At 39.5% G+C, this 288,358-nt stretch overlaps 3 protein-coding genes across 10 annotated transcripts; 1 reads left to right on the top strand and 2 right to left on the bottom strand.

The window, feature by feature from the left end:
* Positions 1-86,059: 86,059 nt before the first annotated feature.
* On the bottom strand, positions 86,060-207,275 carry TBC1D1 (TBC1 domain family member 1). Of its 8 annotated transcripts, none has more exons than XM_067469019.1 (22): positions 207,094-207,275; positions 194,946-195,418; positions 147,073-147,603; positions 143,125-143,214; positions 141,918-142,022; positions 139,665-139,797; positions 138,071-138,162; positions 137,055-137,165; positions 135,623-135,751; positions 134,196-134,282; positions 132,259-132,536; positions 131,112-131,267; positions 127,862-127,981; positions 125,655-125,794; positions 115,682-115,867; positions 112,204-112,365; positions 111,034-111,192; positions 105,957-106,201; positions 105,296-105,455; positions 96,133-96,302; positions 93,028-93,198; positions 86,060-88,833 (listed from the first exon to the last, which is right to left on the bottom strand). In XM_067469019.1, exons 2-22 carry the CDS (start codon positions 195,360-195,362, stop codon positions 88,630-88,632), a joined length of 3,846 nt encoding a protein of 1,281 aa, XP_067325120.1. In that variant the 5' UTR covers positions 195,363-195,418; positions 207,094-207,275; the 3' UTR covers positions 86,060-88,629. The 8 variants fall into 8 exon arrangements, with proteins under 8 accessions (XP_067325120.1, XP_067325121.1, XP_067325122.1 ...); XM_067469020.1 differs by having other exon boundaries at positions 131,112-131,264; XM_067469021.1 differs by having other exon boundaries at positions 132,298-132,536.
* A 7,940-nt stretch (positions 207,276-215,215) lies between these two features.
* On the bottom strand, positions 215,216-244,228 carry PGM2 (phosphoglucomutase 2). Its single transcript, XM_060777833.2, has 14 exons — positions 244,051-244,228; positions 235,792-235,959; positions 231,881-231,987; positions 226,465-226,549; positions 225,289-225,372; positions 224,872-225,065; positions 223,077-223,266; positions 222,523-222,620; positions 220,856-221,036; positions 220,667-220,760; positions 218,708-218,837; positions 218,435-218,624; positions 217,367-217,500; positions 215,216-216,482 (listed from the first exon to the last, which is right to left on the bottom strand). Exons 1-14 carry the CDS (start codon positions 244,117-244,119, stop codon positions 216,380-216,382), a joined length of 1,827 nt encoding a protein of 608 aa, XP_060633816.2. The 5' UTR covers positions 244,120-244,228; the 3' UTR covers positions 215,216-216,379.
* A 3,551-nt stretch (positions 244,229-247,779) lies between these two features.
* On the top strand, positions 247,780-287,836 carry ATP10D (ATPase phospholipid transporting 10D (putative)). The gene is made up of 22 exons (XM_060779556.2): positions 247,780-248,082; positions 249,082-249,276; positions 250,489-250,693; positions 253,031-253,116; positions 253,244-253,350; positions 256,030-256,161; positions 256,256-256,371; positions 258,445-258,697; positions 260,402-260,622; positions 261,385-261,579; positions 266,358-267,057; positions 268,972-269,078; positions 272,048-272,174; positions 273,795-273,979; positions 278,140-278,449; positions 279,508-279,584; positions 282,291-282,416; positions 283,825-284,025; positions 285,422-285,502; positions 285,725-285,829; positions 286,845-287,032; positions 287,707-287,836. Exons 1-22 carry the CDS (start codon positions 247,880-247,882, stop codon positions 287,834-287,836), a joined length of 4,050 nt encoding a protein of 1,349 aa, XP_060635539.2. The 5' UTR covers positions 247,780-247,879.
* The last annotated feature ends 522 nt before the right edge of the window (positions 287,837-288,358 follow it).

Below are 288,358 nucleotides of genomic sequence, written 5' to 3'. Positions count from 1 at the left end.
AGAAGCACGCTACAAAGGATTCCAGAATATAATTAACACTTCACTTTTGAAGTTCATGTGCAGTTCACGTCCAAAAAAAGGAAGCTTCTCCCTTGTGTTCTCTTGGGTCCCCTCTTGACACACAGATGGCCTAATCAAGAAAATAGCTTCGTTTCTATTGGGAACATCTCTTGACTTAGCCCAACAAGTTTGTGTTTCAAGCACACAAGAAGGAATCTGTCAAAGCCTTTCTCTCACTGTGTAGAAATTAATTGTGGTGGGGACATAGTGAAAGAGGCTGCCTTTTTATACATGTGGAACCCTGATGCTTATTCTTTCAACAGCTTTAACCACAAAGTTATACTGGTAAAAGGGGGGGGGGTGTTATTTATTTAAGCAGGAGCCAATGTTAAGTCACACTTTTAAACTATCTACACCATCAAAATAATCCACGTGCAATTCAGATTATTCAGCCCCGGAGCTGCCTGAGATTCACCCTGCACTGAAATTGGATTGCTGTCCACTATAGATGTGCATTTGGGGTAAACCTTGATCCATTTCATGTGCCAGCTTTTGGTGGGGGTCCTGATCCATTTTTGGCAGCCTCCAAATTGGGAGGGCAGATATCTGTTTTTGCTCTTTGGTGCTGAAAGATCAATTTTCTATCGGCTCATTATGAGGGGGGCCTCCCATCCAGGCCACCTTCTTGATGTGCGCATTAAGGGGGCTTCTTCTTACCTGTGTTTACTCTAGAGGAGGTGCTTTCTGGGCCTTTACACCAACCAGGCGCTCTTTTTCCAAGGAGAGAGCATGTGTGGCATGCAAGTCCAGAAAGTGCCCACGCCTGCCAGTGCCTGCAGCCAAGTGCCTCTTCCTCTAGAGCAAGAGGGGCTCAGCAGCAGCACTGGCAGGTGTGGGTGCTCCTGCACACCATGCATGCACGCACTCTCCTTCAAAAGAGAGTGCATGTGTGGCATGCAGGTCCTGAGTGCCTGCGACTGCCAGTGCCTGCAGCCGAGCACCTCTTACTCTGTGATGCCGAAAAGCAGGCCAGGAGCCAGGACCCACTCCAGCTTTCATGTTGAGTAGATTTTTGTACCAGGAGGGGGCCTCCCTGTTCTGTGTTCCCGAATAAACAAAAGATACAAAGAAATGAAGGAAATGGGAGAAACAAATTCCATGCACAACTTGACTGTCCACACACCAAAATTGACATTGTTATTATTTCTTCTGCTCTGAAGTGGTTTAGCATTGCCTCTCACTGCTGATGCCACTTTCCCTTCTAAACACTTCCACGGGGATGTTGCTAATGGGGATGTTGCTTACTTTGAAATTTGATCAAGGCACCCAGCCATGTGAATAATGGAAAAGAGGTAGCCTAATTGACCTTCTCCTTATTGACCACATGGAAGGGCCCTTCATTCTGAGTAAGAAACATTTCCAGCGGGTCTCTGCCAATAAGCAGGAATGTAGCAGCAGTGGCCCCAAGGTAGATTCAGGGATCTCTCCCCCCCCCCTCCTTCTCCATCACTTCCCAGTGCAAAAATAAAAGTGAAAAAAAGGCAATGGCAAATCACTACAGAGGAAGCTGTTAGGTTGAGAAGGCAATAGTGACCACAGGAAGAAATGAAAATTCATTTTCAGAGATCAAAAATAAAGGGATCTTTAATGTCACCAAGTAGCAAAACACAATAAAAGACTGATTATTATTATTATTTGAAATACAAGATGAGTCCACAGCAGGCACTCTGCTGGCTGTTGAATTGGATCACACGTTGGACACTTCCCAAGAGTCTAGGACTATGTGATGTATTGGCGAATAATGCATGCAGATCCCAGTAAGGTGGCCTTCTGCAGCTGGCAGATTGTAATTTTGTCAGCGCCGATTGTGTTTAAGTGCAGGCCAAGGTCTTTAGGCACTGCACCCAGTGTGCCAGTCACCACTGGGACCACCTTTTCTGGTTTGTGCCGGAGTCTTTGCAGTTTGATCTTTAAATCCTCATATTGTGTCAGCTTTTCCTGTTGTTTCTCTGCAATCCTGCTGTCACCTGGGATTGCAACATTGACGATCCATCCTTTGTTTTTTAACATGATTGTGAGGTCAGGGGTGTTGTGCCCCAGAACTCTGAATTCGGAAGTCCCAGAGGAGTTTAGCGTGTTCATTCTCTGTAACTTTTTCCAGCTTGTGATCCCACCAGTTGTTTGTTGCAGGCAGATGATATTTGTGGCACAAGTTCCAATGAATCATCTGAGCAACGGTGTTGTGCCTCTGCTTGTAGTCTGTCACCACGATCTTCTTGCAGCAGCTGAGGATGTGATCTATTGTTTCATCTGCTTCCTTGCAGAGTCTACATTTGGGATCTGTTGTCGACTTTTCAATTCTGGCTTTGATGGCATTGGTTTGAATGGCTTGTTCTTGAGCTGCAAGAATCAGGCCCTCTATTATTATTATTATTATTATTATTATTATTATTATTATTATTAACAAAAGACTGAATTTTCTGAGGAACTGGGGGAAGATGCAACTTTTGGAAAATCATATCCAAACCTAAAAGAAGTACTCTCACTGTTAAAGGGGTCGTACTTCATTTGGAAGGATCAAGTACATTATGTGTCAGCTACGTGAGTGTGATATTTTCTTAATCAATGTAGACAAACTTCCTGAAGGAAGGTGTTAATAACCACAGTAAGTTAAAGTTCAACTTTTTTCTTTCTGGTTTTACTAGTCAAGTGGGCATGTACAGTATATTAAAAACACTAGCCACTAAATGAGAATTCCCTGAAAGTGACATGTTTAACAAGATTAATTTAAACTGATCCCAATAAATGAAACAAATCCTAGTCCTTCTCTGGACTAACAGCATGTGTGGGTTTTCCTATCTACCCCAACTTTGCATAGAAAATATACAGCAGGCAGGACTGCTAAACACTTCCCACTATTTGCTTCCCTCTTCTTTCTGGACTAGACCTCCCAGTGTTTTTCTCTTTAGCCAAATTCAAATACACAAGTGAGCTTAACTAAGAAGAAACACTTGAGGGTAGAGGTAGACTCTAAAAGGAGATAAATAGTACACCCAGGAAACTTCTCAACTCCGCTTCTCTCTCAGCCCAATAGACCCAGAGATTCCTTCTAACCATTAGGTACAGGCTTGAAGAAGGTTTAGATGAATTGATCTGTCACCATCACATGAATGTCTGGCCTTAATTTTCCCAAACTTGGCTGGCTACCTTGTACAAACACATTCTGTCATGTAATTCCAAACACTTACTGTTGCGGAGGTGGGGGTGGTGGTTTGTTAGTGCTTGGCTTCTACTTAATTCCCCCCAGTAAGACCAGACGACCCCCAAGACCACAAGAATTTCCTGTTCTTCAGTGTTTCATTATTTTCATTGTGCTTTCCATAAGCATAGGAGCACGGAAAACTGTCCAAACTGTTTTTCTCTTGGATCTCAAACAATTGAAAATGTATGTTTCCCTTTTTAAAAATAAAACCCTCTATGCAAAGGTACAACTGCATGTGTGGAGAGAATAAGTCCACTGTTTAAACTTTAGTACCTCTCCTGTCAACGAAAGTTCATTATGTCCTATCTGTTACTTTACCATAATTTTATTCTTTATTACTCCTTTATTTTGTGAGGTTCAAACTTTGGTCTCTGTAATTTGGAAAATTACTCCTTTGGACTATAGCTCCTAAAATTCCCTACCAATGGGCCCAACCTTTGGTACTCCAGGTGTTTGGGATTTCAACTCCCAAAAGCCCCCCTCAGCTTGGCCTGTTGTTGTTTAGTCGTTCAGTCACTTTTAACTCTTTGTGACCTCATGGATCAGCCCACACCAGAGCTCCCTTTCAGCTGTCACCACCCCCAGCTCCTTCAGAGTCAAGCCAGTCACTTCAAGGATACCATCCATCCATCTTGCCCTTGGTCGGCCCCTCTTCCTTTTTCCTTCCATTTTCCCCAGCATCATTGTCTTCTCCAAGCTTTCCTGTCTTCTCATTATGTGGCCAAAGTACTTCATCTTTGCCTCTAATATCCTTCCCTCCAATGAGCAGCCAGGCCTTATTTCCTAAAGTATGGACTGCTTGGATCTTCTTGCAGTCCAAGGCACTCTCAGAATTTTCCTGCAACACTACAGTTCAAAAGCATCTATCTTCCTTCGCTCAGCCTTCCTTATGGTCAGGTTTTCTGGGAGTTGATGTCTAAACCACCTGGAGGAACTACTGCCCAGATACCAAACTCAGCTACTAAATGATTCAAAAGTCTTCTGTCTGAAAGAGTGAGCCACTGCCAGTTACAGTAGACAGATTGTCTGACATAGGACACAAGTTTCAAAAGCTACCCTTATAGTGTCATGACTCCACTTTAACTGCCATGGCAACAACATATGGAATCCTGGAATTTGCAGTTTAGGGAGTAATTAGAAGTGTCAGCAAAAGGTTTGTAGTTTGTTTCACCATGGCAGTTACAATGATACTTTTAGTATCTCATAGGGTTTCATTCTAGGACTACCCCACCACCCTCAAATACAAAATTGTGTAGATATTCAAGTATATAACCAAGTCCCATTATATACATTGATATAGTACAATGGGGTCCCTTATATAAAATGGAAAAATTAAGGTTTGCCTTTTTTAATTCAATTTTTTTCAAGGTGTTGGATCAGGGGTTTCCAAACTTTTTAATTGAGGGGCCTGTTTATGGTTCCTCAGACTCTTGCAGGGGTGGGGGTTGGGAACTATAGTTTGGAAAAAAATGAACTGATTCCTATACACCCTGCACATATCTTATCTATAATGCAAAAATATCAATAAAAGACAAAACAATATTTAAAATAAAGAACAATTTTCACCAATATAAACATACTCATATTTCAATGAGAACTGTGGGCCTACTATTGGATGATGAAATAGTCACGTGTAGATGGTTGAATCCATGAATGCAGAATTCATGGATATAGAGGTTCAGCTGCAATTTCACAATGTGTTTGTTGCTTCTATGTTGGTTTCTGAAGCCATGTTTTCAGCTTGTTAGCACCACATCCTGTTGTCCACCAGATCCAGCATATCTGAAGAGCATCAGATTAGAAAGGCTGATCTAAGGCTTTTGGGGCTTGGGGATATTTTTCCTAAAGTGTGGAGAAAAGTGATAGAGAACATTAGTAGAGAACTGGTGTAGTGGAAAACAATTAAGTGCCTCTGCCAGCCTGCTAGTGATTTCTTGCAAATGTTAGTGATTTCTTGCTGGGCATTATGAAAAAAAATTAGCAGTGTTTAGAAAAGTTACTCTTGTGTGCTCCAGCTCCCATCTTGGCTGAGGATTCTGGTGAGTGCAGTTCCCAAAAGGATTTTTTTCCTATGATTTGGGCACATGAAGCTTAGATTTCTTCTCAAGACACAAAGAATCAATGTGTCCACCATGTATCATGCATATTAGGTATTTATGGAGAATCTTAGACTCCATTATCTGCTTATAAGAGGGCCCTGACAAACACCTCTGCATCATTAGAAGCTGATCAAGGTAAGTTTACTGGAATTGTAAATGCTTGCCAGATCTTTCTTTCCCACCCCTTTTGTTTTCTTTATTCAGTAGTTTTTGGATGATGAAATCCCCAAGGAGGACGTCACCATGCCTGGAGTAAACTCATTGTAAGCAAGGTGGCCTGATTTGAACCTCTTTTTTTTCTGACAGCAGCTTCCTCTTAATTCTTTTTGCTCTCAGAAGTCAATTTCACCTCTGTTTTTGCACTGGTTTCTTCCAGAGGTCTCAACCCCATTTATACTACCTTCTCATCTTTTTGTTTTCTCTTTTCTCAGCAACCTTCACTGGAAGGGACCCAGCATGTGATGTCAACTCCATTAGCATTTTTGCCAAAATGAAGAGTTGCAATTGTTGAGGAAAAAGAAGTTCCATAAAATCCCATTTGCTGTCTTTGTTTTGAATTAGTTAATTCATGCCAGTAGTTTCAGTAATATGTTTTCTACTCTACCACCTCTGCCCTTTTCAACTAAACCAGGGTTCCTCATTTTTTTTAAACAGAGGCCCTGTTCATGGTCCCTCAGACTGTTCGGGGGTCAGACTGTAGTTTGAAAAAAAATGAACAAATTCCTGTGCACACTGCACACACCTTGTTTGTCATCAAGATCTATCTATCTGTCTATCTATCTATCTATCTCTATCTATCTATCTATCTATCTATCTATCTATCTCTATCTATCTATCTATCTATCTATCTATCTATCTGAAAAAAGCTATATTTTTTACTAACATAAACTTATCAGTATATCAGTGGGAAGCATGGGCCTGCTTTGGGCTGATGAAATAATCAAGTTTATTAGGATTGTTGTTGCATGCTTTCACGTTGTTTCAGACTGAAGGCAACCCTCACTCTAAAGTTTAGGGCAGGGCCAGGTAAATGACCTTGGAAGGCCCCATCTAGCCCATGGCCTTAGTTTGGGGGGTCCTGAACTAAACCAATAGGAAGGGAAGCAGTCTATGTACTTGTTGGGAAAGGAGGAGACAGATACCTGACAAGCAAATCAGAGAGTGCATTCATATAACACCTACTTAATTTGCTGCTTTTAAGATTGTTCCCTCTCACTATATTTGTGGAGTTCAATCATTTCCATGTCAGACATACGTTAAATCCATTGTTTTTAAATTCCAGACTGTAAAGGATCTATTCAGGGTACTGAACTCTAGCCCTAAAATGGGCGCAGCACCTTGGAGAGCTACTTTAAGTCTAAAATAAAATTAAAAGTCCATTCATCATGCCTGTAACAGAAAGCACTGGCTGCCAATTACCTCCAAGTTATCAGCACTACTGCCTACATTTTGCTTGTTACTGACCTGAGCTTGAAAGATCTTGATCCCATTGTAAGACCTGTGACTCAAGGTGGTGAATCTAGACCACCAGGTATACATGCTGACCTCTCAGATACTGAACAGTGACACTATTTGTAGGAACAGGTTTATTGAACTCCCAAGAATTTGTGTTTGATTGATGGATTATATTTGCCTTAAAAGATTGTAAACATTTTGTTTTACAGAGAAGCACAAATGCTTTGTGTATGTGACAGCATCCTTCTTTTGAATATAATCATTGTATCATCCATATAAGGATGGTAAACCCCTATGGTCCATACCATGGCAGACTGCATGAGCAAATGTGCATAACTGAATGCTGCTTTGTACAAGAGTAGACTGGTCACCGATGGAAAGGATTTGGCAATCTGTGGCATCATTCCAGATGCAGATTGACCAACTTCGGCATCAATTAGGCCTTGTCTGCCCTGCATGGCTACAGATAATGAACACAGTCCTTTTTGAGGTCAGAGTTTGTTCAGAATTTGACCTAATTGTTAACAGTGCTGGATAGGTCATGCGGAAGAGCCTAGAGACTAGCAACATACTGGTCCTGTCACTTGGTGGATATAGATGCTGCTTTGCTTGGCCTAATTACTAATTGGTAGGTGGGGAAAACTGGGGGAATGAAATGAGAAAAAAAATGGCACGGTGGTTTAGAAGTTAGTTTCCTTTGGATAGACAAAAAGCCTGTTTTGCTTAGGTCCCCCTTCCCCCATATGCTTTGTCATATTTTGGAACCTTTCCATCCGACTCCCTATGATTTCATTCAGGGACACTTTGTGTATTTCAGTCAGCTGCTGATTGTTCCTGGCCTCTCTTCAGCAGACAACTGCGTGGTTTCTGTTGTGTGCAGATGTCACTTTGAGGGCAATAACTTTTGCACAGTTGACCCGCTGCCACTAGAAGAGACTTTGACCCTTATCCCCATGGTGAAAGGTGACTGCTGCTAGCCTGGCAGTCTCCACACGCTTGTTAATCTCCAATAGCTTTATGCTTTTGGGCTTCTGTGCTTTGTTTTTTTGTTCTTCTGCCAGCAGGCAGGCAGACAGTGCAAACAGTCCAGGAGCAGCTGCCCGATCAAGCTCTGAAGTTCATGTCATGTGGGCAGAACTGTTACAGGAAAAGAGAAAGGGAAAGATTAGGTGAAACATTAGCCACGTTCCCTTGGCCTTCCTCCAACGTCTTTCAATTATTTCTTCATGTGCTTTTCAGTGCTGTGCTCACTTGGCATCCAAGAGGGAGGCTTTTGGATGCTTTCACAATGGCTTTGCCATTTCTACAGTTCAAAACAGATGTGAGCTTATCACCAGTGGAAATTTATGTCTCCGCAAGCCCCTTCCTCACCTCTCCTTTGGAGTTTGTGGCAAAAGTTTCTCCAAGTCAATCCATCATGGCTATAGGCTAAAAATAATACACATTGCGTTATAGTCTGGAAACAGTTTGTGATTTTAAGCGGGGGAGGCAGAGAACACTTGGACTGCTGAATGTCCATTTTTACAGATTCATATGTAGTTAAACATCCTTGTGGATTAAGTACTGAAAAGCTTGGGCTAGATTTCTGCTGATGTATAAAACAAACACGCCCCCTGTTTTCTTTACTGCTATGTAACCTGAGGAGAAAAATCTGAATGTTTCCTTACTTTAAAATACTAGATACAATTTCCTAACTCCCACACTAAATCCAGTGGATCAGTTGTGCAGACGATGGAAAGTATTTAGCTAAGTATGATTTAAGATAAGGAACTGTACACTTCTACACTGAGCTTTCAGTTATAACTGGAAAGGACTTTTGTTAATCAGTGTGTGTGAGAGAAAATACTGTTCCCATACTCCACTGGGTTCTTTAACCTGTCCCCATTTGATGAGCCATATCTTCAGAACCTATGGATCCCTTCTTTGGTTGGAGGCCTGATGGAAACAAAGCACTTCTGATCTACTATGCCTCCTTGATTGGAAGTACTGGGAGATAACTAGCTGCTTCACTTTGTATACCATCTGACTTTTGAAGCACAGATTTACTCTGTTCATATCTGCCATAAGTTTGAAAACATTTTTTGTAATAAGAAAATTAATGTGCATTTTTGTTTTAGTGTGACATAATATATACGTGTCAGTCAGTGTGTTTTGTTTTGTTTTCCAGTAATTTTTTATTTTATTAGTATAATATAGGATTACATGGAAAGTGGGGGAATATTTCAGAGAGGATAAAAAAATAGGAAAGAAGAGACAGAGAAGGGAAAAAGAATAATGTGAAAAATAAAAAGTAAAAAAGAAAAGGTCCATCCCATATCGTCCTTGGGATTAAAAAAGACAAGGGGAAAAAGAAGGAAAAAAAGAAAGAAAAGAAGGATGTAAAATAAAATTGACTTCCCTCTATTTCTTTGAAGATCTTTTGTCTCTTTATGTAGAAACATATTTGAATAACAACTTCCTTTTTGTTTCTTTTTTGTTTTTGTTTTAATTTCCCCCAATATATGCAATTTTGTACACAGTTTCCTCACATATATATGTTGCATATTTTTAGAAATAAAACTGGGGCACTGTGTTTCAGAGATATGTGGAAAACCGTGTCAAGCATGCTTTTCTTCAAATATTAGTTTAGGAATTCATTTTCCAAATATGTCTGCACTATGACTGTTTTCCCTGAGTCCATTTTCCTCTGACATCCATTTAAAATCTGACTAACCCTGGAACACAGTGTTTTCCCACATGGTAGGAAAAAGATGCAACAACAACAAATATTTTCCCCTCCAAATTTGTATAAATGTTCATACCCTTATGCTCATACTTCATGCACAATATTCTGAGTGCTCAGGAAAATCCTTATCCATTATATTTCCCTTATCTAAAAAGCTTGAGACCAGTGGTTTTTCATATTTAATATTTTTCATTTTTTTTAAAAAAATCTTTTATTTGTGTGTGTGTGTGTATATATATATATATATAGAGAGAGAGAGAGAGAGAGAGAGAGAGAGAAATTAATGAATGAGGGATAGATGGGAAAGGGAGTTAGCTACACATCCAGCAACTGTTGAGTTTTCACAAGGAGCTCTCTCTCCACTACTGTCAAAATTTTGATGCGGAAAAGGGAAGCTGAAGGACTCTGGATCCTGTGGCTTGACTTACACAAAGTAAAAAACAGGGGAGGGAAAGGTCTGAATACATCTGGCTAATGTTGGCTTAGGGAATGATATAAAGTTCTGTTTGATGCATGTTCACCGTCCAGGCCCTGTAACCAGGGCACCTGGCTCACCATGCACCACTATTGGCTGGGCAGAAGAAGAATGCATAACCCCTATCTAAGAAATTAAATACCTATCAACTCCAGATATTATGGAGAATATGGATGCTCTTCTGCATGTTGCATGCTATCTCAACTGACTCTGTACTAAGTCAGCATTTGCAAATATCAGCTTAGCTTTGAGAGCCAAGGACTCAAGAAGCACTTACAAATGCTAGCTGAAATTACTTTGTTTTTCCTCCTCCTTGACCCGGGGGGGGGGGGGGGGGGGGAGGGGGGCAACCAGATGCTCCCAGAGGTACCTGCAAGTGATGTCTATTTATGTATTTTTCTATCCACATTTCCACTATAAAAATGTAGCAGGTAGCCAACATATTTCAAAATAGTTTTTAAAGCAAATGAATAGTAAAGCCATTAAAATCATCCCAAGGATCAAGAACAACAAAATAATCATATAAATCAAGAAGCATTGATAGCTGGCAAACCTTGGTATTCAAGAATGATCAGGGACATTGCTCTGCAACTCCAGTATCAGGGCTGTGCAGCCACATTCCTGGATATAATTCATCTCATTACTGCATCAAGAGGAACGGATCTTCCACTCCCATTTCTACTTTAGGCTCATATTCTTCTGCAAACTGAAGACTTATAGTTCATACATCCAATGAAGTCAATTTACTTCAAAAGAAGGATACGCAACATATATTTGTCTTTAAAATACCACAGCAATATTATAGCATGTTTGTGGCAAAAAGGAGTGTTCTTTGTAGAAGTTTTAATATTTTTATTACAGTATGTGAGTGTCTGTATAATAAATCTTCAGTGGAAGAGACCAGTTACACCCAGGAGATGGAAAAGCAGTGATATTGAGAGCCATTGGTTTTTTTTATTAATGAAAAGTATGGTGCACCAGCTATTTAAATGCAAAACAGTAATAACTACCACACAGCACATGATATTGTGTGAAACGCCACTCCGAGGCTCCGGTAGGGATGAGAAGAGGGGAATATAATAAATAAATAAATAAATAAATGCTGTCTAAATATGTTATTATGCTACTATAATTGTGATCTACCAGCCTCGTGTGATAAAGTCCTGAGTTAACTAAGTGCAAACCAGTTTTAGACTTGGAACTCAGTTCAGTAGCTGACGTAGGCTGAGGACAAAGGGGAAAAGTGAGTGGAGGTGTGCTGTCACTCACTGGACCTGTGCAAGAGACTGTAGACAGGACGTATATTCTGTGTGCCCAACGGGACACCGGGGCTGCCTCAGATGAGAAGCCTTAGGATTTCCTTAAACAGAGTCTTTAGATTGCTTAAAGGTTGAACAAAGTTTTTTTATTGTTGCTAAGGTCTTCAATAAAACACAACTATTTCAAGGCTTTCTTAACCAATTGGTGGCTTTCTCAACAGGGGACAAGCAACTATCTTCATAAACTGTTTCTTCACTATCAGGGAAATCCTTAACCTCTATCTGGGCAGTCTGTCTTAGGCCTTGCTGGCGTGGCACCCCTACACCCGGTACCAACTGCTTCTGGCTGCTGCAAGTGGCCCTTACCAGACAGAGTCCTTTGTAGACTTTCAGTTCCCACCAATGGCTGGCTGTAGCGCTGTAGAGTTGGATCCCTTCAGTAAAGGAGCTATAAGGCTGTAAATTCCCAGCAAAGGCTATGCTGAGACTGTATTCCCCCAGCCAAGCTGTAAAAGACGAAGCTTTTTACAGGAGGACCTGATTTACATCCTGTACGAAGACATCTCTGTGTGGACTGAGCTAAAATGGCTCCTTTTCCCTCCCAAAACCCAAAAGGGGGCAGAACTAGAGAATCTAATGATGACTGAGGGGTCATTGGCCCAATAACTGCAAATTAAGAAAAGCCACCTAATTGTAAAATGCATAGAATTTTAGAATACATGCACTCAACAAAGGAAAGGTAAGTTGGAGCTCCTGATACAGCTGTGCCAGAACAGGAGGAGAGAGAAACTGGACATTTTTAGAGGAGATGAAAAATGTAATCTTCCAAATCAGAACAGTTGGAGGATATGCAATATTGTTGACACTAGCTGGCCTCAGCTCCCAAGGCATGTTTCTTCAGACATGAATTTTCCTAGCTGTACCTCGAGCTGCCAGGAATTAACATGAGGTTTTGTGCATAAGGAAGCAAGTGTTCTACCACTGAGCTACAGTAGGTAGCTAACCCTCCCCCCAATTCAATTTCTCTTTTCTACCTGTCACTTTACAACCCCTGATTCCTGAGCATGCTTCGTTTTCACTGAAATGTTTTTTGAGTAGTAAAGAGTTGCCCCTTGGGTATGTAGAATTTTTTGTGCTTCTGCAAATCTTGGCTGTCCCTGAACATGTGAATACCTCCATCTTTTTTCTCAGTGACCTCATTTTGGCTGCAGTCTTGTTGGCACTCAACACCTTAGTCTGCTGTGTAATGTGGCTGTGTGGGATGGCTAGTCCCAAGTATTTAAAACAGCAATAGCCAGATGGTGTTTTGATTTAAAAACCACTGCATTTGATGAAATCCTAAAATCAGAATGTTGAGGGCAAAAATGAGACTTAGATTTTTTTTAAAAAAATCCTACTATTTTTAGAAGGCTTTAAAAAATTGAAATAGTTTTTAAAAACTGCTTTACTGATATATCATTCATTATATTATAAGAGGCTTTGATCATGTTCAATGAGATGAAATTTAAACACCACTTAAAATCTTCAACAGCATAATGAACATAATTGGTTACAATACGCTTAATTGGCCAGTGGGATGGAATTTGTCCAAATAGCACAATTCACATTAGTAAACAAATATCTCATTTATTGTGGCTATCACACTTCTGATATTTGGCTACCTAGAGAATTGTACTGGCCTTTTTAAAAAAATCAGAATTTGAGTCCTTTCTCATTGTACAATTATGACACTTTGATCCCCCCTTTACCTGTCACTATTTTATCTAAATAGGGAGGGGTATTTAGAATTCTCTGCTAGGGAAAATTAGTGTCTCACCAGACTTCAGGATTTCATAGGATTCAGCCATGGTGGTTAGAGCAGAATCATGATGATATAATTATGTAGTGTAAATTGGCTCCAGCTTAATTCACCCAACTCTTTTTGTATCTACATACTTCAAAAGGTGGGTCTGGACTTATGATTTGCACCTGGTACTACACATACTGCAAAATATAAAAAAAAATAGAAAATGGATACTTTTAATGCTAAATAGTGTGTGTGGTGGGGTTAGTTCAAAGATGAATTACCACTGCTGGAGACTTCTAGGAGAGTCAATTTGTGATTTGTTTTTAATAACTAAAGGTCAGTCCATGGAATACGGAGGAGTCTAGAGCCAGAAAACCACCTGGGGTGAGGGTAGGGTTGTGCTTGGCCCATGTCTGACAAATAGTATCAGCTGACACAGAAGCACAACCAAAAACAGAATTACTCTTCAAGAGATACACCATTCAGCTTCAACATTCTGGCTTACCTTGATTCATGAGCTTTACCTTAAAGTCCCTCATTTCTGTATAGAAAATTCAATACTGTTGTCCCTCTGTATCCTGGGTTCTGCATTTATGGATTCAACCAACCACAGCTTGAAAATATTCAGAACAAAAAAAAACCCCCTAAGCAAACCTTAAATCAGTTGTGTGCTAAGCAGTATACGAATGTGTGGGTATACCCTACTCTACTTTCAATCACTTCTTGTTGTTTAAAAAAGTCATCCCCTTTGCAAAATGTGGTGAAAATGCTTCCTCATCACCTAGAATGCAAAAAGTTATTCCTTGCTGGAGTGTGCATGGCAGGGAGCAGCATCCCACCAGGATCTTCTGGGAATTAATAATGCAGCCCCCTGCCCTTCCACTATTGCCCATACTTTTAAGTAACCATAAAAGTAAACACATCAGGAATAAAAACAGAAATGTTAGTAAAAACAAAAGAAAAAAAGAAAAATATATGGTGAGAAAACAAGTAAAATAATAGTACTGACTAGTAAGTCTACACTTATGAATTCCAATTGAATCAATGGGTCTACCCTAGACTAGGAATTGGATTTTGGCCCAACCTTGGTTCCCCTAGGTCAGTGTTTCCAACCTGTTTTGACCTTTAACTCCCAGAAATTCTAACAGCTGGTAAACTGGCTGGGATTTCTGGGAGTTGTAGGCCAAAACACCTGGGGAACCCACAGGTTGGGAACCAGTGACCTGGGTGTTTTTGACACCAACTCCTTGAAACCCCAGCAAGTTTGATTGATTGCCAGGAATTCTGGAAGTTGAAGTCCAAAACTTATGGAAGAGCAAAGACTGGGAACCACTGGTCTAGTTGATCAGCTCTGTGGTGGTTGCATGACACACAGGGCTGATTTGGGTTAACTCAGACCAAGGTCACTAAATTTAACCTTGAACTGCATTAACAAAAGTAATGGGTTGCTCTGAATTTTCCCCAATAATCTGGAGTAAATCATACCTTCAGTGCCATTTTCATGCCCAGTATGCATCACAATGGGAAGAAAGGTAAAGAATGATGGTCCAGTGATGCCAAACTTGTCCCAGTGCTGCTCAGCTGTATGGATGCTATCCAGCCTCTGGGCTGGATCAAGGGTGTGCAGTGTGGCTGCCATTTCACCTCCAAGCCAGCTCAGAAGTTGGCCATGAGGACCATGGAGATGCTTATCTGGAGTCCTCACTCTGGATCAGCATTGGTATTGGTGGCTAGTGTAGATGCACCCTTAGACATTCTATCTCCCCGTGTCATGTCTACATTTACCAGAACGATCTCAGTTAAAGAAGATATATAGTTGAAATCACTGAGCTAGGTAAAAATGGGGTTCGGATGCTGCTTTTGTATTTAAAAATCTGAGTGAAACACTGAGAAAATTGTGTCAGTCTCTATATAGGCCACAGTCTATGCATACACAATATTATTCAACTCGCCTGAGCTGGTTGCTGCAGAGCTCAATTTGCCAATACTTGTTTCTCTCTCTCCCTTTGCTTTTTTGCCTTAGGCTATCAAACAAAGCTGCTTTACCTTCTACCCGTCTATCAACCACGAGCTATTAAGGGAACAGCAGAAATCCTGTACACAGGGGAGGGATGGCATGCTGGCTGCATTTCAAAACACAAGAGTCGGTGCTACAAATGTTATGCCGGCTGCTCCCCAGTCTGCCTGAACCTGCTAGCAGAAGGCTACTTGAACGGAGGGAAATCTATAAAACTTCACCTGGGTGTTGCTGTGAAACTGTTAAATCACATCAAATTGAGCACCAGAGCGTGTTTGGATTTAATAAGGTTTTGCCTTTCCCATGGGGGTTCATTCCAAACACATCACAGAAGCACGAACATTTCTGCAAGCTGACTCTAGTTGTGAAGGTGAGGAAGTTATGATGAAGAGAAAGACTTCAAGATACTGTGTTTCAGATCAGCCCCCTCCCTCCTATCCTTCAGAAAACAACTCAAAACACGGTTATGGGGCCAAGCGTTCAACCAATGGATGCAGCAATCAAGATTGATACCGACCCTATGATACTGACAATAGTCTGACCAGGGCTATGATTTCAATTTGTGTGATTTTAAATGAATGTTTTAACAATTTAAGGTTTTAATTATTGTTTTAACTGCAATTGTTATTTATGAATGATGGCATCAAATGGTTGCCTGTTGTAAGCCACCCTGAGTCCCTCAGAGGTGAGAAGGACAGTATAAAAATATGCGAAATAAATAAATAAATAAATTTCTGGAAATATATTTTCAGTCCGTGTGCTCTATCATTTTGAGATGGATAAAATAATGTAATAGTTTATAAGGGAAATACAAAAAAAAATATTTTATTCATCTCAAAATGACAGAACACACAGACTCCTCTGAAAAGGAAATATATTTCCAGAAATTTATTTATTTATTTCACATATTTTTATACCGTCCTTCTCACTTCTGAAGGACTTTTGAAAGACTTTCTACATATACCAGTATTTCAGTTCATGATTAGACGGAAGTCATGTTTTTCATTTTCCCATCTTCTGCAGTAGAAAGGGTCAAATATGGTTAAATAAAGTGAGAGACACGAGGATGATGAAAACATCACTGAAGCATACTAAAGCCATGCCAGCTTTTTTCCTTTGTAAATATGCCGTGACTTCTGAGAAAATTCCAGAGACCATTCCCCCTGCCCTAGGAATGAAGCTCTTTTCAAAGCAGGGTGTGGTTCACATTATTAAGCACCGTTAAGGCTTCTTAATTATCCCACAAACAAACAGATCATTGTGCATTCACTGTAAGATACCCATCAGGCATATATTAGTAAGTATATATTATTGTTGTAGCCCAGCCGTCTGCATGACTCTTTTTCACCCAAACACTACACAGTTCAAAGGTATTCCACAATAAGTAAGAAGTTTATTAAGAAAAGAATATATAATAGAAAAGGAAGGTTAAAAATGAATAAACAATAATCCAAAAGTCATTCCAAAATAATCAAAACTGTTGCACCTCAGAATAATTCACCTTGCTGAAATCACCAGAATTGCACACACACTGAAGTCTTTGTAGTTTATTAAAAAGTAAAAGATGAAAAGTTTAAAAAGCAAGTAGTTTTCCAAAGATCAATAAAACATAGCACTGTAAAGCAGAATTCCAAATGGCACCAACAAAACAAAGTCCCATGAGAACATGACAAAATCCCAAGACCATGAACACAGGAAAATGAGCACAAACTGCTTGATTGAGTGAGAAGTTGCTCTGACAAAGGTTTGTTTTCAAACACACTGCTTAATACCCTTTGCAATACATGAAAACATTTCTTTGGCCTCTGACCTCCTTCTTGTTGTCTATTCTCACACAGCTTCGAACTCTGAATTCCAAACGGTCAGCCCGATCTAAGATTCCTGTTTCATCAAGGTCAGGCTGCTCATTAGTGTCAGCCTGGTTGCCTTCCTGCCTCTCCAATGCACCTTAATAATCTATTACTACCAGATGTTTGCCAAAGAGCCATGCTCGAGGTCTTTAGGATTCCTAGAGGGAACATTTCTCTAGGAATCTCTAGTTCCGCTAGTGCAAGTTTATGGTTAGCTTCCAGGTGACCAAAACCCCAATGAATATAAAGGGCTGACTATACTAGTATATTCACAACTATAGTAAGAATTTTCACCTTTTGAAGAATTATAAAACTCAGTAGTTTTGTTTTGAAAACCCTAGTTTAGCTATGACTGCCGCAGTTCCCCTCACCCCAACAAAATCAGCTTGGAGGGATATTTTCTCCCTCCCTCTCAAATGACATCTAGGAATTCTTTAAACTTTTCAGGAGATATTTTCTAAAAGATCCAATGAAAAAGCAAAGGAAAAAAAAAGAAATAACTTGAATCAGGATAGGAAAGAAAAACTATACCATATTCTAAATGCCTAGACTATACTTCAACATATGCAAAAAAACAAATCCAGCAAGGTTGCCATTGTGAACAATGTTTGTCTTCAGTGTTTTTTCATGTTAGATACAGAGCTTAGTGAACTTGAAATGATTTTCTGCATAAAATAGAACTGCTAAGAAATCTGTAATTAAATTTGTCAGGCAGCAACTATTACAACACAATTTTAAAATTCTGCAAAACCCACACATTAATGTAATACTAACAATTGTATAGCAAAAATATTGAAGGACTATTTGGAGCAGAAATTCTTTTCCTTCGGAACAAAACAATTACTTTTCTTACAAGTTTAACATATTAGTCTAGAACTCTAATATATACCATCTTCTCTTTTTAACAAGTTTTTTCTCTATTTCTGGGCCCAAAGTGTACCTTAAAGTCATTTCCAACTTCTGGCAATTCTAAGGGGAACCTATCACATGACGAGATTTGTTCAGAAGTGGTTTGCCTTTACCTTCCTCTGAAGCTGAGAGAATGGGACCTGCTCAATGTTAGCCTTTGACTTTCCATGGACTAATAGAGATTTGAACATTGGTCTTCAATGTTCAAACAACTGGTCCAAATTATTTGTATGGGAGTGTTCAAAATTAGCTATAATATACACAAAATTATGCTGGATTTGATTAATATTGTTTTTGATCAAGCCATCTTTGAAAATTCCCCTTTTCTTATTTTCTCTGTCTGCTCAATTTTCCCCTCTTTTATCATCTAATAATAATGCTGATGGTGGTGAGGATAATAAAAATAACAACAACTCCTTATGCCCAAAATTAAGGTTATTTTGAGATATTTTGTTATTTCATAAAAAATAACTTATAATCTCATTGCCCTCAAACTGTCCCTTTACATGTAATACAATATAGTTAGTTGTAACACTTGACTTCTATTTCCAGGATGGGACAAGATGGCAACCAAGTGAAGTGGGAGCAGTGAAAAACATAGGAAGCTGACTTATGTGTGTCAGAGCATTGCTCTATTCAGCTTAATGTTGACAGTGGTGGATGGCATGGCAATGATTTTGTAAGGTTTCAGAATGGAATCTTTCTCATCTTTTTATTGAGATGACTAGGACTGAATTTGGGACCTCCTGCCTCCAGGTATGAGTTCTGTCATTGATCAATCATCGTTCTCTGAACAACTATGAATGACACCACTACTACCATCATCACCATTGTTAGGCATGGTGGTCAAAGTGTGAGTGTGAGATCAGAAAGCCTAGCTAAGAGAGAAACTTTAAAACAGGTGGCAGAAGATGATGGATCCTACTTTTATCTTGCCCAGAAAGCTCTACATTGCCTGCATTTCTAACCACACCTTTGCAGTCAGTTAAAAGGCATCAAGCTTTCACTTCAGCAGGAGAGTTTGGCATCCCATACACATGAGACGGGTGATGGATTCCCTTTCCCCTAAGGGGAAGGCTGACAATTAGATTCTATGCTTGAGCTGCTCCTTAATTACATGATGAATTTGATCCAAATGAGTTAGAAATTGCCTTGATCATCCAAGACAAAACCACACCTCTCAGACAAGCAAGAAAAAAAATGCTTTGAGGTCCTGCTCTTATGATGTATTCCTTTTTATTTGTCTAATTATTGGTTTTGTGGCATTCAGTAGATTGAACACAGTCCATGGTGCAATCACTATGGGAAAGGAGAGGGAGAAGAAGTCAGTTTTGATTCATGTACAAAAAGGAGCGGAGAGGGTTCAGTGGATGGTGATAAAAAGGAGAAGATATCAGAGCAAATCCATATTGCCTATTGATATTAGTGTCTGCCCATGAATGCCTGAACATACACATGTGCAGAAGAGAATCTCTAAGAAAGAAGCAACTTGTTCTATATCATCAGGGCATATGTGGCAATAACAATGCATGCAATGTGGGAATCTTGGTTGTACAGTTGTCCCCTTTTTCATCCCTAACAGATATATTTGTGGAAAAAGAGTTGGGAATGGGAAAACATGAGATGACAGAAAGCTAAATAATTTTTTAAAAAGCTTAAAGTTTCCTTGGGAGTGCTTTTTCAGCTTGTAATGTTGGAGAACGATGAGTGAGGAGCAGCAAACTGCAGAGTGCCCCCCCCAAACTTTGCCCATAGCAGGGCAAAGTCAATTTAACCCTGAAAACCCCATGATACTCACTTAAACTTGGCAAATGTCATAGGAACTGTGACAAGAAATTTGAGGCAAGAACAACATTTCTTGCTCATATAGAATCACCTGTATAGAGGGAAAGGAGAGTAGTGTTAAGGGCTAGCAACAGCAATGGAGAGAATGGCAAAGAAATAGTCCTTACATTGAAGCAGCAGGCATTAATCCTTCCATCATCTCAGAAAAGCACGGGGAAGTAAATCTTCATATATGCCATCCTTGGTTTTGAAATTTCTGGGAAACTACAGTTCTCATGTTCCATGCAAATATCCATACCTTAGTCCAGGGATGGACAACTGTGTGGGAGCCAGGACTCAATTATCCCTTTCCCCCCATGCACCATACAAATTCACAGCAAGCCCACATACTTCTTTTTCCCCCTGCAGTTCCTTTTGAAATGGTGTCAGGAAGTGACCATTCCTTCACTTCTGATCATTATTTTGACAGGGAGCGCTAAGAAAAATAGAGATATGGGGTTAGTTTAGTGCTCTTTGTGAGGATAGATTAGGGTATTTACTATTTTCATATAGTTTGATATATTTGTAGGAACATTCTGCATAGTTTATGGAAAAAAGAAATCCTGAAAATTTGCCAGGTTGAAGGCTGAAGGTTTGAGGAGCCACAAAATTGGGTCCAGGGACAAGGTATGGCCCTTGGGCATCATTTTGCCCTGCCCTTAGTCACTGCCATCCCTTCTCCTTTCAAGTGAGAGATCAAGGTGGGTGAATGTCTTAAACACATTAGGACCTATGTCTAAACAAACACACTAAAGTGGGTAAACTAGCCAACAGCAACAATCCAATGTCAGAAATGCCAGATACAAGAGTTCCTAAGAAGTCTGGTCTAAAGTCAGAAACATGGAGTACAAACAAACCAAAAAAAGTGCCAAGATTCCAAATTCCAGAAGTTGAAGTCAGAGGTTTTTTGGTAACTAATAGGGAGGCAGTAAGAGAAAATGGGAGTTCGACACAAGCCAGATAATTACATTGTCCATAGCAAGAGAGTCACCACACAGAAAGCTTTATACCTTAAGATCTCAGCTGCTGCTTGATTAATGAGCATTGTTCAGCTAATCTACAAGACCTGCAGAGCCCTGCTCTCTATAGCTAATGCTCTAATGGTGTGGGTATGTTTAACCCTTCTGTACCTGCCTCAGATGTACTTGTTTCAGCCCTGTATATGGACTTGCACAAACTACACTTTACCATGTTGTGGTGACCCCCACCATAAAATTATTTTCATTGCTACTTCATATCTGCGATTTTGCTACTGTTATGAATCATAATGTAAATATCTGATATGCAAGATGTATTTTCATTCACTGCACCAAATTTGGCACAAATACCTGATATGCCCAAATTTGAATGCTGGTGGGGTTGAGGGGGTTGATTTTTGTCATTTGGGAGTTGCAATTGGTGGGATTTATAGTTCACCTACAAACAAAGAGCATGATGAACTCCACCAGTGATGGAATTGAACCAGAGTTGGCACACAAAACTCCCATGGCCTACAGCAAATACTGGAAGGGTTTGGTGAGCATTGACCTCGAGTTTTGGAGTTGTAGTTCACCTACATCCAGAGAGCACTGTAGACTCAAACAACGATAGATCTGGACCAAACTTGGCACAAATACTCAATATGTCCAAATGTGAACACTGCTGGAGTTTGGGGAAAATAAACGTTGACATTTGGGAGTTGTAGTTGCTGGGATTTATAGTTCACCTATAATCAAAGAGCATTCTGAATCCCACCAATGATAGAATTGGATCAAACTTCCCACACAAAACCTCCATGATCAACAGAAAATACCATGTTTTCTGATGGTCTTTGGTGACACCTCTGACACCCCTTGCAACCCCCTGAGGGTTGAGAAATGCTGCTCCTGAGAATATGACTGTTGCAGAAGGCCACAATCTGAAACTGTGCAATTGTAAGTTGGTTTACAATACACCCTTTTGGGATATCCTAAATTCCCAATAGGATGCATATTAAATAGGTGTAATAAAGGAGGAGTCTTGGAGTTCCCCATCAATACTTGGTCATAGACTGAGGAGGTAAAGAAGTAATCTCATGGTATTCTGAATTACAATACAGGCAGCCCCCAAGTTGTGAACAAAATAGGTTTTATAGGTTTGTTCTTAAGTTAAATTTGTATGTAAGTTGGAACACGTACATTTTTCCAGTGTAACTCCAGCCAGATATCTATCCAACTGCTTATCTGCCCCCCCCCCCCCCGTCTGTCTGTCTATCTATCTCTGGAAAACATAGGGAAGGGTTAATACTCCTGTGGTTTGTTTTGCTGACTGTGCCCTTGTTCATAAGATTTTGGTTTGCTGTGGAAACAAGGGTTGGCAATAAAGCTTCAGCTAAACCACCATTTCCTGATGATCGGTCCTCCAGGAGTTATTTTCTTCTGAGGGGCAGATTTCTCTCACTTCCTGTTGTCTCACCAAGTTCTTAACTATGAATTATATGTAAATTGGATGTTTGTAATTTGAGGGCTGCCTAAAATTACAATATTTCTAATTAAATAATGAATTAACACGTATTTTCATTTTATGCAAATACGTTGTCCCCATTTCTCTTTCTTTTCCCTTTCTTTGATGATTTTATAAGTTGACATAGACTACTACCACATTTCAAGATGCTCCTTACCTTTTCCAATCCAGATTTGCTATTTCCTTCATCTACCTGCCCTTCCCACTGTGCACATGGTAAATTTGATACTACGAATATCATCATCCATGTTTCAGGAAGAATATTTGGGAATGAGTGGACCATGAAAAAAAATTACCATTTCATTTCCTGCAGTCTTCAGAACATGTGTGGACCAATGTGCATTTACAGTTGTGTAGCACTGGCCAGCTTTGTTTGATGATGGTTGCCTAAATCTATTGGCTGTGCAGGCACATTATAATAAAGGCTGAAGATGTCCTGCCTAGAAGCTACTTTAAAAGATGCACAGCAGAAGACTTGCCATTTTATTTCTACAATTGCTTTACAAGCCCAGATGAAAATGCACCTCACCTCGTCCCTTCTTAATCTTATTAATTAGAAGCAAAAGGTGCAGTAGCCTCATTGTCTGGAGGCATACGTGCAGCCTTGCCCCTGCCAGGCAGGGCAGGGTGTGAAGGAATATCCTTGGCTCTAATGAAGGGTGGTGCATAGCTGTGCAATCATGCTTTGCAGTCTGGCAGAGCAAATTCCACACCAGAAGTTGCCCAACCTCCACTGCAGTAATTCTGGAGCAGCTATGAGTCCAATTTATTAGTGAACAGAAATGGGCCCAAAAAAGTCTACAAATGCCAGGAGTTAATAATAATTAGGTGTAATCTTGCAATGTTTCAAAAAGTCATTTTACTTATTTATTTTTGAGACAAAGAAGATAGCATTTAGCTACTATTCTAAATCATGAGCTGCACTGAAGAATAGCTGCACTGAAGAACTCTTTTTTCGATAGAGTTACAAGCTGGGTAGATGTGGGAAATGCCGTGGATGTAGCGTACCTGGATTTCAGTAAGGCCTTTGACAAGGTCCCCCATGACCTTCTGGCAAGGAAACTAGTCCAATGTGGGCTAGGCAAAACTACGGTGAGGTGGATCTGTAATTGGTTAAATGGACGAACCCAGAGGTTGCTCACCAATGCTTCCTCTTCATCCTGGAAAGAAGTGACGAGCGGAGTGCCGCAGGGTTCTGCCCTGGGCCCGGTCCTGTTCAACATCTTTATTAATGACTTAGATGAAGGGTTAGAAGGCAGGATCATCAAGTTTGCAGACGACACCAAATTGGGAGGGATAGCCAATACTCCGGAGGACAGGAGCAGGATTCAAAACGATCTTGACAGATTAGAGAGATGGGCCAAAACTAACAAAATGAAGTTCAACACTGACAAATGCAAGATACTCCACTTTGGCAGGAAAAACGAAATGCCAAGATACAGAATGGGGGATGCCTGGCTCGAGAGCAGTACGTGTGAAAAAGATCTTGGAGTCCTCGTGGACAACAAGTTAAACATGAGCCAACAATGTGATGTGGCGGCAAAAAAAGCCAATGGGATTTTGGCCTGCATCAATAGGAGCATAGAGTCTAGATCTAGGAAAGTAATGCTACCCCTCTATTCTGTTTTGGTTAGACCACATCTGGAATATTGTGTCCAGTTCTGGGCACCGCAATTCAAGAGAGATATTGACAAGCTGGAATGTGTCCAGAGGAGAGCGACTAAAATGATAAAAGGTCTGGAGAACAAGCCCTATGAGGAGCGGCTTAAGGAGCTGGGCATGTTTAGCCTGAAGAAGAGAAGGCTGAGAGGGGATAAGATAGCCATGTATAAATATGTGAGAGGAAGCCACAGGGAGGAGGGAACAAGCTTGTTTTCTGCTTCCCTGGAGATTAGGACGCGGAACAATGGCTTCAAACTACAAGAGAGGAGATTCCATCTGAACATGAGGAAGAACTTCCTGACTGTGAGAGCCGTTCAGCAGTGGAACTCTCTGCCCGGAGTGTGGTGGAGGCTCCTTCTTTGGAGGCTTTTAAGCAGAGGCTGGATGGCCATCTGTCAGGGGTGATTTGAATGCAATATTCCTGCTTCTTGGCAGGGGGTTGGACTGGATGGCCCATGAGGTCTCTTCCAACTCTTTGATTCTATGATTCTATGATTCTACTCTAATATCAAACTGCACAATTTTTATGATTTTTAATTGTGTATATAGAAGATGCAGCAGTACAAAGACCATGCCTGCTGTATAAAAACTTTTAGAGATGTAAATCTTCACTAATTTTAGCATTTTTTTTCAGTTTATTTATTTATTTTGCAGAAAATTCACAATTACTTTTTGTAGAGAAAATAACTTTTTGGGGGCTACAAAACACAATTTTGTGTTTGGCACAGTACTAAATTGGAATACTCTTATCCAGGAACAGTTACATATTTGCGTCCTAAAGCAGAGGTGCCCACTTTGCTATTGCCCCCTTTGCTCTTGCAGAATTATGGAAAATGTAGTTTAAGGAAGCAGAGGATCTCTTGGCTATGAATTCCAAAGGCCTTGCTCTAAACTACATTTCCCAGAATTCTGCAGGAGCAAAGTGGGCGATAACAAAGCAGGCACCTCCTTTTTAAAAAACTAATATCGTATTGTCTCAGGATTCCTTTCTTCAGGGTTTTCTGTTGTATGAAAAATGCATTTTGACTCTTTTTGAATATTTTCATATATTTCTTCTATCCTCTACAAGTTAGAGGGAACTCCTTAAGGGACTTGCTCTCTGGAGAGAAGCCCCATAGTTATGGGGGCCATGCTATATAATAATTATGGAATTGTCTGTATAATGCTTCATTTTTCCATTACACAAAAATACTGTCCAATTTGTTGATTATTTGAAAGTCCCCCCCTTCCCCACCAATTCTATTCTTATTAAAGTATGGAAAACCCACAGCAATCCAGTGGTTCAGTCCATGAAAGCCTTCGACAACACAAAGAATGAAATGTTAAATTTAGAAAATATTTTGATGTTAAATGTTAGAAATTACAAAACTATTTCAGTAACATCAACCACGGTAATTGAAATCATTTAAATCATTTAACAAGTTGTCATTGATTAAATGGAAAAGGGAGACATTAATGTTAGGCTATAGGCCAGGGTCATGGGATTTACAGAGAGTGGCATGGAGTACATTTCGCTCCTGGCTCCTTCAATATATATATATTTAAATATTGCAGTTTTCCATACTGGATTTCCACCCACATGAATTAAAAACCCCATAATATGATCTAGCTTTGGAATGGGGACAGTTCAGCTCATCTGAGAAATGTCAAGTTGATGGAGGATGGTGCCAAGCATGGCATTTAATCATACCAGCTCTCAGTTGCTCATCCAGATTTCTTTCTACTCCTGTCAACACATACATTTCATTCTGGTGCTTATCACATGAGGCAGGCAAATCACAATTACAGCAGGACAGCAGCATCTTTGGCTGAGACTTATCACATGTAGCCACTCCTCTCCTGCTGCTCTTCCAGTGGGAGACAGCCTGGAAAGTGTTGTTTTACCAACACAAATAAACTACTAATGACCTCCTTTTTAAAGAGAAACACTTTCCAATGGTCTCCCACCAAATGAATAACAAAAGAGAAATGACACTATATGATAAGTCCCACTGTTAACGTATTGTAATTATGATCAACCTACTTCGTTTGATAAGGCTCCCCACTTTCAAAGGCCTGATATGTTAAAGGTTAATGAAAAATGATTTATTTCAGTTAAGGCACACTGATCCTCTGCAAATTCAGCATTAAGTGGATTTAGTCAGTGAATCAAATGGCAAATTCTTAATCTGAATTTTTTTTTAGTCAGAGCATATGCAGATCATTTTTGTGCGTAGCACAGTCATGACATCCTTTCTGACTCTCCACATCCTATCAAGAAGTATGGTCTGCAAAGGAAGATAAAGATTTCAACTCGTGTTCTTATTTGCAACTCAAAGAGAGATTTAATCAAGAGATTTAATCAAGATAACATGAAACTAGCTAGTGAAGCTGATGAAAATGTGTTTTACTTTGAATTATGATCATTTCATTAAAATTGTATAAATACCTTTTAAAATTGGAGATAGAAGATGAACCTCAAGACAAGGTGGGCCCAAAATTTGGGGCATAATGTTCAAATGGATGTATGGGAAAATCTGGATTAAAGATATAAAATTTACCTAATTGTTAATGTTATATAAATTGCATTGTAAACCGCATTGAGTCGCCCAATTAGGCTGAAAAATGCGGTATAAAAATAAAGCAAATAAATAAATAATAAATACCTTATGCAACAATTTATCAGAAATATTTATAAAATAGTATACAGGTGGTATTTAACTCCAGCAAACTGTCGAGAATGTCTACTCATTTTTTTAAATCAATGTTAGGATTATTCGGATAAGGAGAGGTCATTCTGCACATTGGGTGGACTTGCGAGAAAGTGAAAAACTATTGGTGTAAGATTTGTATGTTAATTTAAAAAAATAAAGTAGCTTTTGCAATGTTTTTGGTGGATATTATGATTAAAAAAACTGAATAGTACTATATGAGGGTTATCTGGAAAGTAAGGTTTCAAGATTTTTAAAAAATACAAATAATGAATATATTTTAATAAAACTTACAAGGATTGTAGCATAGGTGTTACATTATTTTTCCATGTAATCGTCATTCAGTTCAATACATTTTGTCATTCGTGGGGTGGGTTTTTGATATCTGTGTCATAGAAGTTTCTCTCTGTCTTTTTCAGCCAGTTCGTCACTTCGATTTTCACCTTGTTGTCGTCAGAAAAGTGTTTTCCACCAAGGTGACTGGATGGCCCATGAGGTCTCTTCCAACTCTTTGATTCTATGATTCTAAGGTGTTCCTTCAATTTAGAGAAAGATGATAGACACTGGGTGCGAGATTGGGGCTGTGAGAGGGGTGGCTGAAACATCCCAACCCAATGAAGTCAACAAATCTTGTGTAGCATGAGCGGTGTGTAGATGTGCATTGTCATGAAAGAGACAGACTCCCACTACCAGCATCCCACAATATTTGTTTTGGATGGCTCTGTGAAATTTCTTCATGGTCTCACAATATGTTCCGTAGCATTTAGGTAGCATTTAGGCCTTAGCATTTAGGTAGCACATTACAGTGTGAACTTCACATTGGAGGGAAACAGAATGAGGATTTCTAACCTTTATCACAATGCCAGTTGAGGAGCTACTGATGACTAGCACTGCTCATTCTCTTCCGCTGGCTTCCCACTACAAGGCAGTGATACCAACTTCCCCTGAGAAAATTCCTCATGAAAGCTATGTACCTTCTGGATGGATAACCCTCGTATATAATAGCAATGTTAAGTATACTGTTTGCTTAATCCTGGAAACAGACTGAAACACCAATGGAAGACTGGATTGTTAAGGCTGCTGATTTTGCTCAAATTACGATTTTAATATAGATTTTAAAAGATAAGCCAGCTGAATTTTTTGAAAAAAAAATGAACCATTTATAGACTTTCTGAGCAATAAGAAATCTAACAATGGAACACTCTGTGGTTATGTGTATTAAGTCAAATAACTTTAGTAACTTTTATTTGGGTACATCTGTAGTGGCAAAATAAGACATTTCCTTTTTTTCAGTTTTTCTTTTTTATTACAGATTGAATGGAGGAGGGGGGCAGGTTAGAGTTCCTTAGTGCTTTAGACAAGGTTTAGAGCATTAATTTGTATTTATATTTTTAGCTTTTGAGCTTAGTTTAATGTGGTATTGTGGTTAGGTACTGTGTCTGAACTATATTTTACCTTTCTTTACTCCCATTCTGATATCAGTAGATGTGATGGCCAGGCATTAGCAGCAAACTCTGTGACTGGTGTGGAGAGCTAGCAGAGACACCTGGACAGCAGATCAGGCTGAAATGGACTGTGAATCATCTGGAGATTCTCACAAATGCCAGATTACCCCTTGACTTTGTCCAAATTGGAGCAACGTCAAGTTTAGGGCAGAAAAATCAGGCTACTCCTCAAAGTCTCTATGTGAAGACAGCCCATGCTGGATCTCAGATGAGTCCATATGTTTAATTTGTGTAGATAATCTCTAAAAATGAAGTCTTTACACATCACTGCAAAGAATGCCAGTGCCTCTCCAAGCTTCAACTCCCATGATTTTATAGCACTGAGCCATGGCAGTTGATGTTAAACTGCATTCATTCTACAGTGTAGATGCAGTCTGAGGACCCCAGTCTCATGGGTTGGCTGTTACTGCTCTACATACTCAGAGGAGAAGCCCAATGTTGTCAAATAACATTGTGGTCCAGATTATTTTCAGCAAGTTCTCTGAGTTCTCCAGGGAGGAATTGTGTCTGCAAGTCATCATATTTACATTCCTGGCCAATATCATGCAGTGTTTTCCTCCGTTGTGTTTGTTGGTCTGAGGTGTTTATAGCAACACTGAGTCTCTTAGGCTTTGTGTTCTTTTCTGACAGAGACTGCCAAACACAAATGAGGTCAAGTCAAGCAGCACCAGTGAAAGATACACCTATTCCAGAGCTTTCTTGGTAAGGAAGGCAGTGTGAAAAAATAGGAGAGGTCTAGTTCAGAGGAATTACAGGCAAAGCAAGTTGATGAAAAGTGCAAGGCATCCAGCCAGATCCTTGCCCAATATCTTTGAAGTTTCGATGTTTTATAGCTCTGATTAAAACAATAATTTGTGCCTAGAGGGTAGCATACAAACACTTCACTAATAGAAGCCAATAAAACAGGAGAGATAAAAAATGAATCCAGTCATTTCTTCAGAATACACAGCCCTGCCCATTATTCAGGTATTTCATCCCATTCATTTGATAGTATCTTCAAAGATATCAGTGGCATTTTTCTATGTGACTGAAACACACTCTCTCTGCATATATTCCCATTTTTCTTTCATTGATCTGTGGAATCATAATTCAAATTATATACCCTCAAGGAACCAGATGCCATCTGATACTGGATTCTAAGCAGAACCAGACCTGGTTAGTACCACCAATGAAAATCAGGTAGTTTAGGCTATATAGGTCATGAAGAGTCGGAGACGACTGAACGAATGAACAACAAAGGCTATATAGGAACTGGCAAAATTACCTTTGGGTATTCCTTGCCTGAAAATGCTCTATGAAATTCACAGGGTCATCATAATTCAACAGGTAACTTGAAGACACATGCACACATCTGGCTTTTTTATTTAATTATGTAATACATTAGTTTTCTACATCCAAGTTACAGATTCCCAGGATACTCAAACATTGACCAAAGCAAGAATATGTTGCTTTGGCCCGTTTTTGGACCCTGCTTATCTGTCAATTACATTTGTATCCAGCAGTAGTTTCAGTGCATTGATTTTCCCCATTTTATCCTTTGAAAAACATATCAGTAAGGTCAGGATAAGTATCAGCCATTAGTCAGGACCAGACAGGAAGTGAATGAACTCATTTGTAATGTGGTTCAGCAGAAGAATGCTACAGATGTAATGGACTGCCAGAGACAAATAACTGAGTTCAAGAACAAATTAAGTCTGAACTATCACTAGAAACCAAAATGACCAAACTAACAACCTCATCGGGCACAGGCTTCTCTGTGTCTTCTTCCTGTTTCTCTACGCTGCCAAAATGGAGTCCCAAGGAGTCTATCACAGACTCAGTGGAGCTCCATTTTTGCAGCATAAAGAAGCAGAGCCCAGAGTGTCTTTTGTGCAGTCGCATGAGACGTGGGAAGGGGGAAAGACGTAAGAAGGGAGAAGGTGAACCTTGATGGGAGGGAACAGAATAAGACGGTTCCCTCTGCTGTCCCCCAGTATCTCCTGCTTTCCCTACACTCATCTGATGATTAATTTGGCTATTATACTTTGAACACATAATGAGATAAAATGATACATTAGAAAAGATGCTAATACACCCTCCCAAAGAAGGGTGTTGGGGTGGAATAACTGGCCAAAGTATAAAATATATTGAAAAAAGAAGGGAAAATAATAATGAAAACACAACACGAAATGAATTTAATTAATAAGATCTCGTGGTATCAATATTGAGAAACTATTAGAGTGGACTACAGGAATGGAAGAGGAGAAGGAATACATGATAAGGTGGAAAGAAAATATTGGAAGAACTATCAAAAAAGAGGAATGGGAAAAATGTGGAATAAAAAATAAATTATACTTTTGCAATGGATTTAAAAGAAAATTGGATAAAAATGGCACACAGATGGTACATGACATCCCAGAAACTGGGAAAATGTTATAGAAACGTAAACACAATATGTTGGAAGTGTGGTGACAAAGAAGGAACATACTTCCACATGTGGTGGTCATGTAACAAAGCAAAGTCCTTTTGGAGAAAAAATCAGGAAATTACCCAGAAAATATTAGAAATAAAGTTTCCAATGAGACTGGAAACCCTTCTATTGGGGATTCACGAGCACAAAATAGGAAGAAAAAATAAAGACAAACTCCTATTCTTGCTGACCATGGCAGCAAGGATTTGCAATGCAAAACTACGGAAACAGAAGGAGATACCAGAAGAAGAAGAGTGGATGACAAAAATCCTAGAAATAAGAAACATGGATGGACTTACCTTCCTGATCTCAAAAAACAAAGGGAAGTCAATGAAAGAAACGGCCTGGTACCAAATTACGGAATATTTAAAACAAAACAACAAGAAGTTACTGAAATGAAGAAGTAAAGAAGATACACCGAAACAGAAAAGGAAATAAGGGAAGGAGAATGATTTAAGAGAAAGAAGGAAAGAAGGAGGAAACCTCAAGGAAGATACTCAGGAGTCAAGAAAAACTTCAATTTATTCTTTATTTTATTTTATTTTTCTATTTTTTCTTCTTTCTTTCTTTTTTCTTTTTCATTCTCTTCTTCTTTCTTCTATTTTTTTGCCTTTTAAAGATTTTAATAGAATTTTTTCAATAAACATTACTTAATAAAAATGAAATGAAACTAATGATCTATAAAATGTTATTATTCATTATGCTGCAAATTAGCTTGATTCTTACAAGAGTGAGGAAGAATGAGCATACTTCTTCCTTCTGAATTCAGCACAATAGCAAACTTCCTATGAGAGGATAAGGCCTGCAAAAATGAAGAGGGGTACAAGGGATAAGTGGGAGCATTGTTATTTGCCTAAAGTATATAATAAATGAATTACGTGTTCAGCCCTGCATCAATATAGCCTACAAATATTTCTGGGCCAGCTACAGAGCTTTGCCTGAGCAACACTTAGATTTGTCTGTCTGGTTTCCATGACTCCCTTTGCTTTTGTGCCTGCTTGTCTGTCTTGCAGCTTCCTTCTTTCCTGCCTCCCTCTGACAGCCTCCCGTGGAAAGACTTTCTGGCTCTTGCCCTGGCTTGTGTACCTGACCTTTCTTTGGATTGCCCTAGTTGCAGAGCATCTGCACAGGCCTGCTTAGACACTCCTGTGTTGTACTGGTGCCAGCGACAGTCCTGCTGGGACTTGCCCTACCTGCATCACATAACACGTGGACTGTCCTCCACTGAATACTGGTACCAAAGAAGACCTTAACTTGTACACACATGCCCAAGCTATTCTGCACAGCAATCATAAGGTCTAGAAACCTGTTTGAACAATGGAAGTTATATCTGTCCAACTGCATTAGATGTCACTTGGAATATAAATCTTCACTTCACTCATATGACTTCATCATATGCAACTTTTTTAGCATCCTAGGACATTTCCTCGCCAGTCCAGTGACAGATGGACACTCTGCCCATCTCATGATGTTGCTGGACTTCCAGTAGAGACAACCAGGGTGGAGGGATCCACATCATTTCAGTGATGCTTCACCCGTTGATGGGGGAATGTGGGGTGACAGAGTCACCCCTCATCCCTGCCATTTTGTTGACAAAACTGCACTGGGGGGGGGGGGGAGTCCCTCGTGTTATGAAGTCCATCGTATACCCCTACTGCATAGTTCTTGGGAGAGGAATTATTCTGCAGAAAAACATGTGGTTTTCCTGCCCACACCCAAAATGTATGTTTCTTGTAGAGTAACAATGTTTTATGAGCAAAACTCACTGTTCTCTGCACAAGTAACGTGATTTCAGCATACATCACATAGTTTCTACACATTTTCTGTGCAAAATATATACAAAATTTTCTGTGCAAAATTTATGAAGAACAATTCTTCCCTAATAATCTTATAATTTTAACAGCTGTTAATTTGCGGATAATCTTAACATACGTTCTAACCTTCTTGGCAGATTAGTTTTCTGGAAATGCATAGCAATAAATATTATTTCAATTATCTATAAACATATGTCCAAAACTGCATGGTTATAGAGAAGGACTATAACATAGTTACAGAACATAGTTACAGAATGGTCCCAGGTTTAATCCGCACTAATTTTTTAAAATAAAAAATAGACATGTAGAAAGTGATGGGAAAGACCATAACTAAAAAAATCAAACAATTGTTACTAGACTAGATAGACTACAGTGACAAATGGTCTGGACTGACAAATTGCCTAATGACCTATCAGGCAACTTCTTATCTTGTAGAGTCTGGAACTCATAAAAATACATCAAGGTTATCCAATAGAGTTTTGGTCATCAGAAAATGTGCTACTATGTAAATATAGAAAAATCCCTTTATCTGCGGACTAGATATTAATGGTTTCACTTATCCACCCTTCAAAATATATTATCTGCTGGAAATGTTTGTAGACCTCTCTAGATATGTTTACTGTTTCTATGCTATGCTTCTGGCCCAATATAGTCAAAATATAGACCTTGCTATTATTCACGTGGGAATTCTTGGAATATAATCTCCATGGATATGAAGGTCACACTGTCAATTGTTTATTCCTGTTGACAATGCAGACTAGTATGATATGTTAACAAATGCTTAGCTGATTTCTAGAGCAATTGAAATTTGAATTTTGATGTTTCAGGTATTTTCCCTTCGGAAATAGAACCTACATTGCCTGATATTTCTTGGTTTTCCATCTTGCTTAACTTCCAAGATGAGATGGGATTTTAGGTCCTTTGCCAGTTGTCAATCCCAAGGTCAGGGTTATTTATTTGTCATGTCAGAGCAACCAGTCAAGGTCAGGGTAACCACTTGCCATGCATTGGGAAATGTGAGAGAGTAGAATCAATGATATCAGGGACTAGTCTTTGCATGGCACACACACAAAAATTGCCTGCTTAAGGTGTTCTTCTTCTGATGGAATGTGGTAATGCATTCTATTTAGGCTCTGCTTTGGGTGCAAAGTATCGTGGACTAACAAAACCAAAAGTTTGATTGTGCTATTTTTTGTGGTTTCAGAGTTAATGCTCCAGGGTGAGGAATGGCTGGCCTTACAGATCTTTTATACTGCAACTTCCTCAGTCCCTTACCATTGCCTGTACTGTGGGGAAATGATGGAAGTGCTCAAAAAACATTTCAAGGAACAAAGATTCTGCACATTCTTGGTTTATAGCAGGGTACCCTGGAATCCTAAAAGATTTGATGACAGATTGCGACTGAAAAAGAATAAATGATTTTTTTGGAGGGGGGAGAAGGTGTGTGTGTTAATATAATACATTTTATGTAGGGGGTTCCCGAAATCTCAAAATTATTTTGATGGTTCCTTCAGGATAAAAGAGTTGGTTTATAGTCCACAGAATAACGAAAGGTTGTTAATTCCAGTATATGGCTCCCATCCTGCTTTGGGCCAACATGTAACATAAGCACACTTCATGGCTAAAGTAAAAATGCACTCTATGTGGGGATACCTTTGAAGACTGTTCAAAAACTTCAAGTAGTCCATATTGTGTTTACATTTCAACATACAGGGAGCATACCACCCCCCCTCCCCTGTTGTGTCAGCTCCACTGGCTGTCGGTCCACTTCCAAGCACAATTCAAAGTGCTGGTCTTGGCCTATAAACCCTTATATAGTTCTGGCCCAGCTTACTTGTCCAAACATATCTACCTTTACGTCCTGCCTTACAGTTTGAGATCATCAGGGGAGGCCCTGCTCTCAGTCCCGCCAGCTTCGCAAATGCGCTTGGCGGGGACAAGAGACAGGGCCTTCTCGGTAATGGCCCCCCACCTGTGGAACATGTTCCCCAGCGAGATAAGTTGGGCTTCATCCCTCCCATCTTTCAGGAAGAAACTGAAATCATGGTTCCGGGACCAGGCTTTTGAACAGCAGGCATAACGACAATTTGGATGTGGAATTGGACTGGAATGGCTATATGGTTGACAATAATGCTTTTACTTGTTTTTAATTTAATATTCTATCTATTGTTTTAAATTGTTGCTATATTGTTGGGAGGGGAGGGGGTTGAGAAGAACAGGGTAGAAATGCTGGAAATAAATAAATAAAATAATTAAAAAGGATACCCTGCAAAAAATAACATTAGCTAGAGACAGTAATAGGTGAGATGAGAGTGAAATAAGAATCAGCTTCAATTGCCCATTTCCTCTTCTGTGCTGCCTCATGTACCTCTTATTCCTCTTCTGACAGGACAATTCCTGATGAAAAACCTGAATTGTGTACAATTGAATTAAATAATTAAGAACATACAGTGTGAAAAAATACAATTTATTTATTCATGTATTTATTTGGGTAGTTTTGATCCATGCATAACGTTCTACTTCTAGTCAACCATGTGCTGCCACATATAATTTATTTTTAATTTTTTAAAAAAATTGGTACTTTTTGGAAACAAATTTAATATTTATATTTACGATTTTTCACTTTTGTGGTGACACTGTGCCCATAACCCCACCTAATGGGGTTATCTATGTAATTGATTAGATATACATGTTTATATGTTTTTGACTTTGTTGTACCCCACCTCAATACATCAGAAGAGGCATTATTATAATGAATGCGGAGGGCTGACAATATTAGCATGATTTTTATGCAGCATCATCATTGAGAATTGATTCAGTAAAAGCTCAGAATGGTGAGAAACTGAGAAGATCTCATTCTTTGGTTATCTAGTGTAAAGAACGTACCTTGTCAAGCTTACAAAAGGTTAGTTTATAAACCTGCGCCTGTGAAAGCACATTTCAATTATGCACTATACAAGATAAAAGTGCCAGGCAAAACCCACTCCTTCTGAGAGGAAAGACTTCTATTGATTGCAGTTGGTTCAGATAAGGCCTGGATGGGTGTTCCCTTGCTACAACAACCTACCATTCTGAAGCTAAAAATATGCTATCAGGGCACGTCCTGCTTAAATGAATAATGAGGCCTTGTTCTGGTAGAGCTTTGTAAATACTGAAACCAAAGGAATTGCAGGAACAGGATAACAGCAAAAGAGCCGCCTGGACTAGCGTCGGCCTCTTCCAAAGTGAAAGCGTTGCTCATGGAATCCATCCTGGAAACAATTATTCAACATTATAACTCCCTCCCCTGCCTGATAAAGCAGATGTTTTCCCCTCCCTGAGTAATATGGATACAATGGCACACCATGTGCCATGATATGTTAGGAAAGTTTACTCTAAGGGTCACTGCTTCTTTACATAAAAGACTGTTCTCTTTGATGACATCTCAAGTCCCTGGGAACACAGCCAATGCCAACCGGTGCTTGAATAAACTTACCTTACCCTTTGTGTTTGCTGTATTCTTCCCTAATACACGGAGTGTCAACTGATAGCTGTGCCTCCTCGGGTGTATAATTATTGTTGGTGTCGTTGCTGGAAAAGTGCTTCATTGGTGGCAAAGCCGTTTTCAATACTGACAGAGAATATCAATCCCAAGGCTGAAACATTTTTATATTATTGTTACTATAAGCATGAATTTATATAGGACTTGTGGATGTTAACACTTCGAAAACTTTCATTAAGAATAAATTGATGCAAATGCTTCACCATATCGTGGTTGTCATTCCTGTCTTTCATTTATTTTTTAATCCATTTTTGGCATCAAAAGACCCTGCAGCAACTTCAGAAATTTATTGTTGAAGGCTTTCATGGCCGGAATCACTGGGTTGTTGTTGGTTTTCTAGGGCTATATGGCCATGGTCTAGAAGCCATTGAAATCCACAAGCATGTGGACAATTTCAACAGAAAGGAGGAAACCATGAAAATGAACAAAATCTGACTACCAGTATTAAAAAACTCTAAAATTACAACAGCACAACAACAGAGAGGAAACAAACAAGGACATCTAATCACCTCTCAACAAAAGTTTGCTCCAGGCACAGTCAGGCCATTATATGCTAATCAAGTTGGTCAGATGAAACATTCACACCTAGCTCCAGCAGACAATAGTCCTTTGTCCCACCCTGGTCATTCCACAAATATATAAACCCTTTCCCCTAGTTCCAACAGACCTCACTACCTCTGAGGATGCTTGCCATAGATGCAGGCAAAACGTCAGGAGAGAATGCCTCTAGACCATGGCCATATAGCCCAAAAAAACCTACAACAACCCAACTTCAGAAATTACTTATATGACAGCATCAAATCACATTTATATATAAACAGATAATGCGGTAGCAGACATATTTAAAAGATGATAGTGGATGTTATTGGTTTTCACCTTTAAAAGTTAAGGTCTATCTAAAAGGATCATCTTTCTTGCTATGAATGTGTTTGGGTATTGAGATAAGCAATGAAGATAATAATAATAATAATAATAATAATAATAATAATAATAATAATAATACCTTGGTTGTTTAAATTGCCCTTGGAACTGTTACTTATGCATTTGAAAGTTGTGGTGTGCCACCTGGTTGTGTAACAAATAACACCCATTTAAATTTATTCCTTGACACTTCCATTAAAGCAGTGGTTCCCAACCATTTTTGACCCGAGACCATTTTGACCAGGGACCTCCTGACCAGGGACCACTTTGACCAGGGACCTCTTGAGCAGGAACCACTTTGACCAGGGACCTCTTGAGCAGGAACCACTTTGACCAGGGACCTCTTGACCAGGGACCACTTTGACCAGGGACCTCTTGACCAGGGACCACTTTGACCAGGGACCTCTTGAGCAGGAACCACTTTGATCAGGGACCACTCTCCAACATTAGTCCCAAAAGGGCTACAAATCAGTTTTTGGTCAGTTTTAGATTTGGTTTGGGGCATTGATTCAGAAAATTGCACTGGATAGACCACATCAGCTCTAGTTTCTGACACAGAACATATGTCATGGTCAGAGACAGGGAAGGAGTATCAGGTGGCACAAAAGGAGCAGAAATAAAATAAATAAAATAAAGAAATAAAGAGGAAAGAAGCTTGCAGACCAGATTTTTGTCCTCGCGGCCCACTGGTGGTCCGTGGCCCACAGATTAAGAACCACTGCATTAAAGGTACAAGAGCCCTCTCCAGTTTTCATACAACAACCCTAGTTTTGACAGTGTTTTTAAGGCCCATGGTTCTAATGCCAATAAATATGATTGAATTGTATTATGCAGGTGAACTGTCAAGGCATATTCCCATATGGGAAGAAATGAGATGCTGGAAATCCAAGGGAGTTACTTCAGCAATCTTTCCTGGATGCAAAATTGCAGCTAAGATGGGTGCCACATAGTCTAATCACTACCTTTCCCCAGACAGCAAATGACCATGGCATTGCCCACAGGGCATGAAAGCTGGAAGAGATGCAAAATTTCACATGCAAAGAATTATGTTTCCCATGCCTTGATGTAAAGTCATGGCTTATATATTTGTTTTGTACAGAAAATTATCTCTCCAACCAAAGCAAAAGCAAATTTCTCTTGAAACCCATCGTCAAATCTTCATGGGCATACACACGAGTGATGGCACAGCCACTGTAATGCATTGTGACCTAGTTATATTTGGACTGCAATTGTGACTGAAGCCGCAATCCTTGCAGCCAATGAAAATAGGGCCATTGTTCTTATGTGTTTAAGAACCCACTTTCACTATTGTATGGTCCTCAGATGTAACGGAAAGGCTCCGCATTTCTACAAAGATGCAATGCAACCTACAGCTTCCTCAGAAATGCAGTTTAATTTTATTGGAAACATATAAAACCTGTTGGCAGGCGCAAAATCACAAGCTGGGAATTGTAGTGTGCTCATGAGATATTTATGAGTTGGATAGCAAGGGTATATTTGGTAATTTTAAAAAGACTCCACTCTTTGATCTTAGCAGAGAGCAGTAGTTTAATTAAATCAAATTTGAACAAGCCTCATTAACATCCGTGGGAATATCTGCGGTTTCTATAAACATTGACTCTTCATTTCAGCTGGATTCTTGATTGCTGTAGCTCTTTCCGAACTCATGGGTAAACTATATTCAGTTATTAAAATAAACTGGTCTTTACTATATTTCGATGGAAGGACCCTGACATGAGCTTCAAGCCTCCCATTGGATGATGTCTATGAAGCCATGACATACCCATGATGGCAACTATAATTTTTAGGGTCACATGTTCCTTGACTAACAGCCTTATAACATTACCTATGGGATTTGCCATACATCATGATGAATCTGTCAGGGCCCAGTGGGGCGCGTGAGGAACATCTTGCTCCATGTCCTACATCGCTTGACTTCCCCATTATCCCATCTCATATGGTGAAGCATCTGCCACCAGGCTCCCTCTCCCCTCGTTTATCTTGATGCAACATGGAAAGCCTCCTATGCAGCCATTGCAGCAGTGTACACCAGTTCCTCTTCCATTTTGCCATGAGTCCTACTGGAAGTAGTTGTGTGTCATGGGATAGGGGCTGGGCAGACTCTGTGGCACAAGAGAAGAGGAACTGGCATATGATGGGCAATTTAATAACACTAAGCTGCAGATTTGTTTCAGGTTGAACCACCACAGTGCTTCCATGAATAATACTATGATCTAGTGGTTGGGGGTTATGGTAGATTAAAAAACTTTTCCAAGCATTATGTGGAACCCCTTTAGAAGGTTTTTGACCATTTAGCCATGAGATCAAAGGACTGGAGCAGTGGTGCACAACTTGTGGCCCTACAGGTGTTTGGGAAACCAACTCCCAGAAGTTATAGCCAGCTTTTCCAGTGGTCAGAAATTCTGAAGCTGAGGTCCAAAATACTCGGAGGACCACATGATGTGCACCACTGGACTAGAGGAAAGGGCATCCTGTTCCTCCACAGTGGATGCCAGCATCTTGGCTAAGATCCTGTATCATGTCAGAGCACTACCCCCAGAGTACTTTTGCTAGGCTTCCTAATCTATCATCAGATTAGTAAGCTTTTCAGAATCTGATTCTGCTAAGAGAGTGCTATATGTGTATGTGTGCTCAAACACTGTCCAAGTGCAGTTTCATAGTGGGCGGGGGGAGAGATACAATATGGACCTGGATTAATGGAGAATACTTCCCTGATCTTTGTGTGGATATGTCAGACTATGGATAACAACACACTCTGTTGGGGAAAAAAAGGATGTTTAGCTTGAGAAAACCATAAAGTTGAACTTGAGAACCTAGAAAATGCCCACACAGAATATCTCCTTCCATGGACATGATTGTGGCCAATTTTGATTTTTGTGCCTTGGGAAACTTCACTTCATCTTAGTCCTATACAGCTTAGTCTGCGCTGAACTCTGTGCTTGTTCCTTAAGCTTCCTTGCCTCTCATAAGACATGAAAGGTATGTAAGGAGCCCTCTTGGCTGGATTTTGTTGAGGAGGTGGATTTGTGTCAGTCTATCCCAACAGGATAGACATATGAACTAGGTGGGTATTTAACTTGGAAATCTGTACTTCTGAATTTGCACATGACATTCTGGGAGGAGGATGTCGCCTTTGATGTGCTGCAACCCTCCAGAACTCCAAAATGGATAGTTCGGTCCTGTAAACTCCAGAGCCCATCCAAACTTCTTGTACAAAGACTGGGTAACCAAATTCTATGAGAAACCATGGAGGCAGTGGGATATTACCATGGATAACAGAATACTGTAAGAAGAGATTTGATCGTAATCTTTAAAGGCTATCAAACAGCAGAAGAAACAACCTTATTTTCTGCTGCTCCGGGTGTTGAGGATGAACTGTATGTGAATAAGTACAATTAAAAATACTGATTATGCCTGTAGATCCTCAAAGATTAATAAGCCTCAGCAATGGTATGAGCTGTCCTTAGAGATAGATTTCATTAAATATAAAACTGTATACAGCAAATAGTTGCCCTCCGACTCCAGACGGTCTTGGATGATGCACGCTTCCTCAACCCATTTCAAATTGGTTTCTACTGTTGGTGTAGAGACAGAGATCATCCACTAAGGTCACCATAGCAGTTGTCGGCTGTGCCCCTTTCTAGATTTGAAGGACCTAAAAATGACAGTGCAGGCGCTCAATGTTGGACTTCCACATTGTACTTTACATTGGGCTACCTTTGTACCAAGTTTGGAAACTCAAGCTGGTTCAAAATATGGCAGCCAGATTGGTTACAGGAACATCTAGGAGTGAGCATATTACACCTATCCTAAAGTCACTTCACTGGTTACCAATTAGTTTCCGAACAAAGTATAAGGTGTTGGTAATGACCTTTAAAGCCCTACATGGTTTGGGTCCAGGTTACCCACAGGATTGCCTTCTCTCATATAATCCAACCTGAACCCTGAGGTTCTTTGAGGGGCGTCTGTTCCAGCCTGCCAGAATCTGACTGGCAACCATCACCTAGTGGACCTTTTCATTGGCTGCTCCATGACTGTGGAATGACTTCCTGGTAGAGCTCCAACAGTTAGATCAACTGTCAGAATTTAAGATGCAGACCTACCCAGATAGTTTTAATGATGAGTTTAAAACTTCCACTCTTCCACTTTCGTTTTGTGTATTTTAATATGTATTTTATGGAAATATGTTTCAATATGTGTATTCTATGGAAGTGTTTTTAAATGATTAAGTGTTTTGATTACTTTTAGCAATGCTGTAACCTGCCTCGAGCTGTGAGGAGTGGCAGGTAAGAAATAATAATAATAATAATAATAACAACAACAACAACAACAACAACAACAACAACAACAACAACTGTCTGCAGCAAAGAACTGGTGGGATCACAAGCCCAAAAAAGTGCAGAAAATGAACACATCAAACTACTCTGGGACTTCCAAATTCAGACAGACACAGCACAATACTCCTGACCGTGCCAAAAGATCTCAGCCGGCATTTGAAAACAATAAACATTGGCAAAATCACGATCTGTCAACTGCAAAAGGCCACCTTACTTGAATCTGTGCGCATCATTTGAAAATACATCACACAGTCCTAGACGCTTGGGAAGTGTTCGACTTGTGATTTTTTGATATGAAAACCGGCATATAGATCTCGTTTGCTGTGACATACTGTGGTTTTGTGTCAGTAAAATAATAATAATAATAATAATAATAATAATAATAATAATAAGAGAGCCAGCATGACGTACTGTTTTGAGCATTGGACTAGAACTCTGGAGACCAGGGTTCAGTTCCTTGCTCCGACATTGAAACCCATTTTGTGACCTTGGGTGAGTTACACATTCTCATCCCCAGAAAACTCTGTGATAGATTTGTCTTAAGGTGGCCATAAGTCAGAAATTACAGAATAAACCGCATTGAGTCGCCTGTTTGGGCTGAAAAATGCGGTATAGAAATAAAGCAAATAAATAAATAAATACTTGAACAACAACAACAAACATAGCAAATTAAACTATGTGAATTGCCATCTTCCAAATGTTATCAACCAGAGTAAAGAGTGGCAACATTTACCCAGTAATAAAAGCTTTAAACTGATGTCAAAACAAAAGGAAATTTAGCACTGACCCATATGGCACAAGGATGGCACCCCAGGGGGAAATCGTCCTATTTTCATTTACCAGCAAAATGCCAAATGAATATAATGACATCAGAATTTAACCTTGAGACCAAATTGCTAGTTACAGTCAAGAGGATAAATAATGCATGATTTCAACATGAACTAATTAGATTTAATTGAAATTAATTAAGAATCAAAGTGAACTGTTATCTTCAAATGCAAGAGAGAAACCTCCCTTAGAGCTTAAGGGCAAAAAGAACTATATCACATGAATTGTTTTATTTTTTTGTATTCAGAATCATGAATTAGGACTTCACAATATTTCTGAATTACATAAATTTCCCAGGCCTATTTACAACTCTGGATGATAAACTAAAATTTGTGTGACCAGCAATTCCAATTAAGTAAAGCCATCGTTTTAGGTTTTTAAAATCGCAACTAAGAATGTTTCACTACACATACTGAATAAAAACACTTAGAGCTTGGAAAGTGTCCTTTATCAAAATACAATTCTCAAAAATCTGTTGCTGATAATGACTGTTATAGGCAAAACATAATTTTCCAAGCTTTTTTATTCATGTCAGGAGCAACTTGAAAAATTGCAAGTTGCTTCTGGTGTCAGAGAATTGTGTAATTCTATCTATAAAACCTTTTGTAAAGCTTGAAATTCACTATCATGATCCAAAATCAGAGCCTTCTTGATGGCATTGGTCTCAAAAGCAAGAATTACATGACTTCAGGATCCTTCCTAATCATATACATATTCTTTCTGTGCTGTATCATAAATCACTTTCAAGAGAAGAGCAGAAAATCAATGTGAGTGCAAGCACATCTGCCTAGTAGATTCCTGTGCTCTCAGCTTTTGACAGATTCAATCTTGGGATACTGTGGAATCAAGAATAAATCTTCCCGCAAATCCTACCATACAGGGTACACTACATGAATTTTGCTTTTAAATATATGTTAAAGATATATAAAAGGGAGCCAGCTTAGAGTAGCAGCTTTGACTCTGAGTGGCAAAACAGGATGTCCCTGAGGTGGTTCTTCCCAATGCTCCAAACCCACTGGGTAGCCTTTAGCAAGCCACTGTTTCTCGGCCTCAGTTGACCCAGTAATAGCAGGGAAAGTAATGATAATGGTAGTCTACATGATTGTAATAAGAGTTTGGAAAAGGTACTTTGAGGATAACTCCCAAAATTTAATAGCCAGCATAGCTAGTGGCCATACTGGTTGGGAAAATTTGGGAGTTGCAATTCAAAACAGTATTTTTACCAGTCCAGCATATCTTTGGAACTGGCTGGGATTGAGTTCCAGGAAAATTCATGGATGCTCAAATCTCATTATATACAGTGGCATAAAAAACAGTATCCCTTGTATAAACAGCAAAATCAAGGGTGTGTTTTTTTTGGGGGGGGGGGGGAAAGCATATTTTCAAGCCATGGAATTAATGGCTTCAAAAACCATGGATGTAGAGGGCTGATGGCAAAACATGAACATTTTGTTTTTAGTTAATCTATATTAATGGACATTTGGAAAATCTTAGGGACCTCATCACATTAACAAATTTCAGCAACCTAAAAAGCTGGGAGCATGGAGCCTGCCGGGGCCCATCAAATAATGTAAGGCTACTTCTGTCTCGGCTCCATGCTTTCAGCATCTTGGCAGTGTGCTAGAACGCTGCCCAGATAATGTGGGAGGCTTCCTATGTTCTCATGGGAAAGAATGGGGCGAGCAAAAGGGGAAGCTGGATGGCAATGCTTCCTCCCATGGGATAGGTAATGGGGTGGGGCATGGGGCGATGGGTTCCCACACTACCCAATGAATTCACCATTCTGCCTGAATCCCCCCACTATTGCCTGGCATGTGATGAGGTTCCTTTAAAGCCGTAGATCCAAATTGGGACCCCAGCTGTAGCAGAATGTCATGGAAAGCAGGGGCTTGAGGAGGTGTACCAAGGAGGTATATCTCAGTTTATTCCAGCATATTCATATGTATTTATCTTCCAGGTCATCTTGTTAGGTGGCTGAGCTAGATGCAGGTTCCTTCCTCTACCCCTGGCTCACATAAAAGAAGAAGCCTATAATCCTGTCTCAGAACCTGGGAACGAGTTGCAGGAACCCATACACATAACACGGAGGAGCCCTTCAATGCCTCCCCCCCTTGGTTTGCTGCCTGGTGTTGACCATCTTCTTTCCAGTGGCCTACTAACTGCCACCCACAAGATGCATGGACACCCAGCCTTTCTTTTACTTCCCTCCTGGATGAAAGCAGTTGGATGAATGAAATGGCCAAGCAAAGAGTTGATGGGAGAGTACAGGAAGAAGTAATACAGTTGGGAAGAGATGTTTTTCTTTCCATAATTATCCATTAAACAGTTTGCTAGCATTTTAATTGATATAATGCAGAGTACACATTAAACTGTAAGAGGTAGACAAGTTTAAGCAGTTTAAGACATTTGCCATGATTAGATGCCATTTGAAAACAGGCTTTGAATTTGAGACCAATGACAACGGGATGTTTGGATTTTCTTCCTGGATTCTGCTTTTCATTTTGGTTCCGATAAAGCAGGACATGACTTTAGCCCCATCCCTGTGACTACTCATTTTGGAGAAAATGGTAGTACAGAGCAATGTGGAATACTGTGCAGTTGGGCTTTCACTTAGAAACTCAATCAGATTGGGTAGAAATTTCTCCCCTCCAAACACTTAGATTTGTATTGGAATCAAATGTTTCCTTTCCTTCACCAGAGGAAGATTCCTTCTATTGAAGGAAAGCAACCTTTGAACCCGGTCTGCTGATTCGTTTCAATTCAATATTATTATTTACTCTTGCTCTGGATTCATCACATTCCTCTTCCCTCTGAGCTTCTACTTTCTCTCTGTCTTATATTAGACACTAGCCATAATATTGGATGAGGCATGACATTGTAGGGACATAACTTCATGCACATGGAAGTGTGTCTCATTTCAATACTGTGACATCAGACTGGCAACAAAGATCCACCTAGTCAAAGCCATGGTATTCCCTGTAGTAACCTACGGATGTGAGAGCTGGACCTTAGGGAAGGCTGAGCGAAGGAAGATCGATGCTTTTGAGCTGTGGTGTTGGAGGAAAGTTCTGAGAGTGCCTTGGACTGCGAGAAGATCCAACCAGTCCATCCTCCAGGAAATAAAGCCCGACTGCTCACTGGAGGGAAGGATACTAGAGACAAAGTTGAAGTACTTTGGCCACATCATGAGGAGACAGCAAAGCCTAGAGAAGACAATTATGCTGGGGAAAGTGGAAGGCAAAAGGAAGAGGGGCCGACCAAGGGCAAGATGGATGTATGGCATCCTTGAAGTGACTGGACTGACCTTGAAGGAGCTGGGGGTGGTGACGGCCGACAGGGAGCTCTGGCGTGGACTGGTCCATGAGGTCACGAAGACTCGGAGATGACTGAACGAATGAACAAGCCCTGAAGGGCTATATGCATGTATACTCATATGAACTTGTAAGCCCTTTAAGAACCCTACCAAACATTGGAAAGATAATGTGCATGTGTTTGCTTCTTCATATATAAATTGAACAAACCTGTGGTGGCCCTCATTTGTACAACTGTCATGTATTCAGTAAATGTTTGTAGGAGGAAATATGATTGTATCATCTATTTCCTAGGCCTTTGACTAAAGATCTGAAAAGAATCTACCCATGGTCAAATGGGAATGTGTAGGTAGTGTGCAAATAATCAAGGACCATATCTTTTGTTTGAGTTCCCAATTACAAGGAAAGAGCCAACATAGATATCGTTTCAGTGTGTGTAAGTTCATTTACACATCTGAAGAATTCCGGAGTGGGAGCAGGTGTAAATCCACTCCACACCCACCACCTACACATCCAATAAAGATGTGAAAAGGCCTGTAATGAATGGGGTTATATCAAAGAGTTGTGTAGTTAATTAAATCTGGCAACATGATAAAATCACTGAGGTAATTGAGGACACCGTAAATGAAAAAGCTGGTATTTTTGCAAGGAGTACCCCTAAATCAAAAGATGGTATTTTCAGCCCTGTGGATTTATCTAAATGAAGTCTTGGTATTAGGTTGGGTTTAGGTTATACCTTTGTATAGAATTAAGTCTATAGAAGGTCCTCTGTTAGGAAGACAGGATTAGAGAACTCCACCCAGGCCAATAATATACACTTAATCTGGACCCAATTCATAAACTATGAAGAAATTTATTTTATTTACTTAGGAGCCAAGGCAAACCTGGTGAAGGGGAACTGAAACAGAATAATGTATGGCTGCTGGAATTTTTCTAGGTAAGATGTGAGCAGAATTTCTGGTTATGGTTCTGTAGTTATGAGATCATAACCTGGACATACAATCTCATATCTGCCTTTGCAGTCTGACAGAATCCCAACCAAAGTGGTTCTAAAGTGCTGCAAAAAGGGATGCTGGGAAATAACTTTTGCAGCACTTCCCAGTGACAGGATACATTGAGACACACAGTTATGAAAGAACCCTGAGGGGTCTCTCCAGCTGCCTGCTTTGACTGCCTGCCAAAAGCTTAACAGATGGGGTCAGCCTAACTTTCTTGGGTAGGGAGTTTCATAGTCAAGACATAGCTATAGACGCAGCAGTGGTTGGTGTACTTTCCAAACTAACTTCACAAAACATTGGGACGTGTAATAGAGTCTCCTTTTAAATTCTCAAATTTCTGGCAAGCTCATATGGGAGGAGGTGGTCTTTCAGGTATTCTGGCCCCAAGATATGTATAGCTTTGTAGATAACACCAGCACCATAAATTGAGCTTGGAATAATAATAATAATAATAATAATAATAATAATCTTTATTTATAGAATCATAGAATAGAATCATAGAATCAAAGAGTTGGAAGAGACCTCATGGGCCATCCAGTCCAACCCCCTGCCAAGAAGCAGGAATATTGCATTCAAATCACCCCTGACAGATGGCCATCCAGCCTCTGTTTAAAAGCTTCCAAAGAAGGAGCCTCCACCACACTCCGGGGCAGAGAGTTCCACTGCTGAATGGTTCTCACAGTCGTTACTCCGCCACCATCTCCCCAATGGAGACTCGGGGTGGCTAACATGAGGCCGAGCCCAAAAATAATACAACAAAATAATATGCAAAACAATAGAAAATTAAACACAACAAAATACATAATGCAACAAAATAAAATAGACAATGCAAAATAACATAATAAAATCAATCATAAAGGGTGGGCCAAATGTGCAAGATAAAATATTAAAAACATAAAAACCCTGGGTAAAATAGGAAGTAGAAAAAGTATATTTGTAAAGGAGGTGATCGAGAAGGGGGAGCAGTGGGGTAGGGGGAAAGTGCATCATTTGAAGAAACTGTAGATGGAAACTAACAAAAATGGGTTGGATGGTCACTCTCCAAAGTCATATCAAAAAAGCCAAGTTTTTAGCTCTTTCTTAAAAGCTGCTAGGGTGGGGGCTTGCCTAATCTTACCTGCTAATGAGTTCCAAAGTCGGGGGGGGGGGGGCACAGCAGAGAAGGCTCTCTCAAGTGGCCTCTGGTCAAGTAGTTCCTGGTCAAGTGGTCCCTGGTCAAAAAAAGGTTGTGGACCACTGTAGAATTTTGGAAGCTAAGCAGTTCTTGCAAGAGTGGAATGATATAGGCCCCTGCCACACAGCTGAATAAAATCCCACATTATCTGTTTTGAACTGGGATATAAGGCAGTGTGGCTTCAGATAAGCCACTTCAAAGCAGATATTGTGGGATTTTCTGCCTTGATAGTCTGGGTTATATGGCTGTGTGGAAGGGCCCATAGTCTCATCTTAGAATTGATTATTTTAGAAATCTTTCATTCTAGGAAGCCTGGAATTGTATTGCCACTCATCACTCAAGGACCTTACTTCAAAAAGGGAGATTAGGGGAGATAGGGGACAATGAAGGTTTTTTTCAACGAAGGTTTCTTTGCTTTCCTTACTGCTGCAAAGTAGGTTCTAAAGTGAGCCTGATTCACATTGAATCTTGCCCCAACATTGCTCTAGTCATCTATCCAAGCATTTCATTTCTCTCAGCTGTTCAGAAAACTAAGGAGCACATACCTTGTACCTAAGTAAATGATCCTTGGGAGCAATTGTATTAATTGCCTGGGTCATTTCCATATTATACAGATCACCTATAGCCCATTCACCCCTCTGAAGCTTCTTTGATTCCTGATGATGATAGTAAATGAAGGGAGTTTCTGTCATTTTGGGGTTTCTGTGGAGAAGGATGGAAGTACCATTCCATCTTCCTGGGCTGCCCGAGCTTGGATAGTGTGGGATGGCTGTGAGGACATGAGTTCTGGATCTGGGATGACTGTCCCTACTGCTCCAGCACCAGGAACGGTCCAGATCTTGCTGCAGGAATTGGACTTTTGACAGTGTTTTTAAAGCCTGCATCATGTCGCAGCTATCAAACTGGGGTACCAAACATTCAACCTTTTCTGCAGAAGTTGCGCCCTTCATCCAAGGAGGAAAAACCCAACAAAAACAAACTGCCTTTTAGCAATGAAAGATTTATATGAAGGTATTTACAAATAAAGCAGAGTCCTTGGAATATCCAGCTGCTTCCACACAATGGTTTGTAAACACAAAGTCCTTATCTCCGGATAAGATGCCACAGTCTTGCTCTTCAGATGTTGTAATGATAATACACCTCCGGCAACTCCAGCTCCAACCTTGGGCTCCAAACTCTCCCTCCAATCTTCAACCTTTCCATCCTTGAGTAACACAATGTACTTAGTCTCTATTAGTAGTACTTCAACTCCCACTCCCACAGGTGGCTTGATTGTTTCTGACCACACAATGATTGGAACTGATTCTTACAATCACTTACCCATTTTTCACTTTAGAAATGACCTAAACAATATAAAACTCTGACCCATCAAGCCCAATTAAGTGACTTACCCCAGGTTTAAGTGCATTAGCCTGTGTGCATTGTGAAAGAGACAAAAAAGGCCACCCAGTCCAAACTCCTGCCTTGCAGAATACACAATCAAAGCACTCCTGACACATGATCATTGAGTCTCTGCTTAATAACATCCCAAGAAGGAGACTTCACCACTCAACTTACTTGGCCAAAGCTAGTTTCATAGAATTCTATTCAACATGTACTCCTTTTCTTAGAAAACAAATATACTACTATATAATAGCTTATTTTACTTTACTGTCCATTTCATCTGGATTTAGCAAGGAAATCAGGTCTCCACTGCACCCCAGGCTGTGGGCCATAGGGCAAGAAACTTTATGCTCATGCCAAGAATACCCGCAGAGTCTTGGGAAGTCAGGTGTCTCCAATTTCAACTTCTTCCACAACAACTGAACTTCTCTGTCCCCAGGCATGAGGCCTGCTTTAACCAAACCTCCTTACCAATATGTGAGTTGTGGATATGATGGATTGAATTACAACTAATTGATGGCTTTAAAGAGACTCAACAATGGGGATCTATTCATATTGTTTCATATGTGAGCATGGATGTGCCACATGGCAGCTGTGAGATAAAAACCAGTCTAAATAATTAAATGTCACAGAACTAAATAAACTTAGCATGGAGACTAGCACCAAAGATGAAAGTTCTCATTCTCAAATTAATAATTTTGTAATATTTAGGAGTGAAATTGAGGACGCATCTAAACCAATGAAATAAAATAGTTTTAAATTCCTCCTATCCATTGTGAGACAGCATAATATAGTGGTTTGAGAACTGGTATATAACTCTGGAGAGCAGAGTTTGCATTCGTGCTCTACCATGGAAACCTACTGCTTGGGTAAGTCATGCTCTCTCAGACTCAGAGGAAGATAAAACAAGGCACCTCTGAAGAAATCTCACTGAGAAAAACTAATGACGAGTTCAGAAATGCCAACAAACTCCTACCTATTATGCAAATAATTTACTGGACAATCTAGTACTGTACTATAATCATACATTTGATATATTTGTTCAACACTATATATATTTTTAAAAGGAGTTAGGGCACTATTCATCCACATTTAAAGACCTGGAACAAAACAGATGGAATGTTTAACTTACTTATTAATGTCTCACCTTTCTCCTTGGAGAGGATCCAAACTTCTCTACCAGCTCAATGTAGGATCTTTGCCTTAGATTGTTTCTCCTTGTGTAGGCGTAGGAGAAGGTTGAAAGACTCAACAGCTCCTTAACATAGGTGTCTAAACCATATAACATTTCAATTGAGACATAGCAATTTTCCATAAATTGTCATTAGTTGTTAAAAGGATGGGATATGCTTTCCCCAGCATTGCACTACCAATGTTGTTGTTGTTGTTGTTGTTGTTGCTGCTGCTGTTGTTGTTGTGGCTGCTGTTGTTGTAAGTAAATGGTAAAGATCATCATACGTACTTAGTTACAGCTAGGCATGTAGCCGGGGGGGGGGGGGGCCTTGGGGGGCTTGGGGGGCTTCATCCCCCCCCCGAAATTCTCAGGGTGGTCTGTGAGAAGGCCTTACTGGTACATTATTTAAACTGTTATATTTATTCATATCATGATCTGATCACCATGCTCAATATATCCCATATGCATGGGGGTATTGGGGGTAACGATACAAAAAGTTTGCTAGGGTAGACCCTCTTTCACTCAGACTCAGCCCCCCCCCCCCCCAAATCAAACTCAGCTCCCCCCGAAACAAAATCCTGGCTACGGGCCTGGTTACAGCTATGTCTACAATAATTATGAGCAATACCATATTTTACTCCCTTTCAGGAGAGCTTGGCAGACCCTGATATCATGTTCACAGGGGAAGCTTCTGTTCAGTTATTTCCTGTATGATTTCTTTAAAAGACTGTTATCTCCATCTTGACAGTTAATTTCTCTCTCCAGAAAGGTGCCTACATAAATTGTAAATTTAATTTTGCAGTTGGATATAGCTGGACTTTGGATTTTGGAATGAAAAGCTGTACTGCCACTGCCTTCCTTTTAACATGTCCCAAACAGAAGTGAGGCACAAGTGGCCATGCAAAATGAGAATTGATTAATGAGGAAGAACACAAAGGCTGGCAGAGGCTACACCAGTTTGCTTTTGGCAGAGAGCCTATTGGGAAAGTCAAGATTCCACTCCTTCCTTTGTTTTCTCCTGTCCTCTGAGTTGAGTACATTTTTTTTTAATTTTAAACTTCATTTGCAGTCAAAATAAGCTGAGGAAAAAAGAGGAGGTGGGAAGAGAAAGAAAGTTTAAGATTTAAAATACAGCTGAAAAAGTGGGAGAGCAGAGGATAAACTGGAGTGTCTTTGCAAAACCAGAACAGTTGTAGGGTATGCCATTGCCTTAAGTCAGTGATGGGCAACCTTTTGAGCTTGGTGTGTCAAAATTTGCCAAAAACCTGAGCATACTTTGGGTGGGGTGTCAACTTTGAGAGAAAAAAACCCACATAATTTTGCAATATTTATAGTTTAAATAAGAAAAACGTATATTCCATGCTGACTTATGCTTTCCTTTTTTAAAAAAAAGTTCTCTTCTTCTCCAAGAGCAAGGAGGAAGTGTTTTGAATTGTTGGGACTTTTCTACTTCATGTTTTATTTTGATTTTGATGCTCAAACGTGCAGATGTTAAATTTGTAAAGCCTTTTACAAATTTAAGGATGGAATTAGATTGGCTCTTATAAGGTGTACTTCTCTGTATGCGGCCGCATGTGGCCGCGTGTCATCAAAAATATCCATGTGTGTCAGTGCTGACACGCATGTCATAGGTTCACCATCACGGCCTTAAGTAGAAAACAAGCTGTGTGCAGAAACTTCCTTTGGTTCTATACTATCTATTCCCTACCTGTGTCGTAAGGCAAAATAAGAGTTATCATACTCATAGGGTATTATTTAAACAGATCCTTATTTTTATAGAGACCTGTTTTAAGGAATTTATATTATAATTTCACCCCTGAACTGTAGTGCATGAGAGACATGGGAGAAGCCTTCCACAGGGTGATAAAACATCTGGGCATCCCATGGGCAACATGCTTGCAGATAGCCAATTCTCTCACACCAGAAGTGACTTGCAGTTTCTCAAGTTACTCCTGACATGAAAAAACAAACTATAGTGCATTCAGCTTATGAATAAATTCCTGGCCTGGTCTGTACTTGTACATGCATATATGTTGCCTAACAATATGCATTTACAAGCAACTTGTACATGAATATACGTGTTCTAACAATTGTGTTGTGTGAATATACGTGTTCTAACAATTGGGAACAGATGCAGTAATCGTGGCTGAATTGAGTAGGAGCATGTAGAAAGCAGGTCATACTGCTGGGATTACCCAGCAATGAAGCTTTAGTTTACATATCTGAAATGTGTCAGGATAGAAGTAGCAAGGTATTCTTTCAAAAGTAGGAATTTCTAAGAATTTTCTGACACGAAGCTGCTATCACATGGCATTCCCTCACATTTGGATAGTGGCTACTTATTGGTATCATCGCCCTCTTCCTCACACCACCACTGGCACCACATAATTGTGATGCCTTGTCAGTGCAAGATCACACTTCTGATTGTGTAGGGCAAGTCCTCCCTCCCACTGTGCTGCTTACCCCTTCTTTAAAGCATGCAAAGTGTAAGATTTTTAAAAACAACATGTGAGTGTGGAAAAGAGCAAACCACAGACCACCTACTACAATGCAGTTTGAGCCCTGCCACATGCACAATGGGGGACCTCCTTATGGAAACACCAGAGGCACTCCACATGGCCAGCTACTGGTCAAGGGCCGTTTAATAGGATCTCAAGTTTTCAAACTTTGTGTGTTTTTTAAAAAAATACAATACAACTGTTTGGTTCACTCCTGACACGATAAATAAATAAAATAATTAAAATCAGTGGGACAAATTAGTTCTGACTTCATTGGATTCCCCATCAATTTTGACTGGATTAAAAGGATAACAGAATTTGGGGAGAAATGGGACTAAGAATTTGTGCAATGATAATAGAAAGTACCGTATATTCCGGCATATAAGACGACTGGGTGTATAAGACGACCCCAACTTTTCCAATAAAAATATAGAGTTTGGGATATATTCACCGTATAAGACTGCCCCTCTTCCAACGCACACAAATTTTTTTAAAGCATCAGATTTGATTTCAATATGGTAATTTTCCTATTACTGTACCTCCTTCTCTGCCTCTCAGATCTCGCACATGCACACCTGCACCAATTCACTGCAGTCTTCAGGAGCGAGATCGGAGAGGCAGAGGAGGAGGTATGGTAATAGGATATAAGGGCGGGCCAGACAGGTAAAAGAGGTGTGTTTGTCTGGGCTCAGAGCCACTCTATCTCTTTTTTCCATACCCCGGGTGCCCCGGAAGCCTGCAGTTTGCTCTGCCCTTCACTTACACCTTCCCAGTGAGGCGCCCCTTCACCTCACCATCGGGATTGCATTAAGTCCACGAATCCTGATGAATGGATTTTCTTCTACCGTACTTGAGAGCGTTGCCCTTAATGCTTTCATACAGTCGCTGCATACGGCAGGGACACGGCCATTGCCATTTTTGAGCTCCCTCACAATATGCAGCAACCACAGATTCTCCAATCCAATTGGAAGTTTCAGCACCCGCTCTATAAGACGACTCCCGTGTATAAGACTACTCCCATGTATAAGACTACTCCTGTGTATAAGACTACTCCCATGTATAGCACTACTCCCGCGTATAAGACAATTCCGCATATAAGACGAATCACTGACTTTTGAGAATATTTTCTTGGGTTAAAAAGTAGTCTTATACACCAGAATATATGGTAACCATACTGGATAAGGGATTCTAGGAGAAGGGCCTTATCACACTTGATCATTTATCCACTTTAATCCACTTTAAATGCTGTCACTGCATCCTGTCGACTTTGAAGTTGAGAGATGTGCCTTTAAAGTGCTCATCCAGAGATGCCCTGGGCCTCCCTAAACTATAAAGCCCAGAATTTTGCAGGAGGCAGTCACAGCATTTAAAGTGGATTAAAGTGGATAAATGCTCAAGTGTGATAAGGCCTTAGAAAGTAGCCTTTCAGAGTTCTGAATAATGTCCCCTGTGGGCTGGATCCAACTGAAGTTGCAGTTGGGGGAGAAGAAGCCAGTTGTTTGCCAAAAAGAGAACTAAGAAAAATAGTTTCCCATGCCTCCTTTCTCCCTCTGCATTGTCTGCTCAGTTTTATGTGCAGCTTATTAAAATGTGACAGCTGAAACTGACACCAGGAGTTGCTGCCACAGCCTGTTCAGAAGTGCGCTACATGCTTTTTTCCTTCTTTAAGGTGGGACCTTGGGTGGGGTTGAATACACCATTTCTTTTGACCTGATGAACCAGATTAGCTGGGTCTGTTTCAACAGGGCGTAACCTCCTAGGCTGCTGAAGAATCTCAAGGTAAATGCCTCAAGTCATACTCTTTGGCGTACAGTTCCTGACCTGAGGTCAGATGCCTTGCATTGTGCTAACCTCTTTCAAACACACCCTTGTAAACTGGCTTCAGCACCAAACCAGGAAGATCTTTTTAAAGGATAAGGAGTTCACTGAAACAATATCTGATTAATATTTTTCTTTGTGAAATAGTCAATTAGTTGCAAAGACAGTGCTTTGAAATTTTACTTTTGGACTTCCAGAATTGCAGTGCAAATATACATTTCCCAAACTTTACAACTGTCAGAGTAAAAGTCCAAATAAGTAACGTTTCCATATTCTAATAAGTCTTGCACAGTGTATGGTCCAAGGAATACAGCCCCCCTTTAGATGCTTGACCATCTCTTCTGTCCCCAGTGGCAGCAAAACCAGTTCCAAAGCCAACAGCAGAAACAGTTTTACTAAGTTCCTGATATGTGACCATCATATATAGTTTGTGATCCACATTAATCTTAGTGAATCAGAAATTGCCAGGCCTAAGCTGTCATATTCCTCATTGCCTAACTCACATTTAAAATGGCTCATTTTATTTTAGCAAACGCATAAGCATCTCATTTTTTCTCACCACCATACTAGAGATACTATTTATTATGGTCAATTCTAACCTGAGACTGCAAACAGGCTTAGAGTAATGGGAAATAAATGAGTGAATAAATAAATGGATAAACATTGTTTTTATTCTATTGATCACATTTTGGGTGAAAATTCCTGTTACAATTATTATAATTGAAATATTATCACAGTACAAAATGTTGACTCCATGATGTACGTTCAGAACACTTCAAGAGATGTACAAATTATATGGTATTGTTGTTGAGTCACCACACCCCCCCTCCCAAATCAATTTAAGCATTTTACCCCAAACTCTATCAAATTAAACTCTTTTATAACTCATATTAATTGTATTATATTAATTCCTAACTATATAAAGTTAAAATCAAATGTACTGTGAAGGCATCCATTCTCTCTGTGCCCTTTATTACTAACATACACACTGGGGAATAGAGATTGCTGAGCAATCAAGAAATATCCATCCAGTGATCTTGCAGACCTGATTATCTATCTATCTATCTATCTATCTATCTATCTATCTATCTATCTATCTATCTATCTATGAAAGACAGATAACTCCTCTATCATCAGAGTTGTGTTTTATACTTTTTTTTTTGGCCAGGTATGCCCAGAGGTTTATGGTTCCCACAGAAGAGAAGGTGAATTAATTAAAGATGAATAAATTAGCCTTTTGAAAAGACAACCAAGCCTCTGGATACCCAGCTTTGCATCTTTGTCTTTTCAGAACTGGACACTTAAGTTAATCCAGGAATCATCTGCATACACATGTCATCATCCTCTTCAGTACTGTGTTTTTTTGTGAAGGTGTGCTTGTACATTTTGGAGTGGTGACTATGTACTTCCATCCTTGACTGGGCATGGACTCTTTAACTCTGGTCTTAGCTAAAAGCACTACAGTATGATGTGCAAATTGAAAACAGAGCAACTACTCTGTAGCAAAGAGAAATGTTATACATACTTTAGAATTTCCTTTTTGCATGTTATGCTATGGAAATGCACTCAATAGGTTGCTACAGGCAACCTTGATTTTTTTATACAGAGACAGGTAATGTTCATTCCATAGGTCATATGCTGAGTCTCACTTTTGTTGTCTTCCTAGAACTACAAGAGACCTCCAACTTCCCTGACACCCCTCTATTAAAAAATTCAGGATGAATGAACTTGTGGTGCTCTGGCTATTGCTGGATTCCTATTCCTATTTCTAGTCACCTAGGCTAGTAAAGATGGGAGCTGCAGTCAATTTCTGAGAGATCATAGGCAGTTCACCTCTCCTTTTGAGAGCTTGTCATATAGGATCTCCTCCAACTATTGTTTTCAATCAGTGTGGTATACATGCCATCATTGGGACACAATTTTTAATATTCTTTATATCTCTTGGTTACTGCACCACTAAAATTTTTTTGTGAAGGTGTGCTTGTACATTTTGGAGTGGTAGGGCTGGGCGGTTTCGTTCGTTAATTTCATAATTCGTTAATAATTCGTTATTTTTTGGGTAAACGAAGTGATAACAAACCATTCAGGTGCAACTAAAAAACGAAACGAATTTTTAAATCTATTTCGTAATTGTTTTGTAATTGTTTCGTTATTATTTCCGTATGTCTGGTGCAAGTTTTATAGTTGTTTCCCTCCCCTCTCCCTGGTTGCAAGCGGTCGGCATTTACCCCACTTCCGGGTCCCTGGCCTCTGCTTAAGTGGATCAAATTCTCCTCTCCTCCTGTCATCACCTCACCTCGTTCCTCACTCTGGCCTGCGTGCATTGGGCAAAGAGACACAGCAGTGCAGCACTCAGAGACCTGTTGCCTGCCTAACCTCTTTCCTTCTCCAGGTTAAAACTATTATATTTATTATTATTATTATTATTATTATTATTATTATTATTATTAAGAATGGATGGCCATCTTTCAGTACTGCTTTCACTGTGCCTTACATGCAAGAAGGCAGAAAGTGGTTTGTTGTTATTATTATTATTATTATTATTATTATTATTATTGAGAAGCATTGTCAAACCAGAATAGAGATCTCACCCCTCCTCTCTCTCTCTTTCCCCCTCTTTCCTTCTCCAGGTTAAAACTATTATATTTATTATGTTTATTATTATTATTAAGAATGGATGGCCATCTTTCAGTACTGCTTTCACTGTGCCTTACATGCACAAAGGCAGAAAGTGGTTTGTTTCACCCCTCCTCTCTCTCTCTTTTCCCCCTCTTTCCTTCTCCGAGGTTAAAACTATTATTTAAAACTATTATTTTCACGTCGCGCAACCGCGTCCGCCATTTTAACGAATTGATTCGTTAATATTAACGAAATTTCGTAAATATCAAACTTTTAAAATGGAAAATTTTGTAATTATTTTAAATAACGAAACGCAAAAAAACCCAAAAAATGAATCGATTTTAGAAACAAATTTTTCCGTTGTTACCCAGGCCTACTCAGAAGTATTAGTTTTCTCTTATTAGAGCTTCCATTATTGTTGTGTTTGCTCTACAGCTGTTCTGTAACTATTTATGTCCTTAAACCTTTCCCAACAGTGAGAAACATATCAATGTATTTCTGTGAAAATGGAGCTCCTTTTTCTATCATGGGGAAGCCCAAGTTCTTTGGTAAAGAAGACAGATGGACTTTGATTGAGAAATACTATCACATAGAATTTATATTTCTCATGTTCAGTCCCAGTATTATAAAATCCAGTTTGGGCCATTTCTGCTCTGGGCCATCTGTCTTTTTAAGACAGGGTGAGACAGCTCAACATTGCAAATGGCCTTCAACAGACTCTGTAAATTTGTTTATCTGGCACTACATTGGAGCATATTTTTAGACACTTGTCGAGTGAGTAAAGTATAAAGGGAAGATTTGCATCTAGAACCCATCTGAGCCTGGATTCCCAGGTCTCAGCGGTGGCCGGGAGAGCTTTTGCACAATTAAAACTTGTGCGCCAGCTGCGCCCGTACCTTGGGAAGTCGGATCTGGCCAAGGTGGTCCACGCTCTTGTTACATCCCGATTAGATTACTGCAACTCACTCTACGTGGGGTTGCCTTTGAAGACTGTTCGGAAACTCCAACTAGTCCAGCGGGAGGCAGCCAGACTGCTCACCAGAGCGTCATACAGGGAGCATACCACCCCCCTGTTGTGTCAGCTCCACTGGCTGCCGATCCAGTTTCGAGCACAATTCAAAATGCTGGTTTTGACCTACAAAACCCTATACGGCTCTGGCCCAGTGTATCTGTCCGAACGGATCTCCCTCTACGTCCCATCCCAGAGTCTAAGATCTTCTGGGGAGGCCCTGCTCTCGACTCCGCCTCTATCACAATTGAGGTTGGCGGGGACGAGGAGAAGGGCCTTCTCCGTGGCGGCCCCCCACCTGTGGAATTCGCTCCCCGGGGAAATCTGATCAGCGACATCACTCCTTTCCTTCAGGAAAAAACTGAAAACTTGGATTTGGGACCAGGCATTTGGACAATCGAGCAGATAAAGAAAGGACTTTAACAATGGCCAGGAAATGACTAATGGAATGGAAATCGGAACTCTGAAAGACTTACGCTGAGCATGTGAATTGTTTATATGATGTGTTGTATATTGATGTTTTGATTGTTTTAATTGTGATAATTGTTTTAACTATGGTGTTTTGTACATTATGTGTAATTTGTATAGGCATCGAATCGTGCCTTTTTTGTAAGCCGCCCTGCTTTGCAACCTCGGGGGTTGAGAAGGGTGGGGTAAAAGTACCCGTAATAAATAAATAAATAAATAAATAAATCTGTTGGGGACACGTGTCCAGGATCCTCGGTGTAGATGTTCCTAATAGCATGTATGCCTGCATCCAAACAAAGGTGATATTTTGGTGCATCACTGATGTTAATACAGGTGTGTACCAACTTTGTTGTTTATGGTTTAATTGATGTGCATTTAACCTGATGGAGATGCAACCTCCCAACCACAGTCACTAGTTGACTCCAAAGGAAATTGCAATGGACATTTTGTGCACTTATTGCAATAACTACAGGTGGAGTCACATAGCAGCGATAATTATGTGAGCATTGATAAATAAACCTAAAGCTTTTGAAATGACTTCAAATGTTGTCTCTATGCCTTTTGACTCCATGGCACACCCTATCTCCCTAAGATCAGTCTGTTGGTTGTGATAACTGCAAAGGAGGGTCTATGCAGCTATACATACATAGTCAGTGTATCACACAGGCAGAAATGCTACACAAAAGGGATTCAGGAATAAATTCTGATTCTACACTATAGAGGTTTCACTGAATGCATGAATATCAAAGAGGTGAAGATGGCGGGGCAATTAACAAACTGAATAACAGACTGAATACATTTGTGAAGGCAATCGTTGACGTCTTGTTAGTGACATATGCTTAAGTCCATCTTACACTTCTGTGTGTCTTCTTTTGGTTGTAGCAGATTGTGGGGATGACCAGTGAAGTGTCTCCACAGCAAGATGCAGAAAGATGATAACATCCAGACACTTCTGGGGTCAGATACTTTTTGGCACCCCTTACACCAGTTACTGAATGACTGTGAAATGGTGGCTGTATCTAAACCAGGCCTGCATAACTGGTGAGTAATAAGGGACTGAAAGTAAACAGGCTAAGTCTCTTGAAGCCTCAAATAGGTTTTTAGCACCTTAGTTTCCAGGTAAGGTATAATTAATGATTAAAGTTTAATTAATGATTAATTGTTATTGTGTTCTTCTTGTTTTTGTGTGCCTTCAAGTTGTTTCAGACTTAGAGTGAACCGACCAAGATTTATTCAAAGATAGGAAATGAAATTTTGGACAGATTATATATAAAAGCAGTTGCTCGGGGGGGGGGGGGGGGGGAACATGGTGAGGAGGGATAGAAAATATGTATAAGCATAAAAATAACATCAAATGCCAAAAGTTAATGTACAGTACATTGTATTGAATATTATGTGTCTGCTGTAAAACAAATGATGCATAACAAATGTATTGAATTATGATAAAATAATAAAATATTTTTAAAAGATTTATTCAAAGGGGATTTGCCTTTGTCTTCATCTGAGGCTGAGAGAATGTGACTTGCCCAAAGTCACCCAGTGAGTCCAAGGTTCAAACCATTACACCATGTTTTCTAAATTTTGAATTCTTCCACTCTCTGTTTCCTACCTCCTTTTCTATCCTTTTTCTTTCTTTCCTCCTCTCCTCTCTTTTTACTACCCCCTTCCTTCTTTTGTTCTCCCTCCCTCCCTAGGGACTGATGGAGAGATGGTGGTGGCAGGAGTGAAGGAAAACAAGGGAGAAGTAGCAAAGGAACAAAGGAAAACAGTGGGAGCTAGGAAAGCAGAGGATGAAAACTTGGCGGGTTGCAACAATGACTTGTGTGGGATGCATGTGGCAGTACGTTGTGTAGGCCTGATCTAAATGGTGGGTGTTTGAGGACTGAATGGGAGCTGTAGTGTAGTTCTTCTAGCAGAACCTTTATGCTATGCTCTAGGATACATGATCTGATCTGCAAGAGAATATGATTGACTGCTGTTTGAGAGATGAAGCAAATACAGATCAGGACATGAACTTAAATGAGTCATATTCCCAGAATGGAATTAGTAGATCAGCAACCTATGTCTCCCATAGCCTACATGGGGAAAGGCATGCAAATAGCCAATGAAGACCTAGGGTCTTTATTCACCATCTTTTCTGGGGCTACAAAGTGGAATCCACGACATGCGAGTGTGGAGAAGAGTAAACCACAGACCACCTGCTGCAATGCAACCTAAGCCCTGCTACATGCACAATGGAGGACCTTCTTGTGGCAACACCAGAGGCACTCCAAGTGGCCAGATACTGGTCAAAGGACATTTAATCAACTGCCAAGCGTGCTAACTTTGTGTTTTGTCTGTTTGTTTTGTTCTGTTAGAAATGTAATACAATGATCTGGTTGCCCCTGACATGATAAATAAATAAACCATCTTTTCTATTATCATCTCTGACTGCAATATCTTGTCTCTCTTTTAGTAGAGCACCTTCCTCTTTCATATCACCTTTAATTTCCAATCCACTTTGGAGTCTGTCACAGAATTTCTCCACCACCTCACTGTTGACCTGGATTCACACTCACAGTTTATCCACCCTTTCTACTTCCCTATCCACTTGATCCTATCCCATAGCCCAAGCCACCCACACCCTCTTTCCTTTTTACACAACTCTGGTGTGGCGGGAAGCCACTGAAGCAGCACCTGCTGAATTTCCAGTCCTTCTAGCATCAGGACCAAAGGCTCGCCCTATAGGGCACATCCAACCACACCTAGCTCAAATGCCATGCAGCAATGATTAGCACTTCAAGCAGGGAGTTACAGGGAAAGCTATCCAGTGTGACTGACTGCAGTATAATTGTCCTCACACCAAACAAAATAACTTGTGCCCTTGGCTCTAAGAACATCGTGATCGCCCTGAAATGGTAGGGACAACTGTGCTATAATTAAATTACACATACAGAAAATGAAGTAGTAGTTAGTACTACCTTATTGTAGGTGTGCTGGGCATCTTCCATATGTGTTAAGGGCTCACAATAAAAACACTCCTGGATTTAGTAAGGCATCAGAAATAGAGAGATCATGCATTCCCCTTTTCTCCCCAATTAACTAAATTATTAAGTTCACATATATTATCCTGTTGTCAGCAAACAAAAAAGAACAAAAACTTATTTAATATTAATCATTCATATTCCTTGTCCTTCTTGTCCAAACGTAGGCTATACATCCTTGAAGGAGCTGGGGGTGGTGACGGCCGACAGGGAGCTCTGGCGTGGTCACGACCATGAGGTCACGAAGAGTCGGAGATGACTGAACGAATGAACAACAAAGGCTATACATCAGGATGGCAATTATATATATATATTTCCAGATGCTTTCAATTAGTTTCCATAAACCAATATCACTAGCCATAATGATTGGGCATTTGGAAAAGGAAGTTCAAAATTTCTGGAAGATTCAAGGAAGACCCCGGATTTAAATATTCTCAGCAACATTTCCATTGAGTTCAAAGAATTATAAAATCAAATGTCATCAGGCACCATATGGCAATCAGTTAATGTGGTAGGTTCTACTTTAGCATTAAAATGTAAATATGGTTGAGCTTGGTTAGGTAAGCATAGGGATATTTGTATATGTATATGTATGGATTTATGAGCTGCACTAGAAGAAAGATTAGCACAACCACCTCTGAATATTCCTTTCCTAATAAAACCCTATAAAACTCATGGGGTCCCCACACATCAATAGATGATTTAGAGGCACATACAGTCACACACATAAGACTTCTTTCCATTCTGTAAATGGGATGTGTTTGTAAATTGACCTCCAGTTTTGCAAAAAGATCTTCTGGAGGATTGGGAAAAAACAAGGAAACTGCATCCTTTGCCATTCAGAATTGTTGTTTTATCAGCTCTAGGTGTTAAGCACTAGCATTTGAGGCCAAAATGTTTTTCGGTTTGGGGCATTCAGAAGAAACCTGTGAGTCACAAAAAACACAAAGCATGTAATCATAGCATGTAGATTTCCTTAGAAAAGTAAAAAATTGGCCATAAGCCTGTTGGAGCATTGTGTTTCCATTTAGATCTATGCCTGCAGTGTACAGGTAAGCAGTTAAATAACATCTGCATCCAGAATTTATTTATTTTATTTTATTTATTTATTAGCTGCATTTGTTGACCGCCGTTCTCAGCCCTTTAGGGCGACTCACGGCGGTGTACAACATATAAAAGGCAATTTACAAAAGACAATAACAAAATAACAACATATTCATAATACAACAGTTATATAGTTACACTAAAAAATCCGCTCCGTCTCAAGTAGAATCGTAACCAATCTCATAATCCATATTCCGTTCCAGTCGTCCTTACCAAATTATTGTAGCACTTAGTTAAATGCTTTCTCAAATAGCCATGTTTTTAGGCTCTTACGGAAAGACATAAGGGAGGGCGCCTGTCTGATGTCAACAGGGTGTCTGATGTCAACAGAAGAGGGCTTCTATTGTGTTACTATGCAGCAGAGCCAACCAAGTTACTTATAAGCATTGATGCCCAATGGCACTGGTGCACAACAGGACATCACATTTGGGCATCATGTTTGTTCCAATGCAAATCAGCACCAATGTGTATTGGGCACTCTTGCTAGTGACCTGATATGCCTCTTTTCAATCCAATAACCAGGTTACAAGAGAAGACAACCTTGTTTAGAAAATTACATGACAGCTTTGCCTTAAGGTAGTCATAAACTGGAAATGGTTTGAAGGCACACAACGACAACAGCAACAATGGAAAAATAAAGAAAAAACATCATTTAGTGCTGCATTGACAAATAGGCATAGGCAAAGCCCTAAACTGTTCCGGCCCAGCTTACCTGTCTGAATGTATCTCTCCCTATGAACCATCTAGGTCTCTAAGATCGTCTGGGGAGGCCCTGCTCTAGGTCCCACCTCCTTTGCCGATGTGATTGGTGGGAACGACAGGGCCTTCTCAGCTATGGAACGTCCTTCCTAGGGATATTAGATCGGCCCCCATCCCTTCTAACATTTTGAAAAAGATTTAAAAACTAGCTTTTTGAGCAAGCATTTGCAAATACAGTGTAACAGGTTAATTTAGACCCACAGAACAATTGGACAATGTAACTGGAAAATGATTTTAGTAATGAGATGCTGAGGACTTGTGCTTTATTGTTTTTATTGTTCTTATTGTTTTTATATGGTTTATATTATGTGTTAATGTTTTTAATTATATTTTATGTTGTTGGGGGCATTGGATTACGCCGATTGTAAAGTGCCTAGAGTCACCTTCAGGCTGAGAAAGGCGGTATATAAATATGGTAAATAAATAAATTAAGTTTTTTCCACTGTTATGGAAATAATTTCACTTATTCTCATGTCAAGGATAAGTGAAAGACTTAAGGACGATGGTGGTTTGCTCAACCGTTGTAATGCATGGAAGAATGCAGCAATACTCTTTGTCCTTCTGATTTCTCACAGGAAATTACTGAACTTTTCTGAGTAAAAAAACATGTATAGGAAACAGTGTACTTTGCATAGTCCTATTAAATGCTCTCAGTTTAAGACAGCGAGTATGGCGTAGTGGTTTGAGTGTCAGACTGTGACCATTTGATGATCTTTGACAAATCACAATCCCCCAGCTTCAAAGGAAAGCAAACCCCTTCCCCCAAAACAAATCTTGCCAAGAAAACCTTATGATAGGTTCACCTTAGATTGCCGTAAGTCAGAAAGCACACAACAACAATTCTTAACTACATCTCAGTTGTAGGTCATAGTGCAGCGGTTCTCAAACTAAGGCCCGAGGGCCGGATAGGGCCCTCCAAGGTCATTTGCCCAGACCTCGCTCAGGGTCAACCTAAGTCTGAAACGACTTGAAAGCACACAACAACAACAACAACAACCCTATCCCATCAGCCAAAAGCAGGCCCACACTTCCCATTGAAATACTAATAAGATTATATTTGTTATATTGTTCTTCATTTTAATTATTGTTTTAAGTGTTTTTTGCACTGCAAATAAGATATGTGCAATGTGCATAGGAATTCATTCATTTTTTTTTTCAAATTATAATCCGGCTCTCCAGCAGTTTGAGGGACTGTGACCTGGCCCTGTGTTTAAAAAGTTTGAGGAGATACATTATGACACCATTTGACCCCTAAGTGAGCCTCAACAATGGAATCAGTAATTGTCTGTAAAAATGAAGCATCTAGATGAGATGTAAAAGAATAAAGTTTGAAATCTCGTTGTTACTAATCTAATAACCTGGTCTTGAGAAGGGATGTACATTTTTGCAATCTCTGTTCTCCCATGCAAGAACAAATACGTGCTATAGTTTTCATCCTTGTTGTGGTCAATAAGGAAAATTTCTGGCCCATTCACACCCTGCAAAACCTCACGGGAAATTGTGCCCTGCCCTGAGCCTCCTGTGGGGTGAGAAGGGTGGAATATAAATGTTTTAAATAAATAATAATAAATAAATAGAGATTCCTAGAGATGTATCCGCCTAGTCCAAGCCATGGTATTCCCTGTAGTAACCTACGGATGTGAGAGCTGGACCATAGGGAAGGCTGAGCGAAGGAAGATCGATGCTTTTGAGCTGTGGTGCTGGAGGAAAGTGCTGAGAGTGCCTTGGACTGCAAGAAGATCCAACCAGTCCATCCTCCAGGAAATAAAGCCTGGCTGCTCACTGGAAGGAAGGATACTAGAGACAAAGTTGAAGTACTTTGGCCACATCATGAGGAGACAGCAAAGCCTAGAGAAGACAATTATGCTGGGGAAAGTGGAAGGCAAAAGGAAGAGGGGCTGACCAAGGGCAAGATGGATGGATGGCATCCTTGAAGTGACTGGACTGACCTTGAAGGAGCTGGGGGTGGTGACGGCCGACAGGGAGCTCTGGCGTGGGCTGGTCCACGAGGTCACGAAGAGTCGGAGACGACTGAACGAATGAACAACAACAAGAGATGTATCTTTTCTAAGCATTTTCTAATTCCTCCAGCACAACTCTCTGGTAACTTTGGAGGTAGGTAGTCATGCCATAGAATCACATAGTAGGTTCTTGTGGGTTTTTTCGGGCTATAGGGCCATGTTCTAGAGGCATTTCTCCTGACGTTTCGCCTGCATCTATGGCAAGCATCCTCAGAGGTAGTGAGGTCTGTTGGAAATAGGACAATGGGTTTATATATCTGTGGAATGGCTGGGGAGTCAGCCATAGCAGAGCACCTGATGAACCAGCCTGGACACAGCATATTATTTGAGAACACAGAAATGCTGGACCACACCAACAACTACCATGTCAGACTACACAGAGAAGCCATTGAAATCCACAAGCATGTGGACAATTTCAACAGAAAGGAGGAAACCATGAAAATGAAAAAAATCTGGCTACCAGTATTAAAAAAACTCTAAAATTACAACAGCAAAACAACAGAGAGGAAACAACCAAGCACATCTTAATACCTCTCAACAAAAGGTTTTCCCAGGCTCAGGCAGGCCTTCAAATGCTAATGAAGGTGATCAGCTGAAACATTCACACCTAGCTCTAGCAGGGAAGAGCTCCTTGCCCCACCCCATCCATTCCACAGATATATAAACCCATTTTCCTATTTCCAACAGACCTCACTATCTCTGAGGATGCTTGCCATAGATGCAGGCAAAACGTCAGGAGAAATGTCTCTAGAACATGGCCCTATAGCCCAAAAAAACCCACAAGAACCTAGTGATTCCAGCCATGAAAGCCTTCGACACTACATTAATCACATAGTAGTTTTAAAGCTGTAATTATCAGAAAGCAGAGTTCTCTCCCTAAAAACACCTTCTTGGCTGTGGACTCTTATTGCTTATTGACATTGTGGAAAAAATTGACTATATGCGTTTGAATGCTGAGCCACAAATATTCTATGTAAATAAAGTATTGCCACCTCATTATTAAGAATCCTGTTTTGATTCCCGACACTAACTGACAGAACAAGCATTTCTCATGGGACACCTTCTGTCTTCTTAGATGTCCCATGAAGTGTCTCATGGGACACCTTCTCTTTCTTGCCACTTCTGTTTCTCTTAAAGATGCCCTTCTCTCACTTGCCACACCTTATCTTACTCCAGGTGCTCTGCAACGCAGCTATCTAATTCCTATCCTCCTTGCTTGACTGTTTCAAAGAAACACACCCTTATTTGTTTATTTTGCATGGACAGGAAGAGAAGCTGGCTGGCAAAATTGACTGTTCTGACCCACATTTCCCCAGGGCTGTGTCTAGAGGCTGGTGGTTGGGGAAAAGATGAATGGGGCATTAAGACACTCTGGATCACTTCCTTACTTGAGCTTCATTTTGGCAGAGCACAGAGAACTTTGAACACAGAAGGCCCAGTTTCAGCCCCTGGCATTCCCCAGTCGAAAGAATCGCTTTGTGGGAAAGATTCCTGCCTTGAGATGTTAAGAGAGCCAATGCCAGCCAAGAGCAGACAATGCTTAGCTAGCTAAGGTTCTTTTATAAGGCATCTTCCTGTGTTCCTATTGGGAGCCACAAGAAAACATTGGACCACAAGTAATCTGTCTTTTAATTACATTTTTTATTCATCTCAGTACAATTTACTGATGGGAATGAATGCCTGCAGCTCCAGCTGAGTTGTTATTTATTTATTTATTTATTTAAAAGTTTTGTATACCAACCTTCTCACCTCTCTTGAGGGACTCAGACCGGTTTCCAACCATAATATCACATACAGTCAATAAAACATCATAATTCATATTACAGTAAAACCTTAAAACAGCGATTACATTCAATAACTACAATGGTCAGTCGTCACATTAAAATCGTTGTTCATCATCCTCCATCCATATCTCAGGGTATTGGCTCACTCGTCGAATGCCTGTCTCCATAACCACGTCTTCACCTGTTTTCTAAATGTCAGGATAGAAGGGGCAGTTCTGATCTCCAGTGGGAGAGAGTTCCAGAGTCGAGGGGCCACCACTGAGAAGGCCCTGTCCCTCGTCCCCACCAGACGCGCTTGCGAGGCCAGTGGGACCAAGAGCAGGGCCTCTCCAGACGATCTTAATAATCTTGATGGTTCATAGGGGAGAATACGTTCAGAGAGGTAAACAGGGCCGGAGTCGTTTAGGCCTTTATAGGTTAACACCAGCACTTTGAATTGTGCTCGGAAGCTAATTAGCAGCCAGTGGAGCTGGTGTAACAGCAGAGTGGTGTGCTCCCTGTACCCAGCACCCGTTAGTTGTCTGGCTGCTGAGTGTTGGACTAGCTGCAGCTTCCGAGCAGTCTTCAGAGGCAACCCCACGTAGAGAGCATTGCAGTAGTCTAAACGGGATGTAACCAAAGCAGCTTTGACCTGCATGCAACTGATATATACCATGCAGCTGTGGACGAGTCTACATAGGGACCACCAAACGCAGCATTGCCCAAACACGAATCAAGGAACATGAAAGGCACTGCAGACTACTTCAACCAGAGAAGTCAGCCACAGCAGAGCACCTGATGAACCAACCTGGACACAGCATATTATTTGAGAACACAGAAATGCTGGACCACTCTGACAACCAACATGTCAGGCTACACAGAGAAGCCATTGAAATCCACAAGCATGTTGACAATTTCAACAGAAAGGAGGAAATCATGAAAATGAACAAAATCTGGCTACCAGTATTAAAAAACTCTAAAATTACAACAGCAAAACAACAGAGAGGAAACAATCAAGGACATCTAATCACCTCTCAACAAAAGATTGCCCCAGGCACTGCCACGCCATGAAATGCTAATCAAGGTGGTCAGTTGAAACATTCACACGTAGCTCCAACAGACAAGAGTTCTTTATCCCACCCTGGTCATTCCACAGATATATAAGCCCATTTTCCTAGTTCCAACAGACCTCACTACCTCTGAGGATGCTTGCCATAGATGCAGGCAAAATGTCAGGAGAGAATGCCTCTAGAACATGGCCATATAGCCCGAAAAAACCTACAACAACCCAGTGATTCCAGCCATGAAAGCTTTCGACAACACATTGAACAATCCTATTTCATCAGCCAAAAGCAGGTCCACACTTCCCATTGAAATACTAATAAGCTTATATTTGTTAAAATTGTTATTCATTTTAATTATTGTATTGTTTTTAAGTGTTTTTTTGCACTACAAATAAGATATGTGCAGTGTGCATAGGAATTTGTTCATGCTTTTTTCAAATTATAATCCGGCCCTCCAACGGTTTGAGGGACCGTGACCTGGCCCTCTGTTTAAAAAGTTTGAGGACCCATGGTTTAAAGAATTTACATTGTTATTAGTATTGCACCCTCAACCTAGTGAGTTTAGTCAGTCCCAGAAAGGACATTAGAGACATGATGTTAAATGTTTATTTACACGTCAGGAAGAAGAGTCCCAGATGAGTTGCACAATCTTTCCAAAAACTGTTTACAATAGAGGAACTCCTCATCGCCCTGTTGTAGGCCAAAGGCTAAACTTCAAAATTCTTTGAAATAACTGAGAATGTCCCAGTTCACAGTGTTACCTTCCATGTACACTTGGGCATTAGGGGCAGGACAATAGCTTTCAGAAGAAGACACAGCAAGACCATTACGCATAGTCACTATTTTGAAGGTCCTTAAATGAAACAAAAACAAAAGTCTGAAGATTAATTTCTGATCAATAATTCAAATTACTCTAAAATGTAGACCACCTAAACAAGTGTTCAATGGTCTTAGTTAATTTGAACGTTGGTAAAAGCAAACTGGAACTTCTGTCATAATATTATCAACAATGGCATACCCTTTGTGTCCTAAGTAGATACATACATGTTTTTGTTGTTTTGATTTAACCAAGTATGTATCCCCCACCCCAAAAACACTCATATTTGAAAACATGTTTTAAAAGTTCATATTTCAATGCATTAAAATGTATCTAAGATGAGAAGTGCATTACAAAGTCAACTGAAAAATCTCAAGGAGGTATGGATGAGAACATTTCATGTCATGAAGACTGAATCTCTCAAACATTCCTGTATTATGATTAATTGATTAAACAAAATTTATGTTTGCTATCCTAACTACCTTTGAGAAGACAGGAAAGCTTAGAGAAGACAATGATGCTTGAGAAAATGGAAGAAAAAAGGAAGAGGGGCCGACCAAGGGCAAGATGGATGGATGGTATCCTTGAAGTGACTGGTTGACTCTGAAGGAGCTGAGGGTGGTGACGGCTGACAGGGAACTGGTCTATGAGGTCATGAAGAGTCGGAAGCAACTGAACGAATAAACAACAACAATCCTAACTACATTCTTGTGGGTTTTTTCGGGCTATAGAGCCATGTTCTAGAGGCATTTCTCCTGACGTTTCACCTGCATCTATGGCAAGCATCCTCAGATGCTTGCCATAGATGCAGGCGAAACGTCAGGAGAAATGCCTCTAGAACATGGCTCTATAGCCCGAAAAAACCCACAAGAACCTAGTGATTCCAGCCATGAAAGCCTTCGACAATACAATCCTAACTACACTTTGTCTGAAAAGCTAGGACACCTATAACAATAATAATACTTTATTTATATCCCACCCCATCTTCCCATGGGGACTCAGGGTGCTGTAAACTAATTGAACACCACTAGAGATTGAGCATATGGGTACTAGTTCTGATACAGTACAACCCACCATATTTGCAAGACCAGGTCCCACATTTTCATTTATCCATGGGGAGAAGGTGATCATACTTCTTGTGGCAACTGAAGTATATGTAAATGATATTTCTATGAAGGTTTCTTTGGCAGAGGGTCAGTAGGCAAATGCAGGAAATCCCCGGGTTACAAACATCCGACTTACACATGACTCATAGTTAAGAATGGGGATGAGACAACAGGAAGTGAGAGAATCTACCCCAAGGAAGAGAAATTCACTCCTAAAAGAGTTATCACAAGAAGGGGGTCTCCACTGAAGCTTTCTCACCAGTTCATGTTTCCACAACAAGCCAAATTTTTCAAAACCCAATTGTCACAGGAAATCCTCCAAACAGGGGCACAAACAACAAAACAAACCGCACCGGATGTTAACCCTTGAAAGTCATAGGTCAGTGTTTTGAATCTTAAGTTTTTAGTGTGGGTGCCCCTCACATTTCTTAATATCTCTTTGTATGTACAAATCTTACAAAATAGATCCGACAAATTAGGTACAAAGTTTTGCACAGCCCTAGTATTTTATTGCATATGCTATCCAAAGCTAAAGAATGAATATCTATATCTAAATATCTATCAATCTATCTCAACGAAGATCTGCATAGTTAAAGCAATGATATTCCCCATAGTCACCTACGGATGTGAGAGCTGAACCTTAGGGAAGGCTGAGTGAAGGAAGATAGATGCTTTTGAACTGTGGTTGTTGAAGGAAAGTTCTGAGAGTGCCTTGGACCACCAGAAGATCCAACCAGTCCATACTTCAGGAAATAAAACCTGACTGCTCATTGGAGGAAAGGATAGTAGAGGCAAAAATGAAGTACTTTGGCCACATCATGAGAAGAAAGGAAAGCTTAGAGAAGACAATGATGCTGGGGGAAATGGAAGAAAAAAGGAAGAGGGGCCGACCAAGGGAAAGATGGATGGATGGCATCCTTGAAGTAACTAGATTCACCTTGAAGGAGCTGGGAGTGGCCACGGCCAACAGGGAGCTCTGCCGTGAGTTGGTCCATGAGGCCACGAAGTCGGAAACGACTGAACGAATGAACAACAAATCTATATCTATCTATCTATCTATCTATCTATCTATCTATCTATCTATCTCTTTGTCTATCTCTATTTATAGACATAGATAGGCTGGAGTTTCACTTTAAAATGAACCTGCTCTGACTTACAAATTAAACTTAAGAACAAACAGACAGATCCTATCTTGTTTGTAACTTGTAAACTGCCTATATACTTAACACAGGCAGGAAATCCCAGGCCTGGCCCAAAACATCCCACTTCAGACCAGCTCTATAGTCTGCAATGGCACTTACATGGCTCTGCTCCAAAACTGAATTCAGTGGTGGAAGTAGAGTCTGGTCCAGCCCATATGGACAGTCCCCTTTGCAGAGACCTTTAGCTACCACTTATCCCTTTTGCCAATATTAGCAAAGGTACTGTGGAGAGGGAAATGGGGAAAGGAGGGACACATTTTTAAATGTCACACAGCTCTTTTGCTATTGCTGGCAAGGGCAATGAGCAATGGCTAAGACCTCTCTGCAGCTCCATAGGCATGGTCATGATGACAGATCATGACAAAGGTAGTGCCAATGCCCTGTCCCTGTGCCACAGAGCATGGGGGAAGTGGGATGACCATATGAGCAGTGGGACTGGTTCTGAATCAGAACTGACCCAACTGTTCACACAAAATGTGGAGCTACTTCAGAGTTTCAGGAAAGTTTCCCTGGTTTTGCCTAACATAGGGCGCAAGTGTGTTAAGCAGCTCTGATCCATGTAGGGGGTGAGATGGCTCCATACATCATGTGGACACTACTGCAGCAATTCTTGTTCACCTCAGGGTATTTGACACATATAGATGCATCCTGAGTAACTGATGTATAAACTGTCCAAGTTTTTCTTAGGGAAGGCATACTCAGAGGTGTAGTCCACAACACTGAGTATTCCCAGCAAAGTGTGCCTCATTTGAAAACCTCCACCTTTTTCTTTAGTAAGAACATTTTGATGATTGGGCCATCGTACACCCATCCATCTTCCTTTCATGGGAAATGTCACATGAGCCATGTTCTATTGTATTAAAAGTTTCATGGAAAACAAACCACACCAAATTCTCTAAAAGAGAGAAAAGCAGGTGTTGTGTCATCCACACCCAACTGTACACTCCCGTAGCATTAATAAAGCCACAGAATTTGAGAAGCAAACAAACAGATCCCATGTGTGAGTACTGAACTCTTTGACCACACAGCCAATATGGCATTTGTCATCGTTATGAAGATTAAGACCAAGATGCCCAAGATGGGAATGTGTGTGAAGCTGACACTGCCGCACAATCATGTGTTATGTTGTGGGATGTGTACAGTTTATGTATTTGCTCCAGTTTGGTAACAAGAATATGTATTTTTATTACAATTATATGCATCAAGTACTTCTCATGGGAATTGTTACACAAAATACAAATGCATGACAAAATAGATATAATAATCACAATTTTAATTCAAATAAATTGAGGCTCAGAGTGCCATAGAAGGACCTAGGTTACTAGTCAATGTCAAAAAAACAAAAACAAACCAAAAACGTATGGACTGTAACTGGTATGCATTAATCTACAAGAAGGAAGGCACATAAAAATCAGTGAAGAGGTGTGAAGTATAGGTGTATCTCTTGAAATGAACAAAATAGTTGTAATTGATTCATGTTTTGCTCTTGTTTTTTTTTAACCTTGACATACATGATTTTGCAGCGGAGAGCTCCTGAAATAACCCTTGAAATGAGTAATACTTCTTACATCAACATATTATGAAGTAAGCTTGTGCAATTGGGCTGGAGGGCAACCCCTTTTTGGTATCCAGGTTTCATTGGGTAGCCTCTCAAAAATCGGCTAATGGAAAAATCTGTTTTTGGCCAGGCAGCTGAAAGATCTGGGAAGACCTGGCCCTTGGTGGGAGTGAGGAACTTATGAGGCTCCTCTTTCCATTCCTGAGATCCATTCCTATCTTCCTTTCAAGGGAATCTTGGTTTGAAGAAGGAGGTTAAGGAAGCATCCTTCCTGGGACTCTTTCCTATTTTCCTTTGAAGGGAGTCTGGGTTTGAAGAATGGGTTTAAGGAAGCATCCCTCTTGGGACTCTTTTCTTTCTTCAAGGAAGTGTAGATTTGAAGAATAGGGTTAAGGAAGCACCCCTTCTGGGACCCTTTTCTTTCTTCATTTCAAGCAAGTCTGGGATGGAGGAACGGGGTTAAGGAAGCATCCTTCCTGGGACTCTTTTCTTTCTTCTTTTCAAGGAAGTCTGAGCAATGGGGTTAAGGTTCAAGACATTCTTCTATTCTGATTGGCCCAACAGGTGGGGCTCACAGGGAAACCCCATGCAAGCAGCACATGGCAGCCTCTCTGCATGCCATGTGGTGCTGAAAAGGGAAGGAGGAGCCATGATCGACTACCAAGTGGTCCTGTTACAGACAGAAAAACATGACAGCTGAACCCTTACTGTTATGGCCATCCAACCAAGTAGAACAAGCTAGATTGACCGAAGGGAACTGATCACTCCGAATCCGTGCACAAGCCTATTATGAAGTTCAGTTGGGATATCCAAAGTTTCAAGTTTGTTTTCCCTACAGTTTCTTACTACCTCATCAAATGGGGTACTTTCCCTATTGTATGCCACTCGTTCTTCTCTTTCAGAATGGAACCTATTACATGATGCACACATACTTCCGGCCAGGCTCCATTGGGAAAGGGGGGAGGAAGCAGCATATGTCACTGTGGCGGCAACGCATGAGGCTTTCAGTGTTGCCTTCAGAACAATGGGGGGAAGACAGGCAGTGACACTCCCCTCCCCCCATTCCATGGTAAGTCATATGATGTGGGGTGTGGATATTTTCCATTCTCTCCACCAAGAGTCCATGGATTCACCACGATGAGTGAATCCAAGGGCTTTTGTGATGAGGTCCTTACTGATTTCTGATGGTTTCTGGATTGTTTAATTTAAATATATTTGTGCATTGTCCCAAATCTTGGAAAGACATTTCATAATCTGTGAAGACAGAAGCTTTGAAAAGGTGTTTTAGAATTCACCAACTATTACCGTTGTTACAAGTTCCATCCCCCCCCCCCCCCCGAATGTATGAACAGTGGTCATGCCGGCTGGGGAACTCAGAAATATGTAATCTGCCATACACAGTCAACAGTATTTGGGCCTCAAGCAATATTGAAGACAGCATTGGGCTAAATGCTTATTGATAATTGAACTTGGGTTAAAGGCAGATGGCCATTGACCAAACAACCAGGTAAACATGTTTTGTGTAAAAACTGTCTAAATTGATGGTCGGTCTGTTCTACCAAGGGTGGAGTACAAAGTCTTAACACTTCCTTCTACACTTGCTCAGTGGAGGATATCACTGAGATAGGGTGACCATTTTTGATCCAACCATGTGGGGGAGGTAAGGGGAATAATATGAGTCTTTGCAGGCCTGTAGAGGGGGGGGGGGGGGGGGTTAGGGGTTCAACCCCCCCCCCCTGAAATTTTTCAGGTTAAAAAAAATAAACCTGGTTTATTCATGAATTTTAACTGGTTAACCAAATCCCCATGCTAAGTCTATGAGACACAAAAAATTAAGAGTCCCTCCAGAACTGCAAGTACTATCTCAAGCAAATATCGACAGTTTATTCACACTGCCATTACTTGCAGCAATAGCCGATGTAGCAAAGCAACCAAGTTGGAGGGGGGGGGTTAGATTTTAAGGCCCTCATGAAGGAGACCAGACTTGGTGGAGGTGGTTGACAGGGGTGGAGCTGCAGGCTATTGAAGGCTCCTCTGCCCTCTGCTGTGCTCTTTGCTTCAGCGTGAGCTAAAAGGCAGGTTTCAACCCCCCCGAAATTTTCAACCCCCCCTGAAATTTTCAAATCCCCCCCCCCACCCGAAACTTTCAACCCTCCCCGAATTTTTTTTCTGGCTACAGCCCTGAGTCTTGGTATAATCTCTATCCTACTTCTAGTAGTGACCTGCTTTACTCTGTGAATTTTCCTTTTTAGTGCAGCTCTGCAGTTTGGATTCAGAGGTCTCCTTGCTCCTACTCTTAAAGAGCATCTTTTCTTTTAACTTTGCCATCCTGTCTTGTGTGAGTGAAAGAGTATTTTTCCAACACTAACCACACTCCTGTGCAAAGGTGGCATTTTGCAAAGGAACAACATTGCCACCTAGTGTGGAGGTAGGTATGTCATTATAATACCCCACAGGGGGAGACAGATTTGCTAGAGACTATGTGTAGCTATTGGAAATCATTCAGCAAAAAATACATCTTAAGTAGTGTGCTGATGGCAGGAGATGGGAAAAATTGACATTGTTGAACTGCAGTTCCTATCATTTCTCACAATGCTGAGGTCCAACATTTGTACAGTCACATAGAACTCTGTCAATGAACATAAATAGGTTGTGAGTCTATTGTGATTTCACATCTAAGTTCACTTTTCTTAAAAGCAACCAAAAATCCTCTAGATGTCATTTGGTGGTATTAAGGTTGCCCTTGTCCTTTTATGGTATTGTGAAAGAAGGTACCCAGTACCTCCTTTGTTAAGGGACCTCCTGTATAAGCAACGTGTCTTTCTATTGTGAACATACTCTCCTCTTGATATTTACTGTGGGGTTAGGCAGGCAGTGGCTGGCTGTGTTTCTGCAAACAGATATAAATAGAAGAGGGCTATTCTAACACGTGAATCTGAGTAAAACAGCTTTCCCAGTGATTTCACTTGTGGGGGTGGGAGAGAAAACAATACCTAGCATCAACATGTTGACAAATTATATGCTCCAGTCACCAGTATTTCATAAGTTTTATGAGTAACTAAGTAAAAATGCAGGGGGTCAGGCTGTTATTCTCATGAAAATTTCAGGGTTTCAAACAGGTTCACACATGAAAAGTTTTGTGCTGCTAGCTACCACACTATGTGTGTGTGCATGTGTGTTTTTCAGTGCAATCACTCCTGGAATTGGTCACACATAGGCAGGAGAAGGTTCTATTTTTGGAATGCTCTAGGGCCCCGACAATCTCAATCTGACCTTGTGCAACATTAAGAACAAAGAACAAATTATACATATCATTTCTAGAGCTATGTTTCGGATTTTTCAATATAATCAAGTAAATATAGGAAAGGGTATCTTATCAAGATGTTATTGCCAAGTTGAAATTGCCCAAAGTCTACCACGCCCGGAGATTAGAACATTATAATCTGGTGACGCGTCTGTTTCTGTGTATCTGTCTGCTTATCTGCTTTTTCTTTTTCTTCCTTAATTTGTACCTTACCTTTCTCCCAAAACTGAGACTCCAGGAGGCTCTCGGCAACATTAAGAAAATGAAACCACAACCACAATAAACTATGGAATTAAAACACAATTACAGCCTTCCCTCTGTTTCCATGGATTCTGTATCCACAAATTTAACCATCCATGGTTTGAAAATATTCCGGAAATAATTCCATTAAGTAAACCTTAGTTTTGCCATTTTATATAAGGGACATCATTTTACTACATCATTGTCTGTAGTAATGCACTGAGGAGCCCCTGGTGGCACAATGGGTTAAACCCTTGTGCCGGCAGGACTGAAGACCAACAGGTCGAGGGTTCGAATAAGGGGAGAGCACAGATGAGCTCCCTCTGTCAGCTCCAGCTCCCCATGCGAGGACATGAGAGAAGCCTCCCACAAGGATGGTAAAAACATCAAAAACATCCTGGCATCCCCTGGGCAACGTCCTCGCAGACAGCCAATTCTCTCACACCAGAAGTGACTCGCAGTTTCTCAAGTTGCTCCTGACCCCCCCCCCCCCCCCAAAAAATGTCTGTAATCATAGCGAGCATCTATGGGGGTTGGCAGTTGTATCCTGGAACCAAACTCCAGCTCATAACAAAGCCTCACTGTATAGAAATTAGCATATAACACCATCAAGTTGAAAGCAATTTTAGGAGCACATTTGTAAAGCATATCACTTTGCTTAAATGTGTGTATGGATCAAGTAGGTCATGGTTTGGGGGGGGGGGGGGATGTTGGTTTTTCTGACTCTGCCCTGATACAATAATTGTGACAAGAACCCTTCACTGCCACACCCTCAATTTCTTCATAAACAGGATGGAATTAATACATGTTTCAAAAGATTCAGCTGTGTGAGAAAGCAACATAGACACTCCCTTGATTGTTCCTACACCTTGTAGCTGATCAAATTTATTAAACCATTTTTTGTTTTGGGGCAATGTATTTCTCTTTGAAAGAGAAGTAAGGAGATACACTGTTGTCTTTAGCTTGAACATTTAGTTTGTAGAAGGCATCTTCTTTTCTACTTCCGTATGATCGAGAAATGAGAAGGCAGTCCTACTTTGCCACAGGGGTGGATTCCCCAGTGTCAAGCTGCTGCTCTCTGCTTGCCTCTGACTCAGATGCTGGGCAAAGAAGTCCTTCATCTTCATCCTCATCACAAGCCCTGATACCTGCACACATATCTCAAGGATACATGATCTGAATCAGAGTTACTGAGTTATTGTATAGCCTATAGTAATTTTAATTATTATTTATTGTTTAAGATATATTGTTTTAGTGTTTTAATCTATGGATATGCCTTTTAAAATGTTTCTATTACTTTATTGACCTCTATGTGATTTGTTTATATGGTTGAATGTTTTATATTATACTTACTTTACTTTTACTTACTTAGGTGATCCCTCGTTGGCTGAGTAGGAAAGTCTTCCAGGATCAGAATTCTTGTGAGTCTGTAGGTGACTGTGGAGCCCTATTCTTGCTCTGCATCTTCTTCCGCAGTGAGGGCACTGGTTTCCAGGTGGAAGGCGGTCCTGGTCGGGGTTGGCTTGACGCGCCTTCCTCTTGGCACGTTTCTCTCTTTCACCCTCCATTCGTGCTTCTTCAAATTCTGCAGCACTGCTGGTCACAGCTGACCTCCAGCTGGAGTGCTCAAGGGCCATGGCTTCCCAGTTCTCAGTGTCTATGCCAGAGTTTTTAAGGTTGACTTTGAGCCCATCTTTAAATCTCTTTTCCTGTCCACCAACATTCTGTTTTCCTTTCTTGAGTTTGGAGTAGAGCAACTGCTTTGGGAGACGGTGGTCAGGCATCTGGACAACATGGCCGGTCCAGCAGAGTTGATGGCGGAAGACCATTTCTTCAATGCTGGTGGTCTTTGCTTCTTCCAGCACGCTGACATTTGTCTGCTTGTCTTTCCAAGAGATTTGCAGGATTTTTCGGAGGCAGCGCTGATGGAATCGTTACAGGAGTTGCATGTGACGTCTGTAGACAGTCCATGTCTCGCAGGCATATAGCAGGGTTGGGAGGACAAAAGCTTTATAAACAAGCATCTTGGTATCCCTACGGATGTCCTCAAACACTCTCTGCTTCATTCGGAAAATCTGTATTGTTTAATTTATTGTTATATTTTATGGCATTGAATGTTTGCCCTAATATGTTCATGAGACTAACACCCTGGCCCCCTGAATTTTACTTAATTACTCAGAAAACTTATGAAATACTGGTGACTGGAGCATACAATATAATCAACATGTTGATTCTAGGTATTGTCCCACCCCCAGGTAAAATAACTGGGAAAGCTCTTTTACTCTAATTCATGTGTTCAAATAGCCCTCTTCTATCTATATCTGTTTGCAGAAACACAGCCAGCCACTGCCTGCCTAACTCCACAGCAACTAAATATCAAGAGGAGAGCATGTTCACAATAGAAAGACAAGTTGCTTATTCAGGAGGTCCCTTAACAAAGGAGGTACTGGTACTTTCTTTCACAATACCATAACAGGTCAGAGGCAACCTTAATACCTGCACATGACCTCTAAAGGGTTTTTGCTTGCTTTTTAGAAAAATGAACTTAGGTGTGAAATTATAATAGACTCACAACCTACTTATGTTCATTGATAGAGTACTATGTAACTGTCCAAATGCTGGACCTCAGCTACATTGCCCACACAGCCATGGTGAGAAATGATAGGAACTGCAGTCCAGCAATGTCAATTTTCTCAGCACAATACTTAAGATGTAATTTTGTTTTTGCCTTCAGCCAGAGGTGGCCCTAGGTAATTTTCAACAGTAAGCAAACAGTATTTTGCCCCCCCCCCCCAAACCAAATATAATCACTGATATATATTTTCTGTTTGTCGTGGGAGTTTTGTGTGCCATATTTGGTTCAATTCCATCACTGGTGGAGTTCAGAATGCTCTTTGATTGTAGGTGAACTATACATCCCAGTAACTACAACTCACATATGTCAAGGTCTATTTTTCCGCAAGAGCGCCTCAAGAGCACCCCTGGGCAAAATCAACTATACTGCAAATGCTTACTTTGCGTAATGGGTTGAGCCGCCCCTGCCTTCAGCACACTACTTAAGATGTGATTTTTTTTTTTGCTGAATTATTTCCAACAGCTACACAAAGTCTCTAGTAATGTTTGCCTTTTATGTTGTGAGCCGCCATGAGTCCCCACGAGGAGATGGGGTGAGATATAAATAAACGTTTACTTACTTACTATTGCATTATAGATTAGAAATATTAATCAGCCAGATACAAGTGTTTAAATAAAAAGATCTTGGTATTATGAGGAATACATTGTCATGCCATCATATTATTTTAAAATAGCTTGTTTTGAATCACACAGTTGAACCTTGTAGGTAGCACTTTGGCCACCCCTCCAATCATATGTACAATTTACAATGAAATGATACTTCTAGAGAATTGGACATTGTGATGATGAATTAGGCTACGTATGCTTCCCTGAAATAGATTCCTAAACCATACAAAAATGTGTCAAAATCAAAATATGGAAGTACAGTAGAGTGTCGCTTATCCAACATAAACATGCTGGCAGAATGTTGGATAAGCGAAAATGTTGTATAATAAGGAGGGATTAAGGAAAAGCCTATGTCAAATTATGTTATGATTTTACAAATTAAGCACCAAAGCATCATGTTTTACAACAAACTGTCAGAAAAAGCAGTTCAATACACGGTAATTTTATGTAGCAATTACCGTATTTACGAATGTAGCACCATAACAGACAAGGGTTCTTTCATTCTCCCACCATGGACATTATTCTGGACAGGAGGCAGACTGTGTTGGATAATACAGAACGTTGTATAAGCAAAAGTTGGATAAGCGAGACTCTACTGTACCTTCTTTGTTACACATTAATCTAGCTATGCATTCATTCTTAAACTAAATTTCCTCCTTCCCTATTGTATTATTTTAAGACTTCCTTTAAGTAGCAAACTTCCTACTTCTTTTTAAAAGCAAAGCCTAACAGCAATTTTCTTCCACTTGGTTAAACTTTGAACTTTGAAGAAAGATAAAGCAGAGTGGAAACCAGTTCACTTTTCTTCAGAGGGAAGAGGGTGCCTCTCAGTGAGCTATTATGCCATTGACTCACAAATCTATCTTGAACTGAGCTGATTTTCTTAAGGTTGGTACTCTTCCCACTTTCAGTTGGTTGTGGGTTTTCATTGAATCTGCAAAACACCTTTATCTCATAAGGTACATTAATCAACTATGTTCAGTTTAATTCAAATCTCCATTCTAAATGCTTCTGTTGGGAGGTGGTGAGGGTGATGGTAAGTGGTTGAGTAGCTGAGTGTTGTCTTCATTTCACTTTAGAATAAGTTTGTATAGGTATACAAACTTATTCTTAAAGTGAAATGAAGACAACACTCAGCTAATGCCATATTGAGCCCCATCTTTCCACACCAACCTATATCTAATACATTTCATCCACTGTCTTGAATAGCTTTAATTTCTTGGTCATTCACCTTTGGGTCTTCCATGCTTAGAGGAAATGGCGGCAGCAGGAGACAGTCATTTAGCGTTAACATAATGTCCCATAAACCTTTTTCTTCAGGATGCTGCAGCTACTGTAATTTAAATGAATGTCCATAACTACCAGCCATCCATTTTGATTTACCACAATGTTTCAGGCAAACAGGAGTGCTTTGAATGCAATTTTCCTGCTTCGTGGCAGGGGGGTGGACTGGATGGCTCATGAGGTCTCTTCCAACTCTAGGATTCAATGATTCTATGAACTGTTTATTCTCAACTCTGTTGCTAATTTCAGTTGCCTCCCATCATTTCCAGGCAAGCCAAAAGCCATAGGCCTATTGATGCTAGAGCAAGTCTATCTACCAGAAGACATTCTACCAAGTGCTGCTGCTTATCTACTCCATATCTTTGGTTGTCACTGCCAGATATGGATGGAAAATAATAAGGGACTTTCTGAACTGTAATGACATGGTACTGCTAGGTCATTTAATGAGTTCAGGAGAGTGACTAGTGCTAGAAGTAACATATTTTGGGTCTGGGGATATCGGACTTGCAGAAACTAGCTCCCAGGTATAGTAGACTCAGAAAGGATACACAAGGTTCAAAATCCCAATGGAGACAGCTAAAGAGACACTGTAGTGGCCACAAATGTGTGGACAGAGAGAAAAGAACTGGGCAGAAGCCACTTCCATGCTCCGACATCCCCTGAAAAGGAAGTCCAAACACTGCAGTGCCAGTTTTCTTAACCTAACCCATAATTTTGGGTGTTTCTACACTGTAGAATGAATGCTGGTTGACACATCTTTAATTATCATTGCTGAATATTATGGAATTTTTGCACTCTTTGGCAGAGAAGGCCAAACAAACTACAGCTCCCAGGATTGCATGGCAATTAAAGTGTTGTCAACTGGCCTAATTCTAATGTAGATGAACCCTGGTTTAAGCTTGTTTTGTCACCTTGAGGCATTAGAAGGGACATTAAAATAACTGATCCAATATACAATTGTACATATTAATTGGTGAAACTGTTTTGCTTTTTACTACTCATATTACGCTGTATGACATATCAATCAGAATATCAGCGAAATAAAAGCAAACACAGAAACGAAAAAAGACCATCACAAGTTCTGACATTTCTTGACTTGGAATAGAAAAATGTATCTCTATTCAACACTATTATGTATAGTATAGTATTGTGTGTGTGTGTGTATCCTGGGAAATAGTAATCCCTTGAATGGATTCAAACACAATGCACCTGTGAAGAGGCCCAGGCAACTGTCACAACTAGAAAGCTTCCTGTGTTTTAGAGATTTTAAAAAAACCCTTCAGGGATAATATGCTAAAAAAGAAAGTTCTGTGCTAAAATTTAAGAGAAATAATTTCAAGGTGGCAGTAATAGGAGACATTCATCTTATAATAGCTTATGTAAATAAAGGTGAGGAAATGGGACAAGTCCTGCTGTGTCTGGAAACGGAGGATTCTGGCTGCAAGTTTACTGAACAGGATTCCAAAAAATTTCTGGATGTAGGATGGGATGTGGGGAGCAAGCCAATGTTTTGTTTGTTTATTAGGTGACCTGGCAGGAGGTACTATTTAACTAGTTGGCCAAGGAAACTATGACCAGTAGCTCAAACATTTTGGAAAGGAAAAAAGTAAAGACAGACATCCGCATCAGGAGTTGACTGCTCAATAACAGTGAAATATGTATTTTCAGAGCCAACATGCCCAATTTTTTTCCTTAGTTGGAATGTGGGAGAAATTGCATCTCATCATCCAAATATTCATCCATGAGGTGATGGTAGGGAAGGACCAAGCAACTGTCACTCCAGAAGTAAGGCAACCTTGTGGTGTTGGGAATTTTTTCCTCTATGTATCTTTACAGTGTGTTAACTTTTTAGGAGGAATGTTTGGCTTCTGTCAGTATGGCACAGTTTGAACTATGTCAACATAATGCCCCCCTGGCATCAGAAGCATGTACCACATCCAAACACATACACAAAGATGTTGTCAGAGCAAGTGTTGCAAGTTGTCTGCCAACTAAATCAACTGAATGCAGGCCCAGAGTGAATGCGTATTGTAGAAAAACACACACACACAATTTGCCATCAGCTTCATCTTGTAGACCTCACCCCTCCTCTTTCTGTATATACACACTTATTTACCATCAGCACCCTCTTGTAGACCTCACCCTTCCATAAAAACTATGGCATGGTTGTCTAAACAGCAACATGAACATGCAAACTCCTTCTACTCATCTTTTCGTTATTTTAAAATCACGAGCTCTCCAATTATTGCCATTGTGCAAGCAAAATAGCTGGGAATGGATAGAGATATAGAAGCATAATGCACTATTGCCCTTTGGGGCCAAACCAACTCAGTATATTGGTAGATAACTCATTGCTGGGACCGGAGTGAATATCTTCTTTGTTGAAAAGAAGCCTATATGCTAATTGCCTAAATGAAGAGAATAATTTATGCGTGCAACATTCTACACAACTCTAATCTCTAAAACGGAACAGTCACAGAAGGGTTCTATAGTGTAAGTATTTTGAAAGTTTAGATGAACCCTACAAAGATAATTGTGATTTCCGGTGTACAGTTCATGTTTATCCCATTAGAGCAGCAGTTTTTTCAAAAAATGGAAATACAAGGCATTTCAATACCAAGTTTTCAGAAACCTGATCTGCGTGCACACACAAATTCAATTTTACTTGCTTTCTTCATAATATAACAGCCGGTTGTTCCAGTTTATTAATGCAATAAACCATCGTGATTCCCAGCAGCAAGAGCTTGTAGTTTCTTAACTTCCTTTGGGGTTAGGTTGAAATAAGACAGTTTGGGGTGTTGGATTCCTGCTGCTTCAAATTGTTTAGGAAAAAAGATTGTTTACAGGCAGCCACATATATTGGCTATTTCTTCCAATATTAAGTTATATAAAGTAAATATATTATGAGTCTCAAATATTCTCCTAGTGCAACTTCCATATGTCTTTCATAATGAATACCCTGTGAAGAAAGAAGATACTACGAGATCTAACCTGTGAACTCTTCAGCTCTTTCCCTGTTGCCTTTGCTGGCTCACAAGAGTGCAATTGTTGGACATTTGCTGAAACCCCAAGGTTGGTGAAGGGTCGGTGACACTCAACCATGATTGCTATGTTATTCTGCACAAAATACCTTAGGAGGCAGCAGAAGACGTATTATCATCCTAATTATTACACATGTTTCTTCCCAGTTAATCAGAGATTGCAACAATATTGGTTCCCCCTTTCAGCTTTATCATGCTTGGGTATCCCTAGAGCCAAGAAAACAATCCAGCTGGGACAAAATCTTGCAGAAGACAGAACAGGAAACTAATGCTATCCTGTAACCACCAACCATACCATAAATGCTGTTCAGACTGGTAATTGTGGAAATTTCCAAACATTGCAGAGATTAGCCTGCTTCAATATTTCACCATCATCTTTACTGGAAGAGAGATACTTACAAATTCCTAGATCAACAAGAGCAGGTTGGGCAAATTTTATGAAGACTCACCCTAAGTTTAGTGAATGTGATTTGGTAATGACTTAGAAGCTGACTGTTGAACTGCCAGTTACATGTATGTATGTGTGTGTGTAAACCCCCAATGAAGCAACTACAGTGGAACCTCAACTTAAGAGCATCCCAACTTAAGAGCATTTTGAGTTAAGAACTGTCGCTCAGTCCAAGTTTTACTTTGACATAAGAGAAGCATTTTGAGATAAGAGCTAGCACCAGAGGAAGTGCCAGCATGACAGTATAGGCTTTGGGGCTTTATAGGAGCAGCCTCTGTATCTCGTGCTCATCTGCTTTGGGAGATTGCTATCTGCTTTTGCTCTTGTCCACTTTGAGGAACTTTGGGTTAGTTGGTTTTGTATTGTTTTTATTCCTGGTATGTTTGGCTTCATGGAGGGAGAGAGGGACAGAGAGCAAGAGAGGGAGGGAGGCTGGAATGAGTAGTTTGAAGAAAAGGATGCTTCTGCCTCTTTGTTTTGTGATTCTGTCATTGTGCCACAACTTTGTGCTGCTATAATTTTAAAGTTGATCTTTCTTTTTGGCCCTTCACAAGTTTGTCTGTTTTTCTATCCTTAAATATTGATAATAATAGTCCATAAATACCTTATGTTGGGAATCAACTCTTGTCTTTTTTTTTCAAATACAGTGATACATTTTCTTAAGAGTTTAATTCATTCCTCGACCAAGCTCTTAACTAAAATGCTCTTGTCTCAAAGCAACTTTCTCAATTATTAATAACACATAACACATATTGTATAAATGCACATTCAAATGGAACAATAAAAAAGAAAGATCAACTTTAAAATTATAGCAGCACAAAGTTGTGGCACAATGACAGAATCACAAAGCAAAGAGGCAGAAGCATCCTTTTCTTCAAACTACTCATTCCAGCCTCCCTCCCTCTCTTGCTCTCTGTCCCTCTCTCCCTCCATGAAGCCAAACATACCAGGAATAAAAACAATGCAAAACCAACTAACCTAAAGTTCCTCAAAGTGGACAAGAGCCAAATATTAGAAGGCTGATAGCTATACTACAGCCAGCTTAACTGCAATGTAGTAACAAGCCATCGACTGAGCAGGCTTCTCATTCTAAAATGACAGCGAAAACCTGTCATAACTAAACCACTGGAATTCAATCCAAGTAGAGTCAGACTTGGAGAAGCTGCTGATTCCAGAGAAGAGCTCCCATCAAGAGACTGAGCAGCTAAGGGAAGTTAACAACTGACGAAGATCTTCAGCATGATGGGCTCCCACTTCAGTCAGTACTAACGGACATTGTGGAGATGCCCTGTCATTCACAACATGACAAGAAAAATAGAAGAACCAAAACCACCGATGTCTCTTGCAGAAGATGAAATGGTAAATGCTGGGGAATTAGCCATTCAGTGTGTCCCGTCAAGCCTCTATAAATATCCCAGTGCTGAAGGGAGTTCTTCATCCATGCAGCTGTTCAATTAACTCGATTATTTTGTGCTAACTTTTGATTACTGGAAATTAAATTTTTATATACCATGTTTTTCAGTTCTAAGACATCATTGCTTGTAACACACACACAAATTCCATTACCACCACCATCACCAGAAAAAAAATTGATTATATAGAAATACATTTCATAGAATATCTTTTAGAATTTCTTCTGCATACACAACAACTTTTTGTCTCAATATGGCTTTGTAGTGCAGTCTTATTGACAGAATGTGAATATGCAATAAGAGACCAAAACGAACAAAATACTTTTTATGTATTAACCATAATACAGTCAAAACTCCCTAACTGTCACTGAGTTAGCATCAGTATAATGAAGTAACAGTGGGGAAACACTTGCAAAATGTGCCATTTTATTCTAAAATGGAATAGCAAGAATAGAATGGAGCCATCATGATCCAACTTGGTGGGTTCTGTGATGTTGTTGCCAGATATGCAAAAAAAAAAAAAAAATGGGGAAAGGGGTGATTCTAAGACACAGCCTGTTTACAGAGAGTTTTATATGGGGAAAGTGTGTCTTAGAAATATAGCATTACCTTTAAGCCAGATATATAGAGCAGTTTCTTAAACTGTGCTCCTCCAGCTCTTTTGGACTTCAGCTCCTAGAAATTCAAGCCAGCTTACAAGCTGTTATGATTTGTTGGAGCTGAAGTTCAAAACATCTGGAGGAGCACTGTTTGAGAAACTCTGATATAGAGGATTGTGCTATAAGTATGTCTTTCATTTAACTAGCCAAACAGATTTATGTTCTGGACAGACTCCGGTGTGGCCATGATGGCGGCCACATACACTGGGCTGAATCTACCACAGCACTGTGTTGGTGTCCACATGGTCAGGATGAGAATGCATCAACCTTTGCTGGACCATCATGTTGCTCCCCATGTCACCACTGGTGCCACTCCTAGCCTGCCATAAAGCTCTCTGCAAGCATCTGCTTGTTGTATCTGTAATGTTTTAATGGGGTGCCTGAGCAACCAGATAGGCGGTTCTTCTTCTTGTTTATTTATTTAGCAATTTTGTATCCCGGTCTTCTCCCCTCTATCGGGGGACTCGGGCCAGTTTCCAACAATAAAATCACAAGTGTGGGCAAGTGTGGGCAACTTGCCCACACTTGTTGGTAGTGTGGGCAACCTATTATGACAGCATAGATGTGACTGTGAGGAACAGTTGTTTGCTGAAACTCTGTGACCAGGTAGGAGTGGGGAGGGCAGTGTCAATTTGGAAAGTGCATCAGGCTGAATAGGATCCGACCGAACTGACTAGACTGCTATGAAAGTCTCAGGATACTTGAGAATTTCCAGCAAGCTCCGGAAAGTCCTCTGATTTTGCCTGTAGTAGAAAAACCCATAATACTAACTGGTAGTCAGTATACATCATGGCGACAGCCAAATTTAAATTGAGTCCAGTTTTTTGCCTGTGTAGACTCACCCTTGGTGGAAGAACCTGTAATACTATTTCATACAGTCTGCATCCTATGTAATTCTGCGTTCAGCTGCAGTCCTACATATTATCTCTAAGCAAGGCATAGAAAGGATTGTGCTACAAGTGTGTTTTTCATTTTAACAGCCAAACATATCTCTACAATTTCAAAAGGTAAGGTTGGCAGTTTGAATCCAGGGAGTGAGGTGACCTTCCATTGAGAGCCCCAGCTTCTGCCAATCTAGCAGTTCAAAAACGTGCAGATGCAAGTAGATCAATAGGTACCACTTCAATGGGAAGGTAATGGTGCTCCATTCAGTCATGCTGGCCACATGAACTTGGAGGTGTCTACGGACAACATCGGCTCTTTGGCTTAGAAACGGAGATGAGCACCACCTCCCAGAAGACTAGACTAGACTTCTTGTCAAGGGGAAACCTTTACCTTTACTAATATATGAAAAGATTGCAATCAGGGTGATTTCTGTCCAATTATTTCTTAACATTAAAAGGAATAGTTATTATTACATTTCCACTTGGAAGCCAAATGCTTACAAATACACAATGATTTAAAAAAATAAATAAAATAACATTTTAAGGCATGCCACATCATAATGACGTGAGAGTATCAGACCTTGCCAGTATACATTAGAGAGGGGGAGAAAAGTAGTGATGATCGAAGCTTGATCCATTAACCTGTAATGCCAAGATGTTAAATGCCAACCAAAACCCCCTCAATTAAAATATAACATTTCTAACAACAGAAGGCAACCCCAAAAGTTATATAATGAAATTTGGCTTGCTGGAGTTCACTCTGTCAATATATTCGGGCAATAGGACATTTTAAAAAACTCAGTATGAATATAAGCGGGACACAATTCCACTTCAGGCAAAGAGCAAGAAAAATATCATAAAAATAAAAATTCAAATTGCAAATGAATATTTTGTAGCCTGTTAAACAGGTGTAAGAAATCAGTCCAGGAGCTCCAGTGCTGTAATTCTTTAGCAACTTTGCATTATGTGATAATTTAAGAGGAGTGTTTTGAATGTTCATTGTATAAGCAACATGAAGCCCTTTGGTAGAGAAGAACGTAACAGAGGAGTCTAAAACCAAAAGTGTTTAAAATGGACTGGCAATGTATAAAGAAGAAAGGCAGCAAAATGTTTTTTTTCCCGCTCATTATATTGCATATATATAGATCCATAAAAAATGATTTTTAGAACAAACAGGCATTTCCTCTGCTAGAGACATGCTTATCTTTTGTGCAAAGTCTTTGTTTCATTCAACCAGAGTTAAGGCATGAACAATGTGAATGTTTCCAATAATGATTTCAGATGATTCTTCCCTTTTGGTCACTGTTGACCTTTCTACCTCCACAGTATTTTTCACTGTCAGTTGGAAGCATCTAAATGCTCTTGTCGGGTAAGAAGAGATTTCCCGCTGGGAACCGGTGAGCCCATCTGCAGCTCCGTCACGGTCTCTAGCAGTGTTTTCCTTTCCAGTTCCAGAGTGAGGATTGTCTGCTTCTGCTTGCTTTCATTATTCAGCAATATCTCGATCATAGCCTCTAGGTTTTGGATCTTGTCATTTGCCACCTTAGTGAACAAAACAGGAAATGCAAGGACAGTGTTTGTGAAGGAGGAAGGAACATATGCACTGCCCACTCAGCATATTTTCATACTTCAAACTAAACGGAACACATTGAGTAACTGAGTGCTGAAATAAGACCTTTGATCTCATTCATCAATTAACATGTATACAGTCAGTTTGGGAATTCTATCTTGCATGCATAAAAACCCCAAATGAACACTGGGGAACTACAGAAGCTGCAAGCACCCCCCATCCATGCGCAATTCTATGACATAGGAAATAATTGAGCCAAAATCTCTCCGCCCCTGGCACCAATTGCTCAAGTTCAAACAAACTACATTCAATATTAAATCTGATTTTCTTTCTAACATATTCTTCCATCCCTCTCAAATCTTGTTTATTTAACATCTAAAACTGTGTTTCTCAACCTGGGGGGTCTGGACCTATGGAGGGGGGGTCATAAGGAGGTTTCAGAGGGGTCACCAAAGACCATAACAAAAAAAAAATCTTTCTGATGGTCTTAGGAATCCCTTTGGCAGAGAAGGCTGAAGATTTTTCCGCCTGTCCTTCTCTTCCTTCTTGGAAATAGGTGGTGAATCCTCCCACCAAAAGCCCTCCTCCACTGTGATTGGGCAGCCTCTCAAGGGGAAGGCTGTTTCTGAGACTCCAAGCAGGGAGGGGAGAACAGGCGTGCTCTATCCATGGCAGTGTGGTGCGCATGTGCAGGCGAGGGAGATTGTCCAAGACTGGAGGGAGGCTTGTGCCTGCGAGTCCCTTCAAGGCATGGGGGTTCTGTGTGGGAAGTTTGGCCCAATTCTATCATTGGTGGGGTTCAGAATGCTCTTTGATTGTAGGCGAACTATAAATTACAGCAACTACAACTAGCAAATGTCAAGGTCTATTTTCCCCAAACTCCACCAGTGTCCACCGGCGACTTGGAAGGCGCTGAACAGACTACGCTCTGGCACCACAAGATGCAGGGCCAATCTTAAGAAATGGGGCTACAAAGTTGAATCCACAACATGCGAGTGTGGAGAAGAGCAAACCACTGACCACTTGCTGCAATGCAACCTGAGCCCTGCCACATGCACGATGGAGGACCTTCTTGCGGCAACACCAGAGGCACTCCAAGTGGCCAGATACTGGTCAAAGGACATTTAATCAGCTACCAAGTTTGCAAAAATTGTGGGTTTTTTTATCTGTTTGTTTTGTTCTGTTAGAAATGTAATACAATGTTCTGGTTGCGGATGACACGATAAATAAAATACCAGTGTTCACATTTGGGCATATTGAGTATTCATGCCAAGTTTGATCCAGATCTATCATTGTTTGGGTCCACAGTGCTCTCTGGATGTAGGTGAACTACAACTCCAAAACTCAAGGTCAATACCCACCAAACCCTTCCAGTATTTTCTATAGTTCATAGGAGTTCTGTGTGCTAAGTCTGGCTCAATTCCATCATTGATGGAGTTCAGAATGCTATTTGATTGTAGGTGAACTATAAATCCCAGCAACTACAACTCCCAAATATCAAAATCAATCCCATCCCGAAACCCCACCACTATTCAGATTTATGCATATTGGGTATTTGTGCCAAATTTGGTCCAGTGAATGAAAATTCACCCTGCATATCAGATATTTACATTATGATTCATAACAGAAGCAAAATTACCATTATGAAGTAGCAATGAAAATAATTTTATGGTTGGGGATCACCATAACATGAGGAGCTGTATTAAGGGGTCATGGCATTAGGAAGGTTGAGAACCACTGATTTAAAACAACTTGCACCTTTATAACATAGTAGAGTATAAAATCACAAAAACAAATAAATCTATGCCAGGTTGAGTAACAGGCATTTACGTTATTAGCCAAGACATTTTAATTAAGTAGCGTTATTCACCCAGAACTACATTAAGTATGAACTGTGAGATAAGGACATATGAATCATAACTCAGACGAAACATTATGTCTGAAAGAAACTGAGAAATTTGTTTTCTTGCCTAACATTCCTTACAAGCTTTCACTTTAGAACATTAACCTGCATGATGTGGGGTTTTCCCTATTTTTTTTCAGTGTTCAGTTATGATCTCAAGGTAGAATACATCCAAAATAGGAAATAACTGACACATAACTGCTTTGCATATACTTTGAGCAGCAATTTGCATGTACTTTGAGCAGTGATTTCAGAGACGACTGATGTCATAACATAAAACTGTTGACTAAGGGGCTTATAAAAATATTCCCTTAACCTTGGCTTCCTTCTACACGTGCTCTGGGCTGGTCAAACACCCATGGGCTCCATTTTTGTTTTAAGTCTTTAAAATGTTTTTGAAATTGCATACAGTTTACTGATTTATTTTGGTTCAAGGTTGTGTTTTTGATCATTATGCCCCTCTAGTTAACCTTTCCCCTTGTCGTGCGGAAGACAAAACCTTCCTCATCACTACACAGAGAGAAAACAGCCTTCTCAGAACACCTTGAGTTTCAAGGACTCAACTTATATGTCCTATTGATCTTTACATGTATTGAAGTAATTTTAGGTTAATTCAAAAACAACACCACAGAAAACTCTGTGATAGGGTCACCTTAGGGTGGCCGTAATTCGAAAATGATCTGACGGCACACAGCAACAATACCAGCACTACTACAGTTGTGACTCTGGATCAGAGTGTCAAAGATTGCATTTACACGGAGACAGTTTTACACCACTGTCATGAGTCAATGCATTGGAATTCCAGTTTTACATGGCCTTTAGTCTTTTCTGTAATGGAGTGCTGGTGTCTCATCAAACAACAACTCCCATGATTCCATAGCACTGAGGCCGAATAGTTAAAGTGGGTGTTAAGCTGTATTAATTCTACGGTATTAGTGCACCCTGAGGATATAACAGCCTGGGAATGCTGTGTCATTTTGAAAAACAGCCCCATGTTTCAGGAAGTGAAACGTTCCAATAAAGCCTCATTGCTGATAATTAATTCTTCAGTAATTGTTTAATTGAATTCTCCTACTATTTTTTTAAATAAATAAACAGCAAAGCAATTGCCACTTCCTGGTGCTTTTAGGTTTTATACTTGGGTGATAACAATTACACTCTGCTGACATTGATTTCAGATTTTGAGACTCTGTCTCCAGTGGTTTTCCCAATTAATGGGAGAAGGCTGAGAATTTGAAACAGTAAATCACAGAATTCTACAGGAGGCAGCCACAGAATTTAAATTGATATAGGAAATCTTTAATAGTATAGTGTGATTCGAAGCAGAATACATGGTTTTAGCACAGCAGGTTAACTGCCCACTGCAGTAAAATGTTGCCAACCAAAAGGTTGACAGTTCGAAGCCCGGTTTGGGGTGAGCTCCTGGCTTTCAGTCCAGCTTCTGCCTACCTAGCAGATTGAAATCAGCAATTGTGAGCAGATAAATAGGTACTGCTTTAAAGCGGGGAGGTATTTAAGGCACCCATAATGAAATGCCAAAAAAAATGCCAGTGATTAGATCAAGGAGGAAGATTACAAACAAAGCTCTTCGGCAGGGAAAATGAAGTGACAGGAGCCCCTGGTGGCCGGAACTGAGCACAGCCTCCAAGATGCTGAAGATGGGTAGGCCTGTATACCTCCATCTATGTACAATTGTCTGTCTTGTCATTGTATAACAGAATTGAATATTTGCCATATATATGTTCTGCTCTGAGTCCCCTTCAGAGTGAGAAGGTCAGAATATAAATACTGTAAATAAATAAATAAATAAATAATGCACAAGATCCCATTTGATCTTGGAAGCTAAGCAGGCTCAGCTGTGGACAATACTTGGATTGGAGACTGCTCTTCTATACCAGATGCTGTCAGCTATATTTCAAAGAAAGGAGCTGGCAAAACCACCTCTTAAGTATTCCTTGCCTTAATAAAACTTATGACATTCATGGGGTCATCACAAGTCAGTAGGCAACTTGATGACACATACACACACACTTAGTGCTTCTTCAGGAGATAATCCAGCATGATAAACCTTTAATTATTCAAAGTATTTATTAAGAGTTCTGTTTTTAACATAATAACAAATCCAATGGCTATTTTGTTTTTCACTAATTTTTCAAACATAGAAATGTGTCACATCCCATTGAAAGTAAATGTGTCTGAGCAGACAGCACCTGCCTGCTTGCTAATCACATTTAATATACATTCAACAATGTGCAACTGTTACCTGTAAGTCTTCAAGGAGGCGAATATTTTGTTGACGTAAACTGTTGTTTCCTTTTTCTAACTTATCAATCCTCTGATTGTCACTGAGAGAAGAATCTATCAGTTCATCCTGAAGTACATGATATTCAACTTCATAAGCCTGAAGTTGTTTAGAGATATCCATCTCAAATACCTAGTATGTATGTAAAAGAAGGCAGTTTTGTTACAAAAAAAAAAACCAGACATACAGAAAACCATTTTACATTTCTCTTGTCCTAAGTTGGCTCATGAGTATGAATCTAATTCTAGTAGGCCCACTGGATCAATAGAACTTACTCATCGTTCAGTAACTGATTCACTGAGCCTGTTTTAATTCTGATTGGCCACTGGATCTAGGTATTCTCCATAAGATACCAAAGCCAGCCTGGCATCATGGTTTGAGCACTTGACTATGATTTTTAAGATCAGGATTTGAATCTCTGTTCAGCCATGGAAACCCACTGGGTGACTTTGGGCAAATCAAATTTGCTCAGCCTCAAAGGAAGGCAAAAGTTAATCTTCTCTGAACAAATCCTATGTTACGTTTTTGTTAGTATCACCATAAATTGGAAACTTCTTTTTTTTTTACTTGCATCTTTTGAATTTTATTTTCTCCAAAATATAAAGTCTATTAAATATGATTAATTTTGATTTGATAAAGATCGGCAAGGGACTATTGCAATGGCAATTTTGTTACTACAGGTAATATAGGGAGAAAATTGTAGACTTTTTTTACAATGGCCTTAAGGCCCATCTACACTGCCATTTCTGATCCCAGACAACTGAATTATATAATAATAATAATAATAATAATAATAATAATAATAGTAACAACAACAACTATATTTTGGTATCCCACCTCCATCTCCCCAAAGGGACTCAAGGCAGCTTACATATGTCACAACATGCCGAGACAAAGCATAAAATAAACACACACTACAATACAATAAAGTAAAACTATAGCATATAAAAACAACATTTTAAAACTCAGAACAACACCCAATGACCCATGGTGACAATTACTGTAAGATGTGATCAAACTGTAAACAAGGCAAGGCCATGGGATGAAAGTGCAGAGCTGTGTCATTAATTATATGGCACTGTAGACTCATATAATTGGGTCCGAAGCAACTAATGTGAGATCAGATACTGTATGTGATATGACAGTGTAGATGCAGCCTCAGAAATTAGGGATGAGAGAGAATGTAAATACTTTACATAGTAGAATATGTAGATGTATTTCAGGATACCTAGGTACTACACTGTCACACCATGATTCTCCTTTAATTACTGTGGCAACATTATATGGAATCCTAGGCGAACTTTGGAATACTAAACCAGAGAGCTTTTGGGCTTCACTAAACGACAAACCTCAGATTTCCTAATGTTGCCATAGTTATTAATTGGAATAAGAGCACTGTGATAATGTAGGTCTGGACATTTGATGGCTAACATCCTAATGGTTTTTGAAAAATGGTTAGAGTAGCGGGAATAATCAGAAATGTCCATGTTACACTGAATCACAGAGGATAACAAGCTGTGCCTTCTATATAGTAAGACATACTGCTGTTACACTGATCTTCTACCTTACCTAAATGATAGAACTAAAGTTCTACATTTCAGGTAGGTTGTATATGTCAGGAGTGAGGAGCCTGTGAACTTCCAGATGCACAACCCATTAGTGTTGGCCATGTTTTCTTGGGCTGGTGGGACCTTTTAGTAAAATGGCATCTAGTGAGCCACAGCTTTCTCACTCTACTTATAAAAGGGGAATACTGAAGGAGAAAAAGAAAAGGGGAACATTGAATGGCAAATTCACAAAAAACAGTGAAGTAAAAACACTCCAATTTTTGTCTCAATCTTCATGAGAAATCTGCTGGGTAGGTGTATAAAAAAGGAGACTTTTTACCAACAGTATTGGGGAAATTGTTTTGCATAAAATGTATTTTGCATGCACATTTCCCCCTCAAAATGTAATTTTGCAAAACAAAACTCCCCTTAAACAAAAAATAATGATTGAAAAAGATATCCCAAATGTCTCATAAGCCTGCCGAGCTGAATGGGTATTTCACTCTTGCACATGAGAACAAAACAAGCAAAAATGTACATCCTACCAGAAAGCTTGAGGCAAGGACTTTTAACCTCAGAAGGATGAAAAAAAATTAAAAGATGAGATGGAATCCAAATACAACTTGTAAATAGATTTTGGAGAAGTTACATGCCTTCAAGGCAACTCCAACTTATGGTGACCATATCATTGAGTTTTCTTGGCACCATAGGTTTTCCACTGGCATCCTCTAAGGGCCTTTCCAGACGGGCCCTATATCCCAGGATCTGATCCCAGGTTTTCTGCTTTAAAGTGGATGATATGAGTCGACACTGCCAGATAATCTGGGATAAACAGAAAACCTGGGATCAGATCCTGGGATAGAGGGCTTGTCTGGAAGGGCCCTGAGGCTGACACTATGACTTGTACAAGGCCATGCAACAGGCTTTCATGGCTAAAAGGGGATTTGAACCTTAGTTATAAAGAGTAGTAATCCAATACTCAAACCACTTTGTTATGCTGGATCTTGGAAAGTTGAGGCCAAAATGATGGGAAGAGTTAATTCTGCATGCTGATGTGTGCTAATGATCCCATTATATATGTATTATATCTTTCTGGCTGCAGTGTCTGCAATGTATTTACCATTACTTTTCATCTTCCATAAATATTTTGCAATAAAGCAAATGCTTTTGAATTGATTTTTAATTTTTTGATGAAGGTATGCCATTTCTGGTTTATAGGAAGTGCTGTGTTGCAATTTTTGGCCAGACTCTCAAAGTGTTGGTTCCTATCCACAGGATACATTGCTCAAGCATCCAAAGCATTTCCATTGTTCAAACAAACAAAACTCACTAGCAAAACACAGTAGGAAATTCAATTAAATTGTTAAACAAAGGCTACATTAGAACAAGCCACTTTCTAAAAATACTTTGCCTCTGCATAAAAAAGCTCCTTAGCTGAATTATGGTAAACCAGCTCAACTAAGGGAAAAATGAACTGGTCATAATTTTACATGTCCCCAAACACTAATCAGTTTTATACCTGATTAATAGTCTTTTCCATCTGTACCAAGCCCAGGTTTGGAAGAATACATTTAATAAAGTCAACTATAGTTTCCAGGTTTTCATGCTGCAGAATCAAGGGCTTATGGCTTCCCAGCAGGCTTAAAGCCACTTTAAATATCACTTCCGATCCCTGGAGAAGCAGTATGTCTGAAAAACAGATTGAGGAGAAACAGAAAAATAAGAAATCAAGGAAATATACATCATATATAATTATACTATTTCACTTGTGTCCTAATTTTTCTCCTAGATGTTGGCTGCAGTGGGTCAGTTCTACAAATTGATTGGGTCTGACTTGCCAAACGGTTGAACTTGGGCCATGAACATTCAATGCCGACCATATGGCTTTGGCTTTTTATGTTCTCTCTAATATAAACTTAGTTCATAGGCTTTCCAAAAGAATAAAATAGGAGGATCACAGACATATTGCCCTAAGCTCCCTGGACAAAAACACAGGTGTAAATATGATAATATTCAAAGAGGTAGCCATTAAAAAGAAGGAAGGGGGTCAAGGTGGAGGATTTATTTATTTATTTACCGCTTTTCTCACACCTGGGGGACTCAAAGCAGTTCACAGCAAAGCAAATGGCAAAATTCAATGCCTCACATAAAATGTAAACTACATCACATATCTAAAATAGCATATTTTAGATATGTTCTAAAATAGCATAGATTGAAAAACAGTAAACTATAAAACATTGGACATTGACAAAAACATTAAACATAGAACATTAGACATTGCATCAATCCCGAGGTTATCATTTAACTACTTCATCTCACTCCCTGAATGCTTGCTTGAAAAGCCACATTTTAAGTTGTTTCCTAAATGCCAGGAGGGAGGGGACCGATCTAATCTTGCTGGGGAAAGAGTTCCACATAGCAATGCTGCTAACTGGTTCTTGAGCAAGTCTCAAGAAAGGCATCCGGAAGGTTGTGATGGAGTATAAGAGGAAGGCTGAGGATCATTTCCACAGTAACAATGCAAGGCAGGTGGGGCAGGGAATTCAACAAATTACTATAAATCAAACAGTGACATTCCTGCTGAGAGGGACATCTCATTGGCAGAGGAGTTGAATCACTTTTTTGCCCACTTTGAAGTAGGCCCACCAGAAGTAGCTGGAATTCAGCCATGGGCCAGTTACAGCTCCAACCTCACCATGGAGGTAAGGCATTTTTTGAGGGCTGTGAATTCTAGGAAGGCCGTTGGATCAGATGGCATTTCTGGTTGGGTGCTTAAAGGCTGTGCTGACCAATTGGTCAGTGTTTTTACTGAGATCTTTCTATCTGTTCCTGGATTATCGACTTTTTGTCTGGGTGTTCCCAGAGGGTTAGATTAGGTCAAGATACTTCATCAGCTCTCACTCTCAACACTGGGACACCACAGGGCTGTGTGTTGAGTTCTCTGCTTTTCACTCTATACACATTTGACTGTACTCTCATCCAGAATAGCAATACCATTACCAAATTTGCAGATGATACAAACATGGTGGGATTTATCTCTGATGGGGATGAGTCTGCCTATCTGATGAGGTGGATCGGTTGGTCTTGTGGTGCAGGGACAATAATTTGGTTCTTAACGTCAACAAGACCAAGGATCTCATAGTGGATTATAGGAAGAACAGACCAGAAATCCAGCCCTTGATCATAAATGGTGACCAGTTTTAAGTTCCTAGGTGTCACTGTGAAGGAGAATCTTCAATGTTGGTGAAGAGGGCTCAGCAGAGACTGTACTACCTGAGACTCCTAATGAACCACCAACTGAATGAACATCTACTGGTGACTTTCTACTGCTGTGCTATACAAAGTGTCCTAACCTACTGCATCTGCGCATGTTTTAGTAGCTGCACAGTGGCAGACAGGAAGGTGCTCCAAAGGGTAACCACTTCTGCACAGCAAACCATTGGCTGCCCTCTCCCCTTGTTGGAAGAACTTTATAATTCCTGTTGCCTTAAGAAAGCTCAGAGAATTCTTGGTTCTCCATAAAGAGAATAGTAGAATAATTCAAATGAGGTGGAATTGAGGCATGTATCAATATAACAATATCCGACATCTTCATGAAGTGGCACAACTGGTGCACTAACTCGAACCCTGCAAATATTTTCCTAGCTACTGCTAAGACCTGAGCTTCTGTTGTCTGGGATGAGTCCAGCAATATTAACCTGAGATTTCAGGGGCAAGTAACCTCATGAATCCCCATTTCCTCATCAGCGTGTTGACTCACTAGGACCAGCTCTGTCTTGTTTTGATTAAGTGTCAGTTTGTTCACTCCAGAGACTACAGACTCCAGAGACTGGTTTTTCCCTAATTTTTAAGATTAGTGGAGTTGTTTTGTAAATATTAATGCAAGGCATAGTTTAATCTTAATGAATTTAATTTCTCCAGCGGTCTAACTGTTAAGCTATCACTAAATCTTTTCAAGGTCTGAGTGCTAATTGGAAATGTGACCCTGACCTCACGAATCTTTTTTCCAAAAATAACAGCTATAAATGGAACAAATATAAATGAAAGTTATAGGGTACAAGTTGTGGCTTATCAGGCTGAATGCTGCCCACCAACCATGTCTGGTAAATCTTTAAAGGCCCAATAAACTTCACCAGCCAAGTTTGGTGACACACGCTCCCTGCTACACTCTGAATCTGGTGGTTTTGCCAGTTGCCTGGGGCTGTAGAAATAGGAGGCAGGCCAGAACATGTGGCTTTTGAGCAATGATATATATGATGCACGACAAATTGCACAGACTTTGTATAGTGCAATGAATATTAAGAAAATATGTGCAACTGTTTTACATGTAATATTTTGCAAAGCTTTGTGAATTTTAAAGAGTTTTTAAAAATAACTATATCTGTCTGTTGTCTAGAAGTACTGATGTGAGATGTTAGTCACTATTTCAAAAACACTTTTCTAACAGCTTAATTTCTTAGTTCAAGAGCTTTATAGTGTCAGGCTCACATCTTCAACACACTAGAGAATGAATCCACTTTAAATCCGGTTGCTGCCTCCTGCAGTATTCTCGGGTTTGTAGTTTAGGGAGGCTGTTAAAGGCTCCGCCCTAAACTACAAACCCCAGAATTCTGCAGGAGGCAGCAACCGGATTTAAAGTGTGATGAGGTCCTTAGCCCATTAGAAGGAACTTCTACCTGTTACATTCTGGTGTTCTCAGTATTTGAGAAACTCCGTGTTTTTGCAGCTCTCAGAGGCATGAAAAATAATTTGGTTGCTTCTCTGTCAATGAGTGATGATAGATAGGTAAGACTAAGGTTGGAGATCACTACTGTAAAAGCTTTCTAACTTTGGGAATCTTACTGTGCACAAAAAGGACATTCAAATGCTTTGTGATTGACAGGACTGGAATATGCCCTCTTCCCAGTTCAGCCAATAGAATTAAATGCAATGTTGGGAGGGATCCATCCAATGAGATATAATGGAATGTTGTTAAGCAGGGTTGGAGTGCAGGGGAAGGAAAAACAGCCTCAGCAGATAAAAATAGTCAGCTGAGAAGAGGGTAGTTGAAGGAGAGCTAAGAGTTCAAGGAAAGGTTACAAAGCATACAAACGGTTCTGTGTGAACTGTAAATGGAAGCCAGCCTGGCAATGTGATGAGTTTAAAGAAACTTTTCAACCAACTCCTTTTCTGCCCTTCACTTACTTATTTTCAATAAGGATCTCATTGGGCTCTAGCCACACATCTACAAAGACACCGGGAACTACATTGGTTCCAAGTGAGTTCTCAAGAATGGCTAAAGTGGGACAGGTGCTTCAATATAAGAAAAAAAGTAGTCTGGTGACTTATCTACATTGGGGCAGTTTAATGCGGTGTAAATCTGCCCTAAAGCAGATCCAGATTCATGCTAATTCTGCAACTATTAACCAGATGGCTCAGGATCACATCTGACCTACTAGGTTGTCACTTCCTTTGTGTCAAAATTGCTGCTAGCTGGCCATGGAGCTCCATGTGCGCTCTTGGCCACCATAGGAACATCTGGGGATGTCAAAATGTGATGTCTGTGAAATCAGACCGAAAAGTGAGGCAATCAGCACAGGGAAAGGGCGATGGCAGCAGTGTTCATCCGGACAGTGGATTGGGCTGAATTACTGGACAGTCTCACTGTCCAGACTGCTTTGAAGTCATGAGATACTCTGAAATTTCCAGCAAACTCTGGATAATCACCCGAATTTTGCCAAAAGTGAAACAAAGTCAGTTTAAGGGAACCCTTAACTTACTGGAGGCTGTTGTGCAAGGTAGATAATGTCAGTGGGTCATTCGTGGTGAGTACAGAATTTGGGACCAGTGTAAATAAAACTTGAGGCTCTGAAACACTGCAGTTATGCAGAATCATTTTGACAATGGCCACTTTAGCTGACCTTTCTGATTGATAACAAAATGTTACACCTGGATAAAGTTATTAATTTATGTACCACTACATCAGTGGTCTCCAAATGTTTTGGCCTTCAGCTCCCAGAAATCATAACAGCTGGTAAACTGCCTGGAATTTCTGGGAGTTGTAGGCCAAAACACCTGGGGACTCACAGGCTGAGATCCAGTGTGCTACATGAGATTGTGTACCTCTAAAGAGTGTACACAAGATCATGTAGCAGTTCTATGAACTCTCCAAAATGTAGGTGATATTTCAATGAAACAATGGGTAAAACTGCCATTCATCTGCCTGAGACACTTGATCTTAACTTTCCACCTCTATCATAGGTACTATTTACTAACAATTGGTTCATTTAAGCCTGACATTCTAACCATTTGAGTACTAAAATACTGAAAGGTTCTGATATAGCTTTCTACTTTTAGGCATGAAAAATGTCATTTTTCATCAATATATCAATTTAAGAGAGTAAAAACTTATGAGAATACCAGACATTTGTATTATGCAAGAACTAGGCAAAATAAGGTTGACAGAATAGCCAAGGGAAGCTAATGTACATCTGAAACCAAGGGCAGTACATATGAAAGACAGGAGATCAATTCCACCCAAAGTAGAGTTTGTAACATTTTTTGCTTCTACATAACATCAGGGTTATGTATCCCAATAGCCCACCATAGTGGCAACTGAAATAAGCCCAATGCTTCTTTTGTCTCATTTGTCTTCATTTCTCTTTCCAATTCCAAACATAGAACACCCCACCTTTTAAAGCACTGGGGAAACAGGGTGAAAGCAAAGAGTAGAAGAAACAATCTTCACTTTCTTTTTTTGACCTGAGCTATTATGGAGGATGCTTTGACTTTCCTTTGCATGTGCTAAAAGCTTGAGGCTTCATCTGTCTGATGAACGGCCTGCACAGCTCTCTTGCCTACTTTATTGCACTAGCTATCTGAAGCTCTAAGCCAATGCTTCCCAACCTGTGGTCCGTGGACCACCAGTGGTCCCCAAGAATGAAAATATGGTCTGCAGACCCATAATTACTACACCATTGCCTTGAAACTATGTGACATCGAGAGCAACTGGTCTCGCAAAACCCTCTTATAGTGCCGAGGCAACGGGGATGTCAGGAGGGGAAAGGCTGACTACACATGAAAGATTACTACTACCACATCAGCTCTAGATGATTACATATGGTTTTCTGTGGGTAAGCAGATGGCGACTGCTGGATGACATATGTTTTGTATCAGAAAGTAGAGCTGATGTGGTCTATCCAATGCAATTTTCTAAATCAGCACCCCAAATAACAAAACTGAATCTAAAGTTCACCAAAAACTGATTCGTAACCCTTTTGGTACTAATGTTGGAGAGTGGTCCACACTGTTATCATTTTAAACACTGAAACAAAAGAGCAATTGTTTCAAGAACAGATCTTGTTCAACAGCCTGCTGCAACTCAGAGGTGAGCCAACAACTGTACAGTATAGATATCCAGAAGAATGTCAGTGTTACTCAAATACCAAATTATGTACAATGTTGGAACAGAGCAAACACTGTTTTTCCCAATTCCCTTTACAAATGAGAAAATAAGAGAATGTACAGGACCCTCATATAATGGTGTTTGTGTGCAACACAGTCCTCTTGCCAACATAAACCATTTTTAATTCAGTATTTAATAATCTTAAATACAGGCTTTCCGGGAAATCTCTGTAGCACAGCAGCCAAGATACTGATCTATACAGTAGGGAGACCTGTGTGCAGTTCTTGACTTAACTTTGAACTCGTTCCACCATTATTTGTTCATCTCTATTTCTACCAATGACTCTGAAAAGGCACAGAGTAATTAATTCTAATAATGGCTCTGAGCATTTCTTCTTTTTAATTTTTATGACTGCTTTTATGAACACTGAATATCTACTAAGAAGTCTCCTTCTAGGAACCAGTATCTATCAAGAAGGCACTATAGATGTACTTTTCAGGGTTACTGAGAAAATATATAATGTTAAAGCACTATATAGAGCCATTATATATTGCAACTATTACTACTAGGAAGCAGGGGATTCATATATGTACTTAAGATGCAGCATATCTGTCAGGCTTATATAAACACCTTTTATTTTGATGATGTAAAAAAACAAACCCTTCATAGATGGATGACAGAATGTTTTTGTGTTTATTGATTTATTAGTCTGGAGAGGGATGCTTCTATCCTGTCTTCAAGAAACAGTATTTCAGTGAAAACAGCAAATTATCTCATGATACTTTCATACTTATAGTATTAAGGGTTTTTCTGTGGGCTAACACTGAAACTAATGTGACTTTTTGGAGGAGAGAACCTTCTTTATACAAAGTTGTATGAGAAATAGAACTGTTGCAAAGCTGTTTTTAAAAAATCATATTTCCTATCTAATCTCTGTTCTTTATGTGTCTACTTGTTTATGTTTTAGTTCATAAACACAGTTTCTTTCAAATGTATATTTAGAAAGTATGCATTCCTTCAAGAAATAAGGGGAAAACAAAATGTGCTTTAATTAAAAACAAGTCTATATTCAGAAACATATAGCGTGGATAATATACAGAGTACACATGTTTTAGCTTACTCGCATTCAACCAAGACATTGATGAGCAAAGCAAAAGCTCATACATTTTTATTATGCATGACTATGAGGAGAAATGTTGAATTATAATCATTTACACTTGAAACATCAACTTAATTTCATACTAAAGTGTGTCAGATCAAAAGATTAAGAGATATTAGCACTTCCACCAATGTTTGTTAGACATGAAACATAAGTCAAAGTATACAGCCCTATAAACTGGATGAGGGCTAACAAAATGAAGGTAAATCCAGACAAAACAGAGGTACTACTGGTCAGTCAGAAGGTGGATTGGGGTGTAGGATTATAGCTTGTGTTGAATGGGGGTATTACTCCAGCTGAAGACACAGGTTTGCAGTCGGAGTGATCCTGGATTCATTGCTGACCCTGGAACCCGGGTGTCGGCGGTGGCCAGGACTGCTTTTGCCCAGTTAAAAATTGAGTGCCAGCTGCACCCATATCTTGAGATGCCAGACTTGGCCATGGTAGCCCACACCTTGGTTACTTCCAAAATGGACTACTGCAATGCTCTCTACGTGGGGCTGTCTTTGAAGATAGTTTGGAAGCTGCAATTAGTGCAGAGATCGGCAACCAGGTTACTAACTGGAGCATCATATTGTGAAAGGATGACTCTCATGCTGTGGCAGCTCCACTGGCTGCAGATCTGCTTCCGGGCTAAATACAAAGTGCTGGTCATTACCTATAAAGCCCTAAATGGTTCAGGTCCAGACTATTTGCAGAATGATATGTCTGTTTACAAACCGGCTCGAGCACTGCGATCAGCAGAGGAGGTCCTGTTCTTGGTACCACCCTTGTCTCAAGCATGGCTGGTGGGAACAAGAGAGGGGAGCTTCTCTGTGATCACTCCTTGCCTCTGGAACCCTCTCCCAAAAATAACTAAAAACTGACCCTTCTCTCCTCAACTTTAAAAGTTGCTAAAATACACCTATGCACTCTGGCATATGGAGAAGAAGACGACTAATATGACTCAACATATATCATCATTTAGATACATTAAATTCTGTCTTTACTGGAATTGATCTCAGCCTATCAGTTGGTGGAAACCATCCTACCTCTTAATATGGGTCCAGTTGTTTTAAGTGTTTAATTTTGTGTAAATTTATACTATGCAATTATGTCTGCTAGGTATTAGTTTGATTTTTTGGTATATTCTTATTCACAATGATGTTTACAGTTAGGCTGTTTTATATTGTTTGATGTATATTGTTTTGATGTAATTGTTAATATGTTTTTTTGTTGGCATTCAATGCTTCCCATATGTGTTGGAAACCACCCTGAGTCCCCTTGGGGAGATAGGGCAGTCTATAAATAAAGTTATTATTATTATTATTATTATTATTATTATTATTATTATAAACTAGAATATTATTCCAACTGGTAGACAGCTTTCTTAAAATCCAAATTGTGTTTCTCAAATCTATGTACATTGACTATACAATACATAGAAGATGATTTTATTCCATTTTATCTAAACTACTATCAGAATATGTCAGAATATGGTCACATTTTAAAAAAAAAAGATTGGTTTGGAATGAGGAAAGATAATTGTTTCACTTATATCTGTAATGGTGAAACAACAACAACAACATTCTTACCACTTGAGAGTGTGAGCATGTTTGAGCATGTTTATTATTTGAGGTTTCTGTGCTCTCTACTCAAAACTGTTTGCACCAAAAATGTATTTTGTGCAAATTCAACTTTTTTTTTGTTATCAGTTTTTCTTTTGGAAAAAATGCTCTTTTTCAAAGAATTTATTGGGGGAAACCCGCCAAAACATCATACTAGTAAGTTTTATATAGTATGTCAAAAAGTATCCTGACAGCTTTTCTTATTAAAGATGAAAAAATCAGATGTTCTTCAGTTAGTTTATTCCTCAAGATATCTCCTAAATGTGGCTGAAGGGTCACTAAAGAGAATTTTGTTAAAACATCAAGATAACTCAGTCAACAGAGATAAAGGGTCTGATTGTATTTAATGTAATCTGTTTCCATTTTCAGTCTTTATGAAAATTAACTTCTGTCTGCTGTACTCAGTAGAATTTCACACACTAGAAAGATAGGAACATGTCTTTAGTTGGAAACAAGCTATATTCTTGATGGCAATTGGCAAATCGATATCAAACACAATATCAATTCAACTAGGAGAAAAACAGCAACTTACCAAATACTCTAGCCACAAATCCCAGCGGAAACTGAGAGGCGAACATGGTAAGAAACCAGGGGGCAGCATATAAACTGGGCCCAATTTCATGGGCTTCAAAGTGATTGTAGAGGTCTCGGTGGTAATCATGAAGAAGACGAGAAAGTTGATACATCTGGATCTTGAAGAAAATAATTACAAATCAATTAATAAAATGTAGGTGACATAGGAACTATGAGTTAAATACAGTTTTGCGGTTTGAATGGTTACACCAGCAAAACCACACAAAAGAGACACATAGAAGACAAGGCAGTGTTGAAATATAGCTCTGTCTAACATTTCTTGTATACTGAATCTTACTGTTGTGAAAAGGGAAATGTGAGGCATCAGATAGTAGTTGTAAAACTAGTATAGGTTTGGTATCATCCAGACAAGGAAAACAACATTGAGACATAGCATGTCTGGGCCAATTCTTCCTTTCTTCCTATTTATAAATGTGAGACAAATTATTCCACCAGTTAAATTTTATCTGTCCTTGAGGAAAACCTCATGAATCCCTATTGAGGAGTAGCTATGGTAATCTGTTAATGATCATAAGGTGAATATTAATTAAACTAAAATAAACAGTATTTTAATATCACTATAACAAAAATTAAAATTAAATACAAGATGGCGTTCCAACCTGTAAAATTGTCATGTCAGGTCGATACTGCTTCCTAAGGCCCATATCAAACATAAGGAACTTGAGCATCTTGAAAGCCTCTTCTTCACTCATGTGAAGCAACAGCACACCTGCTACAAAGCTAAGGCCCTGGCAATAGCCTACTTCCGGATCCAGGAGGGAGTACGCCTTCAAGATGTTGTACAGGGACAGTTGCCCAGCCCCAAGCTGTGCAGAGAAATATGGATGTGTTGGAAAGGTGCGTCCTGTGGAAGCAGAAATAAAGTTAGCAATTCAGTTATAAAATAATGCAAATGTGCCATGTTGATCAATAAAGCAGAGGGAAATAAATGTGCTGTCTTATTTAGAAATCCATTAAAATCAAATCCTGTAAACAAATCCTTTGTTACAATTGATCGTACCATTTAAACTCAATATAGTCACTCTAGAATAAAAACAAATAACACAAACAAAATGCTACAGCCTTCATACGCAGAAGGGGACATGACATCTGAAAGGCCTTTAGAGACGTGCCTTAGAGGAAGGCGACAGCAAATCTTATCCGAATAAAACTTGCCAAGAAAACCTTAGGGGTAGGGTTGCCATGGGCTGGATTCAACTTGAAAGCACAAAAAAGAACAACATGTGTGTCTTGGAAGGAGCAGAATAATTGAAACTGTTGGGCACATTTGGGTAATTTTTGCTTAATGCCTGTGGCAAGTTAGGAAAGGAAAGTTGGACACTTTCCCCCTCTTTTAGACCAGGATAAATAGTACTGCCCCAACTGTCTGCCTCCACCTTGACTTTTCTGTAGAAGCAATGCAGGAACACATTTTCTTTGTATATGTATTTATGGGCATTCAGCAGCAAGGAAAAAAAGAGGTTGAAGAAAAATACTTTTGTCTTAGGACCGCTTCACAGGGGGCATTTTTGCCTTGGTTTGCTGCATTTAGTGGCAGCAAAATGGAGCCTGTTGTGCACTGACACATGACACAAGGCAGGCCCCACCCACATTTCTCCCAAAGTGAGGAGAATCACCAAAAGGTACTTTCTCCTCCACTATGGGGAGGAAAGTATAGTTTGGGTAGCTCCAACGGATCTACCAGTACTTTTCTCCCTTTTTTGTTATGTGATGGCAGAAAGCATGTTGCTGCCCTTTCTGCCATCTGATGAAGGGAGGGAAAGAGGGGAAGAGGGAGGGTGCACGGGATGCTACAAGCCACCCCACATGCTTTCCCTATCATCAGTCGTGTGCCCTAGTCTTATAATCCGGTTTTAATCTCATAATAAAACTCCAAGCAGCCCTCAAGTTACAAACAAGACAGGTTCTGTAAGCTTATTCTTAAATTGAATTTGTATGTATGTCAGAACAGGTACATTTTAAAGTGTAACTCCAAATAGATTGATAGATAGCTTTGGATAACATAAAGAAGGATCAACACCCCGTGGGGGTTTGCTTTGCCTTGTTGTAGGAACAAGGATTGGTTAAAAAAAAAAAAGCTTTATTCGAGGCACCTTTTTCCCTTAATAACTCTTCCAGGAGTGAATTTCCCTTCCGAGAGGTAGATTTCTCACACTTTCTGTTGTTTCACCCCTGTTCGTAACTATGAATCATTTGTAAGTCAGATGTTTGTAACTAAGGAACTACCTCTATATGGTTGTTCAAATTTCTGTTTCTAAGGTCAGACTGAGAAGGCAAGTGGGTTCAGTGTGAAAACAGTCAACCCTGTGGCATAATATGCACTTAGTTGTAGTAAACGTGGCTTTTAAATGTCCTAATAAATTATAGAATTTAAGAATCTTCTTAGAAATTCTGTTTCAAAAACTTGTGAAGATGGGCAAGGAGAGTGACAGCAATCTCTAAGAGCCAATTTCTTCATTGTACAAATATGGCTTTTCTCATGATGGGTACTGGGTACCAGGTCTCTATCAGTGCTGTTAGATTACAACTTCCATGAGTTTTAGTTAAATGAGTTGATGCTATAGACTTTCTTAAAATTTTCCACTTATTACCCTCTTTGACCTGATTTTTTTTTTACTTAACCCTGGGTATATAAAAGGGATATAAAAATCAAAAATTTACTGATAACAAACCAGCATTTGCAAGGCATGTTCAATGGGCTGATTTCCTTTTTGTGGAGTACAGCTGAATCATCTTCTACTGTAAATTCTGCACAACAGATTCATTTAAGTATCTAAAACAGCTTTTAGGAGATGTTCAGAAAAGCTTTATTGATGCCAACTTTTTGTGATCCCAACAATAAGCTAAGGCGACCTTATTTGGGGTCAGGAACCACAATTTAAAAAGAAATGGTGTAAGACAGGATCATATGAATCTAATCCAGTTTTTTCAGCTTTGACTAGAAGCAGCTTTCCAGGGATCCATATAGGATTTTCTCCTGTCCATTACAAGATCCTAGATCAGTTGTTCTCAACCTGTGGGTCCCCAGGTGTTTTGCCCTACAACTCTCAGAAATCCCAGCCAGTTTACCAGCTGTTTGGATTTCTGGGAGCTGAAGGCCAAAACATCTGGGGTTGAGAACAACTGTCCTAGATGGTTTCCCATGCATTAGCTAAAAAAAACTGCTTGGCTGCTGGAATCACATGATATTAGTTGCATTCAGGATGGTATAATGACTTGGACAACAATATAAACAAAAGCAGATGATGTACAACAACATCTGGATAACAAAATGGTCCTTATCTGTTGCTGAGATTCCTAATGTGATAAATTATGCTAAAGTTATACAATAACTGCATATATTTTAGGAACAAAGTTTACCATTCTGGAAGCAGCTACTGTGAGCAGGAAAAGAACGAGTTCCTCTCCTCTAAAACTTAACAATATGCAAGAAAGGTTTACTTCTGCTTTCCTATTTCTGAAGAATCATAATAATAATGATAATAATAATAATAATAATAATATTCCACCCCATCTCCCTGTGGGGACTCAGGGTGGCAGCATACAAAATCCGTCAGGGAATGACTAGTCCCAAAAGTTAACTGTGTGTCCAGTAATCTTCTTCTCTGAATCTACAATTTGATGATGGATCTGGGCATTGTATGTTTTTACTCTGTTTCCCCTTCCCTTCTGCTCCCACACCCATATTGTGCTTCAGTAGTTATATTTATATTTTTAATGTACCAAACATACCAAGTTTGTATGAAAATGTGACTCTATTTCCTGTGCTGGTCAATGACCGAAATAAATGATTTGATTTGGGTGGCTAACAAATGTGGAAAGGCAAACATTCAATGCCATCACAGTGCATAAATGAATTAATAAAACATATAAAATAATATAGCATTCAATAATATAAACAGACCATAACAAAACAATAAAACACAATTACACATTAAACAATACAAAAAGAGTTAAAAGCCATGTCCATATATATCATTCCTTGTTCTTAGGCCAAAGTTTAACCATTTTCCTCTCCATATGCTTGGGTGAAAGATTTTTAATCGCTTTTTGAAGGAGGGCAACAAAGGAGCCATTCTGATTTTGTTGCAGCTTTCTACCTGTTAAAGCTCACCCCACCCTTTAATTTCTCAATTGTTGCATCTAGATTCAATGTGCTGCTTTGTGTGATACTATCAGATGTCTTACTTGAAGAGGACAAAGCCTGAAACAAGAAGTCTTCCTGCATATAGATTATTGTTTTATGCACTGTGTGTACTACAAAGCAAGGCTGTGTCTGATTTCTGGCTGCTGGCTGCACACTTTCTAGACTGGCAGGAAACTGAGTCCTACTATAGATATAGTGTGCTCTGCTTACTAACTGCAAGAGGAGTTTGTATTGCTGTGCAAATTACCTTCCTGCCCAAAGTAGGAGTTGTTCCAACACATGCTGAACAGGCCTATTCAGTGTCTCCTGTTTGGCAGACAGTTCCACGCAGCAAAAAGTCACTCTGAAAGCATAAACTAATGAGGACTGGTGGTGGTAGTGGAATTCCAGAATGCAAAAGGTGTAATCAGGAGGATGAAAGAATTTTTTTTAAATATTAGCCTCAGAATTATCCAACTTAAAAAGAAGATGCAAGCTCAAAAATCATATTGATGCATGTTAAACATGTTATTTTTATATTATAATCATACTCTTAATTTCTGTTACTATCAAGTTTAACAAATAAGTTAAAAGTTTTGAAGCAACTTTCAAAACTGAATCTGTACAGCTGACATGCATGTGAAATTTAAGACCCACCAGGAAGGCTGCAATTTCTTGTGATGGGTCTTAAATTTCACATGCATGTCAGCTGTACAGATTCAGTTTTGAAAGTTGTTTCAAAACTTTTAACTTATTTGTTAAACTTGATAGTAACACGAATTAAGCTTGCATCTTCTTTTTAAGTTGGATAATTCTGAGGCTAATATTATTACTCAAAGCTGCACGCATATCACGCATATCATCACTTACTTTAAACCGATTCCTGGACTTGTTTTTAATTACCAGCAAAGCAGAAAATCCTTGTCAATGAGCTCTTCCTGGATTTCTTCTGCAACCTCCCCAATTTCAATCATCATTAAATAAGTCAAAAATTAATACGAATATTGAGGACTCACTGTCAGTAAAACTACTGGAGCCAAGGAATCACTAAACAGCAAAACAGAATCACTGACACAGCCGAGCAAGACAAAAGAATGTGTGCAACTGACTGATGCTGAGTGGCATGAATACATAACATGTGACATGGATCGCTTGCCCTCCCCCCAGCCTCCTGTGCTTGCCTGGCATCCTACTCACCGGTGATGCCCGCCTAGCAACAAATTCATTAAAATGAATAAAGGTTTAAAATTTTTAATGTTTCGTGGATCATATTTTAGTTCTTGCAGAGCACTGGTGGTTCGCAGATGATTGGTTGGGAACCACTGACTTAAATCAAGGAAGAAAACCACCTCAAACATTAAATACACCATATTATGCATCATATATTATACAGAATCTGAACAACTCAAAATTGTTCCCAATCAAGGTAATTCATCAACACACATAGACTGTAACAGATTAACAATTTTAGAAGAAAACTAATTTTCAGGCTGGACTTCTGCAGAACATAAAGTGTTAAGTATCATTTTACTGAGAAAAGAAACCCTTACCTAGGTCAATAAGTATTGCATGCTGCTGGGAGGTTAACTGTTTTAAGAGTTCTTTATAAGGTGTATCCTTTGGTTGTTGTTTGCTGGTAAACTGGTGGTTAAGCTGGTGTTGTTCTGCCAAAAACTTCCAGATCTCACCTCGGTGATGCTTAGGGACTCCTTTGAAAATGATATGAATAACAAGATGAAATAGAATGGAATGGAGGCGAAAAGACACTTCACACTCTTTGGCAATGTGCACACAAATGTTTCAAGCAGCATTATCCAGGAATCAGTGAATAAATTACTAAAGCCAAATTTCAACAGGGCTTCATAGGACAGGACTTTGGAGGGATGGCATAAAGTTCCAGGCAGGGTGAGGATTGGAAGACTAGCAAAACCTCCTCCTTCAACAAATCTAGGATATTTGGGATTGAATATCCCTTAACAGAAAATGTAAACCATTCCTAGAAAAAATGGTGGTTCCTGGACCAGGAACAGCTCACAAACCATTAACTGCTGATTCATGTAGACTTTCCAGAAAAAAATGTAGCTAACACGTACAAATATGGTTTTTCTCTGTGTAGAGTGTCAAAGATTTTTATGAATTCCCGAGTGGGAAAATGTTGCTTATAGAAGCTAGGGATGAATGACCCTTGACTTTTCCAAGGGTCATATAAAAATCCGTAATTTTGGGCCCAAAACCTGCCCTCGGTTTATGGATAACCTTAACTTATACACAAGTATAGATGGTAGTTAACATGTTTTAAATGTGTTGCTCCCTGATTTAATCAGGTTTTAAAAATATTGTTGCCATTTCTTTTTTAATTTTTGAAAAATAAAAATTAAGCTTGTTTTAAATTCCTGTAAGCTGCCTTGGATCCCATCCTGGGAAAGGCAGGGTATACATTCCATCAATCAGTTAGTTTCTCAGCTACATTAACATCTCTGTTATAATCCTGTGTGAATGGATTTAACTCTTCCATACCTTTTTCATTAAAACTTTCATACCTTTAAAGTCTATTCCACTAACATACTATGTACATCTCAAGCAACTGTATATGACCCAAGATAAAAGGTCTTATTGACAATCAATTATCCCCTATTATTTCAGTAGATATTTTCATAGCTCACTTTACAAAGAGATGTTTATGCATTTGTATCCCGTAATAATTATATAAACATACTCACCTTTCCCGACAGCAGAATGTATTTTGTCTATGTCAAACTTCATTTTTGATCTTCCTGGTGTCCCTAACATTTTTTCCCAAATCAAAGTTACTTCTTTGAGGCATGGGGTGATTTCCTCATAGTCGAGCTTCAAACGTTTGTTTAAGAGATTGTTTTCAGAAGCTACAAATTAAGACAGACATTACACTTATTTGATAAGAAACTACTCTTAAGGCAGTTACTTAACATACCTACTGAAAACATTAGCCCAATGAACCATGACAATAAAAAAGGACAAACATGTTTCAGCAGCTTTGAAAAAGTAAGAAAATAATACAGAACATGACATGACTGATTGGCATTCAACATTCCTATCTCACAGGAATGCCTCACTTTGGGCATTTCAAAAGATGGCATTATAGGGCTTGTCCTTACTTGCACTAAAAGTATTCATCTTATATTCACCATCTCCTATGTATATATATAGAAAATAATACATCTATGATACTAGAGGCAAAGATGAAGTACTTTGGTCACATAAAGAGAGGCAGGAAAGCATAGAGAAGACAACGATGCTTGGGAAAATGGAAGGAAAAAGAAAGAGAGGCTGACCAAGGGCAAGATGGATGGATGGTATCCTTGAAGTGACTGGCTTGACTCTGAAGGAGCCGGCGGGTGGTGATGGCCGACCATGAGGTCACGAAGAGTCGGAAGCGACTGAACAAATAAACAACAACAGTTATGATATAGGGTGTTACCAAGAGCTGAAAACTGTTCATCCAGAAAATGGACTGGGATGGAGCCTTGTTGGCAGTTGACCATATTTTTCAGTGTTCCCGAGAAAGTATGATGGGAAAGATTTTCAGACGAAGGAATAAAAAATAAACATTATTTGCAAAAGCCTGCCAGCTTAGGAAGGAGATGCTCAAGTGGGTAGCTATTCTGAAGGCAAATTAACTCCAAGGACAGAAATGATTCCATCTTTGGAGATGAAAAGATATGGAGAATTGCTACACTGCAGGGGAAACTTTACAGAGAGTATGAGAACACCAGAACCAAGGAAAAAGGAGATGTAAAGAAGACAAAAGGTTATTTTTTTTCTTCAAACTCAGCATTAAAACCATTGTTCAGACTTTAACTTATAATCTTATTTAAAACAAATGCATAATATCATAGTTATCCATTTAATTATGTTTACTTTGATATATGGACCACAAGCCTTTGCTATAATCATATATTACTAGCACACTGTCATGTGCTTCTAGTACATCCTAAGAACATTGCCATGTTGATGATTTAATAGGACCATGTATCATCGAAACAGCATTCCCATTTATTACAGGGATGAGAAATTATAAAGGAAAGTGAATTCTTTCACCAAGCTTAGTGCTCCAAATGATTCTAGTTTATGGAAGTTCTGCCAAAAGCATACAAGAACAAGAGTTGGGTTGCCCAAGATGTCTTCTAGTTTTCAGTTATGACAACTTGGGGGTAAAATCACAATTCACAAGGTTAGAATAGCTTTTCAAATGTCTTACCTAAAATATTTAGGACTCCTTATGTTATTTTGCCAGCGTATGAGATGCTGCGGTACTACATATGGGGAGAATCCATACTACAGTTCTTCAATATGCCAGTTTATCATAAAAAAATTTAAAATTTTGTCTCATCGTTCTATTAATTGTTTTTGTTCCCAGCATTCTTCATGGGTTTTTTTGTTCACTTCAGTGGACAACAACCTATGTGTTACTCTAGTTTCACTAATTACTAATTACTCTCAGAGATTATTTTCATTGGTTGCCCCTTGACTGTGGAATGACCGGAAGAGATTCAACAGTTAAGTAAGCTATCAGACTTTAAAACATAATTAAACATCTCTTTCAGCAGGCCTATCCAATTTTAAACGATGACCTTTAAATTTACATTTTATTAATACTGGTGTTTTTATCTTTTTGCTTTGTTTTTTAATATGTGTATTTTTACAGTTCTTTGTTTTACCTACATAGTTTATCTATGTACTCCTCCTCAATCCATGAAGAGAGGCAGGAAACAAAAATGGATGACGAAGATGCACTGTAATATTGTAACACATCACAGACTGACCCCCATATTGCCCGAGGAACATGCCATCTTTTCCTGTACTGTGCAGCAGTGCAACAGAACAGCAAGAGACCATAAAGAGATCCACCCATTTGGTAAGACTATCCTCACCTGAATCTTGTTTTCATATGTTTGAAGATGACTAATATGAGAGCAATGTGGTGTAGCTGTTTGTGTGCTGGACTCTGGAGACCAGGGTTCAAATTCCAGTTTGGTAACGGAAATCCACTGAGTGATGTTGAGTGAGCAACGCTTTTCAATCTCAGAGAAAGACAATGGCAAAAACCTCTCTCAGCAAACTATGTCAAGAAAACCCTATTATATTACAGGCTTGTCTTAGGGTCACCATTAGATAGAAGCAACTGGATGGCACACAACTACAATAATGACAACATATATATTACTTCTCAATCTTCTCACTAAGTTGTCTCTTCTGACTATGCCATTCCTCACTGTGCTTTGTTTCCAGAAGGTTTACTATCTTGTTTGTCCCTCTCCACATAATTGTGGCGTTATGTAGCCCAGTGCTTCTCAAATTCTGCTCCTCCTGGTGTTTTGGACTTCAGCTCCCAGAAATCCCAGCCAGCTTACCAGCTGCTAGGAATTGTGGGAGCTGAAGTCCAAAACATCTGGAGGAGCACAGTTTGGGAAACTCTGATGTAGTCTATTTTGATGGCCAACAAATACATATGACATCATTTTCTTCCTTTCATAGCTTGGCTGGTTGAATAAGTTTCCTCCGTGAAGTGGAAGAAAAGAAGAAATTATACTGAAGAGCAGAAAAGAGGAAGGATAACATGGCTATAAATAATTACAAAAGATGGGGAAATGATACTTTTGAAAGGGAAGCTCCAGGATTGCTTGTTCCATTAATCTGCCATGCTATCTTTTAAATGAATTCTAAGTTTGTCCTTGTCACATTCATACAAAAGAAAAAAAAACATTTTGGATGCACAAGTTTCTCGTGGAATTTCAGTATTCATAAGACAATAAGCAGTTACTACCAATTAATCTAGTTAAAATCACTGGATTAAAATGCAAGGAACATTATTGAGAAAGACTGGATAGGACGCTAAGAGATACAAAGATGACCATTACTTTAAACGGAAGCAGGTGGATCCAAAGATACCAAGGACACATTTCAAAGGAGAAAGAATTCAAGTACCTTATCAGCATTTCCAGGAACTAGGCTGAGAGCCCCCATCGATAAAACAAGCAAAGAGGCTCTTAAGATAAAGTAAACAAGTCATGGGTAAAGTACAGCAAGAGAGGGAAAGCAAACATCACAGTTATTGAGGACAGGGGATTCTGAATAAACACAAGGCAAATATTATCTCTTATTCCCACAGCCAAAGGCCTAAGAGCCTCACTCTCTACCCAATCAAGTTTTTGTACTTGCCTTGCAACTTCTGGTTTTCCTTTTCCATCCTAAGTAGTAGTATCTGCTGTAAAATGGCTTTTTGCCATAGTTCCCGGAGCTCTTTGGACGACCTTTTCCTCTCTTCTTTGATTGTCCTAAAGGGGCCATCTTCACAAAGTGGCTGCAGTGGTGACCTGGGTGGAAGTTCTCCCAATTCAGAATAGTCTTCGTTATGTAATGAAACAAGAAAGAAACGTTCAGAAACCACTTACATATGCATATATAATTTTTTTTGCACATATCCATGACCAGTTTGATCATGTCCATTATGCTGCTGGTCACTGGTTGTCTAGTTGATTTGATATAATTTAAATGCTGTTTTCATTGTGTTATAATTGACTGTCATATGCTACTATGTTTAAAACCGTGTTTTCTTTTTTGTTTGTGTTGGGAAATTTTGTTGTATGTTTTAGTCCTGCTTGTAAGCTGTCCCAAGTTCCTTCCGGGAGATAGTGGTGGGATATAAAAATAAAGTTGTTGTTGTTGTTGTTGTTGTTGTTGTTGAGATTAAAGTGCAATCACAATTCAACTTTCAGAATAAATTTATTTTAAGTGTCAGCTTCCCAAATAGGTCGAGAAGGAAGAAAAATCTGAAAATGAAGTGACTTCTATGGTGTCAATCAACACATTAAGGCTATTATATGTCTCTTCAAAATGCCACTTTATGGTGACTTTCCTGCGACAATGAGGCACTGCACACAAATACCTCACTGTTGGGATGAAGCTTTCCTCATATTATGGAGCATTTAAGCATTTATGAAACATTTAAGCACAATGACTTCCCAGGTGGACTTAACAATGTTTGCAAGTTTTCAACCATTTCTTTTTGTTTGCTTAAAGCTGGAGAAAAAAATTCAATCCATAAGAAGGGTATGCACTTGAACAGTTCTCTTTTCACAGTGGATACATAAGAAACTCACACTCCATAGCTACTCCTAATTATTTTTGTGTACTAAGTACATATATGCATATTCTGCGATTCTGAGAAGGCCACAGAATCCAATACTGATCACAAAAAGCAGCTTCAGCTTGAGTTTAAACTGAGAAGCTTTTTGTTTAATAGGACTAGATTCCCAGAGTCATAACTTGAATCTACTAATTTTGAAGTGCTTTAAAAAAATAACCTCTGTGGTAACTTTGTCAACATTTTGCAGTTTTCAAAGTGATGTCAGAAAACACACAAAATCCTGCTGGAAAAATAACACCCATTCCAGAAACCTCTCCACTCTGTAAAAAGGTCAAGCTACCCAGCACGTTCAAAACAGGACGTCTGAGTTCATGAAGCCTAAGGTTCATAGTACAAAGAAAGCAGACTTTTACCAAGTTAGACTAGATACTACTACTTTGTCTTAGTCATCTTTAGTCATTTTTAGTCTATGACATGTTCTCTGTATCAATGGAACAGATACTTGTGCTCTCACTTAACCATGTCTGAAAAAAAAGTTTTCTCTAGGCATTTTCTAGATCTTCCAGTACAATTCTATGGAATGCTTCCATTCTAAAGCAGACACTTCTGCTTTGCTGTTGTGTGAGCGTCTTCTGCAGAATTCTGAGAAATGTAGTTAAGGGAATCATCAGCTAGAGAGATCCTTGGCTTTCCAAAACTACATTTCCCAGAATTCTGCAGGAGACAGCCACACCATAGGAAAGCGAGAGCACCCATTTTAGAACAGTAATGTGATATTGGCATAGATATTAGAAAAGTCTTCTTTCTAGGAATTTTCTAAATCTTCCAACATGATTCTATGATTTGAGTTTGTCAGAAACTGTTCATTTCAATAAGATATGCTATTATTTGCAGTTTCATGTTTCCATGAGATGCCCAGGAATGCTTCACTTGCGAATACAGAGGTTTTCTTTGTCTGCTCTTCAGTCCTTGGTGACTTTAAACACCACACAGTTGAGTAGAAATGCAATCCGTTTATTGAAGATAATGAAAAAGCAGTAAAGTAAAAAGTACTTTAAAGGAATAGGTAAATCCAATTAGGTAGGAAGATAAGCCGGAACAAAATAGTCCAGGGAATTCGTCATCAAAGTCCATGAAAAACCAAGACAGAAACTTCTATAACAAAATCCAAGAAACCAGGAAACATGAATCCAAGGCATGTAAATACAAAATCATAGAATCCAAGAATCAAAACCATGAAACAAAGGCACTTTAAACATGAATCTTTTCCAAGCAAAGCTGCCAAGAATCAGGAACGAGATCATGACTTGATTCCAAATGATGCTTCATCTGACTACAGATCTTGTACTTGGGACGTTTATCTCATTGTTAGCTATGTCCCAAGTGTTCAGAAATTGGTTTTGCTTTAGCTTTTAATCTCTTATCTTTCTTTCTCTGAGCCTGGGAGAACGCCGAAGCCACGGCTCCGCTCTTCTGTTTTGACTAATCACCTCCCATCTACCTATTTGCTCATTAATTTCTGCAGCTGGGCCAGGTGCCGAGCTGTTCTCAAGCTTCAAATCATGGGGATTCTTTGGTAGCAATTCGGGGAGCACACCATCATCCCCACACCCTTCAGGGGCATTCTTATGAGAAACTACACTTTGAACAGGAATCTCCTGGTCATTCTCTGCATCAATATCATTGACCAGACCATTACCTTCTTGAAACTCATTGTCATCACTCCCCACATCTAAAGCACACTGGTCCTTAAACACAATCACAGGCTGAGCTCCAACACTTAGTATGGAAGATGCTAAGGTTTCAACCTGGGATTTTCTGCATGCAAAGCCTACACTTTAAAGATTAGATAATAGTTATAGTCCTCCTCTGTCTCAATGATTTTGCACAAATAATCAATTTGAAGATTTAGATTCAAATCCATGAATGAATCACAGTGGAAAGAATCAACAGGATGTTTTTTTAATGGGGATTTTTTTTTCTGTGTCAGAAATAACTTGAGAATCTGCAAGTAGCTTCTGGTGTGAGAGAATTGGATGTCTGCAAAACATTGCCCAGCAGACGCCTGGATGTTTGTTGTTTTACCATCCTTGTGGAAGGCCTCTCTCATGTCCCCATATGGGGAGCTGGATCTCATCCGCACTCTCCCTGGAGTAGAACCTCCGACCTGTCGGTCTTCAGTCCTGCCAGCACAAGGGTTTAACCCATTGCGCTACTAGAAAACAAGTGTGTCATTTGATTCTTTTGGCATATTAAGGTATTTGATGTTTCAGGCATATCCAATTGGATTTTTAAAAAAAGTATTATGCATTTTCTCAAGCAATAAAAAGCCCTGAAGTCAGATTCTGTTGTGATAAACGCTTACCCTACTTGTTCCGAAGTATACAACTTCTTACCTTTTTACTTCTAAAAATAAATACAGCCATTTATCAGAGTCTGACCTGCTATCTTGCTATTGAACTTGTAGAATTATACAGACTGGCATAGAGATTCCCCACAGCTGATACTGGGGATATATCACACCCTAATCTTCCAAGTTAATGCTGAAAGTCTGCATGAGATGCATCTAACAGATGCAATTATGACTAACACTGGGAATTCTGGAGGGATTCCCTCTTTGTAAATTACTGCATGAACTACTTTCACTGGAATTCCCCCACCCCACAAATATTTGAAAACAGATGTGGGTATCAGAAAGCTTCAAAGTTTTCTACAGACAGATTCTGCAATATAAAATAAGTAAGTATCTACTTGTATGAAATGGAACTTTAAAAAAATGTAAATAGATATTTAGGTATTGACTTTCATACACAGTAAGAAATTCTGATGTTCCATGTGTTGTTGAAGGCTTTTATGGCTGGAATCACTGGGTTGCTGTGTTTTCCAGGCTGTATGGCCATGTTCCAGAAGCATGCTCTCCTGATGCTTTGCCCACATTTATGGCAGGCATCCTCAGAGGTTGTGAGGTCTGTTAGAAACTAGGTAAGTGAGGTTTATATATCTGTGGAATGTCCAAGATGGGAGAAAGAACTCTTGTCTGCTTGAGGCAAGTGTGAATGTTGCAATTGGCCACCTTGATTAGCATTGAATGGCCTTGCAGCTTCAAAGCCTAGCTGCTTCTTGCTTGAGGGGATCCTTTGTTGGGAGATGTTAGCTGGTCCTGATTGTTTCGTGTCTGGTATTCCCCTGTTTTCAAGGTTGCCAACTGCAACATTCATATTTGCCTCAAACAGACAAGAGTTCCTTTTCCCAACCTGGACATTCCACAGATATATAAACCCCACTTGCTTGGTTTCCAACAGACCTCCCAACCTCTGAGAATGCCTGCCATAGATGTGGGCGAAACGTCAGGAGAGAATGCTTCTGGAACATGACCATACAGCCCAGAAAACTCACAGTAACCTAATTCCGATGTTCTTACCTTCTATGCTCTACACTGAACTTCATAGTGTTTAAAATAGCTGTCCATCAACAACTTACTAAAATTATTTTCATTATTTTAAAGATATAATAATAATAATAATAATAATAATAATAATAATGCATTCTAACCATGTGCACAGGCATTTTTTGGTAATTCCTATCCATACAACCCCTCCATAATTCTCAAAAATCAGTTAACTCCAAAAATTCACTCCAAAACGAACTCTCCAAAATCAGAACTACATCTGATCTTGGATCTCTGAAACAAACACATAAGTTTAACAAGATCTTGTGCATCTAAATTTCTCAATGCAAACAGCATTTTACAATTTCACAGCCTGAAAGAAAGAAAAAAACCCTAAAAATCTTGCACTGGAAAAAGTACCAAATGTGTGACATTTGACCTAAATACCCCACAAGTAAATCAGTTTAAACAACTTCAGGCTTCAAGAATTTCAAGCAAGAGAAACAGTGCCACCTAAAGTACAAGATAAAAACTGAAAAAGCAGCTCATATTGAAGAGTGACTCTCATTTTCTTTCAGGCTGCGAAATTGGAGTGAAGGAGTGGGAAATTTGCTGGATTGAATATTTCGTTTATTCTCCAAATCCCATTATACCATAACAATTGATTATGGAAGCTAGGGTTGATGGGAGTTATTTTCCAAAATATCTGGAAACTCATAAACTATCAGACTGTTTTAATGTGGTAGGGATAGCTGGCTAAGTAATACAACTCAATGTATTGTCGAAAGCTTTCATGTCCAGAATCACTGGGTTACTGTGAGTTTTCTGGTCTGTATGGCCATGTTCCAGAAGCATTCTCTCCTGATGTTTCACCCACATCTATGACAGGCATCCACAGAAACTAAGCAAGTGAGATATATCTGTAGAATGTCCAGAGTGGGAGAAAGAACTTTTGTCTGTTGGAGGGAAGTGTGCAACTGGCCACCTTGATTAGCATGGAGTAGCCTTGCAGCTTCAAAGCTTTGCTGCTTCCTGCCTGGGGGAATTCTTTGATGGGAGCTGTTAGCTGGCCCTGATTGTTTCCTGTCTGGAATTCCCTTGCTTCTTGAGTATTGCTCTTTCTTTACTTTCTTGATTTAAGAGGGGTTTTTTTTAAAATACTGATAGCTAGATTTTGTTCACACTTGCCTCCAACAGACAAGAGTGCTTTCTCCCACCCGGGACATTCCACCAGGGGCGGCTTGTCCATTACGCGAAGTAAGCAGTCGCAAAACACTTTTTTTTTTGCCAGGGGCGCAGAGGCGCCTCTGTAAATGCCCCTCGACTGCCACTTGAGGAGCGCCCCCTCAGCTCACAACAGCCCTAGCAGTCCGGGGGGAGCCTCGGCTTTCTTGTCTCGCTGGCGGGCGATCCTCTTCCCAAAGGGGCCGGGCCCTTGAGCCTCGCCTAGCCCCTCTCATTCCTGCTCCACCCGGCCACTGGGTGCGCGAGCAGAGCCGGTGCTCAATTGTTCTCCGTGTTCCATCCCTTCCCTATGGCCGGCTCTCTTCCCCGATCCCCTGGCTCTCCACCCACCTCCTGTCCTCTCCCCAATCCGTGGATGGGCCAAGGAACGGAGCCGCCGCACCTGGCCCGCTTCGGGTCCGGAGGCGTGTCTGAAGACTCCAGCGTGCGCACCAAAAGTTGCCTCTTCTCCTGAATTTCTCTTCAGCCATTGGGACCAAGAGACAGAGAGCCCCACCGGCTGGAGGTATCTCCCACCTCCGCTCCCTCCTTTGTTTTTGCGCCTACCTTCAGGAAAGGTGGGCATCTTCACCTCTCTCTCTCTATCTCTCTCTGTCCCAATGGCTGAGGAGAAAGTCAGGAGAAGAGGTGACTTTTGGTGCACAAACCGGCATCTTCAGGCATGCCTCCGGACCCAAAGCGGGCCAGGTAAGGGAGCAAATGCAGCAAGTGTAGTTACTGAGATGTATAGTTCACCTACAATCAAAGAGCATTCTGAACTCCACCAATGATGGAATTTAACCAAATATGGCACACAGAACTCCCACGACAAACAGAAAATATATATCAATTAGGCCTGGGTAACAACGCAAAAAATTGTTTCTAAAATCGATTTGTAATTGGGGTTTTTTTTTGTTTCGATATTTAAAATAATTACAAAACTTTCCCAAAAAAAAGTTTCGGTATTTACGAAATTTCGTAAATATTTACAAAACATTTTGTAAAGATGGCGCCCTTTTTTTTTTCAATATTTTAAAAATATTTTTAAAATTTAATTATTAATTTAGTAGAATAGGGATTAATTATTATTACCGTATATTTCGGGGTAATAGGTGACTGGGCGCATTAGACGACCCCCCAACTTTTCAATTAAAATTTTCGATTTTTGGATATACTCGCCCTACTAGACGACCCCTCTTTGCCAGCCCCTTCAGGCCGCAAAGCCTCCTTTCCTGGGCTTTGAGGCAGCTTTTCGGTGCCATAGAGCCTCCCCTCCGCCGGCAGCCAGGCTTCGCCACAGCCAGCCAGCCACGTGCTCATCCCTTCCTGCTTTGGGTCAAAATAATAATAAAGTTTTCCTGAGTTGCAGTTGCAGCTATGCGCCTGTAGGTGTCAGCAGAGAATTTTTTCTCTTCTCTTTGCTGCTTTACGGAATCCATGAAGCCTCAAAGCCCGGGAAACTGGAGCAGTGGGGGAGTGGGTAGAGAACGCTAGAACTCCCTCCTCCTTTCCCCCCCTCCCTTTTGTTTTTGAGAAGGGACAGGATACTGGCATAAATTATGCTGGGGGTGTTGAGTGATGTTGAGCCTGGCGGGGCAGGGCTTCAGAGAGAAATGAGAGATAGAGTGCACGTATGTGTGTTCCTGTGTTTTTTCCTCTCTTCCCTTGCACTCACTGTCTCTGCTGGATTGATGGCTATCCCCCCCCCCCCTCCGCTTCTCTGCAAAGTCACTCTCTATCTCTCCTGAGGAGGGAGAACTTGTGTGTGTGTCCTGTGCTTCTTAACCAGCCTGAGCGACTCGCTCCCTTCCCTTGCACTCAGTGCCTCAGCTGGATTGATAGCTATCCCCGCTGCCTGCTTCTCTGCAAAGTCACTCTTTGGAGAGAAGCAGGGTTCCCTCTCCTCAGGAGGCATAGAGAGTGAGAGAGCGACGTCAGCATCGCGCCTGGCATTGGGAGAAGGGCAGGCAGGGGGGAATAGCCATCCATCCAGCAGAGGCAGCGAGCGAGGGGGAAGAGAGCGAGCCGCTTGGGCTGGTAGCACAGGAACACACACGCGCGCGCGCACAGGTTCTCTCTCCTCAGGAGAGAGAGAAACTTTGGAGAGAAGCCATCAGAGGGAGATAGCCATCCATCCAGCAGAGGCAGCGAGCACGGGGGAGGAGAGCGAGCCGCTCGGGCAGGTTGGTTGGTTAATGGCATTGGAGGAGCCCAGCAGCAGCTGCTACTGCTTCGGGCGCCCTGCTCCAGCGCAGGGCAGCTGCTCGCCTCCCTCACCTTGACCCAAAACAGGAAGCTCGCTCGCCCCTCTCGCTCGCCCCTCTCAGCAAGCATCGGCAGGCGGCCATCTTACGTATTTCCGAAATGGACGGAAATACAAAATTTTTTGGCGCCTGCCGTTTCGATATTTAAAAACACTTCCAGGTTAAAAAAAATGTTTTGTAATTGTTTCGTAATTCAAAAATTAACGAATTTTTTAACGAATTACGAATTAACGAAACGAATTGCCCAGCCCTAATATCAATGATTGGTTGGGGGGGGGGGGATACTGTTTGCTTACCATTGAAAATTACCTAGGGCAGCCTCTGCATTCCACAGATATATAAACCTCACTTGCCTGGTTTCCAACAGACCTCACAACCTCTGAGGATGCCTGCCATAGATGTGGGTGAAAAGTCAGGAGAGAATACTTCTGGAACATGGCCATACAGCCCGGAAAACTCACAGTGATTCTGGCCATGAAAGCTTTCAACAAACATTGAGTTGTATTTCTTAACCAGATATGCCTACTGACATTAAAAAAGTATGATAGAATGCTTCTGGAACATGGTCATACGGCCCAGAAAATGCACAGCAACCTAGTAATACAACTCAGATTATTTACAGCAAGTGGTGCCTGGTAATGGTGACTTCTGCTGCTGATGGCAATGCCTGCCTCAAGTGAAACTAGTAAAATGAGATTTATAAAATTGTTTGAAAACTTTTTACTCTCCCTTTTTAACAAACGTAGCTTTTTGTAATGGGGGAAAATCTTTGATAATTTTCTTTGTTGGAGAGGGTTACTGCAAGCCTTGCCAAATGCTTGTATGAAACTCTGCAAGGCGATTCATACTTTGATTGAAATACCAGGCGATTTCCATCCTCTACTCCAGGCTTTTTATTCTTAACTGAAACTGCTAAATGCTTTAGCCTTTACTCATGGGAAGGTACTCCACCACACGGTTCAGTTTTGAAGCCATTTTTTCCAGTTGTACTGCAGAGGCAATATGGTAACTTTATTCTGACCCTCTTTTTTATAAACACTGACAAGTTTTTGTCTTTTTCTGTGCTACTACAACCGAAGTTGCTGTGTTTATGGAGCTGTCACCATGATTTCATAGGAGTCCCCGGTTGTAGTTCACCTACATCCAGATAAACGATGACCCGCATCAACAATGGACCTAGCCCAAACTTAGCACACAGAACCACAATGATCTACTGAATATACTGAAGGGGTTTGGAAGGAACTGACCTTGATTTCTGGGACTTGTAGTTCACTTACATCTGGAGACACTGTGATCCTCACTGACAATAGACTGGGGCCAAACTTGGCACACAGAACCTCCACAACCAACTGAACCTACTGGAGGGGTTTGAGGGTACCGACCCACTATGGTGGGATTTCTGGGACTTGTAGTTCACCTACATCCAGAGACACAGTGACCTTTACTGGCAATAGACTGGGGCCAAACTTGGCACACAGAACCCCCACGACCAACTGAAACTTCTGAAGGGGTTTGAGATGACTGACCCACCATGGTAGGATTTCTGGGAGTTGTAATTCTCCTACATCTGGAGACACTGTGACCCTTACTGACAATAGACTGGGGCCAAACTTGGCACACAGAACCCCCATGCCCAACCAAACCTACTGGAGAGGTTTGAGGGGACTGATCCACCATGGTGGGAGTTGTAGTTCACCCTGCAGCCAGAGAGCACACTGAACCCCACTGAGGATGCATCTGGAGCAAACTTGCCACACATGCCCAACATAACCATCTTTAAGTGCTGATGGCATTTGAGGGGGTTAACCTGCCATGATGCGAGCTGTAGTTCACCTACAACCTTATGCATGTTCTTAATGTAACAATTCATATATTTTTTTAAAAAAATCTTCAAATAACCCGAGCAACGCTGGGTACCCAAGCTAGTATTACATAACAGATGGGAGAAAGTACTGATACCAACAGGTGTGAAACACTGCTGACACTGAAAAGCACCCACCTCCATCATGACAAAAGAATAAGCAGGATTGATGCATAGTAACTACATATATATCTTCTGTAAGCACAAGATTTTGCCACTCATCTGAGCAATAAAACAAAAAGCTATACCAGTATTTCATGCACAACACAGGTTAGTACATTTCTTTAGTATATAAAATTAGTCTTTACCATCATGCCAGCTGGTAGAATCACATCCTTTTTGTGGTGTTGCTACTCTTAGAAATATCTGCTGTCTCCATGAATGTCGACGAGTTCTTACAGGACTTTCGTGGAAAGAATCTGCTTCACTTGACGTGGGCTTGTAGTCACTAGTATCAGAAGTGGGGAAAATTTTCCGCTCAGTCAAAGACAAGGAATAAACAAACTCTTCAAGTATGCATACTAACAGACTGAATATATATATATATATATATATATATGCATTCTTTAACTAATCAACAAGTGTCATGAGAGATGCTGCTGCTGCTTTTGCTGCATGCTTTCAAGTTGATGCCAATGTAGTACCTGTGTGAAATTCACTGACTAGTAATGTTCTGTTACTTTTGACCCTTCACCCAGATTACACTATGTAAAATGATTTTTGTCCTTGGGTTATAAATGTCATTTCCTAATTGGTTATATCATAAAAAACATGGAAAAAGTGTATTAAACTACAACAACTTTGTTTTTACGGGACATTCTGCAGCACATTTTGCTATAATTTTTCAACAGGTATCTCAACCAATTCAACATAGTTTGTGGCAGCCACAAAAATGATGGTTTTGGAGTATAACAACTACTTTCAAGGTAAGCACAACACAATCATACTGGAAATAACACTTTCAGACCAGGAGCAGGAACATTTCCAAATTATGTTACATAGTGTTATTTATACTACTGTACCCCACCCATATTCTCATTGACAGAAAACCAAGGCCGGGGAACAAGAAGCAATATGAGCCTTTTAGAAAAGATGGTGGGCTTTTCTTTGAATTTTATCCTCTTGAAGGATCATTTTACAGAGAAGTCATATCTCAATTGTTATGTGGAAACAGCTACCAGGTAACTTACCTCTCTGTTATTTGGTCTTCAAAAAAGTAAGATCATATTACAAAGACATGCAAACCTTCCCAGATGGTGAAACTTGGCCACAAGTATATTTACCGATATTACAAACAGTTAGTAACAGCATGTATTTCCCATAACAGCCTCTTTTATGCTGATCTGAATATTGTCAGTTAAACCTATGCCACTGGCATTCTGCTAAACATCTTTTTATCTTCTCCCCACTTCCAGTGACAGTTTAGTACTATTTCTTGGTCACATTCTGAGCCAAACTACATGCTAAGTTAATCACTGGTTTTTTTCCCCAAACACAAGCTTGTGCCATCATTTTAACTCTGAAGCAAAAGTAGCCACTGGATCCTAACTTGGGACTTTGCTTCTATTCCAAATGAGAACTTCACACTTGTTTCCTGTTTCAAATCCCCAGGGAATATTTGTCAACAGAGATACCATAGAGTCTCGCTTATCCAACCTTCGTTCATCTAAGATTCTGTACTATCCAATGCAGTCTGCCTCCTGCCCGGATCCACAGCTCTTTCAATATATTGCGATGTTTTGGTGCTAAATTAGTAAATACAGTAATTACTACATAACGTTACCATGTATTGAACTGCTTTTCCTGTTGATTTGTTGTAAAACAAAATGGTTTTGGTGCTTAATTTGTAAAATCATAATGTAATTTGATGTTTAATAGGGTTTTCCTTAATCCCTTCTTATTACCCAACATTTTTGCTTATCCAATGTTCTTCTGGCCTGTTTATGTTGGATAAGTGAGACTCTACTGTATTTTCTGAAAGCAGCACATTCAAAATCAAACAGCAAAAGGATGTGTATGTGAGATTTTCAGTAGGCAATCTGAGAGCCTGACGAAGGATCCTGGGCTGCTGTTCCTTCAAAATAAAAGCAGCAACATTCATCTTGTTTGCTTTGTTTTCCAAATAAGGATCAATGAAATGTAGTTTTGGTCCTTTGAAAGATTCTCAGAACCTACAACAGATAAGCTAATTTCTATTCACATACTGTGCTAACACAAACCTGTTAAGTAATGTCTTTCACACATATAATCACCATCACCATCACTACGCCACCATCACCACATCACCAAAACCATCACTACATAACCATAGAAGCTGAATGATTCATGGTTTCCACATTGTCAATATTATTTACTGATATAAATATGGTAAACTTGAAGTGCAGGTGCTCTGACTTTAATAAAATCCCCACCTTCATCTCACCAGTAATAATGATTCCAACTTTAAACTATTTCATCAAATCATGGGACAATGTTTCAAACCATAGATTTTTCAGCTGCAGGAAGAGTACCCTACCTTTTCATGTTCCTAAAGTCAGAGGTGTTATTTTCATCTACAGGAGCCAGAAATTTTAAGAAGTTTGGCACAGAAGAGGAAGAGTGAAGTTTTTTCCGTAGAGTAGAACGGTAGGAGGTGCTGAGTGTAGTTGAAAGGGGGTAGTTCAGAATGAGGGAGTATAGGGATGCCAGGTAAAATTAAAAACACAAAACACAAAAGAGTCAGTTTAAAATTAAGGAAGGAAATCATACTTGTAGGAGGTAAAACAAATAACAAAAACAAAAGAGAGAGAGAAAAAACAAAGACCAGCACTGCAAGGCATTCTGTGAATATGTATATTTGTAGGTTGACTCTCAGAGGTGTGTTTGAAATTCATAAAGAACACAACACCGATCACTCTGGTCTTTGAAGTGTAACTGAGGGAATGATAATAAGAAACTAGGGCAAAAATTTGGGTCTTCATCACTTGGAACAGAATGAGGCAAGGCTCTTTTCTTTTCTTTTTCTATGCAGTTATGGATATTTTTAAAACAACAGACATCTTTTTGTATTAGCAACATCAAATTTAATGATGTTGTTGGATTCAAATAATTGACTGGATTCAAATAGTTATTTTAAGTAGAAAGATGGGCACTGAATAAATTCATTTTAAGTTTTTTTTCCTCTTTCTAGTTCCATGGTGAAATCATAGAATCATAGAATCAAAGAGTTGGAAGAGACCTCATGGGCCATCCAGTCCAACCCCCTGCCAAGAAGCAGGAATATTGCATTCAAATCACCCCTGACAGATGGCCATCCAGCCCCTGTTTAAAAGCTTCCAAAGAAGGAGCCTCCACCACACTCCAGGGCAGAGAGTTCCAGTGCTGAACGTCTCTCACAGTCAGGAAGCTCTTCCTCATGTTTCTCAATATGAGCCTCGTCCATTTTTTAATAATTAAAAATGTAGTGAACTGGGATGTTTAGGGGTCATACTTTGGATCCTAAGGGCCACATGTAGCCAATGATTTGAACTGTGCCCATCCCACCCACTTCGCTTTAAGATTTGATTCTTTCTTCTACAGAAACAAGAATAGCTTCATATGATAACACATGTAGTAGTGGAAAGTATGATGACAACAACTCATTAGTACATTTCATATAAGTACATTTCATTGCATGTACACATAACAATATGTGCAGGCAAGTATATTCCATGTAGTTCATGGATGCAAGTTTCATAATGTAGTAACAAAATAAAGAAAACATTGACTTTACTCAGGCATCATTTTCTTTGTTTCTCCAAAAAACACTGCTTAAGAGGAACTTTGGTTTGCTTGCCATGGGAAACTGGTTTGATGAACCAGTATTAATCAAATACTGTATTTCACCAATTCTAATATGCACTTTTTTCAAAAGGTTCAAAAAAGAGAGTGTGTTTTAGACTTAGAATCGATAGCAGCACTGAATCACATGGATCTTTTAAAAAAGATCAGGAGCAGTGGCTGAGAAAGTGGGAGGCAAGCAAGCTGTTCTGGGCAGCCCCGATAAGGCTGCTGCTGCTCCCCCAACCTCCACACCTTTTGTGCTGCCACAGGCTTGGAAGATGGGGCTGATACTGCTGGCCTGGTTGCTGCCATTCCCCAGCCTTCCTGGGTTTGCCTTGAAGGAAGATGATCAGAGGCAGTGGGAGTGAGAGTGTCATGGCCGCTTTTTCTCTCTCTAGTAGAAGCAGCAGTGAGGCAAGAGGAAGTCCTATATACCAGGAGAATAAGGTGGCATGCCTCCATTGCTCCTTGCACACAAGGCTTCTTCCTCTCCTCTCCTCTCCTCTCCTGGCTCCAGAGAAAGAGAGGGAGAAAGAGAGAGAAAGAAGCCAGATCTGAAGTGCAGGCCCTTTAGCTGATTTCTCTGTCTTTCTCCTTCTAGAGCAGTGGTTCTCAACCTTTGGGTCCCCAGGTGTTTTGGCCTACAACTCTCAGAAATCCCAGCCAGTTTACCAGCTGTTAGGATTTCTGGGAGTTAAAGGCCAAAACATCTGGGGACCCACAGGTTGAGAACCACTGCTCTGGAGGAAAGAGATGGGAGGAAGAAACCCTGTGTGCCAGGAGCAATGGAGACCTACTGCTTCACATTCCGGGCACGCAAGGGTTCCTCTTGCCTCCTCATTGCTGCCACCTCCAGAGAGTAAGACAGATCACCATGCAGCTCCTCTCTCTCTGCCACTGCCACCACACAGATCCTCTCCTTCCAAGACAAACTCAGCAACACTGGGGCGGCAGCAATGACAAGACAAGCTGCAAGAGCCCAGAACAGAGAAGCTCCATGTCCCAAGCTGGCAGCAGGATGAAAGGTTGGGGAGGCAGTAGCAGCATCAGGAGCAAAGTGGGAGGCTTTCCGGGGCTGCCCAGGACAGCTGGACATCAAGACAAACAAGTTGGGGCTTGGGGGGCGGGGGGCGGGAAGCCAAGGCTCCAATAAAAGGGGTGCATCATAGAATCAAAAATATTGTTTCAGATTGGAAGTTCAGATAACACTATAGCTTTCTAATAGGCATTTCATTATTTCTTCCATCTTTTCTCTTGCCTCACACATACACACAGATCAACAGGGGCAAAAAAGACTAGCTGTATAATGTATTTTTACTGGATACTTCCAGATAGACGTTCCAGGCACTTCCTAATAATTTAGGAAGTGCCCGGAACATCTATCTGGAAGTATCCAGAACATCTAAATGAAGTCAAAATTATGGTGGAAATTTGTGAATTAGAATCATTGGAAGAACTAATTTATTTATTCAGTTGTAAAGTATATATATCCAATAAGTCACAATGATTAGGTAATACAGGAAGTGAATAAAAACAAATTCATAAGCAAAGCTGTGCCTTATATTAAAAGTGTCCTGGAACTAGTTTGGGAGTGGGGTGAAGGAGATGGAAAAATAACTATTTAAATATAAGTGGGAGAGGGAACGTGAACTGCATAGTTCATTCTTCCCCTTCCTGCAATTTTTCTTCTTCTTTGCTATTTCTTTTTTATTTGGCAAAGGGTATCTTAAATTTTTGAACAGCTTTGTAAAGATGCCTGATAAATCATAGTAAAGACTTAACACAATTGGCACTTTTACACAACATAAGATATAATGCCAGTGTGCTTTTTTCTGTGGATTAACTTTTTTTTTGTTTTACCTTCCTTTACCTTTATATTGTATAATGTTAAATTCCTAGGGATATAAGCTTACAAGTTGATACATTGCCAAGCAAAGACAAATGCCATTCATCTCGTCTCTCACCTCTTTGGCATAGTACGCCTGGTTTGTTCTCCACTTGAATTAGGCCTAAGATGTTTTAAGAAATTGGGTGAGGAGGCCGAGGGTTTAAGATGAGCTGGAGGAGGAGGAGAAAGAGGACGAGCTGGCATTGACTGATCAGCAGAAGTGTTAGAGCTGCTGGAAGATGTGTTCATATTTTATGCAGAGGAATCCAACAGAGATTGTTAAAAGAAAGGGAAGGGAGTGAAAAAAGACACGTGAAAAACCAACTAAAAGGGCACAGTAAACATAAGATAAACATAAGATAAAAAAAGATTCCTTTGTATTCAGAGTGCCACATAAAAGATTAGCAACACCACAACTATAAAGACCATAGGAACAGACGAGTACAATTTCTCTAAAATCTGGCTTCCTGCTTAAACCTGACTTATCCCAAGAAGATCTTCTTGGTATCTTGGTTTGTTATACATTTTTGTTGTTGTGTAATTCTGAGTCATTTCTGAATCTGATGTTTTGAGACTCACGCTCACGCATTCCAGTATGATGCAATATATTAACAAAAAAATATGCCAAAAATGGAGCAAAATACGATCAACAAACAGGAGCAAGTCCAAAGTTATGATGCTAAAGATATATAGGAATCGACAAGGTTAAAAGAAAGAGCAAGAAAAGCTAGGTTATTCAACTTTTCTCTCACTCAATCCTCTTTCTTAACCATTAATTTTAGGAATATTTTTCCAGGGGTTGGTAGCTTCTCTAGTGTGATTCTCTAGTTATCGTCTGACTAAAGTTGGCCGTAGAATTGAACTGGAGGGCCTAGAGATTCCTAGAAAAGTGTTTTCTCAGATAAAAAAGTGTTTTTATTTGTGCTTTTTTCATTTTCATGGGGGACCTACCCCTTAACCCCACTAAATGTGGGGGGATACTATAAATGACTAGGCACTTGTTCACTTCTCCAGTCAAATGTCAGATGTTTGATTCAAAAACAATGCTGACATGAGAAATATACTTTGTGATACTGTCTGAGAATTGTAAAATTTAAGCCACACTATAGTTGGTTATATTTATATTTATTAAAAAGAACATTACTTTCCCTATAATGGACATAACTTAAATCATTTTCCCCAACCTTCTCCCAGACAGTATCCTGCTTTAAACTTAGCCTTACGTTTGCTGGTGAGGAGTCTCTGTGCCCACAGAATGATACCTCATAAGTTTCCTTTGAGGAACGGGTGGAGATGCTTCTGTAGGTTCGGAACAATCTTGGTTTTCTGTTGGAACGTGGGTCAGGGTATTTGCTCGCCGTCTAAAACCCTGGTAAGCTGCTTTTTCAGACTGCTCAGTGCACGCACTTTCTGACTCAATAAGGACATTGTTTACAGATCCATTTGCCTTCACAGGACTCTCTGTGGGAAGGAGGTCCTCTCCTTCACATACAGATGTTTCCTGTTAATGTAAGAGAGAAAACACACATGATATATATCTTAACAAAACATACATAATGCACAAGTTGTAACCTCAAACTGCAAAAAAAGTTCACTCCTGAAGAAAACATTTTATTTAGCTATCTGCTGATGCATTTATAGTTTCATTCATTTCAACGATTATGTTACAACATTTTCCCTATATTCCCAACACAGAAAGTAACAAAAATGTAAAAGTATATTGTTGTTCTTGTACTGATCTCACCATAAAATCATAAACTTATCTGACACATGAACTGTCATGAATAGTATCATGATTTGGGGTTTGTTTTTTTTTTTGTTGATACTGTTTTATAAATTAGAAAAAGAGTGTTAATTTCAGAAAACTAAAAAGGAATAGCAGCCATAAGTTTTCCTCAGCTTATCTCCAGGACTGCTAACCAGTCCTGGACTGCTAACCAGCCCCTGTATGAGCTACAACCAAGCCAAATCTCTGAATAAACAACAAATAACTGATATTCAGCACCAATCAGATTTAGCCAATAGCCCACCCTTTATTATTGATGGAGTCAGTAGGTTTTTGTATCTCCCCTATGAAATATCTAACCATGCTGAGGGTTTCCAGTCATTGGAGGGCCTTCACTCTGACAAGTTGCCATGCCCTCCCATCTGCTGTATCAGAAGGCTGTCACTGAAAGACTCCATACTCTGAGAGACTGTGCTCCTGTGATTCAGGACACATAGAGACAATGGAACATGTCTTTCTTCAGTACCTGTTCTATAGAGGTATTCGATCCCATCTCATTACACCATGGCTATACAAATATCCAGGACACTCTGGACAGTTTTATATCTTCCTGCTGCTTTCAGATACTAATTTGGCTATAACTTATAATGTCTCCAAGTTCTGAAAAGCAGCAATGAAAATCCGGCAGTCGATGACTAATAGCAGAAACTAGTACAAGTTAGGACTTCATAGTAGCAGAAAACTGGGTTTACAGTATTTTAATTAGAGTATGGATGTTGCTCCCTCCTTTGTTTGACTGGACTTCCCTCCCCTGTGCCACATGAGCACCCCTATTCCCTCCCTTTAGATTCCCTTCCCTTTAATTCCATAAATTGTGTTGAATTCACAACCTCTGAGTATGCCTGCCACAGATGCAGGCGAAATGTCAGGAGGGAATGCTTCTAGAACATGGGCATATATCCTGAAAAACCTACAACAACCCAGTGATTCTGGCCATGAAAGCCTTCGACAATACATCCTGTATATCCCTTTTAGCTTAGATTCTTAAGTTATTTACCTTAATGTCCTAACAATGATATACTTATTTTAAAGTTTTAAATCTCTCAATCCTTAATTCTGATATGCTTGTATGGGACTATGTCCTTTTTCTCTCGAACTAGTCATTGACCATAATAAATTGAACTTGAACTTGATAAGAAGGAATTTACAAAAGTTATTTGTGCATATCAGGTGGACTACTTAAAACAGTTCATGGGCCACAAATGTCTTTGGGTTTATTAGCAAGTTTATGATAAGTCAATACTATCTCTTTAATAATTTAGTGACTTCAATAAAGACCAACAGTTCAAGGAAATAATATATTATAATATATAATATAAAAAGAGGGCAGAATAGACTATTTCTTTTTGTCTTTGTCCTTGACTTTGTACTTACTTTGCTTGTTGTGCTTATTGTGCTTGATAAAGAGCTGTCCAAGTCAATGCTTTCAGAACTTTCAAGCTGATTTTTACTTTTATTACCCTAGCAGAAAAAAAATATTATGTTAGAAAAACATGTATTTATACAATCTGAAAACATTCACAATTCTATTTGCCACAGTAATGCTAAAGAAATAATTAAATCCCCAAAAGTCTCATTTTACTGGAGGCATCTTTTAATTTAATTTCCTAAATGAACTAAGAATAGTTACTCAGCATGAGAAACTATGATATCCTTTAGAAAGGTCATCCACACTGACTTTTAGAAGCAACTTAGACATTAACAAAACATGACTCTCTCATTTTTTAAGTTCTCCTTTTGCAGATACAAATGATACATAGATTCTTTCTTATATTGAGAAATTTTAAATAAGTGACTGGGCACTTGTAGTATTGTAAGTTAAAATTATTTAACTTACAATCATTGCACTACATGAAACCAGGAAGTAAAAACATTCAGATATGCTGAAAACACCTTTCCTACAAATTCTCATATATCAGAATCAGGGGAAAGCTCAAACAAGTTCTGATGGTGCTTCAAAGAGAACATGTTTATAGGGTACAGCTTGACACAGGCAAATACCAAAACGCTTGGCCTAGAACACTTACATTATAGATAATTGGTAATTAGAGCTTATCTTTCTGAAGACTTACAAGACAGAAGTTTTGTCTGCCATTTAAAACATTCATATAGACTGAATTAAATGTCATTAAATACTCATGAACAGAAAAGTGTTTAGTTCTAAATTTTGAAAATATAAATGCCACATAAATCTGAACAAGAAAAGTATTCCAACACCTAGGAACCACAACTGAAAAGGATCTGTCCTCAAAAGTGGTCCATCTCTGAATGTAGAGGTACCCAGACCAGGGTAAAAAATCTTAGGCAGATTGGTGTTGGAAAAGTCATATTGACAACCACTTCTTTTGCTAATATTTAGTTCTATTCACAGTATCACAGTTCTATTCATTGAACATTACATCTTACATTTAATTGGGCTAATTGTAATATGTAAGATGTTAAGTAGCGGGTGTCTTCTGACAGTCTTTCCTGCAATACAAAAAGGTTGTGTACATGCCTTCACTTTTCTTCTTTAACACCTAACACCTAACTGCAAAGGTTTATATTAATACTACAATAGCTAATATGCACTTGGTGCCAACTGTTTAAGGGGCAAAATATGAGACTTGAGTTATATTTACAGAGAGGATAATGTGTACCGATAAAGATATTTCAAATACTTCATACCATTTGACTATTGTATAAAGCTAATGTAAGTTCTAACACTGGGAAATTTTGATATTTCTCTAAGCACTACATCTGAAATTAAGAAGAGAAAACAGCACCATTAAATACATGGTACCACAAATATAGAAACTTACTCGAGATAAAATACTTTCTAATGACTCTGTTAGTGATCTTTTAGCTTTGCTTTTCAACATGTCTAGTCGGAAACGGGGTGTGTTGCTTGGCATTTCATTTCCCATGGCCTCTACTGAAGACTGTGAGGTCTAGAAAGTAATAAAAACACTTTTTAAAAAGAAGATAAACAGAACAAAATTCCATAGAAAAGATAACTGGGCCTATTAATACCCTAAAGCAGTGGTTCCCAACTTGTGGGCCATGAGACCTAAAAGAAGTCATGGCTCTAGATAATTAAATATGGTTTTCTATGGGTGAGCAGGTGGCGACTACTGAATAGCATAGGCTCTGTATCAGAAACTAGAGCTAATGTGGTCTATTCAATGCATTTTTCTGAATTAGCACCCAAATAACCAACCAAATCTAAAATTTACCGAAAACTGATTGGCACTAATGTTGGAGAGTGGTCCCTGGTCAAATTGGCCCCTGGTCAAAGTGGTCCCTCATCAGAAAAAGATTGGGAACTACTGCCCTAAAGGTAGTAAAGCCCATCTGATCTCAAAAGCTAAGCATGGTCAGCCATGGCTGGTATTTTGATGACGACTACCAATAAATACCAGGTACTATATGCTACATTTCAGTGAAAGTGTCACAACCCTACCCAGAGAGTCTCTTGTAAATCAGCCAAGCCCACAAATGTAGTCCAGAGACAGTCCTAGGTCAACACATTCAGCAGTCGGCCAAGTAAGGATGAGGGAAGAGGATAAACTGTAAGTCTGTTCCAATATTCTGTAGCCAGGATATCTCACCAACACAGTTTCCAAGTATAATTCACAATGCACAATCCAATATCCAAGGTACAGTCCATCTTTCAAGATCCAAGAATCTACACATAGAACTTCAGGCTGCAGCTCCCAACACCAACGCTGCTACTAGCAACTAGCTACCAGCAACTAGCTATGACACTAGGGCTACTTAGCCTGGTTCAGTGATGCCATTATAAAAGTTATCAGCTTCATACTTTCAGAAAGATATTTCTTGTTGGTAGCACTCATGATTCTCAAGAAATCAAGTATTATATCTTGAGTTGTGTTCTTTGAAATGGAAGAGACCAGAATGCCCTTTGTTGAGTTAACAAAGTGTTCAGCAATCTCCCCAAAAACTTTCATAACTGTTGAAGTATTTCTGATATTTAACAAAAACATTTTGTCCTTTATAATTAACTAACAAACATTAAATAAGTTGGCTAAAAGAGTAATCTCACCAATTGAATGCTAGCTTGCACATGCGTGATTTCTATGTTCAGGGTGAGTATGTGGAGCGATGTGCAAACATGTGATTCTATTAAGAGGACTGTATTACATATTTTAAGAGGGAAGTACAGATCATCAATTATTTTTAAAATAATATACATTTTTCAGGAAAAAAGGAAAATGATTCATAACTGCATACCTGCTTGGATTCACTAAGATGAACATGATCCTTTTGTTTATCTTCATACATGCTTCTCAAGATTGAGATTATTAACTCATTCTCTTTCTGTTCATTTCTTGGCCTTATTTTCTACAATGGAAAAAGAGGACAGCGATCTAAATTGTGCCTTGAAGAGAATTATTATTCAATTGCTTTTAGTGCACTATGTACGAAAATATGTTTGTTTACTAAAATGACACTATATACTATATACTAAACAATATGTACAACTGGCTAGCAAAAAAGAAAGCTAAGATCATGGAAGAGGGAGTTTCAAAGGTCCAAAACACCTAGAGTTCACCACATTGGAAAAGACTATACTACGTACATTATGGAATATAATTGTAAATTTCTAAGAAATTTAGAAAAAAAATCTCAAAGCAAAGGCATTGTTGAAAGTTTTTTTTTACAATCACATAAATGTATATAAGTTAAAGTATATAAGTTATATAAGTTTATCTGTTCATATTTTGTAGCGTTAAGGTTCCGCCAGTGATCCCTGAATGAAATTATAACCAAGTAGACCAAGGTTTGCTATTTTATATTGGGCATAAGAGACAATTGTAGCTGCTTTGGTGAGGATTACTATGCAAGGAAGGCAGCAAGGTAACATGAGTAAAAATGATTAAAATGAAGATGTTGGCTTATATATGGGTATATTGAGTCATTTTTCAATAATGAGCCAGCTGCTTTTCCCCCAGCATTATTCATCAGTTACACCTTATTGCCTTTTTACTGTACCACAGCAAGTAGTGATGCATTTTGGCAAAGATTGTTTATTTATAATACTACATTGAATGCATTATATAAAGAAGAAGAAGAAACACACCAATAGTAAAACATGGGATTGTTAAGCCTTTACAGATTTGTCATCTCATGATATAAAACCAAATACATTGATTAAGTGCACATGTTACTCCTACACAAAGATTAAATAGAGATAAGAAATAAACAACTGTATGACTTTCCTAGAGAAACACCAGTAAGCATATTACCTGAACTTCCTCGAAGACTGAAACCTGCTCTTCATTATTCAGTGTTGTTAGATGCTTTTGGAGTTCTAGTTTAGTCTTAGAAGGATGCATCCCTAGGAAGTAAGCAAGTAAATGTATAGTAAAGAGAGAAAAAACCAGATAAAAATTAAATGAGAGCAGGTAGGGCACATTTTGATATCCAAATTGCCTTGTCAATCTATGAATTGTCTAGGGCGACAGGTATTATACTCAGTGCACATTTGATCAAAAGAGAGCACAGTGGGGGAGTTTCATCTGTTATCAGCCTCATGAAGCTAAGATGCAAAAAATGTCCTGGTAGCTGTGACTTATCATAATGATGGAGCAGCCATAGTCTTGGAGGCTTAGCTTGGTTTATGGAACCTAAGAAGACTCTTTTTCCTGATGAGTTTGTAGAGTCAGAAGTCAAGAGCACCCAATAAGATCATTTTAGCTGTGTTAACACAGGCTCAATGAAAACAGTTCTCCACCTAATCCTTTAAGTCCAATGGTTCCCACCAGAGGTCCACAAGAATTAAAAGATGGTCCGTGGCTGCACTGTTACTACACCGTTGCACCGATCCAACGGTGTACATCGTTACACCGTTGGATCTTGGTTCTAACGCCATGTTAATTGAATGTTGAATGTTAAATGTATTTATTGATGACTTTTATAATGTTTTATTTGAGCCTATTGTCTTAATTGAATGTATATGTTGACAGCATCACAGATGCTTATGTAAAGCTGCCCTGAGTCCCCTTGTGGGAGAAGGATGGGGTAAATGAACCAGAACAACTGGTCTCACGAAACTTTCTTATTGTGCTGAGGCTTATTAAATATGGTTTTCTGTGGGCGAGCAGATGGCGACTACTGGATGATATATGTTTTGTCAGAAACTAGAGCTGATGTAGTCTATTCAATTCAATTTTCTGCATCAGCACCCCAAATAACCAAACCCAATCTAAAGTTGACCAAAAATCAATTTGTAACCTTTTTGGTACTAATGTTGGAGACTGGTCCCTGGCCAAAGTGGCCCCTGGTCACGTGGTCTCTGTTCAAAAAAAGATTGGGAACCAGTGTTCAAGGCAGACACTCTTACCCAATACTTTACAGCAAAAAAAACAAAAACAAAACCTTATTCTCCATGCATAAGGTTTCTTACTATGCAGGGCCCATTTCTGGTCTATTTCTTCTTACAGTTTCCCCACTCACCATGTATATGCGCACAGGGAGAAGAACTATATCCAATGTACTTTCCCCAATATTTTGCACCTTAAATGTATTCATGCTTTACAGTTAGGACTACTCTCGAAACTTCAAATAAGCTTTCTTCCAGTTTTGACCTTTGATCAAGTTTTGACCTCACCACTTTGAGTCCCACTCTGGGAGAAAAGTGGGGTAGAAATAAATAAATAAATAATCATGCTTGTCCAGTTAGGACTTTCCTCTGAATTTCCAATGTTTTTCAAGTAGCGGAACTGTTTTAAATAGAAATGGTTTAATAAAGGGCTTTATCCCTCACCTGTACACTTAGCAATATCTTATTTATTTCTCTTTTTTAAAAAAGAAACATGTGTCATACTATATACATCCTACCTTCTATTTTTTCACAGAGTTTATGAAGGCTCTGCATGGGACACTTGTCACAGAACTGGAGTTGTGCTTTGGGGTTTTGTTGGATAGCAGCTACTGTAAATGCCTGCTTCAAAGTCATCATGATTTCATCAACCTGGAGGAAAGAAAGTTTAGGTTGGAGACACAAGCCAAGATTGAAAGCAAATGTATACTTTTCTGGTATAGACCAGAAGTGAGGAAGCAAGGAGTTATTTCCCCTCACATGTTCTCTCCCTGGGCTGTTCAAAACCAAAATTAAAAGCGATGTTGACATCAGTTCTGGTTTACTATGCAGACAATTTTGTAATTTGGGTAGGGTGTCAGCTGCAGCAGTTTTGCATGTGTATGTGAAAAATCACATGAAAATAATAAAATTTTTGGAGGCTGGGGAACTCCAGAGGCTAAAAAAAATGAACTGTAATAGTTTAAGAGTTGTATTTTCCTCACTACTTTCCATGAGCTGGTTTGTAGGGTTCATGAGATATTGTGGGGATCAAGCATCAGAAGACCATTCAATTATCTCCACAATCTTGGAGCAAAGTCTGTAACAATGACAAGTATCAAGTCTAGATTGCATCATAAAAAGTAATATCATTTAATGTTTTAGTCCAACATTCCCATACTAGTGACAGTTTTAGTATAATAAAATACAAGAATAAATCTCAATTTAAATGTGGCTTCCATATATTTCAATAATTCAATAATGAAAATATATCCAGGAATGTCAGGATGTTTTCCCCATGCTTCTTCTATTTCCCCTTCTGTCACAACTTTCAATGGCACTGCAGGGAAGGGAATTGTCTAAATGCCTATTATCCCAATTTTGAGGACTTTCCTAGGAGAATTTGTGCATGAGTTTCACAGTTTGGGAACACTAACACATGCTTCCATCACAGATGGAAGTGGGTAATACTGCAGTTGACACCCTGTAACTGCCATTCTGTTATTTTAAAACAGGTTGGCAAGAGGAAGGATGTCTTTGGGTGGCTTGTGGAATATCTGGTATCAAGGGCTGTCCTGTATCCAACAGCTGTTGCTCCATTTTCCTCCCAACAATACGTGTATTGTGGGGGAGTAGGCAGATGGCATTGATAATGGTTTACGTTGCTGTACGTTGCCCTTGTTTCATAATTTGGCTTCCCAAAGCACATTAGATAATGACTTCAATATCATGCTGAAAGGGTTCTTTCACTTCATTGTTATGAATATTCATGGACCATCTTAGGAACATGACAAATGGACTCCTGAGTGAGTACTAAATCTACTGTCAGTCCAAAAACATTATGGCGGGATCAACTTGCTGATTTGCTTTGTCGTTTTTATCTGTTTGTTTTGATGGAATATATCATATCACTTTTTTTATTGTGCTTGCACTTGCTGTTCCCTATTTGCAAACCTTAGTGATAAATTGTGGTTAGCAATAATAAAAGTGTTCTGTTTAAACTTGGTTAGGGAGTCTGATTGAGCCAAAGAAAAAAAAAGATCTCCTTTCTCTCATGATGGGAGCCCTTTTAAATCATATTCTCTCTGTGGAATGAAAGCCAAAAGTTTGTAAATCCATCACTCCTTCTATGCTCTTCATCCCCTTCCCCCTGAATTCTCTCTTTCCCATCCATACCTCCCTACTCTCTTTCCCAGTCTGAAGAAAGGATAAATCACTCTTACAGAAGACTTCTGAGATTAGGCTAAAGGCTACATTTTATATCATGTCAGAAGCAACTAGAGAAAGTGCAAGTCGCTTCTGGTGTGAGAGAATTTACGGTCTGCAGAGAAGTTACTCAGGGGACGCCCGGATGTGTTCCCATCCTGTGCGAAGCTTCTCTCATGTCCCCACATGGGAAGCTGGGGTTGACAGATGGGAGCTCACCCCATCTCATGGATTTGAACCACCGACCTTCAAGTCAGCAGTTCAGCCAGCACAGGGGTTTAACCCACTGCACCACTGTGGCTCCTAAAGGCTACATCATTCTAAGGATTACACGAAAGCATAGGGCTACATACTACCGACCAAAATTGCCTAGTAATAGAAATCTCACAATGCCAAATTTATCATTTGGGTTGGTTTAATTTTCATTTAAACATAACATAAGATCATCTTTCATCAGTAGGAACAATGCTTCATTATTGTTACACACTATTATAAGAGGTTTTACACCCATTACTGCCTATGGGGCTTATACTTTATGTAAGTGTGTGGGCTTGTAAAATCATAATCTGCAATGCATGTTCTCTTACCAGGGCTTCATCTGTACACTGAAACACGTAACAGACAAAATGGAACCCTCTATTTTCTGATGACTCCCTGCAGATAAAACCAAAGTGGTCCACATGCCTGATTCCCTGCAAGAAATGTATACATTCATAAATAATTTGAAACTTTTTCGAAATGGTCAACAAATCTGGAATCAGTAGTAAGAGACAAATATAAACGACTAAACAGGTTTAATAAACTCATCTATCTATTTTAATATTCAGTAAAGTTGTTAGTCAGAGTTTATTTTTTACCTGCAATGCAAGAGTTATTACAATGCACACAGATGTATGTTGAATGGAAGACTGTTTTAGAGAAATCTGGTTTTAAGATTCATGTCTCCACCGGGAAAAAGAAGAGGAAAGCAAATGAGAATGAATATCTCATAGTGCTGCCAATATTCACGATGGAAACAGATTTGTGGCTTCTCTCTGAAGAAAGATGTAGAGTGGATGGCTTCCTTTTTTTAAAGGGTCTGAGAATGACAACATATGTCCTGTTTTCTTCTAGTGGTGATATCACTAGTTAGGCAATTAAATTGACTGAGAGAGGGAGTTGGGTAATTACATTTGGAATTTGTTTCCTGTTGGTCTGAGAAAGACAGAATTTGACCTTAAGGGCAAGTTGCTAAGTGCTGACTCAGAGAGTTTGTTGACAATGGAAGAGGTCTTAAAGAAGGTACATTTACTGGCTGAGAAATTTTCTTGAGAAAATATATTTCTGGCATTTTTCTGATATTTACAGTCCCATTTGTAATCCCATGTTGCTTCCCTTTAAATTATATTGGGATTTCTACAGACCATGATTATCTAGCCCCACCATTTGAACATCCTGGGGAAAAAAATCTAGATTGCTGAAAGCATGTTCTCATAAAATTCACTCCACATTGAACTTTGCACAGAAATGGTATTTAATCCTGCCATATACTGACCATGTGATAGGGTGTGGATTGTTTCTGGAATCTACCTAGAGGTATATGTGTTTAAACATTATGAAAACAGTTCGTTTCAGTCTGAAATTAAACAGTAAAGGATACAGTTTCTTAAAATGAATACACTATGCCCAAACCCTGGAGGCCACAGATTTTCTTTACCTCTTTATTTTTGCTTTCACTTCATCAAATATTTTATTTTACATTACATTAGATAAAACCATGACAGTGTAACAAAGATGACATAAAAATATTGGTACCTGAGAACAAAAGGAAATTTCCTTAAAGCTTTTCTCAATAACAACTTTTTTGGTGTCAGGACTAATGATGTAAACTTCAGACTGGCCAATCTGAAAAGAACAAAGAGACAATTAATCAACGGCGTTCCAAAATAGTCTAAAGACAAGAAATACAAATAAATATTATGGCTCAAATTTTGAGATTTTGTACAGAAGTGTTTTTCTAATTGGCGGTCTTAGATGCTGGCCACTCGACTATCCGTTGCTAGTCATGACGTGTTTGGAGAAAAGAAATAAACCACGGTAGTTAATGAATACAAATATGGTACTAGTCCTTGGGTTCCTCCAGGGCAGATGGTGCTTATCATCTAGAAATGGACCTTCTAGCCAAAGCATACCATAGAATTGTGCTAGAGGACTTACAGATGCCTAAAGAGTGCAATTCTATGGTCAACCGCTTCTGGAACATCCAATGAAAGTTCCAGTGGACACTGACTATAGAGACGTGTTAAATGCAAGGCCCATGGGTCATTTATACAGTCTTACAATTGCAACCAGCCCTTTTCAGGAAACCATAAGGCTCATATCTTTCGACAGGATCATAATAATCAGAAATGCTAGTGTCTGCATAAAAAGCATTTGCTCTGCAACTAAATGGGGGGGGGGGGCAAATCATGCAGGTCTCCAGGTGCTATTGGATTAGCACTCTCAGCAGCACAGCTAATGATGAAGACTACTGGGAATTGGAGGGCAACACTACTGGGAGGCTACAATCCCAACCTCTACAACAGGGGTCCTCAAACTTTTTAAACAGAGGGCCAGGTCACGGTCCCTCAAACTGTTGGAGGGCCAGATTATAATTTGAAAAAAACACAAATGAATTCCTATGCACACTGCACATATCTTATTTGTAGTGCAAAAAAAAACCCCTCTTTTAAAAAATACAATAATTAAAATGAAGAACAATTTTAATAAACATAAACTTATTAATATTTCAATGGGAAGTGTGGGCCTGGATTTGGCTGATGAGATAGGATTGTTGTTGTTATTGTGTGCTTCCAAGACTTAGGTTGACCCTGAGCAAGGGTCAAGTAAATGACCCTGGAGGTCCGTATCCGGCCCACAGGCCTTAGTTTGAGGACCCCTACTCTACAACAACCTATGACTCTCTTTTTCTATACAATCACTCCTTGGTCACTTCATAGGAGAAGGAACTCTGAATGGTTATCTTTTTGCATGTGTACATCATTAGAAAATTGATGGAGCTATGGAGTCAAGCCACAGTATTTATAATGAGCAATAAAGCAATGCTAGTATTTCTTACAAAGATAAATACTAATCAGTATCATTTAGCATTACAGGGAGTATATGACTGAGGCTGCTCTGTACACCATGCTTTTTAGTTATGCAGACAGGTTTAAGTATACCTTAATTTATCTTTTAAGAATGCAGATTAAGGCTATCATTCTGAAACTGTTTAGTTCAAGGTAGCCCCAAAAGAAGCCAAGCTACAGTGGAAGGAGGTAGTTTGAAGAAGGCTGTTGGATCTTTAGATATTACCATTTTGTTTAAGCAGAACTTTATGGAGGAAGCCCAATGAGTCTTCTCCTGTGCCACATGAATTTAATTGAAGTGTCTTGGTAAGTATTAACTACATTAAGGATTCAGCCTTGAGTAGGGCCAACTATTTTCAAGACTGACACATTACCAGAATGTTGGAGAATGTATAAATGATTTGTCTGTTTCAACGATGGGTCTGTGGACCATAATAAATGTTGTCGTTCTTGTGCATGTTGGAACCTTAAATTGACATCCTAAGCTGTTCTACACAGGAAATGGCTTGCACATGGTAGAGTCAGAGTAGAATTAAAACATGCTATAGTGAGGTACAGAATAGTGTGGCATAACAGTTTGAGGATTAAACTATAATTCTAAAGACCAGGATTAAAATCTCAGCTTGAACATAGAAATGCATTGAATGACCTTGGGTGAGTCACAAACTCACAGCCCCACAAACACATGATGGAGTAGCTTTAGGGATGCCATAAATCATAAATGACTTGAAATCATGCAACGATACAAAGCACCAGCATAAGAATTAGGGGTCATATAGGAATACTCATCATGGGTTGCAGATTTTAAACATTTTCATAGAAAATGTGACCTGGATTAACCCAGAGGTGAATAATATTTATTTTCTAAAAACAAAGGGTGACAGGGTACAGGCTGTCCTGCCAGTTGCCCCCTGATTTTAAGGCCGTAGCAGTGAGGGAAGTACCAAGTTCAGCAAAGGTTCAGAAAAGGAAGTACTTTTTAAAATTACATCATATCCATTTCCTTAAAGAAAAAGGAACACATCACTGAAGGAAAGTTGCTAAATATGAAGACTAAGGGCAGTATACAGTGGACATGTCTGGATGGTCAAATGATATGTGGGAGATGATACTCTACACACACACATATATTACCACAATAATATGCATACATATTACCACAAGGAGCAGCTTTCTAGCTACTGGTGGGATTTTAATCAAACCACTGTCAAAAGATGGCTTGCACTGATACATCATAGCCCCAGAGAAATTGGGACTCATTGGAGGAAAGGAGTGCAGAACTGAAGTGTGAATTTTTATGTGCTCATAAATTGTGTTACTTTTGTGCTTTCTTTATGTATATATTTCTATTATATATTTATTTACTGAATATCCTGCTTTCTTCCTGGCATGGAGAAGTAAAAGCTAACCAAACTAGTATAAAAGCCTGACAGAATTAACTAACACACCTTCCATCATCCATTTTTAAAACCTTAATTTGAATGATATTAACAAGGCTTGTAGATCCATAACACTTTACAACAGGAGCAAACAAACTAGGAATGCTTCCATTAACTACCACTCCCCATTTTGTCCAGAGAGGAAAAGCATGACTGTTAAGGCAATGTCATGGTTTTAAATCCTACTTTGTTCCACAACCAGTGGTCATGACCAGTGGTAAGGTAAGATGAAACATCATCATAGGTTATCACTCATGGTCGAATATGATTGCCTTTCCAAGTGTAGAGTTTTGGTGGTAGGTCTGTAGATGGCTGCCGAGACCTATGAATCAGCTGATCATGAAAGTTTTAAGATTAAATTAAATAAATCTACTCTGGCTTTGTGCTCTATGGTATAAAGATTTCCCACTGACATTAAGTCTAGTTGTGTCCAACTCTGGGGGATTGTGCTCATCTCCATTTTTAAGCTGAAGAGCCGGCGCTGTCCATAGATGCCTCCAAGGTCATGTGGATGGCATGACTGTATGGAGTGCTGTTACATTCCCACCGGAGCAGTACCTATTGATCTACTCACATGTGCATGTTTTTGAAATTCTAGGTTGGCAGAAGCTGGGACTAACAGTAGGAGCTCACCCCACTCCTCACATTCGAACCGCCAACCTTTCAGTCAACAAGTTCAGCAGCTCAGCAGTTTAACCCATTGCACCACTAATGGTTTTATGGTATAGAAGGTTATTATTAATGGTTACATATTAATTTATTGCAAGTGTCCCAAAAACATGAAAATATATAGGACATAAATGTTTTGAAATAAATATTGCATTTCTACAATTCTAAGACACACTTTTTCCTATATAAACATCTTTAAAAATGGAATCCATCTTAAAATCGCAGGTGTATCTTATGTATTTTTGTTGTTGGTGGTGGCTGAAATTTGGATACATCTTACAATGGAAGAAATAGGTAAAAGAGAGACAATTAAGAGCAGACTTCCTAATTCATTCAGTTGTACAAAATGATTAAGAAAAGGTTCTATACAAATGGCCAAAAGTATGATTGTCTAAATGTGGCCAGCATACACTTATGTTAATTAGTTGCAATAGTTTAGCTGGTACTGATACCCAGGCATTTTAGATATGCATTTCTATACATCTGCAGGTAGTGTTGAAAACTGCTAGCAAAAACAATTGTTTTACCGTGAATAACATAATCCGGTTCCCGGCAATATCTGTAGGCTGCACATTTTGCCCTTGGATAAATTGACTTTTTAAGTTCAGCGCAACATCATCATCAAAGGATCTGACAAAGCTGTGACTCCTTGGGTTTGCAGCTTGCAAATCTTTTTTGAAAGCAAGAGAACGCAATCCAGGCTGAGAGTAGGATTTCCTCATTGGCCTCTTCTCCTGTTCTTCATTAACCAAGGGTTGGAAGACAGATCGGAATTTATCACTTATGGAAAATCCTCCAGAGTGGTTGGCACTAGTTTCATGTTGTTGGGAAAATGAATCCGAGTCCACATTTTTGGTTTCACTAACATCGTTAAATTTTTCAATACATTCATCTATAAGTGCTGGGGGTGCATTTTTGTGTGCTACTGTTACCCGGCCACAGAACAGTACTTCAAACTTTTTGCTGAAAGGATCTTCAACATCTGAAAGGTTATTCTGAAAGTCTTCTTGACGTGCAATCTTCCCAGCTTGTCTGATGGTGCTTATAATCTCAGGCACCTATTAAAAGAGAATGATAACAATCAGCTTGTACAAGGAAGAAGAAAGATGAAGATTCAGAGAATTGATAGAGTAAAATGTTGTCTGAATTCTCAAACTCTTCAGAATGTCAGATATTTGATTCCACAAGCCTTTGATCACAAACATCAAGCAATGAAGATATGTGTAACCTGACGGCATATATTACAGTCAGAAATTTCATATTATAATAACTTTCCATGAGGTTGCATCATATATTCCGTTGTCAGTTCAACCAATAAAAAAACGAAGTTACTTGTACTTTTGGTCTGCTTCTTCATGTTAGAACTAGAACATAAATCCTGGGATATGAAAGTCATCCAAAAAAATTGATGGAGTAGTAATGAGGGGACCCTTTTGGCCACCATTTGATGTGAAGCAAAGCTCTTTGTGCATATGTAAGGTCCTCCTGTGATTACTCACACACACACACACACACACACACAAATCCTGACCAGAGTGTTTATGTGCCATTCAAGGTATCCATGAGATAAAAGCATTATCTTTAAGGGAAAAGGAAATTCAAAAAAGTGCCATGCAGAAGTATACACACATCCTTTTGACTTTTCCACATTGTGCATCCTTGAATAGGAATGGATTTAGTGGGGATGTTACATTACAAACAATGCACAACACATGCCAAATACTTTGGAAAAAGCATTTCAGGATCCAGGTTTCATTTTTTGGAGCAGAAAAAAAGAAATCCCAGAAAGAACTCTTTGGATAAACCTTGTTTCTCCACAGGTGCATTTATTTCCTTTTTCAAAATAATAAAAAAGCAGGTGCGAGTTTTATCCTTAATAGTAACCGAAAAAATGTATTTTATGTTTTCAGTAAAATCATTTTAATAATGGACACTATATCAGTAGCATTAGTCAGAGGATTGCAATAAGGAAGTGGAATGATCTCAACATTAGACAGGAAGCATGACTTCACTCTCTAAGCGCAGCATATGACTCAGGTTGCCACGCTTTGGTTTGGTTGCACTTTGATCCAATGCTAAGTAACTTCAAAAAGAAGAAAAAGAAAAGAATCTGTCCTCTTTTACTCCATAAATGGCCATGCACACTAGAAGCCCAGGGGAGAAAATAAAACCATTGCAAAAACTATATTGCTTACACTTGTTTCAATGTGGCAGTATTTTTTTTACCTATAGTTAGTACTGTCAGCACTGCCGAATGATCTAGCATTTATCTTAGCTAAGTATAGCTTTTTTAAAAAAATACATTAATATTTCACACCTCTGCTTTTAATTCCCCCAAATGTCTATGCTTCTGAATTTCTACTAATCACCAGAACTTCTATTAAATTAAAATTAGTTTTGGATGCACTTAAAATCGAAAAAAGGGTGTTAGATGTCTTATGAATCCAAATCATAAATAGAATCTCATTCTTAATATTACAACAGTCTTTACTTTAGATAAATAATTGTAAATTTAAAGTTACTTCCAGATTCAATAGAGGAGCAGGGGGAGGATTTTATCATTGTGGCCAAACATAACGGAATACAGGAAAGACAAGGGGAAACCACGATAAAATTTTACCTGGGTTAATGGAAAAATCTAGTCACAAGCAGTGTCCATAATGGTTGGACTGTAATGTTTTTTTTTTTGTTTTATTCCAGACTTTAAAAGAGCTATCCAAGGTACTGACGTGTATTCCTATAATAGGTTCAACACCTTGGCTAGCTCTTTATAGTTCAGACAAAAAGCTGCATCAATAACCCACTGATATGGAAACCACCATTTGTCCCTGCCTGAAATGTTCCACACACCCTTTTATTTCCTTCCTTTCTCATCCCACCACACTTTTGAGGCCTCACTTCCTCACTCCCTGTCCCCTGGACCTATGGGATAATACAGGGAATTATGCATTGTGCAGTGGTTTGAGTGTGTACTACAGCCTAGAAGATGAGTATTCAAATCCTTGCTTGGCCAAGGAACCCCACTAGGTGAACTTGGCAAGTTGATGACCCCCAACCTCAGAGGAAAAGCAATGGCAATCCCATGCAGAATAAATCTTGCCAAGGAAATTTCATGATAGGATTGCTGTAGCATTACTCTAAGTCAGAAATTACTTGAAGGCTCACACACAGAGAATTATCTTGTTCTCACAGTTTTGTAAAATGTAAAAGAAGCTGTTAGAAGTGGTTATTAGAGGATACAGGCAAAGATGATGCACTATGCAGATAGCAGACTGTTCATGCTCTACATCCATGCCAAGATACAGCTCTGAGCTGGATGCTGAGGGTTAAACTAAAAGCACAAACTTATAAAGATAGTTCCCAAGTCCTAGAATTGTTGTGCTTATCTGTTTTAGATGGGGTTTTACTCCTTCAAAAGTATATGCATCTATTTTTGGAGGAGTTTCTCCTGAATCTGCCTCTATCACTGGATTTCCAAATGACCTCAGACAATCTTGGATGTTTTCCCACCACAGAATGGGGCTATCGTCTGCCAGTCATCCAAGTTGCTCCTGTAGAATTCTGGGTAATGTAGTCAGGTTGCAGACTTTGGAATTCTCAGCTAGAGAGGTCCTTGGCTTCCCTAAATTACATTTCCCAGAATTCTACAGGAGCAGATTGGACAAAAAGCCTCTGGTCTATATTACTGGGCCATGGTGGCGCAACAGGTTAAACCGCTGAGATGCAGAACTTGCTGATTGGAAGGTCAGCGGATCGAATCCACGAATGGGATGAGCTCCTGTCATTAGCCCCAGCTTCTGCCAACCTAGCAGTTTGAAAACATGCAAATATGAGTAGATCAATAGGTACCGCTTCAGCGGGAAGGTAATAGCCCTCCATGCAATCATGCTGGCCACATGACCTAGATGGTGTTTATAGACTTTATAGACTTAGAAATAGAGATGAGCATCAGAGTCAGAAAAGACTACACTTAATGTGAAGGGAAAACCTTGACATTTTCCTATATTACTGGTGGGAAAATGTACCTAGAGTGTCCACTAAGAGCTTCAGTTAATGCACTACAATTTTTCCAGGGTGCAGGAATAGTTTTTCTCTATTCATGCACTGCTAGCTACCAATTAGTTCAAAGTATTGGTGTGAACATGAAAAGTCCCCAGGACTTCAAAGACAAAATACTTAACAAACCGCCTGCTCTTATATGCACCGTTTTGACCCAAGATGCTCAACAGGGGCTTTATTTGGTTGTCCCATGATCCATGGCACCTATTTATGCAACAGTGAAAGCACACCTTGATTAGTTGCATATTCCTTCTGGAACACCCATTCCCAAAAGGTCTAGAGATGGGTACAATATTCAGTTTGAAATACCTACTCAAAACATACCTGTTTATGCTGGCTTTCTTCATTTAATGGTAAGTATTCCTTTTTCCTATGTTATTGTTGTAAAACTATTAATTATTTATTGTTTTAAAATGTTTTAATAGCATTATGCTATTTTATATTGTATCAGAGCAGTACTGCACTTGGACATTATATTACATGAAGTGATATATAAATGCTATAAATAATAGAAGCAATAATAAAATTTGCAGGCGCCATATACATTCATGTCTAAGGTAGAAAAAATAGCCAAAAAATCTACTGCAGCAAAAATAAGTTAACGTATATACAGGTCAATACTGGAATAGGGACTAAGCATGAAGAAGCTCCTCTCGGGGTGGCAAGGCATGAAAGCAGAAAGGGCAGAAGAAAAGGCTTCTTCCTCCAGTTTAGGCAAGGAAGGGTAGTGGAGCCTTTGCCTTTGCTTCAGGTCCTTGCTCTTCCTTTCCATGTCATTTTCTCCAAACCCTATGTGGTGAGGTTGCTGTCAATCACCCTTGTTTGCAAAGGAAAGAATAATTGCAGATGATTTGTGTGAACAATGTTTCTCCAAGTAGTATTTTGTTTGCTAAACAAAACAAACTACTTGAATAGATGGCAATTGTTTAAAATTGAGAGACATTGTTTACTACTCTTCAGGCAACCTTGCTTATCTCGTAACTCAATTTTCTGTGTATTATTTTATACAAAGAACCAGGGATAAATAATAAATAATTTTAGGTCCCCAAGTATGTATGTCAGGTAGATTTAGAGAGTCAGGGGGAAGGTTTACACTTTCACTAACAGCACACAGTATTCCTGGCCTGGATTGTGTCTTGTGCGCTTATATTATATAATTTACAAAAAACTTTTTTAAAACTATTGTAACCTCTTTAATCTGTCTTTTAATTTATTAATTATTTAATAGGTTTTTGTCTTCCAAAGTTACTTTAATCATTTAAGCTACTTTAAGTAGGTTAGATGTTTTTGTGTGTCAAAAGCTACTTGAAAGACTGTTTTTGGTGTGAGAGACTTGGCTGTCTGTAGGGATGTTGCCCAGGAAATGCCCAGATGTCTTACCATCCTGTGGGAGACTTCTCTCATGTCCCCACATGGGAAGTAGGAACTGACAGACAGGTGCTCACCCCATCTCACAGATTCAAATCATCAACCTTGAAGTCAGCTGGCACGAGGGTTTAACCCATTGCGCCACCATAGCTCTATTTGTTAGATTGGTATTATTATATGTCATACTGAGATCTTCCATAGAAAGAGGGGTATAAGAATTTTAATAAATACTAAATAAATGTAGCCATGAGACTACATTCAAAAAGGGCCTTTAGATAACTGTTCTCTGAAAAGTTATCTAAAGATCCCTTTATGAAATACTTTTTAAAAGTACATTGAGCCATCTACATTTGCAAGTTTAATGTTTGAGGAGGCCATTATTCATGACTTCTATTAATATGAATCTTGAACATCTCCCTAGGAATCTCTAGGTCCTCTAACACAACTCTATGGTTCAGTTGAAAGTTGACCATAGTGATGTACAGAAGGACCTACCAATCCCTAGAGGTGCTCTCCTGGGGCGGGGGATATGTTTTTATTAGTATTTTTTCCAGTTACGCATGGGTCCTGGGTCCCTAACTTTAGAAAAATGGAAGATTGCTGGTACATCCTTAATTCATTCATCTTTGATAGCTATGGAGGGGTCAAAGAGAAATCAAATATACTTGGGCAAAAGTTTCATAGTTTAAAATCAAGTGTTTAACAACCATGTACAAAGTGTCTCATGTATTAAATAATAAAATGGTATCCATTCTTTCTAAAATAAATGAAGTTTCTTTGTTAAGTTCATAGCCTACTATAAACAGAACAGAAATAGAACAAATCTGTACTTCCCGTTCTACTTGGACAAACACAACTTGGTCTGTTTTAAAACTCTCAAACCATTATAATCAATCTTATTTACTTTCATGTTTAAACGCTACTCAAAAGATTAGAGTTTACAGTTTATCCATGCAATGTGTCTGCCTATATTACTCAACTGGATTATTAAGTATTCCTAAATCCAAAAGTGATTGAATATCTCTGGCTTTTTCTTGTTGTTGCTGCTGAACGTTTTCCCATCTTTTTTACTTCTTGCAAATTAAGAGACTAACCTGGACCGTGTGAAATTATCTGGGCTCCAGTTATCGTGAAGCATTTCGTCTCAAAATTTTATAGGGACAGTTTTGGGCACAGACTTGCTGTCGCAGTTCAACAGTTTTATACGTCACGCATAACATTTTCTCTAGAGAGCAACATTTGTTTTTATTTTAACGGGAATGAGAAATCGGTGGAAATTTTATGTGACCACTACAGATTTATAGTTCTTCTAGTTAGTGGTCACTATTTAGCATGCAAATGGTATTCTATGCTCAGTGTATTTCAAGATACAATTTATAGCATTCGTTTGGATACTACCAACTAGTCATGTGCACAAAATTTGTTCCTACCATTTATTTCATGTTTTCTATTTCTTCGGAAACATGAAACAGGGAGCTCCGTCCACACACAGAAATCTGCTTTCGTGTCAAGCTGAAATTTCCTCCTTGCCTGCATTTGGGCAGGCCTGGAGCTAGGCTGTAGGCACACTCCGGGCCTGCCTGCAGCTGAGTGCTTTACTCCAAAGGAGCAACAGCAGATGCCAAGTAAGAAGAACGCTGGGAAGGGGTGCCAGTAGGTGGGAATACCCTCCCCACATAGTAGCTCGTATTTTGTGGGTCCGATCCAAAAAAACCCTCCTGATTTTGGGAGTCTTTCAAAAATGGATTGGGGCCCCCAACAAAAGCCGCGACATGAAATGGGGCAAGGTTTAGCCTAAAAGCACAAGACTACTTGCAACCTTCTGCACATGACACTTCTAACTTATCAAGATTCAAGAGTATAGTTGGTACTCAACCAGCATCTTAACTCAGACAAATGCCTGGCCAAGGAGGGAGAAAAATTGTATACTAGTACAAAATTAGCCTATTGTTGAGCTGAAATTGGCCAGTTCTTGGTGAAACTAGTGAGATGAGCTGAGGTGGACCAGACCTGCAGTTGCTCAACCCTGCAAGCCACTAAAAAGGTCACCTCAATGCCCAGAACTGCACCCCTTACTTTCACACCTGCTAGTTGTGGCATAGCAGCCAACCATGCAGGTTCATAACGCGAATGATGAGAACGGAGCATATTATGCCAAATCTGCAATGTAAGATTCAAAATATTTAGAATGAAGTGACACACATATCAAAGGCTTCGGCCTGGAGAAAAACTAAAGAAAAACTAAAGAAACAATATGGTGGGTGAATGGGTCATTCTGATGGTCAGGCCAAAAACAAAAGCAACCCCCCCTCCCACCACCAACAACAAAACCACAAATCACTGACCAGGACATCAACAGGCCACTATAAGCCAGCAGAAATTCTGCACTGCTTCATTTACTTGCATGTGAAACTTGATCTCAAAATTGTAGATGAACATCTCACAATGAACATTATTACCATCCCCTGTTGAGGCTTCTTCCCAGGCCTGTAGCTTGCTAGGTGGGGTGCTAAGTCCAACATTCTCTTCAACATAGTAAAGGCAGGCCCACTTATTTGTGTCATGCCACTTTTTCCAGCTTCTTTAAAAAGGCTCAAATTTATACTTACCCCTCCATTAACCCCTTTTGCAATCAGCTTACTTTAACTGCTGCAATTGCTTAATTGAAAGTGCAAAAGTAGTTCACATGCATTTAAACATGGGCATGGAATCTTGCTCTTCCCAGTTGGTTCAGGCAGAAGCAAAATGCTGCACCATCATCTGTGTTTTTCATCATCAATACCTTTTGCCATCTTGACCATCCTCTGATATTGGTTGGTAAAATATGTCTCAGATTTTTGGGAAATTGCATTCATAACCTTTTGGAAAACATCTTTTGGGGATTATAACATTTTAAAGAAAAGCATAACCTTTCAGAGAAGAACCAAAATCCCTTTAGAGTAGAATCTTCTCATGTGGTATACAACCAGATGTAATTATGCTAGGCAATGGTTTCAGTTGTTAGACTGAATAACCTGTTATCTCTGATCTGTTTGGAAAACAGATTTTATTAGTGCATAAAAAGCAGAGCTTCAGAAGTGTTTTTCAGTGCATATATATATACAATTTGTTTTATATAATGCATTCATGAGACAAAAATGAAGTAGACTTTGATTTTAAAAAGAATATATCTGGTTTACTCACAACCTTCATGTGTTCAGCATACACAGATACAAAACTTATCAGTCCAGTTTCAGATATATTTGAGATAATTCTCTGTGCCATCCGGCCAGGGCATCTCTTACAGCAAAACAGCAAGCAAGTGTGTAATTTGAGGTCTGAAATACTCCCTAGTAGTCTGAAATGACCATGTAGTCTCCAGCCCCTTCTCAGGAACCATATAACTTCTCAGGAACCATAAAGGAATCTGCATGCCAGAACATGCATACAGGAAACAGTAAGCAGCAGGTTCATAGATAAACATTACTAGAGAAGGACTGAAGAAGGTTGTCATTTCCAACACAGATTCTATCTGTGAAATGTTGGCAAATATGTTTCTTCTGAAAGACAACTCTAAACTACTTGTTTAATTTTACTTATTACCTAGAATGTTAAGGGCTGAGAAACTACCAAGAAAAATATAAAACTGTTCCATCACTTAAAAAAAAGTGGACAGAACACAGAGTTTCTCATCTTTCAAGCAAGTTTGAAAACTTCCTTTGGGAAGTGTACAAACAGCTTTAACAAATAAAGTTTTAAATCATTAATCCTTGTATTATGTGAACTGAACAATAACCAAGTCAACTAAAGGAAGGCACAGTGCCAGGGTACCTAAACAGAACCCATGGCAAATATAGGCTTAGTACAAAATGTAAGGTACATTTAGTCTCAAGATCCTTTATTTTGTCCAGGACAGCTAGATTAAATTGTGCTCTTTAAAAAAAAAACTCTTTATAAGCTCTCTTAACAATTAGAAATATTCCTATACAAAGAAACCTGCTGCCTTTCCTCTGTGTCACATGTTCTTGGAAGTGCATTAGCAACAGGTAATGCATTAGGTTCCTGATCTTATTTTCCATTTACTGAAAGCATCTTTGGACATATCATGTGCTCTAATGCACTAGTACAAAGTTAAGAATAATTCCTTTGTGGTCTAAAATCTTCTCTCAAGTTTGTGTCTGCATTGCTCCATTTCATACAGGTTGTACTTATCAGTGTTTGCGGACAGTCCCATTTCCAATGGCAAAATAGCCCAGTTGTTTATTATTAGTCCCACATAGTTGATATACATGTGCCTGCCCTGCTGTATCTTCTGTACTCGGAATTGTCTTTGTCTCCATGGCCTAGTGTATGACTTTTCTGCATCTCATTCTTCCTGGTGTTATCATAGTCATTATATTTTCCTGTAAGAATATAGTTAATGCCTTTCCCTTGGCATTTCTTATTATGGATATAAACACTACTACTAGATTCCATATTACAATACTCTGTAAACAAGCAGAACTTGGACTCCTATCTCAGGAAATTATGCTTCTTGCCAAGGATCATTTGTCCCCAATAATATGTAATAGCCTGCCTTGTGAAGTGTGAATGACCTTCTATCCCACCATATTGGCAGCCCTGTTGGTTAATACATGACCAAAGGTATTCTTGATGACTGTTTTCAGGTTGTGGAAATCCTTCCTAAGACAAGCTGGCCTGCCTATCTCCCTGCTGTCCTTCTGCCAACAGACAGAATCTTTTTAATTCAGACATGCTGAAAAAATTAGGAAGGTGGCTGACTGCTGAGAAAGTGGCTTTGAACATGGAGGAAAGGTGTTGCCTTTTCCCCCTTTTTTTGCTTTTCAATTTGCTTTTGCGTCACAGAGAGGAGATTCCATCTGAACATTAGGAAGAACTTCCTGACTGTGAGAGCCGTTCAGCAGTGGAACTCTCTGCCCCGGAGTGTGGTGGAGGCTCCTTCTTTGGAAGCTTTTAAGCAGAGGCTGGATGGCCATTTGTCAGAGGTGATTTGAATGCAATATTCCTGCTTCTTGGCAGGGGGTTGGACTGGATGGCCCATGAGGTCTCTTCCAACTCTTTGATTCTATGATTCTATGACTTATGTTTTAATATTATGAGTTACTGTGGTTTATATGTTTTAATCATGTTAAAATAAATGCAAATTAAATTACATCATTAAAATATATGAATAGATAAATGAAACAACTGTCTTACATTTTACATCTAAATCTTAATCTAATTCTAAATCAGACGTGAAAGCAATTTGACTGTGACATCTCCAAGAAAGTTTTTTCATCACTCTACTAGCAGACCCCGGTGGCGCAAAGGGTTAAACCCTTGTGCCAGCAAGACTGCTAACCAAAAGGTCGGTGGTTCAAATCTGGGGAGCCAGGTGAGCTCCTATCTGTCAGCTCCAGCTTCTCATGTGGGGACACGAGAGTATCCTTCCATGGGATGGTAAAACATCTGGATATCCCCTGGGCAACGTCTTTGCAGAAGGCCAATTCTCTCACACTCAAAGCAACTTGCAGATTCTCAAGTCGCTCCTGACACACACACACACACACACAAAATTCCACTGCAGCAGTAAATAAATAATATCGTAATCTAGTCTACTTTACCAGTGATGTTGGGGCACTGGAGTAAAGGAAAGTAAAAACCTTATAAAGAATCCTAGGGACACACAGAAGCTTTACTTTGCAATTTTGTGGAAGCTATTTTTTTCATGACCCTTATGCCTCAGCATGCTGTTTTTTCTATATTCTATAATTAGGATAGGAAACATCCCTAATACTGTATAGAGGATGCACATGTCTCAGTCAAAATGCTTGACAACAGGTGTCTTTTCTGGGACTTCTATTAAAAGACAATTTCCAAAACAATCAACAAGTTTGATTTCCCCTGGTTGAAAATCACAACTGAAAAGTCATTTTTTCTCTCTCTCATGAGCAGCAATTCTCATACTGAAGCAAAGATCCAAACTACACAATTGATATAGCTAGAAATGTAAGGAGATCCTAATTTTGAATCAGATTGCTCCATTTATGTCAGTAGCACATTTTTGATCAGTTTCTGGGTTTCAAGTGTGAATTTCTTACAGTCACTAAACTGAAAATCTTTTACTGACGATGACAGTATCACAAAGCTATTCTGCTTTCTGAATAGAAAAAGACCTCTGCCTTCAGACTTCATTCCACAAGCGGTGTGTGTGTGTGTAGGAAAGCGGGTGAATGCATCTTACTTTCCCATCTTACATCCCATCTTCTTTCATCGTCTTTCTGAATTTTCAGCTGTTTGAAATCCAATAACACTCAACTTCTGAAGATGAATTTTTAGTTTTGTTTCCATGCACTGCAGAAATGGAGTCCCACCAGAAGTCCCTCCATGAGATTCCTGTGGGACTCCATTTCCACAGCGCATGGAAATGGAGCCAAATGTCCACTTGATGAGGTCCTTCATCTCACCACAGGAAATAATTTTATAAGTTCTTTCAATATTTGCCTTTTCCAAATGTTTAGTGCATGCAAGAAAATCAGGAGACAACAGGCATGATTTCTATATGGAAAGGGTCACAAAAGATATCAAGATAACATGATAGAAATGGCAAAATTGACTCAGATACTGAGGAGATTTGTTTTCAGTACTAGTTTTCCCTGATGAAAGCTGGTTCTGCAAACATACCTCCCTGAGGTACATATGTATTACTATTCAGTAATAACGGCAACTTCTGAAATGTAAAAGGAATTAGTAAATGATATGCAGTACCGTAATCCATGTTTCTGAGTTTGCACATGATTAATTTGATCTTTTTAGTGACTGATGCACAGAACTCACATCAACACAATCACCATAAACAGCTTGCATTCTCTGATGAATCTGCTTTGGGGTGACACCTTCTGCTGTCAAGAATTCAATGACTGCATGTTACTTAAGTTGAATTGACTGACCATCAGCACAGGGTTCCATACTTTGCACTGTAACAACACAACTGTTCAATGCTAAGGCTTTCCGCCAAAATGGAACTGTAGAAGATAGTCTACTGAACAAGCCAGTACCTGCCGCATACTAATACTGCCATCTGTTGAGGAGTTATGAAGGTGGAGGCATTACTTTTCATTCAACCTTCTTCTTTAGTGTTCCTGTTACTTGAGATAGTGGCTATTTACTGGTATTGTCACTCTTTTCTTCACACCATTGCTAGTGTCACAAACTGTAATGCCTCAGGAATGTGAAACTGCACTTCCAGGTGGTTGGCATAAATCCACTCTGCTGCTGTGCTACTTCACCTTTTTATTTTTAAAAGTCGCATCACAATTACATGAAGTGTGGAGTTTAAAAAACAAAAATATTTTTAACATGGGACAAGGGCAGCAAACTGCTACAGAAGTGGTTGGACCGCATTGCACAAGGTAAGTCCTGGGACTGTGTGGCAATCAGGGATTATTGATAAGATGGGGATGAACACGTTGTATTCCCTGTCATGGAGACCCTGAATGTAAATAGTTGCTCTTGTGATAGGGTTGTAAAAAGTTCATTTTAAAGCACTGCATCATCTATATATATAAATTTGTTAGGGGCATCCAACGAGGAAACAAAACTCAAAAACCCCCCAACGAAACTTAACCAAAATTCCCATGCCCATAACACAACCCACAAGGTACAAACATATCTACTCAAAATGAAAAACAACACAACAACACACTCACAAAACGGCAAAACAACAAAACTCAAAAATCCCCCAACGAAACTTAACCAAAATTCCCGTGCCCTTAACACAACCCACAAGGTACAAACATATCTACTCAAAATGAAAAACAACACAACAACACACTCACAAAATGGCAAAAGAACAAAACTCAAAAAAACCCCAACAAAACTTAACCAAAATTCCCATGCTCATAACACAACCCACAAGGTACAAACATATCTACTCAAAATGAAAAACAACACAACAACACACTCAAAACGGCAAAAAACAAAACTCAAAAAAACCCCAAAAAAACTTAACCAAAATTCCCATGCCCATAACACAACCCACAAGGTACAAACATATCTACTCAAAATGAAAAACAACACAACAACACACTCACAAAACGGCAAAACAACTGAGCATGCGCATTGGCGCCCAGCCGCAAGTTCCCTGGCGCACGCACATGGCCTTCCGGCCAACGTTCCCTCTGCGGAAACCATGCCCACTCCAAGCCCCGCCGCGCCGCTTCCCGCACACACACACCCCCTGCCGCACACACACACACAACCCCACACTCCATCACTCCCCCCGCCGCCGTACACACACACGCAACCCCACACTCCATCACTCCCCCCGCTGCCGCACGCACACACGCAACCCCACGCTCCATCATTCCCCCCGCCGCCGCACGCACACACGCAACCCCACTCCCCTCGCCGCCGCACACACACACGCAACCTCATGCTCCATCACTCCCCCCGCTGCCGCACACACACACACAACCCCATGCTCCATCACTTCCCCACCCCAATCTTACCTCCTTTTACTTCACGCCACCTCCAAATCCCACCCCGCCCCTTCCTGCCCTGTCAAAATCTAGGAAAGACAGGAAGGAAGGAAACAAGGAAGACAGAGAAAGGGAGGTAAAGAAAAAGGGGGAAGGAAGGAAAGTTAGAGAAAGAAGGAAGAAGAAAAGGTAAGAAAAGGAAAGATGGAAGGAAAGAAAAGAGAGACAGCAGAAAAGAAAGAAAAAGGGGGAAGGAAGGAAAGAGATAAAGAAGAGGAGAAGGAAAGATGGGAGGGAAGGAAGGAAGGAAGGAAGGAAGGAAGGAAGGAAGGAAGGAGGGAAAGAAGGAGAGAAAGAGGGAAGATTGGCCACAGCAACACGTGGCGGGTAAAGGTTGTTATTTCTATTATTATTATTATTATTATTATTATTATTATTATTATTATTATGCTATTGTTCCTATGAGACCCTGGGGGAATGGGAGAGGTGTCAGGTCCCAGAGGCAATGCATTGCATTATTGTTATTGTTATGATGGTGGTAAAATAAAAGGAAATAAAAAGTGAAAGAAGGAAGCAAACAGGGAGGGAAGAAAGGCAAAGGAAGAAAGGGCGAGGGAATGAAGGAAAGAGAGAAGGAAACCAAGTAGTGAAAGAAAGAAAGAGGTAGAGAAGGAAGAAAGGAGAGAAAGGGGGAGGAAAAGGGGGAAGGAATAGGTAGGTACCTCTCTTTCATAATAGTCCAGATATCTACCTCAACTTTGATAAGTTTTACTATAGGCCACAGCAACGCGTGGCAGGGCACAGCTAGTTATTAATACAATGGCATGTAAAACTCAGTTTATAAACAGAATCAAAGGAATGCTTTCAACTCTTCAAAGAGTATGTCAGCTCTCATATTGCAAATCCTAATTAAGCTAGTCAGTACTTACTCTGGGAATTGAGAACTGATCAGTAGCAGCACACGTGTTGATACTGATCTATGGAGCTATAGATGGCATCCTTTGCTAACCACAGGTAATATCTTGCCATTTTCTTGGCTTCAGCACTTTAGTTCTTAATGGTACAAGTGTTTCTTTAAAGAACATCAGAATACTTTGGGTAATTAAGAAAATGTCTACGAATGATTTCAGGAAAAGATATGGGTGAGTATGAAAAAATCATTGGGAAAAATGTTTAAAACATTTCCCAACTTGGTTTACTAACATCATCAAGTACCATTGGGCTGGATCCAAATGTAGGCATATCAAATGAGTTGGCAAAAGGAGAAACATGTTAACCCCTTCTTCCTTTAGCCAATGCAAAAACAAAGTGCGCACTGTGTATGCTGTAGAGGAGGAATTTCCTTAAAATAGGTGGAAGCACCCATATTTACTCGAGTCTATTGAACCATTGCATGTAATTTGTACCTTAATTTTGAGGTGCACATTACTCCCCAAAAAAGTTTTTCTAAAGAAGGAAGGAGAAGCAGTGACCTTCCGCCATGCGGAAGATGGTGCCACTTCTCCTTTCTTCTTTAGAAAAGGGGTGCCATTTTTCCTTCCTTTTCCAGCTGAGAGTTGAAGGAGAAATCCCTGGGGGTTAGAGTAGGGCACCATTTCTCCATCCCAAACTTGAGAAACAAAGGAGAAATGGCTGGGGGGGGGGGGCACCATTTCTCTTTTGTCCCCAATGTGGGAGACAACAGAAAAATGGCATGGGATAAGAAAGGGCTCAGTTTTTCCTTCATCCCCAACTTGGGAGATGAAGGAGAAATGGTTTGGGGTGGGAAAAGGCACTGCTTCTCCTTTGTCCCCAACTTGGGAGATGAAGGAGAAATTGCTTGGGGAGGAAGGGGCACTGTTTCTCCCTTTTCCCCCATCTTGGGAGATGAAAGGGAGATGGCTTGGTGTGAGAAGGAATATCTCCTTCATTCCCAATTTGGGAGAAGAAGGGGAGGTGTCTTGGGGAGTTAAGGGTTGCCATTTCTCCTTTGTCCCCATTTTGGGAGATGAAGGAGAGGTGGCTTGGGAAGGGGAGGGTTGCTGTTTCTCCTTTGCTCCCAACTTGGAAGACAAAGGAGAAATGGCTTGGGGAGGGAAAGGGCGCTGCTAGCCAAAAACCTAGATTTTGAGCCAATTCATGCATTTTGTAATGTATACATCTTGGATTTGTGTAGTCTTTTTTTAATCGGAAAGCAGGGCACCTAAAAGCACCTGTTGCACCCATAGCCATTATTTGACCTCCTTAATTAAGCTTTTTTTTCAAACTTAGCTTAGTTTTGTCATCAAAAAGATCTTGGAACTGTCCATCTAGGCCTGTGGCTGGTCAGAAGGCAATGGGCTACAGCAGCTAATTGTGGAACAGGATACAGACAAGTAAATTAAGTACGCTGTTGTAAAGAGAAGAACTCTACCACAGGGACCATACAGTTAAGTAGAATCTCATATACTTGAGTATAAGTTGACCTCATGTATAAATATAGGGTAGGTTTTGGGTCCAAAATTATGGATTTTGAAAAAAATCCATATGGGTGAGTATGGATGAAAAAACATGTAGATAAGCTGGGAGTCATTCCACAGAGACAGGAAAGCACAAATGCCACCCAAGGGAGACAATCACTGCTTCCATTTTTCCTTTCAGGCATTAAAAAAGGCCTGTGACAGAAAGACTGGAGGAAGTTGCTGCTTCTTGTAGGTACTCCCAGCATGGACTAAGCTCTTGTTTTTTCATCACTCTACTAGGAGTCCCCGGTGGTGCAATGGGTTAAACCCTTGTGCCAGCAAGACTGTTAACCGAAGGGTCGACGGTTTGAACCTGGGCAGCAGGGTGAGCTCCCATCTGTCAGTTCCACGAGAGGCATGAGAAAAGCCTCCCACAGAATGGTAATGCATTTGGGTATCCCCTGAGCAACATTCTTGTAGATGGCCAATTCTCTCACACCAGAAGTGACATGCAGTTTCTCAAGTCATTTCTGACATGAAAAAATATCACTCTACTCAGAAAATAATAATAATAATAATAATAATCATCATCATCATCATCATCTTTATTTATATACTGTCCTATCTCCCCAAAGGGACTCAGGGGATGCTTCCATTTATGAGAAGAGTTGAAGTACAGTACTTACATTGACATGTGATAAATTGACCCAGGACTTTTGGGTAAATTTTTAAACTAAAAACATTAAATAAAATTTCTAGACTTATGTGTATGTATGTATACACGAGTATAGTAAGTGTATAGTTTTATACCTACTCCACAGGCCTTCATTGAAGCAAGAAAGATCAACAAATGTTTAAAGTGTCGGAACAGATTACAGATCTAATGCAGTACATAAAGGGGGGGGGGGTCAAGTTGCTTGAGACCTTATTTAATCTGTCCCAAGGCCATGCTTGGATCTTTCTTGTAGTCATGGTACTTCGTATCTTTGTAAATACCCCAGAATGGACTGCGGAATCAATTAGAGATGCTGAAATCCACACTAAAATTGTTACCAGAGAGAAATATATTCACTTTATTTCATTGGTCTATTAAACAAAAAATAAGGAAGTTTGAAATCTGAAATTAAGTTTGAAGAAATCAGCATGTACAGTGATACCTTGAGTTAAGAGTTTAATTTGTTTCATGACTGAGCTCTTAACTCAAATTGTGCTTACCTCAAAGCAAATATTTCCACTGAAATGCTAGTAGTCTGTTTTGACTCCCCAAATCCCCTTTCAATTTTTGTTTTGTGTTTTTAAATACAAAAATGTACTTTATAAATAACAAATAATGTATAAATGCACATTCACATGGAACAATAAAAAAGATCAAATTTAAAATGGTAGAAGCACAAAGTTGTGGCAAGAAAACACATTTAAGGCAACAAAACGTGTGTTGGCCGATGTAACAGCAAGGGAAAACCTGTACATTCACATGGAACAATAAAATATGAATGATTAACTTTAGAATGGCAGAAGCACAAAGTTGTGGCACAATGGTAGAAACACAAAGTTGTGGCAAGGAAGCACAAAGCACATAGTGAAGAGGCAGGAGCATCATTTTCTTTATAGTGTACTCGTTCCAGCCTTCCTCCCTCTCTTGCTCTCTCTCTGTGTCTCTGTTCATGAAACCAAACATACCAGGAATAAAACCACACAATCAAAATCAACTAACCCGAAGTTCCACCAAGTGGACAAGAGTAAAACAGAAGAAATCTCCCAAAGTGGATAAGAGCACGAGGCACAGAGGCTGCTCCCTTGAAGCTCTAAAGCCCTGTACTCTTGTGCTAATGCTTCCTCTGGCACTAGTTTTTAACTCAAAGTGCTGCTCATATGTCAAAGTGAAACCCGGGCCAAGCATCAGAATTTAACTCAAACTGCTTTTAAGTTGGGATGCTCTTAAATCGAGGTTCCACTGTATGTGCATTTGAATTACATTCATAGAATCATAGAATCAAAGAGTTGGAAGAGGCCTCATAGGCCATCCAGTCCAAGCCCCTGCCAAGAAGCAGGAATACTGCATTCAAATCACCCCTGACAGATGGCCATCCAGCCTCTGTTTAAAAGTTTCCAAAGAAGGAGCCTCCACCACACTCTGGGCAGAGAGTTCCACTGCTGAACAGCTCTCACAGTCAGGAAGTTCTTCCTCATGTTCAGATGGAATCTCCTCTCTTGTATTTTGAAGCCATTGTTCCGCGTCCTAGTCTCCAAGGAAGCAGAAAACAAGCTTGCTCCCTCCTCCCTGTGGCTTCCTCTCACATATTTATACATGGCTATCATATCTCCTCTCAGGCTTCTCTTCTTCAGGCTAAACATGCCCAGCTCCTTAAGCCGCTCCTCATAGGGCTTGTTCTCCAGACCCTTGATCATTTTAGTCGCCCTCCTCTGGACACATTCCAGCTTGTCAATATCTCTAAAACATTAATTTTCTCGAAGTGTTACTGTAATACAAAAGGTCAGAACTAGGTCACTCTAGTTCAAGCAATGAATAGCTGACCCAGTGTTAGGATATGGATGTAGGTGGTCTGACATCAGATGTCTGTCTGAGTGCTGACTCACGAGATGGCCCTGGACAAATCTCTGTTCTTCAACTTCAGTTCCTCTTCTATAAAATGGGAACAATGGAACACACCTCTTATAAGGGAGGCTTACACTGGAGACTGTAAAATACATTTTACAAACATGTTATGCATGTCTGTGTATGTTTACTTACTCCTACTTTGTCAATACTCCTACTCTAGATTCGAACAAACTTACATTTGTTTTGATGACCAAAATAAAATACTAATTCTGTTTTGCTGTTAAATAAACTGTACAATTTATTTCTGGCAACAAAAATACAGTCCCAAAATTATTTAGAAACTGCTCTGTCCTCTCCAGCACAGCCACAACTAACCACTTTAAGTCCATGTGTTGACAAAAAGGATGTGAGAGGAGAGATAGTTCATTGCAATAGTTAGCAACCAAGTCATGTGGGCAGTAGCACACCACAGAGCTTTCTGTTCCATCCAAGACATGAAATTTGAAACAGAGTAGAACAATTGTGAACTGCTCCGAGTCACCTCTGGGCTGAGAGGGGTGGTATATAAATATGGTAAATAAATAAATAAACACAAAAAAAAGAATAGGCTACTGCTTACTTTAACTACACCATATATACTTTCTTAGCCCTACAGTGGAGTAGTGAGATGAACTGTCTCATTGCTGACATTTTGGAATATGAGTTTCCAGACCAAAATAAGCTAGTCTCTGAGTTACAAACATCTGACCTACAAATTACTCATAGTTAAGAACAGGGTGAGACAACAGGAAGTGAGACAAATCTACTTCTAGGAAGGGAAATTCACTCCTGAAAGAGTTATCATGGGAAAAAGGTGCCTCCACTGAAGCTTTAACATCAATCTTTGTTTACACAACAAGCCACATTTTTCAAAATCCAATTATTGCAGGGACAGACAGTAAAATGAACTCTTCTGAACAGGGGCACAGAGAGCAAAACAAACATAACGCGAATGCTAGAAAATATACTTGTTTCAACTTACAAACAAATTCAGCTTAAGAACAAACCTACGTAACGTATATTATTTGTAAGTTGGTGACTGCATGTACAGCTTAAAAGAATGCATTGGGTTTCAGAAGGTACTCAAGGAAATTAGCAAGTGTGAATTCATTTATTGTCTCCATCTCACCACATCCTATCTACTACATTTGAGGAAAGTATAGATCACACATTCCTTATCTAGAATCCCAACATTCAAAATTGGATGTTTGATATAAAGACGCCTTTGCTTTCTGATTATTTGCTTGGTTTCATACACAGAATTATTAAATATATCAGACAGAATTACTTTCAGGCTATGTGTTAATAAATGAATTTTGTGTTTAGACTTATGTCCCATCGCCAAGGTTTCTCATTATGTATGAATATGCAAATACATGTTATCCAAAATTGAGGGAAATCCTAAATGCAAAACCCTTCTAGCCCCAAGCATTTTGGGTAAGGGATGCTCCAACTGTAGTATTTTTATAGTACAAAAAGTATGTACCAGGAGATAAATGTGATCAGTATTGAAATACTTTTGGTTGGGATTTTGTTCCCCATTCCCAGTTTGATTTTAAAGTGTGTTCTGGGCTGTTTTGTGCAAAAATTCACCAGAGTCAACAATCCCAAACAGTATATTTTTCTTATCACATTTAACGCCTGGTACTGCTCCACGCTCTCACTTTGAAGAAAGCAGAGTTCCAGTGGGAGCAGCTATCAAGCTTCCTGGACAGAGAGCTAAAATATAAACTACTTCTGACACTTTTGTTCACAGATTGCCTGCTCTGTGCACACTTTCGACAGAAGTCTCTCTACATTTTTAAGCCAGACAAGCAAAATATGAATCCCAACTCTCCGGAACAAATCAGAATGGCTAGATTTAAATGAATGAAAAATTTCATCTACTGAAGTCAATGTTCACTTTTATTTTTCCCACTTCCACAAAACTTCAGTGAAGCAAGAAACAGAACTTATGAGAACAGTCTGATCACACTATATACCCATTTATATAGTAATTTTTCTTGAATGAAACTTTACTGTTGGGTTGCTGTTTACACCAGCAGCATCTCAGAGTAAAAATACAGTCAACGATCTCAGTTGGAGCCACAGAAGAGAATAGATGAGTGAAAATCTCCGCCTACCTTTGCCACCCAATTGAACAACGGTGACATCCTCACAAAGGCAGAAACAGCCGTGTGTCACAAAGTTGTAATTCCAGCCACTTTCTCTTCTTCTCTTTCAGTGATTGTTCTCTCCCAAAAGCACCTTCATCAACATCTGCCTAAGCCGTAAGCTCATTTGATGAGAGACAAGAAAGCACTCCTTTCAGAGCATTTGCTCCATGCTGCAAAGAAACATGCTTGTTTCCAGGTCTGGGAGCAGCTATGAGGTCACTCCTCTCTCACACAATTCCACGGTCTATCAGAGATATTCAATGCAAGAAAGGAAAAGGCTGGGTCAGTCCAGAGCAGAAGGGAGTCTTCTATACGCTGCTTTCAAATAGAGACTCCACCTACTCTCAGGGAGAGGGGGAGTCAAGGAATTACTAACAAAGTGGTGCTCTGTAGATGGCTCAGGAAGCTGTGAAATGCAGCCGCTTGTGTTTAAGAGCCCTGCAATAACATACCAAGGTGGGAAATTATGAAGGCATAATGGTAACTTTCAAGGACTCCTGAATAAAAAGACAGTGTTCATAAGCACTACTTTTTGAAAAACTGCAGCCGTTAATAGAGTTTTCTGGGAACAGTCCAACTTTCAAATAATGTCACTGCTAACTGAAAATAAAAACAAAATCCAAATTCAGTTAAACCATTCTTGTCTCGCTATTAAAGATTTAAGTGTATAACATTAGACCAACAGAGGAACAGTGTTGTTTCGTAATATAAACATTAAATACAAAGTGGGTATTTGTAACTTGTGCAGTTTCTTTTTACATATATGTAGTAAAATATCTATAATTATTTTTTGTGGTTTTGAAGTGAAACATTTGGGTTATTTCCTTATTAATAAAGCAGGAATAAATATTTCCTTGTTAAACTGCCAAACATCTTCCCTTCTCAAACACACAGAATCGTTTGGTAAAATGGAGAGGGGGAAATCAAATCATCTGATGAGTAATACATATGTTCCATTGTTTCAGTGGCGGTTCTGTATGAAATGTTGATTTGAACTGAGATAGAAAGGTTGGACACAAGCGCATGGTGAAAGTGATAGGCTACAACTTGAGTCAGTAAAATCCTAATCAATGCAAACTCTGTATTGTTGAAGGCTTTCATGGCTGGAATCACTGGGTTGTTGTAGGTTTTTCTGGGCTATATGGCCATGTTCTAGAGGCATTTTCTCCTGACATCAGGAGAAAATGCCTCTAGAACATGGCCATATAGCCCGGAAAAACCTACAACAACCCAATGCAAACTCTTGTTATGCTCAAAGACAGAAAAAGGCAGAAAGGCCATACAGAAGCATAGAAACATATTGGAAGACACTGCAAGTTCCATTCAATCAAAACCCTGCATTTTTTCCATGCAGGGATACAAAATCAAAGCATTCGTGACAGGTGACCACCCAGCCTCTCTCTGGAGACTCTGCCATGCTCCAAGGTATGGTATTTAGCTGTCAAATAATTCTTACCACCAGGAAGTTTTTTAAAATCTTTAAGTCAGTGTTTCTCAACCTGGGGATCAGGACCCCTGGGAGGGTTGCAAGGAGGTGTCAGAGGGGTCACCTAGACCATCAGAAAACACAGTATTTTCTGTTCGTCATGGGGGTTCTGTGTGGGAAGTTTGGTCCAATACTATCATTGGTGGAGTCCAGACTGCTCTTTGATTGTAGGTGAACTATAAAAGCCAGAAACTACAACTCCCAAATGTCAAGTCTACTTTCTCCAAACTCCACCAGTGTTCATATTTGGGCATATTAAGTGTTCATGCCAAGTTTGGTCCAGATCACCAACATCCAGTGCTCTCTGGATGTAGGTGAACTACAACTCCAAAACTCAAATCAATGCTCATCAAACCCTTCCAGTATTTTTTGTTGGTTGTGGAGTTCTATGTGGCAAGTTGGGTTCAATTCCATCGTTGGTGGAGTTCAGAATTTGATTGTATGTGAACTATAAAGCCCAGCAACTACAACTCCCAAATGACAAAGCAATCACTCCCAACCCCACCAGTATTCAAATTTGGTCATTTTGGACATTTGTGCCAAATTTTGTCCAGTGAAAGAAAATACATCCTGCACATCAGATATTACATTACGATTCATAAAATTATAGTTATGAAGTAGCAAAAAATTAATCTTATGGTTGGGGGTCACAACATGAGGAACTGTATTAAGGGATCGTGGCATTAGGAAGTTTGAGAAACACTGGTTTAGGTGGAATCAGAGAGATCAGGCTATACCCCTGGCTTGAATCTGGATTTTCTGGAAATCAGTACATGCAGACCAGGATATCCTCTTGCCATAGTCCCCTCTAGTGGCTGGATGCATTATAGTGCACCTTCTCCCAACTTCAGAGCCACACAAAATCATAGAATCACAGTTGGAAAAAATCCTAAGGGCCATCCAGTACAACCACTTCTGCCATGCAGAAAGACACCATCAAAGCTCTCCCGACAGATTTTCATATAATCACTGCTTTAAAAACTTTCAGAGAAGGAGACCGCAGCACATTCCTGATTCTATAGTCAATCATTTCAAATAGTTAGGAAGTTCTTCCTAATGTATTGTTGAAGGCTTTCATGGCCGGAATCATTGGGTTGTTGTAGGTTTTTTCGGGCTATATGGCCATGTTCTAGAGGCTTTTCTCCTGACATTTCGCCTGCATCTATGGCAAGCATCCTCAGAGGTCTGTTGGAACTAGGAAAAAGGGTTTATATATCTGTGGAATGACCAAGGTGAGACAAAGGACTCTTGTCTGCTGGAGCTAGGTGTGAATGTTTCAGCTGACCACCTTGATTAGCATTTGATTGCCTGGCAGTGCCTGGAGCAATCTTTTGTTGAGAGGTGATTAGATGTCCTTGTTTGTTTCCTCTCTGTTGTTGAGCTGTTCTAATTTTAGAGTTTTTTAATACTGGTTTTGTTCATTTTCATGCCAGATTTTGTTCATTTTCATGGTTTCCTCCTTTCTGTTGAAATTGTCCACATGCTTGTGGATTTCAATGGCTTCTCTGTGTAGTTATTCCTAATGTTTAAGTGGAATTTCTTTTTCTGCCAATTGGCTCCATGGCTCCATTGTGATCTAGTCTCCAAAGGAGAAGGAAACCTTGCCCTCTAGATAAGTGCTTTTGGGTTGTGAATCCCATCATCCCAGCCATGTTTCAAATGCAGCATTTTAAGGGTGATCCCTTAAAATCTGTCTTTAAAATTACAAATGACTCTTTGAATGTTTAAAGCTGAGGTGGCCCGTGGTGAAAATGGCACGCCTGTACTAGACAATGAACTTCATTGCAACTAAGCACTCCAAAACAAATCTGCTGGGTATGTTGCGTGTCTAGTAGGATGCTGTACATAGATTTAAAAGCAAGTAGATAACTATCTGCAAAAGAATGAACAAATAACATAGTAACAATACTTCCCATTTTTAGAATATGTATCAAATTGGGATACTGTGGGAATTATTTTTTTTGCCAATACTACTGTTGACCTTCACATTTGTGAACAGAATGCATTTGTATCTGAAGTTTGCATTACAAAAGTTTGTATTATATTGTTGATGAAAAATTGACCCCTCTCCAAAAACAATTATAACATTATTTCTATTAACACACTCTCTCTCAATCTCTCTCTCTATAGTATAAGTTCAGCAGTTGCAAAAGTTCAATGGCTTAGCTTTTCACAAGGGTTCCTTGCCGAAATCCCCTGGAGCCTGGAGATTCCCAAAAGGATTAAATCAATCATTTGCCAAGCCCAGAGCCCTGGGGAGGAGGAAGGGAAATATTTTACAGAGTATGGGCTAATCGCCAGCCCCCTTACCTAGAGAGATTCATCATAACTAAGCAGTCTGGGGTTTCCCTTATAACCAAATTCATGGATATGGTTTATTCTGAAATTGGGGTGCATTGGCAGGGCAACTACAGTTATGATCCAGCACATCCTAAAATAACTTTAAACCATATAATATGATGTTAAGTATGCGCTTGTGAAACTGTAGACTGGGAAACTGGCCTGATGTCCTGCTGAGAAGAAATCCCCTCAAGGAGGCAAAGCAAACAGGAAAAGATCCTATTTAAGATGCAATCAGGCTACAAAGAAGCATCAAGGTGTTTCAGAAATATCTGATGTGATCTGTGCCTCAATAGGATTTATATTGTTCTGTATGTTTAAGAAGCCTTGCTGCAGGCTATATTTCACAACCAAACCCTAGGAACATGAAATATAGTTTGCAGCAAGGCTTCTTAAACTGTGGGTCATGACATCATTTGAGGTCCCACAACTGAATGAAAAATTTGTGTACAATCCAGATTTAGCACCGTCTGACTTCCATCTGTTCCCGATAATGAAAGAAGATCTTCAGAAACATCATTATGCTTCTGATGAAGACGTTGAGAGAATTGTGAGAAACCGGTTGCGGAAACAGTGACAGATTCAGAAAACTTGTTCATTGTTGGCAGAAATGTATCCAATTGTCTGGTGATTATGTGGAAAAGTGAATAGTGGTAGTTAAAGAGAACACTCTAAAGATTATTTCTGCATTTGATTTATTAAAATATTCCCATCCAAATCCAAGTAACGAAGGTGGAGGCATTACTTTTCATTCAACCCTCGTTTTTGGAGCATTAGTGTCAATACACCTACATATAAGAGATTTTAAAAATATTTTCTTCAACATATATTGTGCACTCAAGTGTAATTTAAAAGTTTTGCTTATTTTACTAACTCAATTTGTAGGCATGCGTAAAAAAGAATAAAATGTGGGTTGAAATCCTTGAAACACTGCAATAGCATAAAAATAGTTGTACACGTGGTTTGTCTTTCTCAGAAGTTAAGCACAGTCCCCTGGGCAAGCAATTTTCCATAAGCACACATAAAGCCCTCTTGCTTTTGACTTTGATGTGATACATAAGGAGCTAACTGATCACTGCAAACAGGTGACTTCAAAGCATTGGCAGTCATCAGGCATTAGGTTACACAACTTGGGATCCAGTATAACTGAACTGGTGCACATTCACATCACTGTAAATGCTTACAGGATACCAGGGGAAATTAATGCAGTAAGATCTACATGTGAGTAAATATGTTTTGTAGTATACTGTTTTGGTTCATTTCTTACATTTGTTAAGTAAGTTCTGCATACCTCTAAACTCCACTGTAGGAAAATGTCATTATATATATTATGAAAAAATTAATATAAACATAATACAAAATACACAAAATAAATGATCATGCAAAGTGGCACTCAAATTTATATTCAACAATTTCCCACAGTCTAGATTAAATTAAATTTAAATTGGTCATAATGCCCAACTTTCACAAAGGAAGAACAGCATAACATTGAAGTAGTAAGACAAGATTCAGAATATTCTTATAGAGCGAGGCAGACCTGTTTAGTATCTGTGACACATACAGCCTGTAAACATGTCTTTTGGTTTACTTGGCTTCTGATAATTTTCTTGGTTTTGTATCTCTACACAGACAGCATAAACACAGGAATGATTAAGCCCCAGCAGGCTATAGCATATGGCATAGAGATTCTTTGTTGTGCAACAAGCGCACAACCCACCATACAGATTTCATCTCATTATTGTCTTGTTGCTGTCAATGCCTATCACTTTGGAAGAAAAATCCCTAGGAACAGAAAATATTTTCCAGGTCTGTTCAAGAAAGAAATAGTTGTATACTTTACCACTGAAAAAACTGACACAAATAAGGCCCTGGTCCTGTAGCAGCTGATGATCTCCAAACATTCAACAGGTACATTTTTCCTAACACAAAAATTGTGCTTGGAAGACTTATTATATTCTGAAATCTTTCTGTCCACCATGCAGCTAGGGATAGGGCACATCAGAGCAAGACAAGATACAGAGTTGTGCACGGAATGGTTTTCCTTCAATACATCTGTTGTTTAGTTACTTTAGTTACCTTTGGGAGCATGTAACAAGAAGGCCCCTCCTGGTACAAAAATCTGTTTGACACAAAAGCAAGCGGGAGCCGATCCTGGCTCCTTGCCTGTTTTTTATGAGCATATGGCGCTCCATGCCTCCTAGCCTTGGAAAAGTATGTGTGTGGTATGCAGGCCCAGAAAGCAAACACGCCTGTCTGCAGCTGAGCACCTCCTCTAGAGCAAGAATGTGAACTTGCCTCTTTGCCTTGAAAAGAGTGTGTGTGGCGTGCAGGCCCAAAAAGCACACACACCTGCCTGCAACTGAGCGCCTCTTCTAGAGTAAGAATGTTTACTTGCTTCCTTGTCTTGGAAAGAGAGTGCATGTTTGGTGTGCAGGACCAAAAAGGACGCACACTTGCCTACAGCTGAGTGCCTCCTCTACAGTAAGAATGTGAACTTGCCATATTGCCTTTGAATGGGTGTGGGTGTGGTATGCAGGCCCAGAAAGCGTGCACACCTTCCTACAGCCGAGCGCCTCCTCTACAGTAAGAATGAGAACTTGCCTCCTTGCCTTGGAAAGAGAGTGCGTGTGTGGCATACAAGCCTAGAAAGCACACACACCTGCCTGTAGCTGAGCGCCTCCTCTAGAGCAAGAATGTGACCTTGCCTCCTTGCCTTGGAAAGACTGCATGTGTGGTGTGCAGGCCCAAAAAGCACGTACGCCTACCTGCAGCCGAGCACCTCTTCTATAGTAAGAATGTTAACTTGACACCTTCCCTTGGAAAGAGAGTGCATGTTTGGTGTGCAGGACCAAAAAGCACGCATGCCTGCCTGCAGCTGAGTGCTACCTCTAGAGTAAGAATGTGAACTTGCCTCCTTGCCTTCGAAAGAGTGTGTGTGCATGCAGGCCCAGAAACCACGCACACCTGCCTGCAGCCGAGCACCCTCCTCTAGAGTCAAAACAGGTAAGAAGTCTCCTTAATAGTGCATGCGCCTGCAACTGACTGCCTCTCCTCTGGAGTAAAACAGCTTAAATGTCTAAAATGATGGGAAGGGGAACCTGGGGAGCTCCCCACTCCCCACACACAATGGGCTGATAGAAAATGGATCGTTCAGCACCCCAGAGTGAAAACAGGTATCTGCCCTCCCGATTTTGGGAGGCTCCCAAAAATGGATTGGGGCCCCCACCAAAAACTGGGACATGAAACAGGTCAGGATTTACCCTGAATGCACAACCCTAACATTTAGATCTACATAAATGTATACAGTTTTGTCCAACTATAAGAGAAGTTGCTCCAGTGGTCACAGGCATGTATATTAATGAACAAAAATATTATTTAAGCCTCTTAGTTATGAAGCAAAATTTTATCAACTAATCCACTGGCCTCATTTTCTATCCTATTAAAAGACTACAGGAATCCGCCACAGCTAGGCAGCCAATTACATTAAGCAGTGACTGACTGAAACAGTCTGCAGTAGAGTGATAATGATTGGCACATTTTTGTTTGTTTGGTTGTTTTAAATGCCAGATGATATCCTACATGAATTAGAGCAAGAAGGTAGCATGATTCAAAATGTCGTCCTGAAATCAGTGGGGCTACTCATTTGTACAAACTTTATACCAGTTTTCATTGAAACAGCTTCTTGACAGAGAACCCTTAGATTTGGATTTGAATAAAATATTGGAGAATTTTTAAAAGAGATTCCTCCTGACTGTCAATGTCGGTGAAAGACAATATTGAGGGGAAAAATATAGGAGAATTTGTAAAGGAAAGAGCCCCTGCCTCACTTAAAAACTCTTGGATTAACAGAGCATCTTCATATGCTATGTCTAAAGCTATCAATTATTTCAAAACATCTGCCTCAGCTAAAGTGCTTTATAGGCTTGTATCTATTTTTGGGAAGACAAAGTAAAGATCTTTTCATTTCCTAACATGATTTTCTGAAATGCCTCGGATTTGGATTGCAGTTGGAGACCCTATAGACACTAAGACTGTTTGTACTGGCAGGGGCATGCTGAAACAGTTCTCAGCGATCAGCAGAGACATAAAAATGATGGATGGGGCTAAGCTCTTTAGATCCTGGAATGCACAGCTTGAAATACTATGTCACACCTGTATTTGCATTTTAAATTAAAGCCCTGACCCAAGGCTACAGCCCCATATACTTTTGCTTAGTTGACATCACACTTTCTATTTTATCTCACCATCAAAGCTATGTGTGTTTTGATGGTGCTACTCTAGGAAAATTCTGCCAAATATATTTTTAAAATGTGAAACAAACATGTAGGTTAATAACTTGAAACAGCAAGATAAAATGTGGTATAACTGTTTAACAATAATATTGTTTAGTCAAACTTTTTGCATGCACACGTGATAATGATCACAAAGGTCTATGATGAAAAAATAGTTTTCTAATTTTATAATTGTTTTAATGAATTTTGGGGTACTGATTGTGAAAAACACAGTTAAAATGTTGTACCTTGCATAGTTTTTTCACAAATTTTCAGTACCAATGTCCTTCAGTCACATCTTACAACACTGAAACATTAAAGCAAGTTGTGGAAAATATGTTGTGAGGGAGCAAATCTGAGGTCGGTTTTTGATTTAGTATGTCAAAGATGGAGCAGGCATGTGTTTTCTACTGCTCTGGAGACTAAGACATGGAGCAATGGGTTCAGGCTGTAGGAAAAGAGATTCCATCTAAATATTAGAAAGAACTTCCTGATAGTAAGAGCCATTTGACAGTGGAATTAATTGTGTTTTGGAGTATGGTGGAGTCTTCTTCTCTGAAAGTTTTAAGCAGAGGCTGAATGGCCATCTGTTGGATATGTTTTGATTGGGATGCATGGCAGGGGGTTGAACTGGGTGGCTCTTATGATTCTGTGATTCCATGAAATTTTTGCAAGCATAAACTGCATTTCACCATGTAATAGTTCCCATTGCATGGAAGTCACTCCCTCCCCCAAAATTGTATTTTTTACTTTCATCATGCAATAGTCGCATCACACCGTTCATTTGCTTGCCCATGTACCCTGCCTCCTTCAATCAACTACTGCCTCAGTGAACCCCTATAGCTGGATTTTTTTTCACCACGTAATAGTCACAAACCCCTTTTCAACAAAAAAATGAGATTAAAATGTGACTATTACACAATAAAATACAGTATTTTTAAAAAGTTTTAATGTTGTTCAGTTTTGCTATCCTGTTGTAAACGGCAGAGTCCAAAGAGCACAAAATGGAAAAAATCTCAACTCTGTATTATTCCCAAAAATGTATGCCATAATAAGATGCCACAATACTTTATTTTTCATTTTGAATGCAATTGATAACATTCCAAATTCTATGAGAGAAGCAATGATGTGTTCTCTACTTTTATACATGTCTGGAGTCAACTGTTGACACAACAGTATATATTGAAGCAACTACCTACTGTGACTTTTTTCATTTCTCATCATTTCTGTAATGCAAGCTCATTTATCATATAATAAGGAAAGCAGAGTGTTTTACTGAGTGAAAAACGTACAGATGCTGCAAAACTAAAATGGAAAATTAAACATATGCGTGGAATTCATTTCTCCTGTTTCTACCACTTCTTTCATGTCTTCTGTTTCTTTGGGAGCATGAATGGTAAGCGCCCTCCCAACACAAAAATCTGCTCAGCACAAAAGTCTGCTTCTGTGTGCATTTGAACTTGCTTCCTTGCCTTGGAAAGAGAGTGCGTGTGTGGCGGGGTGTGCAGGCAGGCAGGTCTGGATCTCGACTGTGTGCATGCTCCAGGCCTGCCTGCATGTCCCACCACACACACACTTTCAGAGAGTGTGGCAAGGCATGTGTGGCAGGGTGTGAAGGCAGGCGCAGAAAGTGTGTGCACACCTGCCAGTGCCTACAGCCAACACCTCTTACTCTAGAAACAGCGGGTGCCAGGTAAGAAAAATGCATGCCGGGAAGGGGAGCCAGTCGGTGCGAAGCCCCCCTCCCATAATGGTTTTCAGGCCTTGAAATGAAAGAACTGAAAACAACCCTCCCAATTTTGGGAAGCTCACAAAAAACAGACTGGGACCCCCAACAAAAGCTGGGACACGAAACAGGGCAAGGTTTACCCCGAATGCATACGTCTACTGCAAATCGGTGTATATAAATATACACACTTATTTTTTCTGTTCAAAGAGGAATATCCATGAAGACTTAATTGAAATACATTTTCTAAAATTTGTTATATTTCAGATTTAGAGAAAGCAGTTTTTCCTCAACCAGGACAAGACTCAGTTTATATCAAATGATTTGCATACCCATGGATTTTGATATCTAAGGGAGTCCTGGAATCAATTCTGCCAAATAAGCCAAGTCAATATGGGATAAAAGTGGAATGGCACTGGATTGAATTATATCTCCTGAAAGAAGGTGTTTACCTGAATAGGCAGTATGGTATGGCAAGCCCAATTTGATTATACTGTGGTGACATGACTTGTTGAGTGATAGGAAATATGAATACAGCTTAGAACTGTCAAAAGGTCAACTGTTCAAAGATATAGAGTGTACACTGGCACCAGATATAGAGTGTACACTGGCACTGTCACCCATCTTTCATCCTGCCCTCCTCTCTCACACACACATTATTAGTCATTGCTTCTGTCATAAGGCAATAGATGAGGACACTAGCAGTCAATGCTTCCAAGTCGTATGCCTATTTTATGCGGAGTGGCATATGGTCACTGGAAGACATTTCCACCTGCAGTAAGTATGTTGTTATTTTTGTATAAAACTGATACCTTTAACATTAGGTCTTCCTAGAATTGAATGATAACAACAATATAAATTTAGGGTTTACACTGATTTCTTAATTTGGGGGAATTAAAAATCAAGGATTTTGGCATTTTGAATTGGAAATAATATTGTTGAAACAGACATTTTATTGGTTACTTTGGGGAAAGAGGTCTAAAAAAAGAATGACAGCCATTCAAACCAACATTTCATCTCATGTGATCAAGCATTTTCTGGGTTGCTTTGAGTTTTCCAGGCTGTATGGCCATGTTCCAAAAGCATTATCTCCTGACGTTTCGCCCACATCTAAGGCTGGCATCCTCAAAGGTTGGGAGATCTTTTGGAAACTAGGCAAGTGGGGTTTATATATCTGTGGAATGTCCAGGGTGGGAAACAACTCTAACAACCATATCAGACTACACAGAGAAGCCACTGAAATCAACAAACACGTGGACAATTTTAACAGAAAGGAGGCAACCATGAAAATGAACAAAATCTGGCTACAAGTATTTTAAAAACCTCTAAAATCAAAACAATAAAAAAGAGCAACACTCAGAAAACAGAGGAATTCCAGACAGGAAATAACCAGGAGCAGCTAACACCTCCCAACAAAGGATTCCCCTAGGCAGGAAGCTGATAGGCTTTGAAGCTGCTAGGCTATTCAATGCTAATCAAGATGGCCAATTGCAACATTCATATTTGCCTCAAACAGACAACAGTTCTTTCTTTCTCTCTGGACAAATTATGAACAGAAATATATGTAAAATGTAAAATGGATGTGGGATCAGGCCTTTGGGTAAGTTGGCAGATGGACAAAGACAACCAATAACGACCAGAGTAGGAAAGGACAATGACAATGCTAAATGGTTTACGGACTTGGATTTGGTGAACACTGACCACAAGATGGTTTTTATTACTGCTAATTATACTGTCTGATTGTTTTAATCAGTTATAACTGTGATATTATGTGGTAAATTTGTGTATTGTATATTGCATTGTATGTTGTAATTGTAAGGCATTGAATTGTGCCTTTTGTAAGCCGCCCTGAGTCCCCCCTAGGGGGTTGAGAAGGGCGGGGTAGAAGCACCCCAAATAAATAATAATAAAATAAATAAATATAGCACTCTGTGTTTTCAGAAAGATCCTATTGAAGTTGCAAATTGATGTAAATATGGGGCAAAATGAATTTAATACTGGGTAAATTATAATCTGAAACATAATTTGATATTTTTGTCTATTCTCACAGTATGGACTACAATCTAATTCAGTGCGCTCTCTGAATGTCAGGTAAATTACATCTCGCACTATAGTGAGTCAGTCCCCTCAAGCCCCTCCAGTAGGTTGAGTTAGTCATGGGAGTTCTGTGTGCCAAGTTTGGTCCAGGTCAATCAACAGTTGAGGTCACGGTTTCTCTGGTTGTGGGTGAACTATAACTCCCGGAAAGGAAGATCCAGTCCCCCCCCCCCCCAAACTCCTCCAGTAATCCAATTTTAGCACATCGGGTATGTGTGCCAAGTTTGGTCCAGCTCTAGATCCATTGGTGTTTGGGTTCACAGTGCTCTCTGGATGTAGTTGAACTACAACTCCCCAAATCAAGGCAATTTTTCCCCAAAGACCTCCAGTATTTTTTGTTGGTCATAGGGGTTCTGTGTGCCAAGTTAGTTCCAGGTCCAACATTGGTGGAGTTCAGAGTGCTCTTGGATTGCAGGTGAATTATAAATCCCAGTACCTACAAGTCCTATAAATCATGGTGAATTCTCCCCAAACCTCTCTAGTATGTTCAGTTGCTGGTTAATTCCTCTGTTCACTGTGTGCCATAAAAAAGAATAGGAAAGGGTTAAGAGAGAGTCAGTGGGCAGGGTCATGCAAATTCCACACCAATGGAGAGAGTCAGAAAGACTGGGATGTCTGTGGTGGAGGAAACACATAAAATCTAGGAAGAAATTGTCCCCGTATCAAAGCCTTCACTTAGGTGGTGGGCAGCATGGTGTTTGCGGGGGACATTGGCAGGGCTCTTATATATGTTCATGGTACTCACTATAACCTGGAGGGAGGGCCTTTGACATCTCCTGAGTTGTGGGAGCTATAACTGTTTGTGGAGGCAGGAGCTTGTCTGTGTAACTGGATACCCCAACCATACACACACACACATACCTATTTTCACTTTTATTATGTGTATAGATAGATTGTTTACAATGTACACCATTGCAACATTAAGGTTAAAGGTAAAGGTTTCCCCCTAGATTAAGTCCAGCTGTGTCCAACTCTGGGGATTGGTGCTCATCTCCATTTCTAAGCCGAAGAGCCGGCATTATCCGTAGACACCTCCAAGGTCATTTGGCCAGCATGACTGCATGGAGTGCCATTTTGTATTGCGACATAGCAATAGTATTATCTTGTTCTTGGTCACTAATAATGGTAATGAACACATATTTACCTTTTATTGAAATTGTGATTTCCATAGCAAGTTTGCATCTAACAGAATCCATTGCAATGCGCTCTACGTGGGGCTGCCCTTGAAGATGGCCCAGAACTTTCAACTGGTATAACGGGCAGCAGCCAGGCTCCTTATTGGAGCAAACTATAGGGAGCATACAACCCCCCTATAAAAACAGCTTCATTGGCTGCCGATAAGTTGCCAAACCAAATTCAAGGTGCAGGTTATGACCTATAAAGCCCTAAACGGTTTGGGCACCGTCTATCTCCGCAATCCCATCTCCTTCTATGAACCGGCACGAACTCTAAGATCTTCCGTGGAGGCCCTCCTTTTGCTCCCATCACCGTCACAAGTACAGTTGGCGGGGATGAGAGAGAGGGCCTTCTCGGTGGTGCCCTCCCCTGTGGAACGCCCTTCCAAGGGAAATAAGACAGGACCCATTCCTCCCCTCCTTTCGTAAGAGATTGAAGACCTGGTGGTTTCAATAAGACTTTGAGAACGACTAGTTCTAGCTCAGCCCTAGACATTGTTGAATATAGCCTTCTTTTTCCTACCAATTACCCAAGACACTTCCTCTAATAGGCCCCGGAAATGAACAGCCATAGACCCATACCTATTATTGTTGTCGCCTGCTATAGCACTGCACTTAATTCCTGGGCCCCCTAGAATTTTTGAGCTTGCACTAATCTCGGCGCAGTCTTGTAAATTGCCTTGAACAGACAGTATTACTTTTAATATATATGGGTTTTGGAGACAATTTTTATGCTTAGATTGTTTTGTTAATCTTATGTTTATGTTGTTTACTTTGTATATATTGATGATGTTACTTGGAAACTGCTCTGAGTCCCCTCGGGGAGATGGAGCGGTATATAAATAAAGTTTTATTTTATTATTATATATATTATAATCATCTGGTATTAATTTGCTTTGCTTCTCAAGATTCTATAGCAGAAAAAAAAAAATCCAAGGGAACTGGTCTATATCCGAAAAGTTTTCAGGGAACTAGGCCATGAGAAACTCTTGACCCCATTGTGGCTTTTAACTGATAGAATTTCTACTATCAAAGGTCATAGATCTTTACGAACCAGGTTTCACATTTGAAGAGAGATCAGTTTTCCATAACCCTCGAATGACTTATTTGAGTGCATTTAGAGGTCCTTATGAAACCTTAAACCCAAAACGCATATTGAGAAGGCAACTACTGAAACAATTCACTTTGTTTCACATCCCACACAATACACCAGTATGGATAATTTGGCAAGAAACTTACTCAGATCTTACCATATAAGGACAGGCTTCAGTTACCATATGATTTCATACTGTCTGTTGTCACTCTCCAATTTTGCCATGCCCTCTTTTTGCCATCAACTACATCAGTGATGGACCTTATCTCATGTTTTACTGGAGATATCTTGGTAATATAACAGCATTTTAGATATTTATGACAAATTAATTTTCTACTTTTCTCTGCTAACACAAGGAAACCTCAAATTTTATTTCGTCAGGACACTAATGGTGAGGGATAGTGTAATCTTCTCTCCTACATATTAAATAGACTGTTGAACTCACTCATAAGCCACAGCTCCACAGTGTGGTTAGTATAAGAACCTGCAAAATAGGAATACACATTCTTAACATAGCTCCACATTTACTATTTCATCACACTAGAGAATGAATCCACTTTAAATTGAGTTTCTGCCTCCTGCAGAATTCTGGGGTTTGTTGTTAAATGAGGCTGTTAAAGGCTCCTCCCTAAACTACAAACCCCAGAATTCTGCAGAAGGCAGCAACCAGATTTAAAGTGGATTCATTCTCTAGTGTGGTGCAAAATGATAAAAGGCAATGAGAAGATTGTGGTGGTGTTTACATCAGATTCAGTGTACAGAAAGGAAGATAGCTTAATCCCTCCCTTTTTTAGATAATTCTTCTGCATGTTTGCTTCCTCCGCAGAGCCATTTCTCCTGGCATCTAGGCTTCCTTTGACTTTACAGCCTAGCCGCTGAAAAAATAAAAATGTGTAAGGAAGAGTCAGTAAATTGGGGAAAGAGTTCCTCCTGGATCCTGTTCTCTCCTGCAAGAGTTTTCCATTATGTGCATTTTGTAGCAGTGGAAATTTGTGACTGGGACTCCTCAGTCTCCCTTAAAAGGTCACATTTGGTCCTTAGAGACCACAAGTAAACAGTGATATTCCTAATCGTTCCAGAAAACCCAACAAGTCTTTTGTAAAGCTTTTCTAATGTTTGTGAAGATGTTTTTAACGTTCAAAATAGCACTGAATGCTCAAGTCGAAGACCCCTAATGACTACAATCCATGGGGGAGCGGAGAGTAGTTTATTATTTGATTCCATTGCTGGGGCCTTGCATTGTATTATATTACTTTATTTATACCTCGTGCCCTTTTCACTGCTGGGACTCAAGGCAGTTTGTTATGATAGCTACAAGTGCTTGAGGCAACCAGAGAAATATCATATTACTTTTGATTTCTGCATTTCATTCATTTTTTTTTTTTAAAAAAGTATTTCATGTATATACCACCTTTTTCTTGGAATAGGACCCAAAGTGGCTACCAAAATACATAAACTAAAACCTAGCAACAAAATTTATAAACACAATTAAAAAATATTATTGAAGGCTTTCATGGCCGGAATCACTGGGTTGTTGTGAATTTTCTGGGCTGTATGGTCATGTTCCAGAAGCATTCTCTCCTGACGCTTTGCCCGCATCTATGGCAGGCATCCTCAGAGGTTGTGAGATCTTTTGGAAACTAGGATAATTGGGCTATATATCTGTGGGCGGGAGAAAGAACTCTTGTCTGTTGGAGCTAGGTGTGAATGTTTCGACTGGCCACCTTGATTAGCATTTAATGGCCTTGCAGTTTTCAAGGCGCGGCTTCTTACTTCACTGTAACAAAATAATCAGATTGAAACCATAGCTTTTAAACAATATAAAATTATTTTTAAAGCATAAAAAGGGTTAAAAATAGGAAGACAAAATGTTACTTTTATTAAAGCACTGTTCTAAACAAAAGAACAAAAATGTGTAATAGATCAAACACAAAAGTACATTTAAAAAAAACCTTCCTAATTTTCTTAGCAACAAGAGCAACATTTACTATATATACTGGCTGGTGCCCCATTACTTGGTCCCAATTGGATTAGATGCACTGAATCATTGCTGAATGAGTTCAGTTCATAGGATAATGTTGGGGAAGATTTTTTTCAAAACCCTGTCATGGGCAAAACCCTGACATGATCCATCTGGCCTTTTGTGTTGGAAACAGTAACCTTCTCAAGACTCCACTAGTTCTTTGGTATGTATATAATTGCTTACTGCATTGTATATGTGTGCAATGGTTTGCAATTCTACTTTAACTCTACTTTGTGGGAGGGTCTGCAGACCATGTAATCAGAACTGGGCTTGTTCAGGACTTAGACTCCATTTTAGAAGGTGTGTGCTTTGGACTTCAGTAGGAACAGCATGCTTAGAGAGACTTCATTGGACTTTCAGACTAGACAGAGACGCTATTCGATTTTCAAAAAAATCATTGTTCTACAAGCCAGTGGTCATCTGTGATCACAAGTGTAATACAAATATTAACAAAAAACCTGTCATTTTGAAATTGTTGGAGAGGACTTAGTAACATTTACTCTTGCATTAGGTGCCCAGGGATATATTTAACTGGAATAACGTTCTCAAACATTTCAAATATTTTAAATGTTTCACTTGTTCTAATCCTCAAATATATGTTGAGATGATAAATATCACAACAAATAAATAATTTAAAACCACCAATAAAATTTTGTAACACAAAAGAGCTCCTAATGACACTATAATTTTTTTGGTATCAGGCTTCTTTGTGTTGATTTTTACTGTTGACAAAACATCTATGAGAACACCATGGGAAGCTTTATAAGTGACACACTGTCATTTGATTCACGGGAGAAAGCAAAGTAGTACAGGTAATGCTTGCAAAAAAGAAGTTGTGAATTTATGTTTTTTAATTACAATAGCTAAGGTAATTATCAATATTTACACTTTTCCCCATAGTTACTTCTCACTGGAAAAGGAAAGAAAACTAAAAAAAAAACCCCAAAACAACAATTGGTTGTATTGCTGAAGGATGCAGGATGGATTCCTAACAAATACAGTTACATAAATCTCCTATTCAGTTACGTAGTTGTAAAATCCATTTAACCTACATAGCTGTATTTACACTGTAGAATTAATGCAGTTTGATACCACTTTATCTGCCATGTTTTAATGCTATGAAATCTTGGGGTTGTAGTTTAGAGGCACAAAAACCCCTTGACAGAGAAGGCTAAAAACCGCATAAAACTACAACTTCCTTGATTCCATACCACTGAGCCATGGTAGTTAAAGTGGTGTCAAACTGTCTTAATTTGAAAGTATAAATGCACCCTTTGACCACTAGCATTTCCTGTTGGCCAACATGTTGGAGAGTGGTCCCTGGTCAAAGTCGTCCATGGTCAAGTGGTCCCTGGTCAAAAAAGGTTGGGAACCACTGTCCTAAAGGCATTGGATAAACAAAATTTACTCCAGTGTGCTGAAAACATTAATCCCCCCCCCCCCCAAAATGTGTATATGCATATGTGATAAAATCTCTTCTTTAGAGAGATTTAATGATGGGCTCAAAAGCAACCTTAAGAACTCTGGTATAGACACTGAGAACTGGGAAGCCATGGCCCTTGAGCACTCCAGCTGGAGGTCAGCTGTGACCAGCAGTGCTGTAGAATTTGAAGAGGCATGAATGGAGGGCAAAAGAGAGAAATGCGCCAAGAGGAAGGCGCATTGAGCCAACCCCGACTGGGACCGCCTTCCACCTGGAAACCAATGCCCTCACTGCAGGAGAACATGCAGGTCAAGAATAGGGTTCCACAGTCACCGATGGACCCACCGCCAGTACACCGATCTTGGAAGACAATCCTCCTCGGACAACGAGGGATCGCCTAAGTAAATAAGTATGTGATAAAGTGTGTGGATGCAGATTTTTTTTACTTAAAGGTACTGTGGTAAATGGCTATGTTTGTACTATGGTGGTATTTCCCAATCTCGCCTCTCACACTTCAGGCATGATAGAACAGGAATAATCCAATTGAATAGAAACATTGAGAAATGCTCGTTTCTACTTCCCTTTGGCACCTCAGTCCCCAACAATAGAAGCCACTTATTTACGATTAAATCTTTCAAATACTTGGCTGTTTTTGGCCAACAGGAAATGCTAGTGGTCAAAGGTTTAAAGTTCACACACAGTGCATACCATTTTCAATAGGCTCAGAGGCATTGTAATGCAAACATAATTAGTGCGACAATGGCATCCCTATTTATTTAATGGAAACATGATAATTGCTTCCTTTAAATAAAGCCAAGCAAGTCCTGTTGCAGTTGGCATGGTCATGGATAAGAGAAAGCCAAATTCCTATCTAAAAAGAGCAAAACAAGGGCTTTCCCTCCCTCCACAGTAGTCAGCTGCTGACGCAGGAAAAGACAGCTCTGCACATATTTTTTTTCCTTTTAAAGGGTTGCAGAAGCAAACACATGGTAAAGCACACAATTGTTCCTCAATACTAAACCCTTTAGAATAGTGGTTCCTGACCTTGTTTTGGCTTTGCTCCACCTAAGCATCTCTAAAATCCAGATCCTGTCCCCGATAGTGAAATATAATTCTTATTATTTAAAAAGTGGACTCTTATTTATTCATGTGGTGGAAGCCTAAAAGGCATTACTTGGTGTGAAGAAGCTTCCAAAGAACATGGAATCTATGAAAGAGGGGGGAAAATAAATAATGAATAATCAGTTGAAGTACTGAGGAAGAGATCACTGAGTAATTGTTAAAATAATACGAATAATCTTTGGAAATTCATTATTTTATAGATGAGGCAATGCATTACACTTTGTTGTGGATCATCTCAAGCTTTAAAAGTATGGCAAATATAATAATTGCTATAGAATTCTAAATACAAACAGTAAGTGTATTTAAAATCTCATCCTGTGTATGTTTGTGCTTGCAAAACTCAAAAAGTAGTAGGTTGATTGACTTGACATTTCGACACAATGTTGTATTCCAATACGCACGTGTTTTATAGTAAAATGAAATTGAAACATAACTTTGCATTCAAATACACGTGTGCATTTAGAGTAAAACTAGCAGTGCAGGAATAGACAGAGTGGAATCTGTGATACCCAAAGCACTGTGATGCCCAAAGCAACCAGTCACATCCTAGCTTTCATTTTACCTCAGCAGTATAAGAAATGAAAACAGAGCACTGAAATTTGGACACAACATTGCATTTGAATACACACATGTACAGGGTTAGTCAAAATGCATAGGCCAATAAGCCATTCAATTGAATGGCTTATTGGCCTATGCATTTTGACTAACCCTGTATTTAGAGTAAAACTAGCAGTCCAGGAATAGACAAAGTGGAATCTGTGATGCCCAAGGCAACCACTCACAGCTTAGCTTTTAATTTAGCACAACAGTATAAGAAATGAAAACTGAGCATGAGCAACCAATCACTATGCAGCTTTCCTTTTACATCAGCAGTAAAAGAAATAACAACCTATGACTATCAATAAAGCGGGGGATAATCTTTGCAAGTGTGCAGTTTGTATTTAGAAAATAATTGCTTCTTTCATGGGTACTTATACGTCGTGTGCTCAAGAGTCAGGAAACTACGGAGGCGCTGAATGTAGAGTCATCTTAAACAGCGAGTATATCCCCAACTCTATATTTTGTGTTGGAAAGTTAGGGAGTCATCTTATAGCCACAGTTGCCTTGTATTCCGGAATATACGGTACTTTTCTTTGCTTTCTCATTCATTTCATACCACATTGAGCCACAGCAAAGCTTGGTCGGGTGTAGCTAGTATTAAATAAACTTCAACCACAATTCCATGATAGTTAATGCTACCATTGTCCAATATCAGTAAAATTATGTTCCCAGGACTTTTTGTATCTTTTTTGTTAGCAATTCAATGGCATGTTTCATATTATTTTATTGTAAAGAGACACAGATAGTGAAAACTTCAGCTTTTGGGTTTTTTGACATAGGAAGCCTCCCCTGTTGCTGCCATGGCGGTATACGCCGCTTGCTCTCCTCTTTCAGCAAGGAACTCGGCCAGAAGTCCCTATGCGTCAATGGGTTCCATGTTGAAAGTGGAGAGCAAACTACATACAACAGGCAAATCAGTCCATCTGATGAGGTTGTTAGACAGAAAAAAAAGGCTTCTGCAGTATTTATTGGAAGAGTGATATCAATCATTTTGATGGACACTACTATGCTTGTACAAATCTTAAGTGATTCCAGAGGGGTATATTTCACAAAGCATAACTCACAGTTTTGCAGCTTACGTTAACATTTGCAAAACAAATACTATAAATAATATTTAAAGCTCCAATTAACCATCTTAGCTGTCTTCAATCTTGTTTATGAGTATCAAATATAAATTATGTAATAACGCTCTGTAACGAAAGTAGACTTAGCAACAAATGCTTGGGAGTTCACTGTATTTTTGCTATTCCTTTTATAGATGAATAATGTTCACATAACTACTTCCGAGACTTACTGGCTGCATGATACTGATCAAAATGTCAGCCACTTCTAACTGTCTTTCCACACTGTGTCTATAAGAATATGTATCCCTATGTGTGCTATCATTAGCGGCATGCTTAATAGACACAAGAGAAGCCAGCTATATCCTGTTTCTCATGCTTCTATCTGCTTTTCCATTCAAAGAATATATGTAGGGCTGTTGTTGAAAGGGCTTCTGACTGGTTGGATACTTTTGATTCTTGTTATTGCTATATTGGTGTTTAAATTTTTATTTTAATACCTTTTTATGTTTTACTTGTATTTGCTTTTCAAAGAATCATGAGGACCACAAGGGACGTCCAGTCCAACCATTATTTGAATTGTGTTACTTATAGACACTCTATCTGTTATTTTTAGGCAGAAATAGGAGATATAAATTTAATCAATTAATCCATATTGAATAAAACAAAAAAGCCTTTAAAGGGTGGATTTTTCTCAAAATACATTCTTCCTAAGAATGTCTTTTGAGTCTAAATGAAGACTTGACATCTTCTGGTAAAAAGCATGACTTTTTAGAGCCATAACCTTTTGGTAAAAGGCATTCCTAACCTTTTGGACACATAGCCTTTTTGAAAGGCATAACTTCCAGAGAGCTAAAACTTGTTTGAGTCATTCTTCTCTTTAGTGGTAAATATCCACTAGCATTCATGCAAGGCAATGTGGCTTCAGTTATTAGACTGAATCTATTGTCTCTGATCTGTTAGGAACAGAAATATGCCAATGCACAAAAATACAGCATAGATTCAGAAGTGTTATTTGAGTTGCACAAAAAACATCTACTTTCCCTTAAAACATCTTGGTTTAAATCATGTTCTCAAGAGACAAAAATAAAGTAGTCTTTGTATTGTCGAAGGCATTCATACCTGAAATCACTGGGTAGTTGTAGGTTTTTTCGGGCTATATGGCCATGATCTAGAAGCATTCTCTCCTGTTGTTTCACCTGCATTTATGGCAAGGATGCTTGTCGTAGATGCAGGCGAAACGTCAGGAGAAAATGCCTCTAGAACATAGCTATGTAGCCTGAAAAAGCCTACAACAACCCAAAGTAGTCTTTGTTAAAATAACATAGTTGGTTTACTTACAATTTTCATATACATGGAAGGTACATTGCTGATCAATCCAGTTACAAGTAGATTTGAAGTTGTTTTCTCTGAGTAGGTAACACAGGGCATCTCTCAGAGTCTAATGGAGTCTGTACAGTCTGAGGGTCTAATGAAGTTTGATGGCATCTGAGCGTCTAATAGCACCTGTCCTCTAAAATGGAGTCTCAGGTCTGAATAGTCCCAGTTCTGGATCACATGGTCTGTAGCCCCTCCCACAACATAGTTAAGGTAAAGCCGCATACCAACACACACATATACAATGCAGCAAGCAATTTAAATTATATACTGTACATAACAACTAGTATAGGAGGCTTGTAGGAGGTTGCTGTTTCCAACAACATCTGGCTGGCTAAGGCAGAACTCAGGCCTAACTCTGTGACTATCACTCAGGTAACGCTTTTGCATCCTTGCCATCCTCATTGCAGACACAATTATCATCTTTATATTTTCAATTTGAGAGGGGATGACAAAGGCTTGTTTGTTTGTTTTTCAAAGTCAGCCCTTTTCTTGAAATTCTGGGCATTAAATGTTGTGGATATACTGATTATTGAATTCTAGCACCAAAGGGAAAAAGCATAGAGTCTTGCGATGATAACAACCATCCAGAAAATGACAACCCAAAATGGAAGAAGGTTAGACTTATTATTTGGATACTGAGAATATAAGTTGAGTATTCTTTCTCTAAAATGCTGAAATTTGAAATGCTCTAAAATTTAAAGTTGTCCCGTGCTTTCTTGTTATTGCTTCCATGTACACAAACTTTGTTTCATGCACAAAATTATTAAAAATATTCTGTATGAAATTAATTTCAGGCTATGTGTATAAGGTGTATATAAACATACATGAACTTAATGTTTAAACTTTGTTCCACTTCCAAAATCTCTCATTATATAATGCTAGATTTGATTACAGGACCCCCTGTGAATACGAAAATCTGTGGATGTTCAAGTCTCATTATATACAGTAGCACAGTAAAATAGTGTCCCCTATATAAAATGGAAAAATCAAGGTTGACTTTTTGGATTTTTGAACATGAGAGGTTTTTTTGTGTCAGGAGTGACTTGAGAAACGGCAAGTCGCTTCTGGTGTGAGAGAATTGGCTGTCTGCAAGAACGTTGCCCAGGGGATGCACAGATGTTTTTCGATGTTCTACAATCCTTGTGGGAGACTTCTCTAATGTCCCCACATGGGAAGCTGGAGCTGACAGAGGGAGCTCATCCGCGCTCTCCCTGGATTCGAACCAGCGACCTGTTGGTCTTCAGTCCTGCTGGCACAAGGATTCAACTCATTACACCACTGAGGATTGAGGTAGAATGACTATTTACGTATAGGTCAGGCTGTGTACCCAATAGAAAAAATCTTGTATAAATGCAAATACAGCTTCAAGAAGGGGCTGCTGATCACCAAACAGGTCTTCCAGCATATCTACTGTTTCATCTGGCTGCACTAGCCATCATGTTTCTAAAGATACTTCCTTTTTATGTTTTTGAAACTAAATTTCAAAGAAGACCATTTCAATAGTGATCTAAAGATCAAAGGATTAAAAATGTTTATTCCTGAGGCAAAACCTCATGCTGAAATGGTTTGTCTGGCCTCTGTTAAAAAAAAAAAAGACAAAAGACTCAAATGAGAGAATATTTTGCAGTGAACCTTCATCCTCAAATCCAGGTAGAAGACTTTATAGGCTGCCTTTACAGACGACAAACTATGGTTTGGGTATTAGGACAATCATCTCTCTTTCTTTTTTGTACACACACTCATATTATCTCCCTCACATCCAGCTGAGGCATACCAAAGAGGATACCACTGTGTCCTAAGTGGGTAAACTATTTTTAAAGTTATAGAATGTCACCAAATCAGAAATGGAAACTATGGCTTGAAGTATATTTCTCATTTTGGTGTGTGACAAACTAATATTTGTGCAAATTGTACTGTGACAAATTAGAATAAGGTAAAGATAAAGGTAGTCCCCTGACATTAAGTCCAGTCATGTCTGACTCTGGGGTGTGGTGCTCATCTCCATTTCTAAGCCGAAGAGCCAGCGTTGTCCGTAGACACCTCCAAGGTCATGTGGCCGGCATGACTGCATGGAGCGCCGTTACCTTCCCGCCGGAGCGGTACCTATTGATCTACTCACATTTGCATGTTTTCGAACTGCTAGGTTGGCAGAAGCTAGGGCTGACAGTGGAAGCTTACGCCGCTCCCCAGAATTGAACCTGTGACCTTTCGATCAACAAGCTCAGCAGCTCAGTGCTTTAACCCACTGCGCCACCGGGGGCTCCCAAATTAGAATAGTACAGATTTAACTATGGTTATTGGTTAGTCTGGAGCCCCCAGTGGCGCAGTGGGTTAAAGCGTTGAGCTGCTGAACTTGCTGACCAAAGGGTTCCAGGTTCGAATCCAGGGAGCAGCATGAGCTCCAGCTGTTAGGTCCAGCTTCTGCCAACCTAGCAGTTTGAAAACATGCAAATGTGAGTAGATCAATAGACACTGCTCCAGTGGGAAGGAAATGGCACTCCATGTAGTTATGGCGGCCACATGACCATGGAGGTGTCTACGGACGATGCTGGCTCTTCGGCCTAAAAATGGAGATGAGCACCAACCCCCAGAGTCAGACACGACTGGAATAAATGTCAGGGGGAAACCGTTATCTTTTATTGGTTAGTCTAAAACATGAAGAGCATGTTAAAAAGGTCAGATCATAACCTCAACAACCAAGCCATCACCCTTTAACTATTACATGTGAATTAAATATTGTACATGAACCAATTAAATCATAGTGTCAGAAATACTTCTTTATGGATTATTTCATAATGTATATATTTTTTAACAAAATAACCTTTTATTCTGAATTTGTCAACTGTGGATAGTTGCTCAACACTTTGTGTTCAACATAATGGCTCGAGTTAAAAAATAAGTTGTCTTCAGTGTGCCTCATCACTGCACTTGCCCTCTGAGGGTTTTGTCTTTCTTTTTCTTTGAACAGCAGACCACCTCCCCCATCAAAACTGTATTTGATATTCTCTTAGTGGCTAAAAGGCATGAAGGGCAACTATTTAAAGAAAGAAGCCAAAAGCAACCTCAGACATACAGAACTAGTTGTTCAGTATTTCACATGCTCGTCTAAACATGCCACCAAAATATAGCAGTTTGTTTTGGCAAGAGTCCCCAAAGAAGCATAAGTCAAGACAGTACTATAAAATAATATGATTATTTCAAGTTGACCCTAAATCTGAGCCACAATGTACAAAAAAGGCCATCAGTTTGGTTTCTGGTTATCTGTGGAATGTCACCAATCTCTTCTATTGCTGAAGCTCTAGAGGGGATTATTTTTATGGGAACCATGTACAGCAGTTATCACATGAAATACTGCATTCTGGTTGGGTTGGACTATGTCTCTTGCAAAAAATGCTTGTCAGTTTCAAAAGTATCATGTGGTTTTAGGTCCATATAACAGTGAAAATAAACTCTAGTTCCCATGAGTGAATAGCGCAATTATTTTTTACATACATTCGCAGTGATGCCCTTGTCCTTTATATCAGAGCATCTTAAAGTTTTCCCACTTGTGAATCCTTTCCGCATGAGAATTTTTTATATGAGCCAATTACAGGCAGTCCCCAAGTTACAAACAAATAGGTTCTGTAGGTTTGTTCTTAAGCTGAATTTGTATGTATGTCGGGACAGGTACTTTTTTAAGTGTAACTCCTGCCAAAAATAAAATAGTTTAGCTTTGGATAGCATAAGCATGGGTTAACACCCCTGTAGTGTTTGTTTTGCTATCTGTGCCCCGTTCAGAAGATTTCACGATGATAAATCAGCATTTACAAGGCTTGCTAAACAGCCTGATTTTTCTTTTTGTGGAAAGCCAATGAAGCATTTTTGCAGAGTCCACTGCAAACACTGCACGCTGCTGCTAACAGATTTGTGTGAATGGGTGATGTTCAAAAGCCTTTTCCTGTTTCTGAATTTTTCTTAACTTCAACATTCAACTAAAGGGACTCCATTTGCAGCCAAGACCCATAGTTTAAAAAGAAGCAGATAACAAGAACCAGCTATGCTGGATTCAACCAAAGGTCTGTCTAGCAAAGCATTCTACTCATATATGGTCATATATTAGAAACCCAAAGGAAAACAGGAAGGGAGAACAGCACTCTTCATTCATTTCATTCAGCACTTAATTTGTAAGAGCATGCAGAGTTTATCAACATAACAGAAACTGTTGTTTATAAGGATGCTAAAACTTTTTCTGATAGAGAAATTCCACAGAATTCTTTAAAATCTTTACAATGGAAAGGTAACAGCCAAAAAATGTAAATAGGTCCCAAAATGTATTGGCATACTCATGGATAATAATAATAATAATAATAATTATTATTATTATTATTATTATTATTTATTTGTAGCCTGCCCTATCTCCCCGAGGGGTCTCAGGGCTGCTTCACACATAATAAAGGCAAACATTCAATGTCTGTATAAAACAGAAGTAAAAAAATCTAAACAACAAACGATAAAATACATTACACAAGTTAAAACAAGTAATTTAAATAATAACAATTAAATAATCAACATTTAAACCATTAAAAGCCAGGTAAGATAGTATATCAAATCTATTTCCTATTCCGTTCTGTTTAACAACGTTATAAGCTCTATTCCTCCTTCTCATCATATGCTTGAGAGCATAGAAATATTTTAAGTTGCTTTTGAAAAGCAAGTAAGGAGGGGGTCCTTTTAATGCCCTTGGAAAGGGCACTCCAAAGACAGGGGCGACCATTGAGAAAGCCCTTTCTCTCATTCCCACCAGCCGTACATGAAGACCAAGAGTAGAGCCTCCTTGGCTGATCGAAGAGCTCGTACAGATTTGTACAAGGAGATGCAGTTTTCTAGATAGTTTGGGCCTGAACCATTTAGGGCTTTATGGGTAATAACCAGCACTTTGTATTTAGCCCAGAAGCAGATTGGCAGCCAGTGGAGCTGCCATAACATTGGAGTTGTCTGCTCCTGTACGGCGCTCCAGTTAGTAGTCTGGCTGCCGATCGCTGGACCAGTTGAAGCTTCCAAACTATCTTTGAAGGCAGCTAAAGTGACTAAAGTGAAATAAAATGAAAGAATAACTTTATAAATGTCCTGTTCGCACCACCTTCATGGAATTTGTTGTTTCTGGATATTGGCACAAACTGGATTTTGAGAATCAGAGTGCACATTTGCTTTGGTTTGAAAATATTTATATATTCTTAAAGCTGTTGAAAAATTAGTTGGTGTTCTATATTGATATCAAGAAACCACTGAATTAAAGTATAGGTTCAGATTGGGATTTCTATTCAGTATTTACCCAGATAGAGGCAAACACGGTGTCCAAACACTACAGAATCAACTTTTCTTTATAACAGGCAGGCAATGGGTAATCCAGAAGTTTGTGAACTGCAACTCTTACGTTTTCCTCATATTTCTCACCCCTTATCCATAACATAATTTACTTAGGTGCTTTCACAACTGGCAACATATCTTTTAAACCAGTATTGGTCTTTCTTGGTTTATATGCTAACAAAAATATTCCACTTACTTTTGTCTGATCATCAGCTTTGAAAACGTAACAAATACTTCGCTGGTTTATTGTTCCATCCTTTATTAAACAAGCAAAGTAACTTGGATCATGACTATTGTGAATCAGTTTGTGGACATGTTGAGGTCTACACTCAAAGATGCTGGAACAAATCAGAGGATCCCACTGCTGGCTTTTCCCCGTGTCTGCTTCACATCGCAGCCTGGTTGGTGAGACATAAAGCCGGATTTGGCTGATGCTTTCCTCTTCTTTCAAAGAATGTGCACTGATCCGCCGAATTTCTGCCACAATCCAAGGAAGCACTGGCATGGTTGTTAGTGAATGTACTGGCAGAGAGCCTACGAGCTGAAGACTGAAGTCAACGGAGCCATCACTGGCTGCTTCAGGATTTTTAACTTTGAAAGATATGGGTTCCATATTTGAGTCATCAAGGAATTGTAAGTCAACCAGTTTAGTTATGGATACTTTGAAGTCTGAAACAGAACATATAATCACAGTTAACACAATCAGTTAACACAATTCTTTTCTTGAAGAATCATATTAGCAACTTTAGAAATCCAAACTGGCACCAATCCTCATTTTATAAATGTCTGAATTAAAAATGCATTTCTAACTTTCTGTGAGTACTATACAAATAAAAGCATCAGTATTTTAGTACTTCCATGTCTCACATTAGAATTATTTAAGCCTGTAGCAAAAGAGCATATCACATTCTAAGTAGACCAAAGATATGAAGACTGAACTGGGACTCCATGAATAGCAAGAAAACAAAGACAATGAAAATATAATGAAGAGAAAATAAGCACAGTTAGCCCTCCACATTTGGTGTCTATCATTTTACAGATTTGATTCATATATTCTCTCTAGGAATCTTTAGATCCTTCAGTGCAATTCTGTGGTCAACTTCTGTTGGATAGTACCCACAGAGTTGTACTGGAGGGCCTAGAGTAAAAGCATAACATATTTATTATTCTCCCACTTTCATGTGGGTCCTGTGCCCTAATCTCTGCGAAAATGGAAGGCTTATTGTAAATGTTTTACAACTATGCAAATATTCACTTAAAGTATTTTTTATTTCCACTAGTAGATCTTTTTTTTAAAAGGCTCAAGTGCTTAATCAACTAAATTGTTAAATTAACTGATAACTGACTTCAAAGTTTTCTTCAATTAAATTAGGTAAGAACTGTTGGAAATGACAACCTTTTTCAAGCCTCCTCTAGTAACTTGTTTATCTATAATCCTGTTCCTTACTTATTGTCTGTATGTTCTGATATACAGCTTTCTTTCCTTGCTCTATGTTTTTCTGATAAGTTATGGGAGGGGCTGCAGACCACATGATCTGCTCTGAGAAGAGCACACAGCACAGACTCCATTAGACTTTGGGACTTCTCAGATCGCAGACTTGCAAACACTTGCCTACTGTTTGCTGTAAGAGAAATGTTCTGACCGGATGGCACAGAAACTATCACAAACATATCTGTAACTGGATTAATAAGTTGTGTACCAGTGTATGCTGAACACATAAAAGTTGTGAGTAAACAACCAAATATGTTGGGGTTTTTTTTTTACCAAAGTCTACTTCATTTTGTCTCTTGAATGCACAATATAAAACAAGTTGTTTTATGGGAGCGTAGATATATTTTTGGGAACTGAAAAACACTTCTGAAGCACTGCAATTTTGTGCACTGGCATATTCGCTGTTTCCTATCAGTTCAGAGACAACAGGTTATTCAGTCTAAAAACTGAAAGCCATTGTCTGCCATAACTATATCTGGTTGTATACCACATGATTCCACTCAAACGGGTTTTTGGTTCTTCTCGAAAAGGTCATACTTTTCCAAAAGGTTATGATCTCCACATGGTTATAAATGCCATTTTCTAAAAAGAACTTTTGTTTTTAATTATTTTAAATATACTTATTAAAATATTAAAATACATATTCTCTCCTCACTCACATAGGAAGAATTCACTTTTAAGATGTGACACCTTTCTAACAACATTTCTTTATTCAGGAATAATACGTTCGCTCAAATACCAATTTAATGAAAGATGAAACTGACTGAAACTTATGTGATGCTATCTTTAAAACTGATCTGGAAAAAAACCAAGCTTAAGAAAACAGAAAAATATTAGCAAACCAACATTTCCATTACACACCTACTGGTTGCCATTCCAGTGTTTCAAAATACTTTTGATTCATTACATGTATCAATCATTAATAGAAACGATTCACGCTTAGTGGGAAAAGCCCAATTCATAAATTCAGATGATCTTCAGCCTACTATAAATTACATTCAATTGTTACAGTACAACAATCGTTCTATTATAGTGGTTCAATATGAATTCAGGACTGTCAGTAGATGACAGAAGCCTGGGCCTAAATTCAGTTGCTGGTTCCAATGAAAACAGATCTATTGAATTAATGGGAACTTTGTCAGTCAACACTTATCTAAGGTTCAGTGGATCTAGCTAGTAAATTAAGGACTTGAATTACATCATCACATCAATCAAATGTAGTAACTCTTGTGATGTAATTCTCGTGATGTTGGTGTTGCTGAATTCTCAGCATTCTTCACAACAACCATATCAGAAGGTCACACTGTGTCCACCATTTATATCCAATACACCAATCACTTTCATACTTTATTATGGCTTCACTTTGCTAGATGTTTTGATAGAATAGAGATGGTAATTTCACTAGAACAGACACTATAGTTTTTGATTTTTCCTCATCCCAATAGGTATCAGGAAAATCAGGATTTTTCCTCATCCCAATAGGTATCAGGAAAATTATTTTTATTTCCTCGCTTTGGGGAAGTCTGGAAAATATTTTTTTTCGAGATTATAGGAACTGAACACAGTTTTGCTCCAGCTGAGATGTGCTGGGTGCTATTTTCCCACAACTTCTCTCTTCTCCCCTAAAGTTGTGCAGAAACCATCAAACCTTACAGTTGTCAAAACAGCTGGGTGCTGAGAGTGAGGAGAGGGAAATCAATGGAAAGCTGACAGCTGTCATTTGAAAGCTGCAGCCTCTAGCTAGGATTTCTGTGAAGGATTGGTGAAAGATACAAAGAAAAGTTGCAATGGGGAAAAGTTGTGGGTGTTTGAAATATGATTATCTAGTTAATATTTTTCCTGCAACCTTCCTCCTCAATCCTTAGCAACTTTTGCCCAAGGGTAAAATGTTGCACTCTAGCACTGAAATGCCTTTTTGCCCAGCACCACACCAGAATTCAGTAATTCTATCTAAAATGTTTATTAAAGAAAGCAGATTAAAGGGGAAAGGGGGCAATTCCAAAAGGGTCAGTAGAATAGAAAATACAAAATAGCAGTAACCAAAAATGACAAAGAGCATCAAGTCAAGAGAACCAAAATCCACAGCAGTACTTCAGACTTAAAATCATAAACATGAAAGCGGGAACTATTCCAAAGGTAAACCCTCCAAGGAAACAAAGGCATGAAACAGAACACGAAACGTGAGAATATTTGAATCATGAACTTGAGAGCAGAGACAGGAGAGCCATCTCCTATGGCAATGTTACCTCCTCTGAGTGGCTTGAAGCCAAACCATTTACCATAATTTAAGATCGTCCAGGCACCCATGAGATCATGTCTAAGACACCTGGACTTCAAGTTCTTATCTCACACTCTTTGAGAAGATCTAGTTTGTCTATTTTTCACTCCTTGCATTCTCGGGCCTAATCTAGTTTCCTGGGAAAACTCACCATGTATCCAAGGTCTTTTTTTCAGGGGAATTTTCACTTTCTCCAATTGTTTGGGACTGGGCACAGGAATAAGAAATATCACCCTCATCTGCCTGCAATTCTCTTACTCACAGACTCCTCACTTTGAAACCTACTTTGAAACTCATTGTCTGATACATGTTGAGCTACAACAGAAAAGTCCTAGCAAAGTTCTAGGAAATTGGGGTGTGGGGGGGCATTCTTTCTTGTACCACTGTAATGATCACTTTGTGAATTGGCTGTGTTGCTATAGAGTTAGCCTTCTCTCAAAGGAACACTCCAACACACACAGGAGCTAAGAATATCAAACACCTTTATTTTTCAGAATACATGGGTCATGTTGGACTGTCTGACTTCTATTTCAAATCCCACTTACCCAACTGAGCCTTTAGTCATTTCTACTGAAGCTTTCATTTCTACCCATATAACAAACATCAGTTTTCTTTCAGTTGCAAAAACAAGAATGTTCATAACCCATTTGCAAATTAGCAAACCTGTGAGATCCAGATGTGTTTTAGAGAAAATATGTGTTCTGAAAGCAGGCTACATTGAGTTATTTTTTAAAAAATTCTGGATATCAACATTAGATAACAATATATTTCCAGGTGCTTTTAACATGTTAATGTAAAAAGAGTAATAAATCCTGTGAGCTATTGCACAAAATTGATCTCATGTATCCTATTTTGGTTGAGTTTTAAGAGCTTGCTTGTGCACTGCATGTTATTTAAGGGGGAAAGGGTTAACACTTCCGAGCTATTATGTTCGGGCTTCACTGCTGTACAGATGGTGGGATTTGTGACTGCTGTTAAGCTCAGAGATTGAAGAAAACATTACCGTCCAAAATGAAAAAAGGCAGTCTGCAATCCCTCAGAGTTCATAAGGCTGTGACTGCTGACAGTTGCTCCCAAAGGTATTACGATCCTAATGAACCGTTGCATTAATTTAATTTTCTCAAAGGATCTACACTTTAATTAAGTTATAAATGTGCACCATGGCACCAAGCTAGGACAAAATGCATCGTCTTACGTCTCTTAGATCTGTCGGTTGCTTTGCCTTAAAAGCAAAACACTAATCTCCAGGGAGACCAAAGGGCTAGTTCAGTGTCATTTTTTTTGTAGACCTATTGCTCGTGCAACACATATTGATGCCTTCTCTATTTTGTGGTTGAGGTTAGAGTGTGTGAACGGAACTATCACAGAATGAGAAATCAGTGTTTCTTAAGATTTCAAAGTGCCTCCTACATGCCATTATTCCACTTAAACTGCTATGATACAGAGTCCTGAGAGTTGCAGTTTAAGGAGTAACATTTTGAATTCTCAGCCAGATATCTCTTGAGCCTCACAGAAATATCTGGCTTTGAGAAATTCTGGGCTTTGGTTCAATTCAATGTTGCCAGCAGAGTAAAAGTGGAATATAGCATTGTAACACTGTAGTATAGCAGGACCTTTAAATACCATCTGAAGCAAACATCTCAAATAAGTAGCAGGCTCTTCTTCTCCATGAAGTTTGTAAGATATTGGCCTGAAAAAGCCTGTGAGCATTGAAAGCTAGCATAATGGATTTTACAACATTTGGCTGGCCTAATAATGTTATCACTGCAAAGCATATTTTGGTTTGCCTAACAAAGATAATGTGTGTTTTGGATGGAACTGAAGAGCATATCTATCTATCTATCTATCTATCTATCTATCTATCTATCTATCTCCAAGAAGTGCTAAGTCCCCTTATTAAAGAAAGCACATTGGATACTGATGTGAGATACAGCATTCTTGGTGGTGGTGCCCTAACGCTGGGTATGTACCTGGTGGCAACTTTACGGAAATTTTGACATGAGGCTAAGATTTATTTATTTAAAGAGGTTTGTAAGTAGCCAATTATGCCTACAATCAAACTCACTACAGACTGTTATAGTTTTATTAAATAGTGATATATCATATTTTAATAATGGTGATTAAATGCAGGTGTTATCCATTATGTTGGGATTTTTACCATCTCAAGCATGGTTGGTGGGGACAAGGGGGGGACCTTCTCGGTACTGGCCCTTGGCTTTGGAATACCCTCCCCAGAGGAATTAGGGTAGCCCTTACACTCCAATGTTTTTGTCAAAACTTGAAAACATGGCTTTTCAAGCAGGGCTCTGAACAGGGTGAGCATTAGTTTATACCTGGGGACCAAGTGCTTTGTTTGACTCCGGCACTTAATGTGACTGAAATTGATACAACCATTTTATCTGCAGCTATTGATGCATTTTTTGAGTATTTTAATTATTTATTATTTATTTACTGTATTTATATACAGCCTTTCTCAACCCTGGGGGGACTCAAGGCAGTTTGCAACATACTAATGGCAAAAATTCAATTCCACATACAGTGCACAAAGAAATCATAGTAGCCAATTACTACATATAACTATGAACTTAAAATGAATTAAAACCATTAAGCATAAGACATAAAATTGAAACATTCAAAACATAAAATCATGCTAGTATAAACATTAAATTCCCATGATCCAGAAACTGTATACCACAGCCATTCAGAATTATCACTGTGCATGTTCCTTAATTATTCTTTATACTGCATTATTTATTAACCAAAGGCTTGATCCCATAGCCACATCTTTGTTCTCTTTCTAAAGGTCAGGAGGGAGGTGCTGATCTAATCTCATTGGGGAGGGAGTTTCAGTGCAGAGGGGCCATCACTGAAAAGGCCCTGTCTCTCGTCCCCGCTAACCATACTTGTGATGGAGGCAGGACCGAGAGCAGGGCCTTCCCAGATGATCTTAACCTTTGTAATAAGGGTTTTTAATAATTGTAATTAAATGCAGGTGTTATCCATTATGTTGGGCTTTTTTATGAAAGGCAGCATATAAAAAGAAAAGTAGCAAATAAATAATATTGCCTATAATACTGGCCTGTGGCTACTAAGAAACGGCTGATTCATTGTGCAAGACTAAAATCTGGTGTCTGAAAGCCTTGTGAATCTCAAATTAACACATTTGTAATACCCAATAGCAAATTAAGAACGTCCTAAAATTTGCTTTTTTCTCTTTTTTAATTTTAAATCTGATAATTTTGACTCACCTAAACCTAATGAGAGGGTGGTTTTCAGCTAAACAAAACATTTATTACTCCATGTTTTACTTACCCTAAATAAATAGTCATCCCCCCCTGTTTTCTTAGCCATTCAAATCCTTACTTTTTTAAAAAAAATCCATGCTGCTTAGAAACATGAGACTCGAAAACAGAATATGTTGTACTATGCATTAAAGAGCTTTCCTTGCTTTTCTCAAAGCACAGATTGGAATGTATTGCAGTGACAGGATGTGTTTATGGAGAAAACAATATATTGAAGACATTATTTTTACCCATAATATTGAAACATGTATGCTTAGTCAGTGTAAGCAACTAGAAACAGAAAGTTGCTATATGTACAAACATGACCTAGTTTGTAATATTTACTTTTTCAATGGAAAAGAGGATACTTTGAATTTCTCCTATGAGGAAACATCACATCCTTGTGTCAGTAGGACAGCTGACCAAAAGATCGACGGTTCGAATCCATGGAGCGCAGTGAGCTCCAGTCTGTCAGCTCCAGCTACTCATGCAGGGACATGAAAGGGACATCCCACAGGATGATAAAACATCCGGGTGTCCCTGGGCAACGTCCTTGCAGTCAGTCAGTTCTTTCACACTAGAAGCAACTTGCAGTTTCTCAAGTCATTCCTGACACAAATATATACAGATGGTTTTAAACAGTATATTTTAATATTGAGAAAAAATATGTTTAATGTTTATGTACGCATATAATGAATTCTTGTCCCGGCATTGAATGTTTGCCGTATATATACTGTGCTCAGCCCTAAGTCCCTTTTGGGGTGAGAAGGGTGGAATATAAATGATGTGTGTGTGTGTGTGTATGTGTATGTGTGTATGTATGTATGTATGTATGTATGTATGTATATATCCCCATTCAGAACAATGCACTTGTACTGGTTACAATGTTTACAGTGTTTGTTATTTTGGAACAAGCTGGAGGGGTAACAAATAATTATGACCACCCAAGTCAGAAGAAAACCACAGCACATGCTAATCCCTATGTTTCTTCTGCCTCCCTCATCATTAATACAGGAAATCTTATATAATCATTGGGATTTCAAACTTGCAGCCAGCCCCAGACAGAAATTTTATCCCTAGCTCTGAAGTGTTGAATGGCAGAGTGACCCTCTACTACTTGATCCCAAAAGAAAAGAGAACATCCCAGACAAAAATGATTCATGTTCAGATGTGTTGAGCTGTAAACAAATTCGGCACCATGAGCTCTAGAATTTGTTACTGGAACAAGTTCAAGACCAGGCATGGGCAAACTTTGGCCCTTCAAGTGTTTTGGACTTCAACTCTCGCAATTCCTAAGAACGTACTAGCTGTTAGGAATTGTGGGAGTTGAAGTCCAGAACACCTGAAGGGTCAAAGTTTTGTCCATGCCTGGTCTACACTATAAAATTAGTCTGATTCAGTGTTTGAAATACACCATCAAGTAAGTCCAGGACTCTGTCTTCAAGCAAAGAGAAAACTGAAGTGCACTATCTAGATAGCATTTCAATTATTTTATTTACATAATGTTTTCTATATAATAAAAATTAGCAACAAAACAACTCTCCCTTCCAATTATCTATTTTCACCTGGCACAATGCATTAAATGGTATCTCTATGATTTATTAAAAGCAGCTTTTATGGGCTTGTTTTCCTGTTGTTACTGCAGAAATATCAAGCTGAGTAGAATGAATATGTTTAAAGTGGCAGAAACTACATTGATCAGGGAACCTATTAATTACACTATGTAACAAAATTTGAAAACTTTTCTGTTCCTGATTATTTTCTGTTTAATTATGCAGTACTTACTTTTAAAACAGTTGTTATACTCCAGAAACTTCATTTTTGTGGCTGCCACAAACTGTAGAATTATTTGTGTCCTAATGAGATATTCATTGAAAAACTATAGCAAAATGCGCTGCAGGATGTCCCACAAAAACAAAGTTTGTGCAATTTGATAAACTTTTCCCATGTTTTTATGCTAGAACCAATTAGGAAATGACATTGATAACCCAGGAACAAAAATCGTGCTACATAGTATCATCTATCAACTTAATCTCTTTGGGATTTTAGTGGAATCTAACCAGACACCAATAGTCAGGTGCCAGTTCCAACAGAGTAACAGAAGTGCAGGAAAAGCAAAAGTACATGAAACTGTGAGGTGGAAAAATCCTCAAATGTCAAATTAATCAGAGCTCAGAGTAAATGGCAAAACCTTTATCCTGTTCAAATGCTAATTTGTGCTGCCCTTCATGTTCTCTTCTGAGTGTTGAAGTAATGATGACCTGTGTGAGAAAATCGTGCATTTTGCATAGCAAGTTGTCAGCCTGTGGCATTCAACTTTTCTTTTTAAAATTATCTGGGAGTATTTATTTGAGTTGTGTTTGATAAACCAGAAAGTAAGGAGATACTCTGGAAAACTGGGACTAAACCAGTAACTTCTTGGGGAGAGGAGGTTAATACTATTATAGTTGCTTATGAAAAAAATAATTTTCCAAGTTCTGTGTAACGAAATTTGAAAAGAAATCTAATTCTAGTTTGAAAGTATTATTTCCTGTTTAATTGTGCAGAACTTTGAAAGTTGTTGTTATAATCCAGAAACTTCAATTTTGTGGCTGCCACAAACTTTTCCCAGAGGAAAAGTTTTCTTACCATACATCAATGGAACCACTGACCGCCTAGGGAAACTGATGAAGGAGCACAACATACAAACTATCTACAGACCTACTAAGAAAATCCACCAAATGCTACTTTGAGCAAAGGACAAGAGGGATCATCTCACCTCTGCAGTATTATTTCCTGTTTAATTGTGCAGGACTTTGAAAGTTGTTGTTATACTCCAGAAATTTCAATTTTATGGATGCCACAAACTTTTCCCAGAGGAAAAGTGTTCTTACCATACATCAATGGAACTACTTACCGCATAGGGAAACTGATGAAGAAACACAAGCTACAAACCATTTACAGGCCCACTAAGAAAATCCAACAAATGCTACGTTCAGCTAAGGACAAGAGGGATCCTCTCACCTCTTCAGGAGTCTACCGTATACCATGCAGCTGTGGACCAGTCTACATAGAGACCACCAAACGCAGCATTGCCCAGACACGAATCAAGGAACATGAAAGGCACTGCAAATTACATCAACTAGAGAAGTCAGCCATAGCAGAGCACCTGATAAACCAACCTGGACAAAGCATATTATTTGGGAACACAGAAATGTTGGACCACTCCATGTCACCATGGACCACGTCAGGCTATACAGAGAAGCCACTGAAATTCACAAGCGTGTAGATAATTTCAACAGAAAGGAGGAAACCATGAAAATGAACAAAATCTTGCTACCAGTATTAAAAAACACTAAAACCAGGATAGTAAATAAAGAGAACAACACTCAGAAAACAGGGGAATCCCAGGCAGGAAACAATTAAGCCCAGATAACACCTCCCAACAAAGGTTTTTCTCAGCCAGGCTTTGAAGCTGCTATTCATCGCTCACCAAGGTTGTCAATTGCAACATTCACACTTGCCTCAAGAAGACGAGTTCTTTCTCCCATCCTGGACATTCCACAGATAGATAAAATCCAATTTCCAACAATCCTCAGAACCTCTGAGGATGCCTGCCATAGATGTGGGCAAAATATCAAGTGAAAATGCTTCTGGAACATGGCCATACAGCCTGGGAAACTCACAGCATCCCTATGTTGAATTGGTTGAGGCTCTCTGAGATAATCATTGAAAAACTATAGCTAAACTGTGCTGCAGGATGTGCCGCAAAAACAAAGTTTGTGCAATTTAATAAACTTTTCGCATTTTTTCATGATAGAATCAATTAGGAAATGACATTGATAACCCAGGAACAAAAATCATGTTACATGTTGATACCACATTTTATCTGAAATATAACTGATCTAGTTTTCATTGGCATTTTAATTGTGTTGGGCAACAACACAAGGCACCAATGCCAGGAAATGCTGTCAGCCATTCAATCCCCTTTGCTTGGGAACCACAACTTCCTCATCATGCAAATTTGCTTTTTTGGTGTCATCCCTTAAATACTGTCGAAAATAGGGTTGGGTAAGTTTCACTTCTCAGCGCAAACTGAAAGGAAGGCCGACATTGCTGCACACTTTGGTGAGACTTCAGCATCTCTCATTTCACCAATTGATCCCTGAAGAAACATCCATTCACTACGGCCCTTCCACACAGCCATATAACCCAGAATATCAAGGCAGATAATGCACAATATCGGCTTTGAACTGAGTTATCTTAGGATTCTTCCACACAGACATATAACCCAGAATATCTAGGCAGATCATCCTAGATATGATCTGCCTAGATATTCTGGTTTATCTCAGTGCCCTTCCACACAGATATACTGTATAACCCCGAATATCAAGGCAGATCATCCACAATATCAGCTTTGAACTGGGTTATCTCAGGGCCCTTCTACACAAGACATATAACCCAGAATATCAAGGCAGATCATAAATAATATCAGCTTTGAACTGGGTTATCTCAGGGTCCTTCCATATAACCCAGAATATCAAGCTTTGAACTGGGTTATCTGAGTCCATGCTGCCATATAACCCAGTTCAAAGCAGATAATGTCGGATTTTACAGTTGTATGGAAGAGAACTTAGTCCACACTGCCATATAATCCAGTTCAATGTGGATTTTATAGCAAAGTAAAGGTAAAAGGTTTTTTTCATTTGACAATAAGTCTAGTCGTGTTTGACTCTGGGGGATGGTGCTCATCCAGCATTGTCCATAGACACCTCCAAGGTTGTATGGCCAGCATGACTGCATGGAGCACCGTTACCTTCCTGCCGGAGCAGTACCTAATGATCTACTCACATTTGCATGTTTTCGAACTGTTAGGTGGGCAGAAGCTGGGGCTAACAGCGGAAGCTCACCCGTTCCCTGGATTCGAACCACCAACTTTTCGGTCAGCAAGTTCAGCAGCTCAGCAGTTTAACCTGCTGTGCCACTGGGGGATATTATACCTCTCCTTTTCCTTTTGATCTTCAGCAATCCTTTCTTTTTCTCTTGTCTTTCCCTCCCATCAGACTTGAGGCTGCAAACTCCTTGGAGCTGAGAGCTGTTCCTCCACTCTGCAGCAGGTACACTGAAGGTGACCAACATGTAGAAGGCAACAGGGAGGAAAGGGAAAAGCACAGAAGAGATATCTATTATTCCCCCCCCCCCCCCTCCATCCTGGGTTGTATTGAACTCGCCCCAAACCCTTCAAGCCGGTCTGATGAGCTCTTTCCATATCAAAAAGGTGCAGGGAAGGAGGTGGAGTGAGAGAAGGGCTTACCCAGCGACTTGGGACGCCTGCCTCAGCAAGTCTGTCTCAGAGAGAAGGAAACAGGAGGTCAGCCAAGGGAGAGCAGCCGTCCCTTGCAGTCCAGGCAAGGAAAGGGATGCGCCTTCTCGCCTCCTTCCTACTGCTGAGACTGAGTGTCAACGAAGGAGCCGAAGCAGTGTGTGAATACAGCCCCCCCCCCCCCCCGCCATGGTGCCCAATTGGGCCATCCCGCACGCAGCCGCGCCGCTGAGGGAGGAACCAACGGGGGAAGGAGGGGGGGGAGGGAGAGAGACTGATTGCAAAGCAGAGTGCGCGCTCCCCTGCAGCCCGCCTTACCTGCTCTTGGTTTCCGCGTCTGTCAGGAGGAGGGCTGTCCAAACAGAAGTCAGCCCACTGCTCTCTCTCTCAGTTGTTTCTGAAGGCTTCCCTTCCTTCAGAAACAACTCAATGCAGGCCCAGGGCGCCTCAGACGCTCCCAGGCAGTGCAGTTGACTCAGAAGTCAAGGAGGACACTCCCCGCCCAAAGTTCACCTTTCCCTTTGATGCCTTAAAGCAGAGCTCTCCAAACCTTGAGGTGTTGTGTGGTTTCCAGGCTGTATGGCTCTGTCCTTGCAGCATTTTCTCCTGGCGTTTGGCCTCCATGAAAGCCTTCAACAATAAATTTCCAAGCATAGTACAGACATTTCAGGACACAGTGATTCAGGGCCCTTCCACACAGCCGTATATCCCAGAATATCAAGGCAGAACGTCTATTATTTATTTATTTATTTATTTCGGACATTTGTATCCCGTCCTATCTCGACCTCCACAGAGGGACTCAGGGCGGCTAACAACCAATTATTATTTTATTATTATTAAACTTTATTTGTACCCCGCTACCATCTCCCCAAGAGACTCGGTGCGATTTAAATGAGGCTGAGCCCACAATACAACAATAAACAATAGCAACAATAATACAACAATAAATAAAGCTCAAAAACAGAAGATAGCAATACACATTAACAATAACACAGCGACGTTTAAAACCTATGGCAGGGCCAAATGTACTAATTAAAATTTAAAAAATAATGCTGGGCGTGACCAGGTGACATATGAACAGGATAGAAATTTTGGAGAGGGATAGAGCGTGCAGACAATCCTAAAACACTACTAAAGTGTGTTTAGGGACATATTGCTGGGAGTTTAGTTATTCTGGGAAGGCACATTGGAACAACCACGTTTTCAGGCTCCTCCTAAAGACTGCCAACGTTGGAGCATGTCTGATGTCCCTGGGGAGTGAGTTCCAGAGTCGAGGGGCCACCACCAAGAAGGCCCTGTCTCCATAGTGCCCACAACCAAAAGCATAAATATACAATTTAAATAAAAGCAATATAAAACAGCATAAAACATTCAAACAGTCCAACAGTCACCGATTTAAGTCATCGTCCTAAAAACAGTCCGTCAAGTCCATTAAAGTCGTCACTTTGCCAGCAGGTCAGCCTAGTCTGCAAAGGCCTGATCCCATAGCCAGGATTCCACTTGTTTCCAAAAGGTCGGGAGGGATGGAGCTGATCTAATTTCACTTGGGAGTTGCACAGCCAAGGGGCCACCACAGAAAAGGCCCTGTCCCTTGTCCCCACAAATGCGATTGCGATGACGGAGGGATGAGCAGGGCCTCCCCGGATGATCTTAGGGTCCTAGGTGGATTGTAGCGGGAGATACGTTCGAACAAGTAAGCTGGTCCAGAACCATTAAGGGCCCACAATATCTGCTTTGAACTGGGTTATCTGAGTCCACACTGCCATATATATTATGTAACATAATATATTGTATATACATATAATATTTATAATATTATAATGTAATGCAATATAATAATATATTATAAATATATATTTATGTTACATGTAATATTAGTAATAATATTACAATATAATGGGATAATACAATATAGTAATATTTAATACTGGTATTGTACTATGCTAATAATATATTATATTGTATGTATATATATCTTGTAAGCCACTCTGAGTCCCATTCGGGGTAAGAAGGGCGGCATATAAATGTCGTGTATGTGTGTGTGTGTGTGTATATACACCAGTTCAAAGTAGATAATATGAGATTTCATTCCGCTGTATGGAAGGGGCCTCAGTTTTACTAGTGAACCGGAGACCCAACCAAACCCTTAAAAGAGATACTTATTAGAGACCATAACCTTTTAGAGAAGAGCCGAAAACCATTGAAAGCAGAGGCTTTTCTTGTAGTGTTATTAATTGTTTATTCCAGTCTATGTAGTTTACTGCATTACTCTTTATTGTATTGCTAACTTAGGTATGTGGCATTGCCCAGGTTATTTGAAAAAAGACACATTTTTAATTGTGCAAAATCCAGAACGTTGTGGGTGAACTACAACTCACATTGTGCCAGTTTAACCCCAAAAAACTCCATCAGTACTGAGTTTGTTATGTTGGGCAAGTTAGATCAACATTTCTCAACCTAGGGGTCGGCCCCCTGGGGGGGGGGGGAATCGCAAAGGGTATCAGTGGCTTGCCAAAGACTATAAGAAAACACAGTATTTTCTGTTGGTGATGGGGTCCTATGTAAGAAGTTTAGCCTAATACTATCACTGGTGGGGTTCAGAATGCTCTTTGATTGTAGGTGAACTATAAATCCCGGTAACCACAACTCCCACATGTCAAGGTTTATTTTCCCCAAACTCCACCAGTCTTCACATCTGGGCATATTGAATATTTGTGCTAAGTTTGGTCCAGATCTATCATTATTTGAATTTGCAGTGCTCTCTGGATGTAGGAGAACTACAACTCCAAAACTCAAGGTCAATTACCACCGAACCCTTCCAGTATATTCTGTTGAGAGCTCTGTGTGTCAAATTTGGTTCAATTCCATCGTCAATGGAGTACAGGTGAACTATAAATCCCAGTAACTACAACTTCCAAACGACAAAATCAAATGCTGGTTCGATAGCAAGCCATAAAGACCCCAAATTGCTGCTATTTAGAATGGGAAATGCTGAGAGAAGAGGATACTGCCACTACACGACCATCTAACAGACTGCCTAAAATAGTCTGAGTTTGAGTAATGATATAGATGGCTGTAAGAAGAACAAGATCAGATATACTTTTATTTTGATTTACAGCACCAAGTGTTTGAGGTTAGAAAGAGTACTGATAGTATCAGGTGACCTTCCATATGAACTGGCACCATAGAGGAAGACATTATCCACTGCCAATACAAGAGAATTGCCTATTCCATAAGAGATAGAGCTATACTTTGAGCCATTGACATCCATTATAGAAGACACATTTTCCCATAGTGTGTGAAAGAAGCTAAGCTGATCATAAGTGAATCTAGCGGCGTGTGATCCATGTAAAGAAATGAACAATAGTGTGAACTTCATAAGGAACAATGGCTAAACATACAATTTTGTTTCTGTAACAGATTTGGAAAAAATACCTGGGATTTGCAACAATTTACCTTACATTAGAAGAACAATAGCAAAATACTAGCAGTCTTTCACAGAAGCTATTTCACTTAATGAAGTCAATATTAACAACACGGTTTCTGTTTGTATCTAAATTAACTAACCATACAAGCTTGAATGGTGAAGCCTCCGGTGGCGCAGTGGGTTAAAGTGCTGAGCTGCTGAACTTGCTGACTGAGAGGATGGCAATTTGAATCTGGGGAGCAAGGTAAGCTCCTCCTGTTAGCCCCAGCTTCTGTCAACCTAGCAATTCCGAAACATGCAAATGTGAACTCAATAGGTACTGCTTCGGCGGGAAGATAACGGCGTTCCATGCAGTCATGCCAGCCACATGACCTTGGAGGTGTCTACGGATAATGCTGGCTCTTCGGTTTAGAAATGGAGATGAGCACCACACCCCAGAGTCAGAAACGCTAGACTTAATGCCAAGGGGAAACCTTTACCTTTACTTACAAGCTTGAACAACAATGTAGATATTCCAAATAGACCTCATGAATTATGGTAGAACACCATAGGAAAAGTGTTGGCATTAGTTTCTTAAAAGGCCTATTTTTAAGCAGTTGCTTTTGGGAGAGGGAACACTTTAATGAAGGCCTGAGTCAATCCTTATTTCAGTGTGAAGACCTTTTCCCTTGGCTCCAACAGGCTTCGAATCAAAACAAATTCTTTTCTAATGACATGTTTATTTTCCCGGGTCTATTTATATATTGTAAAAGCCATGAGTATGTGCAGAACCCAAATGGCGTGTGCTTTGCAAGAATATAAGGGCTGTCTACAGACTGCAGGGGAGGGAAGATCAGATAACAAAGCTGGCATCAGGGCTGAACTGACCTTGTAGGACTAGAACATGTTTCTTTTCTTTCTTACACTTATAATCATGGATCTTGTAGTTTTTTATTAACACTGTTTCAAAAAAAAAATAGCACAATTTCATCTGTATTTACAAATGACTTTAAGTGTTGGTACCACAACCCGAAGTATCTACATCAGTGAACTGGCTGCATGAGAAAAATGTAACAACTGTTCCAGTGTCTTGCAGCACTATTACAACGCAATAATTGTAGCAGAACAGAGTGTCCTGTGACTTCGTAAAGTCTACAAAGCTTATCATGGTAAGCATTTTCATAACCAGGAACCTAATCAGATCTATAAAGCAGTAAGAACTTATACTGGATATTTTATAAAAAAAATATATGGCAGTATTCAACTGTTTCACTTTTACTGTGATGTGAAGAAAGTAATTTTAAAGGGCCAGTCAGATACACTATTGCCATCATTAAGAATTACTGAGGGGACATCCACACAGCACCAATAGTGCGCACCCTCTTGCGGTATCCGCTGGGGTGCCTCAGGGAAAAATGAAAGATTTCGGCACAAAGCAGGAAAACTCTGCTTTCTGCTAATGTAATTTGTCTGCTGGAAAGACCTGGGTCTTTTAGAAGACCCAGGTCTTTGCAGCTGCAGGTGCTGTGTAGCTGGACCGGGGATCGTGCTGCACGACTTCTGGTGCCCATCTACACGTCACAGGTTTCTTGGGTTCCTGGAGCCCAAGAAACCCAAGACAGCCCCTACCCTCTCCCAAACCTCCCAGAAAAAATAAAATAACTTACCTGGTCGCCATTAGACTGCTGCCAGAGCTCTCCTAGCACATAGGAATGACGCACCAGGAGGGGGGGGGAAGCAATTTTTCTCCCCCCTCTCCTGGCACATAGGAATGACGGACCAGGAGAGGGGGGAAGCAATTTTTCTCCCCCCTCTCCTGGCACATAATTCCTATGCACCAGGAGAACTCCAGCAGCAGTCTAATGGTGGTAGGGTAATTTATTTTATTTTTTAAAGGCTTTAAAAAGTGGTTTTGGGAGCAGGTGGGGGTTGTCTGCCTGTCCTCCCAGAAGGCTCCAGGAGCCCCCCCCCCCCAGATCTTTGTGGACTGTAACCTGGGAAAAATCACATTTTTAAAACACGATTGCTCCTGGGTTAAAGCACTGCATGGAACCGCTCTGAGTGGAGGAATCAACTAACAAACAACTCATAAGACATGCTGCTGCCCAATGAGGCTGGGATTACTTTTCAAAAACCATGCCCAACATAAACAATTTATGTAGTAACTAGCCGTCCCCTGCCATGCGTTGCTGTGGTCCAGTCTGGTGATCTGGAAAATAATAAGAAAGTGTTGGTTTCTAATATATGTAATTTCTTTATGCTTGCGAGTAAACCGTATTTCTTATTGTTTCTTTGTCAGTGATGTAGGGATTGTCTGGTTTGCCTGCTCTGGAACATACAACATATAATTGTCCTTCTTTAGGGGTCCCTTTCAAATCTATGATACTGTGTGTGTGTGAATCACATATATCTATGGCTGGATGGCTGTTTTTACGTTTTCTTGCCCTGGTGAAGGGAGTTGGACTGGATGGCCTTAAGTATTTTCTGTTGGTCATGGGGATTCTGTGTGGGAAGTTTGCCCCAATTCTGTCGTTGGTGGGGTTCAGAATGCTCTTTGATTGTAGGTGAACTATAATTCCCAGTAAATCCAACTCCCAAATGTCAAGGTCTATTTCCTCTAAACTCCATCTGTGTTCATATTTGGACGTATTGAGTGCTTGTGCCAAGTTTGGTCCCAATCCATCATTGTTTGTGTCCACAGTGCTCTCTGGATGTAGGTGAACTACAACTCCCAAATTCGTCAATGCTCACCAAACCTTTCCAGTATTTTCTGTTGGTCATGGGAGTTCTGTGTGCCAAGTTCGGTTCAATTTCATCGTTGGTGGAGTCCAGAATGCTCTTTGATTGTAGGTGAACTATAAATCCCAGCAACTACAACTCCCAAATGACAAAATCATAATTTTTTGAGTGATGGTCACTCCTTGTGTTGTGAGATGTTTTGTTGCCAAATTTGGTGTGATTTCGTTCATTGGTTCTTTTGTTTTTAAGGTACTCATTATATATATATATATATATATATATATATATATATATACACACACACACACACACACACATATATTATATTACACTAGCCGTCCCCTGCCACATGTTGCTGTGGCCCAATCTGGTGATCTGGAAAATAAAGTAATGAGAAAGTGTTGGTTTCTAATATATGTAATTTCTTGATGCTTGTGGGCAAACAGTATTTTTGTTGTTTCTTTGTCAGTGTTGATGTAGAGATGGTCTGGTTTCCCTACTCTGGAACATGCAACATATCATTGTCCTTCTTTAGTGATCCCTTTCAGATCTATGATACCATATCTGTCATATACATATATATGTGTGTGTGTGTGTGAATCAAATATATCTATATCTATGGCTGGATGGCTCTTCGTCAGGAGGGCTTTGGTTATGTTTTCTTGCCCTGGTGAAGGAAGTTGGACTGGATAACCTTAAGGCAGCATTTCTCAGCCTGGGGGTTGGGACCCGGGGGGGGGGGTGCGAGAGGGGTGTCGGAAGGTTTGCCAAAGACCAGCAGAAAATACTTGGAGCTCTCTGCTCCAAGTATTTTCTGTTAGTCATGGGAGTTCTGTGTGGAAAGTTTGGTTCAATTCTATCGTTGGGTGGACAAAATCAATTTTTGAGTGATGGTCACTCCTTGGGTTAGTAGGTGTCTTGTGGCCAAATTGTAGTGGTTTTTGAGTTATGTTAATCCCACAAATGAACATTACATTTTTATTTACATAGATTATCAGCAGCTAATCTTTCTAATACCTAACAAACACTTGTTCTTTATAATAACTGTAATTAATTCATTTCTATAATAGTGCATTTTAGTTTTCTGCAATTTTAAAAACTGACTACAAAGTTGAGGAGTGGGACACAGGACCCTTCCACACAGCCATATAACCCAGGATTATCAAGGCAGATAATCCACAATATCTGATTTCAACTGGTTTATCTGAGTACACACAGCTGTACAGTTATACAGTTGTGTGGAAGGGGCCTCAGAAAAGGAAATTGCATGATATTTGGAGTAATATTGCAAAATTGTTTTCTGCATATTCTTATGCAAATTTTTATATTTAAAGTTTCACTTCTCCCTAGTTAACGCCCTTCTCAATCAGTTATTTTAATGCTGTGACATATCTTTATACTAAAGAAATACCTGATTGGGAAAACAACATCGTTTCTCTCTGCACAATTCACATACATAGCACTCTTTTAGAAATAAGATAGAAAGAAACACTGGTGGCGCAGCAAGTTAAGCTGCTGAACTTGTTGACTGAATCCAGGGAGCAGGATGAGCTCCTGCTGTTAGCTCCAGCTTCTGCCAACTAGCAGTTCGTAAACATGCAAATGTTAGTAGATCAATAGGTACTGCTCCAGCAGGAAGGTAATGCCACTCCATGCAGGCATGCCGGCCACGTGACTTTGGAGATGTCTAAGCCTGCTCTTCGGCTTAGAAATGGAGATGAGCATCACCCCCCAGAGTTGGGCACGACTAGACTTAATGTCAAGGGAAACCTTTACCTTTACTTAGAAAGAAACAGCAGAAAGGCAAAGCCAACCCCCCTGCCGAAAAAACATGCTAAGAAAACCCTGTGATTGGTTCACCTCAGGGTTGCTATATTTCAAAAATGACTTGAAAGCACACATCAACAAACCCTAATACACTGATGGATTTTAGTATACAGTAAAAAGGAGGAAATCATTGCCAAAAGGTTAAATAATAAAGTTTTCTTTTTAATATCATTGATAATTTATACTCCAAATGTACAGAGCAAAATGCCAGCATTATGAATTAGAATCATAGAGAGTTGGAAGAGAACACATGGGCTATGTAGTCCAACTCCCTGCCATGCAGGAAAAGTACAATGTAGAATCATTGAATTGGATTGCATTAAAAGAGGGGAGACAGAGATAAAAAAATCTGGCATAGGAAGCTTTCTCTCCAGTTGAAGTTAAACAGAATTTGGTTCACCAAAGACAACAGTCGGTTATGTTTGATCATTGCAGGCACCGAACAGGGCAGAAGAAGGAAAAGTACAAAGGAAGAAAGGAAGGGAGGGCATAAGAAATATAAATAGGACAAATCCTGCTTGTACAGTTCAAGACTTCAAAAAAGAGTATTTCCATGGGGAAAATAGTTGTTTAATTTCTTTAGAACTTTCACACAGACTAGCTGTACTCAGTGATTGTTTTGCAAAATTAAGTCTAAACAATGCTGTGCTACCATTCAGAGATGCTGACTGTAAATACTCCATTCTTGTGAAACTGTTCCAGCTATTGGTTTCTTTCATATTTGAAGAATAAAACAATAAACAAACAGGGCTATTGCAGGGGTTGTCTTTGCTGTACACTGTCTGAAATCTTGATATGTTGATTGATTGCATCCATTTTCAATTGTTTATCTTTCTTTTTAAAGCATTTGCAGTAACAACATGTATTCAACATAATACAAGAGGTCTTGCTCTTCTCCTTACAACTGAAAAGATCTGACATACAGAAGAGAAGCAAAGTAAGAAAATGGGCAGAGAAGCACAAGAGAGTGAAGAGGTAGCCATTCAACAGACATTTAGGTATATCAGGAGAATACGGCAGATATGGTAGAATTCATTGTTGTCTGTAATTCCAGTTATGTGTTATAGGAAGGTCTTATGCAAATTCACACCAAAAATGATTTTACTAAAAATTCCATTTTAACAAGAAGTTCCTTTAGTTTAAAACAAATTCACACAGGGAAGACATATTTTGCCTCTTAAAATACAAATGATCAGGAAAAAAACCCCATACACAATTGTTTCTCAAAAACTAAAAAGTACAGCCATATTTATGAATCCACGGTTCTTTTATCAACATTACAAGTTACTGAAACAGAGAGAAAAATTACTCTGGTTTGGGCTGCAGCTTATTCTTCTCTGGCTCAAAGAAGTATTTTTCAATAGCATCAACCAATTCATCCAGTTCTTTCTTAAACTTTTCAAAGTCACTAAAATGAAATAAAAATAAGATAAGTATGATGAAAGCATTTATCATATATCTTTCTGTCTGTAGATTCTATAATGCATAAACTGCTGTTCATGATATGAAACGGCAGTGCATTTGAGCCTCTCAATCTCCTTAATACATCATTTTATCAATAAATTCTAACTATCATCAACTGAATTTCCACTTCCAGACTGTCTTCAATAAATTAGACAGCAAGAGAAAAATATTGAGGAACATCTTTTCTGCTTTTTATAAGGCATGATCAGAATTGCACAGGCATTTAGCCCTCCACATTTATGGGTTAAGGATTTATGGAGTTGATTACTTGTAGATTACTCTATTTGTCACCACATCCACTCCTGTCCTGTGCTATTTTAAATAGGGACTTTGATAACACTGCCTTCACTGAGGGCGCATCCAGACAGTGTGTGCCCTCTCATATTTGCCCCATAGCTGTCCAGACGAAATCTCAGGGAAAAATGAACCCTGCTTTGTGCCGAAGTAATTTGATAGGTTAGATCTGTGCCTTCTTGAAAGGCGTGGATCGAACCCACTTTGGCCATTGTCTGAAGGAACATACCAATGATGCCTGAAAAGAAGGGGGGCCCAAATCACTCCTGGCTCCCCCTATCTTTTCGCTAGTGTCTGGGACATTGATAAAAGCCCTTCCAGACCATAAGCACTGTACATGTCTAAGAGGACATTAATTAACACAAGTTAATGCAGTAACAAACAAGGTGGCTGGTACTGCACCACTGTAATACAATGGGATACAATTTGGTGGCTACCAAACCATGTAAACTGGTAAATGACTACTCTGTGACAAACTTTCTTCTTAAATTTTAATAATCATTTGTGAGAAAGAATGGTATTTCCAAATCATACCTGTTCCCCGGAGGTGCACAAAGCTCTGTATAGTATTTGATTTTAGGTTCGGTCCCACTTGTCCGCATAGTTGCCACACATCCATTATTGAAAGTGAATGTTATCATCTGGCTACTCGTACTTGAAGGGAGAACCTAAACCAGAGAATTTGATTTCATCAGAATTTTTGTCACAAAAAGCTAAGATGTGTGAAGTTTAAGTGAAAGATCAGAAGATATCATCTTTGCTTATTTTGTTCTCACAGGCAAGAATTTCAAAAGCTTTCTCCCCAGTAAAAGAGATTATGAGTTTTATAGGAGTTTTTCAATGATTTTTCACATTCAGGGACTCCTTTGTGAAAATTTAGATTGTAATGAAAACTGACCTTTTTTGCCCCACTTCCCTAATATGGTTATCCAGGAAGTAAATGGCATCTGGTGCAATATAATGTCTATGCAAAAAACAAAACAAAAACAAAAACAAAAAAAAAACTGCACAGAAAACAAACTTTTGTATACATGCATTTTTTTGTAGAACATTTCAAAATTATGGTATATCTAACAACAATTAGCCAATTGTTGTTAGACAGAGTTTCTTATTAGCATTCACTGAGCAGGGAAATATCTCCAAGTGTTTTTTATCCATCCTAATTATGAAAAGGGGAATAAGGACAGATGATTAAATCATGACCCTGAACTTTTTGTAAATTAGTGGCATGTTAACCATGATAGTACAAACTGTCTGTGCAGAATAAAAACATGTTCTGATTTTCTCTAAAAATAAGTAATTAAGTAAAAAAAAAACAACTAACAGTATACAATGCTTTCACTGTACAGTGTGAAATACAGTAATCTCAGTCACGCTTATTAAATCTTAATCCCCTGGGACACAATAGCAAAGATGTTTGTCTATAAAAGGCATGTTTGCCTAATATTACGCACTAACATTGTTGCCCCTAAAATCAGAAAGGGATAGAATATATTTCTAAACAAAGATATTTAAGAATATTTGGGGGGGGGGGATGGCGATGAGTATATGTTGAGCAATATTGTACAGAATAAGACAGAACCATTTACAAGTTATACTTACAGCTTTTTTATCAGGTTGGCTACTGTCATACCCAGTAGTGAGATCCCTGACTCCAGATACTGAAAATCTCCCACAGGTCTTTGGGTATGTGTTCTTTCCATCATAGTTTCTAAGCCTCTCAAATAGTTCCTTAATGATCTTCTGATCGTGACAGATAAAATATGAATTTTTGGTAACATGAAAGCCATACCTGTCAAAATGAAACAGTCACTTGTGAATCCATATAGCCTCTTTGTAGAAAACATATTACATATATCATGAAATTAAACTCACTCATTGTAAATCATCTTAAGTTGCTGAGACAATGATAGATTCTTTGCTGCCAGAAAACTAGACATCTCTGCAGTTATGACTGCAGCACTGACACCATCTTTATCCAAAACTGCAGGGCTGCACATATACCCTAAAAAGGAAGGTTACAGGAAAATGGTTTGTTAAAATGACTATTGGATATTCTTGACAGATAATAAAATAAATGCTTAGATTACGCTTCCAAGACAGTTACAGTTGCTACAACTAAAGACACTAATAAAAGATTTTATCTTCGTTCATATTCTAGTTTGTTGCAGGAGGTTGATTATGATGCTTAAATCTTACCAAACTTAAACAACAAATAATTGCAAGGTTCTCACTCAGCTTGTTAATAACAAACTACAAGTATAAAATATATTCATGTATATTTTATAACCAAAGATCTTCGATTACTGATGAAAAGAAGCTCTGCAGTCAGAAAGCTGCCACCTATGAACCCCACGCCTGGAGCCATCTATGACCATAGCACCACACAAGAGTCCAGAGTATAAGCAGTTTATTGTGTGTGTGTGTATGAAAGAAGCAAGGATAAAGAAAGGAGAGGAATAATCCAAAAAAGGTTTAGCAATAGGTGATAACCACACAGGAATCCAAATGTCTCATAAAAATCCAAAGGCAACACAGTCTAGAAATAGCCAAAACTCACAAGAACAGTATAAAGCCATAAGCAAAAGCCATACTTAGAAAAACTTGAGCAAGAATAATAAAACAAGAATATAGGAAACTTCCAGGATGCTTGAATCCAAAACCAGGACTTGACACAAAACTAGGACTTGACACAAGAACTCAGGCCTAGTTTCTCACTCGAAAGCCAATGTTGCCTGAACTAACTTTAAGGTAAAGAACTGGCTGTTAAAACAGATTTGTTGTCCCTCACTTTTAAAAACGTTTTTAAAATATGTGGTGGAGGCTCCTTCTTTGGAATGCTTTTAAACAGAGGCTGGATGGCCATCTGTTGGGGGTGCTTTGAATGCAATTTTCCTGCTTCTTGGCAGGGGGTTGGACTGGATGGCCCATGAAGTCTCTTCCAACTCTATAATTCTATGATTCTATATTATGGTCAATTGCATTCAAGAAAGGCTTTTACTTTATTTTGTTAGCCTACCATCAAATAATTAAATGTATGTAGTTTCTTGCACTAGAATCATAGAATCATAGAATCAAAGAGTTGGAAGAGACCTCATGGGCCATCCAGTCCAACCCCCTGCCAAGAAGCAGGAATATTGCATTAAAATCACCCCTGACAGATGGCCATCCAGCCTCTGTTTAAAAGCTTCCAAAGAAGGAGCCTCCACCACACTCCGGGGCAGAGAGTTCCACTGCTGAATGGCTCTCACAGTCAGGAAGTTCTTCCTCGTGTTCAGATGGAATCTCCTCTCTTGTAGTTTGAAGCCATTGTTCCACATCCTAGTCTCCAGGGAAGCAGAAAACAAGCTTGCTCCCTCCTTCCTGTGGCTTCCTCTCACATATTTATACATGGCTATCATGTCTCCTCTCAGCCTTCTCTTCTTCAGGCTAAACATGCCCAGCTCCTTAAGCCGCTCCTCATAGGGCTTGTTCTCCAGACCTTTTATCATTTTAGTCGCTCTCCTCTGGACACATTCCAGCTTGTCAATATACTACGTTATGAATTCCATTTTGTAGTTACGGTTACTCTAAGATTATAAGTATTTATAGATAAAGTATACAAAATACATATTTGTATGGAGGGCAGTGCTTTATGCTACATGCAGTATGTTTGTATATCTGTATATACAATATAAGTATACTTACGTACTACATATAGCATAAAGCACCCATGAATGGCTTTATACCTTATTAATTATCATGATCAGCAAAGGTGTTAACAACTGGTGAAAATGAACAGCTAGTCTTCTGTAACAAGATTTCATTATTGGTAAACAAGGGAAAGTGTATTACCAATAGCTTCTTCAAAAGCAAATAAGACAGTTTTTTCTTGGTCTATGAGCTGCTTTGCTCGATTTCCCATCCACTTGAATCCTGTTAATGTTTCCTGAAGAGAACAAGGGTCAGTGAGAGTATGTACTAGACTCATGAACAAATAAGGACATTTTTACATCTTTTATTCCTGCCTCTCAATCAGCTTACCTCAAAGTGAAAGCCTTCTTTAAGCGCAATTGCTCGTAGTATCTTGGAGGACACAGTGCTAGATAGCATGTATACGTCTTTGATGGCACTAGGATTCCGATTATGTTTTTTCCAACAAGTGAAGAGCCACCAGCCTAAAAGAGCTCCCGTTTCATTGCCAGAAAACACTTTCCATTCACCACTAAGTGAGACAAAGTCAGAAAAATGTTTTTAAATAATTAAAAGACAATAGATTGACAACTTTTGTGTGGAAGAAAATCAAAAACTGCAAGAAATAAAGTCTAATTCTGCTGAAGAAATAGGGGGATGTTTAGATGTGCAGATCCATTTATCTTCCATAGAAGTTGGATAGGTATCAGGCATGGGCAAACGTTGGCCTTTCATGTGTTTTGGACTTCAACTCCTAGAAATCCCAACCAGCTTACTGGCTGTTAGGAATTGTGGGAGCTGAAGTCCAAAACACCCGGAGGGCTGAAGTTTGCCCATGCCTGATATATAGCCATTGAAAATAAAAATGAATTAAGATATACTCTGCAATATCCTGAAACAGGCAAACATTCAATGCCTTACAAAGTACAAACAACATCAGGAATAATACAAGATAATGCAGAATAATAACAGTAAACTTATAATGAGAAAATTAAATATTGAAATGGGGACTAGGTAGTAATAAACCAAGTTAGACAACAAAGACGTAAGCGAGCATTAAATATATATCATTAAAAGCAGTTAGAAAATTGAAATCGCTAATACAGGTGTTTATTAAAAATGTATCATAGCCGTCATATAGTGCAAATGGTTTTGCCAGCGTTCTGGTGGATTAAAGTATCTTAAAGTATCTAGATTTCTCTCAATTCCTGTTGACTCCTCCCCATTCTTAACTATGAGTCATTTCTAAATCGGATGTTTGTAACTTGGGGACTGTATAATCCCAACTAAAAATCGGCAGGAACATACATTCCATTGGAAATAATAATAATAATAATAATAATAATTATTATTATTATTATTTAATACCCCCACCATCTCCCCAATGGGGACTCGGGGTGGTTTACATGAGGCCAAGCCCAACAGCATATTACAATACAATAAAACCAAAACACAATAACAACACAGTAAAATACAACATATGAGTACAAAAAAGATAAAGCAAAATCATACACAATAAAATAACAATGAGCAGGCCACATGTGCAAGATAAAAAACTAAAATTCTAAAAATATTAAAATCAGGATGAGACAGGGATGGAGCAGATTGTTTGTGAGGGAGAAACTCATAAAGGAACAGGGTCATAAAAATACAGGTGGGGAAATATACTCTGGGGACAAAAAACCGTTAAGGGGGAGCAACTGTGTATGATAGTATGGCTACTCTCCAAAAGTGCATCAGAAAAACCAGGTTTTGAGATCCCTCTTGAAAATTTCTAAGGTGGGGGCCTTCCGAATCTCACCGGGCAATGAGTTCCAGAGTCGAGGGGCCACAGAGGAGAAGGTTCTCTCCCTTGTGCTTACAAGACAGCAAAAGAAAAGGAACAATACAACAAAATAATACCTTAAAATAAAGAAAAAAATCCTACAGATTTGTTCCATTATTTATTTTCAGCAGCTATTGTGTATTCTGAACAATAGACTTGTTGCCAAGGATTGAAAGCAAAAAACGAACCGTACCCTTCTTGTTTCTCTGCAACAGCAAGCCGATCAGCATCAGGGTCATTGGCTAAAATGATCTGAGCTCCTTCTTTTTTGGCTAAAGCAAAGGAAAGAGTCTGAAATGAAAAATGATAAAAGTAAAGCTTCAAGCACCATGAATATGGCAGGTTTTTATCATTAAAAAAGAAAAGTAATCACAGCTTTGTTGTGCCCATTATATAAAAGGCCAATATGCTTTCTACAGAGCCAAAGGTTTGTATGAAGCCTGAAGACCACACACCAGACAGAAATTATTTAACAAAGATTCACACATTATTTGAATTGCACAGCTTGAAGAAACATGAATGTGGCATCTTTCTGATTTTGTGTAAATAACATGAATCAGGCTATTACAAGAGTTTCTAGGAATGTGAAAGAAGGAGAATGAAAGATGTCTGATAGATTTCCAAAAGATGTAAGCATGTGTACACTTAAAGAAAAAATGGACAAAGCATTTAGAAGTAATTCTAAAAATCACCAGGAAAAGTGTCACAAAAGAAATGCAGAAAAAAGTTTCACTAAATGATGTTTACCAGTACTCCTTTACCCTCCTCGGGATTTGGGTATTTTACTGTTGGAAATTCTGGATCAGGGTTTTTCTGCTCAGGAACAGCAAATGGAGGGCTAAAGTCAAATGCCTTAAAGGCTGATTGCACAAATTCATGGCCTACACCGTGCACAGAGGTATGGACAAATTTCAGCTTTGTCTCCTTGTTTATGTTCCTGAAATTAAGTACATCAATGGTATTAAATTTACATAAGCTGGTATATTGTAAAGTACAAATGCATGTGACATATTACCATATTTCATTGCATAATAGTCGCACCCCCATTTTGTGTGTGGCAAAACTGGTATTTTTGTGTTTTTCACATAACAGTCACAGAGTTGTTTAGGGCTGGTTCTCCTTCCTTCTTTCTCTGAAGACAAGGCAGTTTAAAAACTATGAAATGGAGGCCTCTGGAATTTGGATCTTCCTCCTTTCTCCAAAGAGCTCCATTTCAGATTTTGTAACTGCCTTGCTTTTGGAGAAAGAAGGTATTTTTTTTAATTATAGATTTTTTAAAAGAGGCATGCCCCAAACATTCTTGTCATTCAGTGCAAGCAACATGTTCTAGCAATGTTGTGCAATTATAACCCTAAAGCTTAGGCAGAAAGAAAAACCCACACAAAACATGACAACCACATAGAACAAGCCTTCCTCATGTTGTGGTAACCCCCAACCATAAAAATTATTTTCATTGCTACTTCATAACTGTAATTTGAGTACTGGTGGGGTCGGGGGGGATTGATTTTGTCATTTGGGAGTTGTAGTTGCTGAGATTTATAGTTCACATACAATCAGAGAGCATTCTGAACTCCACCAACAATGGAATTGAACAAAACTTGGCACTCAGAACTCCCATGACCAACAGAAAATACTGGAAATACTGGAAAGGTTTGGTGGACGTTGACCTTGAGTTTTGGAGTTGTAGTTCACATACATACAGAGAGCACTGTGGATTCAAACAATGATGGATCTGGACCAAACTTGGCATGAATACTCAATTTGCCCAGATGTGAACACTGGTGGAGTTTGGGGAAAATAGACCTTCACCTACAATCAAAGAGCATTCTGAACTCCACCAACGAAAGAATTGGGCCAAACTTCCCACACAGAACCCGCATGACCAACAGAAAATACTGTATATTCTGATGGTCTTTGCCGACCCCTCTGGCACCCCTTTCACAATCCCCCCAGGGGTCCCAACTCCCAGGTTGAGAAACGCTGACATAGAAGTTCTTGCATGAATGTTGTTCTGTTCTATGCTGGCAGTACTGACAGCATTCCCACTGAGATTCTATGGGACAAGGTGAAGAATGTCAACATATGAATAAGATGAAACACTCAGTCCAAAACTCTTTGAGTTTTCTTTTCCCAAGTATTTTCCCCCCACAGTGAGAAAGTAAAATTGATTCACCAAAGGAACATCCTCGCAACAACCTCACTGTGGTTAATCTTTACACAGTTAAGATTTTATGACATACTTTTATTAATATCTTTGTCTCATAGAGATGTGGGCTTGTTGGGAAGAGCACATTTGTGTCTGCTACTCATTTCTTCTTGTTGGCTCCTCTTGTTTGCTTAATATAATTAATGTAACGTTTTACTTTTTCCTCACATTCCACAACAGCACAAGTTTAAACCTTGCCTTTCCTCCAGTGATCAGAAGCAATCTCCATCGACCTTTGGGGGAACCTGCTTTCAATTCTTCTTTTAATTTTAAATATTTTGTAATAAAATTTAATCATAGAGATTCTGTTGGGAAATTATTCTCTTGTAAATTTACCTATGAAAGCAGTGTTTCTGTATGTCTTTGAAGTAGTCCTTGTTAATAGATGCATACGGATCATGGAGAAGAGGACTCTTATCAATCAGGCTGTCATCCCAGGCTTGAGGCCATGGCTCTAGGTTTTCCTCAATGGCTTGTGCAATTCCTTTATCATGAGGAGCAATAATCTGAGAACCATTGTTCCAATAAACCTAAGAACATGGAAGATATAAGAAGAGATTTCTTTCATTAGTGAAAACTTGCATTAAATTAATGATATTACAATCTGTGGCTATAACCTGGTCAACAAAATCAAATTATAAATCAACAAAACACAAATTTCCTTCTGGCTAGCTTGGCTGATGCAATTAAGACTCAATCATTATATTTAGAAGTAGAATATAATCCCCTTGAAAAACATATGCAGGAAAATACCTTGTATCCATTATCTTGCTTGGGATTATGAGATGCAGTAACCATAATTCCAGCAGAAAGCTTCAGATGAGTCACTGTATAGGGCTGTGGAAAATCATCAAAATAGTTAAATTAAAATGGAAGACAGCTGAATGGAAAAATGCCCTACTTTTTCAAGGTTTTTTTTTTAAATCCCAAACTCCATAATTCCTACCAGAGTACAAAGTAATATACCTGTAGTCATCAGGGTTAGAAAGAGATAACAGAAATCCTTGCTTAAATAATATCTTCTCCCTCTTAAATACAATGGTATTTCCATTGTAATTTCATCAAAAACAGAAGTTTTTCAAAGAATTGTATGACATTCTTCTTTCAATTTGCAGAAAAAGTACAACATTGAGTTGAGAAAGAGTGGGAAAAATTCCCATTTAGCTGATACTTTTGATATACATTTAAATAAATAATTCAGTAAGTTTTATCCTTACAACACAACTGTGAAGGATGTAAAACTGAGAAATAATTATTGATACTGGGATGGGCAATTAGATTTTCCACTAAAGTCTATGTGGTCCAAGTAAAGAACTCAACCCACCAGCATCAGTGGTGAGCAATCTTTGCAATAGTGGTGAGCAATCATGGAAACTGTACTGGACTGCATTTTCCATCATCCTTCAACATTAATCTGCTGGCTAGGGAGATGCAGGGTAACATTTGGAATGCCACAGGTTTCCTACCAAACCGGGAAAATCCCTATCCCATAGATTTTAAATAGTTTTGCCAAGACTTTTAACTGTTTAAGAGAACATAGAATTGTCATCTATAACAGTAGTTGAATGTCTGCTTGATGAATTGCAGTTATTTACTGCACCAAAGACATAATCAGATGACTTCAGCTTAACCCTATTACAGATACATCTGTCTATACTGCAATACTTGTGTTGAGATCATCATTTATCATAATCCTAAAATAATTTAAAGGTCCAATACGACACAGAGTGGAAGCAAAGAGCACAAAAATCTATTGTATCTAAGGAGTCTGCAGATGACTACTTTAAAACAATCAGTTCACAATAGTTGAAAAATTAACTATGAGATCATCATGTCATTTACACAGATGAAACTTTACTGAGCTCTGTTTGTTTTATGACCACTAAAACAATAAATAGGTAATATAACTGAGATAAAATATAAACTTACCACGAAAGGAGTTGGTGTTATACCAGAAAAAAGGTACACAGGAACACCTTGACTGATGAATGTTGTTGCAGCAAGTCTTGCAAATCTGTTGGCATGGGCCCGGGAGGAGGCGGGGGGGAGAGAGAGAGATCAAAATTCAAAATTTAAACCATTCATAACTTTATCAAGCACTACATGAGACCAACTAGGAACGTAAGGTTACAAGGCACGGAGCTCTTGCAGGGAAATTTCACGGGGGAAGTTAGTATCACTGCCATGTAGCGAGAAGCCAGCAGAAGCGAACAAGCAGTGCCAATCATCAGTAGCTCGCTGACTGACATTGTGAAGGTTAGAAATGAGCGTCCTCATTCCATTTCTCTCCAAGTGCAAAGTTTGCACTTTAATACACTACCTAAATGCTAAGGACAGGAACACCATTGCGATTCAACACGAAATCGTTTCAGTTTATGAAGAGGACATAAAGTCAAGACAGCATGTGACAAAATAGGTGTAGAATATATTGTGAGACCATGAAGAAAACAAACATCATGGGATGCTGACAGCGGGAGTCTGTCTCCTTCATGACAATGCACATCCGCACACTGCTCATGCAACACAAGAGTTGTTGACTTCATTTGGTTGGGATCACAGACCTGATCTTGCACCCATTGACTATCATCTGTTCACTAAATTGAAAAGTGGTGGAAATCACTTTGCCGACAACGCCGAGGTGAAAATCGAAAAAACTCATCCCACAGATGACAAAATGTATTGAACTGAATGGTGATAATGTGGAAAAATAATGTAATGCCTATGCTACAACACATGTAAGTTTTATTAAAATATATTCATTCTTTGTATTTTTTAAAAAACCTTGTAAGCTTACTTTCCAGATAAACCTCGTAATTCTAATTTAGTTGTCATTCAGGGCATCCTAATATGTGTTCTTTCCTCAACATAAAGATGTATCTCCATTTGTGCTAGAAAAAGCCTATATTACAAAGGCATGAAGGGTGATATAACTGTGTTCTCCATGAGAACTGCACAGATTAGATTACATACACATAACAAACTCCTTCAAAGTTTGTGTACCACAAGAAAATATATTCTAGTACCTTACATAGATGAATAAATCCTTAATAAAATAAACCATTAATAAAAGTATGAATAATGTACCAGTCTTAGCCTTTTTAATTGTTCTGACCCATTCCTTCCCATGCCCTAACAAATAAAAAAGCATAAAAGGCATGGAGAACAGGCAGGATTTCTTTTACATATATGTGTTATTGGGATAATTTTATGCTTATGTTGTTGTTACTGTTATTTTTGCTTGTGTTGTGAGTCTGTATGTGCTGGTGTTGATACTTGGAAACCGCCCTGAGTCTTCTGGAAGATAGAACGGTATATAAATAAAGTTTTTATTATTATTTTATTTATGAGCCCATGTATAAAGCACGGCTACATCTGACTGCTAATTCAATTCAAACTGGCTGTGTAGGCAGGATCTTTAAAAAAATCAAGAAGAGTAATTAAAGGGAACCCCATGACGAAGAGACTAGACAGGTTACTGCAAGTAGAATCATCATGGAAAATACCTATTCATGAATATGTTCTCGTGTGAAAATGCACAGAAGGAATTCATAGAAAATTATGAACTATTTCAAGCACTAGAAGAAACACAAGTTATCAGCAGGCCTAATATGCTGATAAACTTTTGGAAAAATACTGGAACTCAAAAGCAGAACATATGCACAAAGATTGGCTTACAAAGATGTGTGAATTAGTTGAAATGAACAAGCTAATGATGTTGATCTAAGGAGCTTGAGCTGATGCAGTCTATCCAATGCAAATTTCTGAATCAATGCTCCAAATAAATCAGAGGAACAGGCTTAAAAACCAAGACATTAAGATTTCCCCCCTTAGGCTGTGCAGTCATATGAGGATGGTAGCTATAGATTATGTTATATTCATTGTAGTTTCTTTTTACAGTAAGAAAGTACTTGAATCTTTTTGTTTTGGTGGCTAAGGACAGTCTTGTGACTGTGGATTTTGTCTACAGTTTTATATATTGGGTTGTTTGCAGTTTTGTTGAATAATTTTTTTAAAAACAGAACATACGCTTTGTGCCTCGAAGGTTCAAGGTTTGATCACTGGTATCTTCCAGTAGGCTAAGTTAAACTCTGAAAAGCCTGTGTAGACAATAAATGAGCTAAAAGTGGCTTAGGGCTCATTTACCCTGGCCAATTTATTGGTATATAACGGATCAACCTGCAGCCCAAATCCTGACCCACGATTCAGGTTTTCCCTCATAGGAGCAGCAAGATCAGTTGGGCTGGTTCCCAAGTAGAACCAGTTGCAACTCTCGATGCCATCCTGCATTCCTCGGACTCAGGCTGCTCAAGGATTACGGGATGGCTGTCCTATCACCCCTACCTCCTGTGTAGCAGTGATTCCCAGGCACAACAGCACAAATTACTGGTTGCAATTAGATGTTTTATTTTAGAAACTCTAAAATATTCATAGGGCATAGAAGAGAATCTCAATGTATTTTTAACAAAATAAACAGTTTAAAGTGTACTGTAATCATGCCAAAACACCTCAAGGTAATTTACAGTAAAATCAAACATTGCTAAGACACAATAAATAAGCTTGAAGGATAGGGAATACAACTTAAGATCAATGTACCAACTCAGAGGACCAAACATTCTCTGAAATAAAGTTTACTTAATTTGGAAAGAATTTTCAATAAATAGTTTAGTATTTTCACAAAATGGTTTAAGTGTGGGAAACTTTGATAAGGAGCATCTTCACAGTTCAGAAAATGTTCTGCACAATATTAACACATGGTATTTTTATATGGAAGAGTAAATGTTTATAAGTAATTTAAACATTGGCCTAGGATCCCGGAAAAAAGGGTTCCAATCTGTGCTCAGCGATGGAAACCCACTGGATTAGCTTGGACAAATCACACACTCTCAGCCTCAGAGGAAGGCAAAGGGAAATCCCATATGACCAAATCTTGCGAGGAAAAACCCCATTATAAGTTAATCTTAAGGCTGCTATAATTCAAAACAACTTATAGGCACAAAATAATATTCTTTTGTGTAGAAAACAACATTTTCTATGCAGCAAACAATACATGTTTAAGCACTGGAAACTGTGAACTGTGCTGTTTAATAGGTAGAAAACGCTAAAAAAAGTGTAAAATTTGTGCAGATTAAGTCCAAATTACTGCCTATTCTTTGCAGGAAATGCATATGTGCCAATAATATTTGAGGTCTTTTTTTAGGGAACATGTTTAGTACATTTATAAATGGATTGTACAAACTAAGTAGAAAGTTGCTAGCTTTTCTGAATAAATTGGCCTGACCAGAGAAACAATAAGAAGTTTCCCAGTTTAGAACCGAAAGTAGATGCATTTCTTTCTTGCCCAAGAAAAAAAGTAACCTGTCTCTTCTCTTCTTCCACAAAATCTCTGGCAGCCAGGGGGCAGCAAAGTAACATTTGGAAGCAAACTGGAAAGATTTCAGGCTGTAAGATTTTAACTTTCACAAAATCTTTGGAAAATTACATCAATCACACGTAATTTCATTAAAATAAGCACTGATTCAACTTCTAAATTGATTTAGTATGCCTTGATCTGTTTAAATTCTTACTCTATCTGGACAGTGTTCCCTATCCATTAGTAGTGTGCATTAGACTGCTATCTTAATAACCCAAAGGAGCAAAAGAAAAATAACCATAATGGCCCACCTTATCTTAATAAGGATGTAAATCTTAATTTGTTATGTTCTGACCTGCAGAAGTGAATGATTTCGAATGTTTCTTGATACTTGGCAAAACTGTAGTGATTTTAAACACAGTTTTAAAAAAAATTAAGTATGTTTAAAACCACTGCAGTTTTGCGAAGTATCAAGAAACTTTTTAAACCATTCACTTTTGCAGATCAGAACAAAAATTATTTGTGAAAAGTATGGATTTCCTGAAAAAAAAAGTCTTTTGTGCATAACTTCTCAATAACAGCAACAATTTGTATCTTTCCTCTCCTCTCCCGAAACTAGCAGTTTCATATATATGGGGTGGAAACACCTTCTTTCTTTCCCTTCTCCTTCAGCAGTTCCTCATCAGTTTCCCAGTACTGAGCACTTCAGCAACACTAAGGTCATAAAGGTGGGCTGTGGCAATATCTTTCTCTCCTACTATTTTCTTCCTTCAATAGCCCAGTTCTCTATTTGTGCTGCTGATTATGATGTTGCCACTACTAGGCAAATCAGTGGTTGCATTAGCAATGACAGCAACAGCAGTGGTGTAAATGAGAAACCAAGTTTTTGGAGGAGGAGAATAGTGAAAAGAATAGGAGGACTTTTGTCACATCTTACCTTTTGCCAGCTGAACAGCAACCTACAGCAAATAGGAGGGGGACCAGTGGCTTAAGTGTTGCTCCCTGCTAAAGCACAAAGGAATGGGAAGGAAAGCCTATAACTGTGTCTAGGACACAACTTAGGAGGGACTGGGCAGTTGTTGAGGACTTCAATTTGGCAACTAAAAGGGTGTGGGATCCCTTTAGCTATAGTCCCCAATGCCAAGATATTGTTCAGGTGCACCCTGTTTTAAATATTGTGCTTATAATATGAATCCACTATTGTGAACCTTTAAAATTATAGAAGGGACCCATTAATTCAACGCACAGTCAAAAGAGTGGGCAATGTGTCAAATCAATGGACTCTGGCTATGATTTAAAAGAATCAGAAGCACAGAATGACAAAAATGGAGTGTGAAAAAGCAAGTGATGCCTTATTTTCTATAAAGTACATAGGTTTCTCCCTTCCAGTCCCCCCAGATGAAAGTTCATCTAATCCCAACCCTTATTATTTGTTAACTTTTGTAAAAGTAGCTTTAGTCTAGAATACCAGCTTTTGATATGATTTTATGCTACTATTTGAAATGCTGACTGATGTTTTCACTTTTTGCTGCCACCTTTCTGAGTTTTGCCATGCCGTTTAGCATTACAATGTTTTTTTAAAAAATGTATGGTTTTTGTTTTAAAAAATCTTCTCTTCCACCCTGAACTAGTTCTAAGAAATGCAGAACACATGGATATGAATATTTGTGCATGTGTAAAAAGGCAACAATTTCAATTTAAGACATATTTTCCTCTTAAGTAATTTTATGTAATTTATGAAATGTAATTGGTAACTAAATGTTGTGTATTATGTTTTAGATTTTCAGTGTTAGCATTGAATCTTTGCTGTTAGCCGGTCTGAGTCCCTCTGTAGAGGTAGAGAAGATCAGGATATAAAAGTTTTAAATAAATAATAATAATAATAAAGATACAGGAAAAAGGTGTTCACCCAATTCAAGTATGCCCCTGATTTGCTTTTTAAAAATGGCAGACAAATACATTATCAATTAACCACTGCAAAGAGATCAACAATACCTTTTGCTGCTACCTCCACTTGAAGGATGAGCCCGAGCATCATAGCTAATCACAACTCCTTTTTTCTTTAGGTTGCTGAAACTCTTTTCAAGATACCTACAAAATCCCTAGAAACAAAACAGGTTTTACAAGTTTTGTAAGGATGCCACATCATTTCAAAATATCTTATTTAGAAGAAAAAAAGGAAGAGGAAAGAAAGGCTTGCAAAGCTAGGAAATGATCATGCACTCAAATGAAGAGCGATGGGAGAGTTTGGTTTAAAAATACAGCATGAAAGGAGCACACCCCCACCATTACACGATTTCCATTTTATTGTACTTTTTATTGATGGTCTTTATTATGGAAAATAATACAGTTTGCCTGAGAAGTTGTGTGTAAATATATGTCACAAATACAGATATGCATGTAGTGAAACTCTCACATTTTATTTTTCTCCTTTCTCACCAAATGAAAGAAAAACCTAAGGGGAAATACTGCAAATAGGTAAACTATCTAATTGGCAGAGACTGCAAAAACAAAAACAAAAAACCAAAAAACAAAACCCCCGGTTTTCATTAGTAACACTCTTATGCCTCTTACAGTTTTAACAGAGCCTTGCAATAGAATATACAGTCTGTAGTGTCAATGCAGTATATTAGTGCATTTTCTGCCAAAGCTACAGGGCCATTATGTTATTGTGCTGATAGATCAGTATAATAATTATGATTGAGTCTCCTTCTTTTTTAGATATACAAGACATGAAAAGGTTATCACCGAAGAAATCTTGATTAGTGGTATTCTTCCTTTAGCTGAATCACTATAAAAACCAATTCATATTTGTATATTTGGACTTTTGCTTATTTCTTTGGCAGTCTCTGGGTGCCATTGCTAAAGTGTAACTTAGGGGGAGGGCTCCTTTCTTCCTCCTCTCTTTGAGTCATGAGGGCCCCTTGCAAACATCCGCAATGGTGCCTGGGTTCAATCAGGGGTTCTGAGGCTGCCTTGACTATGGCTACCGGGCCATCAATGTAAGGCTGGCTGTCCAGCAGGTTCAAATTTTGTACAGGTCTGCTGCAGGGATGGAGGCAGGCAGTGAACCTAGGGGCTGGCACTCAGCACTACCCCCTAGGTTTCCTGCCCATGTATATGCACACACAGTCTATTGAGACACTCTACACCTGTCTGAAAAGATTGAATTCATTTTTGTATCCTATTGATGGAAAGAGGCACATACATATTTGTCTTGTTGTTGTTGTTCATTCGTTCAGTCGTCTCCGACTCTTCGTGACCTCATGGACCAGCCCACGCCAGAGCTCCCTGTCGGTCGTCACCACCCCCAGCTCCTTCAAGGTCAGTCCAGTCACTTCAAGGATGCCATCCATCCATCTTGCCCTTGGTCGGCCCCTCTTCCTTTTGCCTTCCACTTTCCCCAGCATAATTGTCTTCTCTAGGCTTTCCTGTCTCCTCATGATGTGGCCAAAGTACTTCAACTTTGTCTCTAGTATCTTTCCCTCCAGTGAGCAGTCGGGCTTTATTTCCTGGAGGATGGACTGGTTGGATCTTCTCGCAGTCCAAGGCACTCTCAGCACTTTCCTCCAGCACCACAGCTCAAAAGCATCGATCTTCCTTCGCTCAGCCTTCCCTAAGGTCCAGCTCTCACATCCGTAGGTTACTACAGGGAATACCATGGCTTTGACTAGGCGGATCTTTGTTGCCAGTCTGATGTCTCTACTCTTTACTATTTTATCGAGACTGGACATTGCTCTCCTCCCAAGAAGTAAGCGTCTTCTGATTTCCTGGCCACAGTCTGCATCTGCAGTAATCTTTGCACCTAGAAATACAAAGTCTGTCACGGCCTCCACGGTTTCTCCCTCTATTTTCCAGTTGTCAATCATTCTTGTTGCCATAATCTTGGTTTTTTTGACGTTTAGCTGCAACCCAGCTTTTGCGCTTTCTTCTTTCACCTTGATTAGAAGGCTCCTCAGCTCCTCCTCGCTTTCGGCCATCAGAGTGGTGTCATCTGCATATCTGAGGTTGTTAATGTTTCTTCCAGCAATTTTCACCCCAGCTTTGCATTCATCAAGCCCCGCACATCGCATGATGTGTTCTGCATACAAGTTAAAAAGGTTGGGTGAGAGGATGCAGCCTTGCCGTACGCCTTTCCCAATCTTGAACCAGTCTGTTGTTCCGTGGTCAGTTCTTACTGTTGCTTCTTGGTCCTTGTACAGATTCCTCAGGAGAGAGACAAGGTGGCTTGGTATGCCCATCCCACTAAGAACTTGCCACAATTTATTATGATCCACACAGTCAAAGGCTTTAGAATAGTCAATGAAGCAGAAGTAGATGTTTTTCTGAAACTCCCTGCTTTTCTCCATTATCCAGCGGATATTGGCAATTTGGTCTCTTGTTCCTCTACCTTTTCTAAACCCAGCTTGAACATCTGGCAACTCTCGCTCCATGTATTGCTGGAGTCTTCCTTGCAGGATCTTGAGCATTACCTTACTGGCATGAGAAATAAGGGCCACTGTACGGAAGTTTGAGCAGTCTTTCGCATATTTGTCTAGGCATGATAAACATGAAGCATCTGTATGATCCATACACAGACAAAGGACACTATGTAAATAATAACAATTTATTATTATTATTATTATATTTATAAGTAGTACCATTTTCTAGCAGGTAGGAACAGTACTGCAGCTTAACTATGGAGCTTCATACACTGCTTGTTCCTTCCATAAATAATGTAGATAGATTAAGCAGAGATCTGTCCCTATAAGTATTCTATTGTATTTTATTAATTTACAGTTTTTGTACTAATCCACATTACTTTCTACAAATGTATTTTGATGTTCCTACTGGGTCATAATGCCTCTGCATTATACTACATATGCCTCACTAAGAATCAATTCATATTTTTCATGGAAGACATAGCTTCTAGATCGTGGGTCCTCAAACTTTTTAAACAGAGTGCCAGGTCACAGTCCCTCAAACTGTTGGAGGGCCAGATTATAATTTTAAAAAAGCATGAACAAATCCCTATGCACACTGCACATATCTTATTTGTAGTGCAAAAAACACTTAAAAACAATACAATAATTAAAATGAATAACAATTTTAACAAATATAAGCTTATTAGTATTTCAGTGGGAAGTGTGGGCCTGCTTTTGGCTGATTATTGTTGTTGTTGTATGCTTTCAAGTAATTTCCGACTTAGGTTGATCCTGAGCGAGGGCCGGGTAAATGACCTTGGAGGGTCATATCTGGCCCCAGGGTCTTAGTTTGAGAACCCCTGTTCTAGATTAATAATAATAATAATAATAATAATAATAATAGTATTTCTTACCCACCTCTCCTTGTGGCTCGAGGCAGGTTACAGAATAATTAAAAGGCATATACATTGTAAAATACCACAAATACACATATTAAAATATATTTCTATAAAAGATACATATTAAAACATATTTCTGTAAAATACGCACTAAAATACACAAAACAGAGATTAAACAAAGGGCACATGTTTAAAATTCATGTTTAAAATATGTTTAAAATGTTCTTTCCTTTTAGTTTACAAACTGAAGAATTTGTAAATTACAGTCATTTTCAAGAATAATTTAATTGTTCCAAATAGAATTTAATGGGATTTTTCTAATGAAAAAAATCAAACACTGAAAACTTGCTTCAGTAACACAAAGTAAGTGCTGATAAGCCAGTTGGAGAAAAAATATGTAAGTCCTCAATCTTCCACCATCTCAAATTCCAAGGAAATTTTACTCTATTATTTCAGTTTTAAATCATGGCAAGGCAAAGTAAGCGATATGACATTAGCTATGAATTGATGAAAAAATACATTCAACTTTCTGTCATTCACTATCATCACTCCAAAAATAGAGATACACTTGAGTATTAAAGATACATTCACTTAGATCTGGTACCTGAGTGGTCTGGATAATAGTCAAATCATTCATGTGAGATGTTCCTGCTCCCATGGCTGCTCGGAGTCCTGCGGTCCCAAATTCCATCCGTGAACCAAAACATTTTTGGAGCTCCTCTTTGTTTCCACTTGCAACAAGCTGCTTTACTATTTCTGAGGTTTTAGGATTCTGTAAAATATTTCAAATAAAATTTGTTTTCTATCTAGAATTCAAAAAGCCCCTTCTGCAACAATGCAGTATATGTAAATATGGTATATAATGACCAGTAAGAAAACAGAAACTGGTCATTATACTGTACATTGGCAGTGGAGTCCACCTCCTCTGCCAATGTACCCCCAGAAGATAAAGCTGGAAAATAACATTTATTTATTGTTTATTTATTTACTATATGCTGCCTTTCTCACTCCAAAGGGGACTCAGAGTGGCTTAGAAATTATGGCAAAAATTCAATGCTGCATCATACATACAACAATAAACATACCATATCAAATTACGAAACAGTTAAAATATATCAACAGTTAAAAAATATAAATACTATAAAACAAATTAAAAACACACACATAGTGCCGAGTCTTGATTTTCCATACGACTTGGTTTTCCAATAGTCATTATTCAAAATGCTAGATTGAAGTATTACCCTACTTCCCGAATGCTAGTACAAAGCCAAGTCTTTAACTTTTTCTTGAAGATCAGGAGGGATGGGACCAGTCTGATGTCACTGGGGAGTTCCCAGCCGAGGGGCCACCACTGAGAAGGCCCTGTCTCTTGTCCTCACCAGTCGCACTTGTAAAAAGGGTGGGACTGAGAGCAGGGCCTCCCCAGCAGATCTTAAAGCTCTAGTTCACTTACTAAGAGAGATACATTTAGACAGGTAAGTTGGACCAGAACCGTTAAGGGCTTTATAGGTCAAAGCCAGCACTTTGAATTGAGCCCAGTAGCAAACTAGCAGCCAGTGGAGCTGACATAACAGGGGGTTGTATGCATTGAACAGTCTGGGATTGTATGATACTTTTGTCTGCATAAAACATTGCATTTTGTACAAATTACATTTTTGTGGAAAGTGCCTTGTGTTTTGTATATATACAATATATTTTGAGAGCCTACACATTTTTCCTAAATACAATTTTTATACAAATGATTATTTTACAAAATTCTCAAAGTGCAAGATAGGAAATAAGGGCCCTCTCCCTCACCCCACTAACCATGCTTGTGTTTTCTGAGACTAGCCATATTTGACTTGTCCAAGGTTACCAATGGGTTTTCATGGCTGAGCAGGGATGTGAAACTTGAATTCCAAAACTCAAATCACTATACCAAGCTTACACATTCTTAAACCAATACAGATTTAAAACCATACAAAACCATTACAGGTCTGTCTTCAGTAATTACAAACAATTTCTTGTTAAAATTTAAAAAGAGAGACAGTAAAGAACCATATCAAAAATTGTCGTTTTTGAAAAAAGTCAAAATACAAAGAAAAGATTGTGATACACACTTGTAATAAGACAGCATGCATTTCTAATCTGTCATCATGAGTGCTTTATAAAGAAATAATTTGACACATGCACAAAAACAGCTGAACATCCAACCACTATTAGCAGAGTGCTTTACAAAAGAAAAAGAGAAAAGATCCACAGTACTTTGAATTATTATTTGTAATGGCTAAAGGCCAGAGAAATGGTTAGCCAAGTGAGCGGAAGGGGGTGGGGTGGGTAGTCAACCCAAAATGGTGAGATGGCTCTCTGTCTGTTAATTTGTACATGAACCACTTGAGTATCCTATTTAATATTATGTACTGTGAGGGAAAGGATTAAGGTATGATATTAACATTGGTTTTAAAAAAGAACGCCCCCAAGTGTTTTGCATGCATTATCTAAATCATTCTAAAAATGAAGACTAAGGCAGGTGAATAAATGCTATTCATACATGTCAGATTGAGTGGAGGAACTGAAGCTGACAGTGACCTCTGCAAAGTATTTAGTAAGCCGGTGCCCAAAAGCTACTTTGACATTCACTAAAGGTAGGGTTTCTCAACAATAGCCTGACTGTTATAAAATGTTTTCCCTGAACAGTTTACTTAGCCTCATCTGTTACTTCCCTTTGGGGAGGACAGAAAAGCATTTGTGAAATGAGATCTGAGACAGCCTGAAGTCAAACTTTACTGCTTTATCCCTTTATTTTTGCTCACTACTGATTTCTAAAACAGATTTTATTAGTCCCTCCCCCCTCCCCAGTTGTTTTAGCATAAATATATATAAAACATATACAGGTTGAGCATCCCTTATCTGGAATCTGGATCTATAATATTTATAGGTAACTGAGAAAGTGATTCCTTTGCTTTCTGAAACTTTGTTTCATGTGCAAAGTTATTTAAAATATTGTATAAAATCACATTCAGGCTATTGTATGATGTATATATGAAACGTAAATGAGTATTGTGTTTAGAGAGTTGGGTAACACCTCCAAAATATCTCTTTATGTATAAGAATACGAATTCCAAAATTGGAAAAAAATCAAAGCCAAAAACACTTTGAATCCCAAGCACAATTCAGGTATGGGATACTCCACCTGTACACACATACACCTGCTACTATTGCATTAGTTTTGCTTTGATGTAAGTTTTGGAGCAAATACTTCCAAGTAGTTCTTTTAAGAACTAAAATGAGCTGATGATGCACTGAACGGTGCAATGCAGTCAGAAAAAATGACACTCATTAATTATGCACGGTTAGTCCCATAATCCTACTCTGTCCTACTCCTGGTATCCAAACCTTTTGCCATTAACACAAGATCACTGATATCAACAAGATAGCAGTCGTTTTATTTAAGTCTGGATCAAGCTGATTTTATAGTTTTTTACTGAATCCTGAAACAATGCAACTAGCTTTCCCCCAGAATGATGTTCTAAGCAGGTGCCGTGTGAACCTAAGGATTGAAATCTGTATGTGTAACAACTTGGAATCTTGGGTTCTTGTTTTGTAATAGTACAGATAGCACTACACTTCTTATCAGAACATTGATCTAGGATAAATTTACTTTTCGTAACCATCTTCTGATAGGAAATGTGCGCACTTTGAACTGCTGGCTGTGTACATGAAACACAGATTTAGAACAAGATATTTAATTCCACAATTCATAGCATAAAGATTTACTTGTGCTTTGCACTCAGATCTTCAGGAGATGAATGATACATTACAAAAAAAATCAATAAAATGTAATGGCTGTGACAAAGCAGAATAAGCAAAATGAAGTGAGTTTAATTATTTGGAGGACATACCATATACGTTGTGCAGATAGAGTATACATTTTTTCAATTAATGCATGTCAATAAAATTTTCTTATACAAAGCAAGCATAATAAAAAAACAGAGGCGAAAATCACTGAAGTTTAAGACAGTCTGAAAAAGTCAATGATTCCGACTCATCTTCGATTGCAGAGTTTGAATAAAAAGCCTCTAGACTAGAGAATGCTGAGACCCAGTTTGGTGGCCCTCAATGTTTGTAGAGCACAGTATGTTTGCGGAGTATGTTTGCAGAGTACAGTAAATAAGATAGTTTGTACTGCAACCCATTCATCACATAATATTCGAATGAACTGGGCATGTGAAGGAAATAATATGATTTATACTGAAATCCATTCATCGCATAACATAGTTAGGATGAACTGGGCATGTGACCCAGCGTATGCTGTACAACCACAATCTTATCTCTTCCCTAGTGATAAAAGACACACTGGACATTGAAAGAATACAATAATACTAGTCAGAAGGGTAAATATTCTTGCTTAGTTCTTAATAGAAGAACTGTGGTAAAAGGATCTGTAAAGGATCAGTATTGAGCAGGATTTTTGTTTCGAGGCCTTGTCTATTTTAACCCATACTAGTAAACTAAATCTATAGTTTTCTGTCCCAAACTCCACTATTAGCAACTCGCCCTGAATTATTTCAATAGTACCCATTAAGTAATATCCATAAAATAGAAGGTACAAATAATTATTGAGGGATAACAGCCAGTACTAGACTCCAGGAGACCAGAATTTGAAATGAGTCTCAGTCATGGTATCCCAGCAATTGTGGGCAAGTCACAGTCTCTCAGCCTTAGAGAAAGGCAACAGCAAACCTGAACAGCTTGCTGTGAGTTTTCTGGGCTGTATGGTCATGTTCCAGAAGCATTTTCTCCTGATGTTTCACCCACATATATGGCAGGCATCCTTACAGTTTGTGAGGTCTGTTGGAAACTAGGCAAGTGTGGTTTCTATATCTGTGGAATGTCCAGGGTGGAAGAAAGAACTATTGTCTGTTTGAGGCAAGTGTGAATGTTGCAATTGGCCACCTTGATTAGCATTGAATGGCCTTGCAGCTTCAAAGTCTGTCTGCTCCTGCCTGGGGGAATCCTTGAAAAATTCTTGCTCAGAAAATCTTGTGATAGAGTCATCTTAAGGTGGCTGTTAAGTCGGAAATGACTTGAAGGTGCAGAATGACAAAACATCGGTTTTTAGGGCAGATACTTTACTACTAAACTATTTCACCTGGTTGTATAAGTCACTTTACTAAACATCACTTCTACTTTCAGTTTGTTCATAAAGAGGAGTACTGCTGATACAGTTAAGAGGCACCTGAGTGCTACCAAAGTAGAAAAATAAATACGTAAAGTAAGGTAAAGGCTTTCCTTTGACATTAAGTCCAGTCGTGTCCGACTCTGAGGTGTGGTGCTCATTTCCATTTCTAAGCTAAAGAGCCGGTGTTGTCCATAGACACCTCCAAGGTCATGTGGCCGGCATGACTGCATGGAGCACCGTTACCTTCCCGCCAGAGTGATACCTATTGATCTACTCACATTTGCATGTTTTCGAACTGCTAAGTTGGCAGAAGCTGGGGCTAACAGAGGAAGCTCACGCCACTCCCCGGATTCGAACCTGCAACCTTTCGGTCAACAAACTCAGCAGCTCCAGCAGTTTAATCAACTGCAGCACCGGGGGCTCTCAAAAAAAATGAATACCAAGCCTAAATTATTGGGTTAAAGAGTACTGCTCCTATTAAGATACTCAAGCATGAGGAACAAACATTGGAGGTAGGGAAGGAAGTGGCATATGCTGAAATAATTGTATTAATTTCAACATTTAGGTCATTCTAGCAATTATCCACCCACTCCATGCAAGATGTTTCCCCATCACCATGTGACTTTCATATGAACATTCAGTTAAAGATCTGGGGTGTGTTTCAAACAAAGAACCCCTTGAAATCACATTGAAAAGCTAGTTGGAAGTGATCTAATTCAAAATCTCACTAGAGTTGACCTACTGAAAGATAGTAGGTCATTCAGAGTAAATACTACTAATTCAATGGGTTTGGTCTAGGAGTGCAACTGATTTTAGGACTGGAGTTCCACTGTCTTCAGCTGGATCCAGCATATAAAACTCAAAATGTCTCTCAGCCTATTGAGGGAGAGCTTTTTTGTCATGTGGCCAGTTGGCCTGCATGTAAAAGACAGTGACACCTTTCTGCACACTCTGGGATGTTATCAGCTCCAATAGGGATCCAAGGAGAGTGGGAGGGAGACCAAAAAAAGAAAAAAGATCGGTCTCACTTTTTTATGCCACACACAGGATGGATTGCTCTGCTTTTGGAGGGCTACCAACTCAGGATAGCTTTGGTGCTCACTTAATGTGGTTTATGCCCTCATGTCAGTGGAGTGGTGACTCTGCTCCAAATGTCAAGCACAATTATAACTCAAAGGAGCTAATCAAGGTGCTGAAATCTTAAACAACCAAATAATGAAAAAAAAATAGCCAGACAAAGTGTGGAGTCTTATTAAATGCTTATAGCTAAATCAAGTAGTACAGGGCTACAATTCCCAGGCTCTATCTGCACTGCCATATACAATCCAGATAATCTGATCTGAACTAGATTATTAACTGTAGTTTAACCTAAACCCACACTTACTGTTTATTTATTTTATTGTGCTTGCTTTGTTTTAAATTTTGACCAAAGTGTGCAATTGTTGGCTACCTTGAGTCCCCATGGGGAGAAAAACTACAGGAAAGGAGATTCCTCCTGAACATTAGGAAGAACTCCCTAACTTTGAGAGCTGTTCAGCAGTGGAATTCTCTGCTCTGGAGTATGGTGGAGGCTTCTTCTTTGGAGGTTTTAAAAGAGGCTGGATGGCCACCTGTCAGGGGTGCTTTGAATGCAATTTTCCTGCTACATGGCAGGAAGTTGGACTGGATGGCCCATGAGGTCTCGTCCAACTCTATAATTCTATAAATTAAATTATCTGGGGAGATCCTGCTCTCGATCCCGCCTTCCTCGCAGATGTGTATGGTGGAGATGAGACAGGGCCTTCTCAGTGGTGGCCCCTCGGCTATGGAATGCCCTCCCCAGGGATATAAGATCGGCTCCCTCCCTTCTAACATTCTGCAACATGGTCAAGATCTGGCTCTTCAAGCAAGCTTTTTCTACTGGAGCATAATTAGACATAAATGAATATATGGAATGACTGACAATGTAACCGGACAACGATTTTAGTAAGGAGACTCTGAGGATCTTGTTTTTTAACAAATATATTTGCTTGTTATATTACATTTTAAATGTTGAATTGTTTTTATAATTCTTTTAACTGTATTTTGATATTTGTTAAGGCATCGAATCGCTGCCGACTGTGAACCACCTTGAGTCGCCTTTGGCTGAGAAAGGTAGTATACAAATGGGGCAAATAAATAATATAATGCAATTCAAAGCAGATAATGTGGACTATCTGCTTGCTTAATCTGGATTATAGGGCAGTTTATAAGGGGCTTCAGCAGTGATCCCCAACAGCTGTGAGTCTCTGGGGCCCCTTCTACACTGCCCGACATCCCAGGATCTGATCCCAGATTATCATTTTTAACTGGATTATATGAGTCTCCACTGCTAGATAATCTGGGATAAGCATGTAATCTGTTAGCAGATCCTGGGATACTTGGTAGTGTAGATCTAGCCTGGGAGGATCTTTTCCTGTTTCCCAAACTGTGGACTTCAGCTTCCAGAAACCCTCTTCCTTGGCCAAGGCAGATAAGGCTTCTGGGAATCGAAGTGCAAACCACTTGGCGGGCGAGACTTCGGGAAACACTGCCTTAGGCCCCCTCCACACAACTATACAAAATCCACAATGAACTGGATTTATTTATTTATTTACTGTATTTACTGGGATTTATAGTTCACCTACAATCAAAGAGCATTCTGAACCCCACCAATTTTTTTTATCATGTCAGGAGTCACTCCTGCTGTGAGAGAATTGGCCGTCTGCAAGGACGTTGCCCAGAGGACGCCTGGATGATTTGATGATTTTATCATCCTTGTGGTAGGCTTCTCTCATGTCTCCGCATGAGGAGCTGGAGCTGATAGAGGGAGCTCATCTGCCTCTCCCCGGATTTGAACCTGAGACCTGTTGGTCTTCAGTCCTGCTGGCACAAGGGTTTAGCCCTCTGCGCCACAGGGGGCTCCCATGACCAACAGAAAATACTATAAGGGTTTGGTGGGCAGTGTCCTTTGGTTTTGGACTTGTAGTTCACCTACATCCAAAGATCACTGTGGACTCAAACAATGATGGATCTGGACCAAACTCTACACGAATACTCAATATGCCCAAATGTGAACACTAGTGGAGTTTGGGGAAAATAGAATCTTGACATTTGGGAGTTGTAGTTGCTGGGATTTGTAGTTCACCTACAATCACGGAGCATTCTGAACCTGACCAACGATAGAATTGGGCCAAACGTTCCACACAGAACCCCCATGACCACCAGAGTGGGCCACAGCACAGTAGTTTATATAGCAGCGTGGACTCAAATAACTCAGTTCAAAGCAAATATTGTGAAGGAACTGCCTTGATATTCTGGGATATATGGCTGTGTGGAAGGGTCCCTAGACTCAAAACTGAGCGGCCAGGTGGGAATGGTGTGGGCACTGGTGGAAAAGGAGGGCCTTCGTGGCTGCAGCCTGCGTGGCGAACTCCACCTGCCCACGCGCCCTCCTCTGCGCAGGCGCAGTCGCCTCGGGTCATCAGTGAGGGGGATAAGACACCGGCCTGTCTCCTCACAGCAGTGCGGATGAGAAGGACCCAGGCGTTGCGTGTCCTGAGCAAACACCCCCTCGCTCCACACTAACCCTCTCAGGCGAGGAAGGCCCGCCAATGACGGGGGGAAAGAGGACAAGGCGGCGAGAGCCTCTCTTTTCCGCTCCCTGCGCGGTCCCTTTAAATCCCCCCTCCCGCGGCCTCTCACCTTGTCCCAGAGCAGCCACTGAGACGCCGCCGCTTGGGCCCGCTTGATCCCCTCCGCTGACGTAGCCATGCCTTCCTTCTGCAACTGGACAGCGGACTCACTGAGCGGCGCGTGCAAGTCCCCTTCTGAGAGAGGCGCCTCGCGCTGGCCGGCAAACTGTTGGCCCCGCCCCTCTGCTGTTGGGCTGCCTCTATTGGTCAACCCTCATCACCCCTCTCATGATGTTCCTTGCTGCCCTCCTGCCCGCCCCTCGTGACGTCACTACGCTACTGTACGCTCTGATTGGTTGCTGTGGGAATTGACAAAGAACCAAACCAAAACTGAAATTTACCAAGGGAGACTCTCAAGAGAGGGTGACAGGGCAATGGCTGACTGTAAAAGTTTTGTGCAGTGTTTCAATAGCTTGTCAATATCTCTCTTCAATTGTGGTGCCCAGAATTGGACACAGTATTCCAGGTGTGGTCTAACTAAGATACAGGGAAGTCATATTGCCTCTCTATTCTGCTTTGGTTAGACCACACCTGGAATACTGTGTCTAATTCTGGGCACCACAATTGAAGAGAGATATTGTCGTGTTTTTTTTGTCGTGTTAGGAGCAACTTGAGAACCTGCAAGTTGCTTCTGGTGTGAGAGAACTGGCTGTCTGCATGGACATTGCCCAGGGGTCACCCAAATGATTTGATGTTTTTATCATCCTTGTGGGAGGCTTCTCTCATGTCCCCGAATGAGGAGCTGCAGTTGATAGAGGGAGCTCATCCGCCTCTCCCCGGATTTGAACCTGCGACCTGTCTGTCGGTCTTCAGTCCTGCCAACACAGGGGTTTAACCCACTATGCCACCGGGGGCTCCATTGACAAGCTGGAATATGTCCAGAGGAGGGCAACTAAAATGATCAAGGGTCTGGAGCAGCTTAAAGAGCTGGGCATGTTTAGCCGGAAGAAGAGAAGGCTGAGAGGAGACATGATAACCATGTATAAATACATGAGAGGAAGTCATAAGGAGGAGGGAGCAAGCTTGTTTTCTGCTGCCCTGGAGACTAGGACACGGAACAATGGCTTCAAACTACAAGAAAGGAGATTCCATCTGAACAAGATGAAGAACTTCCTGACTGTGAGAGCTGTTCAGCAGTGGAACTCTCTGCCCCAGAGTGTGATGGAAGCTTCTTTTTTGGAAGCTTTTAAACAGAGGCTGGATGACCATCTGTCGGGGTGCTTTGAATGCAATTTTCTTCTGTTTTTTGGCAGAGGGTTGAACTGGATGGCCCATGAGGTCTCTTCCAACTATGATTCTATGATTCTACTGCTTTTCATTAAAAAAAATTATCCAGCTTACATATACTCAAGGACATACTTTGCGTTTCCCCCCTACACCGACAGTATTTGTATCTGCAACAGGGCTGAAGGCTGATCTTGGGCCTCCTCCCAAATCCACTTCATCAATCAGTAGTTTTCCTTCTGTTTGAGCTGGCAGAATATCAAGGTTCAAAGCTTGGAGCTGTTTCTAATTTGGGTGACAGCCAGAAACTCTGTTCTCTCTCCCTTCAGTGGCTCCCTTTGACCTTGGAAGCTGGCCTATGGAGAAACATTATTACATTATGTCAAAGTCCACCTTGAGACATCTGGAGCTGCTATTTTGGCATTTTTTCACGCCTCATACTATCTGTGACAGTCGAAATGTACGTGGCCTTATGAAGTGGGTGTCGGGTCATAATAAATTAGTAGTAACCTTGGCACGGAATTTCAGAAAAACATCTATTTCTGTGCTCCTCCAGATGTTTTGGACTTCAGTTCTCACAATTTCTAATAGCTGCTAAGATGGCTGGGATTTCCGAAAGCTGAAGTCCAAAATATCTGGAAGAGCACAGTGTGAGAAGCACTGATATAGATGATGATCCCAGAGGCGTTGGAGGACAGTTCGGATATGACTTTCATGCACCTTCAGATTTGGAGAGTCAGGACCCTTCCAGGCAGGTCCTATATCCCAGGATCTGAGCTTTAAACTGGATTATATGAGTCAGCACTGCCAGATAATCTGGGATAAACAGAAAACCTGGGATCAGATCCTGGGATATAGGGCCTGTCTGGAAATGCCCTAAATCAAAAATTCATCCAAATAAATGGTGACAAAGTGGTCCAAGTAGTCTTGAAAGATCATTTTCAAAATGGTGAAATACTACAGAGACCTTATAGAGCCAAAAGGCATGGAAATGTTAAACATTGATGGAGCAAGCACGCTTCCCTAAGGCAGGGTTCTTCTGTTTTCGCCATCTGCTTCTCTGACCCTGAAACTCAACAAAAAAAGCTCCGGTTTTGTAGCAGATTTCCTATGAAGCAGGTGAGGTGATAATTCTTTGTGATATTAACCGCTTTGAGTCACCTAAGGGCTGAGAAAAGTGGTATAGAAATAAAGTAAATAAATATTGTACAGTTTTCTCAGGAGGAGGTGATGATTTACAGCATCATAAACTGCTGACAGGTCTATGAATACAGCTCCCGTAATCTGCTGTAATCTGCACCAAAAGTGACGCAGTATGATCTGTGGATAAATCAACCCAATTTTTTGGATTGATATTTTGACTAAAATTTCTATATGTATTCCTGAGTACGTAGGGTATTTCGATTAGATTGGAGAAAATAGGAGCAATGGATCATATAGGAAGGGCCCTTATTAAGCACCCACAACAGCCTTTAGGAGATGTGTTCAGGGGGGTGGAGGGAGTCTCTTCAACACCCTAGGAAGAAACTATCAATTGCAAGGCAAAGAAACTCTCTAAAACAAATCTCTATTTTGGAATGCAATAAACAAACTAGATCTTCATTTCTGACTAAATGTTGAATGCACGATTCAATTGTTAAGAAGGACTACATCAGGATCCTAACAGGCTCTGAAAGAAGAAATCATCCATCTCCTGAATCTGAACAGAAGAATCTGAAAATAACAGTGATTTGCTAGAGTAACAAATATTATATAGTCAAAACACTGTTCACAAGCTAAATGTACACATAATACTAATGGTACCTGTTCATATAATAGGTTTCCCTTATTATATGAAATAGCTCCTTTTCAAGATTTGGAAAGCTTTTCTTTTTATACAAATGTACACAGATGGCAGAAATCCAGTATTTTGGTAATGCAATTTATGAATGTGGACAACATGCTAATTTTACGGAAAATACATTTCTAGGTGCATTAAGATCAATACTTTTGTTTGGTATTTTAGTATAACACAAACATTATAACAGTTACTCTGTTAATGTGAACTCAACATGTCAGGAATTCTAGCTGCCTCTTGTTGCTATTTCAGAAACCTGATAACACCAAGAGATAGATTTTTTTTTCTACTGTCTGAACTATAGTATTAGAATTCTGACATCATAACATACATTTAATTCCAGAGCAATTCTGACATCATAATATACATTTAATTCCGGAGCCATTCTTTCCTGCTTTCAGTGTGACTCTTCCCCAGAAAAGTACTAGGGAAGGATGATTTGGCTGCAATCCTAACATAACTGAGTGACTGAAAAATCAGGACTAAACAAGGTAAATGATACCTTATCTTTGCTGCTTTAATATTATAAAACGTATTGGATTATGCACTACCCTCAGATTTTGGGTATTATTAGAAATGTGGATAAGAAATTTTAATTAATACTAAAGCAAACACTTTGCTGACCTTTTTTTGTCCCCCCTTTCTTGTGATTTAAACTGATATTATGTGCAGGACATTGCCTGGGGTTCGGAGCCTTCTCGGAAAGACTTCAAAGTCGCTTTGCTGGAGCAAGTGTTTCTTGGGCACTTGGTTATATGTGGAAGTCGGCAGTGACCTAATGGAAGCTGGTACTCCAGAATGTGTCAGTTTCCAGCAGCCATCCAAAAAGAATCTGAAACGTCGGATAGTTGTACCATGTCTGCAACGTTTCAAAGATGAGTATGAAAAAGTATCAAAACATTACATGTCAAACAGAATACGGACTACAAAGTACAGACTATGGACTTTCATACCAAGAAATTTATATGAACAATTTCACAGGTACTGTGTCAACTAGGAGTGATGGGAGTTGCCGTTCCTAATATTTGAGCGCCATGGTCTTCCACCCCTCCATTATAACTCCCAATGAGATATTTTTTTATCAATATTCTAAGAGCAACGTGGTTACCAAACTATTTTGGAGTCAAATGACTGAAGAATTACCCTTAGATCAATATAAAGAGGAGGGAAGCATCACAAGGAAATGCAAAGACAATTTACTTACTTACTTAATTAATTAATTAATAGTAATAATGGTAGGGACAGCATTGATAAAAAAAAGGATCATAAAGCAGCATATTAAAAACATAGATTAAATTACAAATGCTAATAAAATGCAAATTTAAAATTCTCTGTTTAAAAACTTACCCTTTTGTTCTCTCCTAAATACTAACCAAAAATTCTTCAAGGGGGGAAAGGCTTGGTCCTTATGCCTGGCTGAACCTCTCATCTACATCTCAGCCAGTAAGTACAGTCCCTTTCTAAGATATTCCCATTTACTGGGCTAAACCAATATATCATAAGGATTACACAATGAGAAGCCAGACTTCAGCCAGTCAAAGCTCCTTACCCTTACTGGGATTTGCAATTTGGTGAGGAGCAGCACTTTTGGGTAGAGAAGACTTAAGGCCTTGCAAAACTACAACTCCCATGATTCCATAACATTGACCCGTGGCTATTAACATGGTGTAAAAATACATCAATTCTTCAGTATAAACACATCCATAAATGGGTTCCATAGTGTCAATTATTATAATTTTTATTATACATTTTCTCATCTGACTGTTATGAAATATTTTCTGATTTTAGTTTCGTGGAATCTTAATATGCATAGAACTACTTTGTTCCTAAATGGCACCTTATCTTATTGGATAATACAATTTAAATAGATTTGATTACGTTCTACTGTCAGAGATGCATTATATCCCATTTATGTGTTTTATTTCCACACCCAGTGGCTGATACCCCAGATCCTGTGTGTGTTCTTTTGCTTTGTTCCAGAGCTGCCAATCTATACTTCCTATTTATAGTTGTGCTAAATTGGATCCCAGTTGTGGAAGCCTTTCGAAAAGAAATCACAATGATCCCTCTCCTTGTGGTCCTCACAATTATTGCAGTGAAAGATGGCCTGGAGGATTACACAAAATACAAACTGGATAAAATGATAAACAACTTTGTCACCCATGTCTACAATGGGTAAGTACACCAGAAACAGCTTTTCTCTTTGGCAGAGTTAGTCCTTTTGAAATCAAATCATGGGCTTACTGCAGCCTAACAGTCTGGATTTGCCAGGATTTAAACATCTGTCAAATGTTTCTTATTCATGGCCAAGCATCTGATCTCATTTCAGCTCCCAAGATTTCCTAGGACTGATTATTTAGATTCATTCTTGCAAACTCTGTTTCAGTCTTGTCTGTGGATAATCTCCATTGAGGGATTGGTAAAACTGGAGTAAAACTGGATCAGATTTCCTGGACTACTGGATTTCTTCAGATGTCATTGACCACTGTCTATTTCTAGGCCAGTAGTACGTAAACATGAGTCCTTTAGTCATGGTCCCCACAAGGGCCATGTTTTGTCTTTGTGATGTATCACCATTACTATTCTTCTTTGTGCTGATGGACAACACATACCTGTTTTGATACATTTAAAAAGAAAATAATTTGCTGTTGGATGTACGTCTTAAATATGTAAGGACAATTCAAAATGTACTTCACTTGTTATTGGTGCTTTAAAAAAGTAAATGACTCCTCATTTGTATTCCAGGCTAATATCAAAGAATCCAATTTTGTTTATGAAAAACCTAATCAGCACAATCTTGGTTTTATTTTGCTTTTCCTAAGAAGAGAAGCTGGTGGGTTTTAATGATTTTATTGGTATAATTGGGGCTTTGAATGAAATTAACAGCAAAAGAGAAATATACCCTTTATCTGTAGAGAAGGAGCAACATGGAAGAAAATGTTTTTAAGAAACAAGATGTGACATGTAGAGGTCATGCAAAGTTCAAACTCACATAGGAAGCTGTGTTGTGGTTAAACCAAAGGTTGTGGTTAAGCGCAGAGTCTGCAGGTACAAGAAGGTACTTTCCATCAAAAGGTCAAGGGAGGGGGGCTGGAAAGAGAGTACTTTCCATGACCTATTACTTGAGTATAAAAGTCAGCAGAAACAGAGGAGGGTGCGGTAGTTACTTGAAGGGTAGCATTTGCATATGCTGCCAGGCTGTCCGTCTTCTTCATGAAGAAACTAAAATAAACCTTGTTTTTTAATCTTTTTTGGGACTGTCTCCTTTCTTACGTGCTCCCATGATGTGGACCCAAGAAGACACAATTTAGGGTCTCTAACATAATTATTGATAATTAAAACATTTTCTTTTTATTAATCATTTTAAAAAATATGCCCTTTTTTCAGAGCGGATGGTGAATTTGTGGACAAGTTCTGGAAGGATGTTAAGGTTGGTGATTTTATCCAGCTGTCATGTAATGAGGAAATTCCTGCCGACATGGTACTGTTGTATTCTAGTGATGGAGATGGGCTTTGTCACATCGAAACCTCAAGCCTTGATGGAGAGACTAATCTAAAAGAGAAGCTGATCGTGAAAGGATTTGTACAACAGGTATATATTTGCTTTAGTTTTAAATATTGGTTGAGGAAACCACGTGGCTATTATTAATATTTATTTATTTGTTTATTTATTTATTTACTTCACTTGTTTACTGCTTCTCTCACCCCAGTGGGGGACACAAAGCAGTTTCCAACTTAATTATGGCAAAATGTAATGCCTCACATACACATGAGGTACTTCACATACCTAACATAAAGATAGCATACAACTATCAATTAAATCATAAAACGCAACATCATTTAACATTAAAACATGGAATTAAAAAACATATCAATATAAACATTAAAATCACACAATCCTACAATCGTAGTCAAGGCCGTTCCAAATATAATGTTTATTGCACATAATCCGTGATCATTCCTTATACTGCTTATTGCCCAAAGGCTTGGTCCCATAGACAAGTTTTTATTTTTCTTCTGAAGGTCAGAAGGGAGGTTGCTGATCTAATTCCATTGGGGAGGGAGTTCCATAGTCGAGGAGTCACCACTAAGAAAGCCCTGTCTCTCATCCCCACCAATTGCACTTGCGAGGGAGGTGGAACCGAGAGCAGGGCCTCCCCAGATGATCTTAATCTCCAAGATGGTTCATAGAGAGAGAGATGTTCAGACTGGTAAACTGGGCCGGAAACGTTTAGGGCTTTATGGGCTAAAGCCAGCACTTTGAATTGTGCTCGGTAGCAGAATGGCAGCCAGGGGAGCTGTCATAATTGGGGGTGGGGTGTATGTTCCCTGTACCCAGCTCCAGTGAGTAATTTGGCTGCCATCCATTGGACCAACTGAAACTTTCAACAGTCTTCAAAGGCAACACTACACAAAGTTGGTTAATCAGAGCATCTCTTTGATTTTTAATATTGATCTTTGAACCTGATTTGAACCTCCTGTTATCTTACTCAGGTCTATGAGACACACTCATGCACATACACCCCATATGCATAGAAAAAGTGCTTTTATGTGAAGGTGAGGTGAGAGAAGTTAGGCCAAACCTATTTACTTTCCAAAGCCCCTTTTGCCTCATGTGTTGTTCCAGAAAGTGCCTTGAATTTGGTGAATGCTGGCATTATTCCTATTCAGTAAAACACAAAATTAGCTGTATTATTGGGAACTGAGTCATGCTTTTAAAAAAATTAGCTGACTGCTGACTTAATTGTGACTCCAAGTTATTTCCTACTTGCAATCTTAATGCAACCTGTAATGGGGATTTCTTTGCAAGATTTATTCAGGGAATGTCTACCATTACCTTCTTCTGAGACTGAGAGAATGTGATACGTACAAAGTTACCCAATGGGTTTCTGTGTCAGAGCAGGGATTTGAACTCTGTCTTCAGAGTTGTAGTCCAAAACACAAATCACTACTTCTGACTGTGGCATCCACTATGCATAACATCAGTTTCATAGATGGGAAATTGATTGAGGGAAACTGCCTCTCCAGACCATATCTTGGGGTTATTTCTCACCCCCCAACAAAGGGCTTGTGGGATAGGGCAAGGGTTTTCAGGGACTGTAAGATGTGGTTGGAGACTACACATTCTCCACTCCCAATCTACTTGATAACCTGTGGTATAAATCCAACAGCTAAGCATATAGTCAAGACCAGTGTTTCTCAACCTAGGAGTCAGGACCCCGGGGGGGGGGGTCGCAAGAACGGTGTAAGGGGGTCACCGAAGACAATCAGAAAACAGTATTTTCTGTTGATCATGGGGGTTCTGTGTAGGAAGTTTGGCCCAATTCGATTGTTGGTATGGTTCAGAATGCTCTTTGGTGAACTATAAATCCCAACAACTACAACTCCCAAATAACAAAATCAACCCCCCCCCCAGCCCCACCAGTATTCAAATTTGGGCCTATCAGGTATTTGTGCCAAATTTGATCCAGTGAATGAAAATACATCCAGCATATCAGATAGTTACATTACGATTCATAACAATAGGAACATTACAGTTGTGAAGTAGAAATGAAAATAATTTTATGGTCGGGGGTCAACACAACATGGGGAATTATATTAAGGGGTCATGGTATTAGAAAGGATGGGAGCCACTGCTCTAGATACAATTACATGCCACTGTGTTACATTTTCCATAAGTATATAGTTAAAAGAGATAAAAATGTGTGGGGTCTTCTAATTGGGCAAAATAACCCATCTACTCATTTGATGGACCCAGAATGATGTTTTGAGAGTTGCACAAGGGTTCCAGGAGAATGGAGCAGGAATCACTGCACAGTCATAGAAACCCACTAGATGACCCTGGCAAGTCGTGCACTTCCAACCTGCTCCATTCCATAAATTTAATGTATTTTTCTCCTCCTCCTCCTCTTTCCTTGTGCTCATGTAGACCATTGAAATGGATCCAGAATCATTTTCGTACAAAATTGAATGTGAAGTACCCAATAGTGACCTCAGCTGTTTCCGAGGCTTTATGTAAGTGACTAGTAATATGTGCCGAATAATTGGGAAACTATAAAGCTTTGATAGCATGCATATATTTCTCTTAATGAATATAATAGTCAGATAAAAATTACAGCTATGTTTGTGTTATATCTTGCAGACAGCATACCAGTACGGAACGAGTGGGGCTGAGTAAGGATAACTTGCTGATGCGAGGATGCACTGTCAGAAATACAGACATTGTAGTGGGAATTGTGGTGTATGCAGGTCAGCACTCACTGATGAAACAGTGCTGGGTAGCACAACCTGAGAATCAGAGAAAGGAGAGCCACTCTTTGTAATCCTGACAAAGCCTCAAGAAGTGGCGAGAAGTATTTTTGAACTGTTACAGTTATCCCTTTGTAATGCCAGATTAGAATGAAGATTCATTAAATTTCAGGGAGGCCTTGCTTCAAAATCTAACACAGGGAAAAGTTTTTAATAGTTGCTTCTTTAGTTTCATTAGATAGAATTTTTGAAAATGTATAACATATATTTTTGGTTTTAACACCCAACAGTTTTAAAAAAATTCGCAGCACTTTTTCATTTAAAAGCCAAAACCTGGTATTACAGTGCCAACATAACAGAACTTTCTCACACCCCCACGCCCCTTGACACTAACTAGAAACTGGCCTTGGAGAAATTGTCCACATGCTTGTGAATTTCAGTGGCTTCTCTGTGTAGTCCAAAATGATGGTTGCTAGACCGTATACCATTCAGCTGTGGACAAGTCTATATAGGGACTACCAAATACAGCACCCAAACATGAATCAAGGAACATTAAAGACACAGCAGACTCAGTCAACCTGAGAAATCAGTTATAGCAGAGCACCTGATGAACCAACCTGGACGCAGCATATTATTTGAGAACACAGAAATGCTGCACCACTCTAACAACCACCATGTCAGACTACACATAGAAGCCATTGAAATCCACAAGCATGTGGACAGTTTCAACAGAAAGGCGGAAACAATGAAAATGAACAAAATCTGGCTATCAGTATTTAAAAAACCCTCTATAATCAGGACAGTAAAGAACAATTTATTTATTTATTTGTCATATACTGTCTTTCTCAGCTCAAAGACGACTCAAAGCAGTTTATAGTCAAGACAAAGCAATGCCCCCAACAACATAAATTACCATTAAAAATAATTAACATTAATATAAAACCATATAAAACCAGTAAAAACGTAAGTAATTCCAGACTCGGAAAACAAAGTAATTCCAGACTCAAAAAACAAAGTAATCCCAAAGAAGAAACAATCAGGGCCAGCTAAAACCTCCCAACAAAGGATGCCTCCAGACAGAAAGCAGCCAGACTTTATTTATTATTTACTAGCTGTCCCCTGCCACACATTGCTGTGGCCCACTCTGGTGGTCATGGGGGTTCTGTGTGGGAGGTTTGGCCCAATTCTATCGTTGGTGGGGTTCAGAATGCTTTTTGATTGTAAGTGAACTACAAATCCCAGCAACTACAACTCCCAAATGTCAAGATTCTATTTTCCCCAAACTCCACCAGTGTTCACATTTGGGCATATTGAGTATTCTTATAGAGTTTGGTCCAGATCCATCATTGTTTGAGTCCACAGTGCTCTCTGGATGTAGGTGAACTACAACTCCAAAACCAAAGGACACTGCCCACCAAACCCTTCCAGTATTTTCTGTTGGTCATGGGAGAACTGTGTGCCAAGTTTGGTTCAATTCCATCGTTGGTGGGGTTCAGAATGCTCTTTGGTTGTAGGTGAACTATAAATCCCAGTAAGTACAACTCCCAAATGTCAAGGTCTATTTTCCCCAAACTCCACCAGTGTTCGTATTTGGGCATATTGAGTATTAGTGCCATGTTTGGTCCATATATATCATTGTTTGAGTCCACAGTGCTCTCTGGATGTAGGTGAACTACAATTCCAAAACCAAAGGACACTGCCCACCAAACCCAGTATTTTCTGTTGGTAATGGGAGAACTATGTGCCAAGTTTGGTTCAATGCCATCGTTGGTTTGGTTCAGAATGCTCTTTGATTGTAGGTGAACTATAAATCCCACCAACTACAACTCCCGAATGACAAAATCATTTTTTAGTGAAGGACATACATTGGGTTGTTAGGTGCCTTGTGTCCAAATTTGGTTTCAATTTGTCCAGTGGTTTTTGAGTTCTGTTAATCCCACAAACGAACATTACATTTTTATTTATATAGATTTAAAGCATTTATATTCTGCCCTTCTCACCCTATTCATTACTAATCAAGGTGGCCAATTGCAACATTCACACTTGCCTCCAACAGACAAGAGTTCTTTCTCTCACCCTGGACATTCTGCAGTTATATAAACCCCATTTTCCTAGTTTCCAACAGACCTCACAACCTCTGAGGATGCCTGGCATAGATGTGGGCAAAACGTCAGGAGAGAATGCTTCTGGAACATGTCCATATAGTCTGAAAAACTCACAGCAACCCAGTGATTCAGGCCATGAAAGCCTTCAACAACAAAGCAGATCTGTTTGTTTTTTTAACATTCATGTATTTAAAAAAAAGCCTCATGGGGAATTTTTAGATATCTTTGTATAACATCTAATAGACATTTCTATAGTCACTAGGGAATCCATTCATGCATTCAGTCACTCTCTCTGGCAAGTATGATTAGATCAACTCTGTGTTTTTCTCACACTTCTCCTGATTCTTTCTAATTGGCAACATCACAATTAGTCCAAACGACAGGTTTGGGTTATTAGGCTTTTCTCCACCCATTTTCAATCCACCTGGCCAAGAATCTGAGAAACAAATTACACAGAATTGAAATATATGGCACGAGTACTAAGTATGCATCTTATTCTTCTTTGGCTTGGAGGAAAATGTGTTAGTTCTTTAGACTGGATGTTTTACATGCAATGTGTTTTGTTTGTGAAAAGGTCATGAAACCAAAGCCATGTTAAACAACACAGGAGGTCGTTATAAACGAAGTAAATTAGAAAAGAAGCTGAACGGAGATATCATCGGGTGTGTTGTGCTTCTCATTGTGATGTGCTCTGTAATAGCTGTGGGTAAGTTGTGGGTATTCTGCTTTCTGTGACAGCCTTTTATCATTGTACAGAATAGCACTACCACTTTTAAGTTATTTTCTCGTCATTTTCAAAGGTCGTGGAATTTGGTTGAGCGGACATCGTGAACCATCTATCTATAGTAGTGGAAGACAGTTCGAGCCAGTCTGGGGAGGCTTTTTAATGTTTTGGACTATGATCATTTTACTTCAGGTAATTTTTAACTTGAGCAGAAAATATACTCTGCCCACCCCCAGTTGTGTTTAGACTGACATCTCCATCAGCTTTAGCCAGTCGACAATGAGGGAGAATAGAAGCTGAAGCTTAATCCAGACAAACAGAGGTCCTCCTGGTCAGTCATGAGGTCAATCGGGGTATAGGGTGGCAACCTGTGCTCAATGGGGTTATATACAGGGCTGCAGTCTGGGTGTCCTTCTGAACTCAGCGCTAATGCTTGATGCTCAGGTTTTGGCAGTGGTTGGGAGGGCTTTTGCACCATTAAAACTTGTGCGCCAACTGTGACCATACCTTGAAAAGCCTGACCTGGCAATGGTGGTCTACACCTTGGTTATATCTAGATTGGATTACTGCGATGTACTCTACGTAGGACTGCCTTTTGAAGACTGCCTGAAAACTGCAACTTGTGCAAATGTCAGCAGACAGGTTGTTAACTGGAGCGAGGTACAAGGGAGGAGACAACGCCTCTACTGAAGCAGCTCCACTGGCTGCTGATAAGCTTCTGGCCCCAATTCAAAGTCAGATTACTACCTATACCAAGATCTGCCGGGGAGGCCCTCCTCTCGATTCCACCTCTATCACAAGCATGGTTGGTGGGGATGAGAGAGAGGGCCTTCTTGGTGGTGACCCTCTGACTCTGGAACTCTCTCCCCAGGGAGATTAATTAGCCCCCACCCTGTCCACCTTCTGGAAAGACTTGAAGACTTGGATGTTCCAATGCACCTTTGAATAATGGTTTAGCTACTGATTAAGTCTTAAGAGATTAGAGAGATGGGCCAAAACTAACAAAATGAAGTTCAACAGTGACAAATGCAAGATACTCCACTTAGGCAGAAAAAATGAAATGCAAAGATACAGAATGGGGGACACGTGGCTCGAGGGCAGTACGTGTGAAAAAGATCTTGGAGTCTTCGTGGACAACAAGTTAAAGATGAACCAACAATGTGATGCGGCGGCAAAAAAAGCCAATGGGATTTTGGCCTGCATCAATAGGAGTATAGTGTCTAGGTCTAAGGAAGTCATGCTACCCCTCTATTCAGCCTTGGTTAGACCACACCTGGAATATAGTGTCCAATTCTGAGCATCACAATTGAAGAGAGATATTGACAAGCTGGAATGTGTCCAGAGGAGTGCAACTAAAATGATCAAAGGACTGGAGAACAAGCCCTATGAGGAGTGGCTTAAAGAGCTGGGCATATTTAGCCTGAAGAAGAGAAGGCTGAGAGAAGACATGATAGCTATGTATAAATACGTGAGGGGAAGTCATAGGGAGGAGGGAGCAAGCTTGTTTTCTATTGCCCTGGAGACCAGGATGCAATGGAACAATGGCTGCAAACTACAAGAAAGGAGATTCCATCTGAACATTAGGAAGAACTTCCTGACTGTGAGAGCCATTCAGCAGTGGAACACTCTGCCCCAGAGTGTGGTTGAGGCACCTTCTTTGGAAACTTTTAAACAGAGGCTGGATGTCCATCTGTCGGTGGTGCTTTGAATGAAATTTTCCTACTTCTTGGCAAGGGGTTGGACTGGATGGCCCATGAGGTTACTTCCAACTCTATGATTCTATAAGTCTGCCTAGCCCTAACCTTTTGGTTGGATTGTAGCACTTTATTCTCAGCTCTGGCCCTACAGTTTGTGTTTGCACAAGCCCTTGTCCTGCCCTATTAGTCTCAAATCTGCATATGCCCACTTCTCTCGGCTACTGGTTGTTTGAGGCTTGATTTATGTTTTATGATGTCTTACATTTTATTGGTTTTACTGTTCTAATATATTTTACTGTATAAGTTTTAAATTGTGTTCTTGTAACTTTGTTTATATTAGGCTTGGTCCTCATGAGAGCTGCCCTTCAGGGAGATGGAGGCAAGATACAAGAATAAAGTTATTATGGAAGTTGTAGCCTAACAATATGTAGCAATTTCTGTTTTGTTAAATGTGGAATAAAGTGAACTTGTGGGATGTGTTCCAGATCTTTCTTAGTACAAATGAGAAAAGGGTCTGCCCTAAAGAGAAACCAATGCCAAACCTGCTTGTTTTTTTTTATTTTGACAGGTCTTGATCCCAATTTCTCTCTATGTTTCCATCGAATTGGTCAAATTGGGACAAATCTATTTTATCCAAAATGACATTGATCTGTACCATGAGCCCACTGACACCAAGATTCAGTGTGGATCTCTGAATGTTGCTGAGAACCTTGGACAGATTGAATACATTTTCTCTGACAAAACTGGCACCCTCACTGAGAACAAAATGGTTTTTCGAAGATGCAGCATTGCAGGGCAGGAATATGGCCATGAAGAAAATGGTAAGCCTGAGACAACAAGATTAGTAGTTGGTTTTCGGATAGTAACAAGAAATGAAATGTTTAACTAGGGTCCAACCGTGGACTCAAATGAGAGGAAGATAAGTGACCTTCTGTCATTGACTTTTCCTCTTCCACCTCCACTCAAATAGACTGGACAAAAATTGTTAGAACTGTGCTGGTGTATGACTGTAATAAATATTTATTTGTTTGTTTGCTATTGCTTAACTGTTATTTGATGGTTTTCCATCACATACTAAGCAAACCTGATCCTGCTCAGCTTCCAAAATTAAATTGTGTCTTTTATATAAAATTACAAAATTAAGGTTTGCTTTTTGGAGTTTTGAAAAAAATATATTCAAGCCATGAATGGCTGAATCCATGGATGCAGAATTTGTGGATATGGAGAGCCAAATATATTTAGGTTGCTTTTTTGATCTCCTCCTATGCATTTAAAATATGGTTTCATTGACTCAGGAAGGGTGATAGAGAAGAGGAGGAGGAGGAGGAAAAAGAAGAAGAAGAAGAAGCCATTAGAACCAATGCCATCAAAGTCAGAATTAAAAAGTCGATGAGAGATTCCAAACGTAGGCTCTGCAAGGAAGCAGACGAAATGATGGATCACATACTCAGTCGCTGCAATAAGATCACGCAGACTGACTGCAAGCAGAGGCACAACACAATTGCTCAGATGATCCATTGGAACTTGTGCCACAAATACCGTCTGCCTGCGACAAAAAACTGGTGGGATCACAAGCCTGAAAAAGTTACAGAAAATGAGCATGTCAAACTATTCTGGGACATCCGAATTCAGACTGACAAGAGTTTGGAATACAATACTCCTGATGTCACAATAGTGGGGGGAAAAACAAATATGGATCGTTGATGTTTCAATCCCAGGCAACAGCAGGATTGAAGAGAAGCAACTGGAAAATAATCAGCGGTGACAAAATTACCATCTGTCAGCTGCAAAAGGCCACCTACTCAGATCTGCACACATTATTTGCCAATACATCATACAGCCCTTGTTTGTTGTATACTAATCTTGTTATGTATCAAATAATCATAATAAACATAATAATCATAATCATAATAAACATCTTGGTTTAAATAATGCTCTCAAGAGACAAAAATAAGACTTGTTTAAAAGTAACATAGTTGGTTTACTCACAAACTCCATGTATTCAGCATACAGGTTCATTGCATATCCATTCAGTTACAGATAGGATTCTTTATCGTGACCTCACACAGTGTGGAGAGAGAACTGCAGCTTATGGCTCCTTCTGTTGCTTTGCATGTTTTCCCTCTTTGGGTTTTTCAAGTGCAATGTATAGCAAGATGCCCGTACATATGGAACACAATTGTATGCTATTTTTGTCTATTTACATCATTTACTTTAAACTGCTAAATCAAAACAAGCCAAGTTTCATGATTAAATAAAATAAATTACATTTTAATATTAAGTCCACGCTCTTTAGTCTTAGCAAGGATATGTATATGAGTGTGTGTTTATGTGTGTGTATGCAATATTCCTGCTTCTTGGCAGGGGGTTGGACTGGATGGCCCATGAGGTCTCTTCCAACTCTTTGATTCTATGGTTCTATGATTCTATGATATGTTGAATCTCTCCATGGGAAAAGATTAGGCAAGTAGTAGATTCTAATGTTTCTTCCGAAGAGAACTGTTGTTTTCTCTCTCTCCTTCCAGCCAAGAGACTAGAGACCTATCAACCAGACTATGAATCAGACCCGGATCAGGCCCCGGAAGCATTCTTTGCTTCACGTTGTTCTTTGAAGCGCGCATCTAGAGGAAGAATTGGCCGACAACCAAGCGTAGGCCTGAGTATGAAGTCTATGAGCCGTATGTTTCGCAGTGCCAGTACTCTTGGTTCACCAAGTATGAAGCAACTAGCCTTCAGCAGCCCACTTGTAAGAATCGTAGGTCAATCTAACCCTGTGGTTCTCAAAATGTGGGTCCCCAAATGTTTTGGCATTCAACTCCCAGAGATCCTAACAGCTTGTAAACTTGCTGGGATTTCTGGGAGTTCTAGGTCAAAACACCTGGGGACCTACTGGGTGAGAACCACTGTTCTAACCTATAGTTGTATCAAAGCCACTAGCTAAGCCACACATATCTATTTTTCTTTTTTATGCATGCCCTAAAAGAAGGAGGGAAACATTCAGATTTTGTATGACTAACACTTTCAGCCATTTAGAAGCACAGGCAGCTTGTCAGAGCCTACCAGGACTGTGGTTGTTTACAAAACTGTCATAAATCATTTATCCACAACAAGGAATGATGAACTGAATCCAGAATTATTCCCAACTAGAGTGCACTTCAGTCAACACAATTACATCATGCGTGACAAGTCAGTTTCATTTCATATTGTCATTAGGAGTAACACTGAATTTAAACTTTGTTGCTGTATAGTTTTTAGCCTTTCACCCTCAATCTGTACACCCTCCAAAACAGAGTCTTTCAGCAACATGGTAGCCTAGATCTTGGAAAACATTGTCTCTTGGTCTGTGAAGCCCATAGGCAGCACAATCTCTGGGGATCTAGAGAACTGTAGTCAACTTTTTCAAATTCAACAGAGCTCCTGAACAACCTTTTTTTTAAAAAAAAAAAATCAGTACATGCCTTTAAACTAGGGGAATCTTACTGTGCCCTTGTTTTTTGTGTACCGACAGGAAACGGATGTTACCCCAGACCAGCGACTTGTAAGGAAATTCTGTCGGATCTCATTCAACCTCTATAAGAGGTCTGAAACAGTTGATCCAACTTCAGAGATAATGCAGATTTCTGAGTTTTTCATTGCTCTAGCAATTTGCAATACAGTTGTTGTTTCAGAATCTGATACAACAGGTTCACAACCCCCTCTAAAGGTAAGTGGGGGAGGAGACGTGAAATGTTCAATAGCCTGTAATAGCCTTGTCTTCTCAAATGCTGTCAGAGAATATACAACACCCCCCCCCCCCACACACACACACATTTATTAAGCTATCTTTCTCAACTTTTGTTTGAGCTGTCATGTCTGCTTAAAGGAAGAAATCATTGTTTTGGTGGAACAGTGTGGTGCCGTGTGCATGTGTATAACGCAAAGCCAGTAATAGTTAGCCAAAAAGTAGAAACTGGCATGGATATCTTCCATTTTTGTAGAGAATGATATTTACCTGGGGTGGCGTGATAACTTCAATGTTAGAGTAGATTTCCCTTCTCTTCCCCCCCCCCCTCCGCTCAAAATTAATATATATTAAAAATAAGGTAAAGGTAAAGGTTTTTCCCTGACATTAAGTCCAGTCATGTCTGACTCTGGGGATTGGTGCTTATTTCCATTTCTAAACCAAAGAGTCGGCGTTGTTCATAGATGCCTCCAAGGTCATGTCTTCATGGAGCACTGTTACCTTTCCCCCAGAGCAGTACCTATTGATCCACTCACATTTACATGTTTTTAAACTGCTAGGTTAGTAGAAGCTGGCCTAATGGCAGGAGCTCCCCAGATTTGAACCTGGGTGAATGACCATAGCCATGTAATTTATAAGGTCTGTAAAGCAAGCAGGCTGAAGCCAGGAAACATATGCTGCAGGGTAACTGTGAGCACATTCCTGAGCCTACTTTTGGGTAGTAAAGGATGTTGCAGGATCCTACTTCTCTAGAGATGATGGAAGATGTTACTATGACTAGCCACTAGTTGAAATGCTGTTGAACACATCTGGCCACTTGTAAGACTTTTTGTTGCTCATATGTGGGAAGAAATACATGACACTCTTTCTTTCTGATCATATGTGATACTCTTTCTTTCAGAACCTGGGCATGTCCTGGTAATGAATTGTAGTCTGGATAGGATTATGGGCTAGATGAAGAAACGGAAATTTAATTCTGACAAGGTGGAGCCACTTTTGTTCTTGTTCCAGAACAAAATTGTACAGTCCGTTCTGGACAGGGGTACATTCTCACTGAAGGATCAGTTGGATCACTTTGTTGGACTCCTTGAACCAATTTTGACATAGTTATTTTTTGCCAAGAGATAGCCTTGAGAGGCAGTAGTTTGATACACATCCCTGGAACCCTCAAAACCAATTTTTAGCCAAACCTTTGGTTAAAAAAGGTGACTAGATGTGAAATTATGCATATATTACTTCTAAGTCACTGTGATATGTCAATGTGGTCAATGGGCTATGAAAGAAAATTGAGCCCTTCCTTCCTCCCATAGATGCAGTTATCAACTCTTGTTGTGTCTGAAACTTGTCATTTTCCATACCTAAAAAAAATTATGAACTTCAGCACTTGACTAAGACTTTATGTGTAGCATATATCTATTGGAGCATCACAGGACCAAGTTTGGGTCTTTTTAATGTAAATTTTAGAATTTACTCACAAAGTAGATCATTATACTCAACAAGGAGCAGCAGTGGTGCAATGGGTTAAACCCTTGTGCCAGCTGAACTGCTGACCTGAAGGTTGCCGATTTGAATCCGCAAGACATAGTGAGTTCCCGTCTGTCAGCTCTGGCTTATGGGGGCATGAGAGAAGCCTCCCAGCAGGATGGTAACAACACAGCCGGGCATCCCCTGGGCAACATCTCTGTAGACAGCCAATTCTCTCACACCAGAACCAGCTTGCAGTATGTTCTCAAGTCACTTCTGACATGATAAAAAAATCATATACTCAAAAAACCTAAGTTTATTGAAAGGTTGCTTCATCTTGTGGCTTCCTCTTCAATTTTAATGTACACTATATATTTTTAAATCTAGAAATTTAAGACAATAATTTAAGCCAAATAACTGGGGTTGACTTATCCATTGATAATGTGAATATTGTGTGTCAATTCTTACTAAAAGAAGGTATGATGCCATTCTCTGACCAGAGTGGGGAAAGGTAAGAGCTTAGCCCATCCCTGGAGAACATAAAAGAAGCATCAATCTTCTTCTCTCTCTGTTGTGGCACTATATCTGGCTTTTTTTTTAAAATGGTGGTGGTGTCCAGGGGTGAATTTTTCCAAGGCAGCATTGATACTTTTCTCTCTCTGAAGAATAACCCTCAACTTTTCCATGGGCCATATTAACATCCATGATTTGGCCAGGAAATCTTTCCTCAATTTATACATGAGATTGAATTATACATTAGTATCTGTGGTAGATAATTTGCTTGCATTTCTGTTTTCTCTCTGTTCTAAGAACTTGCAAAGCCCAGGAGATTCCAATCTGTCTCACTTATCAAAAGATCAGAAATGATATCAAACTATCTCAGGGTGGGATGCAAGCAGAATCAATAGAAACAAAATTAAGTTTTTCAAAGATTAAAACCATTTAATATAATGTACAAAACTTTTTGGGGCAAATCAGTGAGGCCCAAAGGCTTTAATTCACTTACCATAAAAAGTTAATATTTCAAAATGATTTTGAACATTTCAGGAATGCGGAGTTCTCATGGCTAAGAAATTCTAGCTGTGATCAAGGGCATGTTCATCCTTTTCTATGTAGTACAGGACATTCATTTGTCCTTTCTTTTTTTTTGTTTGTTTGATGGTGAGAAGAAGAAGACAAAGAAAAAGAAGAAGAAGAGGAGGAGGAGGAGGAGGAGGAGGAGGAGGAGAAACATGCACTGGCAGATTATGTGAAAGATTATGATGTGCTGTCCCTATGCCTGGGCAAACTGCTGGGGCTTTCTTGAGAAAATTGAGATAATCAGCAATTGAGTCTATTGCAAGTTCTGAACGTCAAAAAGGATATTTATTTCAAAGTCTTGCAGACTTGGTACAGTTCTTTCAAAGTTGCAATCAAACAGTCAATAGATAAAATCAAATAGATATTCCTTCTTTCTCTTCTCCAACAGTTACTGCATCGGCCTTATCCAAGTGGCAAAGGGTCCAGGAATCCCTCACCCTAATCCAGAGCCTCTATCTTTAGAAATAACCAATCTTTCCCTATCTATCTAGGCTTAAGCCTAGCCTTGGAAAAAAGCAATGCAGTCTATCTCCCTATAAACTCTATAAAACTCAATTCCATTCTATTTATGACTCAATTTAGCTACTCTAACTATAATACCTTAATTCTCAATTAAGCTTACCTAACTATAACTCAATTGTTCTCAATTCTCTAACTCAATTCTCAAATCTCAATTATTCTCAATTCTTAATTAAACTTATCTCAATTGCTTTTGTGGTGATTTGTCGGAGCTGAAACAATGTGCCTCCAGCACATCCAATTGCTTCTTTAGAACTGAATAGGGCAGGGAGATTCTAAAATGGAGAGTCTCCTCAGGAGGAAGGGCAGGCTCTAAGAGCTGCTCCCTAGGCCAATTACTGCAAAGAGTTTGCAGACTGGCTTTTTCCCACCTTTGGTTGCAAACTCCAGGCCCTGCAAGGCTGCAGCAGCTTCTAAGAGAAAGGCAAGGGGCAGCCACTTCAAGCAACCAAAAAAGCATTGAACCAGTCTCCTGGAAGATGGAACATGAATAGTTAGTAAACTGCTTGAAGTGCAAAAAAAGCAAAGAAGGAATAAGAATAGAATGCAGTGCAGATAAGAAAACTGGCAAAAGTAGGCTCTCCATGGACAGTTCTTGGGAAAAATCAAGAGCAAAATGGACAAAGAAAAAACATGGATGTGGCTCACAAGTGGAACTTTGAAAAAGGAGACTAAGGGCCTGATTCTGGCAGCTGAAGAACAAGCCATTATAACAAATGCCATCAAAGCCAAAATTGAAAAGTCTATGACAGATCCCAAGTGTAGACTCTGCAAAGAAGCATATGAAACAATAGATCACATACTCAGCTCCTGCAAGAAGATTGCACAGACAGACTGCAAGCAGAGGCATAACACTGTTGCTTGGATGATTCATTGGAACTTGTGCCGCAAATACCATCTGCCTGTGACAAAGAACTGGTGGGATCACAAGCTGGAAAAAGTTACAGAATATGAACACGTCAAGCTACTCTGAGACTTCCGAATTCAAACTGACAGAGTTTTGGAGCACAATACTCCTTATCTCACGATTGTGTTAAAAAACCGAGTGTGGATCATTGATGTTGCAATCCCAGACGACAGCAGGATTGAAAAACAACAACAGGAAAAGCTGACATTTAAAGGTCGAACTGCAAAGACTCTGGCACAAGATAGTCAAGGTGGTCTCAGTGGTGATTGGCACACTAGGTGCAGTGTCTAAAGACCTTGTCCTGCACTTAAACACAATTGGCACTGACAAAATTGTCATCTGTCAGCTGCAAAAGGCCACCTTACTGGGATCTGCATGTATTATTTGCCAATACAGCACACAGTCCTAAACACTTGGGAAGTGTCTCACATGTGATCCAATACAACAACCAGCACAGTGATCTTGTTTGCTGTGTACTAATCTTGTTGTGTTTCAAATAATAATAATAACTTTATTCTTATATCCTGCCTCCATCTTCCTGAAGGGACTCGGGGCAGCTTAAATGGGGATCAAGCCTGATATAAACAAAGGTTACAAGTAACACAATTAAAAACATAAAACAGTCAACTATATTAAAACAATAAAACCAATAAAATGTAAGACATCATAAAACATAAACCAAGCAACAAAACAACAAATAGCTGAGAAAAATGGGCATGTGCAGATTTGAGACTAATGGGGCAGGACTAGTACTGGGCTGGATTACTGATTCATTTTTACTCTTTTTCAGAGGCGGTGGTCTTCGGTCGGCAAAACATCTCCATTACCCATTAGGCATATGTTAAGCAAGTTTTCACCCCGAAAAATTAGCCCCATGTCTGTTCAGACTCAAAACATACATGACTCACGGCATGAAAGACCCAAGAAATCACCAAATCTGACAGTTTTCCATGTACAGTTTCCAGCATCTATAATTGGCCAATTCTCAGAGTCTTCAGATAGCGCAGATAGCCATGTAACATCTGAGCACGAAGAAATGGAGTTTTCATGTTTACCAGGGACTAGTAAGGAGGACCTTCCTGAACATGAACAATTGGAGTCTTTAGATGAACCGGAAAGCATACAAGAGGGATTTTCTGAGTTTAAACAAATGGAGTTTTTACGTGCACCAGGGACTGATATAGATGGGTTGCCATTTGACTATGATCCAGCAGAGCTCTCCTATGAAGCAGAGAGTCCTGATGAAGCAGCACTAGTGCATGCTGCTAGGGCTTATCAGTGCACTCTGGTGGCTAGAAATCCTGAGCAGGTGGTGATAGACATGAATTATATGGGAATGTTAACATTTCAACGGTTGCACATTTTGCCTTTCGACTCGACCCGCAAGCGAATGTCTGTAGTGGTTAAGCACCCAATTTTAAAACGAATTGTGGTGTATACAAAGGGTGCAGACTCTGTGATGATGGATTTGCTGCAGACAGAACCAACAGGTATTCATGACCCTTTTATCTACTTTCCAAACTGACACTGCAAAAGACTTTTGTCTAACTGATATTCATATCTGATTCATTTGATTGATAGCCTATCTTTCTGGTTGGGGTGGTGTTGGGCTGCATTGGCTTTATATAATAAATGCATCCTCAGGAGACAATTTGTTAAAATGCGTTGCTCACATCAAAAATGAAAAGGCTCATATATAATTATATTTTTGGTAGCATTGCACCTGGAAAATTAAAATGTATAATCCTATATGATGTCATATGTGGAGGATTTATAGCCTATTTCTTCTCATTCTTTGTTGATAGTCGTTTCTGTAGAAAGTGGGAAGAGACATAAGTAAAGATAAGGTTTCCCCTGACATGAAGTCTCATCTTGTCCGACTCTGGGGGGTGGTGCTCATCTCAATTTCTAAGCCAAAGAGCCGGCATTGTCCTTAGACACCTCCTAGGTCATGTGACCAGCATGACTGCATGCAGGGCTGTTACCTTCTTGCCAAAGTGGTATCTATTGATGGAGGGCCCATCCAGACCACCCCTTTATTGCAGAAACTAAATTAGTCCAGAAAACTATGGGAATCTCACCACTCCCCCCCCCCTCCCCCTGCTCTCCTGACGTGCCATTTCTACGTACCAGGAGAGCTCTAGCAAGACTGTAATGGAGGTCAGATAAGATTATTTTACTTTTTAAAAGGGGTTTGGGGGCTGTGGGGGAGGGTCTCCAGATGTTTTGTCCGGCCAGTCCCGGCAGAACATCTGGACACCCACACCAGAAAGTGCACTCTTTCAGGGGTGGGTTTAACAGGCCCCCAGGTACATCTGCGTTTTTTAAATGTGAATTCTCCTAGGATAAAGGGCTGTCATATTTTGCATGTTTTTGAACTGTTAGGCTGACAGAAGCTGGGGCTAACAGTGGGAACTCACCCTACTCTTCGGATTTGAACTGCCAACCTTTCAGTCAGCAAGTTCAGCAGCTCAGCAGTTTAACCTGCTATACCACCAGGGACTCAGGGAAGAGACATACTTATGTCTAAAAGCTTTGCAGAATCTAATTGAATGTATAGCAGAAATTGTTTCATCCTGCTAGTTGGACATTTGAATATACTGGGAGTTTGTGTATTGAGATTAGTGTTTTATTTTTTGCCTACATTTAAAGATGTGCCTTGCTCTGGCTTTGTGCATAATCCTTTTCCGTTATTGGTTATATTATAATAAAGATATAGCTACATCCCCCAAAGATGGAGCTCCCGATGAAACAATGTGCTAACCCTTGTGCTGACAGGACTGTTGACCAATAGGTCAGCAGTTTGAATCTGGGGAAAGCGGGTTGATCTCCCTCTGTCAGCTCCAGCTCCCCTTGCTGGGACATGAGTGAAGCTTCCCACAAGGATGGTCAAACATCAAAACATCCGGGCATCCCTTAGGCAATGTCCTTGCAGATGGCCAATTCTCTCACACCAGAAGCAATTCAAATCATTCCTGACACGAAAAAAAAAAAAACCCCAAAGATTAGGGGACTGAGTAATAGTGGGATTTGTGAGCTGGTAATATGTTACTATATATAGAAGTAGGATTATATAATAATTCTTAAAGGGAGTAAACTAGGCAGAACTAAAAAACATCAGACAGAGAATGGCAGGTCCCTATATTAGTTTCTACATTTGCTAGTTTTGCTTTTGTATGTATGTTTTGTGTATTGGTTAGGTTCAGTAGCATTGTTAGTTGTTGTTGATTAGTGCTTTATATCACAAAATTGGGGTTTTTTTTGTATTTGATGCAAGATGTTGGCAGATCTCAGGATTGAACCTTTTTACAAAAAGATTTGTAGAAGTAATAACACTATTTTTTTATAAATATGGGGGCATATTTCCATGTTACAAGCATATTTGTTTTTCCCTTTAAACTCAGGTAATGAAGAGAAAGATAGACTCAGGAAGAGAATTCAGGAAAGAACCCAGAGGCATTTAGATGATTATGCATCACAGGGACTCCGCACTCTTTGTATAGCAATGAAGGTAATCGTTTCTTGTTTGTTTGTTTTTTTGGTTTTTTTTTAATCATTAGTTTTGTTCTGAAAGGAACAGGATGTTATTTGTGTTACACCAACAGGGAAGTAGAATGCAGGGGAAGATTCCAAAATGAAAATAAAATATGAATATGATGGTAAATAATATTGTAAGAAACATAGAAGATACACTGGACATGATAATTTTAAGATAAAGCCCCAACTCACTGATCTGGATGTCTGACACATCCAATCATATATTGATCTGAAAAGTAAAGGATGTGGTTCAAAGTGAGAGTCAGAGCCACAAACATTGACATGCGACTTCACAAACGTATGGTTTTCCAAAGAAGGATATGTTCTGCATACACAGAACACAGTCACATAGTTGCCTTTTCCATTGACGTGAATGGCTAAAATGTATTCTGGGATGGACAGAGTGCAGTCCTAGGAACTCATGTGGCCCCCAAAGTTATTGTTAACCCCTTGCTCCCTCCCCGTTCTGTGGACTGCTTTTCCTACTCACTCTCCAATTATTTGTTTCTTCCAGAAGCACCCAGAATAAGCAATCAACCCCCTCAAAACCTCCCATAAGCACTATTTGATTTTGTGGGTGAAAAAAATATATTTTTCAGAATCAGAGATAGATTTCTAAACACTTTGGACTTGGGCTTGGGGCATTAGGACTTGAAAAACTGGGTGAATATTTCAAGAAAAATAAAGAATACCACAGTAAAGCATCCCTATTTTGTGGTGATCAAGGCCTGTGACGAGGTGCACAGATGTATCAGGTGCACAATGATGTCCCTTCAAATTGTTTCCAAATTAGGGTGACCCTAACTTAATCATATCATGGACTTTTTTTTTAAAACGGGGTTGCTATTTGAACTAAGATGAAAAAAAATCATTTTATTTTAGTTTATCCATTCATTAGAATTCGACCTTCCTTATACATTCAGCATAGGGAAGGCAATGTTCTATGTAAAGAAAAGCACTCACTGTTAGAAAGAAAGTTCTATGGGCTGGGTTGTCCTGACATTTCACCTGCATCTGTGGCAGGCATCCTCTGATGATGCCTGCCACAGATGTTGGCAAAACGTCAAAAGAGAATGCTTCTAGAACATGGCCAAACAGCCCGACAACAACCCAGTGATTCCGGCCATGAAAGCCTTTGGCAATACATTGAACTATGGGCTTTTTCTTGTTTTGAGTTCTCTCATAACATTTTGAGAAATCTATCCCAAGTACACAGTTCTCCAGCCAATCTCTGTATAGCACACAGTGTTTTTGCTTTGTGTAGAATATTATGCTTTATATTCTTACAGTATCATCATCATTTTCTGATAATCCTGAATGTTGGTGGGTTGGTCCCGTGGCAAACACTTTGCATGAAAAACGAGACCACTTAGAAATAGGTCATAACTCATGATTTCTGCTTATTGAGGAGGGAAACTCCCTCAAAATTCAGTAGGATGCAATTTTGACAATTCAACCAACACTGATTTGGAAAAGAACACAGAAAGGAAGGATCTTTGAGTAAGGGGCATCAGAAAGAGAGATGGAACTTTTAAAAAAAGGGTGTGGGGGTGGGAAAAAGCGTGGGACCACTTTGATATTAGCCCGAACTAATGGCAATAGTTCATGATCCTAACACATTAGGCCAGCATGTCTCAACCTGGAGGTTGGGACCCCTGAGGGGTCATGAGGGGGCACCAGAGGGGTCACCAAAGACCATCAGAAAACATAGTATTTTCTTTTGATGCATGGGGTTCCGTGTGGGAAGTTGGTTCTTTGATTTTAGGTGAATAATAAATCCAAGCAACTGCAACTTCCAAATGTCAAGGTCTGTTTTCTCCAAACTTCACCAGTGTTCACATTTGGGCATATTGAGTATGTGTGCCAAGTTTGGTCCAGATCAATCATTGTTTGAATCCACAGTGCTCTCTGGATGAAATTGAACTACAACTCCAAAATCTCAAGGTCAATGCCCACCAAACCCTTCCAGTATTTTCTGTTGGCCATGGGAGTTCTGTGTGCCAAGTTTGGCTCAATTCCATTGTTGGTAGAGTTCAGAATGCTCTTTGATTACAGTCTAACTATAAATTCCAGCGACTACAACTCCCAAGTGACAAAATCAACCCCCCTCCCAACCACAGCAGTATTAAAAATTGGGTGTATCAGGTATTTGTGCCAAAATTCATCCAATGAATTGGAATGCATCCTGCATATTAGATATTTACATTATGATTCGTAACAGTAGCAAACTTACAGTTATGAAGTAGCAATGAAAACAATGTTATGGTTGGGGGTCGCCACAACATGAGGAACTGTTTTAAGGGGTTGCGGCATTCAGAAGGTTGAGAACCACTGCACTAGACGGTGACACAATATCAACACAGAAATATATCATGAAATAAAGGCACTCTCTCCCTTTTTATATTATCCAGGAAGAAGGAATTTGAAGTAGTAAGTGTCTTTCTTCTCTTGCACTGTATGCAGATATTTCAACAGACGACAAAAGAAAAGTCAATTTGCCCTTTTCCACCTCCTGGAAACCCAATTTGTGCCGATACCGGTGTCTTTCCTGTGCAGAATCAAAGCATGGCTTTTTATTAAAGACCTTGGAGCCAGATTATTCCAATTCCATATGTGCTATGGTTGCTATTTTCTCCCACAGTCACTTTGGGGTTTTGTTTTTGTTGTTGTTGTTTTGGATTTAATACCCCATAACCTGCCTGTCAACCCCAGGTAGTGTGGCCAAAGATGTGTCAATTAAAACTGCCTTTGTTTACTTTTCTTTCTTGCTATAATGGAGATGCCAAAGAATATGACCAAAGAGTAAAACATTTTTAAGAGGAAGACTTTTAACTTCAAGTGACTGAAGGACTGATTGGAATGATAAAAATTCAGCTACATGTGCGTTTTTAATGGTTTTTAGTTGTAGTGGTTCTCCTGTCTATCTTTTTGATGATTCTGCAGGTCTTGAATGATGAGGAATATGAAGAATGGTCACAAGGACATTTTATAGCTGAAAGCAGTATAGAAAACAGGGAAGAAATGCTCCTTGAGTCAGCAGAAAGACTTGAGAACAACTTGATTTTGCTTGGTGAGTTGAAATAAAAAGTGGCTTATAGAATATCTGAAATTCTTAAATCCATATCTAATAATTGTCACTTAATTCCCTGAAGTATCAAAGCTGTATTGGAAATGTGCTTTTGACACATGCAAACAAAGGTAAGGCCTCCAGACATTTGAAACTAGGTAACCCTCACAATCCCTTGGTTGTGTTGGGTGAAGTTGACTGGAGGACCAAACGTTCCGAACAACCTAACTCACAGAGCTCATTTTTTTGAAAGAAGGAACAAATTAATTAACAGTATGCTCCTGAATTAGTAAACCATAAATAGTATGTGCAACGTGATCATCTACAACAGGGCAGGGGGAATAATGCAGCCTCCAAAGACCAATATTTTGGCCACCTCAGAGGGAAAGAAACTCCCAGTAGTCCTCTCTCCCCAAGAACTCCCCCCCAGTCATTCCTACTCTAAACAAATGGCACTTCTAATTATTTCCCTATCTTTTCATAATCCTTGCTGAATGAGACTAGCTGACATGACTCTAAGTAATTCTAAGTAATTCCTATCTTTCTCATGTCTCTCATATTTTGAAATCCCTTCAAAATATTCAGCCAGTTACCAATACCTCCCCAAATTTTCACCTATTTCCAAATCATCATTTATTGTATTACATTTATGCTATTACATCACACACATAACCATATACCTTAATTTTTCTGATAAGCACAACCATCTTTTTACAACAGTCTAGAGAATCAATGCAAGATTTCCCCATAGAAACATGGGGAAACATGGGGCAAAGTTGGTATTCTAGTGCAATGCAGAGTGTAAAGTGAGCAGTGTTATGGAACAGTGGCATCTCCCCTTAGACCAGCATTACTCAACCTGGGGGTCAGGACCCCTGTTTGGGTTGTGAGGTGGGTCTCAGAGGGGTTGCCAAAAACCATAAGAAAACACATTTTTCTGATGATCTCAGGAACCCCTTTGGCAGAGAAGGCTGAAGGTCTCTCCACCTGTCCTTTCATCCTTTTTGGAGATAGCGAATCCTCCCATCAAAAGCCTTCCTCCTGCTGTGATTGGCCAGCCTCTCCGGTGACCCCTCAGCCAAGGGAAGGGCTGTTTCTGAGACGCCAAGTGAGGAGGGGAGAGAAGGTGTGCTCAGCACATGGCAGCTTGGTGCACATGCATAGGTGAGGGAGATCACTTGAGGCTGGAAGGACTGGACCCCTAACCCCATCAGTATTCAAATTAGGGCGTATCGGGTATTTGTGTCAAATTTGGTCCAGCGAATGAAAATACAGTTATTTACATTATGATTCATAACAGTAATAAAATTACAGTTATGAAGTCACAATGAAAATAATGTTATGGTTGAGGGTCACCACAACATGAGGATCTGTAGAAGGGGTCGCGGCATTCAGAAGGTTGAGAACAACTGCCTTAGGCATTCTCTTTCCCAAACCTGCAATAGGTTCCCTCTATTATATTTGGAAATAAAAAGCTGGTTTATGGGGGGGGGGGGGATATGAAAAAATGTGTTTCGGGTGGACATGAAAGTCTCAAAATGGCCTTTAAGTCCACATACGTTATTTGCATTGCTCTTTACAGTCTGCTATTGTTTTGTTTTATCAACTTGCTTGTTTTCAAAGGTGCCACTGGGATTGAAGATCGCTTGCAAGAAGGTGTCCCAGAAACCATAGAGTCCCTTCGAAAAGCAGGGATTAATATTTGGATGCTGACTGGTGACAAACGGGAGACTGCTGTCAATATAGCGTATTCCTGTAAATTACTGGATTCTACTGATCAGCTCTTCATTCTCAAGAGTAACAGTTTGGTACATTTGACATTTTCCGTAGTTGTATTTTACTGAAATGTTTTGCATTGCTCTATAATGACCGAAAGACTGAATTTCATGGACTTTGGCCATGACTAGGAGACAACCCTTTTTGCATCAGAAAATAGCCAAAGTGAGAGTATCCACTAAATTGCTCAGGACATCTAAAGCAGTGATTTTCCAACTCTATTCTTGCAAGTGCTTTAGATTTCAAATCCCATAAGTGCCAGCTCGTTTGGTCAGTGATCAGGAATTCCAGAAGCTGAAATCCAAAACAACTGAAGGTCCGGAGTTTAGAAAACACTGATCTAGAGGCTGCCAGGTTAAAGATGACCATACTATAGAAGTATTTTGTGTGTTAGCCTCTATTGAAATCTAAAACAAAATTTAATCTGTCACTCTGTTTTGGTTAAGACATTTACACATTTTAAATTGTGGCTGAAATATTTTCAAGATGCTAAAGAAATAGTAGACTAGCAAATGACATAATACAGAATTTTGTCTCCCAAACTGGAGCAAATCTAAGTTTTCTAAGTCGCTCTTTGTTGTATTTTCCTGCAGCTTTGCTTGATTATCTTTAATGTGCTATGAATTCTTTTCACAGCATGAGATTATTTTCTATATGCTAATTATACCTTTTGATAGAAAAAAATCATTAATATTGTTTGATTCTAATCAATGCTATAACCATAAAAATCATTGAAAAACAAGAAAAATATATTTAATACTTTAAAAATATGTTATTAGATGGGTGGTAAGAAGGAGGCGAGCAATTATTTTGTTGATCACAAAATTAGGTGTTTGTTTTTCCATTTGACAAGTGATGAATTAATTGAGTATTTTGTGTAAAATATTGGGCAGGCAGTCTAATTTTCCTTATTGGTATTTCCCTAGCTATAATTGAATTTTAGGCATTTTAGGTCAACTATCTCTTGCGAGAAATGCAGATCCATCATGGCAGATTTAAAAATAAAAACACCCGCTAACATGATGTTGTGAATAATCCCTGTATATCGCTAGCACACAACTGCCTTTAAAACTCCCATTGATTTCTGTTGGAAATCCAGACAAGTTTCCAAGAACTTATGTAGAAGCTGCGTAGTTCATTAGTATTGCATAAGGCAATATCCCGGTGTTTTATTTCCTTTTAAAAAAACTTAATTTGTATATGTATTGTTTGACTTCATAATACATCTTTCTCCCCAGGAATCAGACAGTCAGATAGATTTTTTTGTGTCAGGAGCAACTTGAGAAACTGCAAGTCACTTCTGGTGTGAGATAATTGGCCATCTATAAGGATGTTGCCCAGTGACACCTGGAAGTTTTGCCATCCTGTGGGAGGCTTCTCACATGTCTCTACATGGGAAGCTGGAACTGACAGATGGGAGCTCACCCAGCTCCCTGGATTCAAATCGTCAACCTTTCAGTCAGCAGTTCAGCCGACACAAAGGTTTAACCTATTGCACCACCAGGGGTTCCAGATAGATAGATCGACAGATAGGAAAATATACAACTGGTTTCCAATTCCAGGTTAAAGAAAAACAAAAGTGGTGAGTGGCTAACTAAACATTTAACAAAGCCTTGCTCGTGTGACAGGTTTGGATATCATGATTATCCATCATTTATCAAGCATAAGCCATGTTTTTTTTTTTTTATGATGGAAATGAGCCACCACAACGCTGGAGCTGACATACACAGAGTTGTGAAGAGTCCAGAAGTGATTGCTTCTATTTTTGATTAAATGCTACACACCAATTCATCCAACGGCAAAATTCTATGCTTAATCCTAACTTTTGTTTCTTTGAACCATGGCAATTTCTGGTAAGAAGACTGGTTATTTTTCCATAACCATAGTTATGGACCAGGCATAACATCAAAGTGGAAATTAAAGCTTTTCATCATTTCTTCTCATGTCTTCTCATTTCTGTGCAAAAAGGAGCAAAAAGCACAATAGCTTATGACTCTCTAACATTTCTGATTATTTATTTTTATTTCTTTAGTTTTCTTCTGCCTTTTCGCAGATAAATAGCAGACAAAGCAGCTAACAGTAAAATACAAATGAAAGCAAATAAAAGTCTAGGTTCTTGTGGGTTTTTTTGGGCTATATGGACATGTTCTAGAGGCATTTTCTCCTGACGTATCGCCTGCATCTCTGGCAAGCATCCTCAGAGGTAGTGAGGTCTGTTGGAATTAGGAAAATGGGTTTATATATCTGTGGAATGACTGGGGTGGGGCAAAGAGCTCTTCTCTGCTGGAGCTAGGTGTGAATGTTTCAACTGACCACCTTCATTAGCATTTGAAGGCCTGGCTGAGCCTGGGGGAATCTTTTGTTGAGAGGTGATTAGATGTGCCTGGTTGTTTCCTCTCTGCTGTTTTGCTGTTATAATTTTAGAGTTTTTTAATACTGGTAGCCAGATTTTGTTCATTTTCATGGTCTCCTCCTTTCTGTTGAAATTGTCCACATGCTTGTGGATTTCAATGGCTTCTCTGTGTAGTCTGACATGGTGGTTGTTGGAGTGGTCCAGCATTTCTGTGTTCTCAAATAGTATGCTGTGTCCAGGCTGGTTCATCAGGTGCTCTGCTATGGCTGACTTCTCTGGTTGAAGTAGTCTGCAGTGCCTTTCACGTTCCTTGATTCGTGTTTGGGCGCTGCGTTTGGTGGTCCCTATGTAGACTTGTCCACAGCTGCATGGTATACAGTAGACTCCTGCAGAGGTGAGAGGATTCCTCTTGTCCTTTGCTGAACATAGCATTTGTTGGATTTTCTTGGTGGGTCTGTAGATAGTTTGTATGTTGTGTTTCCTCATCAGCTTCCCTATGCGGTCAGTGGTTCCCTTGATGTATGGCAGGAACACTTTTCTTCTGGGTGGATCTTCATCTTTACTCTCGTGGCTTGTTCTTGGTCTTGCAGCTCTTCTGATGTCTGAGGTGGAGTATCCATTGGCCTGGAGTGCCCAGTTGAGGTGGTTCAGTTCATCTTGGAGGAGGTGGGGTTCGCAGATTCTTTTTGCACGGTCTGCCAAGGCTTTAATGGTGCTTCTTTTTTGACTTGGGTGATGGTTGGAGTTTTTATGTAGATATCTATCTGTGTGTGTTTTCTGTAGACGGTGTGACCCAATTGTTGATCTGGTTTGCGGATGACTAGGACATCTAGAGAAGGCAGTCTTCCTTCATTTTCTTTTTCCATTGTGAATTGGATTTTTGGGTGGATGCTGTTAAGATGCTCCAGGAACCTGTTGACTTCTTATTCTCCATGGTTCCAAATGGTGAAGGTGTCATCCACATATCTGAGCCATATAGTGGGCTTTTTGGTTGCTGAAACATTCACACCTAGCTCCAGCAGAGAAGAGCTCTTTGCCCCACCCCAGTCATTCCACAGATATGTAAACCCATTTTCTTAATTCCAACAGACCTCACTACCTCTGAGGATGCTTGCCATAGATGCAGGCGAAATGTCAGGAGAAAATGCCTCTAGAACATGGCCATATAGCCCGAAAAAACCCACAAGAACCTAGTGATTCCAGCCATGAAAGCCTTCGACAATACAAATAAAAGTCTGCCCTCCGCATCCATTGATTCTGTATCCATGGATTCAACAACCCATCACTTTAAAATACTCAAAACTTTTTTTCAAAATGCCAATCTTGATGTTTTCTTTTTATATAAGGAACAGTATTTTACCCTGGATTTGTATATAATGGAACTAAAGGTTTCATGGATTTTAGCATCCACACTGGGACTAAACTATGCATCAAGGTCCCACTATATATTAAAACAGGAAAAACAGGCTATATTGCCATTAAAACCATATCAATAGAAAAGAAGCAACAGTCTCATTCAGTGCCAGTCTGAATGAAAAAGTGCTTGCTAGCCAGTGAACAGACAAGAGAAATGGTGGGCGAGTAATATTGCTTCCCTGAGCAGGGAACCAGAGCAAAGCTTGTGAGCAGCCACCAGAAAAGTGGTCTCTTGTATCCATACCAAATGTGATTCTAGGAGCGACAGTACCAAGAGAAGAGCTTATCACAGACATCATAAAATCAAAACATGCTGGTATGTAACAGGTCTTACCACCCAGATATGTATACAAAGTATAATTATATAAGGAATTGAACAAAAACTACAATTTGTCATCTTCCATCCCTCTTTTTCCTAACCAGGATGAGTGCACAAACATGATAGAGAGTTTTTTAGAAGACATCAGGTCAAATGCTTGCTCGAAAGAGAGGCGTAGCACAATTGCTCTCAGAGTCTCAGCCAGTACACACGTTAAGATTCCTCAGTACAGTTATGCACTGGTTATAGATGGACCAACGCTAAAATTTGCCTTGCATGAACGTGTGCAAAAGAAGTTCTTAGAGCTCACTTCATGTGTTCGGGGAGTGATCTGCTGCAGAGCAACCCCTGTGCAGAAGAGCCAGTTAGTGTCAATGGTGCGGAAGGAGCTGAGGGTGATGACACTGGCTATTGGTGAGTGAGAGCTCTTTCATAATGAAACTGTCCATTGTGTGTAAAAATGATTTTGAACTGGAAGAACATTGAACAGCGGGGACAATTTTTGTTTTGCTGTTTACATTACCCTGTACAGCGCCAGATATAGACTGGTGGTCCTATATAATAAACTGAGAATGATTGTGCCAATTAATTCCATCTAGTATACACATCCATCCTTTGGGCATTTCTTACATGTAGCGTACTTTACTTGTGGGATTAATTGTTGGAAAATCAGCCTGAATTTGTCAGGGTAGTGATGAGGATGAGGATGAAGAGCTGCTTCACCCACTACTAAACCCACTACTATGTTCCCACCAACGCCCCACCTCTCTATCTTGTTCATGCCCAGCATTATTTTAAATTTTAATTACATTCGGCCCAGCCATAGATTTTAAATATGTGTTGTGCTATTGTCAATGTTTATGCTATTTGTGTTTGAGATTTATTTTAATTGCTTTGTATTGTAGTTGTTATTGCTTGTATTGATGTATTGTGGGCTCGGCCTTATGTAAGCCGCACCGAGTCCCTTGGGGAGATGGTAGCGGGGTACAAATAAAGTATTATTATTATTATTATTATTATTATTATTATTATTAAAGTTCTGGACTTCTCCATCAAAAGTTCTGGATTAAATTAGCCTGGAAAACCATGAGAACACCAACTCCTCCCCAAAAGCCCCCCAAAGCCCTTTTTTAAAAAAGAAGAACTTACCTGGCCTCCATTAGAGGGCTGCCGGAGTTATCTTGGCACGTAGAAATGACACGCCAGGAGAAAGGGAGGAAAATCGCTTCTGCTCTCCCCCCCCCCCCCATTTTCTCCTGGCATGTCATTTCTATGCACTCTGAGGATGGCTGCCATAGATGTGGCCGAAATGTCAGGAGAAAATGCTTCTGGAACATGGCCATACAGCCCGAAAAAACCTACAGCAACCCAGTGTTTCCAGCCATGAAAGCCTTCGACAACACAATATATGGCATGTTTGCCTTTTCCATCAACCCATCATTGTAATGCTATCTTTACTCCTCTCCTGCAAGGTGATGGTGCCAATGATGTCAGTATGATTAAAATTGCTGATGTTGGAATTGGAATCTGTGGCCAAGAAGGCATGCAGGTGGGTTAGCTGATGAAACCATAAATGAAAGCAATGTTACCTATAGCTACATTGTTAACCTATAACTATATTGTTTAAGAGCTTTCAGGCCTGCAAAGTATGTATGAGGGTTGAATGAAAAGTAATGCCTCCACCTTCGTAACTCAACAGATGGCAGTACTGGTATGCAGCAGGTACTGGCTTCTTCAATAGGTTCTCCTCTACAGTTCCATTTTGGTGGGAAGCCTTAGCATTGAATAGTTGTGTTGTTAAAGTGTGAAGTATGGAACCCTGCGCAGACTGTTGGTCAATGCAACTTAAGCAATGTACAGTCATTGAATTCTTGACAACAGAAGGTGTCACCCCAAAGGAGATTCATCAGAGAATGCAAGCTGTTTATGGTGATTGTGTTGCGTGTGGATGGGCGACACTCCTCCCTCTCAGAGAACCAGAGATGACGCGGACACATAGATGGAGTAAAAATGGCCACAACTTAATTTATTAATTACAGGAACACAGGGTTGGCTGCTAGGCATGGGTTCTGGATCAAGATCGATCAGCCCGCTGCTGACCGATACCAGAAGAGTCCAACAGGGGGCCCGCCGGCACAATACCGGGTCACATGACACGGCACCCCTGGAAACCGCCAGATGCTCCCTCCCCGCCAATAGGGGAGGGGCAGAACCAGATCCAGGGCCCATGCCACATGCCAACCAAAGTTGTGACGAACAGATAATGAACAACCAATTGCAACAATGAACAAAACCATGAACATGCAGGGTGGGTGGGAGGACAACTCGAAGCAGGCCTGGTGCCTGCTGGGCCCCAGCGCAGCCTATTTAAGGCCGCTGGGCACAGGGTGCGACCAGCCCCTGGCCAATGCCAGGGGCTGGGAGGAGCTAGCCTCTGATTTGCCAGCTGGTCCAGTGGCGGGAAAATTCCAGCAATGCAGGGGCTTTGGGAAAGAGAAGCCCCTGCTAACAACATGGCCAGAGGGAGGGCACCCCCCACCGTAACAGGCCTTGCCCGGTAAGTCGGGCAATGAATTTGATGTGAGTACTGTGCGTCATTGGGCGAGAAAGTTCAAAGATGTTGAAATGGGAACATTTGACCTGCGTGACAAACAAAGAGTTAGATGCCCTGTGACAGCAACCACCAAGTTTCACAAGGAAAAGGTTGACAGATTGATTCAGGACGATCATCGTATCATTCAGAGAGAAATTGCAAGCACAATCGGCATTTCACAAGAACGTGTGGGTCACATTATTGCTTTGCTTGGCTATAGGAATATCTGTGCACAATGGGTACCCAGGATGCTGACGCCCGAAATGAAAGTGCACAGACTTGAAACTTCAGAGACTGGATCTCACCACCGTACGACATCCTCCATACAGTCCAGATTTGGCACCGTATGACTTCCATCTGTTCCCGATAATGAAAGAAGATCTGTGGGGATATCATTATGCTTCTGATGAAGATGTTGAGAGAACCGTGAGATGCTGGTTGTGGAAACAGAGTGTCGACTTCTTCTGTGATGGCTTTAGAAAACTTGTTCATCGTTGGTAGAAATATATACAATTGTCTGGTGATTATATGGAAAAGTGAATAGTGGTAGTTAAAGAGCACATTCTAAGGATTATTTATGTGTTTGATTTATTAAAATATTCCCATCCAAACCCAAGTAACGAAGGTGGAGGCATTACTTTTCATTCAACTTTCATAATATATTGCCAGTGGGATGAAAGACTGGACATAGAAAATCTTAGCCCTTTCATATTGTACACCAAAATCTTCTACTACTATAAAGAAAAGTATAGGCAGTCCCTGAATTGCAAACATCCAACTTACATACAAATGACTCATAGTTAAGAATGGGGCTGAGACAACAGGAAGTGATAGAAATCTACTCCTAGGAAAGGAGGTTCACTCCTGGAAGAGTTACCATGGGGAAATTGTGTTTTCACCGAAACTTTATCGCCATTCCTTGTTTGCAAAAGAAACCAAAAATTTTCAAATTCCAGTTCTCACAGTTAATTCAGGTAGATATCTTAAAAGGTGAAAGATGATTTACTGCTTGAGGCAGACATCTGCACAATTGAAGGGTGTCATAGATGAGCTGGTAATGCAAAGACTTGGGTTCTACAATTTATTTAATGAGTGCAACACATACCTTGATGTTAAGTTAAAAGGACAAGATGTGTTACTTAATTGGCAATGAATCAATAGGCACATATTCTGAAATCAATAAATTAAGAATACCTTTTAAAAGGGTATAGTGTAATGGCTGTAGGAGAACTAGAAGAGAAAATGGTGTATAGATAGGAAGAGGCAGTTGGTGTCCATTGAGACTGGTAAGATGGGCAAGTGATGCCAATGCTAACAGCAGGCAAAGCTGATCTAAAACTGTCTTGCAGCTGTAACAATGATTCAGGACTGAGCATGCCAATGAAAACTTCAAATGAATCAGAGTGAAGTAAAATCAGTCTTCATGTTTACTGATTAATAGCTGGGAAGTTTGGCTTGGCATGGGGTACAGATTTGTTAACTGGTTAAGCTAATCGTTGATTGATAATTCACCTTTCTACCAGCTGAAATGTGAAGTTGGTTTTTCTGGAGAAGGATTATGGAGACCAAGTGGCAGACAATCTAGCAGTACTAAAGATCCTTAAATAAGTCCCTTACCATGTACTTGGCGCTATATTTCATTTCTATTTTGTTTGTTTTCAGGCTGTGTTGGCAAGTGATTTTGCGCTTGCTCAGTTCAAGCATCTGAAAAAGCTGCTGTTCGTTCATGGTCACTGGTGTTATACCCGGCTGGCCAACATGATCCTATACTTTTTCTACAAGAACTTGGTATGTAGCTCTCACGGGTGGCATGGTGCTTTTGCAAGTGTGGGAAAACAATTCCTTAATACTTAGAACAGGGAAGAGTTAAGTAAATGTTTGTACTCAGAGTGGACCCGCAGAAAAGTGAATCTGGCCATCTGGTTGGGTTAAAGATCAGTGCTCCAGAGGCATTTACAATCTATTAAATGTGGTCTGTACCAAAAAGTTGCCAGTCTGCATTAAGAAGAGATTGTGACACATTGGCTCCATTATCAAAGCCTTTAAACAGGATCTTTCTGTGTCATTTCTGATTGGAAAACATGCACCCCAAACAGGCTCATCTTGTCAGCTACTGGGTTTTCTTCTGAACATTAGGAACTCTGAAAGATCTTCAGTGGGTCATGAATGGAGTATGAAAACAACTAGTAGCCATGGCCTATTTTATCAGGACACATAAAAACAAAAGTCCTAATTAGTCTAAGGGCCCTTCCATACAGCCATATAACCCAGAATATCAAGGCAGATAATCCATATCTGCTTTGAACTAGATTATCTGAGTCCACACTGTCATATAATCCAGTTCAATGTGGATTTTCTACAGCTGTGTAGAAGGGGCCTAAGGATTATGGATTGCCTGTAACTTTTGCCCCTCCACTCCCCAAAATAAGGTAAACTGTATTGAATTTATGTAACCATTTGATATTCCAAGAAAGTAGGAGTAAAGTAATGCTTTTCCCATAGAAGCCCATTTGGCACCCCTGTTGCCCTTTTTTTAGCATTAAATGCAAGCTTAGAGGTTACACTTGCCCTGAGACATTGATCATGACTCATTCAATCAATAATGTATTATAGTTGTAGACCAGCATAAAAGAAGAAGATAATTTGTATCTCAAAGTATATGAGACAAGGTGGCCCAAATTACAAAAGTTACATACAATTTGCATTTGATTAATAATAATCATATCCCCAAAAGCAAAAAGTAAGTCACAACATTTTACCTAAGTCAGAGTCTTCTAAGCAATCCTCAGACACATGGCTATCTAAAGGCCCTTCTACACAGCCATATAACCCAGAATATCAAGGCAGACAATCCACAATATCTGTAGGATCTGTCATATCTTACAATTGGATTTCCAGTTGCTTTCCTATGCAGGTTGATCTACCATGTGATATGTTCTTAAGCTGCAACATCCTACTACTATTAAATTGGTTGGTCTTAGGAAATGTATGCTGAAACATACTAGATATATATGTTTCCAGGGGTAAAATGGGTGCAAGGGAGCAGTGTTTGGCAGTTCAGTTCATATAAGCCTTAGTATACTGTAACTATAGACAGTATTAACATTCCTGTGGGTTACTGTAAATAATCTTTGTCTTCCAGCAACAATGACCATTCCATACAATTAGTTTTAATTCCTGTTTCTGATCTTAACAGGCCTACGTTGGCCTCCTGTTCTGGTTCCAGTTCTTCTCTGGATTTTCAGGAACCCCCATGATTGATTACTGGAGTTTGATTTTCTTCAACCTTCTCTTCACATCAGCACCCCCTATCATTTATGGTGTGTTAGACCAAGATGTCTCTGCAGAAAGTCTCATGAACTGTCCAGAACTTTACAAGGCTAGTCAGAGAAATGAGGTATTTATTGGCTCAGAAATAGATGACAATGGATATGTCTCATATATTCTTGGTGTTGTATTCCAGGCCCATTATAATTCAATTTTCAGACACATTCCATGTTGTGTAAGCAATCTGACAAGGGATCCATTTAAAGCAGTGGTTGTCAACCTTTTCTTGACTAGGGACCACTTGACCGGGGATCACTTTGACCAAGGACCATTCTCCAACATTAGTACTGAAAGGGTTACGAATCAGTTTTTGGTCAACTTTAGATCTGGTTTGGTTATCTGGGGTGCTGATTCAGAAAATTGCATTGGATAGACCACATCAGCTCTAGATTCTGATGGAGAACATATGCCATCCAGTAGTCGCCATCTGTTTGCCCACAGAAGACCATATTAAATAATCCATAACTGATGTGGTAGTAGTAATCTTTTGTGGGGAGTCAGCCTCTCCCCTCCCGACATCCCAGTTGCTCGACACTTATAAGAGGGTTTTGCGAGACCAGTCGCTCTAGTTGCTTCGAGGCAATGGTGTAGTAGTGGTGAGGCCGCGGGCCATATTTTCATTCTTGGGGTCCACTGGTGGTCCATGGACCAAAGGTTGGGAACCACTGATTTAAAGGGTGTTTGATTATCCCTGGCTGTTCTATCTACTGTTACTAATTCATTTTGGGTTTTGTTTTTTTAATGTAGCATGTCTAAAGAAGGGCTCAACAGATGTGAGAGCCTTGTTCCATATTAATACCAGACAAACAGGTAGTAAAAAATCCATTTGAACCTCTGGGAAGGGCTCCTAAGTGGAGAAAATATCAAGAAAGGAAAAAGAAATCTAATACTGTGAAATTACTTAATTGAAGTGGCAAAGGACACCATCTTCAGATATGGGTCCACAAAGCTCAAAGAACTGCCAGTTTAAAAGATACTATTCTTTAGAGGGCATCGACAAGAACCACCCTCTCAATGTGAACTATAGTCCAGATTTCTATGCACTCTCCAGATACAATAACTTCTATGTATAATCCATCTGCAAGGGTTGTTTATGAACATTGCGATTAGTTTGTCTCACTGAAAAGAAGAATGTGTCTTTTTCTACATCAATTTCAAGTGGGTTAATTCAGAGACATTTAAGATCTTCCTATGTGATTTCTAAATCTAGTTTAAAACTAGATTTTTCTTGTGCCAGAAGTGCTGATAAAATAAAGAGGTTTCATATTGTTCTTTGCATCCCTCATGTGTGATCTGCCATGCAGCAGACTGGCTCGGACCTTTGCTGAAAACTAAAGTCTAATGCCATCATGATGCTCTCCATACCCACTTTTAAAAGTTTACTGGGCAGAAGTTCAGGCAAATAAACTAGCAAGTTATTAAAAATGACTAAAATATATCATGTGTTTCTCCTGTTTCTGTTTCAGCCATATGGGAAGTCAGCTTTTGCTGTGAACATAATGGATGGATTTTACCAAAGTCTAGTCTGCTTTTTTCTCCCTTACTATGCAAGTATCAAGAAAAGCAGCCTCTTCTTACACGATTATTTTAAAAGTAATACAAAGCCTTGTTTATTTGCATATTATTTAAACATTCTTCTCATTCATAATACTTATTCAAATTTTATATATTACAGAAAACAGTAGTGCTCTGTGATTTCAGTGCTGTATGGACTTTAATGACAAGATAGGCACCTCATACTTTAAATTTAAATAATTGATCTTTTACAGACATTCTATAAGTCTGATATAGACCTCTACTCCTTTGGAAGCGTTCTTAACACTACCATGTTCTTTATAATAATACTGCACCTTGTGATTGAGAGTAAATATTTGGTAAGTACATGATTTAATTCACAGATTGTTGTAGGACTCACAGTTTATTTCTAGGCTGGGGGCAATGTGGACATGTGGCCCTCCAGATGTTGCTAAACACCAACTTTTAGCATTCCTTACCATTTGTGTGTGTTACTTAGCTAGGACTGATGACTGCCTTGGTGGATGATCTCTGCTGGGAACAGGTCGGGATAAGTGTGTACATGTTCATTCTGCTGTGAAAAATCTATGGGGATCTGATAGTTCTTTCAACATCTTGATGTCTTGACAAACCTCTCAGCAGCTTTTCTGCTATCAGCCTTGACATCCACTCTATCCTTTAACCAGTTTGCATAGTGGCCCCCTCTCCCCCTCCAAAATTAGTCTGCTGTTGCTTTTGATGTTTGCTTATTATTGTTTATGCTGCTTTATGCTATTCTAATTTATTATTGTCCTCAAGGGAAGCTTTTTCTCATTTTATAACTACCATAGGCACATTTGCTGAGGCCTTCTTGGTGGCTATCCCCAGACTCTGGAAGTCCCTTTGGAGGCGGCTAAGTTGGTCCCCTCTCTGTTTTCTTTCTACCAACAGGCAAATATTTTTCAGTATAATCAGGACTTTTAATATTAACTGTCTGTTAATATTACATTATCACATTTTGTTTTAATTCAAATGATCAATTTCCTCAGGTCCTGTACTGAGGGAAAGGTCAGATTTAATTTTCAGATGATGCTTTCCAATACAAAAACACAAAAATATACAAACAAAAAGAAAACCACAATGGAAAGAAAGTACAGCAGAAATTGAAAGGAACTTACATTTGACTCCCAACTTTCTTAATGATTGTTATATACTTTACTATGTAAAATAACTTATCCCAATAAGCATATAAACTAACTGAATGAATGGATGCGTAAATGCATGAATCAATTCATGAATAAAATGAATGGTGGTTCTTTCTGACTCTTTTAGGTTTTTAGAAATGGATGGAAATGACATCTCATTCAGCTTATTCTTCTCTTGTTTTTATTTCAGACCATGATACACTTCTCTGTTTTTGCATTTAGCATCCTTTTGTTCTTTTCCATAACTGGAACTTTTGGAGCACTCTGTGTTCTTTGCAACCCACCTGCCAATCCCTACTGGGTTATGCAAAGGCACTTGGCTAATCCAGTAGTTTATCTGATCTGCATCGTCACAACCATGTTGGCTCTACTTCCAAGGTATTTCTCTGCTTCAGAACCAGACATTACAGGGTACAAAGCAATTTTTGTTGTGGGGGCTTTGTCTTAAAAGTCCACATCAAACATGACAGAACAATCAACTCAAGGTTTATTGTAAAATCAATTTGCTTGAGCTCATTTTGACCAGTTGCTAAGTGTCTCTATAGAGTATATGTGTTAGTTTTTGCGCTACCTGGGCACCTCCAGCCCTTCTACCAGCCAGACAATGCACTCCGGGGATGCCTCCTGACATTCTTCCAATCTGATGTCCAAATCCATCATATCATGCTCGAGGCTAGAAGAGATACGGGATCTTGACCAGAGAGTCTTGTTTATGTGCACGTGACAATTCAGTTTACTGTTTCAGTCCTTATACATTTTATTTCATATGTAAGTTATGAGAATAGGCAACATTTTATCTCTTTGTTTCATTTTGCTATATATCTATGTGTTGTTCCCACCACCACCACTTAACAACCCTAATGGAGGCCATAGTAGTTTTTCTAAGCCACAACATGTTGAGCTAATTTTGGGAGGAGAAAAAACTTTGCTTTATACTTGAAAGTCTCTCCTTTATATCAGATTTTCAGACTCTTTTTCTTGTGTTCAGAATTGTACTAACTTGAACTTGTAACTAGAAATAAATTTAATCTAAATATCTCCCTACACTGTAGGTTTCTGTATAGAATAATGGAAAGCACAGTGTTTCCAAGTCCACTGCTGCAAGCCAGACTCCGTGAAAGTCAAGTTCCGACAACAAAGATGTGCTGTATGAAAGTGCTCCCAGTGAGCGACGATGACTAAAGGACAAGTGAGAAAACTCAGACGTATGCCTTATCTGCCAATTTCTCACCCACTGGAGAAGGACAGGTTGCTTACTTGCAACTGTATTTCTTTGAGTGGTCTTCTGTGAATATACACCACTGGGTTTCAATGGTGTATGCACAGTGCTTCATAAAAATGTTCTGAAATCACTAGGCAGTTTTGGTGGTGACTTATACCTTCCTTAGGGTATAAGTCAGGCCTACACACCTTCGTCATTGTAAAGGGCAACCCCCTTCTATGAGCCACCTCTTCTCTCTACAAAAGGGAAAGCCCAGGCCATTTCCCAGCTTCATGGCATTTCCATGGGAATGGCATGAGACTGGGGAAGGGAAAGGACTTCTCTTTCATAACACTACTCACCTCTGGCCTCCACATCACTGGAGGGTTTTCCTTGCTGGGCAAGGCAAGCCTAAATAGCCGGGGGGGGGGGGGTGAGGGGACAAGCAATCGGGCAAACTCAACTTTGCCTGCATCTCTTCTCTCCGAGCTATAAAGTCTTAA

This window comes from Anolis sagrei, chromosome 5 (genome assembly GCF_037176765.1).
Source record: "Anolis sagrei isolate rAnoSag1 chromosome 5, rAnoSag1.mat, whole genome shotgun sequence".
Lineage (NCBI taxonomy): Eukaryota > Metazoa > Chordata > Lepidosauria > Squamata > Dactyloidae > Anolis > Anolis sagrei.
The sequence above is the reverse complement of the archived record's forward strand: the minus strand, read 5'-3'. Positions and strand labels throughout refer to the sequence as shown.

What these genes read in the sequence shown, in the direction of transcription:
- TBC1D1 (XM_067469019.1), bottom strand. Translation starts at nt 195,362, where the DNA reads ATGGAACCCATATCTTTCAAAGTTAAAAATCCTGAAGCAGCCAGTGAT. An exon ending in CAATAAGCACAACAAGCAAA is followed by an intron (nt 132,537 to 134,195) that starts GTAAGTACAAAG and finishes TTACATTAACAG; the next exon opens with GAAACATCTGTATGTGAAGG. An exon ending in AGGCGTACTATGCCAAAGAG is followed by an intron (nt 127,982 to 131,111) that starts GTGAGAGACGAG and finishes AACTACACTCAG; the next exon opens with CACCTCCTACCGTTCTACTC.
- PGM2 (XM_060777833.2), bottom strand. Translation starts at nt 244,119, where the DNA reads ATGGCTACGTCAGCGGAGGGGATCAAGCGGGCCCAAGCGGCGGCGTCT. An exon ending in CAGAAACACTGCTTTCATAG is followed by an intron (nt 223,267 to 224,871) that starts GTAAATTTACAA and finishes ACTTAATTTCAG; the next exon opens with GAACATAAACAAGGAGACAA. An exon ending in AGGAGGGTAAAGGAGTACTG is followed by an intron (nt 222,621 to 223,076) that starts GTAAACATCATT and finishes TTTTCATTTCAG; the next exon opens with ACTCTTTCCTTTGCTTTAGC.
- ATP10D (XM_060779556.2), top strand. Translation starts at nt 247,880, where the DNA reads ATGGAAGCTGGTACTCCAGAATGTGTCAGTTTCCAGCAGCCATCCAAA. An exon ending in TTATATGAACAATTTCACAG is followed by an intron (nt 248,083 to 249,081) that starts GTACTGTGTCAA and finishes GCTTTGTTCCAG; the next exon opens with AGCTGCCAATCTATACTTCC. An exon ending in GAACAACTTGATTTTGCTTG is followed by an intron (nt 272,175 to 273,794) that starts GTGAGTTGAAAT and finishes TTGTTTTCAAAG; the next exon opens with GTGCCACTGGGATTGAAGAT.